Source organism: Gopherus evgoodei, chromosome 8 (assembly GCF_007399415.2).
Source record: "Gopherus evgoodei ecotype Sinaloan lineage chromosome 8, rGopEvg1_v1.p, whole genome shotgun sequence".
Taxonomy (NCBI): Eukaryota; Metazoa; Chordata; order Testudines; family Testudinidae; genus Gopherus; species Gopherus evgoodei.
In genome coordinates, this window is record NC_044329.1 from 71,926,309 (window position 1) to 72,214,666 (window position 288,358).

General features: G+C 41.6%; 1 long non-coding RNA gene across 1 annotated transcript; it reads right to left on the bottom strand.

Annotated features, from left to right (window-relative positions):
* Positions 1-47,842: 47,842 nt before the first annotated feature.
* On the bottom strand, positions 47,843-222,711 carry LOC115656855. Its single transcript, XR_004001767.1, has 3 exons — positions 222,681-222,711; positions 163,300-163,306; positions 47,843-47,942 (listed from the first exon to the last, which is right to left on the bottom strand). It is a non-coding gene; the product is annotated as an uncharacterized LOC115656855 (long non-coding RNA).
* Between the last annotated feature and the right edge of the window lie 65,647 nt (positions 222,712-288,358).

Here is a 288,358-nt window from a genome sequence, read left to right on the forward strand (position 1 = left end):
GACTCTGTCCTGAAAAGCAAAATTTAAATAACTGAAATCATTATGAACCAATATGCACTTAGTTGAAGCTGTTCTGTCATTATTTGTTTTAGGCTAATAAAATTTCCTTTTTTTCTTTGGATAGGAAACAAATGGTCACCTAAAAATATTAAGCATTTGGTACTATGTTCAGTAATACCACATTGCTTCTAATGTCCAAACTATGCATAGGGTTGCCAGGCATCCGGTTTTCAAAGGGACCCTGGTGGCTCCAGTCAGCATCGGCCAATAAAAGTCTGGTCAGCGGTGCAGCAGGGCTAAGGGAGACTCCATGCTTGCCCTGGCTCTGTGTGGCTCCCAGGAAACGGCTGGCATATCCAGACCCTAGGCACAAGGTTGATCAGAGGGGCTCTGTGCGCTTCCCCCGTCCTCAGCATAATCTCCACAGCTCCCATTGGTCGGAAACTCCGGCCAATGGGAGCTGCAGGGGTGGTGCCTGCAGATGCATGCACTGCACAGAGAGGCCTGGCTGCACCTCCGCCTAGCATGGTGGCCACTTCTGGGAGCAGCGCAGAGCCAGGGCAGGCAGGGAGCCTGCCCTAGCCCCGCTGCGCCGCCAACTGGGAACCACTTGAGATAAGCGCAGGGGCGGCTCCAGGCACCAGCACACCAAGCGCGTGCCTGGGGCGGCAAGCCACGGGGGGGGCGCTCTGCCAGTTGCCGCAAGGGCGGCAGGCAGGTTGCCTTCGGCAGCATGCCTGCGGAGGGTCCGCTGGTCCCACGGCTTTGGTGGACCTCCAGCAGGCTGCCGCCGAATCCAGGGGACCGGGGACCTCCCGCAGGCAAGCCGTGAAAGGCAGCCTGCCTGCCGTGCTTGGGGCAGCAAAATGCCTAGAGCCTCCCCTGGAAAAGCGCCACCTGGCCGGAGCCCGCACTCTGAACCCCCTGCCTCAGGTCAGAACCCCCTCCTGCACCCTAACCCCTTCCAGGCCCCAAATCTTCTGCCCCATGTCAGAACACCCTCCCACACCCTAACTCCTTCCAAGACCCTGCACCCCAACCCGCAGCCGCAGGTCAGAACCCTCTCCTGCACTCCAAACCACTCAGCCCCTGCCCAAAGCCCTTTCCTGCATTCCAAATTCCTCATCCCCTGCCCCACCACAGAGCTCATACCCCCAGCTGGAGCCATCACATCCTCCCACACCCCAACCCCTTGCCCCAGTCCAGAGCCCCATCCCGCATCCCGAACCCCTCATTTCAGGACCCACCCCAGAGCCTGCACCCCCAGCCAGAGCCCTCATCTCCTCCCACACCCCAACCCCCTGCCTCAGCCCAGTGAAAATAAATGAGGGTGGGGGAAAGTGAGCGATGAAGGGAGGGGGCAGCAGTGAGTGGGTGTGGCGCCTCGGGGAAAGAGCGAGGCAGGGTGAGGGGCAAGGTGTTTGGTTTTGCGCAATTAAGAAGGCAACCCTTGCTATGCAGATTCTTCTAACCCCATGTAAATGTATTTGTGAGGTCAGGGTTCATTTATAGCATGAAAGCTGCCCAGATTGATCTGTCTGTCTGTCTATCTTTGGTGAATCAGGCTCTCAGCGTGTGATTTCTCTGTAAATTAAGAGGATGTAGTTTTCTTTCTAATTGGGGCCCTCCTCTCTGTAGTGTCGTCCTCTGCATGTCTGCACAGTATCCTGCCTTTGGAAGAACTTTTTCTTCCTATATTCTCCTTGTATTTTTCTGCCTTGTCAACTAACCATCCCTTTGAAAAATCTTATACAGGTCTTATCCATAGTTAATACTACTTTATTTCTTTCATCCTCTATTTTTACTTAGTATCTAAGGGCCTGATCTCACTAAAGTCATTGGAAAAGTCCACTGGATTTCAACAGCAGCATTATTGGACCCTTAAATAGGGAAAGTGGAAAAGAAATATGCTTGTATGGAAAATGCTATACAAAATAAGGTTTTCTTGCATTACCATAATACAGAATTCCCCCAGTGGGCAAATAGTTACATATGTAACCTTCACTTATGCTAATGAGTAAAACACATATGTTGTAGCACATTTAAAGCAAAGAACTAAATTTCTTTGTCAAAACTGAGATTAAAAATATCACCTGGCATTCCAGGATTTGTCCTTTTTTCTCACTCTCTTCCAATAAACTGTGTGTTTTCTTTAGTATTTGTCAAAGTTATTTTTTACTTGACTTTCTGCCTATCTATTCTAAACTGAGCTATTCTTAAAGCACACAGAACAGTTGTTTTGAAACACACAGTCTTCAGGTTATAACATATATTCCAGAAATGACATTTCAGAGAGAGTTTTCTTGAAAGCTACATATTCAGAAGTTATATTATCTACATATGGACCCTCTCCTTATCAGAAGTACAACTCAGCTAAACTGCACAGGCTTTGGAAAGCTGCTCAGAATGAGATTATGGTGCCGTTATCTAATTCCTGTCATTCCCTTAGGGTTTCTACAGCTCCTTTTGCTGCAGTGTAAATATTCTGATGTTCAGAAATGGAATTTTGAATTGCTCTTCATTGTGAACTCAGCAGATGATATTCCAATAGAGTGTGAGCAACTTCAAGCAAGTTTAGAGGGTTTATTGGCTGGAGTGTAAATCACTTAGTATGAATTTCTGATGTACATCACACTTCCTTTACTGTATTTGGCCTTTCCAGAGAATTCAAACTGCTTTGGGTGACTATGGGCAGAGAGACCCCTCGCCTAACATCTAGCATGTCAACAGCTCAGCACTCAGACTGATTTTTAGCTTAATGTCCACAATTCTGAATGAAATAGTAATGGCAAAGTGAGACCGTGTCTGGACTGGAAACTACTGTAATTGGAAATCATCATATGTTTCTCAGTATAGAATGTTGTAAGAACACTTCTAGTCCTATGGAGTGCCCCTCACCAAATTAGTTGCTCCATCTCATAGCCCTTTGTAAATATCTCCTCTACTATATGTACAGTAATGAATACAATATGTACCTTAAACACCTTTAAAAGTGTTTAACAGTACCCTCCCCCCCACACACAAATAAGTTGAGTCTTACCAACACACATATTGGACAGAATATATTGTAAAGAGCAACTTTGCATTGATAAAACTTCTTGTCCTTCTCTTGTCTTTTGTGATATTGTAATGAATCCATAACCATGCAGAACTTCATGGGTGTCATTATTTTGAACAACATGACCACTGCCTTCATGGTGACAGCAGATGTAGAGCCCAGAATTTCCTGCTCCCACAACACAGACTGCTACTATCCAGGAATAGGTCCATTTGTTAACAGACTACATAGTCGGACTGCATGATTTTTTTTCTGGATAGAACATGTTAGAGATGGTGTATTAAAGCTTCTAGAATTAAATATTTCTCAGGATGAAGATTGGCTGGATACGGCCCTAATTTGGATTGTATTAAATCTTCTGGCATTAGCTATTTCCCTGAGTGAAACATGTCTGTGTTGAGGGATAGCAGTTGGGAAATCGAAAAGGCTGCCATACAGTAAAAGACAGGGGTCTTATCTCCTTCGTATTAAAAACAATGAGGGTGAAATCCTGGCTCCATTGAAGTTCAATGGAAAACTTCCATTGGCTCTATTGAAGTTCAATGGAAAACTCCCATTGACTTCAATGGAGCCAGGATTTCACCCTGGGAGTTTTGCCATTGTCTTCAGTGGTTGCAAGATAAAGACCCTAATGCTGATCTTCAAAAATGTTACTTTGTTGCCCCTTTAACTGGAGAAAGTGAAGGATCTGCATTAGGAAAGCTGCTATTCACAGGAGTAATCCTTACTCGGCTACTCCCAGTGACTTCAGTGAGATTGAGTATCAGAGGGTAGCCATGTTAGTCTGGATCTGTAAAAGCAGCAAAGAATCCTGTGGCACCTTATAGACTAACAGACGTTTTGGGCTCCAAAACGTCTGTTAGTCTATAAGGTGCCACAGGATTCTTTGCTGCTTTCAGTGAGATTAGACATGAGAGAAAGGGCTGCTCATGGGGGGTAGAGATTAGCACAGTCACCTCCTAACTTGCTGTAATGCACCCTCACCTTTGACTTAGGTTGGATAATTTATGGAGCAATTAATTTGCCCATAGCAAAATAGCACACAAAAACACCATTAAATATCAGTAAGATCAAACATTCTACATATAGCATAGCTGCACAGGCTCCTTTTACAGGTTCTTCTGTATCTCATCACTAGCGCACACACCATGTGAAGTGGCAAATGCTAGTAACTAATGGGTGTTTTTTTTTATTGAGTAGCAGAATAAATAGGCACATAAAGCTTCCTGCAAAGGTTACTGCTGCCTTTCAGCTATTGCAACTCACTGGGGTACCCTTTCAAAGAGAAATGTAGGGTCCAGAAGTAAGCACACAACCTTTAGTTGTTAGTAGGATTTCTGTATTTTTTCTAAGTGCTGCTTGTTTAATTTGCCTCATTGTGGAAATCCATTTCTTTCTTTTTTCTTCCTTTTTTCACTAAATAAATATATTTTATTTGCAGAATATTTCTTTTTTTAAACTGATTTCAAAATCATTTGGTGTTCTTCACCCTATTATATAAACATGATAGTTGACGGTGTATCACATGTGCAGAATGATAAAGGATCAATGTTTAATTCCAGCTGATTATTTTACTTTGCTACAGTGAGGGAAAACTAAATCTTATACTTTAAATATAAAAAATGTATACGATCCTCAATTTGCAAAGGAACAAATACTGCAAAACCCATATTTTTTTCTTTTGATGCCAGTCAAAGACTTAAAGGAGGGCATGTTATTAGCAAAAATATATTATTGGACAATTTAAAAAATAAATTTGCTTAGAAAATTCAGTACCCCAAAGCGTCCTTCGTGTGTCTTGAAATGAGCATGACTTTTGCTAAGAAAGCTACTCCCTGTGATCTGCAGTCATCTCTCACATATTGTGTCTAGAGAAACACCTGAAGGGAACGATACAGTAACTGTGATGAGAGATTGAGTTTTAATGGAAAAACAATTATAAAAATCACTGTTGAAAAGTTTCCCAAAGCTCTGTGAAAGCTATCTAGCTCTGGATGCACTGAGACAGGCATTTCCCACTGCCTTTATTTAAAGTGCATGACAGCTAGAACTTCACTCTGAGAGAGCTCTGATCTTTATTGTGACCAGCGTGTAATTCAATTAAACGTTTGGGCTTAAAGGATCTGACTCTGTGCCTTCTTTTATGTAAGTGTATTATTTATTCCTTGGGTTTTTTTTCTTTTTGCCATTTGCTTCCAGGATAGTTATTTGGATGGTTGTTTTATTGAAACTCCTTATAGCACAAAATCCTCTGAATTATTTTTAACAGGTTTTGTTTGCTGTAAGCTGATAATAGAGCACAATCTGGCACTTGAGTTCTTCATTTCTTAGGTTTCAAAATATATTCAAAATAACAAGTCCATTCTTAGTTAGTGTCACTTTAGCATATAGGACAACATTAAAGATGAAATGTATTTTCCAAAAATTGCCTCAACGTCAGGGTTCAGAACCCTTTATGCAAGCCATGATGCATACACTTAATGAAAAGATGGTCCCTGCCAGAACAAGCTTCCAGTCTAAGGCCTCAATTCTGCAATTGACTGTGCATGGGCAGGCTCACAATAGTGGGGTTCTGCCCAGGAACAATGAATTACAGGATCAGGGCCATGTGTGATTGCTGTGGATCAACAGAAGTTTCTTTTTTCTCCTCTTTATCACCCCATTTTATAACAAATGGTTTGTTTCTCTGTGAAGCTGAAATGGGCTTGTCTGAGGGACTGTATATCTATAAGTCTGCAGCTGTTTTTGAAACACTGAAAATGTTCTCCCATTTTAAAGCCGGTCTGATAGGGACAGTGCTCACAGAGGCCTTTTAAAGTGGGAAAATAATCTTTTGAAAACAAGTGTTTGCCCAGAGCAAATACAAATGGTAGCTCTGAATTGTGTTCTAGGGCTTTTAAGTAAGTGGCAGCACTTCAGGACCCAAATTCAGCCAGATATTTAAACACATGAGAGTGCTCCTATTGGCTTCATTGTTAGACAAATGCTTAAGTACCTTGATGAACTGGGCCCCTGAGCTGCTTGCCCTGAGGGGTAAATTCCATCAAAAACATTGAATTTTTGTTCTCATCTAGCAGGACAAGTGGAATTTGACGGATCTAGGGCTGTATATCAGCCCAGAGAGTAATTTCCATTCTTAATGCAACAGCAAAGTGGCTTAAGCTGAAAGGTGATGATCATGTTGGATATGCTGTATATATGGCATGCTTAATTGTGAGATAGTGATGCCTTGACGACAAGGGCACGAACAGGGTAAAAACTTTACATGTTGCCTTTTCCATGCATAAACAGATAGTACATGTTTGAATTTTCTCTCCTACTAGAAACTGTCAGTATTTGTTTAGTTTATGTACCAAGCCAAAGGAGGAGAGAGGTGCAATTTTGCATTCAAATTGGATATCAGTTCATCATTTGATGTAATTTTCTTTAGACTAACAAAAATATTATCAAAACCCACTGTAAAAAGCTCTTTTAATGAGGGCAGTTTCTGCTTCATTTTCAAGGTTATGGGTAGAGTTTAGAAATATCCCTAGGGATGGGAAACTGAAGGAAATGGCTGAAACCTGTGTGAAGAAGTGTGATGGGAAAATTTAGGGTCTTTTGAGACACCATACAACTGTATCCATCCAATAACTGTCAGCATTAAAGAGTCATGGAATCTGATAGAGCTAGGGGGAAAATATTGTGGATATTCTTGTGAATAAAATGCATCAATTTATTTCACTAGTATTTATAGATCTCATTTTCCCCACCATATTTGCAAGATATATGGATGATAGTTTTTATTCACAAGAATAGTTGTGGAAAGCAAGTGTGCCATAAATACTTGTACAGATAACTATTTCACAAGAATATTGGTAACCCACTTGCTTTTAGTTGCATTTTATTTTCCAAGACTGGCGAAAAGCAAGGCAGGAATAGGAAGAAGGAAGTGTTTTGGGATCATCTGTGTTACTGAACCTGAGCAGATCATGAAGCCCAACTACAAATGCCCAGTAAAATGCATTAGAACAAGGGTTGGTAGATTAGTGAGCATATTCAGAAGCTGCTTGACACCAATATGGAACTGTCCATTTAGGACAACCAATTCTTCATGAAAACAATGGGAGCTTCAGGGTGCTGAGCCCTTCTGAAAATCTGGTTACTTCATTTAGATGCCTAAAGGAGAGGTGAGCTTTCTGGAAAATCTGGTCCCAAATGTGTGTGCCATGCACTTGAAATCTGACCTTTAGAAATCATCTTAGAAAGAGATCAGAGGGGAAAGAATGAGTCTGTGTAGCTGTATAGAATTACACACAAAAGTATGTTGAAAGAACATCACGGTTGTGTAAAGTTCAGTTCTCAGATGTTATGGAATGCCAAAATTAAGGTTCCTTATGGAACCTTAACTTGGCCTGCTTCTCCATATGCATTATTATATAGTCTTTAAATGCATGGTCACACATCATATTTTCCACATTCAGTTGACCAGCCAATCACTCCCCCTTCCAACCTCCTGCATCCCCACTGGCTCCCAGTTCCAGCCTCCTTGCCTAGCCGGTTCCAGTCTTCTCCCAATCTCACTCTGGTTCCTTGTCCAATCTCAGTCCCACACCTTCCACTGGCTCCCAGTGCCCCTCCAGTTACTGCCCCACATTCAGCCACCAGCCTCTGGATCTTTTGTCTTAGTCTACCCCCTCTGCCTCCTGGAGATAGGGCTCTTGTCCTCTCTTCATTTGTGTCAGGGTGCTTTCTTCTCTTTTCTCCCTAGGCACAAGCAAAGGGATGGCTGAAAGCACAGCAAAGACAGTCACCTTTGCTCTCCATTCTGGTGACTGGCACCACATTGGCAGGGAGCAGCAATTTTAGGGAAAGGTCTACTTAGACCTTGCAGCCCTGGGATGGAGCATGCTCAGTGCAAATGAAATCTTTGGAGAGTATAGTTGCCAATCTCTATGAAGTTTCTTCTGCATGTGTATGAACTGAAATTTTTCAAAGATTTATAATTTGGCCAAATTTGCATAGTTTTTTTTTTGTTTTTGTTTTTTTACAGGCACAGCACAACTCTGTCAACAGGGTGGCCATCTTGCCAACTTTCAGGGCCAAAGCTTCTCAGCAAAATAGTTATAAGGCTTTAACATGGACAAAATAAAATATTTTTTTTCCAAAATCTTGTTCTGAGAAATGGATCTTGACAGTTTGCTGAAACGTTCCAAAATAGTTTAGCCTGAGATAAATGCCAACCATAAAAAAATTCTTTCCAGACAATTAAAGTTTCACAAATCACAAGCAACTGAAAACAGGATCTTATAGAACATGTCAGGCAACCTCAACTATAAATGGTTCTTCCAACTTTACCTATAATAAGGGACTATACAGTATATGAATATACATAACATATGTCAAGTACTTTATACGGTGATGAAAAATTTACAATCATACCTCAAAGAATGTGTTCTCCAGTCCTGAAGGGCAGTAGATCTCTCAGAGCTAACATTGATTTTTTTTTTTTAATGGAAACTTACCCTAGACGTATTTTTTCCTTTGAAGTCTTTTTGCTGGACTGTACCAATCTGTGACCTAAAACCTAGGCTTGATATAATGAATGGAAATTGCCAATTCTTACATCCCAGATTTAACCCAATATTAATTAAAGGATCACAATATACTATTTTCCTAACTTTTTTCTTCTTCAGAACTTTATGCTATTTTTAGAATGGCTGTTTCTGATTACGACTAATTCTCATTGACTTGCTTTATTTTTTCAGACATTTAGAACAAAGGTTTTTAATATTTTTTGCTGGTCGACCTCAGCTTGACTTTCAAGAAAAACTGTTGGCTATTTCTACATATTAGAAACGATAGTACAAAGAATAGGTTTATTAAGGTAAGAGTACAGCTGAGTGAATATTTACTTGCAAACTTATTCTGAATTGCTTTTCCTTTTCACCATTATTTGTAGCCCATTACATTCACTTTTCTGCAAGGGATGGTACACATGCTGGTTGAATACAATTATTCATGCTAGCACTGCTTGGCAAAGTACTTTGGGATATACAATACAGGCTTTGTATGTTTGGGAGTGAGAAGAGGCAGGGAGAAGGGTGTCAACAATAATATTAGTAAAGTGTTTTTGCTAACAAAATAAGGGTCTTAGATTTCAATGGGATTCCTCACATAAGTGGGACTGCTTCTATCAGTGAGCAGATAGAGGAAGAGGTCTGAAGTCTGTCCCTAATTGATAAGCACAAGTGAGGAAGACAAAGGCATCATAAGAGGGATATTTAAGCAGTTGAAGTAGAAGCATGTGTTAGGTGACTGATGACATCATGACATGAAATGAAATGAAATGAAATGGAGAGTAGTGGGTTCAGTCCATGCACTTGGCATATTTGCAGTATGCACAACAACTCCCCTGGCCAGCAAATATTCTTAGACCTGGTTCAAAAATAGGAAACCAGAACAAAAAAAATAGTGGGGGGAGCGGGCCAAAGTTTAGCTTTTTTTTGTGATTAGTTCATCCTGTGTTTACATCTGCTCCAATGGCTCTTTATCTGTAGTATGAAACCGCCCATTCAGAGTCAGAGCCCCATTGCGTTAAGTACTGTGGATTAGAGCTGATGTGTAGTGCCTTGTCCTCCTGGCTAGACATGCCGCCTCTCCCACTTCACAGGCATTCACACACCTAACAAGGACACAATTTGATGTGTGCATTTTTTGGTTTGATCCTAAACAATGCTGAAGAGAGATACTAGACCCAGCAACCCACAATGCAGTAATTTAGTTTTAATGATTCTAGCTGTATATTTGTTTTTGGCTGCTTTTCTTTTTCTAACCGTGATAGTATTTATGATGGTCATCATAATGAAGCATAGTAGTTAACAGCCCATTAAGACAAAGGAGGGGAATGTAACTCCTCTGCTGGTGTTGTAAGGTCAAATTCATGAAAGGTAGAAACAAAAGATGATTTTTGTTTGTAGATGTTTTGTAAGGAATAAATGGCATGTGTGTATTTTGGATATCCTTAAGGCTGCTCAAATGAGTTGGTGATTTTCAGCAGAACAACCCTGAGTTTTAATAAATAGTTCTAATGAGGATTGAATTTCTGTACAGACAGACATAGTGACATACCATCATATTGTGCTAGTATCTCTTTGAACAGAGTGTTTTACTCACAGCAATTCAGTTATTATTGCCTAGAAAGATTCATTTCATATTATTTTAAAAAGGCAAAGCAAACAAGAATGTTATTGAGTATTACAATTCTTCTCACAAAAAATGATTGACTACCTAAAGGGGCCCATTCCTGTGAAGTGCGGAGATGCCGCTGATGGAATTGAGACTGCAGGATTGGACCCCATAGGGGTAGGCTAGCTAGTTTTCATTGCAGTAAGTTTATTGATTAGTTAATGACTGACATGCATATTTAATTCAACTACTCTACAAACAAAAAGTATCTTCTTGTTAAATGATGGCCATAGAACACGAAGGTGTCCAGCACCTGCCCAGCAGTAGGCTTATGCTGTGTGCCATGGTGTAGTAGCGCCATTATGAGAGCCCAAGTCTTGCTACCACACTGGTTTTTGTTTGTTTGTTTTTTGCCATGTAGGCATACCCTGGTCTGGAAGTCAGTGGGAACATAGGGATCAGACAAACTGGCTTTTAAAATTATTATTGTTCCCCTTTCTTCACCAAATGCTTTTCTAATACTTTACTTTTGCAGTATGTAATGGACAGTACAGGCACAAAAGCTGAGTATTGTTATTACTATTAGATATCTGAGCAGGTGGGGAGTGGACTAGGCTCGCTTCTCTAAAAGGCACTAATCAGTCTGATGCCAGGCCTTACATGGGTGCCCAATGCAGGGGAAGATGTAAGGAGCCCTCCTAGATCCTAACTTGCACATCCTGTGGACAAGCCAGAGAGAACTGCATACCCCATGGTTATGAGAAGCCAAAGTCTGTTCCTTCCCTACTCTCTGAGGAGTACACAACACTACAAAGTGGGCAAGGGCCTGGTCTATGACTCTGCCCCCTTTCCAACTGAGTGCCAGGAGTTGTACAAATAACAGATTGTTCAGTTTACTGGCAGTTCTGAAAAGTTTTAAAAAATTGTTTCAAATCAACTTAAATTTTTTTTTTTTGGCAAACGAAAGAGTAAACAATAAAAATAAAAAATGGTGTGTCGGGGAGAGTGGTGATAAGGGGAGATGAAATAAAATGCTTTTAGATTTTGAGCAGTTTAAAAATTTTAATTTTAAAATATATTAAAGGAAATTTTGAAACAAAAAGTTGTTTCAAATGTTTGAAAATGTGGAAATGAAACATTTCAAATGGGAGAATTAATTTTTTAGTTTTTTCTTCCTCAACTGAAATAATTCAGCAAAATTTGCACAAATTCATTGAATGTTTGTGTCACCAAATCTCTGTTTTTCATTGAAAAAGTTGCGGTCAACAAATTTCATCCAGCTCTAATTGGTGGGACGCAAGTAACAGCCCACAGAGGAACGTAGTGTTGGGCCTGCTGCCTCTGTATGCCAGAGAGCTTTGTGAGGCACCTTCACTATAGCCTATACTTCAATGGCACAATCTAGTCCTCTGTGAAGCAATTATATAATTATTGCTCCCCCCTACTCCCACAGACACACGTCTCCCATCTTTTTTAAAGAAAACATTTTCACTGTTGGATAATTTTAGTACCTGAGTAGCTACCATCAAAGGGCACAATTCACTTTAAAGAAAAAAAAATATGTTCAGGCTCCTACGTTGCAGATGGTCATGTCGGGCTGTTGAAGGCCTCTGTGGCATTGTGTGGGTTTCTATAGTATGGAAGCCAAATGTTGTCTATTACTGATTTGGGCCCAAAATGTTCCATTTAAACTGAGACTGAAGAGATGTTTAATTTATACTGTCAGAATAAAGCATGGCTTCATTCTTTCCCTTTCTCTCTCTCTCTCTCTCTCTCTCTCTCTCTAGCTTGCTTTCTCTCATTGGAGAAGACCATCTGTTTGTCAAGGGAAGTTGGAAAATAATATTCAACATGAGATTTGCACTGAAATTCTGACACCTAGTAACTGCAGTTATGAAAGCAACTATCTATAATGTATCAAATTCATTTATATTTTAATTCCAATTCATCAGTGTCAAAAAAAATATTTTTCTTCTATTCCTGGGTGATACTTATAATAATCTAATGTGTTCTGGACAATAACAAAAATGAACTGTATTGGTGTTTTGTTATTAAACAATGGGCTGTTACTGAGAGAGGCTGCCAAGATTTTTGTTTGTTTATTTTCCTAAGATATAACTAGTATTTCAGTAATTATAATTAATACATTCTGTGTCTCTTTAAAATGACCCCATGTCCAGTAACAATCAAGAGAAGCCACATATGAAGACATTTTGAAATAGGAAGTTTCAAAGTCAAGTACACTAGCTCCTCACTTTAAGTCATCCTGGTTAACGTTGTTTTGTTGTTACGTTGCTGATCAATTAGGGAACATGCTCATTTAAAGTTGCACAATGCTCCACTCTTACATTGTTTGTCTGCCTGCTTTCTCCACAGTTGGCAGCCTCCCTATTCTCCACCCCCCACAGCACCACCTGCTGGCAAACCCCGTGGATCAGCACCTTACCCCTCCTCCCCCACCCGTGGCAATCAGCTGGCTTGCGGTGCTTCAGAGGCAGGAGGGAGGAACAAGGACTTGGTGCACAGGCTCCCACTCCCTCCTCTGCCTTCCGAATGCCCCAAGCCAGCTGATTGCCCCGGGCAGGAGGCGGGGGGAGAGAGGGGAAGCCTGCGTGCTCAGTCCTTGCTCCTTCCCCTCCCTCCTGCCCCCTAAACACCGCAAGCCAGCTGATTGCCCCAGGCAGGAGGGAGGGGGGAGGAGTGAGGACTCGGCATGCAGGCTCCCCCTGCCTCCTGCCAGCGATAATCAGCTTGCTTGCGGCATTTAGAAGGGAGGGGAGGAGGGGCATGTACACACTACTCCCTCCCTCCCCCCCTTCATAGTATTAAATTGCTTAGTTAAAAATTGTTTAAAATTATACCTGTATTAAATTGCTTGTTTAAAATTGTTTAAGATGTATATAATGCCTTTTGTCTGGCAAAAAAAATTTCCCTGGAACCTAATCCCCCCATTTACATTAAATCTTATTGGGAAATTGGATTCGCTTAACATCGTTTCACTTAAAGTCACATTTTTCAGGAACATAACCACAACGTTAAGTGAGGAATTACTGTATTTGAAATTATTGAGACCTTAAAATACAACAAATCTTTGACATTTCTGAAAGAAAATCTTCAGACGTATACATTTTTTCTTAATTTCCTATTAACTAAAAATAAGGTAAATGAGTTATTTATCCAACTTCTGCATACACTGTATAGTTCTTTACATATTACACTGAAAAATAACCTTGTGTATATCCACTCATGTGGATATACTGTAATTGACTACTTCTGGAGTACCAGCATTCCTAAAACTCCCATTTCACCTTTGATTGTATATATGCACCCCGTGTTTTCAAAACCCCTTGAACATAGTTGAAATAACCCAGCCTTTTCAGCATTAAGAAGTACATCACTTGAGCCTTCATTAATTTGCAAGGAATCTTGAGTAAATAGTTGTGAAGTGATAAAGAGGAAAACAAAAGAATCCTATCCTGTTTTATGTCTGCTTTTAATCTATTATTGGAAGAACAAAGGCAAATGTAATAACCAAATCCTCTTTTAGCCAGAACAGTGAAAATATGACTGCAACATCACATAGATTAATCCAAGAACTTTTAATCAGTGGAATGTTTTTCTTTATGCTGCTCCAATTCAGGTGTTGCCAAAAGCTTTACCCACTTTTATTTTTAGAGAATTTTCAGTGGCAAATCCTTTAATCTATAATCTTGATTTATAAAGGTCTGTTTGTTCCATTTTATTAATTGGCACTGTGAAAAACCCAGCTTTGCTGAGTGACTTTCTATTAAAAAAAAATAACAAAAACATCCTGAAGTGGCTTTATCTATAGCTATTCTAAACTTCTTTTCTCCTCTTCTCTTACAGAAAAAATGCAGCTGTTCCAAATAGGAAATATTCCCATATTTTAACAGAATTACTATGCAGTAATTATGTGCAAAGCACTTCTGCTTTGGGATAGTAAAAATGTGATCTTTGGTAACAGTCTAACCTAACCTGCATCAGGGGTAGACTTCTATCTTTGGCACTCCGTAGGGGTGAGTAGGGAAACCCAGGCCTACCCTCTCCACCAGGTTATGATTCAGAGCCCAGTGCTAAGCAGCTAAGTCCTGCTTCCCAAAGTGCAATACTGCTGCCTTCCTGCATCACTTCTTACCAATCCTGTCTCTTACCAATGGTTAAAGTAAACATATTAAATAACTGAACTCAGAGGTAAAGTGCAGAATCGCAAGTCCCTCCTTTGTGTGTTTGACCAAGTCATTGTAGTCAGACCTTGGGCAGCTGGAGCTCCTTCAGTGCTCCTTCCCAGGAGCTCGAAATGTAGGCCCCTTCACTTCTGCTGTGGGTCTTCTACTGAGCTACTCTGCATCCTTTTTATGCTCTTCCTCCAGTCCATGCATATTTTGTGAGTGTGACAGGGTTGGGCCAACTGATCACGGAATAGCTCTTTCTGGTGTGAGATTTGTACAACCCATCACAGGGCCAAACTAGAAGTCAGGAGCTCTGAGTTCTGTTCCCAAATCTGACCTGAGACAAATCACACAACTTTTCTGTACCTCAGATTCACCATCTGCAATATATGGCTAACAATACTCAGACAATTATATAAAATGTTTTGAGATCTGTGGATGAAAAGCGCTATGTAAATGCGTATGCATTAGCACTATCAGGGACAGGGACGGTCATCCAATCATACCCTTGTATGCCTCTTGTGAGGTATGTAGGGGGCCATTAGTGAGCTGCAATGCCCCATGAGTGATTTCCCGTGTCAGAGGCACAACTTAGGGCCACAGGAACATTTTATATAAAGAATCTGTGTATCAATATAATGTGTGTATATATAATATGCATATGGTGCATTTACATGTGGTCAAAAGTATGCAAACACTACCCTCTCATGGGATTTTGGTAGGTATTTCACACTATGCATTGGTTTTGTTAGTTGTTTTGGAATGGTTTAATTTTAGTGCCTTATTAATTGCTCACGTAAAACCTGACTTGGATTGCTACTTATCACTGACATCTCCTGCTGAACAGATAGGAATATTTTCTATTACAATGCACTATCCAAAAAAGAATTGGGATTGCTCTGGGTTGCCTCTATTACCCACTTCTGTGTATCTGCATTCTGGAGTCTTTAGCAATTATCAATAGGAACTAATAAGTGTAAAAACATTCTGTATAATATAATATTAATTATCTCTGTATGTTGATGTGCAAAGTCAATGGATTGTGTGGGATGGGACTTTACATATTTTACTGCTACTCTTTCATTCGTTCAGGCTGTAGACACAAGATACTCATGCATTTATTACAATGGGATGGTTATCTTTGCTGACAAACGGGCTAAGCACTTTTCAAATAGGCTTACATTCTGGAAAATACAGTAAAACGTACTTTAATAATATTTCAATTACATAACTGCATTTCCATCAACACAAAAGGCCAAATTTCCAAGATCAGCCTCTAAATTTGCCTTCCCCATTCTTTGTTCTCCCTTCCCTCAAATTTAAATGTGCATGTTGAGAAACTGGTTGCAAATGTGGAGACCAGGTCCTGGTCTACATTAGAAAATTAGCTCAGCATAGCTATGCCATTCAGGGATGTGAAAAATCCAGATCTCTGAATAACACTGTTAAACTGACCTAATCTCCCCTCCCCCCATTGTAGGCAGTAGTAGGCAGATGAGAAAATTATCCCGTTGACATAGCTACTGACTCAAGGGGAGGTAGTTTACCTACGCTGATGGGAGAACCCTCCCATTGGCATAGGTAGCATCTTCTCCAAAGCGTTGCAGTGGAGCAGCAGCAGTGGTTCAGCTGCAGCATTTTAAATGTAGACAAGTCCTGGGATGAGGGCATTCTGAAAATCAGGCTGAGAGGCCCACTGAAACTAAAGAATTGGCCAAATGAATGAACATTTTTAAAGTAATTTCCTTCGAAACGTGGATCACACTGCCAAAATGTTCCCAATTGTGCATTCGAAGAACTCCTTGATTTCCATGAAAGATACTAGCAGTTTAGGAACTGTTTGTTTCAATTGTCTCCAGTCAAGAGTTATACAGTCTTCCTTTCCACAAACTAAAATAATTATCCTCTTTTTATGGCTGCCTTTTGATCCACTGTGTTGGTAGAACAAAGGTATGTGAGATAAGCAATTCTGCTGTCAACCAAAGAAATATTTTTTAAAAATATCGTTGTATCGTGGATTAATCTGAGAGTTTTTAATTAATGTGCTTTTTTTGCTATGTTGAACTGAGCTGATGTTTTCTTTTCTGTGCCTGCTTCCCTTCTTTATCTTTAGTATATTAAAAGCCAAATCCTGGCATCTGAAAGTATGATTTAGCTAGGTCTTTTTTCCACCCTCTTGCATGCTCCATTTTATTAATCTGTGCTATGCAATCCCAACTGCATTGAATGATTCTATTAAAAAAAATCAATAAACTTAAGTGGCTTTATCTACACCCTTTCTAAGCCTCTTCTCTTTGTCTAGTTTTACAGAGAGAAATGCAGACATTGACTAGAAAAGATTTTCAGATACTATGCAAATCACCAGATACTTATGGATAGCACATTAAAACTAGAGTGGATAATACGTATCCTTTTCTATCTGCTTCTAGTACTTTCCATTCAGAGGACATGACAGTGAATAGTTGCAGTGATGAAAACTTTCTAGGGCTTTTATGAAATACTTATTATCAGGGGGAGAGTGACCCTTTCTTTGCGATTTCAGTCAGTTTTCCTTCATATATGCAAAGTGTTTTGGAAGCACAAATCAAACAAAGTCAGTTTCCTGAAAGTCATTTTTTTTACTCTAAAAATGAAACAAGCTAACTTCAGATTTTCCTAACTTTTTGCAGATGTGACTTGTATTGTTGACAATATCTTTTTTTAGTTACATATTAGAATAGTTGTGTATTTTTAAAGTTCTGTCATTTTGCTGTCAGAGTTTCTCAAAGTGTCAGGACTCAAAATGAGAGATTTTTCTGGCTCATGTTTTAAATATCTTCTGTTTTTCTCCTGTTAAAAATTTTGAATTCTGCATCTTTCATCTTCTAAGGATATGTCTACACTATGAAATTAGGTTGAATTTATAGAAGTCGATGTTTTAGGAAGCGATTTTATAGTCGATTGTGTGTGTCCCCACTAAGCGCATTAAGTCACATTAAGTCTGTGGAGTGCATCCACAGTACCGAGGCTAGCGTCAACTTTTGGAGCATTGCACTGTGGGTAGCTATCCCACAGTTTCCGCAGTCTCCGCCACCCACTGGAATTCTGGGTTGAGCTCCCACTGCCTGACGGGGCAAAAACATTGTCGCAGATGGTTTTGGATACATGTTGTCAGTCGCCCCTCCCTCCGTGAGAGCAATGGCAGACAATCGTTTCGTGCCTTTTTTCCACACAGACACCATACCACGGCAAGCATGCAGTCCGCTCAGCTCAGCCACCACTGTTGTGTCCTGGGTACTGCTGGCAGCTGACAGTACAATAGGGCTGCAAACCAACATCACGCTTCTGCTGCCACTCTGCTCCGCTGCTCTGGCAGCTGATGGTACAACAGGGCTGAAAACCATCGTCACACTTCTGCTGCCACTCTGCTTTGCTGCTCTGGCAGTTGACAATACAATGGGGCTGAAAACCATCTTCACACTTCTGCTGCCACTCTGCTCTCTTGCTCTGGTAGCTGAAGGTATGATAGGGCTGAAAATCATCGTCATCTAATGACTGAACGATCACGTCTGCTGCCACTCTGCTCTCCTGCTCTGGCAGCATATGGTGAAATAGGGCTGCAAACCATCGTCATGCTTCCGCTTCCACTCTGCTCTCCTGCTCTCCTGCAGATGTCATACCATAGCAAGCATGGAGCCTGCTCAGATCATCATGGCAGTTATGAGCACTGTAAACACCTCGCACATTATCCTGCAGTATATGCCGCATCAGAACCTGAAAAAACAGGCAAGGATGTGACAGCAGCGCAGTGACAAGAGTGATGAGGAGATGGACACAGTCTTCTCTCAAAGCACAGGCCCTGGCAATTTGGGCATCGTGTTGGTAATGGGGCAGTTTCATGCCGTGGAACGCCAATTCTGGGCCCAGGAAACAAGCACAGACTGGTGGGACCGCATAGTGTTGCAGGTCTGGGATGATTCCCAGTGGCTCTGAAACTTTTGCATGTGTAAGGGCACTTTCATGGAACTTTGTAACTTGCTTTCCCCTGCCCTGAAGCACAAGAATACCAAGATGAGAGCAGCCTTCACAGTTCACAAGTGAGTGGTGATAGCCCTCTGGAAGCTTGCAACACCAGACAGCTACGGGTAAGTTGGCAATCAGTTTGGAGTGGGCAAATCTACTGTGGGAGCTGCTGTGATCCAAGTAGCCAACACAGTCACTAAACTGCTGCTATCAAGGGTAGTGACTCTGGGAAATGTGTAGGTCATAGTGGATGGCTTTGCTGAAATGGGATTCCCTAACTGGTGGGGCAACAGACAGAACCCATATCCCTATCTTGGGACTGGAGCAGCAAGGCAGCCAGTACATAAACCAAAAGGGGTACTTTTCAATGGTGCTGTAAGCACAGGTGGATCACAAGGGATGTTTCACCAACATCAATGTGGGATGGCTGGGAAAGGTACATGACGCTCGCATCTTCAGGAACTCTGGTCTGTCTGAATGGCTGCAGCAAGGGACTTACTTTCCAGACCAGAAAATAACCGTAGGGGATGTTGAAATGCCTATAGTTATCCTTGGGGACCCAGTCTACCCCTTAATGCCATGGCTCATGAAGCCATACACAGGCAGCCTGGACAATAGTCAGGAGCTGTTCAATGATAGGATGAGCAAGTGCAGAATGGTGGTAGAATGTGCATTTGGACATTTAAAAGCACGCTGGTGCAGTTTACTGACTCATTAGAACTCAGTTAAACCAATATTCCCATCCCTTGGCCCGTGCTGCTTCGTGCAGCCCCCTTGGCCTGCAGTGGCAAACCGCGGCCAGTGGGATCCATGACTGGTCGAATCTGCTGACGCGGCAGGTAAACAAACTGACCCGGACCACCAGGGGCTTTCCCTGAACAAGCGGCAGCCCGACTTTGAGAAGCACTGATCTAAATCACTTGCAGGTAAAAAGGAACATTATAGCAGGCAGGACATGTCCTGGCCATGAATAAAGACAAAAGATTATTTCAGTATGAAAGAGTGTAGGGAAAGACACTCTTGATTCCATTCACTGAGGAAACCCCAAGAAGTGGAGGCTTTGATGGACCTGTGGATACTGGTTCCTGTGAAACCAGCCATCTCTGCAACCACAGGTGCTGGCTTCTAATTTTCACTGGCCCTGCCTCTTCCCATCCCCACTCCACCCATGCCTCACCCACACTCCACCCCTTCCTCCAAGGCCTCACCTCCGTCCTGCCTCTTCCCGGCCTCTTGCCACCACTTTCCCCTGAGTGTGCCCCAACACTACTCCTACCCCTCCACCCCTCTCCTCCCCTCCAGTGCCTCCTGCATGCTGCAAAACAGCTGTTCTGAAGCATTCAGGAGGCACTGGGAGGGAGGGAGGGAGGGAGAGGAATTGATCAGTGGGGGCCACCGTTGGGTGATAGTGTGGCGGGGAGGAAGGGGAGCTTTGCTAAGCACCTGCTAATTTTTCTCCATGGGTGCTCCAGCCCTGAAGCACCCACAAATTTGGTGCCTATGTCTGCAATAGACTGAACTTTGGGCAGGGGTGGGAGGACTTACTTTATTATATAGAAAAGGTAACTATTGGCCCAGGTTCACGTTTTATGATTTGTGTTGTAACCCCTTGTTTCCATCACTTTCTCTCATTTCTAATTAAATCTTCATTCTTTCTTCAATAAACCTACTTTTGTTTTATAATAACTGATCACAAGTGCTGAGTGGTTTACAGGAGTGGGAGCTTAAGGTAAAACTGGTAAATTGGGGTACAGTGCACCTTTGAGTACAGAGAATCTGGAAATTCTGTGCGTAGCCAGTATCAGGGACTGGATATCATAGGGAAAAGATTCAGAGGGACTAGGGAATGTTGTCAGGGACTGGATATCATAGGGAAAAGATGCAGAGGGACTAGGGAAAGTTAAGGCTGACAGAGCCCAGACGAGAGTGCTTGAGTGGCTGAAAGGCTGGTGGTGATAGGGAGTGGACACCTATCTTCCATGGGAAAGACTCCTCCTCGCTGGAGGCAGGGGGTAACAAGAAGACTCACACTCCTGGATGCCCACAGAACTGTCACAGTGTGTGTCCATGTAGTGCATAGAACAATGGGGCACTGATCTTGGTAGGGTCCTTTAGATGTTTCCATAACACAAATAAATAGTAATACAACATTTCATTATAGTCAGAACAGGAAATAACGGTTTCTCTCAGGACTATATAAAGAACATAATCACTCCTACATCACACCTTTGCATTGGCCACTGGCATGCAAAGATGGCTGGGGGAAATGGGTGTGGCTGAGGCTCCCTTGAAGTCATTAGCAACCAGCTAAAGTCTGAGCAGCATTCAAACTATATTTATGCCAAGTACTGGATCAACATCTGGATGGTTCCAGGACTCTTGTCATTCAACAGTGGCTTAAAGTCAACTTCACATCCCTCCACTTTGAGCTGTCCTGATTGTTCCTCGGGCACAGCTCAGGAACTAGCCCTGAGGGTACGTCTTCACTACCCGCCGTATCGGCGGGTAGCAATCGATTGCTTGGGGATCGATATATCGCGTCTCATCTAGACGCGATATATCAATCCCCGAATGTGCTTATATCAATTCCGTAACTCCACCAACCCGAACGGAGTTGCGGAATTGACAGGGGGAGCCGCGGACATCAATCCCTCACCGTGAGGACGGTGAGTAATTAGATCTTAGATACTTCGACTTAAGCTATGTTATTCACGTAGCTGAAGTTGCGTATCTAAGATCGATTTTCCCCCATAGTGTAGACAAGCCCTGAGTCTTCAACAACATACTGTGGAACTGAACCACAGTCCACTGAAATCAATGGTGAGACTCCCAATGATTTCAGTGAACTTTGGATCAGGCCCAGTGATCATATGTGTACATGAATATATGTTTTAATCGGTTAGTAAATATGGCCATAACAATATATATTCGTCATAATTAAATTGATATTCAATTAGCCTGTAGTACATACGGTCTCTATGCTGGCAGCTGAAATACTTAACAATTCCTTAGTCATCAGTCACTTTGATAAATGTAGCCTCTTCCTCTCCTGTGTCTTCTTGTACGCTGCCAGTCAACCTCCTTGTAGTCCTGATCTTGCACTAATAAAATCAGTGAGAACTTTGCCATTAACTTTTATGAAAGTAGGACCAATCTCTATATTCAGATCCCTCCTAAAAGTGCATGTCTGCAGACTTTTAGCAACAACTGACCAGACAGACTTTAGTATTTTCTTGAAAATTAGACTGTTAATATAGTGGATCAACATGTATATTGTATTATCTGGTGCCAATAATATGACAAGCCTTACAGAGCAGGAATCTTATGTTCTTCCCTTCACACAGGACTGTGTCCATTTATTGTTTTCAATAAAAAATAGTAACAAACACAGCTCAATATGTCTCCATGTAAAAAGGGTACTCTATAATACACGTTTTCAGTATGTGCAGCATGATTGTTCAATTAAAAAAACCCTTCTAATACTTGACATTATTAGTGTTAAATCTCAACCAAAATACAGATTCACATTGCTGCTTAACTGGGACTGTGTGTAAGAATATCCCTACTCCTGAATTTTGCTTTGACTTTCAGGTGCATTCAAAAGTGAAACTTCAAAGCAAAACTACAACAAAACCAGGAGAACATAGGCCAGCTTCCCTGGCACCCCAAATCAAAGATCACACCTTACCCCCTTACCCAGCAGTGTCTTGAGGGGGAAGCCCCTTGCCTTCCCCTCAAACTTCCATGAGAAGTAGTCCAATGATTCACTTTTTGACTGGCATGGAAAGACCAGAATGCCCACTGTGTTCCTAATAAGCGGTAAGAAATTCTCCTGGGTATGGGTGACCTGCCTACTGACCAGGAAAGGAATTGCTGTGCAGCAGCTGTTGGCCATGCTCCATATGGCTCTGACCTCATTCATTCACTTGGAGAAACAAGGGTATGGCTACATTTGGAATTTCAAAGCTCTGCCCCGGCAGCGCTGCGGGAGCGCTGCCGGGGCAGCGCTTTGAAGTGTGAGTGTAGTCAGAGTGGCAGCGCTGGGAGAGAGCTCTCCCAGCGCTGCATGTAAACCACATCCCTTACAGGTGTAGCGTGCAGCGCTGGGAGCCGCACTCCCAGCGTTGCTGCCCTGATTACACTGACGCTTTACAGCGCTGTATCTTGCAGCGCTCAGGGGGGTGTTTTTTTCACACCCCAGTTGCAGCACTGTAAAGTGTGAGTGTAGCCAAGGCCGGAGATGGCACAGAATCCCCAGGGACTCCATGTGGAGCAGTCTGAAGTATCACTCAGCCCAAGAATGAGCTAACAGTCAGAAAGAAAGGAGCTAATGTTTACATTCTTCTTGTTACAGAACTGGAGTACTGGCAGCAGTTGGTCTTTTAATTATGAAAGCTTTATAGAGCCCTAATATTTATGCAACATACCATAACTGGGTCTTATTAAAATCTTACTTTAAGAGGCTCCTAAATCATAATCCTAGCTTCAATCTATGCCATGTTTATTATCTATATTACAGTAGCTCCAGATGGCCCCACTGTGGTAGTCAACCAACATGTGAGAGACAAGCCTGGCATTCAAGAGTTTATAGGCTGAACTGACAAAGAGTGAGAATAAAAAAGAAGTATTCTCCTAGTTTTATAGGTGGGGAACTGAGGTAAAGTGACTTACCAAGGTCACACCGGAAGGCTGTGGTAGAGCTGGGGAACTGAACCTAGATTTTGTGAGCCCCAAGTTATTGAGTTAATTACAAGATCTTCCATGCCTAGTGGAATGTAAATCTTAATTTTGCAGTTTGCCTATCTCTGATCGAAGCTGAATGTATTGCACTGCTTTTTGGGGTATGAATTTAGACATTATACTCTTCAAGAATATTGCATTTCAGCTTTTCTAACATTGTCTTGTTGCCACTCTCTCATTGGTGGCCAAGGCACCTGTTGTTTGTGTTGTCCCTCTTCTGAAATGATGTACTGTCAGAAGTTTTATCTAGCATGTTATACTGCAAACTTCTATATTTCAATTTCATTTCTCATGTACCAACCAGGGTTTAATTTAAATTCAGAAATTGTTCCTCTTTTCCTTTCTCAATATTGTTTCAGTCTCAAGTAATACCAATAACTTCACTTTTGTTTTTTTGGACTTATATCTAAATTAGCTAAGGACTATGAGGTCCACAAGTAGAATCTGTTGCTAAGCAACAAATCCATATTATCTGGGGAATAATGTTACATGTTACTGAACACTGACAAAACTGGTGAATGGTCTCAGAGGATATGGATCAGTCACAATTCTGTCACACGCCTACAACTACAGATGGTAGTAAGGAATTAGCAGTCTAGGTGCTCTAGCTTAATAGTTTGCAGTCCCTTTCTTTTCAAACACATACATTTCAATCTTATCAAGTCTGAATCATCATTGTATGTTAAAAGATTAAATATTATAGAGTCTACAGACTCCATAATAAATTCTGAAGTTTGAAGAATAAAATGTTCCTTTAGCAGGTACAGTTTATGAAACTATGAACATTTAGTTCAGCTTTTATAGTTAAGAGCTTTCTTCAGGAAAAAAATTTCAAACGTGGCTGGGAAGGAGTTCTCTCACTGCAGGAGTGCCTCATTGTGGAGGGACATGGTGTGACGTGTTAGATCACAGAAACCCCCTGGGAGCTGCCACTTGATGTGCCAAGACTACTTTTACCCCTGCTTTCCCTGACAGCTCAGGACTCCAGCACCCTGTCTTGCTGAGCCAGACACTCCCGTCTGCTCCAACAAAGACCCAGAGTCTGAATTACTTGCCCCAGAGCTTCAGGTTTACCTGAAAGCAGCTAACAGAAGTGTTCTTGCCTTTAACACTCAGATGCCCAACTCTCAATGGGGTCTAAACCCAAATAAATCTGTTTTACCCTGTATAAAGCGTATACAGGGTAACTCATAAATTGTTCGCCCTCTATAACACTGATAGACTGATATGCACAGTTGTTTGCTCCCCCAGGTATTAATACATACTCTGAGTTAACTAATAAGTAAAAAGTGATTTTATCAAATACAGAAAGTAGGATCTAAGTGGTTCCAAGTAGTGACAGAACAAAGTAAGTCACCAAGCAAAATTTTTAAAAATGCACAAATCTATGTCTAATCAAACTGAATACAGATAAGATCCTCACCAGTTCCAGAATGCTCCCTTTTACAGACTAATCTACTTTTAGCCTGGGTCCAGCAATCACTCACACCCCTTGCAGTCACTGCCCTTTGTTCCAGTTTCTTCCAAGTATCCTGGGGAGTGGAGATGCTCTCTCTTGAGCCAGCTGAAGACAAAATGGAGGGGTCTCTCAGGGGTTTAAATAAACTTTCTCTTGTGGGTGTAGACTCCCTTCTCACTCCTGTGCAAAGTCCTGCTCCAAGATGGAGTTTTGGAGTCACCTGGGCAAGTCACATGTGCATGCATGACTCACAGCTTTTACAGGTAGCATCCATTGTTTACATGCTACCTTGAACGTCCTCAGGTAGACTTCTTATGTGGATTGGAGCATTCCAAAATCCCTTGTCCTTTAAGTGTTTCTTGATTAGGTACTTAATTTCAACATTCCTTTCTCCAGGAACTGGCCAAATGCTCTAATAAGGTTATTTAGAAATCAAGCCAGTACACAGCCAACATTCATAATATTCATAACTTTGAATACAAAAATGATACATGCATGCAAATAGGATTAATACATTCAGTAGATCATAACCTTTACGGAGATATGTTACATGGCATATGTAGCATAAAACACATTCTGAGCATATTTCCATAGACCCTTATGGGAGGTACCGTCCCACATAGCATAGTGGTTCTCTCTCCCCCCATCTGGCACCCCCTGCTCATTCTGGTGCCAGGGTGGTTTTTCTTCATGTGACTCAGCCCCCAGCCAGGTCATAATTTAGTCCCCTCTTTTGGGGGTAATAATGTCTCAACTCAAAGGAACAAAAATTCTCTCATTTTCCCTAGAATCTGCACATACTTCCCTCCATTCTCTGGCCCTTCAGGATTCCTCCTCACTATCATAGAAGACTGCCTCCCAGGGCCCTCTCCCTGGATCTCAAAATTCCCCTGAGCCACTGACCATCAAGGCTTCTTCTCTAGACCCTCTCTTTTCTTAGATCTGTTTTAGGAACCTCCTCCACAGCTGCCTTCTCCCTTCGGGACAGTCTCAGGGTCCAAGCTTCTTCCTGCAAGACCTATTGTTCTTTTCTCCTTTAATCTAGGCCTTCTTCCAAAATCCAGCTTTCATACCATTACCCTCTTTTATGGTTTAACTCCTCTTTCAAAGTCCTCACTCAGTTCTGTGCTTCTCTATAGGCCTGCTCCCCAGCAGTGTTCCCTTCCCATGCAGCCCAGCTTTTCTTCCTAGCCTCTCCTAATATGGCTAAGATCCTAGGGCCTCCTCCTCACTGCCTCTTTCTTCCCAGCGAGTGACTTCAGGCTCTGACCCTGTGGCCTCCTTTTTTGTCTTTTTGGTTTTTGGCTCAGCAGCCTCATCATATGAGGCTATGACAGCCACTTTCTTCATTCATTTTTAGCCAAGTTTATATATCCTTTCAGGTCCGTTCTACACTGGAAAATTAGGTCAGTTTAACTACATCGGCCAGAGGTATGAAAAATCCATATCCGTGAGCAATATAGTTAAGCTGACCTAAGTCCCCTGCATAGACATTGCGAGACTGATGGAAGAATTCTTCCATTGACCCAGCTGCCATCTCGCAGGGTGTGGGATTACTTATGCTGAAGGGAGAAACCCTCCTGTTGGTGTAGGTAGTGTCTAGACTGAAGCGCTGCTGCAGCACAGCTGTGTCACTATTATTTTAAGTATAGACTTACCCCGGTCTAGAATCTGTAAGGAAATGCAGCAATGCCATTTTTGTGACATTCTTATTAGTCCCTTTAGGGAAAATCCTTTGATTCCAAACTGATTCAATGTCTCTTAAAAGACTTTCTTTCCATTGAATGTTGCCCACAATGCCATAGAACAGGATGGACAGTTTTTTTGGTTTTGCACACATTATACAGCCCATCTTTGTCTTTTTAATAAGTTTAACTTATCATTTAAGGCACAATGATCTGTTAACACTTTGAAAATGACTACTGGTACTTCACTTTTTTTCTATCGTGACTGGAGAGTATAGTATTATCTTTGATTTTTGAACATACATCACAAAATCTTTGTCCTTTTGTTTCCCTATTCCATAGTTCTTGCTATACCTTGCTATTCGCAAGCTCCTTCATTACCACACTTTAAATTCTTTTCTACTTAAGGGTATCTTAATATTCACCTCCTCATTTTTTAGAGCTTGCTTTTGCTTCTTTGTCAGCCATCTCATTTCCAGGTAGAGATTTGTGCTGGAATCCATGCTATTGTTACTGATACTTGCTTGCATTATTTCCAGAGCTATAAACATTATTACATTTATTATGTCATTTCTGTTTTCTGAAGTCCCTGTTCTGATTATTATAATGCCTGACATGAAATGAGATAAAATTACAGCTGCAGCTGGTTGCACATCTCTTACCTAGGTTAGTTACAACACTATCTCTATTAGTTCAGCCATCAGAACAGTCACATAATTTGATAGTCCTTTAGATTTTTCGATTCCAAGAGTAGAAACAGAGAAAGATGTTCCCACTCTCCCCATTCTGTCATCTTTTAATCTGCCTGTACAGATGTTTGTTTCATAAACAAATTCAGAAATTTCATGTGTTTTTTTATGTTCCTTCCTTCAGTTATTTCATACAATTACAAATCCACAAATGGGGAATAATTGTCTAACTGTAATTTGATTTTTCCATGACTAAATTTTTTTAGTTCTCTCAATTTTTCTTTTTTGCATATCTCCTTTCTCTTGACCCTAATGATATGAAGAAGTCTGTAGTAATCCATGTAAATATATCTTTGTACTTTACAAAGACTTTTTTTCTAGAGGGAGAAGGGGAAACTTCTAGACTCCTTTACGTTCTCCTTGGCTCAGTTCCTCTTCTGCCTCAATTAACTTCCGACCTTCTGTCTTAAAATTTGCCTTAAACTTGGCTTCTCACCTCACTCCCTGATATAACATCATATCTGTTGAGCTATTCTTCATTCACTATGCTTTCCTGCTGTAAGACTCCCCCCCATACAGCTCCATCTGCTGTATGAACATATGGTTGATGATTACGTAATAATTAGAAACACACATATTGAAGGCTTATAGGCTGAGATTTGCATCAGCACATGATGAAGAGGAGAGTTTCGCCAGATGTGAAAGCTGATGGTAGACAGAGAAAGCAGCAAGACGCTCTTACTTAGAGATCCCAGTACTCATTCTGACATATTTACAGTACCAGGGAGAGAACAGATTAGGACATGGACCCAAAAGGCAACAGCAAGACCGCAAACAACTGTAAACAGCTGTCAAACCTTTGCTTTGGTTTGTTTCAGCAACAAGTCAACTTGACATCTTTTGAGAGAACTACCCATAGCTGTTACAATGAAAGAGAGAGGGAAGTCTACTGTTACAAAGCTGTTTCAAGTAATTGTCCTGAGTGCTCACTCTACAGCTTTATCATCTGGGTATAAATTAGAGAAGACAGATGTATAATGTGTGAAGAGTTGCAGATTCATCTTTAATGAGAAAGCAGTATGCCCAACAGTGTCTCTATATTTTCCTATTATAATACCAACAGTGGCCCTGAATATGTGGTGTGACGATATAATGTGATAATACTATTAAATAGTGTAGCAGCCCTGATCATCTACATCAGTTATGGACTACACATTCAACTTGTGGAATCTGCTCCAGAAACAGAGGCCTTACAGTTAAACAGAAACTTTTGATCCAGACACTTGTTCTAATCTGCCACTGTATTAGGTAGAGTCCTGTCACATATATATACACACACAAGCTTCTCTTAGACTCTTTGGAAGGATATGGGGTCAAATTCTTAGTTGGTATAAATCAGCAGAGATCCCTTGAAGCCCATGGAGCGACACTAATTTACCACAGCTGAGGATCTGACCTTTTGTTTTATTTTCCATGGCCAGTAGCTGGTTTTAGAATAAGCCCACTGGCTGATAGGTAATGGACAGTGTTATTTAATTAAGGAATTGTGTTTTCTTCATCCTGATTTTGAAAACGGACATTATTATATCCCTTTATTCTGGTGCTTATATGCATACATGCAGATAAAAGATACAATAAGATATATGTATTTCTACTGCATCCTTTGCATTTTGTGGGGATTTTTGTGCATTGTATTCTGTTTGTTTACCTTCTTTTTCAGAGACTCTGGTTTGTATTGTGATTCTGATTCTGATAGATGGTGACATTTTCTAAATTTCCAGTTAGGGTCATTGAAGGGACAGCCTCTTTAAGTAACATTTTTGTGTGCATGTGTATATGCTGCTGCAGTTGAACCTGTAGTGCAATGATGATACTCTTTGGATGGGCAGGATGGGGAGTGGCTTCCTAAGTATGCAAAATTGTCTAAAGCTATCAAAATACCTGCTCCTTTCAAATAGACTAACGTCATGCCTTTCAGCTTTCATATTTTTAATGGATGGAGACAAATACAGAACTCCATTAAGCAGTTTAAATCCGCAGTCTGTTGATTATAATCTGAGGACCATATCCAACTAAAATGTATCCTTCCTCTTTGTCCTTTAGAAATTCTTATTATACACAAACAGGTCAAGACACTACTGTCTATAATAATGTTTCCACAATTGTTTTGTGCCAATGTGTATGTGGCTATGGAAACCAGTCAAAACCAGATTTGGAGTATTTTGTAGCCTTAGACAATCGTGTATGATCTAGAAGTTGTATTGTAGAGGCATGGAACTGATTGCAGCTACATGGTGAAAATTTTGGATAATTCAAATATTCCTCACTACCATATAGCTCTATTATTAATAAAAATTGATATTTTGGTGGTACCCAAAGACCCAGGCATGAATGAGGCCCTGTAGGATAGGGTGCTGTATGGAGAAACTATCCCTTCTCTGAAAGGTTTACACTCACAGGCCCCAAACTTGCAATGAGTTTGACTTGGGCAGACCCATGAATCCCTGGGACAATACACTGATTTCAGTGGGGCTCTGTATTGATGAGGGGAATGGCATATGTGGAGCTTGTTAAAGGATCAGGGCCTAGAAGACCCAAACTGGACTGAGAAAAAGAATGTAACAAACAAGCAAATGGATATAGCGATGAAATAGTAATGTATTACCGTTCTCTTGTTTAACAACAAATGTGTTAACATTGACTTTATTATATAATTTAATGACTGAATTGCCAAACTTATTTTTTATTCAATTCCTGATTTATTTAAAATATATTTCCACACAGAGTCATTAACCTGTTCATGGATTTCCTTCTTATGTTGATATTAGTTCTGCATGTGCAGTAAGGGAGAAATAGCCTAGTGTGTGCTTTTATGTGCATGCACATGCACACACAAATCCAAACGCAAGTTAAACACAGTTATCACTATTTCTAATAAGCTACTATTTTCAAATGGGAGTAAAAGATCTAAATAAGCTTTATTTTGTTGTAATACCGTGCATATCAGAGACAGGATATAATCATAGTGCTTGTTATCTACTGCAGATCCAGACAGTTCTAAAAACCTAACATTTGCTTTCTCATTACATTAGCCAAGATACAAGATTAGCTTAGCTACAAAAGGCTGCCAGTGAGAGAGTGAACTATACCGGAAACAATAAAAACAGCCATGCAGTAAGATTAGGGTCTTTTAGAACATGCAATAGATATTTCAATATTTTTCTTCATAGCAATCCTCAATTTGGTGGAACACTACAAGAAAATATATGATTGACACAGGACATCTTCCATACTATGCAAAGATTTGCATTGCTATGTTCTGTGTTGCGGGGGGGGGGGTGTCAATTCAGCTTTGACTGAAATCAAAAGGATTTTTGCCACTATCTTAACTGAGAGCAGGATTCAGTAGACAAAGATATCAATTTAGAGTGACAAATATTTAGTACCACTAAGCGTCTATGTATCTCTGACACCACCAATAAATCCTCTTTTAAAACCATGGGAAACTATTAAACTTGTCTAGAGAATGACAATTCTATTTCAAAACATCTTTCAATGATTCAAAATTGTTTTTTGTTCCACATTGGAGTGAAAACAAATGTTTTTGAACATTTTGGCAAAACAGACCTGTGTAGAAATTACTGTTTCCAGATCAAAAACCTTAGTGTAGCCAATTAGTTGATTTTATCATCCATTTATATAGTAGAACCTCAGAGTTATGAACACCTTGGGAATGGTGGTTGTTCGTAACTCTGAAATGTTTGTAACTTGGAACAAAATGTTATGGTTGTTCTTTCAAAAGTTAAAAACTTAACATTGAATTAATACAGTTTTGAAACTTTGCTATGTAGAAGAAAAATGCTGCTTTTAACCATCTTATTTTAAATGAAACAAGGAGAGAAACAGTTTCCTTATCTTGTCAAATCTTTTTTTTAACTTTCCTTTTATTTTTAGTACTTTATGTTTAATACAGCACAATACTGTATTTGCTTTCGTTCTTTTTTTTCTTTCTTTCTTTCTTTTGTGTCTCTGCTGCTGGTTGATTGCATACTTCTGGTTCCAAATGAGGTGTGTGGTTGACCAGTCATTTCGTAACTCTGGGGTTCATAACTCTGAGGTTCCATTGTGTCATTGTGTTATTTAGTGTTATGGTTAACGCTCATGCTATTTCATATATAACCAATGCATGCTGAATAGTATTTGATTTCTCTCTGTATGTGTCTCTGTCTCTCTGTGTGTCTGTCTCTTGTCAGAAGTGACCAGAGAAACCTGGACCTCAAAATCCTTCCCCATGAAAATGCCATCAAAACTGATATGTTTCTGTAAAAATGAAGTTTTGTCAAGTGTTCTGAGCAGTTTTAATAAAAACATTTTATATTCTTGATATTTCTAAGGTAAGATAGAACAAGTAGGAAAAAAATACCCCAGAGACTATTTTTTTTTCAAACTTTTATGCTTTTAGATTTTCTTTATGCATTAGAAATCAATTTTCCTCTTTGCACATCATCTTTAACGTCAGTTGAAGATATTTATGTAGGATCCATCTCAGGATTAGGCCACAAATTAAGAACTACTGTAGTTGAATAATGATGTTGGCAAGGTATTAAGATTGTGCTGCGCGTGAGATCAAAGCTACCTATGGGAACTTCTCTGAGGCGACAGCTTGCTGTTTATTGAGGAGTTATCTCCCTTATAGGATCAGATCTTTTCCCCATTGAAGTCCTTGCCTTAATTCCTATGGTAAGAAAAAGGAACCTAACCCAACAAATAATATGGAAGTAATGTGTAGAGGAATAATATTTCATTGTTTAGATTATTTTTCTCAAATAATTGATTAAATTGAATTACATGCACTTCTTCTAAAACCTATCTCAGCAATTTGTCCCTCTAAATTGCTGGGTACAGAAATGGTAATGTTGCATGAGAAACAGTATATGACTCAACATAACTGCATGATCTGGCCAGAAATCTACGTTAGGCAAATATAGCCATTCTTTTTGTGGTGAACTGAGTCTTAAGCAGTCCTCCTGCATGTCAGGGCAAATTAATGGAAGTGTACTGTCCCTGTGCCAGTGTGTAAAGAGCAGTCAGGAAGGACTATTTGGAGTATGTTCCATCGTTTTTATGTAATATTGATTATTTAGTCTGATTTCCAGACCTATTTTTTAAAGAAATCTAGAACAAGCCTAAAAAAGTACAACAAAATGGAAATGTTTTAAGTAGTTGACCTTTTCTACATAATCCTTTCAAAAGTAGCTTCAGGAGTATGTTTGGACCATCCAGTACAATATGTTGTGAAATAGCACTTCAATCTTATCCTTATAAGTATGCAAATATTGGAATAGTTCTGTGTTAATCTCTTGTAATTTTTTATATATATCATTTAATTCTCGGGCACAACCATACAATTATTTTCATACACTAATATATTAAAGTGCATGGAAATGAGGAAGATTAGCATAATATGGTGAACCATTGTTGAGAAAAACAACAATGTAGTTGAATGTATTTTTAACTGGAAATGGGTAGCAAGAAACCCTGTGGACTGAAAGGACAGCTGGCATGACAGCACTTGACATCCTGTGTGTAATTGATTTTGAATGCTTGATAGATTTTTATAATGGTACAGAGGCACTTAGACTGGCAGGTAACTGTTGGGAATAGATTGAGTGGTGGTGAGGCCATTTTCATATAACTCTTATTCAAGACTCCTTTAGCCACATTTGACATCAAAGATGTATTCTCTTTTAAGTTCAAGAGCTTGTCAACTGGTACATGCTTTTTCATCAAATTCAAGAAGAGCAGAACACCTAAAACACCTATACATTATTTAATTAAGTGGTTTTTTTTTAAGATGATGTTTGAAGTTCAGTTGTACATGGAGAGAGTGGGAAAAGAAGATATTGGCTTGACAACCAGGGAAATAAGCTTTTACCTTTTATGTTCAAAATTCATTTTTATTGGCAAAACCTGATCTGAGAATCACTTGTTAAATTGGCATCAGAAGCAAATCAACCAGCCCAACAACTACAATCAGGGACAAGCTGTTTCTATCCGTTGGAAGTAGCAGCATTTTCATTCTTAGTATGGGTTAAATGAGTTGATACAACTAACATGACAATGCATGAAATACCATTATTGATACTATTTTCTTTAATGTAAGGCAATTCCAAATGGTCATTTACAAGAAAATAAATCAATTTCTGATTAAATACTCAGCCTAGTTAACATGCATAAGCTGACCCATGCTACATAATTAATTTCCCACAATATTTTCTGATGATTGGATAGAAGAAAAGAACTTCTGGACAAGAGATTTGAAAGTTACTAGTAACTTTGGATGCCTCGGGTTTTGGGTTCTTAGTTTGAGGTACTGATGAAGGGGATTGATTTTCAGAAAGTTCTGAATATATGCAGTCTGGATATCAGGCCACTTCAAAATATGTGAAATTGACCACTGAAGCACTCAAAATGACTATTCACTGAGGAAAATCTTGGCCCCATAACTCCAAGAAAGTGATCTGCTTTTAAGCTAATTAAGATTTATTTTGCTTTGAAAGGATATATTTAGATTTCAGCCAGCTTTAGTTACAAGGGGTTTGGAACGCTGCACAAAATCCTTTAAATTTTGGACATGATTGGATTGATTTTGGTATTTATGGGAATAGGTGGCTGACATGATACATCATGGAAATCTAGAGCAGCTGCTTTGTTGAACTAATGGGCTGTGCCAAACGGTATTCAAATTTGTTTTATTAACTACTCTGAATCTGACACAGGGGACTTTACAGAGGTTGTACTGACTATTCATCCAAAAGAAATGGATACTTAATGTCTTCAGTGTATTTAACTTCTCACACCCCTAAGGTGTCCCTGTCAGTACTCGGCTGGTGACATTCCATCGATAGTCCCCACGTACCTGCCAATGTTCAGATTTGACTAATACGGAAAATTTTATTTGCAGCAAAACTAAAATGAGGTGTCATGGAGTCCTTCTCCAGATTTAACAATATTACCATGGGTAGAATGAAAACAGCCATGATAACTGTCCAGTATTTGCTCAACACAGTGTTCCGATGAACTGTCCTGTCCAGAAACTTCTATGAGAGAATATTTGAGAACAGTGAATACTCAACTGGGCAAACACAGTTGAAATGAATTTGTATAAACATTTAAGCAAATGCTGCTGGAAAAAGTTTTGCAGCATTTTCCCTGCTCTTGCTGCTGTCGTCTCTCCAACTGCAGATTCAGAGACATTCCTAGCAATGGCTGCTCTTTGGATGCACAGGCACAGTAAGACTTCAAAAAGAAGCTGAGATTGTGAACCACTTTGACTAAAGATGAGAAGATTCCCTCAGCTGAAGGAGCAGGCATTGTCCTTATCACTTCTTCAAAGCTCTTCCTTTTGCCAGTCAGTATTACTTCTGTGTTTTACAGACTTAGCCTGTGCTCAAATCTCAACCATTAAACCAAAGTCCACACATAACCACCTGACATTTAAATTCCTATTGCAATGTCACACAGTCAAAGCTCTAGTATTTTAGCCCAGTTCCTACCCAGTTAATTTCCTTTACTTTAGCTACGTAAATCTCTTCAGGCAGAAAAGCTATTATTGGTTTCCGGATGTAAATAATTGTGTGGTACTGTGGGCAAAGTAAATGAGTGCTTTATTCTATCTCAGAGAGGTTTGCAGTTCCATGATGGGTAAAGCGACTGTGTTATATACTACACAGATGCCCACATGGATTCATTTTTTTATGTTAATGTTTATGTTAACAGGAATACAAGATAAAATTAGACAGGAAACAACAACAACAAAAAATCTTCCACCATAGTACCATTTGGATTGATCCCACAGAAGATTAATTTCATAGGGCAAAGGGAAACAATTGTGTTTGAGGAAGCAAGTTGAGTGGCTCTCATGTATTGTAAACCATACAGGTATAGAATCATATCCAGTTTGGAAATCATTAGTTAGAGCATTAAAATAGCCATATAAATAGTGTATTTAACTTAATGTGCCAGACTGCCATTGTCCTGTACATATTATTTGCATGCTGGAGGCTTCCCAGCACATCTCAGGCAAATATCACTATAACTTTACGACCTATCTTTTGATATTTGTTACAAAGCTGTTTGACAGGAAATTGATTTAAATACCTCCTACAATGCTCCAGGTTTTCTAAATTCATAATTTAGCACACTAACTAATAATTGATATTTTTTTCATGAGAGCCACAGTATGACCCAAAATATCCCAATTAAAATACTATTTTAAAATCCAAGAAACTGCAATTAAGTAGATTTATTAGCGGAACACTCTGGTTTGAACTCTCACTAGTGTCAATCTTTTGTTTGACAATTCCATTGCTCCAGAAGAATGTAGCTGTAGACGATACTCATGGATGTTGATGATGAGACAATATTCTAGATGGTCTGGAATGAGTCCATAGACAATAAAAAAATGAGCCTGGAACATGACACAGTGTTAAGCATCATAAATAGCAGCACATCAGTAAGATGAGTCCTTATTGGCCCATGTTGCTTAGTACAGTAGGTTGGTAGGTGCATGGGAATTAACTGATGGCTTTTCAAGGGTGGTAATTTCATTTTTTGATATGTTATACTCTAATAATTAAATTCAGAGGATTTGTGGATCACCCCTTTCAGACCTGAGTCCAACAGAATAAATTAGTATTTCCTAAATAGGCACTAATAAAACAGATTTGATGTTTTTAATTTTATACATCTGCCAGCTCCCAAAAGACAATATTGTATCACCAATGCGTATCAGTAGCCCACTTTTTTGTTTCAAGCTTCCATACCATGACCATTCATGAGATTAAATTAATATGTAAACTAGGTTCTAACTGCTATTGCAGCTGTCCATTTTAGATGGTCTACATTAAGGCTGTGTAACCACCTGGATGCAAAATTGTTTCAGGTAAAAAACAAGTTATCCTACGTCTGTTCTAAAACAATTTTTCCAGTCTCTATACTGAAACAAAGGCCATAATCATCCTCTATGAAAGGCTGTGAGTGATGATGGTTTTGGGGGCTTTTTTTTTGGCTGTTGGGAGCACTAGCTCTGCCACAGGCCCCAATTCTGTAATGACTTACGCATATGCTTATCTTTATGCTCTGTGGATCCTTCAATAGGACTGCTCATGGTGCATAAAATTAAGCAGCTTAAGTTTTTGTAGGATTGACGCTAAATGTGGGTTGCTTGGCTCCTTCTCTGGCCCTGGTGACCTTCCACACAACCCTACACAGAGGCATTCTACAAGACGTAAGGACACATTGGCAGCATCAACTGCAACTAAAGCACACTCATGCATCACTTCAGTGATGTGGAGCACTTTGGGAATCCCAGGCAAATTTCACTCTTGATGAATAACTGTAAATACTACCAATTTAAACACAATTTTGGCTTTTGGCCTGGCATTCTCATCCCTTTCCATAGTAGTATTCTTTGTGAATATGCACAGATCCTGGGTCATGAAGATCCTACATCTTGGGCTGAATTAAAAAAAATATAGCTAGACTCCAGGGTATGTGAAATGAGTATTTGGGAAGTGAGGCTCTGGGTAGGATGTGGATTTGAGAAATGCTGGAATGTTGTTTGTAGCTTTTTATAAAAAATATATACTTCTATGCTAATTTAACTAAATATAGTTGATTGCCATAACAATCAGAATGGCTTTGATATGATAAATACTCTCCTGTGTAATTAACTGTTTTGAAAAAAAAATTGATAAGTGCAAACGTCTCTCTATACTGCATCCTGGGGAACTGATAACATTTTGAACCCTAGGACTGAAATGCATACTGTTTCTGCTGCTGCATGCAAAATATGTTGAAATTTCTTTATAGTTGCCTGGTACGCCATTCTTGATGATGACATTCTGGGATGTGAGTGGGTGGTGGTTTTGGATGGTCTTAAGCAACTTTAGCTTAATGTACAGAAAGGACCTTTCAGATGTAACAATGTCAATGAGTACCGTTGTGTAAAATGTTTTTATTCATTATTAAACCAGAAACTTGGCTTTTTATCATGAAATGGTTGCAGTAACCCAAAGCAGCTTTCATGACTGAAACATCTTTCTGTCCCTTAGGCCTGGACAGAACATCACCCCAGGGCGATGGGAGGCCCTTCAGACCAATGTGAACTTGTACTTCTGAGGTTATGACAGATTCATAAGCTAATGCTACTCTTGCAGATATTCACATCAAATACTATATTTTCTTGAAATGCCATGTGATGGAAAGAGAGAGTCAGAATTAGGAGCTATGTCAATTTATACCAGCTGAGAATCTGGCCCATAAATCTTCATTTAGCTTTTCAGTCAGCTTGTTCTTTGAAGGATAATTCAGCATAGTTCCTCCTCAGTATTTGTAAATCTTGGAGCCTTAATATAATTGCAAGAAATTTCCTGCCACAAGAACGAGCTCTGGTGAGCAGCAGGACAGCTGGGATTTTAAGGCTCAAAGACCATACCTCTCTGGTAGTGCTTTTTGTTCTTAAACAAAGCAATTATACTGGTACCAATCCTTGCTGGAAATAATAGGCCAAGTCCTTTGTCCCTTCTCACTACTCTCAAACCAGGCCCTAGCTACCATCAACAACAGGGGAGCATGAAGGTGGTTTTAATTCATCTTTCCTCCACTCCTTGAGTCCTGCGCTGAGTGTAGCTTGCCTGGACTTCAGGATCTGACCTATTGTGTTCATTTCAAGACTTATAAAGGAAAGACAGACAGCATGAGACAATTTTGCTATGTCCATTCCCATTGTTATGCTTTTTTTTCAATGTATATAGTAAAATGCACTGAAGACACCTCACAGGATCAGGATTGTAATATTTATAGGATTCATATTTAAATAATATTTACAGCTGTATCCACTCGGATGATTATTATTAAAGTTATGTCAGTTTTCTGCATGCTAGCCTGTCATCTGAGCTACAGAACCTCTAAAATATTTAACTTTGGCGATTATCAACTGTGTAAGTACAGTAGCTATTTTTCATATAAAACCTTTGACTGTGCATGCAGTTTTTAGTGTTTTTAGATTGCCAAATATATTTACTCTTTATGATTTTAAAAGAGCCATTACTATCCAGGAAAAGTAAATTTCTCTTATACCAGTCGTGATGGAACCTAAGGCTTTCTCAGTTAAATAGATGGGAAGCCCCTTAGGTGCTGTCCTTCAGTAATACATCTCTTTCCAATTGACGTTATTGGCCCGATTCAAAACCAAGGCCAGTGTTTCAAAAGGGATTGTCTCTCATTCGTGTACCAAAATGAGTGACTAGATTTTTAAAAGAGTTCAGTACGCTGGATGCTGAGTTCACTGGAAAATCTGCCTCCCAGCTGTGGGTAATAAACACTTGAAAATCTCTTCCCCACATTTCCATTTTTCATTGTTTGTACCACAGCTTATACCAAATGTCTGCATTTGGGATTTCAGCCATCAGGTGTAGAAGCACAGTGCGAGCCCTTACTTTTGAAAGACAAAAGCACACTAAGCTGTGATTTTACATTGCTGTAATGCACTCCTGCTTTAGACTGGTGTAAGTTACCCCAGAGGAAATCGGAGTGGTTTTGTCTGCACATACTTGGATTTTGCAGTGGTACAGCTACCCTAGTGCTCACTTCCAATGGCTGAAATCAGGGCAAATCACCAGAAGAGACAAAGCCTCAGCTTTGTAGGTATTAACTCTTTGGGACTCAGATATCTTGTATTAGCATTAATAGTTTCCTTTTATTATCGAGACATTAAATTCCAATTCAGAAAGTTAAATCTCATATTTATTCAGAGAGATTCACAGCCCAGTTTTCAGCTGAGTGCTATTGTCAGTGCTCTATTTTAGATCAGACTGGAATAAAGCTGCCCAAATGATGCCTTTGGTATATAGATCAATTAGTGTAATTTACTGCTGCAAATATATTTCGCCTACCTAGCAATCAGAAGTGTTACTGAACATTTGATTTATTATCCTGAGTAGCTGCTGTTTAATATCAACATCTGCAGGGGCTAATTTACTTTTCAAAAGACAGAGCAGTGCCATTGTTATAAATAAACCTCAAGTGCAAAGCAACAGTAAAGGAGTTTCCACAATGTGGTTTTCATTCACAGAGAATGAAAGAATGTGTGTCTGTTCCAAGAATAGGCAGGATGTGAAAATGCCGGCGATTTTAGTGACAAATTAATATACCGGTATGCTAAGGAGTGTTCAGAAACTCTAGTGGCATTTGGAAGAATGGCTATAATGATAAACTAGGATTTGATGGGCCCTGCCAGTTTCTTCAAGCAATGCATGGTTCAGTGAGTTGCATCACACAGCTGATTTTCTTTAGAGCACAAGAGTAGCTAGGATTTAAATCCTGAGGCTCACCCTGAAACATCCCTACCAAAGGATGTATTATAATGGGTGGCAGAAAGGAGGATGCATACTGTGTGTTTTAGTAGCAGATCCTGATGCATAAAGAGGAGAACACTGAGATTTTAAAAAATGAGTTATATTAGAAAAGAACTGCAAAACAAAATTATTTATCATATGTTACATACACAATGAAGCATTTCTTAAGCAATCAGACAAGACACCAGCAAAAAATGTTTGCCTAGTAGCATGTGGTCTTTAACAGGAAAAAAAAATAGTACCAATAATCCTAAATATATTTTAGGATAGTCTGATAAAACAGGGGATGCAGATGGGATGTAATGCAGAAATCAGTATTATACATTCATATTTTTCATCACCACTTTGCTTTCTCAAGAATTCATAGAAATTGGGAGCCTGATTCTGTGTTATATCACGTCATGTTTACACCAGTGTAATTCAGTTGATTTCAACAGAATTTATTTCTGGTGTCTCATTCTTCACTCTTTTATGCCACTGTAATTCCCTGAAATCAACAGAGTTCTTTTTGTTATGCCAGTGTAACACAATTGATTTATGTGGAGTTACATTGTTGTAAAACTGGAGTAACAGAGTGGAAAGTGAGGCCATGGAAATCAAATCTTTATATTATAATATTTTAATCAAACTTTCTTTTTGGCATAAGAGATACAACACTGGAAATTTTAGGATGAAAAGGAACCAGGAAAAGCCATTGCATTCAAGCAAATGAGACAGCAAATAGGAGATGTGTATCAGTGCTCTCAATATAACTGATCCAGCAATACAAGGGAACAGCATTTGCTATTGAAGTATATCTTACTCTAGAAATTCAACCCTCAGAAGCTAGAATGACTATATAATACATCAGTATCTGGCTAGGACAGAGTATCATCCCCTACTGTGATGTACTATATAGTAACCACAGATCTATATCTCTTACTCACTAGAGTATACAAGAAGTCCTCCTTCTCTGGAGGAATATTTGATATTGCCAATTGGATGTATCAGTTACTTTGTTCTTAGCCCCCAAGGAAGTGCAAGTGAGACTGATGTGTAGAAGGTGATGCTTTGAGGGCACTTCCCCTTTTTTTATGAGCCTGCTCAGAAGGGATTCAGCCAGAGGCAGTGAGTCAGATTAGGAATCTTGGTATCGCTTTCAGCTTTTCCATGGAAAGCCATACATTGGGTCAAAAATTATGGTGTTATTTTTAGTTCCAGTTTTGCAGTTTGCACAGATTGTGCTTTTATCAATTTTGTGATTACCTTGCAACAGCAATACAATGATCATGAGGCCTGATTACTCCTACCAGAGCTCCCTCATATCACAGCTTGCAGCAATTGCTTGCTGTTCACAATACAGCAGCACAGTTCCCCACTAGGAGGTGGGCAGGGTGAGCCAGTGGGGAGTAGGTGGTGTTTTTTCTCTGTGCACTTCAGAGAGGCTTTCTGCACAACCCTAAATGGCTGGTTTGGAGGACAACCATGTATTCAGGCCAGTGGAGGAACCTGCATTTACTTGAAACCTAGGTAGGTGAAGCAAATTTTACTCTGGTTTCATCCACTATGATCATATTATGGAAGGTGGTCAACTGTCTAGTGCAGTCAAGAGGCATAGAGCCAAAATTTTAGATTCTCTATTAAATTCATGTGCCTTAATTTTTGGTGCCCACCTTAAAATATTGAGGGCCTGATTTTTCAGGCAGTTTCAGGGGTTAACTGCACCTTCAACTGCCCTACCCTCCTGCTCATCATTATAGGAACACACTTTAAGATTTCAGACTTCCTAGCTGTCACCTCTCTGGACAGAGACCTATATGTCTCTCTGTCCAGACCAGGGGTTTAGGCTTTCAGTCCCTCTGCACCTCACTGTGATTTCCCCAGCAGCTCTGACTGAGGTCCAGCATCTGTGGTTAACCTTTATCCAGGGCCTACAAAAATGCATATCAGTTATCAACCAGCCTTCACGAAGCAAAGTACATTTATTCTTAGAGTAAAAGCATTACAGAGAAAACTTATAAATAACCATAAACATTCCAATACACATGCTGAAGGCTTACCAGAAGTCACCTGTCAATCTTATGGGGCCCAAGTAAGCCAAAGTCCTTCCAACCTTTTCATAAGGGTTGGAGGCCCTTTTGCTCAATCAGAAGAAGGCTTTGAGTTAGTTTAGACACAGCCTGTTTATATCAAAAGCCCATTCTTTCTCTGTTGGTCCCTGAAAAATCTAGTTTGAACCAGTATAGGCAAATGTCCCCGGGGTGATACCACTCTGAAGGTGTTTACAGCCTGAGGGATTTGCCTTAATCACCCCCCACAGTTTTCAGTTTGTGAAGGAGATGTGGTACTTGTACCCCCCACCCCAGTTGCATACAATCTTTGGCCCACAGTGACTTATTAAAATATGATCTCCAAAGATACTGCATGTGATTGCACTATCTGTCACACAGAGCACTTACAGCCCCCATTATCTTTCCTGTGGAGGAGGAGGAGGAGGAGGCAAGGGTGAATAGGGCCTGCCTGCCCTCCCCTTTCTCTCTCCACTGAACACAAAGGAATACCAGATCCCAGCAGTGCCCTCCCCTCTCTTGTGCAAGCATGAGCAGCCATCTCATGTAGTGATCTGAAGGTCCAGCTACTCCTGCCATAGACTCCTGTTCAGCCTCTACTCCGCTATCCTAATCGGTTATACAGACCAATTGTACAACTGCCAACTCCAATAGAAAAATGATACCACTTTCCAGTGAGCATCTTCCCACTATCTCTGCTGCACTGCTCTGCATTTGTAGAACTGATAAATGAAATTGTTTTCAATTGTTCACTTTATTAACGTAACTTCTGTTCACCATTCACCACACTTGCCTATACTGTAACTTCTGTTCCATATTGTAATTCAAACCCCATTTTAAAACACTCACTCCATTTTGTAAAAGCTTCCTCCAACCTTCATTTTTGCAAACCCTGCTGTAATCTATTAGTTTAGTTTAGATGTGTGAATGAGGTATGTATGAATGATGGAATCAACCTCCAGCCCCAGCCTGTCCGGATGAGATAAAGTTCAAATACCAATGGCTGAAGACCTAGACAACCGCCCTAAACAAAGTAAGAAGCATCCACCCTAAAAAGAAAAGGACAACAGAACAACAGAAGGAAGATCAAAGCCAGGTCCAAGGCTGAAAGTCACGCCTGCAATTGATGGGTGATCAATCTAAACCCAGAGGCAGCGTGACACAGCAACACCTATAGACTTTGAATCCAAACTAAAAGCCTATAAAAAAGAAGGGTGAGATGAGAAACTCTGGGTAACATTCTGCTGCCAACATGGAAGAACATCGGTGCCTGCCCAACAGAGATCCAGCTCAGCCTTGTGCCCAGCTTTCCTGGCCAGTTAGCTGCCACAAGCTACGAACCCAAGCTGCAAAATCAAGCCATGAACTTAAGCTATCTTCAGGACTGGTAACTATGCAGCAGCTGCAGAACACCTGATGAATGTAGGTGTGTGTGTGTGAATGTGTGTATGTGTGTGTGTATAGGTATTAGGTATAATGTGTGTGTGTGTATAGGAAATAGGTATAATGTGTGTGTATAAGAATTAAGATATTAGTTATTAGTCATAAATTGTTATCATAATAAATGTGGCATCTTTGCCTTGTCCCCTTTAATAAGATCCTGCTGGTTTTTACTGGTCTAATATAATTGGTACAACACATTCTTTTCATGAGGAATGAATCATTCCTAAAAGTGTGCTCAATTTATCATTACTGGAAGGAAAAGAATCTCCCACAACCTGTGAGTTTTATTTTCCCTTTTAATTTTGGCTGCTCCACTCAGATAAATAACACTTCTTTTTCTCCTCAAATGAATCTGATTTTAATGGAAAAAGAAAAAATGTTCTGAGGAATTAATAATAAACATGCCCACGACTGGCATACGTGACCACTGGTGAGAGCATCAAGTCAGTTCTCTTAGTTACTTTACCTAAATCCCTTCTTGAATCAGAGCTTGGCTACACTGGAGAGTTGCAGCACTGGTGGTGGGTTTACAGCGCTGCAACTTACTCACCATCCACACTTGCAAGGCACATACAGTGCTGCACCTCCCTGGCTGCAGCGCTGGCTGTACACCTGCTCTGCCTGGGGTATAGCAATTGCAGCACTGGTGATGCAGCGCTGCTCTGCTGGTGTGGCCACCAAAAGCGCTGTAATTAGCCTCCAGAGGTATTCGGAGGTATCCCAGAATGCCTGTTCAGCCACTCCCAACAGCACTGCAAATGCTGCAAATGTGGCCACACTGCAGCGCTAGTAGCACTTCCTCTACACAGCTGTACGAAGACAGCTGTAACTCCCAACGCTGTACAGCTGCAAATGTAGCCAGACCCTCAGTTCCCGAAAATAATGTAAGGCTCGGATGCTACAGCTGACTCTGCAAGAGTGAATTTCTGCATCTGTGAGGAGCCCCACTGAAGTCAATTGTAGGATCAGGACCTTAATTTGTAAATGCAATCTGTACAGTCCCATTCTGCCTCTAAGAAAAGTCATCCCATTAAAAACTGATCTAATGGTAAGCTGTGTTTCCAGCCCACACCAATATTTCAGAAATAATGAATTTTCTCCTGTTAAAAAATTATTAGTATTTGGAGTCACCCCCCTGGTGTGTAAAGAGGTTTAAGTCTTGGAATACTGTATGCCTGTAAATTGTCCATTAGGACCATCATAAATTGCTGCTTTACATCCTCCTATTCATCTATAACAGATGGCTAGCCATTTAGCATTTTCTTTTACCATACCAAAGGATTTGTGAACAAAACTATCTTCTACTACCTCTCAGCAGGTCCTAAGTATGCTGAACTTGTATCTGTTTTTGACCCTAAAAACTGAATTAAGTGAGCAATTGGAATCAGCCAGCTGTTAGCCATCCTCCTTGGAAGCCTAAATGCCATAAACTAATTCCTTCTTGTTAATTGGCTAAGTGTCTCAGCCCACAGAACACCTAACTGAACATGACTCCCATAGCCAATGTTCCAGAAATAAGCCAATATGGATACTGGCTCTGTTCCTTTGCCATGTTTTCAGTTGCAAGAACTCTGTCAGGGAAAGCAGCCACAGAGTTGTTTGATTCCCTAGGAACATTCAGAATTTCATAAATAAAATTTGCTACAATAGTCTCCCAAAAGAAAATCTTAAATGAATATTAAGCTAACTGGAGTAAGAAAACCCACCATTTTACTATAAAAGGATCTAAACTGAAATACATTTCAGTTGATCTGAACCAAAACAAAAATTCAGATTTTTGATTTGCAAAAAGTTTTGAGATTTTGACTCTTTGTTCCAATTCAGGACAGGATAATTTTTCGAAATTCAACATATTTCACACGATGGGAAAATCATTTCGTGCCCAGTTCTGGAAAAAAGTGCTTGTCCCCATCTAAACTGGACGTGAGAGCTTGCTCATTGTACTGTAATTGTATGAAATAGAACTTTTCACAAAGACACACAAAATAATGCAGCAATGAGACTAGGAATGACAGACTCAGCAGGATTGGTCAAGCAAACTGTCACAATGATCATTATCTGGGGGAAAAATACCCAATCAGAAGTTCTATGTGTCAAAGTTAGACTCAGGACTCACAGTTTGTCAGACCACTCTGTTTTATTAGCACAGCGCTCTACCAATAACACCCAGATAATGTGAGCACCAAGCAAGACACAAATTATCTTATTTACACAGATAAAAGGGTGAGAACTTAACAAGATAACAAAGGAAGCAGAATCTGATAAGTTTACCTGGGCTAGGCATGCATATCTTATTTCCTTACTAACTATTACCGATCTTCTGTTAATATTTTGCCATTAGCACCTTTGTTTATGCCTAATGTTTCTTTTCCTGGCACCTGTATTTCAACATTCTTCTTCGAGTGCTTGCTCATATCCAGTCCAAGTAGGTGTGTGCGCGCCGCATACACGTCCATTGGAAGATTTTAACCCTAGCAACACTCAGTGGGTCTGCTGGGCACCCCCTGGCGTGGCGCTGCTATGGCACCGAATATATACTCCTGCCCACCCGTCCGCTCCTCAGTTCCCTCTTACCGCCCGTGTAAGAGCCGTCAAGTCCGATGCGTGACAGCTCCCCGGCACATGCCTCGGTAGAGCTTCTCGTTCCCACTACACCAGAGACATTTGCTACGGCGAGGGAACTTATTGCCTTAATGGAGCCCGCTCTGCCTCAACCCCTGGTACCGCCGGTGTGGGTTATTCAATCAACAGGCAAGCCGGCCATGGTAAGACCACCTTCCATCGGCACCTCAGGCAGACAGCACTCAAGATCGAGATCCCATCAGAACTCTAGATCTCGCCATCGCTCCAGATCCAGGCGCCGCTCGCAGTCCCAGTACCGATCCCCTGTCCGGTACCGATCGCACTCGTGGCACCACTCAAGGTCCCACTCTCCAGACCGATATTCCAGGCACTGGTCCAGCTCCCGGCTCCGTTTGCACCGCAGCCGCTCTCATCACAGAGCGTCCAGGTCCCGGTCGACCTCCCGGCACCGTGCCGGTTGCAGGTCCTGATCACACTCTCGGTATCGATACAGATCCTGGTACCGCTCCCTGGTGCGGCATGACATACGGTACCCTAGAGACAGGGCTTACCCTCAAACAGCCTCTGCTCCGCCATGGCCATCGAGGCACGCGTCTGAATCATCACACGCGGATAGTGCTGCCTATTCTGATTCAGAGGCACACAGCTGGGTTCTCCATGAGGCTCAAGGTCCAGACCAAGATCCTCATCAGTGGTCCTTTTGGACGCCTTGGGCATATCACCAGGCCCAAGGCGAGCCCACGGTACCATCACATTCCGCCGCGTAGGAACATCGCGCACCAGAGGCCATTGTTAGCCGCCCCCCTCCAGCGGGTACAGATCACTCCTCTCAGGTACCGGACCCTCAGGCCCTCCCGGACCCTGACGTACCTCTGGACCAAGAGTCCCTCCAGGAACCACTGGTACTGGGTCTCTCGTCCTCCTCTTCACCCGATGAGGCAGTGGCCGGTACATCCTCCTCAGGCCCGCCCCCTATTGACCTCCGAGCTCACCAGGATCTTTTGCGGCGAGTCGCCTTAAATATCCATCTCCAGGTGGAGGAGGTCCCTGAGATTGAGGACCCAGTGATAGACATACTGTCGGCGGATGCCCCAACCTGCGTAGCTTTGCCGTTTATACTCTCTATCCAAGCCAAAGCGGGCACAATCTGGCAGTCCCCGGCGTCTATCCCTCCTACGGCCAGAGGAGTGGAAAGAAAGTATATGGTACCCTCCAAAGGGTATGAATACCTATATACCCATCCTCCTCCATGCTCCCTGGTGGTTCAATCCGTCAATGAGCGAGAACGCCATGGCCAGCAAGGCCCCGCCCCAAAATCACGGGAGGCTAGGCGGATGGACCTGTTGGGACGTAAAGTCTACTCTGCAGGGGGCCTCCAACTCAGGGTGGCGAACCAACAGGCCCTGCTCAGCAGATATAACGATAACATCTGGCAGTTGGTGGGTAAGTTCACTGAGCTGGTCCCACCAGACTCCCGCCAGGAATTCCAAGCCCTTCTCGAGAAAGGAAAGAAGGTGGTGCGAATGTCCCTGCAGGCCTCCCTCGACGCTGCGGATTCGGCGGCCAGAACCGTGGCCTGGGGAATTACTATGAGGAGGATCTCGTGGCTGCAAGTGTCAGGTCTACCTCCTGAACTGCCACACATCATCCAGGACCTGCCGTTTGAAGGCCAGGGCCTTTTCTCCCAGAAGACAGACCCCAGGCTACAGAGTCTTAAAGACAATCGGGTGATCATGCGTTCCCTCCGGATGCACACCCCACAGACCCAGCGCAGGTCCTTCCGTAGCCAACCCCAGCACCCTTACCCCCCGCCCAGACCGCATCAAGACTTTGGCAGGAGGCATGGTCGCAGGAACAGCAGGCAACAATCTGGGTCCCAAGGCGGACACAATACCGGTCCCGCCAAACCAGCGCCGGGTCCAAAAGCGAACTTTTGAAGGTGCGCCCGAGAGCAGAGCACCAGTCCTTTCCCGGGATCCCCTTCAGTTTTCCAACCGCCTTTCCTCCTTCTTCCCTGCGTGGTCCCAGTTAACCTCGGATTGCTAGGTCCTACGCACGGTGGAATTTGGATACCACCTCCAATTTATTTTGCTCCCTCCCTCTCACCCCCCCTCCCCATCTCTCTTCAGGGACCCCTCTCACGAGCAATTCCTCTGGCAAGAGGTTCGCACACTCCTCTCAATTGGAGCTATAGAGGAAGTACTGGAGGAATTAAGGGACAGGGAATTTTATTCCCGATATTTCCTAATCCCCAAAGCAAAGGGAGGTCTTTGACCCATCCTGGACCTGCGAGGACTCAACATGTTTCTGAAGAAGTTGAAGTTCCACATGGTATCCCTGGGGACCATTACCCCTTCCTTGGATCCCGGAGACTGGTACACTGCTCTCGACATGAAGGACGCATATTTCCATATCACTATTTATCCCCTGCACAGACGGTACCTATGGTTTACGGTGCACTGCCAACATTTCCAGTTTGCAGTCCTTCCGTTTGGCCTCTCCACAGCCCCTCGTGTCTTTACAAAGTGCGTGGCGGTAGTGGCCACCTTCCTCCGTCTTCGGCGAATACATGTGTTTCCTTACCTAGATGACTGGCTTATTCGAGGAACCTCCGAGGCTCAGGTCACCCAGCACGTAGCCATCATCACGGACCTATTCGAGAGACTTGGCCTGATGATCAATCAAGAGAAGTCCACTCTCGTACCCACTCAAAGAATAGAATTCATTGGGGCCATTCTGGACTCCAATCTCGCAAGAGCCTGCCTGCCACCGCCCCGGTTTCAGGCACTAGTCTCCATTATAAAAAGCTTCCAAACCTTTCCGATGACCTCGGCTCGCACCTGTCTGAGCCTCCTTGGTCACATGGCCGCATGTACCTTTGTAACCAAGCACGCAAAACTACGCATGCGTCCCCTTCAAACCTGGCTCGCCTAAGTGTACCGTCCAGCCAGAGATACCATAGATATGGTGGTCACCATTCCTCAGAGCATCTTAGACTCCCTCAGATGGTGGCTAACACCCTCCCTGGTTTGTGCGGGACTGCCGTTCCATCCGAGGCAGCCCTCGGTGTCCCTAACAACGGATGCGTTGTCTCTCGGCTGGGGGGCTCATTTAGACCATTGTCGCACACAAGGCATCTCGTCACCTCAAGAGCTAGCGTTGCACATAAACGTCCAGGAGCTGAGAGCAGTCCGCCTGGCATGCCAGACATTCCTACAACACCTGCAAGGTCGTTGTGTTTCGGTGCTTACCAACAACACAACGGCCATGCACTACATCAACAAACAGGGCAGGACTCGATCATCTCCCCTTTGTCAGGAGACGATCCAATTGTGGGAATTTTGCATAGCTCACTCGATAGACCTTGTAGCATCATTTCTTCCGGGAGTTCGGAACACCCTGGCAGACCATCTCAGCAGATCCTTTCGGTCTCACGAGTGGTTGCTTCGCTCGGACGTCCTATATTCCATCTTCCAGAAGTGGGGCTTTCCCCATATAGACCTCTTCGCTCCCCGCGACAACAGGAAGTGCCGGAAGTTCTACTCCTTCCAAGGTCTAGCCCCAGGCTCGATGTTGGACGCCTTCCTAATCTCATGGAAGGACCAGCTGCTGTACGCCTTTCCACCCTTCCCATTGGTGCACAATGTTCTTTTAAAGCTCTGCAGGGACAAGGCTCTCTTGATCCTGATCGCCCCTGTGTTGCCCCGACAGCACTGGTACACCACATTACTGGACCACTCGATAGCCAACCCAATCCCTCTGCCCTCACATCAGGATCTTATAACGCAGGACCACGGCAGGCCTGGACCTGCAATCCTTCCATCTCTCAGCGTGGCTCCTGCATGGTTAACCCAGTCGGAGTTACGTTGCTCTGCCCCAGTGCAAGAAGTACTTCTGGGTAGCAGAAAACCTTCCACCCGATCTACGTACTTGGCCAATTGGAAGCGTTTTTCTTGCTGGTGTCAAGCACAAAATACATCACCCACGGAGGTTCCCATTCCCACTATATTGGACTACCTCTGGTACCTTAAACAACAAGGCCTCGCTATCTCATCATTGCGAGTGCACTTGGTCACTATCTCTACTTTCCATCCAGGAGAAGGTACTTACTCTGCCTTTTCCCACCCTATGGTCTCGAGGTTCCTCAAAGGTTTGGAGCGTCTATACCCCCTAGTGCGACGCCCCGCCCCTTCCTGGGACCTCAACTTGGTCCTGAAGAGACTTATGACTCCTCCATTAGAGCCACTGGTGACCTGCTCACTCCTGTATTTGTCGTGGAAAACGGCCTTCCTTGTAGCCATCACATCGGCTAGGAGAGTCTCTGAGCTTCGGGCTCTGATGGTGGACCCACCATACACGGTGTTCCACAAAGACAAGGTGCAGTTACGTCCGCATCCGGCATTCCTCCCTAAAGTAGTCTCGGCCTTCCATCTCAACCAGGACATATTCCTCCTGGTCTTCTTTCCTAAACCGCATACATCTCATAGAGAACAGCAGTTGCATTCCCTCGAAGTCCGTAGGGCGCTCGCCTTCTACATTGACCGGATGAGACCCTTCCGCAAAACGCCCCAACTTTTTGTGGCAGTGGCAGATTGGATGAAAGGCCTACCCGTCTCTTCTCAGAGAATTTTGTCATGGGTAACGGCGTGCATCCGTACTCTCTATGACCTAGCTCATGCCTCTCCGGGGCATATTACCGCCCATTCCATCAGGGCTCAGGCCTCTTCGGCCGCCTTCCTAGCTCGAGTTCCCATCCAGGAGATATGTCAAGCAGCTACGTGGTCTTCAGTACATACCTTCACTTCCCACTATGCCCTGGTGCAATAATCCAGAGAGGACACAGCCTTCGGCTCTGAGGTTCTACACACTGCAGTATCTCACTCCGACCCCACCGGCTAGGTAAGGCTTGGGATTCACCTACTTGGAATGGATATGAGCAAGCACTCGAAGAAGAAAAGATGATTACTCACCTTTGTAACTGTTGTTCTTCGAGATTTGTTGCTCATATCCATTCCAAAACCCGCCCTCCTTCCCCACTGTCGGAGTAGCCGGCAAGAAGGAACTGAGGAGCGGACGGGTCGGCAGGGGTATATATTCAGTGCCATAGCGGCGCCACGCCAGGGGGCGCCCAGCCGACCCACCGAGTGTTGCTAGGGTAAAAATCTTCTGACAGACATGCACGCGGCGAGCACACACCTACTTGGAATGGATATGAGCAACACATCTCGAAGAACAACAGTTACAAAGGTGAGTAACCGTCTTTTTCTTATTTCTGCTTAAAGGTACATACATTTCTTTAATCCATTCTTATTTTTACAATATAATTCATTCTACTTTCACAATCCCTCCTTTTGGTCAAGCTTTCACCATGACCAACATTTTACTGGGTTCCACATATTAACCGTTCTTTATCTCTTTGTTCATCAGCGATATTCAAAATCATCATATTAACACTCTGTTATGGGGCAGTCAGCTGCATGGCATGCCTTACACAATTTTGGATACAATAGGAGACTGGCTGAATACATACAAAAATTATTAGGATTCCAAACAGGATAGTCAGGGCTCCTTGAAACAACCAGTTTCTTATGCCAGAGAAATTGAACAGGTTACTTAGTCACTTCCATAAAGAACTCGGCTTTTTATGGGGAAGATATGCATTTTGTTCTAAGTGGCTAGCATGATCTGTTACCTCATTGGTGTTGTTTTCCAGTGAGAGCACAGTACCCTCCTTTGGCTGCCAGCACTCTGTTCAATGTCTGACAGTTTTGGAGGGCCATCTGTCAGATTGCCCCTGTTTTTTTGGCCAAGGCTTTTAAACTTTCTCCAGTTTTATTTGCCATTATTTTAACTACTGCTTGTAACCTCAGGAGCCTTTTTGCATGGTGTATTACTCCCCCAGTTGGGATGAAGGAACTGCCAATAGTCTCTTCCCAGGTGTCATTGCTGTTCCATATTGTGTTAAACGGACGAGGTCCTCCAGTGAGGTCTGAGGAATGGAGTGGAATAGCCAGGATAGGAACACCAGCTTAAGAGTGGGCTGGGATGTGGCTGCAGACCTAGCATTTAGAAATATTAGGGGTCTGAGCTATCCACACTTGCTGCTGGATAAAAGAATTGTCATTGTGGATTCCCCAGATCTTAAGACACCAGCAGCTGAGGAACAGGCACCACCAGAGGTGCATGTTGGAGGCAGGGCCCTTCTGGTTCTGACAACCTCAACTGAGGGAACCGCAGTCATGGTTTTACATCTACCAGGCAGCAGGCGCTAGGCTCGCTACTGCTGCTTCTTGGGCCTTGCTTTAGGTCATCGTCTGCTTCTGGCAACCCTTACGAGAGCGTAGATTGTAAGGTATTGCAGGCTGTTCCTCTACGTCTTCTTCTGGAGTCAAAATTGACTCTGCGTGGTCCTGAGGTGATGATTGGTTTGCTGGGGGTGGTGCATTCTTACACTGCAAAGCATGTATCCACTCTGCTGCAATGCCAGACAGTTTAACAGCCGTCTGACTAGTAAGCAGTACCTGATGATTCTTTGATGGTTTTTTTTTTTTTTTTTAAGTCTCTTTGCTTCTTTCCTTGACTCTGGCTATAACAATGGCCTTCACACCTTATCTTTTCCTGATGCATACATTTCTCATTCACAGAAACAGATTGAGAATACAAACAGTAGTACTTTATATTGAGCAAAAAGGCATTGCAAATTAAACCTTGCTAAGTTTTACAATTAATAACCAAGACAATTTACATTGAGACCCAGGCCTTCAATGTTTCTTTTATTTACTTAACATAGACACAGTAGAGAATCCTGTCTCTTATTAAGGCCTTGGCTACACTCACACTTTACAGCGCTGCAACTGGGGTGTGAAAAAACACCCCCCTGAGCGCTGCAAGATACAGCGCTGTAAAGCGTCAGTGTAATCAGGGCAGCAGCGCTGGGTGTGCGGCTCCCAGCGCTGCATGCTACACCCGTAAGGGATGTGGTTTACATGCAGCGCTGGGAGAGCTCTCTCCCAGCGCTGCCGCTCTGACTACACTCACACTTCAAAGCGCTGCCGCGGCAGCGCTCCCGCAGCGCTGCCGGGACAGCGCTTTGAAATTCCAAATGTAGCCATACCCTAACTAAATCTTAAAACAAAGAAATGTATATCTAACTAGAGTGCCTACTTGTAATGCATATAGGAAACTATAGTAGACATTATAACACATCCTAAAACAAAAGGGTGGCCATAATCACTCATAAGGATTGTTCTGGTCTGTCATTGCTTTCTGCTATTCAAAAAGGCGGGCTGACAGGATGAAATCAAATCAGACATTAATTCTCATAGTACATTATAAAATCCAGCTCCTACATATCCCCCTTTTGACACTAAGATTATTAATCTCCAGTGTCATTTCTTATTTAGTCTGCATAATAGAAAATAGTGGGAGGTGATTTGGGCCTGTGGCTTTAGCTTTGCATACATTTGTTTTATCCAACAGCACATTCCAAATATTTCAGTTAAACACATGCAATTTAAAACCAAAAACAATTATAGGTAGTAACATTAATATGATAGTAGTTGTGAGAGACCATCCAGAAAATACGTTATACCAATGGTAAGCTGTTATGTCTTTCTGCAGTGGCAATTCTTAACATGTCCCCATTTGCGTGTATAATATGAATGGTTCTGTTTCCCACATTGTTTTGTTTGTTTGTTTGTTTTTGTTTTTAGGAACTATGTTACCTTCTTACCTTTTTAAGCAGATGATTCATAACTGTTTGCCATTAAATGCCAAGATTGATAGAGAACTCAGCTAAATCAGTGCTCACAGTAAGCTGAGACTTTTTGGTTGTGGCAAATAGTAAATGTGATTATTGGTAAACACAGTACTTACATTCCATGTATATTTGTCTACTGGGGGTTGCTAATACTTTTTTTCCTTTTAAAACACTTCTTTCCTAGAATTAACACACATATTGCCCATTATACAATACTTTGTCTCATTATTGATTTTGTCCCACATACAGGATCCTAGTGAGATGTCTTTACTACAGGGCTTTGGAGCAACAGTCATGGATAAGCATGCCCACTTTTGAAGAGTCCACTTGGTACAACCTCTAGTGTCCAATAGTTTCCCTTCCTCCCCAGCCCACTGGCTTGAGGTCTGGGGTAGCCAGAAGGATCCCAGGAGCAATCTGGGGAGTGGGCTAACTTTCCACATCTTTGCTTCCGGAGCCTGTTGGTGTGCAATTTTAACAACAATTTCTTCACTTAAAATTTTGTCTCACCGTACTGGAGACATACTGCATCCATTTATATTGATAGATATTAAACAATTATCTTTTTCTTTGCTTTAACAGATGTATCAAAACTTTAATATTCTCTGATATTACCCAAAACATCTTATGTTCTAAATATCTGCATTTCAGTACATTCCATAGCTATTTCAGTATGTTTTTGGTTTTTTTTAACCTTCATTTGTTTTTGTAAGTGGTTGTTCTGTAGCTGGTATTAGCTTTTTCTGAAAGACAAAAATAAAATTTTTCTACCCGTTTTGGGGTGGTATTGATTATTGCTTAAAGATTCTGTTCTTTTACAAATACCCTTGCTGATTGCAGGCAAAACAAAGGAATTACCCCCATATTTCCCTGTGTTTTTTGTTCCATAGGCAGGCCAGGTTTTAATGGCTTCTACTTTTTAAGAGTTATGGGGAAATTATCCCACTATTTAGTCATTACATCCATTAGGTGGTGTACCTTAGTTTTTCCTCTTATATAGCAGACCAAGTTTGTAATGTTTTTCCTGCTGTGTTAAGCTTTAAGTTTATGCACAGATAATAGCTGAGAAGCATCAGGTATGTTTCTTAGGGCATGGCTACACTTGAAATTTCAAAGCGCTGCCGCGGCAGTGCTTTGAAGTGTGAGTGTGGTCGGAGTGCCAGTGGTGGGGCTGCACGTAAACCACATCCTCTACGGGTGTAGCTTGCAGCTCTGGGAGCCGCGCTCCCAGCGCTGCGGCACTGATTACACTGAGGCTTTACAGCGCTGTATCTTGCAGCTCTCAGGGGTGTGTTTTTTAACACCCCTGAGTGCGAAAGTTGCAGCGCTGTAAAGTGCCAGTGTAGCCAAGGCCTTATTTGTAGCTTTTTTTGTGCTGGCAGTTCTCACCTTTCTTTATCAGTTAGGTAATTTGCATCAACACAGGCTTGGCTTTTTGGATTCAAAGCCATCAGCAGAGCTCAGAGACTCTGTCTTAACAAACAGAGATCTGAAAAAGAAAACACAGCCTATTGTGGCTCTTTTTGGAGCCCTAATAGAATTTTAATTCAGCAACATGTTTCATTTGCATTTCTTTTACCCATTTCTACAATATACACTGCACATGTCCTAGGGAAAATGCACATTCCTTCTATACTATAACTTTAAAAAAAATAGCCATATCAATTTTTACATAAAGTATAAATGTTTCTTTTGTTCTTACAGAGTTTTTATGTAGCCTTATCAAAGTGACAGTCTGATTACACAGAGCCATTTTAAGGCTCAGGGCTTGTCTACACTACAGAGTTGCAGCGCTGGTGAGGGGGTAACAGCGCTGCAACTTAGGATGTGTACACACCTGCACGGAACTACCAGCGCTGCAACTCCCTGTTTGCAGCGCTGGCCGTACACCCGGTTGAGCCTCGGGTGTAGAGGATCCAGCGCTGGATCACCAGCGCTGGTCATCAGGTGTAGACACTCACCAGCGTTTTTGTTGACCTCCGTGGCATAAGCAGGTATCCCAGCATACTTGAAGAAGCCTCTCTGGTAATCAAGCAAACTCCATTGCCCTGTGCTCACCTGACCCCTCCTTTAAATGCCCCGGGAATTTTAAAAATCCCCTTCCTATTTGCTCAGCCAGGTGTGGAGTGCAATTAATCTATCAATCACTCAGCGACCATGCCTCCACACACCAAACGAGCCCCAGCATGGACCAATGCAGAGCTGCAGGACCTCATTAGTGTTTGGGGAGAGGAGGCTGTGCAAACACAGCTGCGCTCCAGAAGGAGAAATTATGATACGTATGGGCAGATATCGCAGTCCTTGATGAGAAGGGGCCATGAACGGGATGCCTTTGCAGTGCAGGGTAAAAATTAAAGAGCTGAGGAGTGCGTACTGCAAAGCCCGTGAGGGAAATCGCCACTCAGGAGCTGCCCCCACAACCTGCCGTTTTTACAAGGAGCTGGATGCCATACTTGGGTGTGACCACACTGCAAATCCTAGGAGCACGATGGAGAGTTCAGAGCAGGGAGAAGTGGGGGATGTTGTAGAGGACGGAGACAGTGAGGCTACTGGCGTGGAGGGAGACACCCCGGAGTCCCAGGACACATGCAGCCAGGAGCTCTTCTCAAGCCAAGAGGAGGCTAGCCAGTCGCAGCAGCTGGAAGCTGATGTTGAGGAGGAAGCTGAGGATCGTGCTCGTGGTAAGTAGATTTCAATGTTTTGGGAGAGGAGGATTTTGGTTATGGCTGCCTGCATGCATGCCTAAACGTGGAATAGCCCATTGATTTGATCTATAACGTCGCTGTAATCTGCCTCGGTAATCTCTTGAAATGTTGCTGCAAGAGCGTTTGCAATTTGCTTTCTCAAATTGATCAGGAGAGCCACCGTGATCCCTGTCCCGGTCAGGCTAACTCGTCCGATCCACTGTGCAGCGAGGGGTGGGGGGACCATGGCTGCACACAGGCAAGCTGCATAGGGGCCAGGGCGGTATCCACATTCCTGTAGAAGACCTTCCCTCTCTTCCCAGGTAACATGCAGCAATGATATGTCTGGCAGTAGGAAACCCTGTGGAGAGTTTAGGGATAATTGAGTGCAGGGTGCCAGATTCGCGGTTCCCCAGCCCATGGCGCTCTGTTTTTACCCCCCCCTTCCCAGCACGTAGGCAGCCACGCGGTGTGCTCCGGTGTTCCCCGACCCCCCCTCCAAGCAGGTATCCTTCCCCACGGTGTGCTCTGGTGTTCCCCAACCCCCCCTCCAAGCAGGCATCCAGCCCCGCGGTGTGCTCCCGTGTTCCCCCCCCCAGCACATACGCAGCCCCGCGGTGTGCTCAGGTGTTCCCCGTCCCCCACTCCAAGCAGGCATCCTGCCCCGCGGTGTGCTCCAGTGTTCCCCGACACCCCCTCCAAGCAGGCATCCAGCCCCGCGGTGTGCTCCCATGTTTCCCACCCCCCCCAGCACGTAGGCAGCCCCGCGGTGTGCTCAGGTGTTCCACATCCCCCACTCCAAGCAGGCATCCTGCCCCGCAGTGTGCTCTGGTGTTCCCCGACCCCCCCTCCAAGCAGGTATCCTTCCCCGCGGTGTGCTCTGGTGTTCCCCACCCACCCTCCAAGCAGGCATCCAGCCCCGCGGTGTGCTCCCAGGTGCCAGCTGCCATGATCGTCCTACAAAAATGGTCAGGAATCACACAGCCCCAGTGAAGATGGTTGCCATCTCAGTGGGACCTCCAAATTGTCAAAGTTAGACTTAGGACTCACAGTTTGTCAGACTACTCTGTTTTATTAGCACAGCGCTCTGCTAATAACATCCAGATAATGTGAGCACCATGCAAGACACAAACTATCATAAAAGGGCGAGAACTTAACAAGATAACAAAGGAAGCAGAATCTGATAAGTTTACCTGGGCTAGGCATGCATATCTTATTTCCTTACTAACTATTACTGATCTTCTGTTAATGTTTCGCCATTAGCACCATTGTTTATGCCTAATGTTTCTTTTCCTGGCACCTGTATTTCAACATTTCTTATTTCTGCTTAAAGGTACATACATTTCTTTAATCCATTCTTATTTTTACAATATAATTCATTCTACTTTCACATATGCTAAAATTGGCCCTTTCCTCTTTATCTATACTAGTCTGATCACTTTAGTCTATCCAAAATGATCCTGCTATTATTATCTTGTTTTGCTGCCATTCTGAACACATTCCCCTTCTCTTTCTTCCTCAGATCCTGTCACTGGATTCCTGTTTTATGATGCTTTGCATTTGGGTTTCACATCCTCATGTTCAAGGGCCAGGCTCCCCAGAGCTCTGCCTCTGCTTACATCTTTAATCTCCTTTCCTCCTACTCCTGCTCTAGCTATTCTAATCTAGCAAGGTTTTTATTTATACCTTGCTCATTCCCATGGTAGATGAGCAATTTACGAATTTTTAACTTAATAAAAAAAACACAACAAATAGACTAAGAGCTGGTCTACACTAGAAAAGTAGATCGACCCAGCTATGTCACTCAGAGGTATGAAAAATTAATCCACCTGAGCAATGTGGTTAAGTCAACTGAATCCCCCAGTGTAGATGGTTAATGGAAGAATTCTTCCATTGATCTAGCTACTGACCCTCAGGGAGGTGGATTACCTACACCAATGAGAGAACTCCTCACATTGGCATAGGTAGTGTCAATACTGAAGCACTACAGCAGCACAGCCTGTCCACCTGTGCCACTGTGGCATTTGAAGCATTTCCTTCCTCTCCCCTCATTTTCTTTGGTTTGGTTTGCATTTGTTTTGCTGTTTCCATTATTGTAAGAAAGTTAACTCAAATAAGTGAATCTCACCTTTTGTTTTGAGAACAGTGAGATTTGTAGTAATAGCCCTCTCTCTCTTCCCAGTCCTCTTTCTTAACTTCCCCCTTAGGCCCTGATCCTGTATTCAGGTCTACTCACGCAGAATCCTGCATCTGTGCCAAGTCCCGTTCTGTCATAGGGTTGGGTTCTTAGCCTTCCCTAATGGCCAGCTCCATCTCTGCATTTGTGCTTGGGAATACTTTTTTACCAGTTGTCTTCCCTCTCCTGCTTCTGTTAGGTAATAAAGCAAGTCCTCACTCACCTCTCCAACACCCGAGGTTGTGCGGAGTTGGAATATGGGCCCACAATTCTGTCAGAGACCAGACACAAATGCGTTGATCAACGGGCACACACTACCCCAAAAGCTTTAGAATAAGTGTGGCCCCTTTATTAGGGGTGGGCATCAATATTTATACACAGAAGTAAACAAAGTGATTAACAAAAGATAATGGTCATGCATAATCAATCAAGATTTTACAGGAAGAGCAAGTTTAACAAGTAAATGCATAGAGATAAAGGCTAATGGCTACTTGAGGAAGGGGGTGTCATGAGTAGTTTGCAGGTCAGTGCTTTGTTCAAAAAAGGTTCAGAAAGGATTATGCAGAGACGGCCAGTCTGGGTGTTTTTTGGCTCCAAAGTTCACCAAAAGTTTAGACCCAACATTCCTCCATTTGTAGCTTTGAGATAACTATTAATCAAAAAGCTACACCCTATTTATAGATCTCAAGGGCCGCTTGGCAATTTCAGCCTGGGCCAATTCGAAGAGAGTAAGGCTTTTAGCTGAAGTGGGAAAAGAATAAACTGACTTACATGAGTTTATGAGGGAGGGGACACACTGAATACAGCAACACAGTATTATAAGGACTACCATGGCCCCAACAACACCCACCAAGAGGTTTTTAACCCACCCAAATCCGGGCAGCCAATTCCATAAGGCTCCCCACCAATCATAAGGTGGCTGGCCAGAGGAGTAGTTTTTAGCCATTTCCCTTAGGTGTTTGGTACGTTGAAAAGTGTCAGAGTAGGTGTCATTTACAAAAACACAGCATTCTTCATTTATGAGGGCGCAAGTTCCTCCCTGGGCTGCTAACATCATATCTAAAGCCATTCTGTTTTGCAAAGCCAACTGGCGCAGCTGGGACATTTCCCCGGCCTGGTTCTCAAATAGGGTTGCAGTTTCATTGGTCAAAGATTCTAATAGTCCCTGTAGACGGATGATAGCACCCTTCAAGCTAGTGTGACCAGCCCACCGCTGCCAGGACAAACCATCACGGAGATTAATATCTCTGTCAGTTTCACGGATGTTACGAACGTGGGGAAAATGAGGGGGGGTGAGGGAGATCCAAGAAGGCGGTGCTAGCCATGCCAAATAACATGACCCTGCCCAATCAGGGGAGAGGAAATAATAAGCCTTGGGCCCGCACACCCAGTATGTTCCATATAATGCGTTTTGGGTATTCCATTTCTCAAAGTAGGAGGTAACCCACCGCCCGTTGTACCACTGTTCCCCTGGTAACGCAGAGGGGTCGTTGTGTGAACTGCAGAGGCACAATTTGGTAGTGTTGTCCTCAAAGGGCAGTGTAGTACTGCTTGAGCAGTTGTAGAAGGCAATTGTGTATCCTTTAACAATTAGTTGGACACCCTCGAGCTCTGAGCAGGGCTTTTTAAAAACTGACTCTGAAAACCTGCCCCTCCATGAAAAAGTTGAAAAGGTTGGATCGGGGTGAGGGATCCACATATGGGATAAGTGGGATGCGCAAGGCTTGAAGCCAAGATTTTTACTAAAGGCGGTGCCATTAAAATATATGTTGCATTTACTTGTTCCCACAAAAGTTGACCCTTTTTCTTTAACAAAACACAGTGATCCTGTTTGATTGGTTACCCTGAGATATTTGTTAATTGGCACTTCTGTTTTGTCCCATGTAAGATTGGGTTGGACTGGATCTTTTATTCTAGTCGGTGGCATCCAAGTCATATTAGCAGTGGTTAGGGGAATGGGTGTGAAGGGGAGTCCCTGTGCTGCATTTACTGGAAATTGAGTACATACCCAGCAATCACTTCTATTTCCTAAAATACGAGTTTTAACCTCATGGGAATATCTAATAAAAGCATTATCTTCATAAGCAGAAAATAAACTGAAAAAGCATAAAAAACATACAGTTGTCAGAATAAAGGGTCCTCTCATTTTTTTCGAGTTAATTTAAGTCTAATGTCTGAGAGAGGTAAGCTGGTCCACTGGTCGAAGGCAGTGTCCTCAGTGGTGACAAGAGCTGCTGGTCCGTCACTGTGGTCCACTACGGCTGGCTTGACGTGGGAGTGGTGGATCCAAGATTTGCGTCCTTCCAGGAACACTGCAGTCTGGGTTGTCAAAAGAACCTGGTGGGGTCCAGTAAACCTTGGCTGGAGGGTGTCGTCACGAACGAACTTTTTGGCCCAGACGAAGTCCCCTGGTTGGAACGGGTGGATTTGTTCCTCCAGCGGCACGGTCTGGGAAAACTGCGAGGCTTTCCAAAGGGTACGGAGGCGAGCCTGTAGGGAGAGAAACTGACACGCAGTCATATGATCCCCTCCCAATAGTGAAACATCAGCACGTGGTAGCGCCCCGCCTTTGAAAGGGGGGTGTCCATAGAGCAGTTCAAAGGGGGATAATCCCAATGCGCGGGTTGGGCGAGTACGAAGGTGAAACAGGACCAAGGGAAGTACCTGAGGCCACTTTAATCCTGTTTCCTGACAGTATTTAGCCAATGTAAACTTAAGTTCCCTATTCATACGCTCAACTTTCCCGCTAGACTGGGGGTGGTAGGGTGTATGAAAGGAGTGTGAAATGCCCAGTCCTTGTTCTAAATGGCCAAGGACATGACCAGTAAAGTGAGGTCCGCGATCTGAGTCGAGCACAAGAGGGATGCCAAAACGGGGTACAATATCTCTAAGGAGAATCTTCGCCACTGTGGCAGCAGTACAATTAGCAGTAGGAAAAGCTTCGACCCAGGAAGTCAGAGGGCAAACCAAAACAAGGAGGTGCTTTTTTCCAAAAGCCTTTGGCATATCTGCAAAATCAATTTGAAGATGTTGAAATGGAGCAGCAGGCGGAGGTCTTCCACCCTTAATTTTGTTAAGAGGTGGAGCAGGTCCATTACGCTGACATGTGCTGCATGCTTTCACTATTGATAGGCAATAGGGTTGAATGCCTGGAGCATACCAAAAGCGAGCGATAGTGTCCACGAGGGCGTGCGTGCCGTAGTGACCCCCTTTATCATGGTGCCAGCGAACTGCCACAGGGTATGTGGAGCGAGGGAGGCAGGCTCGGCCATCTGGCATAAGCCAGGTCCCTTTGACCAGAGTGGCCCCGAGGCTTTCCCATGATTTTAGTTCAGCAGCGGGTACTGGTACGGGGTGCGGTGGAGTAAAGGAGGAGGTTGCAATAGCCAATGTGGGCATGGCTAAAGGTAAGGTGGCAGCCTTCTTGGCGGAGGCGTCAGCCAGGGCATTCCCACGGGTAACGGGGCTGCTATCTTTAGTATGGGCCCGGCAGTGAACTACAGCCAGGACGGAGGGTTTTTGGAGGGCGTCCAAAAGCTTGTGGATGAGGGGGAGGTGCTGAATGGGTTTACCGGCAGCTGTCTGGAAACCTCGAAACTTCCAGAGGTGGATATGACAATGCACAACTCCAAAAGCATATTTGCTATCAGTAAAAATGGTAACGGTCTTACCAGCGGCCAACTGGCAAGCTCGGGCCAGGGCATAGAGTTCAGCGGCTTGGGCTCCCCAGTTGCCTGGCAGTGAGGCGGCCTCTTGAATGTCCCATTCAGAGGTGACAGCATAACCAGTGAAACGCTTGCCATCAACATAGAAGGAGCTTCCGTCCGAGAAGAGGATGCAATCGGGGTTGTCCAGTGGCACGTCAAACAGGTTGTCTCTTATCTGTAAGATGCTGGAAACTACTTCCACACAGTCGTGCTGGTCCTGGGGGACTGGCAGGTCAGGAAGCAAGGTAGCTGGATTAAGGGGTCCACACCTTTCAAAAATTAGGTTAGTGTCTTTTAAGAGTTCGGCCTCTAGCTGTTGCTGACGATGGGCCGAAAAGACTTGGGTTGTGCCCCTACGCAGAAGGGCTGACAAGGCATGAGAGGTCCAAACCGTGGTAAAATGACCCAGGGTTAGGCTCTTTGCCTTTGTGATCAGCAGGGCAGCTGCTGCCAGAGTCCGGGTGCAGGATGGGGTTCCCTGAGCGACAGGGTCGATTTGCTGAGAGTAAAAAGCAAGCGGGAAATGGTGGGGCCCGCTCAGCTGGGTAAGGACACCACTAGCAATTCCGCCCCTCTCGTGGACAAAAAGGTGAAAGGGTTTGCTGTAATTGGGGGGGCGGAGAGACATGGAGGAGGCCACACTGTCCTTGAGTAACTGAAAGGCTTGAATAGTGTCCGGGGACCACTGCAAAGGGTCAGGAGCAAGGTTAGCAGTGAGTCGGTGGAGCGGTTTGCTTAACTCCCCGCAGGACGGCAACCAGGGGCGACAGAAGCCAATTAATCCTAAGAAACCTCGAAGTTGTTTCTTGGTGTTCGGTAGAGGGCAGTTTTGAATAGTCTTTATGCGGGCTGGGTCCATCTGTCTTCCTTCTGGGGTTAACAGGAAGCCCAGATATCGGACCTTCTGTGAGACCCACTGAATCTTTTTAGGGTCTACCTTGTGGCCTCTGGTGTGTAGGTATAATAAAAGTGCCTTACCATCGATGCGGAGGGCAGCTTCTTCGCGATTACCTAATAGGATGTCATCTACGTATAGGACCAATGTGGATCCCTGTGGACTGGTGAAACCTTCCAAGTCGTGGCGGAGGCACTGGCTGAAAATCGTGGGGCTGTCTCTGTAGCCTTGAGGAAGTCGTTGCCAGACATAACTTTGTCCCTCCCAGGTGAAACCAAAGAGATACTGAGAGTCTGGGTGCACAGGAATGCTGAAAAAAGCTGATTTTAAGTCAATAACAGTGAACCACTCAGCATCCCAGGGGATTTGGCTGATGATAGTAGCTGGGTCAGGAACTACTGCATGAAGAGGGACCACATACTGATTAACAACTCGTAGATCCTGTACAAAGCGCCAACGAACAGGGTCTCCGTCCTTTTTAGGAGGCTTTTTGACAGGCAGTATAGGGGTGTTACAGGGAGTGCGCTGAGGGCGGACTAGCTTTTGTGCAATGAATCCCTCAATAATGGGGCGGATGCCCTCCCGGGCTTCCAGCGACAGGGGGTATTGAGGGACTGACGGGGGGGTTAAGGAAGGCTTTACCTGAATCCTTACGGGCTCTGCCGAAAGGAGCAGGCCAACATCAGTGTCAGAAATTCCCCAGAGGGTTGAAGGCAAGTCAGTGAGGTCAGGGGAGAGAGAGGGGGGTGTTTCCCAATTACCCTGAGTAGGGGCCGAATCTCCTAACACTGTCATCAATAATCCTACCCCTTCAGGAGTGCAGGTTAAAGTAGCCTCAAGCTTACAGAGTAAATCCCGGCCCATCAAAGGGATCGGACAAGCTGGGGAAAAAAGAAAACGGTGAGAAAAACATTTATCAGCATAAATAACATTCAAAGGCAAAGTGAGTCCCAGAGACTGTGGGTTGCCCTCCACCCCAGTCACAGTTTTAACCTCAGAGGATAGCCAGGGAGAGGGGGCATGATTTAAAAGAGAGAAAGTAGCCCCAGTATCAATGAGGAAAGAGACAGGCAGTCCCTGGACTGAAAGGGTTAAACGAGGCTCTTCGCTGGGAGGAGAGAAAGTGAGAAAGGAGCCGGCTAAAGACATTAAGGAAATAAGACCATCACATTGTTTGCCTTCGCCCCCGGGGTACCGTCATTGAGGAGGCTGAGTTTGCTGCGGCTGCTGCTGTTTTCCATAGTTGATCCAGGCCTGGGGGATGGGCTGAGCTGGTGGTGCAGGGGTGTATTCCTCACTTGTGTAAGCATCTGCGGATGCAGCCAGACCTTCTGGGCGTCCCCAGGGGCATTCACGTTTAAAGTGACCAGGCTGTCCGCACTGAAAACAATTTCCTGATGGCTGGGGTCGCCAGGACCCTCTTCCCCGGGCACCCTGGAATCCCCTGCCACGGCCACGGCCTTTGCCTCGAACACCACCGTGAAAAGCTAAAGCCATCAGCTTATATTCTTCCTTTTTCTCTTTCTTTTTACTACTTTCCCTTTCTTTCTCCCAGGCAAAATCAGCTACTTCCAACACTGAAGTGACTGACTCACCTCCCCAACCAGGGCGAAACTTTAAGAAGTAATCCCTTACAGGGGGCACCGACTGATTCACAAAAAATGAAATAAGAGTAGGGTGGTCTGCTTCTCTCTCAGGATCCATCTGAGTGAACATTCGGGCCCCCTCCAATAGCCTCGACCAGAACTTTCTGGGCGGCTCATCAGATTCCTGCCGAATCTGCATGAACTTAGCCTGATTAGGCGAGCGGCGAGCCATTTCCTTGAGTCTCTCTAACAATCGCTCTCTATCTGTTCGCAGCTGAGTCAGCCTTAGCTGAGTCCAGTCTAGGGGATTCCAGCCAGCGGCCAGATCCCGCCTATCCATCCAAGTAACATTAGCTGCATTGCTATCTCCCCATGTCCTTTCTGCCATCCACAATCTACTACGTTCTTCTCCAGTCAAAACTCTACTTAACAACTGATCCACATCCGTATAAGTAGGATTATAACTTAAAAACAATCTTTCTAGAAGTTCTATGATCTTTCGGGGATTTTCCCCAAAAGACCCTGACAACTGTCCCCACTCTTTCAAATCCCATTCTAGCCATCCTTTATATTCCACAATACTAGCATGTTGCAATCGTCCATCATTGCTCATATAAGGTTGATCGTGCACCTGTAAAGGCATCTCTATAACCATACTTTTATTATTCGCAAGAGATTTGACAGAGACATCCTCTAGGCTATCCTCGGGGGGGGGCATGCACCCTGCTGTACCTGCTTGGACCTAAGCCTAGTAACTACTCCTCCCGAGGTTGGCCCCTCCAATTCCTCCTCATCCTTCTGCACAAATTCCAATCTGGGATCCTGCAGATTCCCCTCTGCTACAAGGAGAGAGTTCCCCTGCGGAGGAATAGGGGCAGGTGCAGAGGGGACCAGCTGACGAGTCAAAACACGCCGTGGTCTACACCCTTCATCGAAATAACCTGGAGGGGGTTCACTCTCGGGAGAGTACCTGACTGCCATAATTTTTAAAGATTTCCACAGCTCTGCTGCTGTGTCCCAACAAAACCAGTAACATAACTGTCCCGGATGGTCTTTTTCGATCTGGCTCTTTACTCCTCTTAAGGCAGCCTGCTCGAAAGAGCCATACGAAGGCCACCTCATCTCCGAGTCGGCCAATACCGCGGTATACCCAGTCCAATTCCTTACACATAGTGTGTACAACTTCTTCCTAGACATTCCTGTCTGTACTGGGAGTTTCCCTTCATTCCATAACTTATTTACAATCCCCAACGGACTCTCAAGAGGCACGCTAGTCCCTTGACCCATGGTGTCTGACAGGAGCCCTCCAACTGGCGTTTACCCTGCTGTCCAATACACGACCCCTCAATATTGAATTGGCTAGGAGAAATCTCCTGTGGCGCCTTGCCAATTCATATATGAGTGGTCTGACCACTGGACAGAGGTACCGCACCAGAAGGAATCCCGGACGAGCCCCCAAATTGTTAGGTAATAAAGCAAGTCCTCACTCACCTCTCCAACACCCGAGGTTGTGCGGAGTTGGAATATGGGCCCACAATTCTGTCAGAGACCAGACACAAATGCGTTGATCAACGGGCACACACTACCCCAAAAGCTTTAGAATAAGTGTGGCCCCTTTATTAGGGGTGGGCATCAATATTTATACACAGAAGTAAACAAAGTGATTAACAAAAGATAATGGTCATGCATAATCAATCAAGATTTTACAGGAAGAGCAAGTTTAACAAGTAAATGCATAGAGATAAAGGCTAATGGCTACTTGAGGAAGGGGGTGTCATGAGTAGTTTGCAGGTCAGTGCTTTGTTCAAAAAAGGTTCAGAAAGGATTATGCAGAGACGGCCAGTCTGGGTGTTTTTTGGCTCCAAAGTTCACCAAAAGTTTAGACCCAACACTTCTTTGCAAATCTTTCTCGTACTAATCTCTATGCTGATGATTTCACCTTGGCATTTTGTGTATAATCTGGTAGCATATATAGCATACTTGTCTGTTAAAACAGTAAACACCTCCAGGCAGGGACAATTGATCAAGTCAATCCCTGATGTGACTTCACTGAAAGCAGTGGAGTTACACAAGGGATGAATAGAGCTCCGTGCCTCATAGATGTACGTAAAGTGCCACTTACCATTAGGGCCTGCTCCAAAAGATGGGCATATGACGTCAATATGCATTGAATGAAGCCCTGCGAGCACTTCACAGCCTTCACACAATCAAGGAATTTGAAAGGCCCCGGACGCTAAAGAAAGCTCTAGTTGTGCATGCTATATTGATATAATTTATACATCTCTCTGAATAAACAAGGTTACTAGTATCTTCTTCATTAAAACTGGTTTCAAACGAAATTACGAACAACAGATCGTATATCTTTAAACAGATATAATGTAATAAAAAATAGATACTGTTGAGTGAAAACTGTTGCAAAAAATATGGAGATTTCTCATGTTTGGTTCTTAATATTATTTCACAAGAAGTGCTTACAGGCCTCCAAACTTAATATCCTATACAGTGACTGAAGGCAAATTAAATGCAAATGAAACTCCTTAAATGAGCACATAATGCTTTCTGCAATGATGTTCCAAAACACTTGTATTTATGGTGCTAAGTGAAGGAAAAAATTAAACTTACATTGAAAGTACTATGTAAATGTAAGTTTTATCATCCATTCCCACTTAGTATGCTTTCCTGGCTTGTGTTTTGTGTCTGTTTTTTTTTTTCAAATATGGTAATTGTATATTAAACAAAATCGGCTACAATTAGGATTGAAATAACTTGTCAAAATTCACCCAGCCAAATATAGTTCTTCTCAGGCTCAAAAATAGAAGATATGTTTTAAGTGGTACATTTTCTGTGTAAGCTTCCTTTGCCCTTTATGTACAAAGGGCTAATTTGTACACAGCCTTGCGTAGCAGATGGTGTGGAGCTGCAGTCCTGCCCCAGGCTTCCTGTGTGTACTTCCCCCTCCCTCAGAGTGTTCCTGGACTAATCTGTGGGTTGGTGAGCTGGGAGTAGTCCATAGCCCTGCCTCCTCCGCACTATTTTTGGGGCTATGTGCGCCCTCTGGAATACAGAGAAGGAACAGCCCCTGCATGACCTAACGTTGGCTCTTGCAAAGAGACAAGAATAATGCTCCTTGTCTGCCCTCCCCATTCTCTCCCATGTCTATTCCTTGTCTACAGTGTTGCCAACTCTTGCCAATTGAGCATGAGTCTCTCAATATGTGATGTTTAAACTAAGACTTTAACTTCGCGGAGTGGGGAATGATTAGGAGAGAATCTCAGCTTTCAGGATTTTTTAAAATAAAAATAAGTTTCTAACTCTCCTGGTTGTGGAGTGAAGCTTGAAAACATGACCGTGGAGGCTCAGAAACCTGAAAATCAAGAAATCAAAATCTGTGTCTTAAAAATCATGAGACTGTTAAAAAGTCTGAGTCAGGATTTGTGAACTCTTAAGATTGGCAATACTGGAACTATTCAGCCCTAAACGCAGATCTTCACCTCTGTACTGATTTTAAAATAGACCAACTAATCTTTTAATCTCTCCTCTTCTAGCAGCAGAATCTCACCACAGGTCTTGCTGAACACACACTCTCAATAAGCAGCAGAATTCCATTCTTCTTCTTAATATAGCAAACGGATTTTAACATTAAAATATTCCCTGCTCTCCATAATTCTCCCACTGTAGGTGGGATGTGCTCCCAACTTGCAGGCTCCTCAGGACAAGTAGTGCCTAGTCAGTTTTGAAACAGAAACAGCATAATCTATACCTGCCATTATAGAGTGGCTGTGAACATATATTTGTTTCAAAAAATTGCCTACTTGTACATGCGTTGCCAGCCTCCACTGCTCTGCTCCTGGTCCCTGCTTTCAGACCAGATCTCATCTACAATCTGCCTCTTCTCACCCCTCAAAATAAAAACCTGCCCTTGCCTCCATGGCTGTTTTCCCAGTCTTCCTTACTGACTCCTACCAGTGTGAACCTAAAAAGACCAACAGGAGTAAGCATGCCAGTGTGAGTGTGGGTGTGTTTCTTCACCAGTGCCTGAAAGTGATAAACAACTTGTGGCTTCTGTGGATGATGATGATGAAGATTTTATCTTCCATTGTCAACTTCTTCCACAGTTGTGTAGTTGAGTCTTAGTAGTAAATCCTCTGTGCCTCATCCTCCATCACCCTCATTATCTAGTTGGGGAGCCCAGGAAACCTACTGGGACTTCCTTTGGATGTGTTACTTCTACCATTCCTAGTTCAGTCCCAGTCGTCACTGCATCTCAATGCATATGTCTCCCTTTCTCAGAGGCTGAGCGTGCTACCTGTGCAGCATCTGCTTTGCAGCTTTCCTGCAGAACTAGACACCAAGCCAGGGAATCAAACCTGAACGTCTTGCATGAAGCAATAAATACAGGGCCAGAGGCCAGCTCACTTCTGGATTTCATGCCAGGTTTAATATCCTACAGCTCTCCTCATTTGTCTTATTGATCACATTTGAATAATGAAAAACCTCTTAGCTTTACATAATCAGCACTGTCTATGCTGGAGAAAACATCCAGCAAAATCCTATTTTAGCACGTTGCATAGGTTCATAGGGTGGCTCAATTGAGCAAGTAACCATAGATTCAGCATGCTTATCATGCTCCGTCTATATATTCTTCTATGACATGAATGAGATTAGAAGTATTGGCCTATTCTTCTTGCATCAGTATGGGACTCTGAAAAAATGCACTTATTAACAGTAATGACACAATTTATTCCTTTAAACAGAATGACACCTGGTACCATTTTTGCAAGGTTAAGTCTCCGCTACACATAACAAGGATTTTGACACATACTTTACTATAAATTTGGCAAACTTTGTAGCTATGCTGGCACTCTTTACTTGAATCATTATGTTTCCAAGGATTATTTTCAAAAATTAAATGTATACAGTTAAACAAAAAGGAGATATACAATAAACACTTTTTGTACTGGAAATAAAATCCTCTGATGACCTGCAGTATTTTATGTTGTGATTTGCCACTATCACAGTATATTATTCTTCAGCTTACCTTTACATTTGACTGTTGTGTTATATTGGTCTTTCTTTAACTAACACGCACACACACATGCACATGCATGCGCACGCACGCACGCACACACACACACACACGCAGAGTAGATATAGGCAGTACCGTACTCTGATCTTGACATATTTGAAGGACTGCACATTGTGTCTATAGGGTTTAAGAAAAGCCTCTGATTTCATTAATAACCCTATTGAGTATCTGACACTCTGCAGCAATATTTTCTTTAAATGCCCATTTAGGTCCATAGTATTCACCAGCAGAGGCTGTCTAAATAAACCCCAAATGCTTGAGTTCATTTGCACATCCCTTTCCTCAAGGGCAGCTCTATTAATAAACAAAAGAGAGACTCAAAATAAAACAAAAACCTTCCCACTTTCTACTGCTGGAAAAGGGGAGGATTCCAGGTGTTTCTCCCCCCTCCCCCACATAGCCGTTTCCTCATTATTGAGGTGCTTTTGAAAATCCCACCCAATAAGGTCTATGGATTAGAAACTTTTCCTTAGATTTTCAGATCTACTGGTCCATGGGCAGTGGATGATATCTGGGGGTTCATTTACTATGATTACATATCAGTCTTCTATCTAGCCTTTATTACTCTTACTGAGCAGTATAATCATATCTTGAGCATAAGGCGAAACATTAAGGACAAGATCCTCATCTTGAAAGAGAGCTATGCTGATTTATTCTAGGGAAGGAGCTGGCCCAAAGTCTGTAAAAGTTTATTTGATATTTAACCTCTCTTTTTAACCTAATCTAAAAGGTTTTTAAAGCAGGAGTGGCATACTTAGTGACATAGTAGTGCTACAGGACATCACTGTTGATATGTGGGATGGTCTCAAGCTATCCATATCCAAGGATGTTACAGGCTGGAGACATCTTTCATAATGGGAGTCAGCTGCATCAACATCAGCTGATAAACAGAGTGTCAAGCAAAAAGAGGCATCAACCATGAAACAGGAAAAAGTACACTGAAATACCAGTAATTGAGAGTGGGAGGTGGCCATTCTGCTTTGGCATATACAGCTTTCAGACAGCCACAGGCTGATCATTTAAGAATGAGATGTTACTCCAGAGTGATAAATCTGGATGATTGATGAGGCAGGTAATTTTTTTTAAACGCTTTGGTTTTTAGAGTTTGAACATATTATGTAGTTTATTTTAGTTTATGTGCTTGCTATGTGCCTCTGTCTGATTTAGTGATGCTGTACGTAGATGACCTGTAGCGATACCTCCTTGTGCTGTGATCCCATAAGGTCCCATAAACTAAGCAGGGGCTCGGCTTTTACAACAGTTGCATCAGAAACCACTAAGAATATCTAGCTGCTGCAGGAAGTGATGTTGGTTATTCAGCAAGGGAAGATTTTCCTTTGAGTCACTGCTGATGAATCCATGCTCTAGCAGGAGGAATGGCAAGGCCACCTTCTGGCCTTAAAATCTAAGAGTGGTCTAATGGGGCTCTGTATTATTCAGATGAGATTATCATTCAGATGAGAATTAAACTGGAAGTCCAGGCCACCACTAACTGTTAAAGATCCCTTCTTTGTATGAAACAAGAAGTACACAAGAATTTGTTCATATAAGCTTGCCAGCCTCTTCTGCAGTTCTGATAATGTGCATCCGAGCATCAAACTTTAAGGTGTTTTGTTAACCTAGCTTGAACATATTTAAGATTCCCATCCCCTGTCTTGCCCTGAGATAGCCACTGCTGTTGGTTTTTGAATCTGCTAGGAAGACAGTACTTGTGGTATAAATACCATACATAGGCATTTGAAGCTATTACCATTTAAATAGCCTGTGTCAGCCTAAACACAAGGGTGTGGATGACATTTTTTTGTGGTAGTCCAGTTCCAGGGATCTTTATGGTATGTTAAACACATCATCCAAACTGACATATACTGTGATGATGTTCTGAGTTGGGGTCAAAGACTGATCTTGAGTGAAGGATGATGGGTAAAAGCAAACACAGTACAGAAAACCTACAACAGCAGGAGAGAGAAATAGCAAGCACACAGAAAGTACAGAAAACTTGCACAGTGAAGAGCAGGCAGCCTAAGGTCTAAGCATTAGACCCTGATCCTGTAACTTTTGTATATGTGCTTCTCTTTACACTGGAGTAGTTCTGTTGATGTCAATGAAGCTAATCGCATGCTTACACTGAGATAAGTGTTTGCAGGTAGCAGCATGGAGGAGAGAACAGTAAGTTCCCCCCCACCCCAGTGCGTGTGGGCAAGAAAGGGAGGAGAATACTCTACCCCCTGCTATCACAATGCCAGCATGGCAGAGGAGATAAGATGCATCAGGTATAGGCTAGAGTATGATACAGTCCCTACCACCTCTGAGCAGAGGAAAACCTGAAGGCAGATTGTGACTCTGATTTATATTTAAAGATTAGAGCAATCTGCTTACATCACTCAGGACTATGAAAAATTTTGTGCCATGAAAGCTATAGTTAGGTAGAGCTAATCCCCAGTATAGATGTGGCTAGGTTAATAGAATCATTCTTCCATTGACCTACTTACCACCTCTCAGACAGAGGAATTAACTGCAATGGTGAAAACCCCCTTTCTGTAGCTGTAAGAAGTGTCTACACTACTCCACCACAGCTGCAGCACTGTAGCTGTGATGCTGTTAACAGCTGTAGTGGAGATATACCCTGAGTCACACTCTGCTTCCTGGGCTGATCCTGGGATAATACAAAAAAGACACTGCCCTTTACACAAGTTTGTAAAGCTACAATTTAATCCATAGTTGTAAAAAAAATACTATTTTCACAATGAAATTGTGGCTATTGGGGATCATTTGAAAATAATCCTATGTTCTTATTGTAAACAGAGTCAGAATGGGCTCTACCCTGACATCTGGTGGTGAGCTGTGAAAAGGACTTCAGGAGCTGATATCGTTTGCATGGGCACACCCACCTGACTTGCATGATGGGACTGCTTGCCCAAATGGTCCCTTTGGCTGCTGTGGGATCCCCAGTCTCTTTGTTATTGGGACAGGAATAATAAAGTGTGGTTATCCTGGTTATGTGAATCAAGGACTGTAGAACTGTACTTGACATGTTATGATGGAGGGACTCGCCCTCAACTAAGTAGCACTTGCTAGGCAAGGGACATAGATTCCAAAACCCAGTGATGGGGGGTAAATGTATGTGTATCTAGGTGTGCGTGGGCCCTTTCTAAGGGTCCTAAACACCATGTTGACTTCTCATCTCTCTGTGGTGCAATAACAGAGTTAATTTTGATTCTACTAGGAATCTTGTTACATGCTGCAGAGCTGAAATCACTGATACCTAGATATAAGCATTAGACCTATTTTGGGCTAGTGGTGTACCAGCACTGAGGCTCCCCTGCTAACAGCTGAAATCACTAAAGAGCTGTGTTAAGTGGGGTAGGGGGCTGAAGACATGTTGGTGAGTGGCTAGCAGGATGGCTGGTGGGGAGCAGCAGCTCATGGTGAAGACTGCAGCAGAGCCCCATGGAGAGGCATGGCAATCGGCCATCAACCCAAGCAGTGGAGCATATCAGGTGACCCCATATCTCTCCCCCCTTCCACCCAGGCTGGGAGGTAAACTCTGCAGATGAACTTCTGAACTCTTGGGGGACAGAGGTCAGACCAAGGACGGAAGCTGTGGGAGGGGTGACTTTGGGTTTCTGGACTCAAGAACCACTCTGGGGCTGCACTGACCAAGGACAGAAACTGTGGGTGGGGTAACTTTTGGGTTGCTGGACTCAAGAACCAAAGGGAAAGGACCTGGCCCAATCTGCTTGGGGGTGGGTCTTCTGGTGCATGGTTTGTGTTTATGAACCCTAGTTATGGTATTTTCCCAATTTAATGCTAAGTTGTTTACCTCATGTTATTAAAGATTTCTGCTACACTGAGACTCCGTGCTTGTGAGAGGGGAAGTATTGCCCCTTTGAGGTGCCCAGGGGTGTATGTGTAATTTTCCCAGGTCACTGGGTAGGGGCTTGAGCCAGTTTTCACTGTGTTGTTGAAAGGGAAACCCTAGATACTGAACCTGGCCCCTGCTGCTGTCAATTCGGCCTGGCAGAAGGGTTACATTATTAATGTTACACATAGGTCCATACTCTGATATCATCTTCTGAGTGTTTTTTTTTTAATCTAGCTTTGAATGCTTATGAGGAAATCAGAAGAGGACATTAAGAGAAACTGTGCTGCAAAGTCCAGATATAAAAGTTTTAATATCTTATCCCTTTAACTGTTAAAATGTGGAGGGGAGGAGCAGATTTTGTTTAAAAAATCATATTACTGAAGCTCTATTTTAATATTAGTAGTGAAAGTGAACATAACCCAATTGATACCACCCTGCACGCTTTTGTGAATCGGCAGTAAATAAACCCAACACATAAGATTATCAGATATTTGATTTATGCTAACAGTTGGTAGTGCTTCGCTAGCGTATGCTTACCAATTAATTTCTTTATCTATTATATTGATTGGAATCTGTATGGTTAGTTTTAAATTAAAAATGTTTTCTGCTCTCTCTGTAGTCAGTTGACTAAAATAGACTAATCAATATTGACATTTAAGACATCATTTCTGTTCCATCTGCATGTTTAAAAGCTGAAAGAAATTTAAAGAAAGTTCCAATAAATTTTCTTTCCAAAGGTGAAATATTGCACAGCACAGGCAACGGATACTGATTATGTTGTTTTTGCCTTTGAAAAGGTCCAAGGACAAACAGTATGAATGATAATACTGATGTTGATTTTTGCTTCTGTGCTAGTCTGAAGTAACTTTTATCTCAACATTTCCCTGGTTAGGGAGTATCTTTCCTGTACTTTAACTAACCTACAGTGTTATCTATCTATGCATGCCTAATATACGCATCACCACGATGTCTAGCCATCAAGTACTGCCTACAAAGGATTCCAATGCTTTGCTATTCCTTATTTCATTTGGCTTTATCTATGTGGAGGTGTACATTTATATGCATGCTGGCTATGAGACTCATTGCTGTGCTTTTCCTCCAATTTGATCCCTTTTCCACAAAGTGATTACAATTTTAAAAGCACATTATAAGATAAAATATGCTCATGATTTTTTCCCACCTCTAGAGCGACTTTTGGAGCATACTGTTTTTTTGACAAATCCAGCTAATAGATGGTGTATGGTACATACTCAAACATAAAATAGGCTATGTAAAAAATGGCAGCCCACATTACTGAAAATGTTAAATGAAGCAACCCCATCGCTTTTGAATCAAGTTAGACTTTATCATCATTTATAATTCATTTGAATGCCTCTGAACACTGCTTCAAGCTTCTCCTAGGTGTTTATACTGAAGAAAGATAAAATGCATATATGTGTGTTGCTGCCTAATAAATCTCTTTCATGCTTTTCACTTGCAGTGACAGAGTACCCTGACCTTGGAAAAGGGCTATAATCTAGTGTCTTTATAGAGATGAGGAAGCAGCTTTGACAAGTAGAAGTTAAATCCTAGATGGTCCAGGACTATCTAGCCATTGCTTAATCTTCTTAATATGGTAAGACAAATCCCATTCTTCATTTTTATATTAACATATTTCAATTTTATTACAGTTTTTAACTCTTAAGTAGAGCTGTAGGAGCTTGGAGAGAAATGCCAGACAAGCGCACATATTTAAATAAAACCTTTCCAATCTCAGAAAGCTCACAAGTTTCAGGAAAGCTTATTTTAAATTAATGTAAAATTATAAGAAAGGGGAAAAAAACTAGGGCATGGAGAACAAACTGACAAAACTAGAGAAGAAACAGTATAATGAGGAGAAGGAGAAGAGAATTATTTATTGTTAAAAATACAGTGAATTTTCTTCCAGCTGGATTCCCTCACAAGAACCCAAAGATTCCTAGATTGACACAGGCTTAGAATCAGCCACAGTGGGATGTTTTTTCTGCAGAAGGAGCAGCTGTACATGTGTGATACGTACCATATATGAGTATATACATGACATGACTCATTGTCCCAAGTGTTTTACTGCATATTGGTGGCTACCTGAAGCAGTAGCAGATACATTATTCTTTGGGGAAGATGGGGGTGTAAGGTACAGTTACTCACAGTTGTTGCTGAGCACGAGCATAGTAGATTAGCTTTAATCTTTCTCTATAACAGCAGACCAGATCTCAATCCAGAGCAAGCTTGAATGGGGTCACATGAAATATAATCTGCCCCAAAATTTAGTCCCAAAGTTTTGACTGTGTGGAAAGAACCTCTGGCAACTACCACCTTGTGTTTTCTCCCCTTTTCCTTCTTTCCATAATGCAAGCTACTATATTTTTAATAAATTCTCTAGCAACATTAGCCTCATTTGCTGATAAATGAGTAAAAACAATCATCTCATCTTGACTAAGGTTGGTCAAACAATTTATTCAACCTCCTCCTGCCTTTCTGTGTTCAGGATATTTACATACTTTCTGGTTGACTTGAAACTGTTCTTACAGTTTTTACAAGCACATGGTGTGATGGAATATTTGCAAACTGTGCATGGTATATTTATTGATAGTCAGAATTTGCTTTTTGAACTCTGTGATTGGTCACATAAGCCACATGTTATTGCTACTGTTCCCTGACTAGATGATCTAACTTGTAGAACTTTTCCCCCTTTTTGCCTGAATGAATTTTGTTTCTTGATTGAAGAAATCTTTGCTACTTACCCAACATTCAATATTTGCAACGTTTTGTATGAGCTAAATTTTAGTCATGCCAATATTCACACAGAACAAATAATAAGAGTTCATGAACAGGCCAAGTCAAATTTGGGTTTCGTACTTGGGTGAACTATTATGGAAAAGATTTCCCATTATTTCACGAGTTCTAACATTTGCAATCCCATATGGAAAACATTTCTAATAAAAGCAAGATAAATACTTCAGCCCAACACTCTATTCTCACAAATACAAATAGGCATTTGATAACTGGACCCAGATTTTCAAAGGGAAGCGTCTGTAGTGTGGCCTCTCAGGCTCTGATTCTGCAAACACTTGCAAGCACACTTTAGGTCAGCAGGACTACGCATGTGCTTTATGTGAAGCATACAATCAGAGTCTAAATCTGCACCTGCAAAGTATCGATAAATATATGTGCCCACAAAAAGCATAATTTTTGTGCACACAGTCAGTTTGTTCAAGAAAATGATCTTTGTTGCAGGCTCTTCAGCAGACACAAATGATTGTATGGACAAAACTACAGATTCAAATTTAGAGGCCGTTTTTTTGATAATTTGATTCTTGGAATATAGTCACATCTTATAAAAGTATACAACCACCATCTTTAAGAAATAACCTCTGATTTTCAATGGGAAGATAGCTAGATGTTCAAAAACACCCTGGAAGGATGCACTTTCTTTTCAGCTGTTTAGGCTCTTGTACTCCTTTCACCACACTGTCATCTGAGTGTCTTTCAGTCCTAGATAGGCCACATATTTTCTTCACATGTTATAGTTTGTTGCAAAAGAAACAATGCTAACTTCTTAGCATACATCTCCTAATTGCTTTTGAGGTGGAATAAATGCCTGTGCTTAATTCTGGCTATTTGTTAATTTCAACTGCTATGCACTAGGGTGTCTATCATAAAACAATAGAGATTCAACCTTACATTTCCTTTGCTTCCTACCTTCCCCCCAGTGATATAAAGGTGAGGTGGTGACCAGAATTAAGATGTTTCATATTTTATAACTCAACCTCCTCCCCCCACCCCACAATTCCATATTTGTGCTTTTGTAGAGAATGCATTTTGGGGGCATTGGCAGGGAGGGGTACATATGGGAGATCCTTGGTGTAGAGCAATTTTGAAAATCTGAGGGAGGTGCTTTTGTTTTTAATCATATCTAGAAATTACATGCCCATTTAGCTCTTCTGGTCCACGGATGCCCTTCGTCCTTTATCAGCAATGCTAGTCAGCTATCAATAATTGTAAAGTTTTTTAATTCACAAACAGTGGTATGGTATTAGCTTATGCACCACCCTTTCACCTTAAATTCCACACAGACAGCCAGCTCACTGTGTTAAATCCATTGCTACAGTGGAGTAATAGAAAGCCTCTTGACCCACAAGCTTAGTTTTCTTGTCAAGATGAAAAATAGAAAATAGTCCCAGAAAATGGGGCAAAGGGGTGGAAAGATAAGGGAAAGTCAAGAAATGAAGCAGCAAGAGAAGAGAAAGATAAAAGTAAGTTCTGTGGAGCAGTGAAACTGTGTATTTTTCAAAATGTTCAACAGTTTGCATAGTCAGAGGTATCTCACACGTATTTTGATTCAGTGTGGTGATGAATGGTACCTTGCAGTTTCACAAGGAGTTAGATGTAATAGTTTTTTGGGGTTATAAAATGTTAGCCTCACTAACCTCAATAACAATTAGATAATTAGTCCTTTCCTAAAAGTTGTTATTTCCAGCTTGACACAAATTTAGCATGGCTGGCATGTCCCTTTTATCACAATGGGCCTGTAGAGCTCAGAATAGAGCAGCTGTTCCCTGGCTAGTTCTGTGCCAAAGAGAGATCTTAATTAAAACTTACTTTATTATGTGTTACTGTGTCCTTGGAAGGGATCAGATGCTACATAGAAAATGAAGTCAGGAGAGTTTGGGAATTTGGAAGGGGTGCTTTGGGCATAGAGCAGGAATTTAAACACTCTGGAAACTGGGGTGTTAACAAAGATAGGTGAGGGTGGGCAGTGCTAGAGTTTTGAAAATTTGACTTCACCTCTGGGTGTGAAATCTGTTGGGTGCTCTGGCTCCAAAAGCCAGTTGTCACTTGATCCTATAGTGTCCTGCCACTGTTTTGCTCACTAAGCCAAAAGCCACAGAGCTAACCTGCTCTGGGCTCTAAGTTCTTAGCAGGAAGCTATACAAGATCTATATGGGGTGACCACTGGGACATAGAGGAAGAGACCATATTGACCCAGAAAATATATATGACAATATGATGCATCACATGGCTCTGTCAGAGGGGATACTGCAGTGTTTCCTGGGTGATGTAATCTAGCCAGGAACCCAACCCATAGAGGAAAATGGGTACATGAAATATCTAAATTACAACTCCCATGATAATAAGCAGCTTAATGTTAAACTGACTCTAAGCAAAATGTTTCAGTTCAGTTCAACAAATTGAAATGGTTAGACTCAGGTTTAAACAACCTGAAATGAAATATCAGGAAAACTGAAAATTCAGCAAAATCAAAATGTTCCTGTGGAAAATTTTAATTATGCAGAAACTTGAAAATATTTTTGATGGAAAACCAAATCAACAGAAAATTCCCAACCAGGCTACTCACTCCAGCTCAGGCACTCACCTATATTGGCATATATAAAGAAACATTTATTTTAAATTCTTCTAAACTTATGAACCATTAATTATACTGTGCTGAGTCTCTAATCTCTTTAAATACTTCTTCTTTTATTACTGGACAGGATAAAGAGTTGGGGCTGATGAGCATTCATTTCTAATATTCATAACTTTAATATGTTATCTTAATCAAGTTTTCCTTCCTGCTTGTGCTTTTCCTTAGGCATACGAGTAGGCTCTTTTATTTCATTGTGACTACTTGCATGTATAAAATTAAGCACGTGTAAATGTGTTTGCAGGAATACTTTTAAGTTTTCTTTCATGGATAAATAATCCTGATTTTGCAATCTCTAGAAAGTCCAACTACCTTTATAAAAACACTTTGTTACCCTTCTCTAGACCTTTTCAGTCCCGTCTATATCTTAAATCGTATAGCTAACATATTTTGAATACTTATCTCATCATAATGGAAGGCATGCCCAACTAAATCAAACTGTGCATCAGTCATAGTAAGTGGATGAAAGCATTATTTTATAACACACATGCACACAAATATTTCTTTAGTATCACTGTCCAAAGGTGTGAAGATAAGGGAGCTCAGCCAAATACATAGTCAGAAGGATTCTGTTCATATAGTGTGTAATAACAATATGTGTTAGGGTACTTTATTTTTATTTTAAAAATACATAATATAGTAATACAGGGGTCAGCAACCTTTCACAAGTCGTGTGCCGAGTCTTCATTTATTCACTCTAATGGTTTCGCGTACCAGTAACACATTGTAATGTTTTTTAGAAAGTCTCTCTCTATAAGTCTATATATTATATAACTAAACTAATGTTATATTTTAAAATAAACAAGGTTTTCAAAATGTTTAAGAAGCTTCATTTAAAATTAAATTAAAATGTTGATCTTACGCCGACGGCCCGCTCAGCCCACTGCTAGTCTGGGGTTCTGTTCACCTAGGCTGGCAGTGGACTGAGCAGGACCTGTGGCCAGGACCCTGGCTGGCAAGCGTCTGGCAGCCAGAACCCCAGATCGGCAGCAGGCTGTGCGGGGCTGGCGGCTCAGTCCACTGCCACTCAGGGGTTCCATCCACCGGCTCTTGCCAGCCGGGATCCTGAATGCCAGATCCACTCAGCTCGCTCCCAGTCGAGGGTCCTGGCCCTGCCCACATACGGTGGATTCCTACCTTGTCCCTGGTTCTGGCCCATTCTCTTCCTCTCTCTGCACTGAGCTGAGGGTGAGGGTGGACCGAGCACAGGGTTGGGGGTGAAAGGTCTGGCCAGGAGCTAGAATGAGGGGGGTCGGCTCAGGGTTGGGGCAGGAGGTTTGGGTGTGGGGCACTTACCTGGGCAACTCCCATTTCGTCTGATGGGTGCAGGTGGGAATGTGAGTGGGGGTGCAGGAGCTCCTGTTTGGTGCTCAGGGTGAAAGTGGGGATGTGCGGGTTGTTGGGGATGTGGGGGGGTGCAAGAGTCAGGACTGGTGGCATGTGAGGGGGGTGCAGGTGTCAGGGCAGGGTAGGGCTGGGTATGTGTTGGGGGGCCAGAGTCAGGGCTGGGGTTGTGGGGAGGGGTGAAGAAATCAGGCAGAGGTCTGGGTGTGTATGAGGGAGGTACAGGGCCCAGGGCAGGGGCCTGGGGGAGTGCGGGGCTCAGGGCAGAGGGCTGTGGTGGGGGTCAGGGCCCAAGGCAGAAGGCTGGGTAATTGCCCCCCTCAGAACCCCAAATCCTCTCGCTCCTTGTCCCCAGACTACCCCCTCCTGGGACCCCTGCCTCCCAGGACCCCATCCCCTATCTAAACCTCCTTGCTCTTTGTCCCCTGACTGCCCCCCTAGGACCCTACTCCCTACCTGTCCCCTGACTGCCCCAACCCTTATCCACATCCCCACCCCTAGACAGACCCCTGGGACTCCTATGCCCCATCCAACTGCTCCCCGCCCCATGACAGGACCCCCAGAACTCCCGACCCATACAACCCTCCCCCTGCTCCCTGCCTGCCCCCTCCAGAGACTCCCCCCCGGGATCTCACCCCCTATCCAACCCACCCTTCTTCCTGTCCCCTGACTGCCCCCATGCCTTATCCACCCTCCCCAGGACCTGTAACCATGAGGCTCCAAGCAGAGCCAGATACACTACTCCATGGGAGCGCACAGCCCCGCCCCTCAGAGTGCTGCGCGCGTGGCGGCAGGGCTCCAGGTCAGCAGGGAGCATCTTTCCCTGCCCGTGGAGCCAAACACTGCCCTGTGGGAGCACGCAGCGCAGGCCCCCAGAGCTTTGTGCGCGCAGCGGCAGGGCTCCGGGGGAGGGGCCGTGGGCTTGCTGCGCTCGGCCAGTGTTCCAGTCCGGGACCATGGACCCCGCGGCTTACCGTGCCGGGCAGGATTTTTAATGGCACGGGGGAGTCCCAGCAGACAGCCACGTGCCATTAAAAATTGGCTCGCGTGGCATAGGTTGCCGACCCCTGTAGTAATGCATAATAATATTGCAGTCACCATTCTTGGACTCAGTGAAACAGGAGACCTGCGGTATTTTAGTCTGTGTTTTAGCCCATCTACCCAAGCTCTTTGTTAAAAGAAATCCAGTGACGTTTTAACTTTACTGGTTAACTTTAATGAAAATATAGTAGGTATCCCCTGAACTACAAAGGGAGTTGGGGATGGAAGGCAGTTTTATTATTAATGTATTTAACTAATTTGATTTACCTCTTGGATTTATTTTATGAGTTTAGCAGTGCATTGAAAAAACATATAATACATTTTTCTTCCCCATTTGAAAATATTTTCAAAGGGAGAGTTCAGAATTGCATTAACACATTCAAAAGTGTGTTTTGTACTGAGTTACTGCTACTTCTCAGGTGGCTGGAGCATTTAACCCAAGCTTAATACCGCCAAGGTCTGGTATCATCTCAGCACAACATGTAATGACTTTGGGCCACATTCTGAGCTCAGTTACAACAATGTAAATCCAGGGTTAGTTACAGTATTTCAGTGGTGCTATCTTGAATTTGTACCAGTGCAACTGAGCACAGAATTCGATCTTTACTGCTTAAAGAAAGTATAATTTTGTGTGTCAGAATGAAAGATTTGAACTTTTCACAAGTTCTAGAATATTTTAGAACTTAGAACATTTAAAGCTAAAATTCATTAAAAGAAAAATCCACACAGGACATCTCATTGATAGTTCAGGCACAAACTGCAACTGAAAAATTCTTTATATACAGATTAATACTAACAGCCTCTTGTCCAGCAGGTGACTTTCTATATTAAAAGATTTGTAGAAGTAGAGATCATAATAGGATGAACAACCTTGATAAAACACTTTGATTCTTATCTTTGAAATATCTTCTCTATTACAGTTGCCTCAGCTGGTACCTCTGCCATTAAGGAGATGTCAGTGCTCCCATTGTAAACCCTTTCCCAGTGTTTTATAATTTACCGATAAAAAATAGCTTTTGTCCAAAATGCAGTAGGAAAATAATGAAGATAATTATTTGTTCAGCAATAAAAGGACAATGTTAACTTTAAATATTGCATTTTGTCACTGAAAGAATAATCTTTTCTATACCTTCTCATCTTAGATTTTTAAAAGTGACAGAATTTAAAGAATCCAGCTCACTGTTCACTGTTTATGCTGTCTACCTTTTTCATGTTTTAGCCTGGGTAAGGAAAATCAAAAGAGCCAGTTTCACTGTTGGTTGCAATCAGTTTCATTTTCAGATCTTCAGGACTACAATGTTCAGCATGCAAATTGAGCAAGAAAAGTTTGCAGAAGAAAAACTGCATGCATTGGAATTTTTTTTAAAAGAGGTAGCATCATCCCCATTGATCTTTAGTTCTGTGAGAGATTGAATTAACAGAATTCACATCTGGACCCTTGCTCCCTCCCTGCTGTCAGAGACTATGAAAGTCCTTAACTCTACTAATCTCCAGCTGCAGCTTTGGTGCCTTGGGCTGCTCTAATTTACACTGGGGGACTGGCTTCATGCACAAGAGCATCAGGATGGGTGCAGTGCAGTGGTGAGCTTTACGCTGTCTTTTCTGCACCCCTTCTTCCCACACTCTTCTTGGACTATGGTGGATGTGCTTTAGCCAGATACCAGGACATGGCCCTTTCTTGTTGTTTATGTGGGTTGCAATGTGTTCAGCTAACATTGTGCTTGACTTGTACCTTGTTGAGTTTTATCAACTTTTTTGTTTCAATTTTCAAATATAACTTTGCTTTTATACTGTTTAGGAAACACCCTTTGTAATGGACGTGTTGGTTACCTCTGCCACAGCCTGCACAGCACTGCAACCCCTCTGTCACTCTGGTGGAGAGTGTGTTTTCGTGTGCTTATAGTTGATCATTGAGGCTTGTGGGAGCACTGTGATGGGAAATACTACACATTTAGGTTTTGAAAGGTTTTGAATAGTGGGTTTGAGACCATTGCAGAGGCATCACGTCTAAATGGCTCTTTCTCTCCTGTGCTTATCATCACGATTCAGGGATCAGTCAGGAGTGAGTTAAGAGTCTGGGAGGGGAGGTAGCCAGAGTTCATCAGGCAACCAAGCTGGGATTTTTATATACCAGTGGGGAAGGGAATTCCGTGGGTTAGAACAGGGAGGAGACTCAACTGGTCGCAAGAGATGTAAATGTACATGTAGAACCCCAATTTGAGATGGTGTCTGTTTATTTGGTGATTGTGTTTGTAGCCGGGCAGAAAATAAATTAATTTCAGGCCTGTGTTTGTTCCTGAGAGAGATTTAGGAAGCAGGGCTGGAAAAGCCTCCTTTATGCTGGGTTGTAAAGAATGGCTGCTTTTTTGGAATGAGTAAACTGTCAAAGCCCCATTGGAGACAAAGGCACATATTTTCCTTCTTTATTCATCTTGTGTAGCCCAAATCTTCTAGTTTCACCTTCTGAATTCAATCCTGCAAGCAAAGTAACTGATTTACATACTTTCTTATGTAAGGAAGCATTGCTGTGAAATACAGGAAGGAGCTCAAGGCTAAATGTTTCTCACAAATTAAGTAATTTGGAAGGTGGGTGGTCACCCAGTTCTGAGTCCTGCACTATTCAATATTTTCATTAATGACTTGGACAGTGGAGTGGAGAGTATGCTCATAATGTTTGTGGATGACACCAAGCTGAAAGGGGTTGCAAGCACTTCGGTGTGTAGTCTTTCAACTAGTTGTGAAGCCATCTTATATATGTCTGTGTTTAGACAGTAGCTGAAGATTTGCCCTACTGAAGTCAATAGCAAAATTCCCATTGACTTCAACAGGGTCAGGATTTCATCTGGTATCAAGATCTGCCTAGAGGGACTGGAAAAGAGGCAGGTAGAGGGAGAAGAAACTAATGCAGCACTCCCTCTCTCTGTTGGGTCAGTGAGGAAGGAATGCCATAGCTTACTGCCTCCTTTGCTATTATCCTCAAGGAACTGGTACCATACCCCGTCCATGAGGAAGGGGAAGATGGGTGTCTCATAACCTTTCTGGGTATATCTGTACTATAGCTGGAAGCAAGACGTCCAGCCCAGGTTGGCATAGCCTAGTGGGCCTCGAGTTAGCTAACTTAAAATAGAAGCGTGGGTGATTTGGCTAAAGCTGAAACTTGGGCTCTCAAGCCCCCCTGAACCTCTAGCTTGAGATGCCATGTCCACACTCCTATTTTTAGTGCGCTAGGTCAAAGTGCGCTATCATGAGTCTCTTGACCCAGGCTGGGAGAATCTCTTCCAGCTACAGTGTAGAACAGAGGTGGGCAAACTTTTTGGCCCGAGGGCCACATCTGGGTTGCAAAACTGTACAGAGGGCCAGGTAGGGAAGGCTGTGCCTCCCTAAAAAGCCTGGACCCTGCCCCCTCAGAACCTCCAACTCATCCAACCCCCCTTGCTCCTTGTCCCCTGACCACCCCCTCCTGGGTACCCCGCCCCCTATCCAACCCCCCTGCTCCCTGTCCCCTGACTGCTCCACCCCTATCCACACCCTGCCCCTTAACAGCCCCTTCAGGACTCCCACCCTGTATCCAACCGTCCTCTGCTCCTCGTCCCCTGACCACGCCCTCTAGAGAACTCTCCTCCCCTAATTGCCCCTGGGATCCCACCCCCTTATCCAACCCCTCCCTGCTCCTTGTCCCCTGATTACTCTCCCAACCCCTATCCATATCCCCAACACCTGACAGGGCCCCAGGGACTCCCACTCCCAAGCCTCCCTTTTCCCTATCCCCTGACCGCCCCCCCCAGAATCTCCACCCCATCCAACCACCCCCTCCTCCCTGACTGCCCCCCAGGACCCCCGCTCTCTTACCCAACCCCCCTTCCCGCTCCCCACCCCCTTACCAGCAGCAGGAGCTCACAGCCACGACATCCAGCCAGAGCCAGCTGCGCTCCACACATTGCCCAGCGGGAGCGGCGGGCCAGAGTGTGGCCCTTGCAGTGGCATGGCTTTGGGCAAGGGGGGACAGTGGGGGAGGGGCCGGGGACTAGCCTCCCCAGCAGGGAGCTCAGGGGCCAGGCAGGACGGTCCCATGGGCCGGATGTGGCCTGCAGGCTGTAGTTTGCCCACGTCAGGTGTAGACCTACCCTATGTAGCTATTTCATAGGATGTTTATTCCTTGTTAGGATGTGATTAGCCTGCAACAGCTGTGGAGTTCAGGTATGCTATAAATGAATCTCTTGTAATGTTCATATGCAGGCATTTCTGGGCCCTGAATTCAGTCCTATATTCTTTTAGGAACAACGTGCCAGCAACTATATATAATGTGCAGTAAATTTGTTTGTCAAGGGGTATTTCCCTCTTTCCTTAGTTTATTCTTAGGAAACAACATTTTGTTTAAATCTGAAAGCAAATGAACACATTCCCCAGTTTCTCATGTACCCTCTGTATGCTTCTCTCTGATGCATGAAGTTTAGCATTGAATACAATTTCAAAACTAAAATATTGGCAAGTGTGTCTGCAAGAAAAACACTGTAGATCACAAGAGAGTTTCTGTTGCAGGGCCAGCTTTAATATGCGTGTCTGAGAACAGGGATTTTAATGTAGGCTGTTTTATACCCTGAATCCCACTGAAACTGACCCAGAGTAAAACCAGTGTACACTGCATCTCTGCTATCACAACTGCCTCTTCACTGATGACTTCTCTCCCAACTCTTCTCTTGAGCATCTGTCTTGGTCCACTGGAATGCCTACCTGCACTTCACATTTCTCCTAAGTCATGTGCTTTAGCTATAGCTCCAGCAATTATAGCTGGAGTTATAGGGGTAGGTCTAGCATAATTGATTTGTATCACAAAACCTGCTAGGATATACATGCTGCATAGAAATTAGCCCACTAGATGTGCTAATTAGAGAGAGGAGTTATATAGGAGCTTCAGACTTGCTTCTTTTAGGTAATCCTTTATACTTCTAACACAGAGATTGAATATTTATTCATCTGGGGTAAAGTTCTTTTCTCTTTTTTTCAAATTCTATTGCTTTGAGTGATAATGCCTGGAGAAGATTTCTGTACTTATCAAATACCCCAAGTTTAATGGAAAAGTCTCTGTTTTAGCTCTTATTCTCCTGGAGCCCAGAAAACATCAATGTTTGAGTCTCAAGAGTATTTACTTTTTTCAGATGTATCATGGTGTCATGAACAGATAAGAAAAGTTAATAGCACAGAGGTACTTTATATCTCTTTGACTGTAAAGGGTTAACAAGAACAGTGAGCCTGGCTGTCACCTGACCCGAGGACCAATCAGAGGACAGGATACTTTCAAATCTTGAGGGAGGGAAGTTTTTGTGCTGTGCTGTTAGTTTTGGTTGTTGTTCACTCTGGGGGCTCAGAGGGATCAGACGTGCAACCAGATTTCTCTCCAATCTCTCTGATACAGGCTCTTATAAGTTCAGACTAGTGAGTACTAGGTAGATAAAATGAGTTAGGCTTATGTTTGTTTTCTTTATTTGCAAATGTGTATTTGGTTGGAAGGAATTCAAATGTGTATTTGGCTGAAAGGAGTTCAGATTGGTATTTTGCTGAAAAGATTTTAATTTGTACTTGTATACTTAGGCTGGGAGGGTATTCCCAGTGTCTATAGCTGAAAGACCCTGTACCTATTCCATTTTTTAAAAAATTTACAAAGATAATTTTTACTGTTTTTTCTTTCTTTAATTAAAAGCTTTTCTTGTTTAAGAACCTAATTGTTTTTTTATTCTGGTGAGACCCCAGGGGACTGGGTCTGGATCCACCAGGGAATTGGTGGGGAGAAAGGAGGGAAGGGGGAGAGAGAGGCTAATTTCTCTCTGTGTCAGGATTACTTTCTCTCTCAGGAAGAATCTGGGAGGGAGAGAGAGAAGGAGGGGGAAAGGTGCATTTTCCTCTCTGTTTAAGATTCAAGGAGTTTGAATCACAGTGATCTTCCAGGGTAACCCAGGGAGGGGAAGCCTGGGAGAGGCAACGGTGAGGGAAAGGGTTTACTTTCCTTGTGTTGAGATCCAGAGGATCTGGGTCTTGGGGGTCCCCGGGCAAGGTTTTTGGGGGGACCAGAGTGTACCAGGCACTGGAATTCCTGGTTGGTGGCAGCGCTATAGGTTCTAAGCTGGTTATTGAGCTTAGAAGAATTCATGCTGGTACCCCATCTTTTGGACGCTAAGGTTCAGTGTGGGGAATTGTACCATGACACATGGATTCTGAGATTCCGGCATCTGACTGACAAAAGGCAAGTGCTGAATCTAGTCAAGATCTTTATTTATAGGGGAAGTTATTGTACAAGGAGAAGGAGGCAGTTCTGTTGCCATTCAGTTTCCTGACAATGAGAAACAATCTAATTTGCATATTGCTATACACATAATTGGAAATTCGGATATGCAAATTAAACATTCCACATTCTAGTCTTGTTTCTGGGTTTTCAGGGCTTAATTGGCCTGAAACAATTATAAAAGATTGGAAGGGATGTATATTTTCCTTTACGACCAGAAAGAAAATAAATACTATAAACAGACTAGCAAAGTGCAAACATCCCTGGGTTCATAAGGTGAAAATATTACAACCATATGGACTAAGTGCAGTAGATTATGCAAGTAACATTTAAGATTCATCTTATTGCTTTATAACCTCAGCCTGATCCCATCTAATCAACTTTTCTGATTGCTCATCTCCTCCCCTTTTCATCTTCACTTCACCATAAAATACCTGCTTCAGCAATTATTGACAAAAGTTTCAGAGCTCTTGAATGGTATCATGTTGACTGTTCTGGAAAGTGACGTCCTTTATTTATTCACAGAATGGGTATGGCCACGGGTGGCTCTAGACATTTTGCCGCCCCAAGCACGGCGGCATGCCGCAAGGGGCACTCTGTCGGTTGCCGGGAGGGCAGCAGGCAGGGTGCCTTTGGCGGCATGCCTGCAGAGAGTCTGCTGGTCCCACGGCTCCGGTGGACTTCCCGCAGGCGTGCCTGCATAGTGGACCCTCCGCAGGCACGCCTGCTGGAGGTCCACCGAAGCCCTGCCTGCCGCCCTCTTGGCGACCGGCAGAGCGCCACCCATGGCATGCCGCCCCAAGCATGCGCTTGGCATGCTGGGGCTTGGAGCTGCCCCTGGGTATGGCATCGACATTGGATGCAGGTAGTTCTTACAAACGATCCCATTGGTGCAGCAACTCCAATCTTAGAGTGAAAAGGCAATTCCTTCTCTGTCCTTTTGTTTTTGCTTTGTCTCCTGAGACTACCTACAAGGATATCTATTGCCATAGTGTTTTCTTATCTCTATGCCATGTCTACTATGCCATCACATTTCACGTAGGCCTCTCTACTGTAATCTGATAGTAATGAGTTTTGGCCACTGCCCAATTTCAAGCAGTGTTACATGGGAGAAATATTAATTTCCAGAGTTCTTTAGTCCTGTCTGTTTTAGCTGTTTTAGTTTTTATTTGTTTGTTTTTTCCTCCCTCATAAAAATCACTTGAGAATTTTACATTGTCACTTTGCTCATATTTATTTCTTTTGTGTCGGGCTAATGTACCCTTCTCAACTGCCAGTTAAACAGAGGCTCTTTATGCCTTTGTTCCCACGTCTGCTTCAATCGAGATAACTCCTCTCTCATTCTGTGGAAATGCAATTGTAACACTTCCTGTTTTCCTCATCACCATCATGTGGTGCTGACCCGCTATTATATTCTCTGTAACCCACCAGCAGACTAAAAAGGTCAACAAAGAGCCAGAATGCTGCTGGCCCAGAAAGCACTGGATCCAGGCCCACTTTTCCAGAAGTGGCCCTGTAGGCTGCATGCCAAAACTTGGATACAGAGTGGGCTCAGAAACTTGGATTCTGAAAATTTTTCCTTCAGTTTTGGAGATATGGTTGTAGCCCTGTGACTATCTGGGCTTCACTACCATTTCTGTTCCTGTATTCCAGTCAATATCACCAGGTCAACTTAATAATACAATAGGCCCCCATGGATTGTGGTTCTGATTTGTATTTTAATGATTCCTTTAATATATAGCATATACTTGTTTGCATCTTAACCCATGTCCGCTACCCCAGACACAAAGGCTTTTTGCGTGGTTATGTAATTAAACATCTGCTTGAATGCTACTATGTCTGTCTCATGGATCTATGTTAAACTGCAGGCTTATAATTAAAAATGCTGACTATGTAATAAAGTATTATATAATAAACTCAGTAACGATCTCTTTGGCATTTTTAATAGATATAGATAAATGCCAGGCACATTAGGTAGGTGAGTCCATAGATAAGAAATAGTTTCAACAGTTTCTGCCACCGATGTTAAAAATAAAAAATGCTTTATGATACTTTAGATAATGCAGTTCTGAAACAGACCTTGCTGCCCCACTTCAAACATAATCCATATAATGGCTATATTGCAGTGAGGATAAGATCATCTTATAAGTACCATAAAAGTGCAATCTGCCATACTTTTCCAGTTTTTTTCCTCTATCTTTTTTAAATCAGACTTAAATAGACTCCCAGCAGTAGTTTATCTCTGCTGCATCAGAAGCGGATATTTTCGGTTGGTGAGAACAAAAAGCCCTATAGGTAGTAATTGCTGCTCTCTTGTGAGCAGTTGGCAGAGAGTACGTAGTTCCACTCTAAACTCCAAAAACAATATAATGGGGTTATTTTCAGTCTGTCTGGAAAACAAAAATCATCCTAAACTGTATTTGATTTAATTGAAAATAAATGTTTGAATGTCTAATTGGAAAGGCATTTAGTTTAGGTAATGGGAGGGCTATGTTGTAATGTTAAGATATGTCTATGTCTCACAATGACAACTTTAGAAGGTTAGTAGTGTTCTATTTGAACATCAGTTGTATTTTTTTTAAGTTTTAGAAGCCAAGGAGCATGCTGTAGTACTCAAATGACATACAATATTCTGATTTTTGTCAGTGCTTCATAAAATAGCATATTGTTTAGTTCCTTATACTGAGGCAGAGCAATTTGTTTTGGGGATCTATACAATATGTTTATACCAAAGAGTCATGGTGCATTTTTAAAAAAATCTCAATATGGCAAAAATGATTTTTAAATTTAAAAACCAAGATTATATACACCAGGGGTTGGCAACCTTTGTCACGCGGCTCGCCATGGTAAGCTCCGTGGTGAGCCTAGTCAGCTTGTTTACCTGCTGCATCCACCGGCAGCCGATCGTGGCTCCCACTGGCCACAGTTCACTGCCCCAGGCCACTGGGGGCTGCGGGAAGCAGTGCGGGCCAAGGGATGTGCTGGTTACTGCTTCCTGCAGGCCTCATTGGCTTGGGAGCCGCCAACGGCTGAACCTGAACATCGGCAGGTAAACAAACCGGCCTGGCTCACCACAGTGCTTACCCTGGCGGGCCGCATGATAAAAGTTGCCGATCCCTTATATAGACTACAAGGTCTTTCTGGCAGAGAATTTTCTTTTAATTTATGAGTGTGTAGTTCCTTGGTTTCTGATAAGGACCTTTTAGGAGCTACTGTAATAAAAATATATTTCTAATTATGTTAAATAATAAAAATACATTCCTCTCCAATAGAATTTTCTAGCTCCCTCCCCTCTACCAATGCTTTTGAAAAAGTGATGGGTCTTGAACTGGGTCCTGAAGACTCACAAACTTTGTCTGTATCAAACTAATAGGAGAAGTGTATGCCAGAATTGAGGGTTTCTAGGCTACAGTCCCATATCATTTAAATCTAGGGACTGCTGTCTTGACTGCCTAGCTATGACTTCATCTGTTGGTGCTGCACAGAGGATGCAGAACCAACTCAGATAGCTGGGATGAGACTTATAGAGAGCTTTGCAAACCGAAATGAAGACCTTGAATTGTACCCAGGCATGAATAGCAAGCCAAAGCAATTGAAAAATCTTCTTCCCCACTTTACAACCACAGAGACAGAAAAGGACCTACCTCCCCTCCCACCACTAATCAAAAACAAACAACAAGACCTTGAAGAGGGCATAAAAGCTGCTTGTGGGCTCCAGGATTTCCTTTCTCTCCTCACAGTGGCTCCAAGGGCCAAAATGACAAGTCTAAAATATAAACACAGTAGTTTCTTTCCCTTAGTGAGAAGCAGCCCCCACACCAAAATCACCATTCCTGCTTCCATTGTCAGGAACTAGCTCAGTAGCAGAACTTCCTGGATGTGAAAATACTGGAGTGCTGCCCCAGCATTGGCTTACCTCTTCTCACAGTGAAATCAGTGAGAGTTTTACCACTGAGGGTTTGGCCAATGCAGTGCTATTGAAAATCCCACCCTCGCTATCTATGTTAAAGCAGGTCAAAAATGTTTCCAATCTAGACTTTTCAATACATTTTCATGTATTTCCAATTTCAGCAAATATTCACTGCTTTTTCCTATTTTTGACCAGCTCTATCATATATATTTTAGATTAAAATAATAACATTGAGCATTCTTCATCATAAGTGCTTTTGTTCACACCAGGGGAAGCAGATGGAAAATAAAACTACCTCATAGCAGAGGGGATGAACTGCTGATGCATGAGAACTTCACTACCTTAACTGGCACCCTCGCCATACTGCTTATGCTCCATGGATAAGTCAGCCAGCTTCTCACTCTACTGCACTCTCTCTCCTATTTACTTATATCTCCTTTCCAGCATTAAGGCTCACCAGGGGGATCTCCAGTCCAGAGACCCCAGGTAAGGTGCCTGGGACTGCACTCTAGCGGCTCACAGAACATCTGCCACCCATGGAAGGTGGTCCCCCAGCAGAGCTAGTCTCTGAAGATAGTTGATGAAAATAGGAGAGGTACTTTCAGTGGCTAGTATACATCCTATTGTCAACCAGACAACAATCCCAGACTGATGAATCTTGCAAGTCAGCATTTCCTTTTGGTGATACTTAACAGGTCACTGGAAGCTGAGAGAGCCAGTGGGCTGGAGGCAAAACAGGGGAATGGTTGTGAGGGGCTAACTGGATATCTTGGTTGAGAGAGTTACTTGACTCCTTGGCTTCCCATTCCACCTGTCCAGACTAGGTCCTTGGCTCCTCAGCCAGATTCCCAGACTTTATATCCACACCTCATGCATCCCGCCACAGCCCCCTGCTCTGCTCCACTTGTAAATGTTTACATGTATCAGCCATTCAGACTTCACAAGTGCATTTCTGATCAGTGTAAACACTAAAAATCTAGCAAAGAAACATTACAAACCAACCCATCCACACATTGCCTAACTTCACAACAACATGTAACAACACACATTTGCATTCTCATCCCACATGCCACCACACCATATTCCCCTACAGTACAAACCAACACCCTCCCACAAACCATACATCTCTCTCATTTCAATCTTGAAGCATTCAAGAAATCTCTATTTTAAACTACAGATGATAGATGTGAAACCCGAAAATACTAGGAAGTCTTTTCAATAAGAAGCAAAACGTAAGCTTTGAAATCAAATTCTAATTCATTTATAGAGAATGTGTGACGAGAATAGAAGTGTATTACACAGTTGGGCCCTAAGGTATTACCAGGTATTATTTGTTTGGGATCTAAAATATCATGGTTTGAGAAAAAAACTGTTTCTGAAACATGGCTCTGGAGGACAGACTTCCACTGTCCTGATCTCCTAAATAAAAGCAACATTTTCTCTTTCCATTATACAATATTTTCCTTATTTCATTGTTAGCTTGTGTCAGGGAAATGTGACTGAATGTTTCACACCAGATTGACCAAGGCTAGCCTGAGGGTTGGTTCGTGGGCACTTGTGCACACCTTGAATTTCTCCACAAAATCAAAATGGAGCAAGTTAGGTGAGGTGCATAATTTGTTTTTAAAATCTCAATGTTCCCTGGTGTATCCATCTGTCTGTATCGGGTGAGGAGAAGGAGAAAAAACATCTTTCTGGGTCATTTCAAGAAGGGCTTTGCTATAGTAGAGCGCAAAATTTAAAGTAACATCTCAACATTCCTCTAAAGTTATAGTTATTGTCTATTTTGCAGCATTCTATTGCAGTGTCCTACCCAACCCCAAATTTTGAAGGTGAAAATGAAAGATCTATGTTTATGAAAGCTCTCAATTTTTCTACACAATGTAGACAGGGCTTTTATGACTATTATAGAATATAATTTCCTACAATCAAACAAATGGTCAGTAGCAGATTGGCAAGAGGAAAGATTCTTTAAGTAATATAATTATTTTAATTCCACCTCCATCTCCAGTGTAATTCCCAGCCAGTGCATGAAGCATGGAGAGGCTATTATTATCCTTTCCACATCTCTGTGAACCTAGTATTGAGTCTGTGTATCACATAATGAATCCCCTCAACATGACAGGTGTGGGTGTACACCATAAAGAGTATTGATTAGCTTTAAAAGTTAGACACTGGAAAGCCCCTGATATGTTCACCTAAGGCAAAAAGAGTATTCTGTCTCTGCAGCCTGATATAGTCTTCTTCAACTGCTGGGGTTCACTTTAGTCAATCTACTTTTGAAAGCAGAGCTGTATGCTGATATTTGTGAGTACCCATCCTGTATACATGCACTGTCACTAGAGGTGGGTGAATAACAGATTTTTCATTCACTGGCAGTTCTGAAAAGTCCAAAAAAAAAAAAAAAAGGTTGGTTCAGATCAGATGGAAATAAATTTTTTTCAAAATGTTCAATGAACCAAAAAGTAAAATATAACAACAATTTGGATCTAACAAAATATTTTGTCTTGATCATTTTTAAACATTTTCAATTAAAAAAATAAAATTAAAGGATTTTTTGAAAGAAAAATATGATTTCAAACCAAAAAAATCAAAAAGTTTTGTTTAACAAATGTCAACATGAAATGCTTTGATTTTTTTTGTGTGATTTTTTTAAATTAACAATTTGGCAAAATCAACACACATTTTTTGAGTTGTGTTGCCAAATTTGTGTTGCATTTTTTCCTGAAAAAAGTTTTGACTGAAAAATTTCATCCAGTTTAATTGCTACTTCTTCAAGCGAGTGGAACTGAGTTAGCAAAGTGGTTTCTCTCTCACTCCTTTCTACAATTTCATAAAATCATGAAAAAAGGTTTTGCATAAATAACATTTCATAGGGCTCAAAATGCTAAATTATATTACGAAAAGGTTTGTTTTAAATCCCCAAACTTTCTCATGAAATACTATCACTGAAGGAAATTCCATAGCTGTACTGCCATGAGATAAAATTATATCTAACATTGTGTGAAATCCTGGCCTTTTTGAAGTCAATGGCAAAACTTCCACTGACTTCAGTGGTGCCAAAATTTCACCCATGGTATTTCAATGGCATTTGAGGCAATTGCTAATTAAAAAAAAAAAAAAAAAAAAAAAAGCTAATCATGTCTTGGTTTCCTGGAAGAGTGAGTGGCAACCTAACTGCCACAAAGAAAGTTTGGAAAACAGGTCTGATCCTAGGCTTTGCACAGCCCCTCTGCATAGTAAAGTATGGGATCCCATCCAAATCCCTTCACTTCTATTACCAGGTCCTTCTATCCCTACAGATTCATGAGAGCCTCACCTCCAGCCTGTTTCCACCTGCTTTCCCCATATGGTGAAAACTCCCTTTTCACTTCTTTGGCTTCTGATGGCCTTCACCAACATGGACTTCAGAAGTCAAGAGTTCAAACCCAAAGAGACTCTTCCCAAGTAGAGAGATTCATTTGTTAAACTTAATTTCTGCCATGGCTCATTGGCACAGGCTGATCACTGGAACTTCACAACTGTAGGGCCCTGTATGTGGGTGTGACTGGAGTGAAAATTCTTGAAGTGTAGAGTTGTAAAAGGCCATCACATAGGTCAGGTAAGCATAAAACTATCACTGTCGGAAAAATCTAAATCCCTACTGTGGTCCCTTTTTTTCATGGTGGTTGCAAGCAAGTCTTTAGCATTTGAAAACCCTGAAACCTGAAAATATCTCTTGCACCCCTTGAAATGTTAACTCCACATTGTTAAGTTATAATATATGGATGAGATGTTTTGACCTAATAATGCTGTGAACTGTAATTATCCGAGTGATCTGGAACTCTTGGTCTGATGTCCAGTTTCACAATATGCCTTTACTCTCATTGTTTACATTTGATGCCTAGAGTCCCCAACTAAGATCAGAGCCCTGTTTTGCTAGGATTTGTACAAATGCTCTGTAGTAAATAGTCCTGCCGGTCAAAATTTGCAATCTAAATAAACAAGACAAAGGGTGGGACAGACAACAGAAGCAAAGAGAGGTGAAGTGACATACCGCAGGTCACACAATAGGTCAGGAATGGAACAAAGTAGACTTCTGACTTACAGTCCAGTTCACTGAATTACTCTGCCTTCCAATCAATGCTTTTGGTGGCCCTCAAATAAATTGGAGAAAATCAGGAAACCTCTCTTTGACATTTTGCTTTGAAATCCCCGATTCCCTGCCAGTTATTGTCTTCTTCAGTAGCCTGATATCTTGTATCTCATCTTTCACTTTGTTACCTACTATCTCTCTACTGCAACACATGAAGCACAGAAGCACATTCATTATTGCTGTAGCTTGCTGCCTGTGGGGAGGTTTTGTCTTAGTGGCGTTGGCTGTCTGATGAGAAAATACTTGGCTTTATTGTTTATATGATTTTTTTCAGTTTTTTCTATTAATATTCTCTTCTTTGGGGAGGCTCCTGTATGATCAAATGTTTGATATATTGTATGTTTGTGATTATAGAGGCGAACTGTTGGATCTGTAGTCAATTTGGTAGCCTACTTGTCACCCCCGCTTCTGACTTTGTTTTAGGATGTGTTATGTACTTTTACATGGATTAGTTCATCTTTAATGAAGTCTTAGTCTAATTTAAATACTTCAGTGAAAACAAAGAATCAAGTATATTCTACACTAGGGAGGTTTCTCTGCAGATGTAGGTGATTTTGTTTCTTGAGGGGCATCAAGCGCATTGCATGGCGTTGACAAATTCTGTTTTATACCAAGAATGGGATGATCCTACTGGAGCCTGAGGCAATACAAGAAAAGCACTTTCCCAAACTCCAGTGGGGAATACATCCTAACCGCTGTAATTTCACAGGATGTTTCAGTTGCCCCTTGGCTTATTTATAAAGTATTAAATACAATTAGTAAAAACATTCATTCTCTATGGGGACTCTTTGCTCTTAGTAGTACTTCGAGTCCATGTTAAATAAAGTGGATTTTATTTTGTTTTGTTCTGTTTTAAAAGAGAGTGAGAGAGAGAAAGATACAGTATGTTCTTGCTGCTTGCAGAGTTCTACACTCTGCTGGTGAAGCAATTTTAGGTTGGTTTTCTTCCTTGATAGTCTGATTAATATGCTTTGTACTGGAGACTTGGCTGTCTGACAATCCTCGGGAACATTTGATAATCATAACATTTGTAATATTGAATGATACATCTGCTAATTATTATGCTCACCATATTTTGTTCAAGGCTGGCCAGAACCAACCCCCAGATTTAGTTGTAGAACTCTTCTCTTTCATCCTCCAGAGCCTAGATTAAGTTTGGTGGAGGAGCTGAATTTGAGGGATTGAAGGTCATTATGATTAGTCTGATCGCAACAGACAAATACTACATGGAGTAATTATGAAGGTGGATCAGAGCTCTCTCTGTCTCTGAAATTGGCTGAATCCAAACACCAAACCAGAACCCCTCAAAACATGAGAGCGTTCAGGTTTGGGTCCCTGAGGTGCAGGAGCATTTGGATCTCTTTCAGAAAACACTCATACATCCATATCTGATCCTGCAAGTGGTGATATGATTCAAATAACACCTGTTGTCTGCATGAGACTGGGGTCTGTATGACAATTAGTTGAGTCTCAGCCCAGACTAAGACATTGTTGGTATACATGAGGAAGTAACTGGAGAGCTAGTGAAGGATATTTAGTTTTCCTTGACTGCGTGAATGATACTTCCATTTGTAATAATTTCACAGTTTAGGGATTTTGTTAGACATTTGGCTGCTTCCAGATGCTTGGCTGTGGGTCTTAGTACTTTTCCCCTTCTGTGCATTTATTACACAAACTTTCATGTGGAGAGATCTTAATAGTGATGCTGTTTTCTTCAGTAGTTGCCTGTTTCCAGGTGGAGTTTAAGGCTTGCCTGTGTGACGCAGCAAAGTGCGCTATGGAGGTGTGATTTTAAGGTGCACTAATATGTTGAGCACTAATTAGTCCACGTAGGCCTTGCTGGTGCAAACTGAAAGTTCCTTGGAGTGCTTTAACATAGTTCTTACCCTTCTGTTGAGAACAGTACTGTGTTAAAGTGCACTAGCAAACTTTTAGTTGGTGCCACCCCTGTCTACATGGACCAGCTACTGTACTTTAGAAATCACACCCTTGTACTGTGCTTTGCTAGTCTGTGCAGACAAGACTTAACCTGTTAAGGTTTGGAACATGGTTACATGAGTGACGGCCTATCTCCATATGTGAAATCTCTTCAGTTGTGATCCACAAAGGCACAGAAACTAGAGCTCAGTCTTCTGGCACAGACAGATGGGGAGCTACCAGCAGGGCATTTTCTGTGAGGAATCCTTGATTGCAGAACTCTTTTCTCTTTGGTCCTTCAGAGCCTAGATTAAATTGCCAGATACTGTTAATTTCTTTATTTTCTCAAACTTTGGTGGTGGAGTTGAACTTGAGGGATAAAGATGATAATGACTAGTCTGATCACAACAGACAAATACTGTGTGGAGTAAGTATGAATATAGCTTTTAGTTTTAATGTTGCATATTTAAATTAATGTTCAGCTGCCTATCACAATCATCTCACTGCTTCCTCTTGCTTTCCCTTTTGGTTGTTCTCTATACCTGTAACCTTTCATCTCATACTTAGATTTTTAAGCTCTTTGGGGTTAAAGACAATCTTTTAATTGTGTGTGTGTATTAGTGCCTAGCACAATGGGCCCTCAATTCTTAATTGAGGCTTTGAGGTGCTACTGCATTATAAGTATAATAATAATAAAGATAATAATAATATAAGCTATTTGTAGGCTCTTCATTTAAATATAAATAATAAAAATGAGTACTGCTGTATTAGATGATATTCAAGTGTTCTGCTCAAGTTATGGAGAGAAGAACGATAAACTTTGAAGATGAAAATGAAATTTTAAAAATCCCATTACTGTACTTTGCCAGTCTCAGAAACTTCAATGTGTATGATTTTTATCCACAGGATCCTCCACTGTGCAACTTCAGAATTGCCTTACCCAGGGCTAGTGCAACCCATTAGGCGACCTGGGCGGTCACGTACGGCACTAGCATTTGGGGGGCGGCATTTCGGGTCCTTCGGTGGCGACCGCGGTGGCTGGATCTTCGGCCGCCCCAGTCGTCATCAGCATTTAGGCGGAGAGACCCGGGGCAGAGTGGCGCCTGCAACAAGTAAGGGGGGGCGCAGCACGCAGGGGAACTGCTCCCCACCCCAGCTCACCTCTGCTCTGCCTCCTCCCCTGAGCCTCCCTCCCTGACTTGCGGCGCCAAACAGCTAATTGGCGCCGCAAGTCTGGGAGGTGGGAGAAGTGGAGTGGCGATGGCGTGCTCAGGGAGGAGGCGGAGCAGAGGTGAGCTGGGGCGGGGAGCTGCTGCTTGGCTTTCCAGGCTGGGGGGAGCTGCCGTGGGGGGGGACAACTTAGGGTGGATGGGGGAGGTGCCGCAGGGTGGGATGCCTCAGGGCAGAGGGGGGGAGGGAGAGCTGCCACAGGGCTCGGGGGGTGGGGGGCTCAAGGTGGAAGTTTTGCCTAGGGCGTGAGACATCCTTGCACTCGCCCTGGCCCTACCCAGGGATCTTGGGAGGAATTAACACCTTTCTGGTTAATAAGATAAAAGTGGGTAGGCCACTAGGGTACCAAGACTTCTGTCCACTATGCTGACCAATATTGTCTCATGGTTCCCTTGTACTCCCCCATCTGTCTGTAGTCATCCATTGTCTCTTGTCTTATGCTTGATTGTAAAATCTTTTGGGTAGAGACCATTTTTTTTGTTCTGTTTTTGTACAATACCTAGCACAATGGATTCCTGGTCCATAATTAGGACTTCTAGGCATTACAGTACTACTACTACTAGTAATAATAATGATGCTAAGCATAATAAAGAGCCCCTGGTGCTTTGATTATACATGGTTTATTCAGTTTACCAAAGACAGGAAAATAGAATGAATCCCAAATGGAAAACTCATTAGGCCCAGGTAAGGTAACATCATTTGTAATTTATCAATTTCGTATGTGTACTAAAAAACATCAATTGTTTCAAAATTGTTCAGTAATTTGAAAGCTTGTGAAGTGGGGATATTTGCTGTACCGTAAGTGAATCAGACATTTCAGAGTTTGCCCCTGAAAAAAAAATGTAATTGAAGAAAAATAAATGTGTGCTAGGTGAATAATTCCTATTCATTGGGACTGCAACAGTTTGTCCTAAAAGTTTGAACACACACAATATCAGCCACAAATATTTAAGTCATTTCAGTGCTAGAACAAGGTCATTACATCTCTAGTGGTTATTCATTCAGCTGCAGCGGCAGCACGGTTGGTGAAATATGGTGTTTTTAAAGTACACTATTATGGTATGTTAATTGAATGTGCTGAGAGAGAGCAAGAGAGATTGCAAAATGCCAGTATTTACAAACCAAACCAAACCAAACCTAACCTGTGAAATCTTGCCAGGTCTTCAGCAGAGGGATTCTTTCTGGCTAACACAAGCAATGCATAGTTCTCCCCTCTCCCAATTTCTCTGTATCTCTTCTTTCATTTTTCTTTTCTTTACATTTCCTCTTGCAGAAAGTCTGTGGTGGTTTATGGATTGCCAAGCATATTATTTATATCCAAATTTCTTCTTGTTAGGCTAGTGAGAAAATTTGCACTGTTCACCGGGCTGGACAAGATCATGCATTGGAAGAAGTCCAAAGGGAAGTAGAAGAGACTAGAAAAAAGAGAAAAGTATGTGTTAAACAAGAACTCTTAATGAAAGCACAAAAATACAACTCAGTGTTTGTATAAAGTCAGCACTGAAGGCTAAAGTGCTCTCCATCATTTTAACTTGTAGGATTGAGACATATATAGCAAATGAAGCTTTAAGATTTAAGCCCTCAAAGGTAGTTAGGCATTTTTCTGCTCAGCATTGCAAAAGCCAACTACTAGGTGGCCTGCTGCCTAGTGGAATCATCAGCCCCAAACTAGGCACACAGGTTCCCCATACAGTGCTTGGGGAGAGTCCGATGCCTCAGGAATGGGTCCTCAGAAGCTAGCCAAGCTGAGCAGAGAACTGCCTAAACTAGCCAATAGGAAATGCTGAAGAGAGGAGTGGAGAGAAGAGAGGAGGTTAGGTGCTGTGGCTGACCTGGTGCACCTGGCTAATGCACCAGAGATAAGCACCTCTCCTACTTGTGATACTCAGCTGCGAAACCTCTCCTGGAGTTAGGCACCTAAGGCAGGTCGGCTACAATAAGTAGCCTTTGCAGTTGAAATAGTCTTTCTCCTGCTCATACTCATCCTACATTTCTCTGTGCCTCTGTCTGTCTTTTTGGGTGGATATTGTGCTGCACTCTCTCCTCCCCCTCCCCCCTCTCCTCAACTACTGGTGGTCTATATCCAGGGCTTTCTGATGTGGGGTCTGATAGGTGTCAGATCTTAGGCATATTCATACCCCCACTGCAGAGACAGATATTCCCCTGCCTAGTTTAAGAATTCTACTTCAAGGCCTCCAGGGTTTTGGCTTGAATGAAGGCTCTGAGGTGCTTGTTAGCTCTGAGGGTGTCAGGGATTACACATCTTTGAAAATGCCAACCAGTGGAAATATAGGTGCCTATGTGGTTAGGTGGCAGCTAAGCAATGGTTTTAAAAATGTTAATGTTGTCTGAGTGGTCGAGTTAGATACCTAAAGAGGCAAATAGGCACCTGAATACCTCTGAGGAACTGGGCATAAGGCCTGATGCTAAATCCGCGGAAATAAATGAGAATCTTTCCTTTGACATAAATAGATTTGGGATCAAGCCCTTTCAGAATTTTTTAAGCATTACAGGGCCAAAAGATACACAAGTCTTGCACAGTTTCAAGAGGGAATCAAGAACAAACTAACAATGACAAAAAAAAATTCTTTCCACATATATCCAAGTCCTATAGGTTCTTCTGATTGCAAGACATACTGAACTTGTTCCAGATATTTACTGTTGACCTTAATAATAGAAATGATTTGCTTGTTGAGTGTCAAGAGTGTGCTTCAAAACACACGTTTTATTCCAAAAAACAAGGCTTGAATTCAGACTCAACCCTACCCCCATCCCCCTTTTCTGTCTACACACAAATCGCGCCAACCCAGGGCTTGGGCTCAGACTCAGGCTGCCAAGATCCCATTGGAGTGGAGCATCCAACCTTGAATCAAGCTGGACTCAGGGTTCAAGCCCTAGTAATAATAAGCTCTGGCCATGGGGCTTCAGGCTCCAGCCCTGGGCTCCAGTTGTGTGGCAGTAGGGCCCAGACTCCAGTCACCTGGCTTCGAGCTCCATTCCCAGGCCCCGTCCTCTGTCCGTGGGGCTTCAGGATCTGGACACAGGGCTTCATACTTCAGCCCACAAGTATTTTAGGAAAAATATGTGAGAGCGGCTATCCTGCCCTCATCCTGGTCAGCTGACATATATCCCTCCTTCTTGTAGCTTTGTGTTCTGCTACTGTTCTTTATCTTCCTCTAGTTTGTACACATTTATATCTGCAACAAAAATATGGATCTTAAACAATGTGTCCAGTAAATAACCCCACTGTGACAACAACCAGATTAGAAATGAGATGTGACATTGCAGAGTGTGGGTATTCTGGTTCAATACATGTAATTAATCAATCAATCAATCAATCAATCACTCTATCTCCCCAGGGAAGAAAGGTACGTTATATGAATACCGTTGTTTTATGTGTTGATCTGTTGAACTGCCCTTAGGGAAATTCAGGTACCTCTGAGCATATGGGTAACAATCCACTTGGAGCTGAAAGTGCAAGGCAGTGGCCTTTAGAACCTCCTCAGGTTCGTGCATTGTTAGAATGGATCACATCATATTGACTCAGTATGGGAGAAGAGCTGATCTATTCCTCCACTCCCCAATAACTGTAGAGACTGTTGTACTGTCTATACTGTGTGATTACATGGGGATTCAGAGAACCTAGCTTTTCCAGAGCAATATGCAAAATTATTCCTTTTAGGATTTCCATTAAAGCAGCATAATTCAAAATATATGGCCTTGTGAATACATAGAGAGAAGTGATATTTTAAATAACTGGATAATTTAACAGAAACCCCATCTCGCTGTATCTAACTTTTGTAGAAGTAACAATTCAGTCCCTAATTCAGGAATGCACTTAAGTACACACTTAACTTTAATTTAGAGTTAAGAACTGTACTTTGGTGCTTTCCTGAATCAGGGTTTTAGAGAGTGGTCACATGACACATAAGTTGTAATATATTGGCACGACCCAACAAAATAAGTGAGAGTTTGTCCTAATTTTGAATGTTCTCCTCCTGCTGATTTTTCCCCCAATTTTAGCTCTATTTAAATATACTTTTGTGTTTAAAAGAGTAGCAGTTGCCTTGTGGGAAACATTCTACTTAAACAATTCTGCTTGTGTATCAACTACAGTCCTATTTTCTACATATTTGTTATTGCTAAAGGCTTTTCACAAATAACAGGATCTTTGTTTCTTACTGTAGTTCATCCACTCCTGCAATTTATTCCTCACCTGGAGTAATAATCCTCTATTTTCAGCACCATAATCATCTCCACGGTAACCGATTGTGATGTCACAACCATAGGATTATGATTTCAGATAAAGAGCAGATGAAATTTTAAAAGCAAGCAACCTATTTTCATGGCAAATGTGCATGTTCATAAAAAAACTGTTGTAGGTGGGGAAAGTATATTTCTTCAGCTACACGTTTGTTTGTGTTTAACTGATATAAAATATTGAATTATACCTTCCACAATATGGATAGTTGATTGTGAAATAAATGGTCTCATATGTTGTTCCTTTAGGAGACCTGATGCCTCTGAGAAAATATTTATTTATTTATTATCTTGGTAAACTGTAAAGACCAGGTAATGAGGAAACAGTACAAACTAGTGGGATGGCATGAAATAAACTGAGAACAGAGGTTTGCCAGAGCCAAATTCTGAAGTGAAATATTCTACATTTGCACCATTCTGATTTCAATAAAGCTAGTATGATTTGCCAAGGCAATTTATAGTTATCTGACACCTGATTAGAAGTACAGAATCGAATTTTGCTGTAAAAATACATTCTTAGATCTTTTTATTAGAAGTTAAATTTAGTTTGAGGCATTAGCCCAGCCCCCTGAATGTGCAAGATACGAATACCACACTAATCAAAATGTCATAGAGTAGCACAGGTTTTTCTTTGCTTTACCCTCCCTCCAATAGAACATATTTCTACCAACAGGGCCTGGAAATATGCATTCCCATCAGTCTTCACTGGAAATGTTAAAATATCAACAACATGTACTCCTTCTAGAACTTGGCTGACCAATAGATGTCACACTTACCTTTCACAAAGGTGATGAAAATGGTATTAATCAGGCAGCAAATAAACAAGAAACCAAAATATTTACCAGTATTCTGCAAAGAGGTATGGCTTTGTTTGTCACCTCCCAGAAGATTATTTAAGTTCACACACCTACAGTCATGTGGCATGTGATACTGCTTATCATAGTGCATATGATATGGCCTAATATTCCATCCTGCAAGCCACTTACAGGTTTAGTGCTTAAATTAATTTTCTCTGTAGGGTCTTTTTTGTATTAAACATAAAATACAGTAGCTTATGTTTGTAAACAACTCAAATATGTCAGTCCCTTGGTGGTATCACATTATTTTTTCTAAATATTTAGGACTGGAGTTTTCAAAGAGCATGCCATTGGCCTAATTCTGCTTCCATAGAAGGCAGAGCAAAGCACTTTGGAAATCCCATCTTCAAACTTCATGGACCAGAATTTCAGCTGGTTTAAACTGCAGTAGTTCATTTACAGTAGCTGAGTATGGGCCCACATACCTATACTTGGCTAGCACTAGGATATACACCACTTTTCTTATACCAAGCTTATGGTACAACCTAGGAGATGAGAGAGGCAATGAACTAAAAGACAAATAACTTTCATTACGCAGGTGTTTTTCTCAGGAAATAAAGGTGACCATGTACCAATGTATCTGTTATGTAGAAAACACAGGTTAAAATTTTCTGAACCTCAGTTAAAAGATAAACATAGGTCTGATTCTGCACTTACATATGTGTAAAGTGAACTTGTGGAATCATAGTCTAGTATTAAAAAGACTCATTGCTTTCTCTGAGGCAGCAAACACCTGTTACCCACATTACTCTGAAATACATAGCTATAGACATGAATGTTGTTACTTAGAGCTATGTGTCTGATTTCAGCAGATAATTTATCCGATAATTTTAGCCACTTTCTCTGCTCCTGTGATATCCAAGAACACAGTTAGCAGATTTTGCTCTATTTTGTTTGCAAACTGAAAGTATCAGTGTATAGATAGTGTATGTGTATGTGTGTAAGAGAGAGAACATTTTTAACTTGTAAAAGCAGAAAAGAGTCCTGTGGCACCTTATAGACTAACAGACGTTTTGGAGCATGAGCTTTCGTGGCTGAATACCCACTTTGTCGGATGCATGTAGTGGAACTTTAGACCAGGGCCTCATCCTCCCTGATTGAACTAACTTCGTTATCTCTAGCTTGCTTGCATATATATACCTGCCCCTGGAAATTTCCACTACATGCATCCGACGTAGTGGGTATTCACCCACGAAAGCTCATGCTCCAAAACGTCTGTTAGTCTATAAGGTGCCACAGGACTCTTTGCTGCTTTTACAGATCCAGACTAACATGGCTACCCCTCTGATACTTGATTTTTAACTCGGTAGCTTGATTCCCCACAGTTTTGTGATGTTTACTATCTGTGCCATGTTGGATAACAGTGGTTGGTTAATCCTTGTATGTTCACATTTATATACACATTTCCATGAATATATCTGCATACAACTTTGAAATTCCCTTCCTGTGAACATCCATGTTATTAATATTCATGACTCCATGAATATTTGCAGAAAGTCACTACACATGGATTGCTATAAATTAATTTTAAAATATAGATGAATTTTAACAGATTCTTTTTCATTTGCAATATCTGCACAGCTCTCTCTTTACTGTCTATAAAGGACAAAACCTTGTGTCAGATTTTGCCCCCTAGATCCTTACAGAGGGAAGCTGCAGCATGCACAGATCTTTCCCCTTTCATGATTTCTGCAATCCCCTTCCTTCCTTTCGACCTCCAAGACTCTGCTGTTGGGTCTCTGCTTATGCTGGAAAGTTTGCAGGCTTGCAGTGGGAGCAGGATAGGGCATCATCCCCAAGAACTCTGTGCTGTCCCTGCCTGCAGGTATATGGGATCTTGGGGAGCAATTACCACACAGGTGGGGTGCCAATTAATTTCTTTATTAAAGGAAAAAGGAAGTGGTGGGAATTTAACAATGAAATGCGATGGGATGGGGTGTATAAGGTGTTTACAATAGACAATGATAAGGAGGGGGTTCTTATTGAACAGTGTAGGGAGTTTTAACAGTGGGGTACAGTAAGTGGGGTTCAGCACAATGGGATACAGTACAGTCAATAAACAACTCAACTTTATATATTAGAAAAATGGAGGCAACTAATGGGGTTTTATAACCACAAGTAAAATATGAGTCACAGTGCAATAATACAATATGGGTGATAAGTAAAATTATGCAATGTAGAAAATTACTGACTTAATTTTTGAGGCTGTGATAGCAAGAATGTACCTAAAAGCTGGGTCAAGAAGCAGGAGAGGAGTGAGTGATTAGTGGTAACTAACGAGAGGAGAGTGCAGCTGCAAGTAGCGAGAGACTCTGAAGCCCTGTGGGGTGAAGCCCAAAGCAGCAGTTTTCAGGAGCCTGCGGGCTGGAGGTACGGGAGACAAGAGCAGCTGGAGCGCAGTTAAGGGGAGTCTGGGAGCAGCCAGAGGGGAGGGCGCTGAACGTGTAAGCGATGGGAAGGCATGTGGAGAATGGGGGAGACGGCCGAGGGAAGAAACAGGCTGCAGCAGCGGAGAGCACTTCAGGGAAGTTGCGGAGCAGCAGGGTGAAGACAAACGGAGCAGTGTGATGGTGATCTTCAGTAGGGGAGGGGCAGCGGAGGAGCGGGGGCACGAACACAGGGGATACAGGGAGAGGCAGCAGAGAGGTGTAAAGAAGGGCTAGAGGGACACCCAAAAAAAAAAAGGAAAGAAGCGGCAAAGGGTTTGGGAAGTTACCCGTGGGGGGGAGGGGAGCAGCAAGGGGTTACAACAGGGAGACACGGAGAAGTACACAGAGTGGGAGATTGGAGCGGGGGAAAAACGGACACAGGAAAGTTCAGTGAGAGATTGGGACAGCGGGAAGACGAATTCAATCAGTAAAAACCTTATCTATCCTCTAACATAATTAAACTTATATAAATTACAAGTAACTTATACAAAGTAATAAAACAGGTACAGAATACAACCAGGCAATGGTTTTTTTAAATCTATCTTAATCAATGACTAGGCAAAACAACAAATATCAAAATTCTAAGCAAACTATAACAAGCAACTATACAGAGCAACAAAACAGCAAGCTATAACAAGGCAGGTGAAACTTACAAGCTCTACAATCTTAGCAAACTATGACTTATTAAACTAAAAAGCAAAACCTACGGTGCACCTTATGCTATGGGGAAGTCACAGAGGGCAGAGTGGTATGTGCCCAGGATACAGCTCCCAAGGCAGCCCCCAAGGAAGCCAAGGGATGGTGGCTGCAGCAGTGGATACAGCTGAAAGCAGGGAGCAGAGCTTAGCAGCGGCACAAGCTTATTTTTAGCAGCAAAGCCCCGCCGAGTTTAAGAGAGGTTTTAAGACACAGACCAAGGTTTAGCTTGAGTCTGTGTGCTAGGGAAACAGAGTCAGCAGCTAAAGTAATAAAATAAAAGTATGGAAAGTTTTACAGAGGGATTCTTACCAGTCCCCAAGGCAGCAGCAAAGGCAGAAGCAGCAGTAACAACAGAAGAAGCAAGGAGGGCTCGGTATGGTCTTGATAATCAGGAGACAGCAATTTGTTCTTCGTGGGTTGTTTTTTTTTAAAAACCGGGGTACGCTCAAAAATAAAATGAGAGCGGAGAAAGGACCCCCGAAAACCCCTGGCTGATCAGACCAGGCAGCAATGCAGGAACCTTTCTGATGTTTGTTTCAAAAATGTCTGTTTTTAAAGGCAAACTTAGGCAGTTTCCCACTGGTGATCCTGATAGGCTCCCTCTGTCACAGGGGAGGAAGCACAGGGAAAAACTGCAGGTGAGCACAGAGACATGCCTGGGCAGAGTCCTGTGCAATAGGTGACTCAAAAGCATGAGGCCTATGACTCACGCCCAGGATCTTAAAAACACAATAGGTCTTGCAGCTCTGGACATTGCCTGCCCTACACCAAGCCCAGGTTCAACAAGGTGATAACAGGACTAACCCTTTGAACAGGGCAGTGGTCCCACTTAGCGCACAGCAGAAGTGGCCATCCCTTTGAGAAGGGCAATGGCTCTTGGTAAACAACTTAAGGGGCCCTCCCTTTGAGAAGGGCAGTGGCCCTGGTAAACAACTTAACAGCCAGGGAAGGGCGGCCACAGGAGGAGAACAAAAACAAAATGGAGTATGGAGACAGCTGTAAGAAACAAAATGGAATAGGGGGATAGCTGTAACAGACGTGCAATTTCATCGCAAAATACATATCCTAGCTATCTTATCATAATAAAATATCACATCCTCAGACCCTCTGCACACTGGCAGACCCCTTTTAAGGAGAATACAGAGGGCAGCTATGGTCAGAGGACAGCTTTACTTTACAGAGAGCTGTTTGTGGAGAGGTAGGGGACAGGAACTCCATGCAGCTAGCCCTGGTCTCCTTTAGAGATCTTCTGAGGTCCATGAGGATGAGAGTACAATTCATTACTAGTCTTGTGGTGGGGACAGGAGTAGAACACCTCCTCTCCCACTTCTTACTTGGGATGATTTAGCAGAACTCCACTAGGAAATCCTCATTAATTTTCTTCCCTCAAATTGCATCCCTTTGCAGGTATTTCCATGGGAGAGGATGTTCTAGGCCTAGATGATGATTCTGCAGTATTGCCCTGACAATGCCCAATATTGAAATCTTTTCATATATGTTTGTGTGTATGCAATCATACTGACATTACATGCAAAGATCACTTTCATGGGTATTCTGTTTATGGAAAAACACATAGCTAAAAGGTAGAAAACTTCTTGTTCTTCTTCATTTTGTTCTGAAGGAGCAATACATGCAGTAAATTCAGTAAGAGGTGCAGTCATGTGAACCTTAGAGTCCACTAGGAAACAGGCTATATTTGAATGTAGCCCTTTTCCTTGTAGTTTTAATATGTTACAATGGATTATTAATATCTCTAGCTTAATTCCCTTAAATGCTAGCTAAATGCTAAAACCTAAGGGATAGTGTTAGCTTTAATTGTAAAGGTAGTTTGATTAAATGCATTAGCAGCTGCATTTTCATAAGACATTTTTCATGGCAGATGAATCATTATCGTTTCAATATTAACATTCAAAATAACACTCCTTTATTTACATAGTGAGATTCAGAGCCTTTCCATTAGTATGTCTTTGAATATAATTCTGATCACCTTGAATATTTGTACTGGCTTCAGTTTTGTACTGTAGCAATCAGATAGTGAACAACATAAGTTGTTATAAAAGTTCACTCACTTTCATATATAAAACTAACCAAGATCTGTGAGCAAGTATAGTGCACTATATGAGGAATAAAATTCTGCATTTATTTAGTATGAGAATGGATTCACCTATTGGTCGTAAAATTATTTTCATTTTTTAGCTATTTTTCATTAATCTTAACTAGAATGTATTTAATAATTATATTTATGGTTTTCTGTTGTTTCAATTGTTGTTCTTAGATCAAATCATAGAACAGTAGGAGTGGTTGATCTAAAAAATTGCCTTCCACATATGGATTGGTAGAAGATTATCCCACCAGGGAGTTGACTATCTGGGAAATTAACATATATATTTTGGTGACTAAATGATTCCAAGGGGTGTGTGTGTAAATCTATAGTAATGAAACTAAGTCTATTTTAAATGCATGGCATCTACCCAAAAGCTGGTGCTAAGCTCACTCAGAATAAACTGTGCATTATGATTATCAAACTGGGTCTCATTTAATCCACTGATATTTTGGTATGTTTAATATTGAAAGAGTCTTTTAAAACTATTACTCAGAAAAACCTGTGGATTAAAAAAAATGGTTTTAGAAATAAGAGAGTAAAAGAATGAAGCATCATTTTATCCCTCTATTGTTGCTGTTAGGGGAAAAAATCCAAAGTTGGCTGTAGTCCTTATGTCTGTTGAAAATACAATAAAGCATCACAGTGTTCTCCATAATTTTAAGAATTTGAAAAATAAAATGCATAATTAAATAAAAGGCAAGACAGTATAATAAACGAGGCTGTATACAGCAAGCATGCATCTGAAATACATGCCAAATGTGATTCTTTTTCAATATGTAGTGATGCAGCTGGTTGAAGGAAATTTGTTTTGCTGTAATCAAGATAACTAATTTTAAGAGTATTTACTATAGCTGAAGTAGCGAGACATTAGCTTTATTTTATCATAATAGAAGATACGTTGCTGTATCAGTTGGAGTAACATGCATATATATTTTCATTTGCTAGAATTAGCCTATAAATACAAAGCTGCTTATAGGAATATAAAGAACTACAAAGTAGCCTTGCGAGAAATGTAGCTATTTGGAAACTGGTAACTAAAACTGCTACATTTTCACTCTGAGGAAGTAAAGGAATGGATACTAACTTGCATTTCTTGGTTATATTTGATGGGGAGGATTGGTCTATATAAGGAGCCCTGGAGATACAATTCATGGGTACCCTCTTTTTGTATGCATTATTTTATACTGGAAATTATATATACTAAAATATATTCACAGTATACTGAAAAATAGTCATTGTGTAACTGAAAACAAGAAGTGATAATTAACATTGTTTCAATTTTGGTTTTGTACTAAATATTACAAAAGTATTTGAAATACTATACGTACAGTAGTAAAAATTAATGATTGACATATAGCAACTCTAAAACTTTTCCATCAATTATAAGACAAGGAAGGACCACTGATCATCTAAGGCCTTGGCTACACCTGCGCGTTATAGCGCAATAAAGCCACCAAGAGCGCTCTACCTCACTCCTTGTCCACACTGGCAAAGCATGTAGAATGCTCTAACTCCACGGCTGGAGCACTCCTGGTACTCCACCTCCCTGAGAGGAATAACGTTTGTTGCACTCTTGCTGGAGCATAGCGGCACCAGCATGGACACCTAAAGCGCTCTGATTGGCCTCCAGAAGTGTCCCATAATGCCTGTTCTAGCCACTCTGGTCATCACTTTGAACTCTGCTGCCCTGTCCTCAGGTGACCAAGATCAGACTCACCCTTTAAATTCCCTGGGCATTTTGAAAATCCCCTTCCTGTTTGCTCAGCCACGTGTGGAGTGCTCTCAGCGCATCTATTTAAGTGGACAGGCCTCCACGCGCCAGGCAATCCCCAGTATGGAGCAATGGCGAGGTGCTGGACCTCGTCAGTGTTTGGGAGGAGGAAGCTGTGCAGTCCCAGCTGCACTCCAGCTGTAGGAATTATGATACCTTTGGGCACATATCAAGGGCCATGATGGACAGGGGCCATGACCGGGACGCACTGCAGCGCAGGGTTAAAGTGAAGGAGCTGTGGAGTGCCTACTGCAAAGCCCGCAAGGCAAATGGCCACTCCAGTGCTGCCCCCACAACCTGCAAATTCTACAAAGAGCTGGATGTGATACTTGGGGGTGATCCCACCTCCATTGCAACAACCAGCATGGACACTTCCAAGCCCAGCAGAGTGGGGAGGGGGTGCGGGAGGAGGAGAAGGAGGAGGAAAGCATGAGCGATGGTGCTGAGGTGGGGAGAGACACCCTGGAATCCCTAGATGCAAGCATCCAGGAGCTCTTCTCGAGCCAAGAGGAAGGCAGCCAGTCATGGTGTCCGGTGCTTGGGGAAGGACAAACAACAGAGGAGGTTCCTGGTAAGCAGCTTTCTTTTTGGGAAGGAAGTTTTTAGGTATGGGCTCTTTGGGTGAGGAGCAGGGACCGTTGCTGCACACAGGCAAGCTGTGTATGGGCCAGGGCGAAAGCTGCATTGTAGGAGAAGACCCTCCCTTGCTTCCCTGGTCACTCTCAGCAGCGAGATATCTTCCAGGATGAACTCCTGTGGAGAATGTTGGGACAGTGTTCAGTATAGGGGCCCCCTGCAGCTGTTGGCTCTCCCCAGTCTAGCACAGAGCAATCAGCCCTTGCCTGCTTTCTCATTGGCAGATTGCTACAATGCACACACATTATACAAACAGGCCTAGCTTTTCAAGACATCATGAGTGAAATATTTTGGGTGGGACAATGCTTGTAACAAATACACATTCAAAAATTACTAGCATTGTGATGGTTGTAAAAAGTTTTATCAATCTGGGTTTATATCAGTGCATATTTATATTTAGTTATATTTATAAAAGTGCCTAGCCAATTATTTGGATATTATATTTTTTCACACACACACTCTTACTTTAATAGATCCCGAACCCATTTAATCCATGATATCTTATTCATTTATGACTGCAAGCAGCCATATATTGTGAATTCACTGAAGGGTAGCTCAATATGTTCTTTATACATAAAAAATAAATACAAATAAATATAATGTAGATATGAGATATTGTAAACCCCTTTTTGCATTATGGAAGAACATGTTTTCAGTTTGCTTTCAAATAGGTTCCAGCTTATTTTGGAATGACTGTCTATAGAAGCCCTGCTCAGACATCCAAAGCATGGCATTTAAAATTATACCTTCTTTTCATTTTTAAGCAATGGAATGCTTTTCATCTCTTGACATGAGTTATCATTTTGAGGCTTACCTGGTTAGTTCTATAGACCCCAATATCATATTTCCAGATGGTATTGGGATTAGACATGGCTTTTTATTACAGCTATATGTTTAAAGTAAAGCAAATTCAAAGACTATCTCTAAGAGTAACATTTATTAATGTGGTATTCAATAAATCTGTTGCTAAAAAGTTTACCAATGATGCCATTAAACCATCACAGATAAAGACACAGGCTCAGGGCTGGCCAAGCTGTGCTCAGCGCAAGACCCATCTATAATGGGTCAGTTTGTTCCACTGGTATAATTATAGAGAGCCTTGGAGCTGCTTCATTTATGAACACCTTCAAAGACACCCAAGAATGTATGAGATTTCCACAGTGCAGCAAGTTCTGGCCTCATCTTCTTTTCTCCCTGACACCCCTCCATTGTGCCCCCTATATTGGGGTCTGTGAATTCTGCTCTATGCCATAACATGTTTTCCTTATGCTAGGATGTCTCCAGCTGGCATTTCAACTATATTTAAGCTTTCTCTGTGCCAAAGGAGAGTGGCAAAGCAGACTTATTGGGACTGAATATCTGGCAGATATATAGGACATCTGTATCTAACTTTCTTGAATATTACATCAGTGATCCAAAATGATGGTTTGATCTTATGTTCATCTATTACTGTTTCCTTGGTGGTGTTCAGAACAGAGTAAAGTACTGTATTCCTATCTCTTTATTTGATTATGGGATATTGAAGCTTATTTATTTTATGGATCACTTTTCTAATCCCAAATGGCTTGTACCTTAAAGTAAGTAATGAATAGAAGCCTTCTTCTGCAATTCATACACTTCTATGTTTCCTAGTTGAGGTTTTACTTCTTTAAAATTGGTTGGTTGGGGTGAAAATTGCATCTGCAATTTTATCAATGAAAATTACTTTGGGTGGGTTACATGCATAACCCCATCCACCCTTCACTTCTTTGTGAGCAGTGATGAACAAATTAGCTTAGCTGCACATATTTTAAAATGTCATTCCTGTCACATTTTGTGTGCAAAAGTAGCATTTTGAAAATCTAGCCATTACTGATAAGTGAAAATATCACTTTGAGGGGATTAATCTTGAGTTAATATGGAGAAATTCAGCCTTAAAGAGGGAGACAGGCACCTTTTGCAAATTAGATCTAGCCCATTTTTGTTCATAGATGGATCTGCTGTAGTGTGTCCAGGAGAAACTGGTATGAGGGTGTACATTTGCAGTCTCCTCACCTGACATGATCCCAACCACCAAGCAAAGTCTCCATGTATAGGTGTGGGTTGGAGGCTTTTTAATGCTTATCCATAGAACTAAAAATAGATTTTCTTGCACAAATAAATTGTGGCAGGGATTACCAAGACACAAAACTCATAGAACTGTAAGGTTAGAAGGGACCATAAGGCTCATCTAATCTCCTGCCAAAATGCAGGATTTCTTATGTCTAAACCATCCAGGACAGATGGCCATCCAGCCTCCTTTTCAAAGCCTCCAGCGAAGAAGGTGTCTGTTCCCAAGGCATCTGTTCCATTGTCCTACTGCTCTTACAAGGAAGTTTTTCCTGGGATTTTATCTAAAGCTGCTGTGCTGCAGTTTGAACCCATTACCTCTTGTCCTGCCCTCTGTGGCAAAAGAGAACAACTTTCCTCCATATTTTTAATGACAGCTTTTCAAGTATCTGAAGATTGCTATCATATCCCCCCTTAATCTCCTCTTTGCCAAACTAAACATACACAATTCCTTCAGCCTTTGCTCATATGGCTGCATTCCATCCCTTAGATCATCATTGATACTCATCTTTGGGTCGTTTCCTTTCTATAAATTGGTGACCAAAAGTGAACACAGTACTCCAGCTGCAGTCCAACCAGCACCAAGCAGAGCAGTACTATCACCTCCCATGACTTTCATGCTATGCATCATTAATGTAACCTACAATTGCATTTGCCTTTTTTTTTTTTTGCAACAGCATCACATTACTGACTCATATTGAGGTTGTGATCCATCACAATTCCCAGATCCTTCTCAGCAGTGCTGCTACCAAGCGAGTTTTCTGCCATTCTATATTTGTGCATTTGGTTTTTCTTCCTGAAGTGTAGCATGTTACATTTATCTTTGTTAAATTTCATTTTGTTGTCTGTAGCCCAGTTCTCCAATTCATCAAGATCCCTCTGAATTTTAGCTCTATCCTCCAAAGTATTGGAAAGCCCCCTCCCGCCCCCCCACCACCTTGAGCTTTGTGTCATCTGCAAACCTGATCAATGTGCTCTATATACCTACATCCAGGTCATTAAAAAAGATGCTAAACAACACTGGACCCAGAACAGATTCCTGTGGGACCCCACTTGAGACCTCCTTCCAACCCGACATCATTCCATTAATAGTTACTCTTTGTTTGTGATTGTTTAATCAATTATGTATCCACTTAATCTTCTTAGTCCTGTTGATCCTGCATTTCTCCATCTTATCAGAATGTCACGTGGGACTGTGTCAAAAGATTTGCTGAAGTCCACTTATATTATGTCTACCACATTTCCCCTATCCCCCAAATCAGTTACTCTGTCAAAGAAGGAAATCAAGATTGTTTGGCATGATTGGTTCTTGGTAAATCCTTGTTGGCTGCTAGTGATTACCCCTTCATCCTCCAGTTATTCACAAATGGAATGTTTTATATATTGCTGTAGTAGCTTTCCCCAGTATTGAAGTCAGGCTGACTGGTCTATAGTCCCCCAGATCCTCCTTTCCTCCCCTTTCTAAAGATGGGCACTATATTAGCCTTCCAGGACCTCTCCTGTCATCCATGAGTTTGTAAATATTATTGCCAGTGGCTCTAAGATTTCTTCAGCTAATTCCTTCAGTACCCTCAAGTGAATAGTATCCGGCCCCACAGATTTGAAATCATTCAAATTGACCAGAAGACTTTGGACATGTTCTTTACTTATCCTAATCTGCATCCCTTCCCCTTTATTGTCTGTGATACCTTTGCTAGTCAGGGCCGTCCTTAGGATTTATGGGGCCCTACGCAGTATTATTAAACTGGTGCCCCTATGCCGGATGGCAGCCCAAGCTCACAGCCTGGTGGGGGAGGGGGAGGAGGGACTTGACAGCAAAGGATAATGAGATGCCCAGCCTGCCTCATGGTGGCGGAGAGTCACAATTCCCCGCAGAGACTTCCATGCCCTCTCCCTCATGCAGAATGGACATGAAGAAAGTACCTAATTAAAAGCACTAAAATTTGGGAATAAAAAATGTCAATCACAGGTTTTTTGATATGCCCTGAAGTTTGTCAGAGATTTATTTGCAAAAACTTCATAGTAAGGGTGAGTCAGCTGTCCTGCTGAATACAACATTACATATAATGGAATACATGATGCAGCTCTTCTCTGTTTTACATTTTCTTCATCAGTATTTCTAAGTTGAATTTATATTTTAAATGTACTCAAATCTTAAGCCAGCATTCCAGATTACTACATATTTAACTCACTGAAACAAAGACATTCTTTTAAATTAATCAGAGAGGTTTAGTGTGTTCATAACAATGTTCATTGCTTTTAGAAAAAGGGAACACTAATTTACTTTGTGTGATCTCCATAACAAGAGACATGGTTATGAAATTTCACCAACTTTAAAGAAAATATGTTTCCAAAGATTTTAGGTGTAACAAGGATTTTGTCTTACTAAGGTACTGATTTTGCTGGAGGGTTCTTTTAAAACTAGTTTGTCGGATAGTCAGAAGTAAAGAAAGGGAACTCTTTGTCCAGCTATCTGGAAGGGAAGGACTGTTGTCCCTTTAAGGGCTCTCTTCAGTGGGGAGTGGGGGGAGAGGTGGTGAAGGGATGGACAGAAAGGACAGGAAGACTTGGAAGCAATTTTTTTTTAACTATGGTAATTAAAATGTGTATTTTAGATAAGGGAGGTCTTTTGAAGGATTTCTTTAAAAAAACTATGTCTGAAGATCCACGCATTTAAGGCTAAAGATGATTGTGCATCTAAAACTCTATGCAAGCATTTTTTAGAAATGTGATTTTATAATCTTCACCAGCTCACTAATGAAATATTTTTAAAGCAAATTTTAAACTAAGGTCCTGTAGACTGACATGTTCTGTGTAAATATTACATTAATGCACAACTGTTTTTGTCAGTAAAGTCAGAAACTGACAGTATAAAAATTTATTTGGGCATAAGCTTTCGTGGACATCTGATGAAATTGGTTCTAGTCCACAAAAGCTTATGCCCAAATAATTTGTTAGTCTTTGAGGTGACACAAGGACTCGTCCTTGTTTTTGCTGATACAGACTAACAGGACTACCACTCTGAAACCTGTCAGTATATACCTTGGGGTTGGCAAATGCCTGTTAAATGGATTTATTACCCCTTGAATGTCTCTTTAACAGTTTCAATGTTGTGCTAATAGGTCTGGCAGGCTGGAGGTTTTTTCACTTTTAACTACTAGATTCCCTCCCAAGGAAGACTCACCAGGCTAGAGCAGCCATCTGTGGGAGCCTGCAGGAAGGGTCAGAACAGGGATAGGAGAACAAGAGGGTGGACACTAAGACCCAGTGGTGCCCCAAATTTTCAGGTGCCCTACGCAGCTGCCTATGTTGCCTATGCCTAAGGACGGCCCTGTTGCTAGTCATCCAGTTACATGTTGTTTTTTGTGAGACGACTGAAGCAATGTATGCATTGAGCAGCAGGATCTTCCTATCACCTTTTGTTACCAGCTTGTCTTCTCCATTGAGTAGCAGACCTACACCATGCCTGATCTTTCTTTTTTTGTCTGACATATCTGAAGAATTCCCTTCCATTTGTGTCTAACATTTCTTGCCAGATATAACTCATTCTTCACCTAGGCTTTCCTGATTTTGTCCCTACATACTCATGCTATTCCTATGTATACTTCCTTGGTGACATGCCCCTCCTTCCATTTCCTGTATGTATCCCTTCAGGGTTTCAGATAGCTAAACAGCCTCTTATGCAGTGACATTGGCCTCCCGTGGCTCTTATCTTTCCTCTTCATTGGAATAGCTTAATGCTGAGCTTCTAATATTATGTCTTTTAAGAACTGCCAGTCCCTTTCGACTCCTTTTCTTCCTAATTAGTCTTTCCATGGGACTTTGCCTACTATTTCTTTGAGTCAGTTGAAATCGACGTTTCTGAAGTCCAATGTCCTTGTTTTGCTGTTCCCATGTTCTCCTTTCCATAGGATCTTGAATTCTGTCAGATCATGATCACTTCCTCTTAAATTCCCACCAACTTTACATTCACAACTAATTCATCCCTGTTGGTCAAAACCGGATCCAAAATGGATATCTCCCTAGTTGTTTCCTCAACTTACACAGAGCTGTCCCCTACACATGCTGAGAATTTGCAGGATGTATTATTTTTTGCTGCAATTATCTTCCAACAGAGGTCAGGGAAGTTAAAATCCCCCATTAATACTAGCTCGTATGTTAGCTAATCTTGTTGCCAGCTTGTAGGATGACTCATCCACTTCCTCTTCCTCATTTGGTGGTCTAAAATAGACCCCCACCATAATAGCACTACTGTTCTTTTCCTCATTATCCTCACCCAGAGACTCTCAGTAGGTCTGTTGCTCACTTCTCCTGGGATCTTGGAGCAAGTTTACATTCTTGACATACAGCGCAACACCTCCTCCTTTTCCCCATACCTGTCCTTTCGGAACAAGCTATATCCTTCAGTGCTGGTACTCCAGTCATGGGAGTTGTCCCACCCAAGTCTCTGTGATGACAATTAACTCATAATTTTCTTCATATGCCACGATTTCTAGTTCACCCTGCTTGTTCCCCAAGCTCCTTGCATTTGCATGCAGGCATCAAAGATATTTTGCAGACTGCCCTGTTGCTTTTCTTTTTGCCTTGTTAATGCAGTTGTGATTTCTAGACCCTTCTCCATAAATTAGCTCATAAAGGCTTATACACAGCTGAGCTCCTTCATCTACTTGTTGGCTGAAGTCAGTGAGATGCATATTGTGATGGAAGTGGCGCACAGCTAGCCACATGAAAAAAGAATAACTGTTGGCTCCAATGATGCAGCTTGATTCAGCGTTTGTGTATTTTAGAAGGTTTTGCACAGGAGTAAACTGATCTAACTATGCCCATGCAACCCCTCCGGTGCAGATGTACTGTCACTAATCTGAAATGGTTTGCAGATCTGTCAGAAGTCTGTTGCAGGTGGATCAAACTATTCACATCACTCCCAGGTTTGGCATCTCCTCTGTAAGGAAATCTCTATAGTATGTGTCTGCACGTTTAACCCCATACCTGAATGAGTCTTTCTATTTGATGTGCTTGGATATGCCTGGCTTGTGCTTCACTCACTTTTTGTTTGAGGTTGCAGGAAGAGAAAAGTTACTACAGATTCTGTAGGAATTTGGGTTACTTCTCAGGCAGGATACCGATATTGATTAGCTGACAGTCAGAGGTAAGCCAATTCAAAATAGCTGGTGGTTCTTATATTAGTAAGAACATGCAGTGGTCACCACTCAAAATCAGTTTGATCCAACAGTAAGTGCACAATGATACCTGAGGTACCTGTTTTCTCCTTGAATAGAACTAGGAAATAATTGTCCTATCTGTGGGCTAAACATGGGTTTTGAATGGTGACCACAGTAAACTGCTCAGTTTAAGCTCTGATTCAAGAAAGCATCTTTATTTAGGAAAGCACTTAAGCATGTGCTTCAATTTCGTTGATTTCAGTAGGAGTTAAGTGCCTGCTTATAGTTAAGTATATGTATAAGTGCTTTCCTGAATGTGGTTGGAGTTAAACACATGCTTAAAAGCTTTCCTGAACTGGGACCATAGTTCCTCTCTCTCCAAATGGATAGTCAGTAGTCACAAATGTACTTGGCCCTTCTGGAAGGAGAAGTTAGTGTAATATTGTTGCAGATGCCTGGACCTGGTGATAGTTTGACCACATGTGTGGCACCTGCCTCTTCTGTGCACATAGTGGGACTTGTCATGAATTCTGAAAGAAAGTGAAGTGAATACATTATTCCATGTCAGACTTGGAATAACTTCTGCTCTCTGACTCATTTCTTATGCATTTTAGAAATCAAGTGCTCATCTCAGACCTTTGCCTTTTTTTTCTAGCCAACTCCCAGACTGTATTACCTATCCAATGTGCTATTCTGCCTCTTCTCAGAATCCCTCTTCTCTACTGTTCTCCAACATACTCTGCCCTGTACCATGCCCATCACACTCTTTGCAGCACACTGACTTTGGTCAATGTACAGGTGTGGATCTCAGCTCAGGACCAAGCCTTTGAGATTTTTATCTGTATTTAAATCCTGTCAGAATTTATTTGAATAGGAAAATTGTCAGACATTAATTAAATACTCATAAGAAAGAGTCCTGGTAGTCTATTTGTTCCTTTGTTTGGCCTGTCCTTCCTTGAGGTAGAGAGTTGAATCTGAACAACTCCTGCATTTGTTTAAGATTTGATTAAGTTGGAACTAAATTAGGGAAATTTCACTTTGTCCTTGTGATGGGGTATAAACCCTACAGTGGTACTGGGGCTCCACAGGAGCCTGAAGGGGAGTGAAGTAGTGCAGTTAATAGGTTCATCTCGAAAGGAGTTAGGTTTCCTTAGAAGGACTGTGGAAACTCAGGTTGGGGAGAGATCCAGGAAGCAGGGTTTTTGCTCTCTGAAAATAGTCTGAGAGAGTCAGAACAGAGGAGAATTGGGAAAAGCCACTGGATGGGAGTTGGTTCTAGTGTAGGTTAAGTTAGGGTTTAGATACCAGGGAGGTGGCTGTCAGGGTTAAACTGGGGGAGCTGTGTACAGAGCTAAAGTGCAAGCCCTGGAAGGGTGGAAATAGTTTAGGTTTGTACTTTTTGTTTCGGACTTGTTGGAGAATTCCAGGGGAAAAACTGAGTCACAAGCACGAAGGCAGGGCAAAGCCTGAGGCCTCTGGAAGCCGCAGAGGAATGCTGACACACAGTGAGCCCAGGAAGGGATTGTGGAAAAAGCCTGCAGAGGCTGAAGGAGGATGCAGTGGGCCTGAAGACAGACCTTGTTTGTTTATTACAGGGTTCCCGCGCAGAAACTCCTTAGAAGATGGAGGGCCTGGGTTCCCCTACTAGGCACAAAGACCCCAGAAATCAGGGATGAAAGGACTACTGAATCAGGACTCAGGCCAAGGACTTGGCTTGGCGCTGTGGGACTACTTTTTATTATAGTTTTGATTACCCTGAAAGGGATGGGACTAAAAGTGACCTGGCCAGAGGACTGAGTCACAAGAAGGGGCAGACCACTCGTAGGGGGCGCTAGATAAGGATAGCCTGCTATGCAACATCTAGCCATTAGGGGGTGCACCAGTGATGAGTGCACTTTGACCGTCAAGTGTTCAAAACTATGATTAAATTATCAACATTTTTAGTAATCATAGCCTTAATACTGCAAGATGCTAAGCACCCTCCTTTTACTTTGAAGCTGTCCCTGTATGATGATTGCATAGCTCATCATATTAATCTAATTCTTTCCATTAACTGCTGCATTTTGTCAAGGTGTGAAAGACCTGCTAGTAGTGAGGTCCTGGCCCTTCTTATAATGGAAGGTTAAGTTAGCTGAAAGTGGGACCACACATTTCTGGCAACTCAGTTCTAGCCCTGCTTCCAGCAATCAATATATATAACAAAGTATCAATCAGCATGTGTTATTATGGTCAGACATCTTAGGAATTCCCTTCACTAAAGCCTTGAATTTCAATACATTATAATCAAAAGTTTTCTCTCTGAGAGTTAGCTGTTGGAATTCTGTACCTGTCAGAACCTATAAGTTAACTGCTATTCAGAAGCAACTCAGAATAATTCAGTAGCAGATGAAATATGTTTAAATTCATTTAAAATTTCATTCAGATGCTATATGAGTAATCAAGGAGGAGAAGAGAATTATTTTTATTTTCACAGTATGTCCTTGGAGATGTTAACCATTTGAAGCAGTAAAATCTTACCAAATCATTGCAGAGGAAGACTATTACATTGACAGCAGGGGCTCCAATGTAATACTTGGTACAAATATTATTAACACGCTAAGCGAAGAGAGGTACACTGGGACGAGTTATACTATTTTGCAGGCATTTTGAAGAATTGAAGCTAATAAGTATGGTCATTGTCATCGCTGGGTAAGCCAGTATAATATTTATCAGCACCCAAGTAAAATTCATGTTAGTGGCTCATGTTCAGCACAGAAAGGTTTTGACATATGAACAAAATATGTTTGCAGTCTGTAATAAAGAAAACAGACATCCCATACATAAGGCCAAGCAGTCATAAAGTGACCTCCCTCTGGGTCTGTGAGTGGACTTGCAAAAACGTTTATACACACTGTGATGTTCCCCTCTGGTGTTGTCGGGACCAGTGATCTGCTAGGTCACTCAAAATCCTTGACTCTGGGAGCCAGCATTAACCTGCTCTGTTGTGAGAACCCCCTACTCCTGGGCTGTTCACGCACAGCCTCTGGCAAGTAAGCTGCTCTCAGCTACTTGCAGCCGAATGACCCTAGTCAATATCTCTAGTCCTAGACACAACTCTAGGAACCTCCATCTTGCAGTGTCCAGTTATGCCCGCTGGACTCTGCAAGCTTATTTGAGTTTGTCAATTTAACAAAGAAATTGATATGTACCAGGCTTGTTATCCCCAGGGGAGCCTCTAACACACTTCAAACCAAACGCACTGCTTCAGGTAAAATAAACAAGCAAATTTATTAACTATAAAGATTTTAAGTGATTATAAGTCAGAGCATAACAAGTCAGATTTGGTCAAATGAAATAAAAGCAAAATGCATTCTAAGCTGATCTTAACACTTTCAGTGCCCGTACAAACTTAGATGCTTCTCACCACAGGCTGGCTGGTTGCCCTTCAGCCAGGCTCTTCCCTTTGATCAGGGCTTCAGTCGCTTGGTAGTGGTGCTTTCTGTAGATGTAGGTGGAAGAGAGAGGAAGAACATGGCAAATGTCTCTCCCTTTTATCATGTCCTTTCTTCCCTCTTGGCTTTGCTCCCTCCCCCACCCACCCTTCAGAGTTAGGTGAGCATTACCTCATTGCAGTTCCAAACTGACCAAAGGAAGGGGAGTGACTCCCTGGAGAGGCTAACAGATTCTTTTGTTGCTGCCTAGGTCAGCGTCTTTTGTTCCTGTGAGGCTGGGCTGGGTTTGTCCCATTCACGCCATGATGAGGTGTGAAATACCTCTCTGCTTCTGGAGAGTTTTTGACTGGGCTTGCTTTAAGCCATGAGGATACATTTTCAGCCTCATAACTATATACATGAAACTATAACCTATAACATTACTATAACAACAATGCTCAGTACATCATGAGCCTTCCAAAGACACCTGACATGACAAACTTTGCATTGGATACCACACAATCATTTTACAAGGATGAACATGCGGGCGCTGGGTGTTCCCCCGAGGTACAAAGCATCACAATTTTTATCAGCACCCAAGTAAAATTCATGTTTATGGCTCGTGATCAGCACAGAAAGGTTTTGACATTTGATCAAAATATGTTTGTAGTCTATCATAAATAAAACGGACATCACATACATAAGGCCAAGAAGTCATAAAGTAACCTCCCTCTGGGTATGTGAGTGGACTTGCAAAAATGTTTATACGCACCTTCCAAATATTAACATGCAGAATCGATCAACCGTACATGCAAGTGCTGGTGCTCCACAACAACGTCCTGCAAATGAAGCTGCCACTTTAAATGCACACAAATGGAGGCAGGATTGTGGCCTTTGTTGTACAGGCAAGCAGACCTTGGTGATCCACTAAATGTTTCTTCATAGATAAGTATTATCAGTTGCACTAAATTGAGGCGGTCTTGATATCATTTAAGAAGCTGGATGTTTGGAATATTGTAATGGAATATGAAGTCTTTTACCTGTAAGCAATTTGAATGTACCCATTAATCCAGGTTGGTTAGTGATTGAAAATGGTCTGTTGGTTATTCAGAGTGTGATCCAAAAAGGTAATTAGGTGCCTAAATCCTATTTTTAGGCACTACTTCAATCCACAAAACATCCACTTGGCTGCTGCCTAACCCTGTATGTGCCTAAGTTTTTTGCCTCTGGGCATGTGCACTGCAGACTCAATCTAAGCATCTGGGTGCCTATCTCCTGCCTAAGCTTGTACACTTCTGCTCTGAACTAGGCACCTATGCAGCTCTCTCTCACCTAAGCCACAGAGCGATTAACAAACCAGGGAAGATAGGTGGTTAGCCACCTACGTCACATGCTGGGACCCACTCTTATAGGCATGCTCACAGGTTGCCCACTGGATTGAGCCCCTCAGGCAAGTTCACACAAAACTGCCTGAGAGGTTGGAGTGGAAGGAAGAGGAAAACCTCTCTTACAATCTTTAGTCCAGTGGATAGGGTACTGGATGTGAAAGACACCCAGTTACAAGTCCCCACTCCTTCTGAGGAGGAGAAAGGAGTGCCCTAACCACTGGGCTATGGAATGTTCTGATGGGTATTTCCCTCAATCTCTCTTATTTAAATTGTACCACTTTGATTAAATAATTTGGCCACTGAAAGAGTTATAATGAGTCTATAGCCTGGTGGTTAGGTCACTCACCTGCAAGGTGGCCAATCCCTGTTCAAACCCCTTCTCTGCCTCAAGAGGAGGGAGGACTTGAAATGGTGGTTTGCCACATCACAGATGAGTACCCTATCAGCTGGACTAAATGTTATAATTGAAATCATCCTCCTTCATTGCCACCCATCCAGCTGTTTGGTGGAGTCAAGTGACCTCTGAACATAACTACCGGATTGGGCCCCACAGGCAATTTAGGCGTCCAACTCCTATCTTCCCTTGGATTGTGGATTATGGCCATAAACCCAAATTTAGGTGCATATCTCTGTGTGAGAGATGGAGCTTAGTATACATGCCTCTGGTTGATGTCTCCCATTGGCTAGTTTAGGTGGCTCCCTGCCTAGTGTTCTGGCTTTGTCGATCACTGTCTAAGGTCCTAGTCATTGTATAAGAGTGTCAGCACCCAACTCAGGTTTAGTGGGTTACAGTGATGTTGCTGTGATTTTTCTAGGTGGCTAAAAGTTAGGCACCACAATGCTCAGTGTTGCAACACCTAAGTTCCTTTGTGATTCTGGGCCCCAGTCACTTGCATAACATGAGTTGCTGGTCTCAGTCTAATTTATAGTGCTCAGACACACTAATTTATAATGCTCGGATGTCTCTATTGCAGAATAAAATTCACGTTTTGGGTGCAATCCCGACCAGTGCGAGGTTGTGTCATTGCCTGTCCTGTAACCATGGTTGCCTTAAATGCTCTGCTGCTTTGGCTCACAGCCTGGATACCAAGAGTGCACTGAGTGTCTGTGTTAAGCAACTCTGACTCTGCTGCTTTGATTCCTGCAGCCTGCTTGTTACACCACATCAGCCCTATTGTAGTCTCACTCACTCAGTTACCTTATGCAGGGGTGACCCCAACACACTCTCAGTCCCAAATTTCCCCAAAACTTCTGCTCTGAAGTGTCCAGCCCTCCCCAGGAACACTCAGAGAAATAATATAGTTCATTTGCTTTTCTAAAGAGACAAAACGCACAGCTTATCACTTTGACTGGAGTTAACTAACACTTCAGTTCAAACCAAGCACTGGTTGGTTTAGGTAAAAAAAATCAACCACGTTTATTAGAAAAAGGAGATAGGATTTTAAGTGAATTCAAATATAAAAGATAGTGTTAGAAATGGTTACAGTCAAATAAAAGTGAAAAATGTTTTCTACTGGCTAAAACTTAACACTATCAGCTACAGCCTTTATTTAAGGTAGTTTCCTTATTTCCAGCAAGATGGTTGACCCCTCCACTCTGGTCAGGATCTCCTACAAAATCCAAATTGCTCAGTTCTTTTGTCTTCTTAGGTGAAAGATAACTTGAGATTCTTTGCCCTGATCTTGTATAGTTCAGTGAACTTTTGAGATGGATTCTTCTGAAGGTTACTCCCCAAAGTAAAGTTCATTCAAGCTGTGAGGAAAGCAACATGGAGTCTCCTGGTGAAGGAAATTTCATGCTGTTTTTTTCCCTACTTGTGTTTGCTGATATGCAAATAAATGACCACTTGACATGTGATTGCTAATTGACTGACACCTGGCTGGAGGCATTGGCCTGCCCTTTGCCTGGGAGAAATGTGTTTATCCACTCCCAGACTTCTCTGATGAGCACCATTTAGTTCTACATTTCATTCATATTAGTATGGCCTCTTGGGTGTTTATTATACATACACCATCAAGAACATTAATGATCAATGTGTTACTAGTTTTCCAAGGATACCTTACATGACACATATCAGATACAATTTGACATTAATGAATTGGGACACACTGAACTGGTTAGGCCAGCTGAAACTCATTACTAGATGCCAGTGAGCCCCTTGCCCCCTTGCATTGGGATTCTGTTAGGGTCACAATAACACAACCGCATATAAACTCAGTTATACCCATTTATTACTGGCAGTCTCAACAGGGAGAACAAGGGGTCAATGGAGAATGAATTAGCCTCTTATCCCTAGTGGAGGTTTGCCCTCTGGATCAGGGTTGAGCTACACTGATAGGGAAATTTGCACTTCCTGGTGCTGACTGTGGGATTATCTATTGTATGGACACTATATTGGCACAGCTATGGTACTATAACTATGCTACTGTAGCACCACAACCTAGATGCTTCCTACAGCAATGGAAGAGGATTTTCTGTTATTGTTAATCCACATCTCTGAGTGGCAGTATCTAAGTTGATGGAAGCATTTTTCCCTTGATCTAGACACACCTAGACCAAGGATTAGGTCAACATAGCTACAGTACTCAGGTGTATGACACATCCTGAGCGATGTAACTATGTCAATCTAAATTTTAAGTGTAGACTAGGCCACCATTATACTGGCTGCATGAACAAGTGTTCTAGTTTCCAGTGATGCCAATCTGGCACTTTTTCATAGGCACTAAACTAAATTAAAAAAAAAAAAGATGATATTTTTTACCTTAGTTGTCTTCTTTCTGATGTGATGGTTTCTTGCCTTTTTTAAAGTCTATGGTTATTAATTTATCTCCTTTGCTTAAATTTGACTTAGTCACCTCCATCTCTCATCAAGAAGTGTCTTAGACCACAGGACAGCCTGATTTCCCCAAATTCTTTCTTTGAACTTTCAACTCCAAATTTTAATGAGCACCCATCTGATTCAGCTCAAGCTGCAGTGGGTTATTCTACCTACTCTGTTACAGATTAAATTGTGTGGTTGCATTATTATGCATAAGTTCTTGAAATCTTTGCTACCACCTTGGGTTAACATAGGTCTTTTAAAAATTAAAAAACAATTCTCTGTTATTTTGGAGAGAAATATGTTTCTAAATCAGAGTAAAAATCCCAGGGGTGAAACTCCTTGTTGCCCTGAGGTAAATGGTAATGAGGTAAATTTTGTCATTGACTTCAGTGGAGCCGGAATTTCACCCTGGATTTTGAAACAGCATCATTTTGATCTCACTGCTGACAAGCCTTTTGTTTTTTTTTAAATATATATTAGCTATTGTAGACCATATATTTCCCATTGCTTTATTTTAATTGGTAGCATATCTTCTGACAACTAAACTCAATATAGATTTCAAGCACATTTCCAGCATTTCTTATATGAATTAAAGTATCTCTTAAATGCCCAATTCCTGTTGTTCTAGGCCCTGCACACACACACAACAAAAAGATGGATCCTGCCCCATAAGGCTTACTATAGAAACATAAGACGAGAGACAATAGATGGATGTTGCTAATGGCATCTCTTGACCCTTCTGAGAGGATTTATATGTGTGCTGTTCATTCAATTTTAGCACAATTTTCTATGAATAAACTTTGTGTACAGGATCATTCTGGCCTCACCTTGATTTATGGCACTTCTGCTGCTACTTCTATTTAAAGAGACCTTTTAAAAGGGCTTACTGCTGTGGATGATTGTAAAACATGGCTTATATAGGACTTCACTGGTGGAACTGCCTTGTACTGCACAATTTCACCTTTATAAATGAAAATTTACTATAATTATTTAATTAAAATAATCAATTTTTACAGACTATTTCTTATACTCTTTTCCTAAAGTACCATTCATTTCTTTCTAAAATCATAGAGAATGTAACTGAAACACAGTTTTATGAATATTTGCTGTTCCTTTCCAAAAAACATCAGTCTGGTTATACATTCTCCACCTGTAATGATGAAGTAGCCCTTCAGTAGACTGGTGTGAAATAAACTCCTGTTTCACTCAATAGTCATGTTGGTATGTTAGATATATCTCTGAAATTCAATGATGTTGATCAAAAAAGAAAAGAATCTTGTACTATGAGTGAAGCAGTGTCCTCATTTGTCTAACCATTCACTTTCTTGCTTCCATTCCTTTTGTATCCTATTGGACTTATTCTGTTATATTTGGGTGATTTACATCCATGTGTCTTTTACAAATGCATGGTTCCCTTTGTTTAATATTTATATGATGCCACTCAGAGGTATCATTCACAGTAATAATTTGTCTTTTTGTTCTTATGTAGATGATACACAACTGCACTTGACATTTCTCTTGATTCAGGGACAATGCTGTGTAGTTCATCTCTGCCTGGTTTTGTGATATTCATCATTTGATGGAAGGGAATTGGCTGCATCTCAGTCTGTGCAAAACAAATTGTAACTTCTTGACGACCAACAAAATCCTGTTCAATTTGCAGATTTTAATCTTTTTATGGAACTACGTTCTTGATGCCTCTCTGCTTCAGATTCTGATTTATGCAGTATTAGTTCATTTGCTGATATATGATTTTCAAAAGAAAAAATTCTCTAACATTCATAAAACATTGATAGAGTATGTTCCTACCTCTCACTCCCTTATATTTGTAAATTTATAGTACTATTTTAACTAAATTTAGGTTTTACTTCTGGTAGCACAAGGACATCTTGAGTTAATTAAAGAAGAATATCCATACACTCACAAATCATCACCCTCATCTTGAACTTCAATAGTTGTAAAATAATTAGAAGTATAAATAATCAATTACAGAGTTGCAGATTAAATTATTTGTAATCTCTCATAAGAGAGACACTTTTGTTCAGGTGTAATCAAGTCCTTTGGAGAAAACTGGTAATAGCAGACCTTGTGCAGTTTCTGTAATACTGGTCTCAGAATTTGAGGAAAAGAATCAATTATCAGGAGCCAAATCAGAGCATAAAACAGCCTTATTATTCAAATTCACAGATTGAGTTTCCCTATTTCCTTTAGAACTTTTGTGGTCTATATAAGCCTGTGTACTTAGGGGCGAAGATACAGCGGGGTCAACAGTGGGAGGCCTGCAAAACATTCTGGCTGAATCAGGCAGAATTCTTCAGTGAGCTCTGAGGAGTGCCCACTACTACAGAAACTGTAATATTTGCTTACACAATGCAGTATGATGCCTAGCTTTGTTGCTTGGTGCGAAAGGAGTTGAGCTGTGGTTCTGCCCTCCTGGGTCCTTTGTGGCTCTTAGCTCTGCTGATGGGTAGGTTTGTCCTCTGTCTTTACTTTTGTCATACACAGATAGCTAAGGGTTAATGTCTCTTTCACCTGAAGCACCTGACCAGAGGACCAATCAGGAAACCAGATTTTTTCAACTTTGGGTGGAGGGAATTTTGTGTCTGAGGTCTTTGTTTTCTGTCTGCCTGCTTTCTTTGAGCTTTGGAGAAGTAGTTTCTGCTTTCTAATCTTCTGTTTCTAAGTGTAAGGACAAAGAGATCAGATAGTAAGTTATATGGTTTCTTTTCTTTGGTATTTGCATGAATATAAGTGCTGGAGTGCTTTGATTTGTATTCTTTTTTAATAAGGCTGTTTATTCAATATTCTTTTAAGCATCGACCCTGTATTTTGTCACCTTAATACAGAGAGACCATTTGTATGTATTTTTTCTTCCTTTTTATATAAAGCTTTCTTTTTGAGACCTGTTGGAGTTTTCTTTTCTGGGAAATTTCAGGGAAATTGAGTCTGTACTCACCAGGGAATTGGTGGGAGGAAGAAATCAGGGGGAGATCTGTGTGTGTTGGATTTGCTAGCCTGATTTTGCATTCCCTCTGGGTGAAGAGGAAAGTGCTTTTGTTTCCAGGACTGGGAACGGAGAGGAGGAGTCACTCTGTTTGGATTCACAGAGCTTGTGTCTGTGTATCTCTCCAGGAGCACCTGGAGGGGGGAAGGGAAAAAGGATTATTTCCCTTTGTTGTGAGACTCAAGGGATTTGGGTCTTGGGGTCCCCAGGGAAGGTTTTTCAGGGGGACCAGAGTGCCCCAAAACACTCTAATTTTTTGGGTGGTGGCAGCAAGTACCAGGTCCAAGCTGGTAGCTAAGCTTGGAGATTTTCATGCTAATCACCATATTTTGGACGCTAAGGTCCAAATCTGGGACTAGAGTTATGATAACTTTCCACTGGGATTGTGTCTGCATCCTGTGCGAAGAGGGGAAGGCTTCTTGACCCATAAATAATCAATTGCATTCACCTTTTGTGTGCACAAACATAGGGCCAACAACAGTCAGAACCTTCTCATTCCAGAATCCTTTTTCTCAGCCCAAACCAGGCTTTCCATTTTTTGAATGTAAATGAAGAGAGTTGTCTAGGGATTTTAATTAGCTGTTTAGTTCTTGGGTTTTTTGGTCTTTTGGGAAGCAGAGTTCTTTCAGATTCATATTACACAAAGAAATTCTTTAATATAATTATACACCCTTATAAAGACACACAGAAAAATCTTTTACCCAAATAATTTAAGGCTAACAAACTATAAATTCATATAACAATTAGTACTGATTGAAAATTATGTCATTTTTTCTGACAGATAATTCAGTTTTCAACAAGAATAATATTTTTGAGGAAAATATTGCTTGAACATTTTTTGGTTTTCAGCAGAATATCTATATATAATATTAGTTTTCAATTGTCAAAAATTGGTTTGTTTGTTCTCTCTTTTTTTTTTAAAAGGGAAAAACCTATTTTTTCTGCAAATTTAGACAAAAATGGGAAAAAATAATTTCCTTGAAATTTTCTGTAGGGAGATGAACCGATTTTGTGACTAGCTCTAATAAAAAAACAAACAAGATTGATCCTGCATGGTGCAGATGTAGACCATTGCACACATATGTGTAAAGTAAAAAGGATGAATTGGGCAGAGACCCAGGGTAACAAAATTCTCCTTTAATAAGGTGGCTGCTGCTATATCGCCAGCAAGTTACTCCCGACTAGGAATGTGAGTAAGGCCAATGGGGGGTGAATTGCTGAACTCTTCATTTACAGGCTGAAAAGAACGCTTAACCCTGTGTCTCATCAGACTTGTCTAATCTCTTGTCATAATCCTGCCTTTTATTATACCTCACGCTCTGGAAGCAGACACAAGGGAATTGAAACTTCACTCAGCTCAGAGGGCTGTCCCTAGCATTCACATTGTTTGTACTTGTATAGCCTTTGCTTACCTTTGTGCTGGAGTAAAAGTTTTGTGCTTCATTGCTACACGTTGAACAAGATCAAGGCCCTGGTGTTAACAGAGGCTTACTTTTCTCTACACTAAAGAAAACTGCTGCACAGCCCCATCTAAAGATTCTGAGGAGTGTTTGTTAGAACCGAATTTCCAAAGTCTTTACATTAACTCTTACATGCATGTACTTGGAACCCTCTTGAACTGCAATTAAAACAATGACTGCTCCAGTTAGAGTTCGAGGTTGTTCCTATATTAGTAGTAGGCATCCTTCACTCTCGAGAGATCATGGGTATGCACCCTTGAGAGTTAAAGAATTTATTCAGTTGGTTTTATGGCAGCCACAAATATGGCTGAAGAGACCCACTCGAGAGAGACAATCTCTGCTGCATCTGTCACATTTAAAGGTGATGTTTTGACCGTTTGGGCTCTGCTTACTGCGAGCTCTTTTCTCCTCTGCTAAGCTGGAAGGCTTCCTCTTGTAACTCCTGAGACCTTTGTTAAGCTCTTGTTTACAAAGGCTGTTGTCTTGAATGTGATCTTCCCATTTGTTCACACCCATGTCCATTTCTTTGAGGTCTCACTTGCACACATCCTTGAAATGCAATTTTGGGCATTGTAGTGATGTGGGACTCACCCCTGCAATGCCTCCTGCTGGTTGTCTCAGGAATTAGCTCTTCCAGCAACTGGAGCACCCTCTTCAGGCTGGTATCCCACTGCTGCTTGGCACCCGTGTCCCTTCCGGACCCAGTGCCTCGTTGTCTGGGTGCTGCCCCCTGGCTGTACACCCTTCAGTCTCAGAATCTCCCCTCCCCAGAGAACCCCCACCCGCTATCCCCACCTCACCTCAGTTTTAGGCTACTGCCAGTCACCAATTAGCCCCTGCTTCCTGGGGCAGACTGCAGTATAAGCCAATCATCATAGGCAAGGTTGGGTCTGGGCCTGCTACCCCTCTCTGGAACCCAGTGCCTCTCTGGGGCCTTAGACAAGTCCCTGCAGCCTGGGAAGTTGTCAGCCTGGAGCTCCCCAACCCCGCTGGCCTTTCCCCCGCCCTGCCTCACTCTAGGCACCCTCAGCTTCCCAGCAGCCAGATCCCTCTCTCTCTGAGGGCAGACAGAGTCTGTCTGTGCTCCTGGCTCAAAGCCTTTTTATAGGGGCCAGCTGTGGTCTGTTTAGGGCATGGCTCCTGGCTGTGCCTATATCCCCAATCAGCCTGGGAGCTGCTTGCCCCAGCCACAACCCTCTGCTGGGCTGTTCTAAGCCCCTCAGGGCAGGAGTGGGTGACCACCCTGCGACAGGCATCCTTTGGGTCTTTTTCCATATGCTAATTTGCCACAGAGGATGTCCTTTGAGATGCACCCATCATTCATTTGGCACACATGCGCAATCCAGCAGACGTGTTTCTGTTTGAGGAGTGTTTGCATGCTGGGTATGGTAGCCCGTTTGAGCACCTCAATGTTGGTGACTCTGTCCCTCCAGGAGATTCCAAAAATTCGATGAACGCAATGCATATGAAAACTGTTGAACCTCTTTTCCTGATGAGAGTATAAGGTCCATGTCTTGCTCCCGTACGAAAGATCTTTGTGTGTTCTGTCAGTTTGTTGTTTTGCCATACCCTCTTGTTCAGTCTAGACATTGTTGTGGTGGCTTTTCCAATGCAGATGTTGAGTTCTGTTTCAAGTCAAATGTTGACCTTGACAGTGGACCCCGGGTATGTGAACTTGTTCACCACTTCAAGTTCATAATTGTTGATCTTGATGGACGGTGATTCCTCAACTCCTTGGCACATTGTTAGTCTTTTTTAGGCTTATAGTAAGCCCAAAGTCTTGGCAAGCTTTGGAAAAACTGTCCATTAGGCTTTGAAGATGAGCTTTCATGGGAATTGTCACTGCTGCATCATCAGCAAAGAGAAGGTGTTGGCTAAGGGCCTCCCGAGTCTTGGTTTTAGATCTGAGCCTTGCAAGATTGAACGACCAATAGTCATTGGTACAACGTTGAATAATTTGTTGTACCTTGGTTCTTGCCATTCTCAATGCTTGTAAGATTTTTTCATTTGGGTTTCTCTTATTCTTGGTTTGGGCTATGCCTTTGACCTCTATGACTGATGTCAACATACTTGAATATGCATTAAACTAGTCATTGGTCTTGTTTTCCTTTTTCCTAAAGACTGACAGAGCAGCATCATAGATTGTTCTTCAGTTGCTCCCACTTCCTATATTACTACTTATAAATTTTTTGCTGTGATTCCTATTTCATGCTTATATTGATTTTAAGACATCTCTACTTCATTTTGTGGAACATAACTGATTGTGCGTTCATATCTTCCACTTTTACTGTCTGCTCCTCTGGTTCCAGATTTCCTAGTGAAATAATGTTTAGATAAAATATGCATAATTCCAGATCCTCTGTGGTTTATACACCTTGGCTACATTACATTCCACAAATAATTAGGGAATTTATTGTTCTCCTTTGTTAAATACAAGGAGAAAATATGGCAACTTCTTGTCATTTTCAGTTATTTCTATCCAGTTAATTATCTGGGTTACCATGGAATGATAAAACTGTTATAATTGCATATTGATCTATTTTTCCAAAGTTACTTTAAAATGGAAGGTGCTATAAAATGCTGTGATGATACTCACTTAACTGGTTGATACTTACATAGATCCTGGGTTTGGTACTACAGTACTCAATTTGAATTTAACTAATTTAATAGAAACCATTAAAAACTAACAACAAATAGCCATACAGTACCTTCCATTGTGTTTAAACATTGACAAAGATAAAACATTCCTTAACTATTTAAGTAAAATGGTTGGAGTTTAGATCTTTATCTCTAGGTCTAATTAAAATTCTTTATTACTTAACTGCTGTGCAACTACTTGTGAATTAGAGTTTGCAAGACTGGACACAGAGTGGGAAATCATATGCCGATAGTAAAAATCCATTAAGACGTGGGTTTTTAAGGGCACCTAAGGGAATTGGGTGCTCAAGTCCCATTGACTTTGAAAGTCAACAGGGGCAGTATATATTTCTCTCATAATATGAATATTCCTGTAATCTTGGACATGAAAGTGGTTTTAAGAGATGACACTAGTTGTATTTTAGTGACTTCAGAAGGGGAAACATTATTAGTCATAGAATGTATCCAAATTAATTTCATCATTATTTAGTTATTTATTAATCCCCGAGGACTTGCATTTCCTATAGATCTTCTGAAAAGTTTGCAAATGTGCATACTAAAAACTGTTTTTTCAAATGCTAAGCATTCTTCTCATAAAAAAACCTGTTTGTCCCATAGCTGGTGTACTGTACCAATGCAATATGATCTCCATTATAATAACCTACTTTATGAAGATTAAATGGTTTTGCAATTCAAACACGGTAAAATTGGTTTAAAGCAAAATCAAACACTATTTTGCTAGTTCAGGATTTGAATAGTGGAATGAGAAATCTTTTTTATATTGCTATTGTGCACTGGTCAGCTAAGAAGTAATTGCTTTTTATAAGGCAAATTTGCTTTTACTTTTTGAAGGTAATGAAAAGAACCTGAAACATTTCCTTTGAAATCAAAGTCACTATCACTCAAATGTCACCAGCAGAATTCCATCATAGTTTCAGCAAATGCATAATAGGAAAGTTTGTGTTTGGAATTGATTGACAGAATTCTATTAGAGAGTCTTATCACACATTCTTCTATAATTATCTGTGTTGTAAATCAATAGTGATTTTATTTCTTCACATTTACGTGTTACTAACATGTACAGAAAAACAGATCTCAGGGCTTTTCAGAACGAAATAGCTTCCTGGCATATGCCGGAAAAATACTCACACATCAAGGGGAAGATGCTACACATTTTATTTTTTAAGCCACAGATGCAATTCAGCATTTAAATAAATAGTATATCCATTGACACAAAGAAGATCCTAACACACTGCATGCAGATTTATTCAGAAGACATATAATAGAAAGAATCAACTCTTCACCGTAAACTGACTTGTGTAAGGGTCTAACAAAGAAATTATTCCCAAATGGATGGATATTCAAATTGCTCAGAATCAAAGTTTATTAAAGGAAACTGCTGTCAAAGATGGCTTAGTTCATCTCCAGCCTAATCAAGTGCTCAGAATAAGTGATTTTTGGACAGTCCAAGGGAGTGTTTATTCGGGGCAGGAGGACAAATAATATAAATTAAATCTTAGCAGGAGAGCTGCATATCTCTAAGTAAAGTAAAAAGAGATTGAGAGAGCAGTGTTGCAGTGAAAAAGCTGTATGCAAGAGCACACAGTTCAAACCCTCCTAATGACCTGGAGATATTTCTTTTAAATAAGAATAAAATGAAGGCCAGAAAGTTGATGATATGTGAATTAAATAAACACAGTTTCATGCTAATGCAAAGCTATTACAGTAGCATCAATGGGCTCCTTATGCTGTCAATACTGAAAGGACACTCTAGATATTAGTCTGCAGTGGAAAGAAGCAAAATTCACAAGAGTGACAATTTAATTCACTCTTCCTAGTGTTCTCTTAGGTTGTTAAACGAAGCATAGGTATAGTACAACTATTATTGTACTAATGCTAATTATACATACATACAGCCATATTATGCCTAACCTTCACAGTGGTGCCCATCTAAGGTAAAGTTCAAGGAGCATTTATGCCCCCTCACCCGACTCCCCATTTTCTGTCTGCATAATAGCTAGGCCTTAGCACAGTCTCTGTGCTTGGCAAAGTAGATGCTCTGCTCTCCTAGGGATACACGGACCTCGAACAGAATGGAGAACAGGTGGGGCTCTCACTCCAAACTCCTCACCATATTCCCACATTGTAGTGAGCAAGAGTCATGCTATGTTTATTGGCACAGTCCCTCCATGGGGAAAAGTGATAGATATTATTATTATTAATTATTGTAGGGCCTAAGAGCCCTAGTCATGGACCAGGATCCCACTGTGCTCTGTGCAGTACAAACACAGAATCAGAAGGCAGTCCCCGTTTCCGTAAGCATGTTTTCATTGAGGAATTTTCAAAAGGAATTTCCACCGGTGGTTCAGGTGAACCAGCAGGAATGGTAGTGGAGTCCTAAAGTAGATCATGGTCTAGCTGCTTCAGAAGTTTTTATCACCATATTTGTTAAAAATACTGAAGAGCCAGAATCCGCCAGAAGCGGGCTACACTTGGCTTTCCACCAGTGATTGACTCAGTGGGAATCTTTTTCTGTAGACTATCCTAGTGTAGCAAAGACTGATGAAGCAGAATGTCTCCTGGTACTGCCCTGGGCAGTGTCTAACAAGCACAGTCTAACCCACAAATTGTAGAATTACATACATGTGTGAGAATTTATAAAGATGACTTACCTGACTGGATGCCCCAAACCATAATTAAATCTTATCTGTACTTACCAGACAAAATGCCATCCACATCACTGCATTTTTCAGGGAAAAAGAAGGACACAGGGCTGGATCCTTAGCTGGTATAAATCTGTATATTTTTACTAAAGTCAATGGAGCTATGCTGATTTACACCAGCTGAGGGTCTGTCTCTGCAATCTGTAAAGGATATAGTCTGGCTGAAAGTAACCTCTCTGCAAAAAAGTCTAAACCCTCCACTGGGCAACATTAAACCTCCCTTAGGCCCTGTGTACTTGACTTTTTTATTTTCCTGTTTAGCTTATGCTGCTTGGAAAGGGGTTTAAGCTCAACACCAACAACAAAAGCCACTGGTACTGAAATTGGACAGTCCACACAGGGATATAAAACTATATTTGATATAACTGGTAACACTTTCCTGTATAGACCTTAACAGTGCACAGGATGCTGTGTATGTCCTCTGCCCCACGGTAAATTTTATCCCATGTGCGTAGATATAAAAAGTCTGAATAGAGCCTGAAGGCCTGAATCACTCCAGCATTACTCCATATATGCTTCTGTATGTGCTTTTCACTGGTGTTACTTCACTGGGATCAATGGAGTGACATAGTAGTGAATCAAACCCCAATTGGCAGGATTTGTTTTTTTTGTCCTGTCAAATAATTTAAAAGTAAAAATGTTCAAAATGGTTTAACAGGTTTGCTTCATAATCTTCTAAAGTAGCAATTGTAGTTCGAAAACTACTTCAAAAAGGAGAAGAGATGAGCAAATATAGTATGTGTGACGAGTTGGATCACAGAACCCCCCCTGGGAGCTGCCAATTGATGTGCCAAGACTACCTCTGCTCCTGTTTTCCCTGCCAGCTCAGGACTCCAGCACCCTGTCTTGCTGAGCCAGACACTCCTGTCTGCTCCAGCAAAGACCCAGGATCTGAATTACTTGCCCCAAAGCTGCAGCTTTACCTGAAAACAGCTCACAGAAGTGTGCTTGTCTATAACACCCAGATGCCCAACTCCCAATAGGGTCTAAACCCAAATAAATCCGTTTTCCCCTGTATAACGCTTATGCAGGGTAAACTCATAAATTGTTCATCCTCTATAACACTGGTAGAGAGATATGCACAGTTGTTTGCTCCCCCAGGTATTAATATATACTCTGAGTTAATTAATAAATAAAAAGTGATTTTATTAAATACAGAAAGTAGGATTTAAGTGGTTCCAAGTAGTAACAGACAGAACAAAGGAAGTCACCAAGCAAAATAAAATAAAACATGCAAATCTATGTCTAATCAAACTGAATACAGATAATCTCACCCTCAGAGATGCTTCAGTAAATTTTTTCCTCAGACTGGACACCTTCCAGGCCTGGGCATAATTCTCTCCCCTGGTACAGCTCTTGTTCCAGCTCAGGTGGTAAATAGGGGATTCTTAATGATGGCTCCTCTCGACCTTTTTTTTCTTCTACCTCTTTATATGTCTTTTGCAGAGGCCGGGAATCCTTTTGTCCCTCTCTGAGTTCCCACTCCCTCCTTCTCAATGGAAAGACACCAGGTTAAAGATGGATTCCAGTTCAGATGACATGATTATATGTCACTGCAAGACTTCATTACCCACTTGCCAGTTTACAGGAAGACTTACAGGTAAAACCCAGCCATTTGCAGACAATGGTCCTAGTTAATGGGAGTCATCAAGATTCCAAGCCACCATTAATGGCCCAGATTTACACATTTACTTTACATAATTACTATAGGCCCTGAGAGTTATATTTCATATTTCTAGTTTTAGAAACAAGAGCGGTACATTTATACAAATAGGATGATTACACTCAGTAGATTATAAGCTTTGTAATGACACCTTACAAGACACCTTTTGCATGCAGCATATTCCAGTTACATTTTATTCACTTATTATTAAATTTTTATAAAATCATATAGACTGCACAACATCACAGTATGTTAATACTATTTAATAAAATGATAAAAGTAAAACATGTACATGATAAAGAACTACTAAAACTTCTGATGAAAAGATTGTCTAAAGTGATTTTTCTCATTGAAAGGATGCATGACACAAAGTATAAATTAGATGAATTCTATACTGAGGTCTAATATTCTTTTTAATTGTTGTATAATAGGAGAGTTTTATTATTGGTAAGAAAAAAAATCAAGCAAGGAAATATACTTCAACTAAAATGTAGGCCTGTAATCTAGACTATATTTAATGTTTTATATTATAGGGTTTAATTAGTTACTCATTATTGAATGCTGTAGTTTTATACTGGTTCCACAATGATTATTTTAAACTGCAATTGGCTACACATATCCCATAATTGTTCTTAGCAAAGCTTAGTGTATCATGACCCCTTGCAACAGGAGAGTTCTTATTGCAAATGGGATAGCAGAAGCCATCAGACTTTCTTCTCCGTTATCTTGCATCTTTTGTTGTAATTTCTACCTGTGCAAATTGGAAATGATTAATAGAAGGTAGATGGCACTATAAAGCAGATCTTCAGCCTCCATTACGAGGGAGCGGAAAACTTAAAAGGATAAACACAACTTTCCCTCAGTCAGTTGACTTATCCATCCGTCCTTCAAAATTGGGCAGAATCTTTGAGCTGGCATCAGTGGAACAGGCTGGCAAAGGAACAGAACACTCTTAAAACATTTAGACTGCTCTAGCAGTCTTGAGAAATCATCTTACACTTCATTAATGGGTTCATATATGACTTATTCAGTTAGATTGGATTGTTCAAACAAGTTCATGCTACTTTCACTGACATGCTCAATGCTATGTTAACTTAAAAAAAATAGTCTGTTTTGACTTCCAGCTACACAAAGTTGCATTGTAGCTAGCCTCAATATAACAACACTTATGATAATGCACAAGATAACTCAATCCTCAGGTTGCTGATACATCATGGTCAGAGTGAATCACAAAACAGGAATGATTTGATACAATATAGTCTTTGTTCAGAAGCAGTTTGATTCCATTTTGCAACTCAATTGCATTCTTTGTGCATATACAGAAATGTACAATACTGATTGATGTCAGGGCCTTTCCATTTTTTTTAACCAATTTAATCTGCACGATTTATTTTGAATTTACAAATGAAAAAAGAAACCTGCAGAGAAAAACACATAATAAACACATTTGTAATGCCTTTAGAACCAGGTAATGGAGCTATTTCTATTAGCATTTAGTTGCTTCTTTAGGGGTGTCAGTCAGTGTGTTTTCCCTTCTTGGGGGGAAAGAAGACCTGGGAATGGGTAGCAGGGAATGGATCACTTGATGGTTACCTGTTCTGTTCATTCTCTCTGGGGCACCTGACGTTGTCCACTGTTGGAAGATAGGATACTGGACTGGATGGAAATTTGGTCTGTATGGCCGTTCCTGCCCACTCCCCTCTACACTCATTTCTCAGAATATTTACATTGTATTCAAGAAACTATTAAAGACATTCTGTAGTTAATTTACTCTTTTCATTGTCCACTAGGCAGTAGTGCCTTTGGTTAACAAAGTGCTTATTTTATATTTCAATAGTGTTTTAATTAAGGGCTGCTTCAGTGATGTATTTAGGTAAATTCTTTACTTTTTCCCATACTTGGGAACAAATGGCCTATGGCATCTTTCATCCCCACACTATTCTGCATCTAATGTAAATGTATAGGGCCTGATTCACAAGTGCATTATTCTAGGATTGTGCCACTTTGTGGATAGTTCTCTGAAAACATCCATTCAATGTGCAGCGACAGTCAAAAAAGCAAAATCATGGGAATCATTAAGAAAGGGTTGGATAATAAAAGACAGAAAATATCATATAGCATCTATATAAATCCATGGTACATCCACATCTTGAATACTGCATGCAGATGTGGTTGCCCCATCTCAATGAAGATATGTTGGAATTGGAAAATGTTCAGAAAAGGGCAACAAAAATGATTAGGCATGTAGAATAACTTCCATATGAGGAGAGATTAATAAGACTGGGACTTTTCAGATTGGAAAAGAGACAACTAAGGGGGTGTAGCAAGGCACTGATTCGCATCCAGGAATTAGATCTCTCAGCTCTGGAGAGCTCTCTATGGGCTGATGTCTCGCCCTCTATTACCTGCCCCTCTGCAGTCCCTTTATCTCCATCATGTGTAGGCCCCACATCCCTTCCGGACTACAGTGCTCCTTACCTTGGGGTGCTGCCCCTAACCCAGGGAACCCCACTCCTCTGAGTCCACCTACCAGTCTTCATCTAGCTTCGTCCCTCAGGGGCAAACTGCAGTCTGAAGTGGCCACTCATTATTGGCTAGGGGGTTGGACCTGTTGCCTTTTCCCTGCAGCCCCAGTACCTCCTTAGGCCTTCCTGTCAGGATTCAGCCTATGAGGTTGCCAGGCTTGAGCTTCCCAGCTCAGCCTACCCCTTCCCCAGCACTGCTTTGTTGAAGGTACCCCATGTTCCCAGGCAGCCCAGTCCTTCCCACCCCAAGGCTGGAGTGAGACTGCCTGCCTCCTAGCTCAGAGCCCTCTTTATATCAGCCCTACCAGGTCCGGATTGGCTGATATCTGCCTTCCCCTGTTTGGTTCCTTGGACCAGCCCTTTCCCAGAGCTGGTTTTAGCCCCTTTCTCTCCAGAGCGGGTTGCTCGCCCCATTACAGGGGGTAGATGATAGAGGTCTATAAAATCATGACTGGTGTGGAGAAAGTAAATAAGGAAGTGTTATTTACTGCTTCTCATAACACAAGAACTAGGGGCCACCAAATGAAATTAATACCCAGCAGGTTTAAAACAAACAAAAGGAAGTATTTTTTCACACAACGCACAGTCAACCTGTGGAACTCCTTGCCAGTGAATGTTGTGAAGTTTCAAAAAAGAACTGGGTAAATTCATGGAGGATAGGTCCATCAATGTCTATTCGCCAGGATGGGCAGAGATGGCGTCCTTAGCTTCTGCTTTCCAGAAGCTGGGTATGGGCAACAAGAGATGCCTTTAGAACCAAGTAAGGGAGCTATTTCTATCAGCATTTAGTTGCTTCTTTAGGGTTGTCAGTCAGTGTGTTTTCCTTTCTTGGGGGGGAAAGAAAACTTGGGAATGGGTAACAGGGAATGGATCACTTGATGGTTACCTGTTCTGTTAATTCCCTCTGGGGAACCCGGCATTAGCCACTGTCGAAAGACAGGATACTGGGCTAGAAGGACCTTTGGTCTGACCCAGTATGGCTGTTCTTATGTTGTTTGTATAACTGAGTTGATTTCATGTAAACTTTAAATGTGTTGTGCAGTCTGGAAATAAGGCCAAATTCAGACCCAAAAATAGGAGAAGATGCAAATTGTCACAAAATGAGTCTGCGCTTTTGCTACAAAAATATCTTTAAGACACATGTGAGTGCCCTAAAAATACCATAAGTATGAATAGGGACATGTTTCACAGATCATGTCCTATAGCCAAACAAAGGAGCAGGTATTCCACTGATTTTCTTACCCTTGGTTCCACTATGCTTCAGCACCACGTTCTTGGAGCAAAATCCTTTTGTTAAGGCCTTACCTGAGATTTAGGATCTTTCCTATACAATCTCTAATCAATGTCTTACTTTTTAAAAAAAAAATTAATCCTTCATAAGAAGATAGGAAATTCTATAGAGTTTGATCCTGCACTATTGAAATCAGGCTCATGGTGATCAAAGTAATACCTTTATATTTTCCCACCAATGCTAATCACAGAAAATAATCGAAAAGGTGTACCACAGATGGAAACAGGTGCATCTTGTTCGAAGAGTGGGCACCAAAATCTTATTTCTATTTACTTTTTCCATCAGTGCAATTATCAATTAATTCTCACAGCTTTTTAAAAGTACAGAAAAAAACTATAAGATCCAAAATATTCGCATGTCAAACTGCCAAATTAATCCAATATGTATTGTAAACATGCAATGTTTACTCAGACAGTCAGGTTAGAAAAGGTATTAGCTCATTAAATGGCCAAATTCAAGGAAACAATAAGTGTAACATCATCTACCTTTGGGATTATCAACATGAAGGGACAGGGAAATGTATTTCTAATTACCTTGTTCAGCTTGACCTGATCCAAAGCCCATTGAAATCAATGGAAACCTTTTGACCAGACCGTAAGCAATTCAATCTTTCCTAACTTGACTGCATCTTTCTTTATTTAACTGTGTGACACATTAATGACTGAAAATGATTTTATTAATGTGATGTTTTATATATGAAATGTGTTGAATAAAGAGGCCATTGTGAGAGTTAAAAAAGGATACAGACTATCTACATACACATACTAACCACTCTTTCACATCCCCCACACAACAGTAATCCAAGATGGCAATTACATATTGGTAGTCACACACGCACACAAAGCTGATGATGTGATCAGAACCTTTCATGCAGTTTCATGTAGGGTCTTTCTGTTATTTAATTTATACATCTGAACAGCACTGCAGGAAGCTAACTGCAAAACAGAATGTTCTTGTACATTGTTATTTATTTTTACTTTTGAAGAAAAACAGGAAAATGGGTAGGAGGAGGAAGTAAGTCTATGTAGATAATTGTGTAAATTTCCAGCTTGACTTTAGAAAATTCAGGATGAGTGAAGAAAGAGTGGGTGGGATTGCAAAATCAGATACAACTCACTAAACATAGCAACATGTTGCAATCTTTTTTGTTAAAATGCTGTAAAGGTTGCTCTGTACATTCCTTTGTGCTTTAAAAAGTCATTTCACAGTTACTGTATGACCTTGCATCTGTGAAAGTCAGCCTTCTGATTAAATCATAGGAGGGAAATATGATTTCTTTTGCTAAGGGGTGGAAGGATTCTGCCTATATCTGTTTTAAAATCACATATGTAAATTTACTATACCAGGAAAACTGCAAGCAACCTAGTTTTGCCTGTGAAGTCATCACTTTGCAATGATATTTCATATCACTTTTGTATGTTGTTGATGTTTCACACAAGGTTAAATATATTCTCTTACTCGCTAATATATGGTCTCAGTTTGTGATTTCAAAAACACCAAACAAACCTTTTAATTCATTTGCAAAATAGAGAATGAGAACAAAAATAGTGAGCCGCTATAGGAATGCCAAAGAGCCTATCTCTGTGTTTCTGCGATGCCTGATACTGATATCAGATTCAGCTCATTCCCCAGCATAATCTATCTGGTTGATTTACAAGTGCTTCTAGTGTCTGCATGGTGCTAATGGGAGGCTCGCTGCACCTGTCTTTGTGCCGAGATGAAGCCAACAAGCGAAAAACTGCATGATTTCTAGGTGACATACAATCACTGGGGTAAGGGAGGGAAAGGGGAGGAGTTGTTTCTGGCCAGATACTGGATCTTACTCTTCAAGTTGGAAATGGGAAATATTTCTTTACAGAATACTTCCTCAGTGGGACTGTCTGACTCCTTAATGTTCAGATTAATCACAATTCCATTACTTGTTCTTGGCTGCAGCACAAACTTAACTATTTTTTCTTTTTGTTTTTTTTTTCTTCCTGTTCTACCCGAGTCCAGCTGCATGTTATGTGTGCATGTCTAACAGACAATGCAGTTTGATTAGCTCTGATAATGGCTTCCTCACCCATTTTACCAAGGAGATAGACCAGGCATGTCGTGTGTGGTCAACTACTTCTTTGACCCATAAGGTATGTCTTGATAGTCTGATAGAAGTGTAGCTTTTAGAACTAAGGACTAGCTCTGCCCCTCCAGATATTTCTCCACTCCCTTTTCCCTCTGCCCCCAGGGCCATGTGGGAATTTTGTGCTCTTGAATGCAAGGGGCTAATAATGCAGACTAGAATGAAATATGATGTGGACAGATGATCTGCAAACTTCCCCACTGATAGCTCTGTGAATGTACCTCATTTTGAAGTTGGAACAAATTTGCTGTTTCATTCCCTAATCTCTCTATAGAAGAATTGAGCAACTGTGGAAAATGTTCAGATAATTTTGTAATGAGTACAAACATTATCTAGGGATGCAAGGTCATAATCTTAGTTCCTTCAACTCTCATTGACATTAATGGGAATGGAAGACGCTTGTCACCTTGCAAGAGGCATGTGACTCAGACCGTAAATTGGGAACACTAATGCTAACTCCTGCCCCAGTACTGGATCTCATACAGTGTGTCCATTAGGTGTGTAAATATCAGAGTAGAATAAAGATGTGCTTGGTTCTGGTGTATGTATCCTCTGTTGCACTCTGGAGACCCATATAAGTTTATGAAGTTCCTGACTGCTTGTAAAACCCAGGACTTGAAAATGCTTGGTGCCTTCAAATAGCCACACAGATGAGTCTGTGAAGTCCTCTCAGGATTTTGTGGCACCATAATGATGATGAGAACAAGAATCCATTAGGTAGTTGCAGGCTTATTTTATATAGACAGTCATGCTTTGGATCTGGTGTTTCAGAAGGAATTAGAAATTGGAAGGTTAGACACTTGTACCCATGTCTGATCATTAACTCAGGTGGCTTGAGACTCTTATTAGGGTAATTGATCTATTTTGACTAGAGGGCCCTGATCCTAGACTGGGGCCTCAAGGTGCTACTTGCAAATAAATAATATTATTAATGGTCTTTTCTCAGAGACTGATGAAAACAGAGATCTCCCAGAGGGCTCTAAAAGAGAATATTGTGGCTCCAACAGACTCCTGTGTTGATGGATTAGTAAACTTTATCATCTTTTATCCTCTCCATCAATAAACTGACTCCTAGACTTCCTTTCCCAGGGCTTTGTCCTCACAGGTCACCTTGATTTATTGATGATCAGCAACAAATGAAGCGAGAAGGAAGACAGCTGGTACACCAGTGGCAGGAGTCCTAGGTTACAGATAACTGATTATGACATAAAGATTCTTCTTTGAGTAGATGCAGCTGCATATTCCACTTTGGTGTGTGCATGCCCAGGGCACTGGAGCATAATGTTGTCTATCATTACCCATACAGGAGAGATACTCATGCTGGTGGCCATAGCCCCTCCCCTCGCTATATGAGGTGGCACCTCCCTGATTCCCCTCAGTTCCTTCTTTCCAGTCTGTGGCAGGAGTCAGAACTTTGTGTGGTCTTAACCATCACAATCTTTCACTATTTTAGTGTCTTTTTCTAATTGTATATAGTTAGTAGTACCCTTAGTGTTAGTTAGATTAGCGTTGGTTGTATTTTGTTAAGTATTCTCCTGTGATGCCCTCACTGGGGTTTAAACATTGTCCATCTTGTGGGGGAGTGATCCCCAATATGATCTTCACACACAGTGCTTGCTGTGCTTGGATGAGTCCCATTTCAGGAAACGGTATTCTATCTGTAGATCGTTCACAAAATATACTCTGGTGGCTAGGGACCTTCACCTAAAGCAGCTCCTGCTCAGACAGGCCATGCGGCCTGCTTTGGTACTGAACTCCTTGTTGGATTGTAGATCACCCTTAGGTTATGAAAGCGGTGCTACTTCACACTGTGGAGCAAATGCCTGTCCGAAGAGACAGAAGAGTCATTCCTCACTATGTGTGCTGAGCAAAAGGTCATCAGTCGAGACCATTCAAGGGGTCTCTTCCACATCTCCCAGGAAGAGTGTGGGCCAACCACTTCTTGGTACTAAGTAGGGAGGTTGAGACCTTGTACCATCAACTGGCTCTGGGGCATTGATTGAGTCCAGAACTTATGAGGGTGATGCTGGCATTTATTGTTTTAACATTGGTGGCATACCAGATGGCTACTGACTTCCCCTGTTTTTCAGTCCCAATCTCTTCCTTAGCCCAGGACTTTGCCAGGGCTATGTTGTTTATATCCCCATTGACTGGATAGGCCACTGAACCCTTCAGTCAGTTGGCACTGCACCCTGATGTTCCCCTTTCACAGTCTGTGGATGCATGGCCATTACTGGACTCGGTACAAGGGACATCCTTAGCACCAAACACCTCAGCATTATTTCAATCAGCATCGCCGATGTTACCAAGGTATCTTTCATGGCCCCCCACTTCAGCACCATAAGCTACTTCTGAACCACTGCTGCCTTCAAGGCTGACATCACTTCTGGCACTGGTGTACTTGGTGCCAGAGGTACGAGTTCCATCATTGTCACTGGTTCCTGCCTTGTTCTGTTTGACAGATGAATCAGAGCACTCCCTCAGAGTGAATCACTCCCTCAGACCTGGCTCCACCTTTATCCCCAGAAACCAGAAGCTCTTTGGCATTGAGGTCAGGATCTTCCTCCTCTCACTCTCCATCACCCCACACATGTCAGGGACCATTTATGGAGCACTATGTGTACCGGGATTGGCCCTCATTTCATGGTCAGAATGAAGGCCCTGACCCAGCACCTACTGCAATCAATTACCTCTCCTTCTCAGCAGCATCAATGGAATCCATGGGTTTCTACTCGGTTGCAGAGGTTGCCCTCCTCCGGTCACTCTAAGGCAAGGTTGCCAGGCAGATTGGTGACAGGAACTGAAAACTCACTGCAGGTTCAGGCACCAGTGACCTTTCCCGAGCGGAGCCCATAGAGCTGTCCCTTCCAGCTCCACCAATCCAGGATTGAGAGCCAGCCTTGGTGCAGTTAACTTCCTCTTTTTCATCCACAGATGATTCAACAGTGCCCAGGTTTTTCACTTCTCCAATATCAGAGGATTTCAAGGCCTGCCATGACCTTCTGCTGCATGTGGCTGCTTCCCCGAGCATTCAGGCAGACTTCTTGCAGAACCACACTCATAAGTTAGTGGATATCCTGCAGCCATCTGCTCCAGGGAAAGTAGCCCTCCCTATCAATGATGTGCTCCTAGAACCTGCAAAGTTTCTCTGGAGCATGCCAGCTTTGGTACTGCCTACTACAAAGCACATGAAAAAACACTATTTCGTCCTGGTGCAGGTATTTGAGGTCTTTTATTCCTATCTAGGCCCAGATTCCTTAGTTGTAATTGCAGTGAATGGTAGAGTCAGGAAAGACGGGTTTAAGTCCACTGCAAAGGACAAGGACTCTAAAAGCATGGATTTAATGGTCAGGAAGATTTATACCTCCTCGTCCCTACCAGTATGAATTGTAAACTAGCAGGCATTGTTGTTCAAGTATGACTTTGTAAATTGGACAACTATGTCTAAGTTTGCAGACCAGCTGCCTGAAACCTCCAGAGAGCAATTTCTGGCATTTATCAGTGAAGGCTGTTTAGTGGCCAAACCATCATTGCAGTCCGTGCTGGATGTTGCGGACACTTTGGCTAGAGTTATTACTTCTGTGGTGACCAAGAGAAGCGTGTTCTGGCTGCAGAATTCAAGTATTTCTCCCAACATGCAGCAGCCATAGAAGATTTGTCCTTCAATGGCTGGGTGTTCTTTTCAGACAAAACGGATGAAACCCTGTACTCCTTGAAGGATTCTAGGGCCATAGTATCTTTCTTGTGGGTATATATTCTGGCAGTGCAGAGGCATCACTTTGGTGGCCAATAGCAGCAACAATAACATCTGCAGCTCACCTTTGGACTGCTTTTTCTTTTCTTAACACAGCATAATTACTCCAGAAAGGGGCATAGATTTTAGGGGAGAAGGCAGTTGGGTCCAGGATTTAGCCAGTCAACAAGGCTTCCCCTGGTGTCCTCCAAGCATCCATTGTGACTTCTTGGTCCAGAGCAGTGGTCCAGTCATCACTTCCTTTACCCCATCTCTATTCAGGGGCAGGTTGGCTAGCTTTAACAATGTTTGGGGCTCAATTACAACTGACATCTGGATCCTAAGCACTATCAGATTGGGCTATTCCATCCAATTAGGCTCCACTCTTCCTTTCTCCATTCCTCTTCAAGGGATCTCTCTGGTGAGATACTGCTTATCAAACAGGTCCACTCTTTATTGGCCTTGGAAGCAGTGGAGGAAGTTCCTCTGGAACACCGAGATTAGGGTGTGACATTCTATATCTTGGTGGAGCACCCTGTAACCCCCATATGCCTCATCTGTATTTAATTGTGATATTACATATAAATAATTCCTTGTAAGGTATCAAGGGAATGGTTACAATCTGCAGAAAGTCATTTCTCTATCCATATATGTGTATCATTAATGCATGTGAAGTTATGAGAATTGTGCTGTATGGTTGTCACTAAAACACGCTGTAAATTGGGGAATCAGCCAGTATTAGCTCCCTAGAGGCAACAGCAAGGAAAGTAACCAGTGCCCGGGCAGGGTGTGAAACGATTCATCAACAGTCATTGTCCATCAAAGGAGCGACAATGCAATGACTCACTTGCATGAGGCCACACCAGGGGAATTGCTCAACCTTGCCTGGAGACTCAGCAGTGCCCCCAGACATGCCTGGAGTCTTGTCTTCTTCTAGTGTCTTGGTTGCTTACAGCGTAAGTGGGTGCAGGAGAAGGGCCCAGTATATGTCCACTCCATCTGTTTTATACTCTCAGTCCATGTGCTTGGAAAAGACAAGTCCAGGCATGTCTGGGGGCACTGCTGAGTCTCTCCATTGCATTTGCATTGCCCATCTTGAGCAGTGCAAGATTGTATACTCCTAGGGTACAGTTCTGGGAGCTGGGGGGATTTGGCTCTGGTGCCTTTCTCTGGGTATTCATGAGTAGCTGTGTGAACATTCATGCAATATAGGTGGATGTGGAGCTCCACATGCTGTTGTGCTGAGTGATCACAGCATCTGGAGGGGCTTGCCATTGATCACTAGCAAGGCATTGGGAGAGACAGCCCACTCTGGAGAGATTTAAGGGGGCACAGCCGTCCCACAGTCCCAGGCTGCAACCGAGGGGGATCCCATCAAACAGGGCTTCTATTCCTGGTACTTCCTGGTTCTCAAAGCCCAAGAGAGGGGTAAGACCTATTTTTGACCTCTGCAACTTAAACAAATATATCAGATATATAAGGTACTATATCATCACTCTATCAACTATCCTCCCTGAGTTGACTCAGAATGATTAGTTTGCCACTCTGTACCTTCAGGATGCTTACTTCCATGTGTCAACTCTCCTAAGCCACAGAAGAGTTCTCTGGTTTGTTGTGATGAACTGTCATTTTCAGTACATAGTCCTTCTCTTCAGTCTGTCTTACCAAATGTATGGTTGTGGTAACAGCATACCTCAGGAAGAAGGGAATCAATTTCTTCCTGTATCTGGACAACTGGCTATTCCAGAGCAGGTCCAGGGAAGAAGTCCTTTCTCATGTATGCATTACACTATGATTGCTGGACTGTCTGGGTCTCATTCTAAACATGAGCAAGTCAACATTGGCCCTCACTCAGAAAATCAGATTAATTGGGGCCCGAATAGACTTCATGAGTTTGAGAGCATTTCTGCTGATTGACCATTTCCAGACAATTTGCTGCCTCTGTCTTGGTCTGCAGTCTCAACCTACCACAAGAGTTCAAATGTGCCTGAGGCTTTCAAGGCCACATGTCCGCATGTATGCAAGTGGTTCAATTCACAAGGTTGTGCCTTCACTCTCTTCTAATATGGCTCAGAACTGTTTACTGTCCAAGCCTTTAGTCTCTAGATAGGTTTGTCTGCTTCTGTCTGTCTGATCATGAACTCCTTAAGTAATGTACGGTTCAGGGGAATGTATATCAAGGCATTCCCTTCACTCAGCCCTTATCAACCAGGACTGTTGTCACTGATGCCTCCCTGTTAGGTTGGGGAGCACATCTGGGGTCACTGAAGATTTTGGGCTTTTTGCTATAGCAGGAAGCTCCACTGCATATCAGTATGCTGGAGATTCAAGTCATCTACAATGCCTGTCTCTTTTTCCCAGACTGCATCAAGGGTTTGGTAATTTCCATACTTACCGACAGTTACACCGCAATGTAATATGTGAATAAGCGTGGGGTAGCATGCTCAAAGGTGCTCTGCCAAGTAGCAATCAAGTTGTGGCAGTTCTGCATCAATGAGAGTATCACTCCAATACCTGATTACTTGCTTAGGGTCCAGAATCATCTAGTGGACAGCACTAATTTTCCCCTGAATCATGAGTGGTCTCTGAAGCTCAGTGTTCTGCGAGTCATCTGCGCAGCATAGGGCATCCTGACAATTGACCTGTTCACTGGAAGGGGCAAGAAGAAATATCATCTGTTGGGCTTTTGAGTGTGCTCCCTGATAAACCCTTCCACCTCAGTTGGCAATCAGCTCTCCTGTATGCTCTTCCTCCAGTTCCAATCATTCCACAGGTCATCGTCAAGCTGAAAGCAGGTTGTCCAAGCCTCATCTTCATTGGCCCAGCATGGCTGAAGCAGTACTGGTTTTCTGACCTTGCACTATTTGTTCAGTTTCCTATATCCCTTCCTCTCCATCCCAAACTGCTCACACAGAATCACGGTCACACTTTGCATCTGTGCTCAGCTCTGTGCATATCAATCTGTGGCTGCTCCATGGTTGAATGAGGAGGAAGAACAATGTTTGATGTCTGTTTGATAGGTCATACTCAGTAGTCAGAAACCTTCTACCAGGATGGCCAATTCAGCAAAGTGGAAGCTTTTTTTCAATGTAGTCATTGGCCCAGAGCTCAGACAATGCTGGCTAATATTCATGACATCCTGAAGTATTTGCTCCATCCTTAGCTCACTGAGGGTGCATTTCAGCCTTTCATCTACCCATTCATGGAAGATTGGTGTTTTCCAATGTCATGTTGGCGAGATTCTGGAAAGGAATCCTTCAGCTCCATCCCCTTGTCTGATCCTAATGCTGTTTTAGTGGCTCTCACAAGACGTCTGTTCAGGCATCTGACTTCCTGCTTCTTTCCTCTCTTATGTCAAAAAACTGCATTCCCCTTGGTGATAACATCTGCTAGGAGAGTGTGTGAGTTGCAAGCTTTGAGGACAGAGCCTCCTTGCATGCAGTTCTCCAAAAACAAAGTGATTTTGTGGCTGCACCCAAAATGTGTCTAAAATGGTCTCTCAGTTTTGTTTAAACCAGGCAATATATTTGTCTGTGTTTTTTCTTAAGCCGCACTCATCTTCAGAGGAGCAGCATCTTCACATGTTAGACATCAGACAATGTCTAGCCTTTTATCTGGACAGGAGTAAACCCTTTCAGGCTTCACCTCATCTGTTTGTGTCGTATGAAGACAGTATGAAGGGACAGGCAGTCTTCTCACAGACAATCCCTAAGCGAATAACCTCCTGCATCAAGACTGCATACAAAATAGCTTTGATGACAATCTCTACAGGTGTGAGCTCATTCTATGAGAGCATAAGCTACAGCAATAGCATTTTAAGTGATGTCTCAGTATTGGATATTTGCAAGGCTGCCACATGGTCGTTGATGCCTACGTTTACAAACCATTATGCCATTATTGGGGCATCCAGAGCAGATGCAAAGTTTGGGAATGCGGTCCTGCAGTCCTTGTTTAAGTGGACTCTGAGCTTCAGCGCCTGTGGCTACAGCTTGTGAGTCACCTAAGTGGAATATATGGCTGCATCTACTCAAAGAAGAAGAAATGCTTGCTTACTGTAACTGGTTCTTCGTTATGTGGTGCAGATATGTATTCCACAACCCACCCTCTGCCCCTTCCGCAGAGTCTAGTCTCTGTGGGCTCAGAGTGGGGTCAGGGCAGCGCTACCTCATCTAGCCAGGGCAGGGTCTATGGTCAAAAGGCGCGAGCGCCGCCCCTCTATGGGTACTGCTAGTCAACATTCTCTGGCTTCAGGCACTGGGCACTCACACACCTGAGTGGAATATGCATCTGCAACATATCTTGGGCACCCACAGTAACAGTAAGTAACTGTTTCTTTCCTAATATCTTATTCCATGGCTGTACCATAATCTCTGCATAATCACGAACAGTCAGTTTATTCCATGTGAAAGATGGCCTGTTTAATCCTGGTTGTCTTTTCCTGACAGTTTATTTGAGTGCCTTCCCTGATGAGAAAATGTCTTTGTAGTTTGCAAAGACTATCATACAGCTTTAGACCAGTTTGTTGTATCTGTGGTAACAGAGCAGAGTCTTCATAAGATGAGGTCTCTTGTACTTGATTTGAAGTTGATTTTGCTCACTGAAACTTTAGAAGTGTTAGGAGAACTTGGTTCCACAACCAGTGCTTTGGACCTACGTTGTTACTAGTGGGAAAATACTCAGCTCTTTGATGTTGGAGACTGTCAAAGTGTCCTTTAAAGATGGCAAAGCACAGAGAGAGGAGGCCTTTTGTTTTTCCATTACCTCCCAGCCCACTTTCTAGTCCTGGGGACATCTGGGGCTGGTTCATTGTCCAGCACAAGTTAGATGAGCCTCAGAGCAAACACAAATTTGCATGCATAGTTTTGAAAATCTAGCTTAGTATTAGTAAAAATAAAACCACTACTTGTACTCAAGCAGGATTCTAGCAGCGTTTGGGGTACTGTTGGGCAAAGTTCCAAAGGTCTGTAAGTTCTGAGCATTCCCTTGTCTGCATTAACTTAGCTGACTACACTACATCCCTGCTCCATCTCCTCAGTGAAATGGGTGAGAAAGCCAGCATTAGAGCTAATCATAGTCTGCATGGTTAGCCAGCAGCACATACGTAACATACAGCTGGAGTTAGAAAAGAAGAAATTCTTACTGATTTAACCACTAGTGGAAGGCCAAGAGCATCTACTGTCTTGTCACTTGATTATGTCTGCTATTTAGGGCTGGGTGAGAAGAGAGATGTATGGACGATTAAGCTAATGAGCACAGTCAGTCATGCAAGCAATAGGATACAAAGGTCTGACTATCATATGCATATGAATATTAGCCCATACTCTATCCCTAGAAGAGAGTAACCATTTTTAAGGTGAAAGAACTATAATGCTTTCTTTTATCATGTCTCGAGCAGTATATATTTCATGTGGACTTTGAATAATTGGTAACAGAAGTTGCAGTAAGTTTTTCTCTTTTTAAAATATGCTGTGAATACCATAAGTAAAATAACCTCTTTCCTTGTTCTTTTATTCACTAGCATTTTGTTCATGACAAATTATATCTAATTAGACAATGCCTGAAATCTGTGAAACAACCAAAATATATAAGAAAAGATTTATGAAAAAATCACTCTACTTAATTTATATCTCTTTATGATTTGATTCAAGAGGCTACAGTTACTACAATTTCTTGTGGGTCACAACATTTAACAAAATCTACAGTGTATATTTCAAATCCATCTCCTCTGATCACAGGGGTACTGCTTCTCAGAACTTCAGATGTGTTACAAATCAAACAGCTCCATCTATCTTGCATCCTTTTATTTGTATTTAAGTTAAGCTGCCAAATTAAAATTTCTGAGGGAAGAGAATAGCTAAAAAACAATGTGGCTGATATTTGATAAACTTGTAAGCTCCAATTTGCTTAAAGCCTTTTTGAAAAGATAGTGAAATCTGAAGTCTTTTGAAATGCCTAAAATTTATCATAGCTAAATAGAGGTGGAGTTTGAGAAACAGGAGAGTTACTATGATGTATAAAAACACATTCAGGAAAAAAAACACACCCTGTAAATCAAAATATTTAGGTTGGGATTTTCAAAACACCAAAGGGAATTAGGCACCTAGCTCCTATTCAGTGAGACACTGGCTGTCTTGAATAGGAGCTGGGTAACTAATTCCCTTAGGCATCTTTGACAATCCCAAGCTTCTGGCCAGATTTATTGCTGACTTACATCCAGCACAGCCCTACTGCAGTTCCCTAGGAGGAACGGCATATCATATAAATGAGTACAGACCTTGACTTTATGTTGAGGGGGTGTGGTGGGGAATTGTATGCAAATTGTAAACAAATCTCATAATAAATTATGATTATAGGACTAGTTTAAATGTAAAGGCTAGATACTGAGTGCAACCATTCCTGTTTTCTGAAGATGTGCTTGTTTAAAGAGCATGGAGTTGGAAGTCTTATTTTATTTTTTTAATTTGGTATACCAAAGGGCATCTGAAGGCAGGCGAATCCATAAATAGTGCTAAGGTCCTAGGCAGCCTGCCATTGTGACAGCATATTTTATAAACAACCATAAATAATGCTCACTGCAGCATATCAGAGACAATTATACCATGCCATCAGCCCCATTGTTTTGATTTACTGGGGTCTTCGAAGCAAAAGAAATACTTACCTGTCATGCCTAACTGCAAGGCTCTAATATGGTTGATATTTTTTTCTCAGGGTTTATGATGTTTGGCTCTTGTTTTTGTTATTTTTATGCTTGTTTGTGTTTCAAAATATGGTCAAGAGGGAACCTAGGTATTTTTCTTGAATCAAACAGTATGTGCAATATGAATACAGTGTAGGAGCATATCCTATAATACTGCTTTCTAAAACTATGGCACTTATGAAGAGAAGCCATGGATACTTTTCCTTTAAATTTATTTGACCAAAAATATCCAGGCTTGGAAGAGCAAAATGGAATAGGATCAAAGTAGCACAGAGCAGGAAAGATAATACAGAAGCAGAAGGACTAGGGAAAGAAGGAGACAGACAGACAAGACAATAGGTTTATCAAGCACATACTTACATGCTGTCCTGGATTAGGATCCAAGAGTGAACCTATAGAGTGATCATTGAGAAATGCTTCAGAGAATTGCATGAAACTTCAGTAATGCACCACTTATGGAATCTTTCCCATTGAACAGGGCAGGGGAAAATCCCTGCCTGACCCTGCAGCTGGTAATTAGATTAACTTACATGGTGACCATAGGCATGCAATGTACATCAGGTAAATCATAACCAATATGCCTACATCAGTGTACATTGCACCTGACTGCATACTATGGAAGGTTGCCACACTGAAGTAAATATTTTGACAATTATTAGGAATTTAGCTTGAGAAGTAGCAGAAAGCCTGGTGTGGCGGTGATATTATTTTAGAAGAAATATTCAGTGCCTCAGTTACCCTTTGTCTGTATCAGCTGTGAACTCTCCAGGGCACGGATTGCCTCTTACTGTGTGTATGTGCATTGCCTATCAGTGCCTGGTCTTATTTAGGATCTCTAGGTGCTACTCCAATACAGATAATTAGTAATGATGATTCCAAAAAGTTCACCTTGAAGGCTGGACCTAAACAGCATACTTTGACCTTCTCAGGGGCCAAAGGCCAAATCTAGGAATAAAGAAGATATTTTTAAAGTGCCTATGTGACTTATGAGCCAAATCCATGCTGAAAAATCAGAGACATAAGTCCCTAGGTCACTTAGTTAGGGATCTGTTCCACCTTGCAACCATACTGCTTATTCATGTGATCTCATCCAGGCTTATAGACTAAGCAGGATCAGCTTCTATTAGTGCATCGGGCGAGATGTCAGAGGAAAATCTAGGCACTGCAGGCTGAGGGGGTGATTCAACAGGTGGCACTCATTCTTTCAATAATGTTTCCATCTGATGTTAGTACTGTCTGTCTGCTGTTCTTGGAGGTCCATTTATCAGATGAAAGTCTTTATCCTGTGTGGTTATAAAACATTCAGTGTCAACATTCTCTTTAACAAGAGAAGAGTTCTGAGTCCTAGTCTCCTGACTAACCTCCAGTTTGGCAGTTAAATTCTGCCTATCTGAAATTCCCCTATAGGTTTTAAATGGCTGACTTCTGTTTTCATCCTGAACTGTGATGGTGTTTTGCTGTATGACACTTAAAAAGTGCTACATTTCCATGATTGGGAGAAGTGCATTCTGTAGTCTGCAATGTTTTGAATGAAAGGCACTTCAATGTGAAAATATATTATCCTTATTAGCACTTGACTTCAAGGTTAGTGTCATAATAAACATTAATTGTCATTTCTAATAGAATAACACATTCAAAATCCCAGCATATTAACCAGTCTCAGACACATGAAGTGAAAGAGGCAGAATTTCTTTATTAAAATATTGTCTTTTGTGGGCTAACTGTCCATGTTATTTATAGATACTTTCATCAAAACAAGATGAACTTCTGTCTTCCAGGAAGTGTCTGGCAGTAAAAGGGTATAATTCCACAAATTAATGCAAATAGATTGCTATTAGATGGTGGCCATCTGGAGGAAAAGCAATACCACAAGTAAAGTTCTATAAAATGTATTTTAAAATGATATGTACAGTGGAATACTTTAAACTGTTCACGTTCTACTCAGCTGCTCATGCTTTTCCAAGAAGATTTGAATGGCCTTGTAATTGAAGAACAATTATTTTACTTTATAAATCAACAATCCCATTCAAACTTGTTGTCTGTAAATATCCAGTTAGCTTTAACAGATGCTGAACAGATGCCTTTTAATTTTTTTGCATAGATTTCTTACCTTTCCAGGCCTAGTAATATATTTCTGATTATTGACTATATTGACTCAAGAGTTTACACAAATATTAGAGAATGATGGTGTTGGAAATTGGTGTGACTAATGAAAGGAGACAGATTTACAAACTTTGATTAAGAGGAATCTCGGATAATTACTAGTGTGCACGTTAGGTTTAATCTGTTGGATTCCATTGTGATTACAAAGCAAAGCAATCAATTCTTCTGATAAGTAAAATAATTAGCTGTTTCCTACTTTCATATTTTTCAGTTTGCATAATAGACAGATATGAATACCAATCAATTATTCTGATAAATATAAGAACTGGCTGTTTCCTACCTTTAGATGTTGTTTCAGTTTACAAAATGGACAGATATGAATACACAGTATGCATTTATATATATAAAACTGACAGAGTTTATGATTAAATAGAGTCATCCTTGCCTCTTTTTAAATTTGCATGCTGCTGTGTGCACTTGAACATAAGTTTCCAATTGTGCAAGATATTCCAATGGGATTATTTCTTAGCCTGCACACTGTTTAATCTTTTATTTCAAAGACCCTTTTCACAGATAACTCAGCATTGTGCATATTCACTGTAATATCTCTGAACACATGCATTTAATCACTTTTATATGAAATTATTCAAAAGTTCTACACCCCAGTGTGTGCTGAGGCTTCTAATTGAAGGAAGATTTTGACAGTTTCTCAGTTTGAGCTATGGCAGTTTCTATGTTGATGTCTAAGTGTGCTGACCTTACACATGAAAACAAAAGTCCTCCAGATATCTCATTAATGTACCTCAATCCAGTTAAAATCCGATATCAGCACTGCTGTGGAATAACTGTGATCTGGAAGAGCACTTTAGCTATTAACTAGAGCTAGATGAACTATTCTGGAGCAGTTTAGTACAGTTCTACCAGGCAAAAAAAACTTCATTTATGCAGAAAATTGAATAAATTGAATATTTACTTGTGGAAATCATAGAATATCAGGGATGGAAGGGACCTCAGAAGGTCATCTAGTCCAACCCCCTGCTCAAAGCAAGACCAATCCCCAAACAGATTTTGCCCTAGATCTCTACATGACCCCTTCAAGGACTGAATTCATAACCCTGGGTTTAGCACACCAATGCTCAAACCACTGAGCTATCCCTCTCCCCCCCCCCCCCAAATGAGGTAAATAGCTGGGGAATGAGATCTCTAGTCCAAAATGGTTCCGATAAGCTTTGGATATGTGTGAAAGTTAAAATTTTCAAGCCTACAGTGCCTTAAGTTAGGCTCCTAAAGTGGTCTGAGTTTCAGAAGCTTTGAGCACCAACAAATCCCTTTTAGGTCACTGGGGAATGGCAGGTGTACAGCAACCTACATATTGATTTAGGTGCCTAAGTCACTTAGGTGCTATTGAAAAACTTGCCCCCAAGTGAGCAAGTTTTGGCCTTCTGATAAATAGAAGGTGTAAATTGTCATATACAAATTGAAGTGAGGAGGGAGATACTGACTGACTACACCATTTAGTATTTTCCTAACTGCAAGACAGCTAACTTGGAAGAATTTAACCATGGCCTCTTGCAGTGATTAACAGACTACTGTTTATTAGTAACATTACTGATATTTCTCATAGAACATGGAATTCTAGGAAACCTGTTGGAGTCCATATGTGAGTCCTAGGTAAGTGGCAGCCATTTGATACACTAATATGTACAAGTACTATCCACCATGATAGCAAAGGAACATGGGAAAAATCCTGTGACTACTGACAACTCTCCATTTCCACTGGCACTTAGCACCTCACAAAGTAAGAGAGCAGTATGATTGCTCAGAGTGCCAGTATGAAACTAGAAAAAAGCCTGTTGAGAGTCTTTGGGTTAAGTTTAGAGGTAAGAGCAACAAGGGTGATGTCATGGTGGGCATCTGCTATAGACCACCAGACCAGGAGGATGAGGTAGATGAGGCTTTCTTTGGACAACTAACAGAAGTTTCCAGATCAGAAGCCCTGGTTCTAATGGAGGACTTCAATTACTCTGACATCTGCTGGGAGAGCAATACAGCAGTGCACAGACAATCCAGGAAGTTTTTGGAGAGTGTTGGGACAACTTCTTGGTGCAAGTGCTGGAGGGGCCATGCTCCTCTTGACCTGCTGCTCACAAACAGGGAAGAATCAATAGGGGAAGTAGAAGTGGGTGGCAACTTCTGGGCAGCAGTGACTGTGAGATGGTCAAGTTCAGGATCCTGACAACAGGAAAAAAGGAGAGCAGCAGAATATGGACCCTGAACTTAAGAAACACAGATTTTGACTTCCTTGGGGAACTGATGGGCAGGATTCCCAGGGAGGCTAATATGAGAGGGAAAGGAGTCCAGGAAAGCTGGCTGTATTTTAAAGAAGCCTTATTGAGGGCATAGAAACAAACCATTCCCATGTGCAGAAAGAATAGTAAATATGGCAGGCAACCAACTTGGCTTAACAGAGAAATCTTCGGTGAGCTTAAACACAAAAAGGAAGCTTACAAGAAGTGGAAACTTGGACAGATGACTCGAACATGCAGGGGTGTAATCAGGAAGGCCAAAGCACAATTGGAGTTGCAGCTAGCAAGGGATGGGAAGAGTAACAAGAAGGGGTTCTACAGGTATGTTATCAACAAGAAGATCAGGGAAAGTGTGGGATAGGGGAGGCAGCCTAGTGATAGATTATGTGGAAAAAGCTGAAGTACTTAATGTTGTTGGGTTTTTTTGCTCGGTCTTCACAGACAAGGTCAGCTCCCAGACTCCTGCACTGGGCAGCACAGTATGGGGAGGAGGTGAGCAGCCCTCAGTGGTGAAAGAACTGCAAGTTAAGGACTATTTAGAGACGCTGGACATGCACAAGTCCATGGGGCCAGATCTAATGCATTTGAGGGTGTTGAGGGAGTTGGCTGATGTGATTACAGAGCAATTGGCAATTATCTTTGAAAATGTGTGGTGATCAGGGAGGTCCCAGATGATTGGAAAAAGGCAAATATAGTGCCCATCTTTAAAAAAGGGAAGAAGGAGAATCTGAGAAACTACAGACTGCTCAGCCTCACCTCAGTCCCTGGAAAAATTATGGAGCAGGTCCTCAGGGAATCCATTTTGAAGCAGTTGGAGAGAAAAGTGATCAGGAAGAGTGAACATGGATTTACCAAAGGCAAGTCATGCCTGACCAACCTGATTGCCTTTTATGATGAGATAACTGTTTCTGTGGATATGGGGAAAGCAGTGGACGTGATATACCTTGATTTCAGCAAAGGTTTTGATATGGTCTCCCACAGTATTCTTGCCAGCAAGTTAAAAAAAAGTATGGATTGGATGAATGGATTGCAAGGTGGATAGAAATCTGGCTAGATTGTCAGGCTCAATGGGTAGTGATCAACGGCTCGATGTCTAGTTGGCAGCCAGTATCAAGTGGAGGGCCCCAGGGGTCTGTCCTGGGGCCGTTTTTTTTTAACATATTCATTAACGATGTGGATGATGGGACGGTTTGCATCCTCACCAAGTTCGCAGATGACACTAAGCTGGGAGGAGAGGTAGATATGCTGGAGAGTAGAGATAGGGTCCAGAGTGACCTAGACAAATTGGAGGATTGGGATAAAAGAAATCTGATGAGGTCCAACAAGGACAAGTGCAGAGTCCTCAACTTAGGACGGAAGACTCCCATGTACTGTTACAGACTGGGAACCAACTAGCTAAGCGACAGTTCTGCAGAAAAGGACCTGGGGATTACAGTGGACAGCGAGCTGGATATGAGTCAACAGTGTGCCCTTGTTGCCAAGAAGGCTAACGGCATATTGGGCTGTATCTGTAGGAGCATTGCCAGCAGATCGAGGGAAGTGATTTATTCTCCTCTATTCAACACTGATGAGGCCACATTCTGGAATATTGCATCCAGTTTTGGACTCCCCACTACAGAAAGGATGTGGACAAATTGGAGAGAGTCCATCAGAGGGCAATGAAAATGACTACGGGTCTGGAGCATATGACTTATGAGGAGAGACTGAGGGAACTGGGCTTATTTAATCTGCAGAAGAGAAGAGTGAGGGGGGATTTGATAGCAGCCTTCAACTACCTGAAGTGGGGATCTCAAAGTGGAATGAGCTAGGACAGTGACCAGCAACCTTTGGCATGCAGGCTGTCAGGGAAATCTGCTGGCAGGCCAGGATGATTTGTTATCCTGCAGTGTCCACAGGTTCAGCCAATTGCAGCTCGCACTGGCCACGGTTCGCTGTTCCAGGCCAATGGGGGCTTCAGGAAGTGGCATAGGCTGAGGGATGTGCTGGCTGCTGCTTCCCACAGCCCCCATTGGTCTGGAATGCTGAACAGTGGCCAGTGGGAGCTGTGATTGGCCGAACCTGCAGACGCTGCAGGTAAACAAACCATCCCGGCGCACCAGTGGATTTCTCTGATTGGCCACGTGCCAAAGGTTGCCAGTCCCTGAGCTAGGCTGTTCTCAGTGATGGCAGATGATAAAACAAGGAGCCATGGTCTCAAGTTGCAGTGGGGGAGGTCTAGGTTGGATATTAGGAAACACTATTTCACTAGGAGAGTGGTGAAGCACTGGAATGGGTTATCTAGGGAGGTGGTGGAATCTCCATCCTTAAAGGTTTTTAAAGCCCATCTTGACAAAGCCTCGTCTGGAATGATTTAGTTGGTGTTGATCCTGCTTTGAGTAGGGGTCTAGACTATGACCTCCTGAGTTCTCTTCCAACCCTAATCTTCTATGAGTCTATGAAAGTCAGGCCCAGTGATTGTCTGATCTATTGAAAAATGGGCATTTAAACAGGAACAGGGTGCATTTTGCCACCATATTCTGAAGATAGATGTAGCTGATATAGTATTTCTGCCAGACTAGTGGTGCCCAGAGAATTGTTTCACTGGGTTTTGTTGGAAATGTTAAAATAGCAGTTTTGCTCAATGCTCATGGCACGTCATTTGGGGTGTGGGTGGGGAAGCTCTAAAAAAATCTCCTTTTTCTGCAATACTTATGTGAATGATGTTTAAGTGAAAATTGTGTTAAGATATGGGGTTACCTAATGGTGTCAGAATTGCCTGTAGGAAGTGAAAATAATTGAAGACATTTATTGTAATTTTTTTTTTTGATAAATTAATTCAGAAGGAGATACTAATATTAAAAAAAAGAGTGAAAAGTCAAAACCAGAAGAACAAAGTGTCTGTTATTATATAACACAATTTATTCTTCTGGCTCATACTTTAGGCCCTCAAAATGAGTATTGATTGACTGATATTTAAACAGGGTTTTAAAAAAAAATAGATTCCAATTTCAGATCAATACCAGTCTCCAAGAATGTCTGGAAACCAATAATCTATCTGGCAGCACAACCAGAAGTGCAAGGGGGAAATTTAAGCTTAAATATTACATTGGTGATAAATGAGTGTGGGAGAGAACTGTTTCATAGATTCCAAGACCAGAAAGGACTATTGTGATAATCCGGTCTCTCCTCCTATATAACACTAGCATAGAACTTCCCCAAAATAATTCTTAGATTAGGTCTTTTAGAAAAACACCCAATTTTGATTTTAATATGGTCAAACTCCACCACAACCATTGGTCCAATGGCTTTATCCTGCTCCAGGCACTGCTCAGATTTGAGCCCAGGATCTTCTATTTAGTAAGCAGCTGCTTTAACCAACTACAGCACAGCATACTCTAAATGGATAGCATGGCTCAGAGCCAATGTGGAAAGTCTAAGTGTCATTTGATACGTGTTTTGTTTCCTAATAAGACGGATATGACTGAAACTGATATATGCCCAGAACAAATGGGCTCCAAAATATGTACCCTCATCAGCCACCAAGGGCCACATTGAGGCTCAAAACCAAAATTGATGTAGCTCCACTGATTTCAATACGGCTATGCTGATTTACAGCAGTTGAGAATCTGGCCCACAATCTTGAATGATGTAGAGAGTCCTAATTTTATTAGTTTCCAGCTCTGAAGTTTAATTTAGGACAATAAAAACAATGTTCTGAGGCTAGTCAGAATGTATCAAGACCGTGGAATTTGTTAGTACAAGTGAAACAGAAGAACTAGATTGTATAACAATATAATGTTTCTTCCTTCTCCCCCACATGCTCAAAACTTCATCCAAAATATGAATTTACTGTTTTTAATTTTTTTTATTTTGTCAATAATATACATGAACTAAAGAAATATAACCATTCAAATTATACAGAAGTTGAGCTTTATTAACTTTAACATAATACATACATTATTTCCACACCACTATAATAGATTATATTCAGAACCATTCCCACATCTCTCCTACTAATTCCACTTCATTTAATGTGTAAAGAATCAAGAGGATCTCAACCCTAACACTTTTGAAGTTTAACAAATTTGGTTTGCCATGAGTTGTTTTTCCTCTGGGTCCCTGCATCTCTAGGTCCCTGCTCAGGCATGATTGTTAAAATGTTGGGAGGAAAAAAAAATTGAGGTGCTATTCCTAGTTCAACCAGAAATATAAGAAATTTCATTAGTTTTGGCAAACTCAAGACACTCAAACTTCAGGATGAAATTGAACTTCATCAGTGCTTGATTCTCCCCCTTTTGTTCTTATCCTAGAAGGCGCACTTGTCCAGAGGAAGACAGTTTTCAAGAAAGATTTTCTTCTCTTCAGGGAATCCATCACTGCAGTATCTGAGTGCCATCTTCTCCCCTGTAGCCACTACCCCATCTCAGTAAAAGTCAATCTCTCTTTGTGTCTGAGTAGATTCTTGTTCTATATAGTGCTGGAGATGCAAAAGAGTGGAAGAGAAGCAATAGTAAAAACCAAAAAAAACCAAACATGTTAGGTTAACTGATTATTTTGCAAATGTACCAACACTAAAACAAAACAAAACAAAAACAAACAAACAAAAAACCATTGTGATTTGGAGAATGCATAATATTAAAATGAGGTCAGAAAGCGGATGACTGGTCACAGGAAAATTTTGCAGTGTGAGGTGCTTTTCCATTCAATGTAGAGAGCAAGATTATCACAGTCCTCTGTTTCACTGGAGAAAAAACAAAGTCTGTTACTTCCCTGCTCATGTGACTAAGATTATAAAGAAGGAGGAAAGAATCACCTGATACTCTGTATTGCAAGATAGCGCGTGGAGAGGGGATTGAGAGGGACAGGGAGTGAGAGGAGCCATAGTTTCACCTTCCCTACTCATTGACTGGAGTAGCTGGTGCAGTGCAAAGCAGCAAGTAAGCTGCTCCATGAAAAGGGATGAGATAGCTTATTTCCCTCCTCAGAACAAGGAGAGGGCAACGTTATGAGTCACAATTTGTCACCCACAGTAACAGAAGCAAGGAGGAAAGATAACTTATGTCTACAAATCGAGGAGAAAAATCTCTTACTCTAGGATCTTACATTCAAAAGCAAATGCTATCTACACATTCTAAATTATAATGAAGACTTCATGTTGGAGGAATTCTGTAATGATACCAAAGATTCAGCAAGCAGCTCCGTTTCAGATTTCAGTTGAAGCTTGAAGAGGAGAAAATACCTGCATAAGCAATTCTTGTCAGCATGATGAGATGAAAAGAAACCTGCATGCCACTATCAGAGCATGTGGAAAAAAGGCAGATTTTATTGGGGTCTTTTATTTTCTGTATAGATCAAGTGTCACATCAGTCAATAGTTATCTTAAGGGTCATTAGGAAGAAAGAAGATATCCATTTGAAAAACATGCAAGAGTTCAGTAAAGGAATTAGAGGACACCACTTAAGAACAGCTTTTCTAAGAAGTACTGGAGAGAAACATCTGCATGTTCAGTAAAGGAAAGGATGAGAACAGGGTAAGAGAAAAATTAGGTCCAAGAAAGCCACCACACTCAGTGGCTGGTTTTCCCAAGTCAACTTGACATCCAGTGTTACAGAAAGCAGCAGTAAGATAAGCAGATTGCCTGCCGGATACTGTGTTACCTCTTATTATGGAAGAGCAGATCAGTAAGGGCAACAAAATGCAGCCCAAAGCATTCTAGTCTATACTATAAGTCCAAAACATTTCAAAACTTTTGCAATTGACTTTCTTGAAACTCTCATATTTTGTAGAGGATTAGCTCTTTAGTAACTTGTTGGATATACAATTCTCAAAAAGACTAAATATACACCAAGGGGTTCCTAGAGCTATTCAGAATGCTCTTACCAGCATTTTTAAAGCATTCGACAGCTTTAATGGCATGCAAGTTCTTCTTCGAGTGATTGCTCATATCCATTCCAGTTAGGTGTACGCGCCGCGCGTGCACATTCGTCGGAAAACTTTTACCCTAGCAACTCAGTGGGCCGGCAGGTCGCCCCCTAGAGTGGCGCCGCCATGGCGCTCCATATATACTCCTGCCGGCCCGCCCGCTCCTCAGTTCCTTCTTACCGCCCGTGTCGGTCGTTGGAACAGTGGAGCGCGGCTTAGCTGACCTCCACTTCCCTAGCTACTCGTTTTCTCGTATATAATTATGCAGTTATAACACTTTTATATATATATTTGTATGGTTACACATTGTACACTTAATTGCTGATCTGTGCTTCTGTGGACAGAGATGTATATAGCTTCTCAAGGAGTGCCTTTTTTCTTTGTATCCATCTCAGCAAGAAGCAGCAGATTTCAGTCACCTAGTGTCCTTCACCAAATAGCAGTTCTCTGTAGTTGATTCTGACATACATTTCTCATAGCAAACATATTTAGAGAAGCTTCATGATACTTTCCATATGCATTTTGGCTCTTTTTAAGATTGGTAACAGTAAAATCAGTAAAGGCTTTGTTTTTAATTTAGCACCAAAATCCAAACTCAGCTGAGGTGATTAATGTTTTTTTCTCCTTAAGTAATTCACAAGGGTGTTATGAAGATTGTTTAAAATTTGGCGAGTGCATTGAGATTCTTAAGTGAAAAGTGCTATCAGGAGTGTTGATTCTTGTACTGTAATTAAAATTCTTCATATTCCAGTGTGGCAGAAAGGAAAACGTGCAATCACCTGCATAACTTTAAGCTATGGAAGTGGCCCATTCTGTAGCTCAGATTTCTGGGAAAATGAAGAATAACACTTTACCTTCCTATTGTATTAACTCAATCTTTTATATTCATTTTAATTAACAAGAAATGTCCCTTTTCCCTTGAAAGCAAATATGTCCCTATCACAAGTGTCATCCTTTTTTTCTTTGCTGGTGAAGCTTCAGCTGACAGACAAGTATTGCTCTGAAAGAAAGACAATTATGGACATGTTAACATTATAGAAATAAGATGGGCCCAAGCTGCACAACTGAGATCCAGATTTCAAATACCTTCTGAAATTGAACCATCAAAAACTGATTTTTGTTCTGCCTTTTTGCAGTAGCAAGAAAAGTGTTCAGACATGTCTACTCACAACAACAAAAAAAAACACCTCAATATTAGAAGCAATTTATACTTCATTCTAAGTGCACTTAGCTATAAATTTAAATTATTATTTCTTTAGGGTGAAATGTACTTGGTACAGTGGTTCTGCAAAGGTCCCTATATACCACTTATGTCCCAGTTCAGTAAGGTATGTAAACTAGGGTTACCACCTGGCCAATATTTGACCAGCCTGGCCAGTTTCTTTTATGGGTTTGCCAGTTGCAAGAAACATAATTTAATTTTCCAGGGTTTTTTTTTAATGTGGGTCAAAAGATTTGCATATTATCACAATACGCTGGGATATCTAATGTTAGAAGTGCCTGTGTCCAGCTAAAGATGGTGCAGTATTCCCACTTCTGCAGTTTATGTAAGAAAATTGTTATCAATCTTATCTATATGTGTTCTCTTTATAGGTACTATAAGTGGCTGTTGAAGGAGGTGGAGGTTGCATAGTTGCCTTGTGGTGTGGGATTGAGGTTGTGGTGGGCTTGCCTTGGGGATGAGGGTGAGGGGGCAGAGTGTCAGGTGTTCTGATTGTCTGAGGAGAAGGAACTCAGCTGTCCATGAAAACATTAGTTTCTGACAGTACATTCTGTCCATGCCAGAATCTTTCTGAATCAGGGCTTAAAGCTGTTACATAGAGAATAGGAGACTTATGCAAGCCTGCTGCAGTGAGGAAAAAAATTACCCATAGGCTAATGCCTTCAGCTTTATTCAGGCAAAGCTTCCACTGCTTAGTTTGGGAGCTTTGCCAGCATAGGAAATACAGAACATGGCCCACTGGTTTCACATTGAACAAATACCATTTGAATACTTGCAACTTGAGGGAAGTGTAACAATGATGTACAAATCTGGTAAAATTGAAAAACATTTGTATTCCTAGACAGTTAGTTAATAAACATAATATATTACAGCTAAATTAATTGCATTCTTATGGCACATAAAAGTGTGACTCTCGTCTAAGTCTGCAAAGAGAAGGAGACTACATTTGCCAGGACAATGCTTTCTTGTAGGTTTAGGTGATGCATTCGCTGTGGCAGAAAAGAAACTGTTAAGTGCAGCAAAAAATGTATTCCTCTGCTGACATTAGCTGATTGCACATCAGCAGAAAGTATATTATTAAGCTAGGTCAGTGATGGCCAACTTCGTTTTCTCCTCCCCCACAGTTCTGCACACCTTAATGAGAAGAACCTTCCTGAAGTCTTTGGCTTTCTAAAATTTGATTCAGGGCAGTATGAATTTTTAGCATCCTAAATGTAATGAAAAATTCCAGAAGATGTAAAAAAAATAAATAAATTAAAAATAAATTTCTCAAAGCAATGAATCACAATTAGTGACCGATACTGTGGCAGTTATTCAGAATCCCTCCTGAATATGTTACAAATGCAGCCAGATACACTTTCTACATCTAATAAGGCCCAATGTTGTATGACATTCTGTCCAAAAGACCTCCTTGCTTTATTAAATCTCACTATAACCATCTGAACTGCAATGCTTTCCATAATGATTAAAAAAGCTTGACTCCCAGGTCTGACGATGGAGATGGAGGTCATAATATAAATAGGACGCTGCATCATTCAACATAGACTCAGTTCACAAACCAAAATATAAATGCATGTCCTCCATGTGGTAACCTTACTGTGTCCATTAAAAAGTCAGACTATTTAAAAAAATAACATTTGTTGGGTTTTGTAAATACAAGCTAAAATCGGCACCTCATAGAAGATAAAAGAATAATTTGTACATTTTTTAAACTGCAGAAGTACAGATGTTTATACAAAATCAAGAGGTTATATGTAACATGATATACTTTAATTTACTTATACTAACGGAAGATGGAAAGATTTATTTCGTGCTTCCATACGCACACTGGTGTGCATATGCATATTTTTGCACATATGGGGTTGCTAACTCAGCTCTCCTGGCCTAATTCCAGCTTGAACAATTCTACCTCTTTTTCCCTATAGTTTCATTTAGAGGCAGTAATTTTGATTTCCTTTTCTGTAATAATAGTGTGTGTGTGTCTGTCTGTCTACAAATATGTCGTGTATATGTGTACTATAGACATTTAGAAAACTTTCACTCTTTTTTTTGCTTTAAGTAAACATAAGTATCTCAATTATATATAAGACTTTTATCTGTATTGTGCCTTTTATTCAAATGGATCCCCAAAGGTATTGTACAAAATAAGGCCCCCAGTGCTGAAAAGAACACCAGCTGCATACACTCTTACTCCTACATGGAGTCTCTTTGGGAGGCATGGTTGAGAGCACTGAGATATGGTGTGGGGGCTGACTCTATGGGGAAATAAGGGTGCATTCAGGTCTCTTTGCTGGATCAGGTCCTGTGTGTCTGTGTGTGGGTGTGTGTATACAAACATGACATTGCCATCTACAGAAGTGCATCCGTTTCTGGGTAAAGACCACAAATGTTTAAGGGCCAGAAACTGCAAGCTGAAGAACACCATCAGCTCTCCTTCACTTCATTAGGAGTTGAGGATGTTCAGCATCTTTCATGGTTGGGCTCCAGGGCCTCAATCCTGCAAACTCTTACTCATGTGCCTAACTTTATTCTCATGAGCAGTTCCAAAAGTACTACTTACATGCTTAAAGTTAAGCTCATGCATAAGAGTTGGCAAGGATAGGTCCTGAAATTAGCACACTGACATTACAATGCTATTAGAGAAATGGTGTGAAGTATGCTGCATTCAGCTGAATTGTACTAAGAATTTTTAAAAGGCTGATTGGAATTATTTAAATTGGAATTTGGCCAGGACACTAGGGTTAACAATTCCATATTCTTGCAGAAATTGCTATAGGATTTTTAATTACTGCAACTAGCTAGGACCTTGTTTTACCTCTACTTTGAAAGATTACACATCTAATAGCATGGTTCTCCTTTGCAGCATGTATGGGCATTGATTCAGGCCTGATTTAAAAGACAGGGTAGTATGGACAGTCACCAACACCACTTCACACAGCAACGTTTTCATTAGAGGTCTCCGAACCAAGTTTCTGTTCAACCCAATGCTGTTAGCTGACATTTTCACAAGCTTGATGTAATAGGATGACTTCCTGGGTAATACGGTTTTATTTTCTGATCAAATAAATTGCACATACATTTTGCATAAATCGGATAATGCATAAATTGTATTCAATAATACTAGATTCTCTCTAGAAGATATTTTTTTAAATAGATAGCCAACCATGTATTGTGATTTTAGATGGGAAGGAGCATTTTTTTAAAATTAATACACTAAAATAGATAGAAAAATAGTTAAACAAAGCCAGTGTACATGGAAATATACTTAGGGTGACCAGATGTACCAGTTTTATAGGGACAGTCCTGATTTTCAGAGCTTTTTCTTATCTAGGCTCCTATTACCCCCACCCCATCCCAATTTTTCACACTTGCTATCTGGTTACCCTGAATATACTACACAGGCAGGCCAACTCCAGGATACAACTAAATAACTATAGCTTTGTTGTACTCTAGTTCCTAAACTGAATCAGTGGCCTTGCCCAAACTCGGAGCTTGCTGCTGACTTGTAGGCATCTGTTGCACTGAAAAAGTATGTTTTTCACCCCAGAAGTGGCTCAGATGCTAGACAAATGCATCTCTAGATAGAGATTTATCCTCAGGTGATACCAACTTCGCTAAACCAGATACGTGTATGGCTGCTCTTTTGTGCCACACAGCTGGAACATGCCAGTGAATCTTGCCTCTGGTTTATAACTCGTAGAGCCCAATCCTGGATGTAAGCTGGGATGGACAAACACTGTTCTGAAAAGGGTTAATGTCACCCCTTCCCTGCAATACTTGCCAGCTACAGTAATCCTGACTGGAATGATCTTCACCAGGAGGAAATAAACGAGACGAAGCATACCTGACTGAGGAATATTGAGTCTGAAGTAGAAAGAACATAGGATGAGGGCTGAGGAGATCTACTCTATGAAGCCAGCATTGCAGCCGATTCTGAGAAAAATAATTAAGTTAAACTTTTTGCTTTATTGTCCATTTGTGTATTAATTTCTCCAAACAGAAGTTGTGTTAATTTATGGTTTATGTTGCTCAAGTGAAAATCCCACCAACCCAATCATGAAACATCAAGGAAATCAATAGTTAAGGTAATATTAACCAGCAGGCCTAATACAATTCATGTGTTTAATCACTCAAATACCATTGTACCCTAAAGTACTCACATACGGATCCTCTCCACAACACACACTCTTTCAATTCCAACATATTATTACCCAGGTTACATACATCAAATTCCTCACAATCACCGTTGAACTACACAAACTCTGACTTTGTTCTCTTTAGGACCCACTAAGACACAATACATTTGTAAAGTGGAAATATGTTTTTTTTAGCAGAGTTTCCTAAACTTGCTGAGGGCAGTAGGGGATTAATATGGAACTGTAATGGCATTGGGGATAGGATTAGAGTGGTGGTAATACCAGGGAGAGGAGCATAGCTATGCACATGTTAGTGTGGAACAATGGGAAAGGGCATGGAGGAGCATGACATAATGGACAATTCTGCACTGGCATATCCATGGTGGAAGTTTCTTCCTACTGAAATCAGTTAGTGATTGGCATCTTTCCTGAGGGATGAGGGCTGCTGTCCTTTAGATATTATATTCTAGTTAGTGAATTACCTTTATTTAGTTTTTTATGTGTACAGGAGAGCATCCTAAGGGCCAAATGCTGTGCTGCCTCTGATAGAGAGAGTGTGGGGCATGGAGATGTTACTCTTATGCATCGTACATTACAATAATCATTCTAATCAAGAAGATATATGGTGGGGGCACACCTTGACACTCCTTTGAATAGGTATGTGTGCTGATGATTACATTCACTAGGTAGGGGTCAGCATATACCCCATTTGGGGACAACCTATAGAGGCTAATTTGGTTGCAGGATTTCTTCTAGCACTCTCTTGAACATTTTAGTATTGTTTACATGGGAAGCAAAGGACAAGTGTTTTCCTACAATCCACTCAGCTACTAACGAAAAGAGGACAGCAGCAGTGTTCCCACATAGGACATGGTGCAACCATAAGAAAATAGTTGTGTAACACACTATATTAAAGGAATTGGCACATGAAATTCAAGCCCAATAGCAAGAATTTTTAATTAATCTGCAAACTCAGGGTTGGTACCCTTAGGCTGGAGAATTGCTAATATAGTTCCTATTTTTAAGAAAGGAAGAAAAAGTGATCCATGAAACTGAAGGCCCACTAGTTTGACCTCAATTGTATGCAAGATCTTAGGACAAATTTTGAAAGGGAAAGTAGTTAAGGACATAAAGGTTATCGATAATCGGGGAAAATACAACATGGTTTTACAAAAGATAAATTGTGCCAGTCCAACCTGATCTCCTTCTTTGAGAAGATAATTTATCATTTAGACAAAGGAAATGCAGTAGATCTAATTTATGTGGATTTCAGTAAGGCACTAGATACAGTTCCACATGGGAAATTATTTGTTAAATTGGAGAAGATGGAGATTAAATATGAGAATTGAAAGGTGGATAAGGAGTTGATTAAAGGAAGACTACAACGAGTCATACTGCCAGGTGAACTGTCAGGCTGGAGGGAGGTTACTAGTGGAGTACCTCAGGGACTGGTCTTGGGATCAGTCTTATTTAAAAATATTATTACTGACCTTGGCACAAAAAGTGGGAGTGTGCTATAAAATTTGTAGATAATCCAAAATTGGGAGGTGTTGCCAATACGGAGGAGACCAGAATAACATACAAGAAGATCTGGACAACCTTGTAAACTGGAGTAATAGAAATGGGATGAAATTTAATAATGCAAAGTGCAAGGTCATGCATTTAGGGACTAACAACAAGAATTTTTGCTATAAGCTGGGGATGTATCAGTTGGAGTGTCAGAAAGAGAAAGTCCTTGGTGTATTGGCTGATCACAAAATGACTATGAGCCACCAATGTGATGTAGCCATGAAAAGGGCTAATGCTAGGATGAATCAGGCAAGATATTTCCAGCAGAGTCAGGGAAGTGTTAGTACCATTACACAAGGCACTAGTGAGACCTCATCTGGATACTGTGTGCAATTCTGGTCTCCAATGTTTAAGAAAGATTATTTCAAATGGGAACAGTGAAGAGAAGTGATATTTGGATGATCTGAGAAATGGAAAACCTACTTTACGAGAGGAGACTCAAAGAGCTTGGCTTGTTTAGCCTAACCAAAAGAAGGCTGGGGGAAAATGTGACTGCTCTCTAAAAATATGTCAGAGGGCTGAATACCAAGGAGGGGAAGGAGTTATTTAAGTTAAGTGCCAACATGGACACAAGAACAAATGGATATAAACTGGCCATCAACAAGTTTAGGTTTGAAATTAGACGGAAGTTTCCAACCATCAGAGGAGTGAAGTTCTGGAACAACTTCCCAAGGGGAGCAGGGGAGGCAAAAAAACGAACTGGCTTCAAGACTGAGCTTGAAAAGTTTATGGAGAGGATGGTATGATGAGACTGCTTATAATGGCATGCAGCCAATCTGCGACTGCCAGTAGTAGCAGAAGTCCCCAGTGATGGGTACTAAATGGGGAGGGATCAGAGTTACTACAGAGAATTCTTTGCCAGCTGTCTGGTGGCTGGGTCTTTATGCTCAGGGTCTAACTGATTGCCATATTTGGTCAGGAGGTCAGACTAGATAATGGTCCCTTCTGGCTTAAAGTCATATGCTAAAGATGCTAAAGAGATTTTCTAAGGCTTATTTCTAGTATTATTGATTTATCTTACTCATGGTATTCTCATGATATTTTTGAAAGCATTCTACATACCAAAGTAAAAACCCTGGCTTTCTTTTGTTTTATGTCTTGTGACAGAAAAAGGGACTGCGAGCTTTTGGAAATTGTCTGGTTCAATAATCATATCACTGTCATACAGTTGCAAAGTTAATTGAATTTTCCACTTGGACTGGTATTGGGTGGAATTTGTTCTCATTAAAATCTTAACAGAAGATAGCCAACAGTTGTACCAGAAGGGAGTCATATCTTTCACATTGTTCTTTGAAAACACAACTGCTCTGGGACATTACAATGTGTATGCGTGATTGTGACAGGGAATGTTTCCCCTCCACTTCTGCTTTCTTGTATAAATGGCTCTAATATCTTTGGGTTGTTGTGATGGAGTGTCTAAGAAGCAGTTCTGGGCTAAAGAGGCTTCCCCGCCTCTGCCTTTGCTGAGCATGCTCTGGTGGAGGCTGGGTATAAAAGCCAGCCAGGCAACTCAGTCAAGGGCTTGCAAGCCAGGGAGGAAGACATTCCCTGGGCGCTCTAGAGAAGGACCAGAGCTGAGCCCACACTGAGCTGGGGAGCAAAGGTGCCACAGTGACAGAGTCTAGGGCTGGAAGGTGATGTTCTCCACACACGGGATGCAGCCTGAGGTAGTAAGCCAGAGGTAGTAAGCAGCCAGACGGGATACAGACTGAGGTAGTAAGTAACCCAGGGAAGCTGACAGATGAGCGCTCAAACCAACCTCCTAGGGCCCTGGGTTGGAACCTGGTGGAGTGGGAGGGCCCAGGTTCCCCTACCCAACCCTGCACTATATCCAATCAGCAGGGTTGCCGCCCTGAGGACTGTATCCATTAGACAGGGTTACTGCCCCCTGGAGCAGACCCATTAGGGGAGACTGTCACCATAGACAATAACCACTATGCAAGGAACCCCACTTTCTTTGCCCCCCCATTCCCCTGATCACAGTTGTAAATGCCAACATGTAGTTTTTGTGTTATCTCTACCACCACCCCCCCTTTACAATCCTGTGCAGCAACTTTGTTTACAGTGACATAAAAACATCATTTTGTCATAGAGAACAGAGGGAAGAGATCTGTTCACAGAGATGTCCTTTTCCCTGGCCTTGTTAGCCCCTTCCTCTCTCTCTTTGCACTTCCCTCCTTTGTGCCTTTCTAATCTTTCAGTTAATGAGCTACCTAGCTCTCCCCAGCTTAGCCTGATTTAGTAATTAACCTCATTCAGGCCCTTCTCTGGAGAAACTACATGGACTAGCAATAACCAGAGTGCTGGTTCAGCTGCTAGGTCTCACCCATCACAGTGATGTATAAGTAAGTAATTTGTTACTACAAATCTGGCTAAGCCTAGCCATTGTGGATTAGAGCATTAACTCAACAAAGCCAGGACTGTTAGGCTTTCATGTTTCTAGAAAGTGTTTCTATTTCATTTTAATGAGTCACCTGCACTATCAAAGGAAGCTCCAACCTACTTCACATTGTAATGTAGAAACTAGTAAATGATATAGCAGGCTTCCCAGTTTTGGTGGAAGAAACCTTGTACATAAGTGGTAGAAAGAGTTTCAAGTACAAAGGGCAGTGTGGAAAGATGTCAGGAAAATGAATCTGGAAAAAGTAAATGAAGAGGTGGAATGAAAGAAGCAACTGGGTGATAAGTTAGAAATGAAAGCCTAACTAGACTTCTCCAGCTCATGCTGGGACTGGGCCAGTGCAGAATCAGGGAGATATAACTTCTCCTGCCCCTCCCCTACTTAACAGAGTTCAGCTGCAGAGAAGACTCTGGTCTAAAATGTGTAGCTCAGTTTTGCTCATGTTCAGTTTGAGTTCATGTGGGACTCTGTGGGTGAGATATTTCAAAGGCATACTTATGTGATGCAAGATTGAGCAGAAGTAGTGGCACCAGGAGTGGTCAGTTAGGTTTGTAATTCATTTGTGCGGCAGGCATTGAACAGATCAATAAGAATGAGGATGGAGAAGATGTCCTTAATTTTTTCCATGAATTGGGACATTGGAAAAAAGGGTAGAAGAACTTCAAATGGTCCCTATATTTGCATTGCCAAACACACTGCAGTTGGGTGAGACATGCTGGCTTGGCCTGATTAAGCCAAATGCCAACTCAGGATGAAATTCACCCTAGTGTAGAGCATCTGCCCAAGCCTCATTTTAACCCTCCTCTAAAACAAAACTGAAGGGCTAAATGGTGTGCAAGACCTTCTATGGGCTGTCTGTATCTCTTCATGTCAAGAGTTCAGAAGCTATTGACTATTTGGCATGTGACAGAAAGGTCAATAATGTGGTCAAGCAGTAAACAATGTAAAAGTATTTTTGGTCAGATGACCCTGACCCATCCAACTGTATTGGGGTGCACATATATTAAAAAGCAGGATAAATTATACTGAATCATAAATCATTTTAAATACATGACATTCACACACTAGATAAAGCTGCAATTGAAATGTATCATCTTAATGAAGAAAATGAAGTAGAGAGATGTGAATACTAAATAATTGCATACATTAATTATACATGATGAATTGTATATTATGTTAGTTATTTCTTATGCTATTCCTATTTTAGCTCTGTGTTTTTAGTGTATAATTGTCTTTTCTTCTTTTCTTGTTTGATAGTTGTTTGCTCCTTACTATGCTTATTTTGAGTTTATAGATGCAATACTCTGCCTGTGTCTATGAAAGCCATCATGCTATTTTGCAAAGGATGAGAAAGCCTTGCAAGCATGGACAGGATATAATGTGCTTAGATAGCTTGCTCTGCCAGTAATGAAATGTAATAGGAAATGTTGATACTGTGCCAGTTATAAGACAGTGCCACATGCCAGCATGATTATTTAACTAATAGGATTAGCAAAACAGGAAGCCTTGGGCTTGTGGCATGTGTCCCACTGCCAGGAATGTATCTCTTCCAAGGGTTGAAACCATAGCATCCATACATTAATTTGTTTGAACTACAAAAACCTCACAGGAAAATCCTTTCTAAAAGTCTTGTATGCTTGGATGTATAAACTGTTCATATAATTCCTATGTCTTTGTAACCCTTCTGCCCCTCTGAGTTGGCAGCAACAAGGGCCGGGTTCAGTATCCAGGGGTTCCATTTCAGTAATACAATGCATAACCGGCTCGAGCCCCCACCCAGTGACCTGGGACACTCACATACCACCCCCCCCCTGGGCGCCTCTAGGAGGCAATACTTCCCCTCTCGCAAGCACAGAGTCTGAGTGTAGCAAAATCTTTTTAATAAAGGAAGGAATTAATGCGGCATCCTATTGGAGAAACACCACAAACAGGGTTATAACACAAACCATAAACAAAAACCCACCTCCAAGTACGTTTGGCACTGTCCTTTTTCCCCTTAGGGTTTTAAGTCCAATCACCCCAAAGTCCAACAACCCAAAAGTCTCTGGTCAATGCCACCCCAGAGTTCGAGCGTTTATCTGTAGAGGTCCCTCCCCCCCAGCCTGGATAGAAAGGGGCACCTTACGTGGTCCAGGGCCAACTGCCCTGCCTCTCCGTGGGTTCTGCTTCCGCCTTCTCCACGAACTGCTCCGCTTTACCAGCCACTCCACGCTGCTCCTCCAGCCGTCCTCAGAAACTGCTCTGCTCCACCAGCTGCTCTGCTCCATGAGCTGCTCCAGTTCTCTCTGCAAACTGCTCGGCTCCGCTCGCTCTGTGGGCCGCTCCACCCGTCCCACAGCTTCTCTGCTCTGTCAGCCGCTCTGCTGCCACCAGCTGTCCCGTGATCCGCTCCAGCCATCCCCACAACTGCTCCACTCCACCAGCCACTCTGTTCCACAGCATAGCTTCAGGCTCCCCCACTAGTTAGCACAGTACTCAGTGCTCTCAGCTCAGTTATTTCAGCTCTTTAGTGATTTCAACTCTTAGTGGGGGAGCCCCCGTGCAAGTGCACCATTAGCCCAAAGTGATTTCAGCTCAGTAACCTGTATTTAAATCCTTAAGGGAATAAAAAAATCAACTCTGACATTCCACAGTGGAGAGAGGAGGGGGTGCAACTGGTGCTTCTAGCTCCACAAGGAGACTGCACCACCAAGCACAAATACCTGTCCCCAGCCTCTCTCAATTCTCTGGGTTTTGGAACCCATGTCCCATGTCTAGCCAGTACCATCCAACTGAGGGTGAGCAATTTGTCACCAAGCAGTCCCACAGCTTGGGAGTCTGGGATAGGGTAGGCGTGCCTATGCAAATACACTCTCTGAAATTCTTTCCGCCAGATGTCAGTGTAGAGCTTATCCTGACTCTGCTTACATCTTTCATTGCCACTGTTCCACAGCCAACTGGGAAAACTCAAGGGACAAGAACTGTGTAGCTTATGCTGGGAAAAAGAATGAGTGATGTAACTGGTTTTACTCTGGTACATACAGTATCTGCCTTCAAAGGGTATGTTGCTTTCACACACTGTAGTACATAGCTCAGGTTCTTAGAAATTTCTCAATGCTTTTTCCAAATAAGATAAACATGTTTTAGGGTTTGGGTTTTTTTGGCCATATCTGAAAATAATATACATTCATGGCTATGATGAATAGGTGGCACTTCCATCTTAAGCAAAAGGCAGATCTAATCACTGAAAACTGCTCAGATTCTAAATCCTTTAAAGGACCAACTGAGCCATCACTTAGCCCCCAGATTATCTGAATCCCCTCTCAACTTTTGGTCAGGATTGTTTGGACTTTGGGTTCTGCATGAGGGCTGACACTTGCAGTGCTGGTTTTCGGTCAGATCTAGACCTTGGATGGGCCTATTTCTATTTATGAGTTTGTGGCAGGGAATATTGGAGGACACTGTCCTCACAATATTTCCTTCTGCTCAGGCTTCTCAACCTTCTTCCTCCCAGCTCCATTCAGGTCCTGTCTCCCACTTCCCAGAGACTTGGTTGCCCCAGGGTTCTCCCACAACCTCCCCCCCCAGACCCTGCCACTTTTCATAGATTTTGTGCCCCTACAATATTTTTATCCACATGCCTTCACGTGTTAACCTCCTTGTTTGTGATAGTAAAAAAATAACTGAAGCTACATGGTTACACTGGTTTATCAGTTTGTGGGATCTCTTTTAATACTTCCCAAAGACCTGTCAATTCATGCTCTTCTTCCTACTAAATTTGGCTTTTAGTTTTATTAGTTGGTCCTGTAGCTCAAATAGTAGCATTCTGTAGTGCTATAGGTTCAGTGTTCAAATCCTGTGGATGATGCATAATGGGTGGGGTATGGTCATTACAAAATAGTTGTAATAGCAACAAGGCCTATAGATAGATCACAAGACTAAGCTTCAGGGGACTTCAATTCTATTTACAATTCTGCTAGTGGCCTACGGTGTGACCTGTGGCAAAATGCTTCACTTCTCTGTGTCTCAGTCTCTCCATCTGTAAAACTGGGATAAAGATCCTGACCTCCTTTGCCCACTCGGAGATCTACCAATAAAAAGTTCCAAATAAGGTAGTATTACTATTTTGAAAATGTATGATCAGTTTAAGGTAAAGGAGGTTGGGCAATCAGTAGTCTGGCTGGCCTGCAGTAAGGGAGTACATGCTTTATCCATTTCTGCCAGTATTGTTGTTAATTTATGTATTATTTGTATTGCAGTATCATCTAAAGACTTCAAACAGAGATTACAGATTCATTGTACTAGGCACTGCGAAAACAAATAACACAGACAGAACCTGCCCCCAGGAGAGCCCAGCCTAGGAATTAGACAACATGCAACAGTGAATAAACAGATAAATGGAGGCAAGGGGAGAGGGAAGATAAGGTTATAGTAGAGACAGTTGTGTTATGTAAATTAATAGTAACACTGGTCTCCATCTCAGAAAGGATAGGTTTTCATTGCAGGGTCCCTTGTTTTCTTTCACCTGTCACTTGCCTTGCCTTTTCAGATATAAAATACTATGTAGTAATTTAAAAAGAGTAAATATCCAGTTGGCTGGCTCTGGGTATGATGACCGTGTATTCTTTAAAAATTGTTAAATTTGGGAGGATGCCCTATAGTCAGGGATGGGACCTGAGGGGCTCACTGGGCTAACATCCAAAAGTCAGGTCACAAGAGCCAAATTCTTCTTGTCCAATAACATGCCTAGCATTGACAGGATCTCATTCTTCGTGACATAGCAATAAGGTGGTGACCTGCAAGAGAAATTAAGTGCACAGTCGAGGGACCTGGTAAGGCATAGTTAGTTTCCATTGCTGCTTTCTTATGAGGAAAATAACAAAGGTGGCATTTTAGTTCTTTAGTATGTTTGAAGAAATCACACATTTGTTTACTATAAAAGATTACAAATGTGTTTAATGAAACATATGGATATTTATTGTGATCAAATACTATATTTTCTTTTGAGATTTTTTTACTCAGCATATTTCATATCTTAATATTGTTATGGAAATAAACATTCTACTTAACTGTGACATGTTTGTTTTAAAATTGTTCCACAGTGTAATCATGTATTTCTTAGGGAAAGAAGAAAATACATAATTATTTCTGCAGTATATACAATCTACGACTATTCAAGCCCTTCTCAGAACATAGAACTCTGTTTCCTCATGATATTTTCTGCTCATCACTACAGTATTTGAGTGCTTTACAAACATCACTTAAGGTATTTTCACAACATCCCAGTGAGGTGAGAGGTATTATCCCCCATTCACAGATGGGGAACGGAGGCAGAGAGATTCAGATCAAAAGTAGGGAAGTGGTAAAAGCTCACTGTGAATAAAGGGAGAGAAGCATAGGAGGAGGAACAAGAAATGCCGGCTCCAGGCTGAGAAGAGGCATCCTCTCTGTTGCTAAGGCAGTTTCTTGGTAGCTGGTGCCCTGTGCCATGTTCTCTCTCTCCCCCACTTCCTTGGCAGCTGGCACCCTGTGCATCAATACCATCCTGCCTCCCAGCCAGGTGCCGAAGCCCTGTCCCCCACCCCACCCTGGCGCACTTGCTTCTGCCTGTCCCCTGGGCCAAGTGTCTTCGCCAGGACTTGCAGTTTCTGGAAGGCAGGGAGAGGAGAGCTCCTACCCGCTCCCCAGTGGCCAGCCCAAACTGGTGCACCATGGTGGCCAATCCTGTGGGTCCTGCTCTTGCCTCTGCCACCTGCACATACTTTAATTGCAGGGGTGCTAGCCCTCTAGCCTCTCTGGTTCCACCACTCCAATCAAAAGTGGCCACTTATTTTGCATGCCCTATGTGAGATGTCTAAGGCCTGATTTCTCAAAGTACATCATGTCAGATATAGCACTTCTTGTTCAAAGCACAGCTCCCATTGACTTCAGTTGCAGTTGTGAAAGCTCAGCACTTGTGCAAATCCATCTCCTGGTGTCAAGTGTGGAACCCAGAAAATGAGGCACACACAATTAGTGACTACCTCTGAAATGCTTGAAGTGATTGAAGAGATTTGCCTAGCTTCACAGAGGAACTCTGTGTCAGAAGAAGGAATAAAATCTAATTCTCTAGAGCACTTTTCAGCTATCTTAACCATGAAACAATTCTTTGCCTGCCTGCAACCCCCTGCCTCATTCACTATACATCTTCCAAGTTCTGAAGCAAATGAAGCAGGGGTCCTAAAAGTAAGTTTCCTGATTCATTCCCAGAACAAGGCCATTATGTGTACTGAATGAGGCAGGGAAAAAAATAGTATGTGGTCATGTTATTAAAGATTGTATCATAATGTGCACACACAAAGAGCCCAAATTAAGGTGGCACAGGAAATCTGAATTCTGGCATTTCCTGACTTCTGAGTGTTTGTCTATCTTGGCAACCAGAATAATGTTCTTTTAACATGTTTTTGAGTGTCATTTCCTACTTAATTAAAAAAGAAATCTGAAAACACAGAAATTCCATGATATTGGCATCATGTTGACACTCTAATGGGTCATCAGCAGGGTTTGAATTTTTAGATCAACAATACAGAGAACGGCCACTTGAGCTAATGGAGTAACTTACTGAAGAAGTAGGCTGTCTTGTATGTCGACCAGCACTAGAGGGAGATTAAACATTTTGCCAATTAGTTACATGGATATCTGCTGACAGCAGAGTAATGGTGAGACTCAGAAATCATGGGTTCCATTCCAGGCTCTGGAGGGGAGTGCTCTAGTGGTCACAGATTTGTCTACTCCACTCCCTTCAACCTGGTCCCCTCATGCCCACTCCCAGACTTTCCCAATCTCAGTCTGCTCTTCATCTCTATTTGTCTCTCTCCTTCCCCTGCCATCCTGGTCACCTGGCTTCCAATCTTCTTCCTTGGCTCCTCATCCAAGCTCCTCTCCCTCCTGCCTGTTTTTTTGCCCAGCCAGTCCTAGTTCTCCCCCTGCACCCAGGCTCCTCACTAGATCTGTCTCTTCTCCCTTAATCTCCTTCCTCCAACTGGATTGGTTCCCAGTGTCCCCTGTCAGTTCCTCCTCTGATTTCAGTCTTTTCCCCTCTAGTTGTCTATCTGTCTGCCAGTTCCAGTCTCCTTGTCCAGATAGTTCCAGTCTTCTCTGAGGTCAGAGTAAATGATCTAGCAGTCCCTTCTGGACTTAAATTCTATACTCTGTGTATCCTCTGGCTCTCAGCTCCCAGTCTCCCTCCACCCGGCTCCCAGTTCAAATCTCCTTGTCCTAACAGTCCCAGTTGTCCTTCCAAGGTTCCAGTCTCCTTGCCCAACTAGTCCCACTATTCTGGAATTTAAAACATCAGAAGTAGCCCTGAGAAGCTGGATGCTTTTCTAAAAACGTTGCTCTATTTCAAACTTAAATAAATTCAAGGAAGTCCTATGCAGGAGATGGACTAAGTGCTCATAATGGTCCCTTCTGGCTTTAGAATCTACGAATCATGCAGCTTCCTCATGCCAGCAGCATGAGTCATTGAGAGCATAAGAGAGACAGCCTTCCTGCTTTTAGATCAGATATCTGGCCCTTGCCTGGCCCACAGCAGCCGAGAGATGCAATTGCAGAGAAAGTCCTGTTCAGCTCCCTGAGTCTTCAGGCTATACTATGCTCATTGCAGATGGAATCTTTAGCAATTTAGCTGCGAAACTGTAACAAGACTTTATTGACCACGGATATACTGAGATTGTCAAAGGCTTATAACATGGCCCAATCTGGGCAAATATTGACAGGGATGGCAAAAAGACACATCTTTAACACAAAAGCCAACCCCTGCCAAAATTCAGGTTCCTGTTCTGAAGCATAGGGGTACTAGCGCTTTTCAAAGAAGAGGTTGCCAGATTTTTTAACGTGGCAAAACAACTTTTTTTTTACTTGCCTTATTCTTGGGAACAGCTGAATAGTTCGCTGACATTCTCCAAAAAAAAATTCAACCTGAGTTAGATATTCAGCCTGGACATCGTCAGCACTAATGGTTAAAGTTTGGCAATATTATAAGCAACTGAAAAGAAGGTGTTAGAATCGTAAATATAGGATGACCTTAATAGGCAGTTCTACCAGCCTCAAGTATAATTAAATTCTACTATCTAGGATCAAAATAATAGCATATTAATCTGACCATGTGTATATTTTATTTAGTGCTTTGATTTTAGAAAAGATTTGGTATTATTACTATCCTAACTTGAAGTGAACTGAAGTAGACACAAGCCAAATCTTACCTTTAGTACACGGGTTTAAACCACTAAAGTCAACGAAAGTTTTAGAGACTTCAGTAGGCATTATCAGAGGAAGTGTCACCTGAAAGCAAAATTTAAGTTGAGTTGAGTTGTGTTCAGTTGTTAGATCTGACTGTATTTGTTAGAAGGCTTTTAAGTAGAATATTTTTTGAGAATATTGGGTTAATCTTGCATGAAATTCTTCATGGGAAAAGCAGAGAAATATTTGCATACAAAAAGAGAAATTAATAACTTAAACTGAAAAGGGTATAATTGTGAAAGTCGTTCAGCCTCTGACAATCATATCTCCTCTTTTAGTTCTTTGAGCTTTTTTAGCTTTTTTAATTTGTGCTAACATGTAATTATATTAGAGATAGGTCCAAAGTAGAATACCACGTCCAATTCCTCCTCCAACTTTTAATCTGTGGAGATCTGAATGCAGATCAGAACTTTTCAATGTGACCTATCTATGTTACTGCTTTTTGATAATACTCTGGTTCATTGTAAAACCCCTGCATAAGAGTGACAGTGGTTTTCATAGACCACTTCCACCTCCTCACACACCAGTTTTCCTGTGCTTGGTTCTCCAAATGTTTTATTTGGTGGACCAACAAGACACAGTCAACAGACTGAGAACCATTGTCATAAAACATTGGAGTGTTATCTGATCTTGCCTGTTGCACAATCATGTCACAGAAACTAATGAGCAATAATAAAAAAAATGCTATCTAGGCTCTGACCATAGCATGACAATACATAGCAAGAAGGATTAGGCCAGTCCTTCTGCCCTCCTGGGGTATTGCAAAGTGTAATAGCTTTTGTTTTGGGATTAAATCTAAGAGTAAACACCACATGGTACCTGAAAGAGTTACAATCACCGCATGCCACAAATGACATATGGCAAGTACTTCATCAGTTGCAGCTTAAATAGAAACAACAACAAGAAGTCCTTGTGGCACCTTAGAGACTAATAAATTTATTTGGGCATAAAGTTTTGTGGGCTAGAACCCACTTCATCAGATGCATGGAGTGGAAAATACAGGAGCAGGTATAAATACATGAAAATATGTGAATTGCCTTACCAAGTGTAATGTCAGTCTGACGAGACAGTTCAATTGACAGCAGGATACCAAAGGAGGAAAAATAACTTTTTAAGTGGTAATGAGAGTGGCCAATTTCAGACAGTTGACAAGAAAGTGTGAGTAACAGTAAGAGGAAATTAGTATTTAGGAAATTAGGTTTAGGTTTTGTAACAATCCAACCACTCTGTCTTTATTCAGGCCTAATCTGATGGTGTCCAGTTTGCAAATTAATTCTAGTTCTGCAGTTTTACATTGGAGTCTGTTTTTGAAGATTTTTGTTGAAGAATTGCTACTTTTAGGCCTGTTATTGAGTGACCAGGGAGACTGAAGTGTTCTCCTACTGGTTTTTGAATGTTACAATTCTTGATGTCTGATTTGTGTCAATTTATTCTTTTGTGTAGAGACTGTCCGGTTTGGCCAATGTACATGGCAGAGGGGCATTGCTGGCACATGATGGCATATATCACATTGGTAGATGTGCAGGTGAAGGAGCCCTGATGGTGTGGCTGATGTGGTTAGGTCCTAGGATGGTGTCCCTTGAATAGATATGTGGACAGAGTTGGCACCGGGGTTTATTGCAGGGTTTGGTTCCTGGGTTGGTGTTTTTGTAGTGTGGTATATAGTTGCTGGTGAGTATTTGGGGGGCTGTCTGTAAGTGAGGACTGGCCTGTTCCCCAAGGTCTGTGAGAGTGAGGGATCATCCTTCAAGATAGGTTGTAGATTCTTGATGATGTGCTGGAGAGGTTTTAATTGGGAGCTGTAGGTGATAGCTAGTAGTGCTCACTAATGTTCATTCTAACCTATCTTTCCCCCTTCTTGCATATAAGTGTCATTTAGGGCCTACTCCTTCACTAATTAGCCAGAACTACAGATGACTTCCATGGGATTAGAGACTGCAGGATCAACTCCTTCATGTAACTTGTAGTCTCTCTGGGGCAGTGAACAGCTTTGTTTTTAACTGAACGCACCTATTGTTTTCACCTCTGTATCCTTGTGATTATTCTGAAGGTGAACAATATACAGTGTGCAAGATATAGTGGCTCTGTGAAGAGGACAAGTCAGGATTTTAGTGCCTAATTTGCTTTTATGATGCATTCCCCCTCCCCCACCTGCCTTTTCCTGCAATTAGTCATTAACTGAAAAGTTCTATGGTCAGGGTCAAAGAATTCTCAAAGTCTGCAATATAAAACTTGTATTGGCAGCCAGACGCTTGGAAGAATTCAACAACATTTGGTCGTGAACTACCTCTAACCAAGATTTAATTATAATATTCATTACTTCAGAGACTAGGAAAATTCAATATTGCTACCTTGAGGGACCAATAGTAATAAAATAATAAATGGAAATTTTTAAGAAATCAGCCTAGTGAGAGAGTATATCTATATCACTGTAAAACAAACTATCATAATTAAAATAGTCATTTAGCTTCAGATCTATGTGAGTGTATCATAAAGCCTTTAGAGAAATGAGAGGATAAAAAGAGAAACAATTTAAACATTTTTTGCTCAGGCTTTTGCTGGATACTGCAGATCATTATTTTGCTGGTTACATGTGCTTTTTTCTAATTTGGGTCAATGGCACATATATCTTGCTGTAATCGCCCTAACCTTTTATTTCTTATTGGCCCTTCTCCTGTGCTATCACACTGAAGTTCAAATCCCTACCCATCTGGCAACTGACAGAACAGGGCAAGGGTCAAGGGCTGCCTTTTCAGAATATCCTACGCCTGTTGCCTGGTCATAATGTCCTTCATTCCTTTCTTTATCTTTGTTTAAAAGGCATGTACTTTTCACATGCACTTCTTGTATTCTGCATCATGGGAACAATTCAACTTTAGTAAAACTATGTTTTAGACAGCATTTTTCACCTTTTTGCTGTTCTGAAATGGCAAAACATATTTAAAAAGCTCCATATCAGCTCCAAGAACCTTAGAAAAATTGTGGAATGGAGCCAACGGCTCTAGTGTTAAATACATGGTCAGTACTTTCTGAAATTGCATTTGTTTTGGCATTAATAAAAATATACTTATTTACGCCAGGCGGCAAGTTATTAAAATAAACCATTTACTGCAAATGGAGGGCCATGCCTTTTGTAGACAATTCTTTATTATGCCTGGCTAGTTATATATACTCTTGCCTACTGTAATGTACATCAAGAAATATAATGTACTGTCAGTCAGTAAGCAAGAAGAAGCTTGGTCCAAAGTTCAACAAAGTAAATTGAAAGACTCTGTTGCCTTCAATTGATTTTGTGTAAGGCCCAAGTAATTAACAGAGGCTGCAAAAGCATGTTTATTTTCTAAAAATGATTTCCACCATTATTAGCATGGCTTGCTGCCCCCTCCCTGCTTTCCAATACTCTATTATATAGTTTTGACAGGAAGTTATTATTAATCAGACATTTTGTCAACACAGCTGTAACTAACATAAACAAATTTCCCATGACAGGGATTTATTTGTAAACATACAATTTCTACCAATATGGGAGGAGGAAAACAACCGTTCAACTAATTTTATTTTTTCAGTCAGTCTGGTTTATCCAGTGAGGATTTGTCCTGGTATTCATATAGCATGAGATACTTTCTCTTATCTAAGTCTCACAGTGATCAAGCCAGTGCTCTGTTCTTCTATGATTCTTTACTTATGAAGTGTTTCCTCCACTACTGTATGTGACTGGATGAATACCCCATACTGGCACTGAAAGTGTTAATGGGAGCTGGAGGACTCGGTTAGGATACCTAGTGGCAAGTATAGGGCATGTCAAGCTCGATTAAGAATGAGATCTAGCTGGGGAGGACCTGAGTGACTACCTTAAAGGAAGGGCTTAGGGGTAGAAGGAGACAGGAAGCCCAACAGGGAAAATAAGCTTTGGGATCCACTCCTGAGAAGGGATTTCTGCAAAGGGTCAGGTGAGACAATAGAAAGCCACAGAGATGTTGGACAAGATCCTGTGGTGAGCCTTGACAAAAGGGCAAGACTCCCGTGAAGCAGCACAGGGGGTTGTGTTGCCAGAGGAAAGACAAACTGTCATGGAGAGCCTGGTCCAAGGAGGAGTCAGTCCAGGGAGAAAGCATTGACGGAGAAAGCAATATCTCAGGAAGATGTTAAACAGCAGCTACTAAAGTCAGCCACCTTTAAATCAGCAGATCTGGATAACTTGCACCAAAGTGTTTTAAAAGAGCTGGATGAGGAGCTTACTAGACTGCTAATGTTGATTTTTAAAAGTCTTGGAACACCTTGGAAGTTCCAGAAGACTAGAAGAAAGATATTGTTGTACCAATGTTTAAAAAGGGTAAGTGAGATGACTCAGGTAATTATAGGCCTTTTAGTGTGACATCAGTCCTGGGTAAGATAATGGAGTAGCTGATACAGGATTCAATTAATAAATAATTAAATGAGAGTAGTGTAATTAATACAAATCAACATGGGTTTATGGAAAACAGATCCCATCAAACTAACTTGATACCTATTTTGTTGAGATTATAAATTTGGTTGATAGAGATTATAGTGTTGATCAAATATATTTAGACTTCTACACCTCGTGATGTTTCAATTAAAAAACTAGAACAATACAAAATTAACATGACACACATTAAATGGAATAAAAGATGGCTAACTGATAGGTCTCAAATAGTGATTGTAAACGGAATCATCAAATGGATGTGTTTCTGTGGGGACCCAGAGGGATCCGTTCTTAGCCCCATTCTATTTAACATTTTTATTAATTTACCTAGAAGAAAACATAAAATCATTGCTGATTAAGTTTGCAGATGACAAAAAAAATGGGGATAAATAATGAAGAGGACAGGTCACTGGTACAGAGTGATTTATACCGCTTGATAACCTGGCACAAACAAATGATATGTATTTTAATATTGCAAAATGTAAATGTATACATTTAGGAGAAAAGAATGTCACCTATACTTACATGATGGGGGCTCTATCCTGGGATGCAAAATATTTGAGAGTCATAGCAGATAATCAGCTGAACATGAGCTCTCAGTATGATACTATGACCACAAGGATGAATGCAGTCCCTGGATGCACAAATTGATGTGACAGCTGCTGGAATAGTGTCCAGTTCTGGTGTCCAGAATTTGAGATGGATGTTGATAAATCGGAAATGGTTCAAAGATCCATGAGGATGATTAAAGAATTAGAACATATGCTTTATATTAATAGACTCAAGGAGTTTAATCCATTTATCTTAACAAAGAGATAATTAAGGGGACTGCAGTCTATAAGTACCTACATGGGGAACAGTTATTTAAACAATGGGCCCTTCACTGTGTCAGAGAAAAGTATAACATGATCAAATGGCTGGAAGTTGAAGCTAGACAAATTCAGACTGGAAATAAGATGTAACCTTTTAACAGTGACAGTACCACTGTGGTTAAAACCACTGGAACAATTTACCAAGGGTTGTAGTGGATTCTCCATTACTGACCATTTTAAAATCAAGATTGGAATTTTTTTCCTAAGAATTTTGCTCTAAGAATTATTTTAGGGCAGTTCTGTGGCCCATATAGGAGGTCAGATGATCACAATGGTTCCTTCTGGCCTTGGAATCTATGAATCCATGGCATAAACTGGGTTACACAGTACAAGAGACAGACAGAACTTGCTACACTGAAGCTTTTCTAAGCTATAAAGCTGTGACATTATTTTGTACTTGGTTTGTTTGTTTTGAAGTACAAGTGAATTTTATTCATTCTCTTCAAATTTGCTCTTGCACTTGCAAGTGTCCAGGAAAGCGTGAAGAATCTGTGGAGGAGCTGGGGGAAAAGTCCTAGAAACAGGCCAAGGTAGGAAGTGGTCCAGAGAGACAGCTAGGAGTCTCAAAAAGCAAATCTTAACTGCTTGTTACGGGATCCTTGGACTGGGTCCCAGAGTAGAGGGACTGCCTGAGTTGCCCTACTGGCCACTGAGGAAGGTGGTGTGAAAGCCCCCTGACACAAGCAATGTAAGGATTATTGAACCTAGAGTCAATCTGAAGACCTGGCATAAGGTTATCGGACTATTATTTGTGGGACTCTCTGCTACCCCAGAATGGGTAGGACTGAGTGTGAGCTGGCCACAGGGAAGAAGAGCTCCACAGAACAGACTGCTATGCCATGTCCAGCCACAAAGGGGCATGCTGGTAGTGTTACCCTTCTATATTTTCTAAGGGGTAGGGCCACTTATTCTAGCAGTGATTGCATGCTAAAGGCTAGCTGATGTAAGTAGAAGTGCCTAGAAACGGCTCTGGAGCCTATTGGAGACAGTGGGGCTCCACAAGGGTGCACTTGGGCAGATCTATTTTCAGAATCTAGCCCTAAATGTGCACACAGTAATACTTTTGACAAGTGAAGAAACACGGAAAGCTGTGCTACTTAAATGTGAAAAATAAAGAATTCTTTTAGGTACATTTTTTTACCAAGTGTGCCATAAAATATGTTCTTAAAATCTAGTACATTTTTTATCTGCACATCTTTAATTATCTCTTAGTCAGGTGAGAGAAGGTGAGATCTAGACAAAATATTTCATCAATGGTAAAGCCTAGTCACTTTTATTGAACAATCATGAGACTGTCTGTTGTGTTCTCTTAAATAAAATCTTCTGAATTCATAAGCTTTCCATTTTACAACAGGCAACAGTGCTTGACTCTGGCTTTTATGGTAAGTAATAAACTTCATATACAGTATTTTCACCCTCCATTAACTATCAACCTAGAGCATTTAGTGTCATATCAACATAACTTGGGCCTTGATCCTACAAACCCACTACTTGCAGAACTCCCATTGACTAGAATGGGAGTTGAGCAAACCAAGGATTTCTTGTATGAGGCTCACAGGTCTCATGACTGTTGACCTGCACTTCAGTACCTATACTAAGGACAGAGGGCTATGAAGAGTATTTTCATTATATTGCACTAAGCCAGTACATGATTTGTGGAGTTAAAAAATGGAATATGATATTTTTTATGTCTTAATTTGATTTACCTTGCATTATTATTGCTTCATAAATTCAAACCCATTAGAAATAAAACACTACATCATTTCTGCGGAAAATTATAGGCATAAAAGATAGCATTTCTATCAGTAGATTCCAGCAAAATGATTTACAGAATAAATCAGGCCATAAACTGACCAGAAATTAGATCTGGTATATTAATGTTACTCAAATTCACACATGCGGAGAAGGAAGCAGCAATTGACCATGTATGGGATGGCTGTTTGATTCTGATTTCATCACCACGTAGTAGAATAATTCCAATTTGTCCCAGCCTCTGCTTCTTTGAATAGACAAAAGGTTCAGGCCCAGATCCTTTAGGCATCTATCTCTCATTATTTTCAATGGGAATTAGATGCCTAAATACCTTTTGAGGATTCAGGCCTCAGTTTCTTTTAAGGGACTTTAACAGAGTTACTGTGCTGGCTGGGTCTGTCACATCCACAGACAGCCCCAGAGGGAAAGGACCCCTGGGAGGATGGTCACGTGACAGGATGTTTCCTACCTGAGGAAGGCAAAGTCAGCAGCAGCTGGAGGGAAGTTGCCTCAGTACCCTCGTACAATAATAAATAACACATGTTCTGTTACTGAGATCATGCTAGTGTCACCGTTCCAGGGAGTCTGTCTGCTATGCTAACCTACAAGAAGGAGACGGCAAGGTCACACAACAGTACTGTCAGCAAACAATTTGAGCAAGGCATTTCAACCAAAATTTCTTCGGAATAATAGCTGAAAACCAAGTGAAAACCAAGGAGAGAAAAGATCATAGACCCAAATGGATATAAACTCCATTCAGAGCAGTCCATCTGGAATTAACTATGAAGCCATTACATAAATGATATCATTAAATACTAGAGACTCCTGAATATACTGTAGGTAATATGGCCTAGCAGCTTGAGCACTGGCCTGGGAATTGGGACACTTTGGTTCTACTTCTGTCTCTGCCACTGGCTTATAGTATGACTTTGGCCAAAGTCACTTCCCTTCCTTATGCCTCAGGTTCCACATCTGTAAAATGAGGATAATGACACTTACCTCAAGTAGTGCTGGAACTAGAGGTGCTACTGCGTCCCCTGGTTTGGTGTAGTAATAGTAAAAACATGGTTTGCGTGGTTTCCATCATCAGCACCCCCATTATAAACATTGTTCCAGCACCCCTGCTTACCTCCTTTTGTAAAGTTTTGAGATCTACAGATGAAACGTACCACATTGAGTAATCAAGACTGTTGACCAGGAAATAACCCACTTTCTTCCCTGGTGAACCAAGGGACACACCCCACCGATGTACTTATTCGCTACACTGATACTGACTTGGACCCTTAATACATTCCTTGGGTGGCATACCCAAGCCCACTTATCTACTACTGCTTTAAAACCTCTCACACCCCAATCTGAGTCTATGCTGGTTATGTGATATGTATCTCATGATCCTTATAACCAATACCTGTAATAACTCAAGCCTGACCTCAGATGTACAGTGCCTTCCCTCTTAACTTGTGTATTTTTAATTTTAAACATTAACATTAATAAAAATGTTAATTGCAGCAACTCAGATCTCTATAGTAGAAGTATCTTCTGAGTGAGCATGTGGCAGATGAGATCTGGTTTCCCTGCACTCTGTTAATTTCAGTCCTAAAGCTTTTTTGATGTGTCTTTGTGTGTTGGTTTGGAGGGTTTTTTTGTTGTTCTGGTTAAGCCAAGCAGACAGAAAGCAACATGGAGAACAATGGTTGCTCAGTCTCTGCAGAGCAAGTATTAGAAGTGCTCAGGCACCCAAGGGCAGACCAGACCACAGGATTAGCAAAAATACAGCTTTTAGGTCCTGCAGATTGCTGAACAAGTTCAATGTAACACTGCAGCTCTCAAAGGTATTAATCAGAAAATGCTGCTGCTTGAAACCTGCCTGAGAGATCAAGGCAGATGACAAGGCTCAGACTATCAGACAAGTAGTGGCCAGGCAATTCTGGAGTCTTGATAAGCTATTCTCTGGGTCCTTCACACTTGTAGTCTCAACCTGCAAGTTATTGGGATGTCAAGGCATGACATCTCTTCTTTTCTGTGCTTTATTTTGAGAGTTCCTTGGATCTTCTTTACAGGATTATACAGGATATTTAAAGAGCATATTTGACCTCATTATCAAGGCTCCCTGATAGTGACTGTCTGCTGGCCATAACTGTAAAATTATTGCTTTAACAAGAGAAAATGTTCTGAGTGAGGTTCATAAAGTAGTGACTCCTATAAAGGGGATGACAAATCTTTTTTTATTGAGATCTCTGCCTGGAAGTGCAGAAGAAGAAGGCAATATTTTCTCCCATTAGAAATAATTATGAAGCAAAAATATATGACGCAGTTGTCAGATATGTTTCTGATACAAAGTACAGTAGCTGGTTTAGCTGATGAAGCTAGGAATTTCTCCTTCCATCAGCTTAGATTCTGTCCCTCTGTATACCTTTTTTATAATAGCATTCATGTAAAGATAGAGTAGCGCATTTAAGTACCTAAGAGACAGAACTGAAAGGAAGGGATGGGAAAATAATTTTTTCCCTCTCCCCTCCCACCACTTCTGCATTTCTGTGTCTACTCTTCCTTAGGTTTTCTTCCCATTGCGTTGTCTTTATGCTCCTGAAAAAAATCTTTCCTCAAGATAGCATCATTTATTGTAAATTGCATCAACAATTCTAGGAAGAGAGAGAAAATTATTTCTTATTTGAAGAGGAAGAAGACTTACTCTGGCATGTTTACAAAGGAAGCATGTTTCTGCAAAACCACAGAAAATTGAAGCATAATTGGATCAGGAAAAGTTCTTTTTGTCTCTGAAAGAAAACAAAAGGAGTAGTAACCCTTGCATACACATCCATTAACTTCCTATTGAAAAGGAAGTACATTATAAGGAGGGAACATATAAAAACACTTAATAAAATAAATTAAAAGACTAGGTGCATCCATCTACAGTGGAGGACTGAAGATAATTCTGAGACAGTAAAAGATTTCTAACAGAAATCTTGAATATTTTTTTCTGGGGGGTCTTCAGGCATGGCTGAAAATTTCTGTTTCTCCCTCTCTTTTTCTTTGTGTCACACAAATACACACCTCTCTCATTCTTCCTCTCATTTAGCACCTGATTTACCACTGTGTTGCTTTAGTTACCTGTGTAACTTCTCTGAAGTCAAAAGGGCTACCCATTTTCTTAATGTTAAACATGCTTATGTGCTTTGCAGAATAGGGGCTGTAGGTTCAGAGAAAGGAGTCTGCCTAGCTAAAAATATAACCCATATGGTATGAACATAATGGAAGGCTTATTAAATCTTGCAGTCTGTCTGAAGATTTTCTTGAAATGTAGGGTTATCAGATCCATCTAAGAATTTTTGGTCTTGTGCTCAAATTCTCCAATTTGTTATGTGGACTTGCTTGAGCCTAAGTTAATTGGACAGCCAGGGAGAGTCGTCTTACTTCTTTAATGGGTAGAAAGGACAGGCCACAGAGGAAATAAGACTCCATAGTGATTACTATCTGTGCTGAGCCTTCATGGACCTTCTCGTCAAATATTTTGGCTAGAAACTCATGAATCTCTATATATTTCTCTATCAATACTACAATAAAATAGACACTGAACCAATCACTTTTTCTATACATTGCTTCCAGTGCTATGTGAGGTAATTTTATAATGTTATTTATAACAAAAATAAAACACGGAAACAAACAATTATGGCTAAAAAAAACGTGCAATTTTTATCTTTCAACTTCTATTTTTTTCTGGTTTAGCTGCAATTTTAATCCATCCCTAAAAACTCATCTTTTAATATTTTCCATTCATTTATTATTAAAGTTGTAATAAACTGCTTGCTGGCGATTTAGATTCTAGCAAACAAGACCTTCCAAGCCTACAAGTTTTAGGTTTTAAGTTCACTTCCATTAACTCATTAGTCCACGTGACCATTTGCTGTTAAGGGGCTGTGGCACATTTCTGCCAGACCAGGGACTATAGTTAGTTGTTAAGCCTTAACGGTTGCTTTTTCAGTGGTTCTCAACCAGGCTACACAGAAGACTTCCAGGGGGTACATCAACTCTTCCTAATATTTGCCTAATTTTACAACAGGCTATATCAGGAGTTGGCAACCTTTCAGAAGTGTGCCAAGTCTTCATTCATTCACACTAATTTAAGGTTCTGCGTGCCAGTCATACATTTTAAAGTTCTTAGAAGGACTCTTTCTATAAGTCTATAATATATAACTAAACTATTGTTGTATGTAAAGTAAATAAGGTTTTTAAAATGTTTAACAAGCTTCATTTAAAATTAAATAAAATGCAGAGCCCCACAGACCAGTGGCCAGGACTCAGGCACTATGAGTGCCACTGAAAATCAGCTTGCGTGCCACCTTCAGCACTCGTGCCATAGGTTGCCTAACCCTGGGCTACATAAAAAGCACTAGCAAATACAATACAGTATAAAGTCATACAGACAATGACTTGTTTATACTGCTCTATATACTATACACTAAAATGTAAGTACAATATTTATATTCCAATTGGTTTATTTTATAATTATATGTTTACAGTGAGAAAGTAAGCATTTTTTTAGCAACAGTGTGCTGTGACACTTTTGTATTTTTATGTTTGGTTTTGTAAGCAAGTAGTTTTTAAATTAGGTGAAACTTAGGGGTGTGCAAGACAAATCAGACTCCTGGAAGGGTTACCGTAGTGTGGAAATGTTGAGAGCCACTGGTCTATTCAAGTGGAAACACCTGGTGACAATAGGGTGGCTGAAAGAGTGAGAAGCTCATTCTTCTTCGAGTGCTTGCTCATATCCATTCCAGTTAGGTGTGCGCACCGTGCGTGCACGTCTGCCGGAAACTTTTTACCCTAGCAACTCCAGTGGGCCGGCAGGTCGCCCCCTAGAGTGGCGCCAATATGGCACCAGATATATACCCCTGCCGGCCCGCCCCCTCCCCAGTTCCTTCTTACCGCCGTGTCGGTTGCTGGAACTGTGGAGTGCGGTTCGCTGACCTCCACGTCCCTAGCTCTCCTCGTTGTTTAGCTTCTAAAACCTTTTTTCTCAGTTAGTTATAGTTACCTTTTCAGTATAGTTGTAGTTAGTTAAGTTTTTGTAAATAGTTATTGAACGTTGCCTGTGGGTGGGCTGTTGCCCTCCCCGGCACCCGGCACCGGGCCCATGCCTGGCTCACCAGGGTTTAAACAGTGCTCGACTTGCAAGAAGCCGATGCCTACAAGCGACCCCCACGACGCGTGCCTGAAGTGCCTGGGGGAATCGCACATTAGTGACAAGTGCCGCATTTGTAAGGCTTTTAAGCCGCGCACTAAAAAGGAGAGAGACCAACGTCTCCGAGCCCTCCTCATGGAAGCGGCTCTCTCTCCGGCACCAGCAGCGCAGTCCACCGCTTCGGCTCCGGCACCGGACCGCGCCGGCACCGGCAAGACTCCCCGGCACCGACCATCTCCGGCACTGGGGACAGACCTACGTCCCTCGACGTCTGTCTCCACACCCAGGCAGACCCGAGTGGACCGCCCGGCTCCTACCTTAGCCGTGGCACCGCCTGCAGGACTGTCGACTCCGGGCCCGGAGGGTCCGTCGAGTCCAGCTCCTCCTAGCTCCCCAATACGATCAGGGGTCGAGCTAAGGGTCCCGTCAACGCTGGAGACTTTCGCCTCGGCTCGGGACTTGATTGCTCTCACGGAGCCAACTCAACCACAGCTGCCACCTACGGGATGCATCGTATTCAAGGGCAAGCCGATGCTTCGTCCGTCCTCTCCCGCGTCCCGACGCCGATCACCCCGAAGGCGCGACCGCTCACGTTCGGGGCACCGCTCGGAGTCCCAGCACCGGTCGCCCAGACGGTGCCGGTCGTACTCGCGGCACCGATCACCATCTGGCCAGTCCCGATCAGCCTCTTCACACCATCGGCACCGAGCCTCCAGGATTCGTTCGCCTCGGCGTTCGGCACCGCGGTCGACCTCCCGGCACCGAACCGGTGGCAGGTCCCGAACCCGGTCGACCTCTCGGCACCGCGCTGGTAGTAGGTCCCGGTCTGCATTGCCGTCTTGGCACCGGGCTTCCAGAAGGTCGCGATCCCGCTCTAGACTTCGACATCGCTCCCGCTCTAGATCGAGATCTCGGCGCAGGTCATCACGCCGCTCTCGGTCCCGGTCCCGGTATGAGTCACGGCATCGAGCCTCGGCACTGAGGGGAACATCACTCGCGGCACCGACGGCGCTGTACCATTCCAGCTCAGCGCCTCCCTGGCCTGCTACGGAGCCCTCCGTCTCCTCCCTCGATGATAGTGCCTATGACAAGACACTCGACAGGCACGAAAACCGCTTCCCGGAGCAAGATCGAGGACATCCACAGTGGGGATTCTGGACCCCGTGGGCATACGCCCAGGCACAAGGTCCTCATCACATCACCCCCCGTCCATTGGCGGAGCGTAGACCACCGGAGGCTACGGTGTCCAGGCCACCCCTCTCTCCGCAAACGGAGGACACTTCCCGGGACCCGGAGCTCCCTCAGGATACCGAGGTGCAGCCCCTTTCACAACCCCCCGTGGATACTCTGTTGCCCGGAATCTCCTCATCTTCATCCCCGGATGAGGCAGTGGCCGGTACCTCTTCCTCCAGCCCCCCGCCATTGGATTTAAGGGCACACCAGGATCTCCTCCGCCGAGTGGCTCAAAATCTAAACCTACAGGCGGAGGAGGTGGAGGAAGCGGAGGACCCAGTGGTGAGCATCCTGGCAGCTGATGCGCCGACCAGGGTTGCCTTGCCTTTCATAAAGACTATACAAAATAATGCCAATACCATCTGGCAGTCACCGGCCTCCATTCCCCCGACCGCTCGGGGGGTGGAGCAGAAATACATGGCCCCATCTAAAGGGTATGAATATCTGTACGTTCACCCGACTCCCTGCTCATTGGTGGTCCAGTCGGTGAACGACAGGGAGCGCCACGGACAGGAGGCCCCGGCGCCTAAGTCAAAGGAGGCCAGGCGCATGGACCTTTTGGGCCGCAAGGTCTATTCGGCAGGGTCTCTACAGCTCCGCGTATCCAACCAGCAGGCCCTCCTCAGCCGCTACTCCTTTAACACCTGGGTAGCGACGGAGAAGTTTGCGGAACTCTTGCCACAGGACGCACGCCAGGAGTTTTCTACCATCCTGGACGAGGGCAAGAAGGTGGCGAGAACATCACTCCAGGCCTCCCTTGATGCCGCTGACTCGGCTGCGTGAACCCTGGCTTCCGGGCTCACCATGCGGCGCCTCTCGTGGCTGCAGGTCTCTGGCCTTCCGCCGGAGCTCCAGCACACGATCCAGGACCTCCCCTTCGAAGGCCAGGGTCTGTTCTCGGACAAGACTGACCCTAGGCTGAAGGACCTAAAAGATAATGGGGTCATCATAAAGTCGCTCGGAATGCATACTCCGGCGACCCAACGCAGGTCCTTCAGGCAACAAAACCAGCAGCAGCAGCGGCGCCCATACCCCCCGTTCCGCCCGAGACAGGACCCCTCGCGACGCCGGGGCAGGAACAACCGCCGCAGGCAGTCGGGAGGTCAGGCAGGACAAAGCCAGGGCTCTGCTAAGGCCCCCCCAGGGCCTAAGCCTTCATTTTGAAGGTGCGCCCGAGGGTGCAGCACCAGTTTCCCCTACGGATCCTTTCCCGCAGTTTTCCAACCGCCTTTCCTTTTTCCTCCCGGCGTGGTCCCAAATAACATCGGACCGCTGGGTCCTACGCACGATACAGGACAATTATCGCCTGCAGTTTTCCTCACCCCCGCCCTCCCACCCTCCTTCCCCATCCCTCTTCAGGGACCCCTCTCACGAGCAATTCCTCCGTCAGGAAGTGCACACGCTCCTGGCCAAAGGAGCCATAGAGGTGGTTCCAGAGAATGAGAAGGGCAAGGGGTTTTACTCCCGCTATTTCCTGATCCCCAAATCCAAGGGCGGTCTCAGGCCCATCCTCGACCTGCGGGAACTCAACAAGTACATCATGAAGTTGAAGTTCCGCATGGTGTTCCTTGGAACTATCATCCCGTCCCTGGATCCCGGAGACTGGTACGCCGCCCTCTATATGCAGGACGCCTATTTTCACATTGCTATCACCCCCCATCACAGGCGTTTCCTCCACTTTGTGGCCGACCGCCAGCACTATCAATTTGCGGTCCTCCCATTTGGCCTCTCTACGGCCCCACGGGTATTTACAAAATGTATGGCAGTAGTCGTCGCTCACCTCAGACGATGCCATATCCACGTCTTCCCCTACCTGGACGACTGGCTGATCTGGGGTACGTCGGAGCAACAGGTCAGAGATCACGTCACCAGGATCAGCACCCTCTTTGCTGCTTTGGGCCTCGTAATCAATGCCGATAAGTCTACTCTACTCCCCACGCAGCGGATAGAGTTTATCGGAGCTGTGCTAGACTCTACCCTCGCCAGGGCCTTGTTACCCCTGCCCAGGTTCCGGTCATTGTCAGACATTATCCTCCGGTTGCGAGCGGCCCCGCTGACCTCAATCCGAACATGTCTGGCCCTATTAGGCCACATGGCGGCCTGCACATTTGTAACAGCCCACGCCCGTCTCCGCATGAGACCTCTTCAAACATGGCTGATTACTCAATATCGACCGACCAGACGGTCATTGGATACAGTCATCACCATCCCTCAGGCAGTGCTGGACTCTCTACACTGGTGGCTGGACCGATCCGTAGTATGTGCGGGGCTCCCGTTCCATCCGCCCCAGCCTTCCGCATCCCTAACCACGGACGCTTCCGACCTGGGCTGGGGAGCTCACTGCGGCACTCAGAGAACTCAGGGCTTGTGGACCCCGCAAGAGATCAACCTCCACATCAACGTACGGGAGTTGAGAGCGGTCCGCCTTGCTTGTCAAGCATTTATCCATCTCCTCCACGGTCGTTGTGTTGCAGTATTCACCGACAACACGACGACCATGTTCTACATCAACAAGCAGGGCGGCACCAGGTCCTCTCCCCTCTGTCTGGAGGCGATACGTCTCTGGGAGTTCTGCATAGCCCATTCTATTCACCTGTCCGCCTCCTACCTTCCCGGAGTGTGGAATACCCTCGCGGATCGGCTGAGCAGATCCTTCCTCTCACACGAGTGGTCCCTCCGTCCGGACGTCGCCCTCTCGCTCTTCCAGAGGTGGGGTCGTCCCCGGATAGACCTCTTCGCATCCCGGGTGAACAGGAAGTGTCGAACATTCTGCTCCTTCCAGGGTCGGGAGCCCTGGTCTCTCGCGGATGCATTCCTGATCCCTTGGACAACACACCTCCATTATGCTTTCCCGCCCATTCCCCTGATTCACAGAGTTCTAATCAAGGTGCGCAGGGACAAAGCCCAATTGATTCTCATTGCTCCGGCATGGGCCAGACAGCACTGGTACCCCGTGTTGTTGGACCTCTTAGTGACCAACCCTGTTACCCTACCTCTTCATCGGGATCTCATCACGCAGGACCACAGCAGGCTCCGTCACCCGGACCTTCCGTCGCTCCACCTCACGGCGTGGCTCCTCCATGGTTGACTGACTCTGAGTTGCGGTGCTCCACCCCGGTCCGCGAGGTTCTCTTGGGCAGCAGAAAGCCTTCCACCAGAGCGACTTATACAGCCAAGTGGAAGCACTTCTCCTGCTGGTGTGCAGAGAAAGCTCTTCGTCCTATGGAGGTTCCCGTCACCACTCTTCTGGACTACGTCTGGTCCCTTAAGACCCAGGGGCTGTCATTGTCATCCCTACGAGTTCACCTCGCTGCCATCTCCGCTTTTCATCCTGGCGTGGACGGCTGTTCTGTTTTCTCTCATCCCATGGTGGCGAGATTCCTGAAGGGGCTGGAGAGGCTCTATCCCCAAATTCGCCCTCCGGCCCCCTCATGGGACCTCAACCTGGTCCTGTCCCGGCTCATGGCCCCTCCTTTCGAGCCATTAGCTACCTGCTCCCTGCTTTACCTCTCATGGAAAACCGCCTTCCTTGTGGCCATTACCTCAGCTAGAAGGGTGTCAGAGCTGAGGGCCCTCACGGTGGACCCACCGTATACGGTCTTCCACAAGGATAAGGTACAGCTGAGGCCGCACCCTGCTTTCCTTCCTAAGGTGGTCTCAGCTTTCCATGTCAACCAAGAGATTTTCCTCCCAGTTTTCTTCCCTAAGCCCCATTCGTCCCGCAGGGAGCAGCAGCTTCACTCGCTAGATGTCCGACGGGCGCTAGCCTTTTACATGGACAGGACAAAACCCTTCCACAGGTCCCCTCAGTTATTCGTGGCAGTAGCGGACAGGGTCAAGGGGCTGCCGATCTCCTCTCAGAGGTTATCGTCATGGGTAACGTCCTGCATCAGGACCTGCTACGACTTGGCCCAACTTCCGTCGGGCCGTGTAACTGCTCATTCTACCAGAGCACAGGCATCCTCGCTGGCCTTCCTCGCCCGAGTGCCCATTCAAGAAATCTGTAGGGCAGCGACCTGGTCATCTGTTCATACATTTGCTTCACATTATGCCCTGGTCCAGCAGTCCAGAGATGATGCTGCTTTTAGATCTGCAGTGCTCCAGGCCGCGACCTCTCACTCCGACCCCACCGCCTAGGTAAGGCTTGGGAATCACCTAACTGGAATGGATATGAGCAAGCACTCGAAGAAGAAAAGACGGTTACTCACCTTTGTAACTGTTGTTCTTCGAGATGTGTTGCTCATATCCATTCCACACCCGCCCTCCTTCCCCACTGTCGGAGTAGCCGGCAAGAAGGAACTGAGGAGCGGGCGGGCCGGCAGGGGTATATATCTGGTGCCATACTGGCGCCACTCTAGGGGGCGACCTGCCGGCCCACTGGAGTTGCTAGGGTAAAAAGTTTCCGGCAGACGTGCACGCGCGGCGCGCACACCTAACTGGAATGGATATGAGCAACACATCTCGAAGAATAACAGTTACAAAGGTGAGTAACCGTCTTTTCCCTCCAACATCTCTTCAGGGAGGGTAAATGGAAAATCCCCAGCAGCAGAACAAGAAACCAGATGTTAGTAGGGACTTTTAAATTTGAGGACACACAGAGTAATAAAAGAAGCTTTGGGCAGGAGAGAAGGGCATGATTTTTTTGCAGGCGTGTCCTATGCCAAGCCAAAGTCAGGGAAAGCTAGCTAACTTAGAGAGGGAGAGAAGCCCCATGTTTCTGAAAAGAAGCTATGAGCTGCATGAGAAGGTTTCTGGCGACCCCAGAGGTCTCTGCTCATGTGCTAAAGAAGTCTCAAGAGTGGTAAGGAAACTGAGGCAGAGAAGGAAGTGTTGGTGTATTTATTATTTTGGCTATTTCTTTTGCTAAGTAAAGAGTAACTGTGTTTAAAATCCAGTGCACACTCTGTGTGCCTGTTAGCTTTTACTTTGGCATGCCCCTGAAGAAGAGAACTGTAAACTCAGAGTGCCCACATGACTGGAATTCTGAGAGACAATGTGTTTATGCTAAGACAGAGTCTAAGGTCTCACAGTTTAAGCACTAGGATCATAGGGTCTCAGCTTTCAGAAGGGTATGCTAGAGAGAGAATCAGCACCCTGAGAGGTCTAGACACCCTGGCCGGGGCAGTGCCTGAACTCTGTTCTGACTTGGGATACTTAAAGAATACATGACCCTGTTAGGTGTGCCCCAAATATAGCAGCCTGCTGTGTGGCCAGTCAGGGAGATGGAGCTTTATCACAGCTGTGTAACAGTCCATTTGGCTCCAATTTGACACAAGAGTGTCTTTTTCTGCTATCCATCATGAAGCACTCAGATTTATATTCATACTGATGACTAAATTAAATAGGAGCAGCACTAGGGCCTTATTCAGTAAAATTCTTAAATACATGCCTAACTTTAAGCATGAATAGTTCCAATGAAGTCAATAGGAGTATTCAAGTGCTTAAAATTGCTGTGTTGGTGGGGGTTTAATGCTTAGGATGAGTAATCCCAGTGAATTCAATACCTTTTTGTCCTGTGTTTATACTATGCCCAAAGGGGCCCGGTCTCTGACTGGGCCTCCCAGCTACTACTGTAATACAATGATATGTAATAATAAGTGCTTATGTGTGGGAGCTGAATACGTGCATGATGATTTGCACATTCAGGGTGTAGATTTTTTTTCTTTATCTCCCATGATACTTGAAGGTTTTAGCTTCACATGAATTATGACAAGTGAAAATTATTTAGAAGTATTCTGCATATTTTTTTTAATTTTAATTATTTGTGATTGAATATGTTTCTGGATAAATATTAAAATAAATATTTTAAGAGTTTTGAAGCTGGTTCACTTGAAAATATGTCTGGTTTATATCCACAACGTCAACAAGGGTGCAGAAGAGCATCTTTAATTAACTTAAATTTATAGAGCTTTGTTCTTGATTAAATTTTCCTCACAGAGAAGAGCTTGCTCCCCTAGCAATTTCATTCCAGAATTTTACATATTTTGATGTATTAATTTGAGGCCCCAATCCTGTAATCAGATCTTAGGTCTCTGCTCCACTGCAATCAAAGATGTTCTATGTAGGTGAAGGCTTCTGGTGAATCTGAATGCAGGATCAAGGCCTAAAGCTGTTACAGATACGATTGCTCAGAAATTCTGACTGTTCTAAATGTCTTATACTGTTTGACCCAGTGAATATCACTGAATAAATCTGTGCATAGCTGCTATGTTATAGCAGCCTCTGGAGAAAAGCTCTTCAGTTCTGAAAAGTTTATGCACACAGTTCTTCAGTCAGTCTAACAGATCTCTCTGTGTATTACACTGCAGCACAAACCTGACATTTTAAAACATACAAACAAATCCCTCATTTTAAAATATACAGCATATGTAATTTAAACAATTTGGAATGCTATGTGGATATTTTTAATAATTAAAAAGCACCTCCATGTTTCTGTGCTTGGAATCACTGAACATATTTCTCAATATCATAACACAGTAAACCAGTATCAGCTAACTCATGTTTATAAAAAAGTTGTCAAAATTTAAGAAAAAGGAGAGGGATGGTAGTCATTGCCCTACTTCTGAAAATCTAGAATCAGTTGTGTGCATTTTTCTACTATATCCTGTCCGGCAATTAAAAAGAGAAGTCAGAATTCCAAAGCAGGTAATCTCAGTGTCATCTATGAAGAAGCAGTTTATCAGGATAAAGCACAGCTGCCATTATATGTTCGTCCTGAAGTCTTGCCTCCTCTGTCTTTTTTAGGGTAGCTAGACTGAGATACAGAAGGATTTATATTCTGGGTTTTAATTCTGACCTCACTGAAGTCAAACTCCCAATGACTTCACAGGGGCCAAGATTTCACTCTGTGTTCCTTTCAGTGTTACCATTATGTTTTCTTCTGGCAGTGCTTAAAATACCTTCCTGATCTTGTGTGTGAGATTGCTGCAGTCAGTGTTCCCAGATGATTTTTTTCCCTTCCTTGATCTAATTGGACTGTAGTGGCAACCTTGTACAGAGCTGTTTACTTCTCATGACTGCCATCTCAATCAGTGAGGCCATATGGGACTATAATGTTTCTGTCAGTCTCAGATACAGTTAAGTGTAAAAAAGGCATTTCCAGGAATTGTACTCTCTCTCTCTCTCTTGCTGTGTGTGTGTGTGTGTGTGTGTGTGTGTGTGTGTGTATATAAATAAATATGACAGCAAAGGTGAGAAGTGATATATACATGTCATAAGAGTAAAAAAAAAAGTGCTTTCACATGACAAAGTTAATGAAGAATGCTCATTTTCTCCATTTTATATTCTGTTTAGAGTCTTCAAGATGTTTACCCAGAGCTTCATTTATTTCCTTAAATTTTTAATAAATTTAACGAATACTAAGGGGTAGAGTCTTCAGATTTCTTGGCTTGGTCTCCTAGGCCTAGAATAGTGGGGGAAAGAACTTCAAAGGTAAATGTATGATTAAAAAGAATAAAAAATGTATTAAAGATTTATTTAAGATTAAATACAAAAAATGATGCAGAGAGCATGTAGGACACGTTTCTCCAAGAACTGATATTAACTATTCTCATTTAGAGTTTAGTAATGACCTTTTATCAAAAATAAATTAACAAGTTTTATTATTTATGATGTAAACATACATAAAGATATTTAGATGTGTCCCTCTTTGAAAGGCCTGCTTAATCAATCTCCTATGTGATTCTTGTTCCTGTTCCCTTCAGGCAGGCCACACATCATCGTATCTGTTCCTTGATCAGGAAAGCTTGACCACTTGTGCTTCAGAGATCATCAGTATTGCTAATAAGCTATCTATCAGAGCAACACAAGGTTTGGCCTTCCTCAGAAATCTAAGACTGCTGCCTCCACAGCACTCCCTTACATCCCTTGCTAGCCTTGTCAAGGTCAAGGTCAGAATTCAGATTTGCCTGTCTAACTTAGCAATCAGCCCAGGCCAGGCTCATTAACTTTGAACTGATTACCAGAAGTGTTTAAAATATTTTAAAGCAGTGTAAAATCAACCACCATGTTTATCTTTCTGTCTCACCTTGTGAATAACCTAAAAGAAGCTTGAGTGTGTGTGAGTATCCAGCTGTTATACTGCTATTTAGTAAATATTGTGATCTTCTCCTGCAAAGGCAAATCTGAAAAATCTAGTAAATTTTTGTCAAGATCCTTAGTATTTGGGTTTTTTAAATTATAAATCATTCATAAATGAACCATTGGCTAGAGGGACACCCAATTCCTTTGCAAATTATCTAGACACATTTTAGTTTTATTTAGTTTTAAAACATAAAAACAAGAGAATTCACAAAACTCTAATATTCTACTCCAATAATAATTCCTTGCACCTGTATCCTTATGCGCTTTTTATCAGAGGCTCTCAATGATCTTTATGAACATAAAATATTTGATCCATTCAACATCCCTATGAGGTGAGTCATACCAGAGAGGTACAGAGATATTAAGGGAGAAAACTTGGTCCTGTTGAAATCAGTAGCAAAGCTCCTATTGACTTCAATAGCAGAATCTAGTCCCATAGAAGACTGCAGCAGAGAGGATTGGCTGGCTCAGAAGATTAAACTGAAGCATTAAAGTTATGGTTTCATATTGATTATTATAGCAAATTCTTCATTGCCTTGCACTTTGTGTGGTCATTTACCCCCATGCAAAGGAGCTGTAAAATGCTGCCATTATGGTTTGGTGGGGCTTTGAACTTTCTTTGCATAGGTGTAGATGACCGTAAAAGGTACAAGGCAGTGGAGGATCAAAGCCCAAAGTATTTAATAACATATATTTAAATGTGACTTCAATGTGTTTCTCATATCAAGATTTTAAGACATTGGTTTTATGCATCTCATAGCCAGATTCCTAGAGAAATATTTTATTTGACAATTCAAATTCAATTAACATTTTATTCTTAGTTAAGAGTGTGGAAAATTAGAAAGAAAAAAATGGAAATACATGTCATAATTGGAATGGTCTTTATGAGCAGTGGCAGTGCATAAATTTGCACAGACAGTTCTGGAATGTCACCTCTTTCTTCACTATGAAGTCAGCAAGGGTAGAGCTCTGATTGGAAATGCATGGCATGCCTTATTCTCAAGCAAGAGAATAAGGCAATTCTCAAGCAAGCAGAAGCTTTTTGGCAAGATGGGTCATATAAATATGTCATCACAGTGGAAACCTCAACAAACTTTCTTGTGACCTAACACAAAAGATTCACAAAATTAAAGTAATGAGGCATTTTATCAGTTTAATAGTGACAGTCTTAATTTTACGTGGAATGTCCCTTTGAGAGTTCTGACAGTTTTGTCTCAGAGGATCTCTCAACTTGCTAAAGGATTTCTTGAATACAGTAAAGCAGAGAGGTTTTTTTATTCAGGGGTGGCCTTTTTTACTTTCTGATTTGATATTCAACCCCAGACATGGTTGTAACAATGAGAATTTTCAGTCAGAGCATGCATAATTTCCCCATATGGCGGCATGCATTTTTTCCATGTCATGTTTCCTCTTGAACTGGAAGCCATTATGCCCTCATTAATAATGGAACTCAAACCTATTTGAATGAGGTCATAGAGGTTTGCCACTAATTGGGGCCACAGTGGTGTTTAGATTTTGGACTGAAGGGTTTACTATGGGACCAGAGAAAGGGAAAGCATGCCGGACACCTTACTTTCCTGATATGTGTCACCACCCCATATTAGCTTCCTACACCAATGGAAATGGAAGATGTGGAAATACTCCACTATTTATGGACAGAGCCCAATCCTGCTGTTATTTAGTTAGTCAATAATCTCATTGATTTGTAATCAGTTTCTCCTCAGTGTGAGACTAGAAATCAATGGGGAGTATTGGATGTCAGCATCAGGGCTAGAACAAATGATCTGAGGTGAAAAAATAAAATCATCAATTAGTTTTGCTAGAAAAAGTCATACTCCTAATATCTGTCACAGTGAATTAAAATATCTTCCTCCTCCTCAAAGCAGCAAAATACCTTTTGCACTCTTATGTTTTTCAGATAAATTCATTAGTTTCAAAGGGTAGAATGAATGAGAGCCTGATGTGGTTGCTTTAAGTAATTTCAAATGAGTAAAAGTAAAAATACGTATTCGAACAATCTCTATGGTAGAGCAGGAGCATCTAGATTATACTTTACAAATTCTCTCAGAAACATATAATATACCTATTATCCACTGCATACTATTATATACACGTATTATAAACAATGTTTTTTCAAAAGTGGCATTTCATGTTTTACTGTATTTATTTTTTCAATTTTGAATATGCCACACAAGGTAGATATTTCCATTCAATTCACCAGCTTGTCTTCTGCATCCCTTTTGGATAATGGTTCTCACTAATAACAGCAAGAATAATGCCCCTGTGATCTGATACTAGCTGCATTGAATATCTGAGATATATAATTGAAGTAAATAAAAAAAGGGAAAAGCAAAATTGTTTGAGTGCAGATTTATAATATAATTTATATCATCTTGTAAATGTTTTACTTATTGATCACCATGGATTTGCTAATTCTTTTTGGCTAGGTTTTTTTTTAATGAATGTAATGGGCATTGGTGGGTCTGCTTCAGGATGGTTATTTACATATGTTCAGATTAGACTGGTAGTTTTTTGCACCACTTTACACAGGTACAGACGGTTAAGAAAGGTGAAAAGCAGTAGATAGCTGGTGCAACGTTTTGGTATCAAACACTACAATTGTCTAATTAGCTGGTTCCCTGCTAGTATTTTGTCTGGATATACTGCAAGAAGGACAGGAGACTTGTTATGGGTTTTAATCAGGCTACAACTTTATTATATGATGTTTGGGACTACCCGGCAGATAAAGTGTGCAGTGCAGGCAAATCCATGCTTATTCACATCAATTCTCCGGAGCTTCCACCAGCTCCCCTTTGTTTCCATCCAGGTCTCCCAGCCAACCCATGGCTTGGACCTTACCATCCACCAGCCTCACAAGAGGCTTAAGGAGGGCTATGAGAATGGGTGGATATGTGTGTGGGGGGGAGGGTTGGCTCCCTGTCGTACCGACCATGGGAGTCCCCGAACCCTCTCCCTCATTCTGTTTCTTTATCCAGTACCTCCTTTTAAGGCCATATATCTGGTCACTGGCTACCCTCCCTATGGAGTACCTGTACTGAACATCTGCCACAAGGAGGTGCCAGCCATTTGCTTGGCTGCCTCCCCCCAACCCCGCCAGGTTCCCAAACCTCTCCAAATGATCTATTGGCTAGCAGCCCTACTGGGGAGAAAGAACCCATTGTCTCATGTGTGATCATCAAGGGACACCAACAACTGCATTGTCCTTGACCTGGTACTGCAGCAACTGCCCTGGATCCTTGTATTGATAAGACTCCTTAAAAGAAAACAAAATAAACAACTTGTAAGATGGAGCCAAAAAAATCTGCATTTCACCAACACATGACATTCCAAGGTTCCAGAGAGCCTGCGGAAAACTGGAAATGAGACAAGGCGTCTGCTATGCCATTATTCATGTCTTGGAAGAAAAAACAGATGTTGAAGGTTAAGCATTGGAGAACAAATGCCCTTACCAACTTTCCAATTCTTTGCGATCTGGAAGTTTGGCGATTGATAACCTGTACCACTGCCATGTTGTCACACCAACGACACACCCATATATTAGACCCACATTAATAACCATTTGTACCTTCACAGTGATACCCCCTTAAATTTACCCAGAAAACTTTTCCACACCCACAAGTCTTACCACATCTGTGTAGTGACTCATATGCAATTGTGTGGTCTGGCTATGCCAGCCAGTGCCGCTGCCAGCAGGGCACAAAAAGCCCACCCTGGGGCAATAACCCTGCAAGCAAAGTTCAGCTCAAACTCCAGGTAGGTTAATGTAGTAAAAGGGGCCTTCTGTTTTGTCTTTCACTAGGGATTTCCCCAACTATTTAGCCAGGGCCTGAAATGTGTCCAGCAAGTGAAAACACTCATTTCACCCAGCTCACTCTGCGGACAAAAATTGTGCAAATAATGCACTATTTGGTTTCATCCCACTGACTGCAGCACTGCCCCAGTGCAACATTCTGCTAAATTTCTGAAAAGCTGCACAGGATACTGAACAGCCTGTGAGCATAGCCTGGTCAAAATAAAATTGCCAGTGGTAGGCATCTTAAACAATCACCATTATTAAATGTGCAGCAAACACTATTATGTGCCTAGGGCCCTTTTCGGGCTTGTTGCAGTATGAACAAACCCCTGGTGCCCTTGGTGTTATCCCCTTGAACCACAGTGTGTGATGCCACCTTATTCCAGTTTGTGTGGAAACTGCTTATGACATGCACCCAATTCCTGCTAGTATTTTGTTGGTCAAGCAGTGACCGGTATTCATTCAATATTTACTTCATAATCTCACACTTGATTGTTGAACCGTAAACCACGATTTCCACTGCAAACCATTGCTGTGGGGAAGGCAAAATATAATGGCCAGATTTTTATTTACACTAACTCTGACAGTGTAAAGGGGCCTTAATGGGTGAGAAAATTACGTCACACCCACATCAGACCTTCTTTGTTACCCACTTGAAGCCTGTTTACACTGCCAGAGAGGTCAATGAGAATCTGGTTCCAGTTGGTTGCTGATATTCTGGAAAATTAGATTTTAACATTTACTTAGAGGTCAGGGAGCAGGGCCTGCAGCAGAGCCAGTCTCTGGGCAACCTAACGAGCACAGCTGGCCTGTAGTAGTCTGCATCATTGTCTACACTGCTTGACTGATTGGCAGGAGCTGCACTTCAGTGGCTGATCAAAGAATTTGCCGATGGCTGTTATAGCTCCTGTGCGTGCTCATTTCCAGCATTTCCTCGCCTCACTCTGACCTTTGCTCTGATTGCAGACTACCTGTGCTCTAACCACTGGGCAACAACCACCCACATCCTGGTCGCTAACAGTGAGTCAGACCAGTACTCTCTGCCCAAAAAGCATTAACCTTTGTGTTAGCATCTGTGATGAGAGACCAGGTCTATCACTGGTTTGTGAAAGAAAAATGGATTCTTGATACTGAGGGGAATAATGTTTTTTTGTCTGGAGTACATGGCAAATGGATTCTCCACTTGATCAGTGTTTGTGATTAAAGTATTTATTGATATATCTCTTATCTATAATATACCTTTTTTAAAAAAGGTCATTGTTTAGGGATTAAGGCTTATTTGAGGGTTCAAAAAGTTACAACCAAGAGAAAAAGCTATGTTTTTCATCTGTATTCCCAGGTGCCTTTGCAATGTACATGATCAAAATTTGTAAAATGCAGTTTCAAATCTGAATGTAACAGAGAATGGTAGAGCTAAAGCTAAATTTTATCAGCCAGTGTAGATCATTAAAAATCACATGTTGGAACTATGCAGCTCAATCTACAAAAGACCAAAGTATAATACAAACAAGCTGTTAAAGTGCACAGAATGAAAAATACTTTTGCTATAAAGCAGGAAATCTCCAATGATAAGGAAATATGATCCTATTTTTAATGGTAGAAAAGTTTCCTCTTTAGTTTCATAAACATAGTTCTAAATTTGAAGAGTTGTTGGAATACTCCTATTTTTTTTTCTTTAATCTGGGGTAGAGCAAAGCTTTGAACCAAAATTTGAGATTGCTTTGTAGTTTGTGAGGTTAATGGAAATATCATAATGGAAGCACTACCATTATCTACATTGCTACAAAATGTAAACATAAGGAAAGCTCTAGTTTCTGCTGGGTAACAAATCCAAACTGGTTTAAATAACTCATCCTAGGGTGCAGCTGAAATAATGTCCATTGCTTTTGATCCATTTGCCAGGTCTCATTTTGAGTGAAATTTGCCCCTGTGCAGAGCCAACAGAAAATCTATGTACCACTTAAGCCTTATTTTGAGGGCTTAATGGGCTTTAGATGGTATATTGGCCTAGTACTGGCCCTCTGACCAGGGATAATTTTTTACCCTTATCGCAACATATTAAGGGACATATTCTTTTCTAAGTTAAAAACATGCAATCTCACTGATTTCAGTTGGAGATACACAAATGCCTTTAAGAATAAATAATTTTTAAATGCGTAATCTTTTAGCTGACAAGTTTTCATGTATAATAAATTCTCAGAACTCTATAGAGATATGCCTAAGTCAAGAAGTAGAAGGCAGAGTACATGCTGAGAAACCCGAGAAGCTTTTCTTTCCAGCTAAGATGCAAGCACCTTTTTATAAATTAAGAAAGAAAAGTAGTTTTGCATAAGAAAATGTAATTTTATCAAAAATCTAAATGTTTTACAAGAATATGTCAATTTTAACAAACTTCTGACAAGAAAGATGAATAATTTTGGCTCTCTAATTTTGTTTTACTAAGGTAATGTTTTATTTAAACTTTCTGGTTACATTTAATTTTGTTTTTAGTTTTATATTGTATTAATAGTATAATATATTTTTTATGTTATATCATAGTTAATTTTGTGGTGTTTCAACATGATCTGAATGAAACAGTTCTACATTATTGTGAAGCAATATATTTTGATATTATTTAATCAAAATGATTCAAGATTGAAGTAGAACATTCTGATGTGTCTGAATCTATTTAATTTTAGTTTTCATTTTTTGGGAAATTTGTAAATTTCTGCTTTTCTTCCCAATTTGGAATGAAAATCAATTTCAAAATGTCAGCATTTCCCACCAAATGTAAATTCTGTTTTTGTTCAGCTCAAATATATACCCCCTAACACACATACATACAATTTGTGTTGCCATAGCACCTCTGAGCTTTAATGATGGACCCTGTTGTGCTAGGTGCTGTACAAACACAGACCAAAAGTAGGGTCCCTACCCCAAAATCTTGTACACTCAGTAGCCAGGTAGATATATATAATACATGCCATCCCAAAAGACAAACTGAATTGCCTTATGGGCCTCCTAAAGATTTCTTAAAAGACTCAGATGGGAAGCTAGACGGGCTTTTAAATCTCAGAAGACTTGGGGCTGCAAACAGTATTTAGTTTTCTTCAAGAAAGGAAGCAAGGGTGCTTTTAAATCCCAGGAGAATGCGGGCTGAAAAATTTTATCCTGTGGATTTGTGCAAATATTAAATGTCTGGCACACTTTGATGTTATTACTTTGTTTTACAGCTGTAGGACTGCTGAGATAACACAAAGTAAAGCACTGTGGTTTCTTGTAAAGCGAGGGAGTAGAACTGCATAAATGTCTTGGTGTATTTTAACTTGTTAAATTAAATTGCTTTACTGCTGTATATAGACCTTGGGTATTTCGTTCCATTTGTTGTACACTATGCAGTTCACGGTGTTGCTAACAAACGCCATGTATCTTTTTACGAGGCACTTTGTGTCTGCCATCATTTCTGTTTAAGTATTTTCCTACACTCCGAAGCTAGCCACTTCTTTGGAGCAATCATTTTCTATACATCAATAGCACGAGAATTTCAGCTGTGTACAAATAGCATTGCTCTTTTGTAAACATTTCCAGTTACCAAAGAAAGGCAATGTTTCCTCAGACTTCAATGTGATAACAATTGCAAATGTTAACATATGCCTTGAATAGAACAATACATACGAAGAGAATACATGATATGAGGTATAAAATTTTGGTCGCCTGAGTTTGGGATGACTATTACTCGGATTAAGCCATAATTTAGTTGTTCATGTTCTTTCAAATGAGTCCCAGTAAAACTGTTATAATGCACCATGTATTCTATATTTGCCTTATATAGATTTTACAGAAAATCTATTTCAGGAAGGTTTTAGAGCGTTTAAAAAAATTATTGAGATTGTTTTGAATCCCTTTACCTGTAAAACCAGGGTCCTCACTAGTTGCCCAACTGTGCAGGGCTCTCAGGGAACTATGCTAATCTCTCAGAAAACACAAAATAGCTCTTTGATGCATACTAATATAATACTCTAAAAACTATTATCTAGGCACCTTCCAGGGCTTGAAGTGCTGTGTCCCACTAGGGAACTCATCCCAATGCTGTGACAGCTGAGAAATTTGAGAAGCTATAGTTGTAGGGAAAGATAATTTATAGTTTTTAGTTTGAGAGAAATCTCTGCTTTAATTGTTATTTTATTTTTACAATGGATAAGTACAAGATAATAAGATCAGTGAGGGTCCAGTTCTGATAATAGCTGACTGTCCTTAACTCAATGGAAACATAAGATGTTAGCCTTTTGAGCCTGATCTACAGCCCGTAGAAGTAAATGGGACTTTTCAGTAGTCTTTCGATGAGGCCCAAGTTGTAGAATTATAAAATATGTGTGGGCTAGGTCCAAAATACTCTCCACATACTTTGTTGTTTATGACTGTCTCATAATACAGTCCTAATAATAATAAAACATCATTGGCTGAGTTTGCAATGCCCTATACTCCATTTGATATTATTTCTCTGTTTGTCTATAAATAAAGCTGAAATGTTTGAACATTTCACCCGATCAATTCCATAATTTCAGGGAATGTTCCAGGCCCATTCTGAAATGTTCTAGAACTTATTGATTTTGGTGAAAATCAGAAAACCAGAAGGAGGACAAGTGGAGCCCTTTGCATTTGGTTAGTAGGCACATAGTCTTTAAACAGCCTTGAATTGTTTATAGCTCAAAGAACCAGTTAATGGCAGCCATTTAAACCTTACAGCAATATAATACCCTCATCTCAACTCTGACTGTCCTTTCGGTAGAGTTTAAAAGGTTGTCACCCTGAATGAAAAAAAATGGAGGGGGAGGAGGAATGACGGGGCACACAGAGCCCTGGCATAGCAGTATTGGGGTTTCTGGCATAGGGAATGGGGAAAACTGGGGACACACAGATCCCCTAGCATAGTATGAAAGGGGGAAATAGTGGGAAAAGGAATATGGGGGGCATCCATGTGGCAAAGATGGAAATGTGGGGGGACACAGAGTGCCTGGCCAAAGAGATGGTGTGGGAGGCTACAGAAAGTCCCTGAAATAGAGGGGGTGGGAAGGTGCCACATAGGGAGCTTGCTGGGGGCAGGCTGGGGGTGAAGGGACGCAAGAAGCCTCTGATGTATGCAATGAGCTTGGCCGATAGAAGCTACAAAGTGTGTGACTCTCTTGTAAAATATATAAAATATATATAAAATATATATAAAAACAAACAAAATATTAACAGCCAGGCATAACCAAAAGCCATAATTAAAACGAGGTCTCGAGGTGGGGGTCAATACATGGGCCAACAACAATGAAAGTAGAAAATATTTCGGATAATATGTTTCACTTTGTAGATTTCTCTTAAACTTGATTGAAGCCTTCCCTTCTGTCTGAGTAGCTCTCAGATATAGCTACCACATGCAACCAAACAGGGCATGTCTATGCTACAGCTAGGAATAAGCCTCCGTTCCAGGTAGACAGACTTGTAGCAGGACTCAAACTAGCACATATAAATAGCTGTGTGGATGTTGCAGCACCAGTGGAGACTGGGATTAGTGAACTGAGTTCAAGCCTAGGGAGTCAGGGGAGTCTGAGCTTGGGTGGCTAGCCCAAGTCTTCACTGGAGCCACAATGTCCATATAGCGATTTTCAGTCTCTACCTCAAGCCTCACTGGCAAAAGTCTGTCTATCCAGGCAGGGAGGCTTACTGCTAAATGCAATGCAGACGTAACCTAGGAGGGCTGCCAAGCCAGATCACAGGCCAGATTTGTTGTAAATGATTTTAAAAGCTAAATAGTGTTTCCATCACTCATGAGAATGATATTTTTGTGCAAAGGTGACTGGGTCCTTAAATGCATGGTTTAGGAGGGTCCATGAACCTATATTTATTATAGGGTAAATCTCAGGTCAGCAATTAGTTTAGCTATGTTATCATTTATGAAAGTTCCTTACAGTAATTATGTTAAATGTTGTTTACTGTTTTAGTTGGAAATCATGTCTTCTGTGAAATGATTTAACAATCAGACCCATAATTTTACACAGATGCACTGCAGTTACTAATTGTCTTCACAAATGGTCTGATATCAGTGGGCAACCTTGTAAAAAATTAACTTCAGTGCTTTAGGGAATGATTTTGCAAGATACTTTCTCTAGATGCTCTTAAGGCATTAAACCACAGTTTCCTGATGTTCCAGGAGTTCCTCAGCCCCTTGGAGGATGAAGCCCTTAATTACTATTACACTTTTATTTATAGGCTGTAGTGGAATGAACACTCCCAATGCATATAGTTTCAGATTAAATATCCAAGGCCAAAACATCTACTTTGCATGAGATTATGCTATATGGGCAGGACTCTCCTCTGTTCATGTAGAAGAGAGGGGAAAATCAGCTCTTCATCCCACAGACTCGTCCTTCAACTGGAGTGCCATATACAACAGACCCTTCAGGGTTTTAGGAAGCGGAGAAGGGAACAAACCCAAGGAGGGAGATTTCTGTATAGAAATCTTGGAGCTATATTACTGCCCTCTGGGGTCCCTCACTGGCTGCTTAGCCATTCTCTCTTGTATGCCCCAATGGCCTTACATCCAATAGGTGCATAAGCTGACAGAGTTGTAATACCCTCCACTGCTTCCCTAATTGTATTCCCTCTGTAGCAGGCTACTTTGGGCTGAACATAAAATGGTTGCAGATAAAAAAAAAACATGTTAGATGATTGAAGATGAAGCTCCTAGATCAGAAGCAGAGTCATAACAGTTGTGTAATGCAGTATACATAATAGTGTACAACCAGAGCAATTTATGGGGAAACCAAGAACATGAAAAAAGTTTTCCAGGGAAACCAGACCTAGTGTTTAGCAGAAAGGCCAGAGATCTTCAGGATCCACTGTTGGATCAAACAGGATAGTGTGGCTGGGGCATGAAGTAGGTCATGGGGACAAGATGGAGAGAGATAGCTGAGTGGTATTAAGGATTCTGTTCTCTTGCATGTGGCTGGACAATATGTAGAAGTTAAGAAAATGTCAGTTGTTTAACTGCAGCCATAATCCTCAGAGAGAAATTATTCTGCCTGTCACTAAAGGTTGTGAGATAATTTGTTAGAAAAGTTCCTATTTTCTTGACTGGGTTTTGTCTGTTTTAAGAGTTGATTTTAACATGGCTTTGAACTTCAAGCAAGCTGTCTCAAATTATGGGGCCTGACCTCATTGATGGAGCTTGGATGCTGTTTGATTGAGGCCTGGAACTTTTGTCTTACTTTTTTGTATTTATGGTCTTGAAAATTAAAGCATGAAAATTGTTATAGTATTTCATTAATATATGGCATATATAAATACTGTTTCCAGCACATGTGACATGGCATCCTGGAGGTATACTGCCTGCTAGGGGCCTGTATCCAAGACATTATGGAAACATGATCAAGGATCAACTGGCCCGCTGATTCTACCCCATGCTACTCATCCATGTGAGCACTAATGATACTGCGAGGTATGATTCTCAGCAGATCAGAAGTGACTACAGGGCTCTGAGAGTAAGGGTGAAGGAGTTGGGAGCACAGGTGATGTTCTCTTGAGTCCTTCCAGTAAAGGAAAGAGGCCTTGGCAGGGACAGATGCATCCTGGAGGTGAATGCCTGGCTGCGAAGATGGTGTCACCAGGAGGGCTTCAGCTTCCTGGACCACGGGATGCTGTTCCAGGAAGAAGGACTGCTAAGCAGAGATGGGGTCTACCTATCAAGGAAAGGGAAGAGCATATTTGGATACAGACTGGCTAACCTAGTGAGGAGGGCTTTAAACTAGGTTCAAAGGGGGCAGATGAACAAAGCCCACAGGTTAGTCAAGAACATGAAGACCTGGGAGAAGGTTTGGAATTTGGGGGAGGCATGGGCTGTTATAGCAGGATAAAGGAGAGACAAGACAAAACTATGAGGAGGGAACCAAATCAGTATCTTAGATGTCTGTATACTAATGCAGGAAGTATGGAGAATAAGCAGGAAGAACTTGAAATGCTAATAAATAAACATATCTATGACATAGTTTGCATCATAGAGACCTGGTGGGATAATATGCTTCACTGGAATATTGGTAGAGAAGGGTACAGCTGCCTCAGGAAAGACATGCCGAGAAAAAAGGGAAAAGATGTTGCCTTATATATTAAAAATGTATATACTTAGGCTGAGGTTGAGATGGAAATAGGAGACAGACTTGTTGAAAGTCTCTGGGTAAGGATAAAAGGAGTAAAAAACAAGGGTGATGTCATGGTAGGAGTCTACTACAGACCACCTAATCAGGAAGAAGAGGTGGATGAGCCTTTTTAAAACAATTAACAAAATCATCCAAAGCACAGGACTTGGTGGTGATGGAGGACTTCAACTACTCAGACATCTGTTGGAAAAACAACACAGCAGGGCACAGCTTATCCCACAAGTTCTTGGAATGTATTGAAGACAATTTTTTTATTTCAGAAGGTGGAGAAAGCTATGAGGGGAGAAGCTGTTCTAGATTTGATTTTGACAAATAGGGAAGAACTGGTTGAGAATTAAAAGTGGAAGGCAGCTTGGGTGAAAGTGATCATGAAATAAGAGTTAATGATTCTAAGGAATGATAGAAGGGAGGACAGAAAAATAAAGATAATGGATTTCAAGAAGGCAGACTTTTAGCAAACTCAGGGAGTTGGTAGTAGGATCCCATGGGAAGCAAGTCTAAGGGGAAAAACAACTGAAGACAGTTGACAGTTTTTCAAAGAGACATTATTAAGGGCAAAAGAGCTAACTGTCCCACTACATAGGAAAGATAGGATGTATGGCAAGAGATTACCCTAGCTTATCTAAGAGATCTTCAGTGATCTAAAAATCAAAAAAGGGTACTACAAAAAGAGGAAACTGGGTCAAATTACAAAGGATAAATATAAACAAATAACACAAGTATGTAGGGACAAAATTAGAAAGGCAAAGGCACAACATGAGATCAGATTGCTAGAGACATAAAGGGTAACAAGAAGGTTGGCAGTGATTGGACATCTAACATAGTGAATACCAATGACTACCAGTGAAAATGAGGTAGGATCAGCAGAAGCTAAAATAGGGAAAGAACAAGTTAAAAATTACTTAGACAAACTAGATGTCTTCAGGTCACCAGGGCCTGATGAAATGCATCCTAGAATGCTCAGGGAGCTGACTGAGGAGATATCTGAGCCATTAGCAATTATCTTTAAAAAGTCATGGAAGATGGGAGAGATTCCAGAAGCCTGGAAAAGGGCAAATATAGTGCCCATCTATAAAAAGTGAAATAAGGACAACCCAGGGAATTACAGACCAGTCAACTTAACTTCTGTACCCGGAAAGATAATGGAGCAAATAATTAACCAATCAATTTGAAAACATCTAGAAGATAATAAGGTGATAAGTAACAGTCAGCATGGATTTGTCAAGAACAAATCATATCAAACCAACAAGAGAGCTTTCTCTGGCAGGGTAACAAGCCTTGTGGATGTGGGGGAAGTGGTAGACATGGCATATTTTGACTTTAGTAAAGCTTTTGATAGTTATCTTGCATGACCTTCTCATACACAAATTAGGGAAATGGAACCTAGATGGAGCTACTATAAGGTGGGTGCAAAACTGGTTGTAAAACAGTTCCCATCGAGTACTTATCGGTGGTTCACAGTCATGCTGGTAGGACATAATGAGTGGGGTCCCGCAGGGATCAGTTCTTGGTCTAGTTATGTTCAATATTTTCATCAATTATTTAGATAATGGCATAGAGAGTACACTTATAAAGTTTGCGGATGATACCAAGGTGGGAGGGGTTGCAAGTGCTTTGGAGAATAGGATTAAAATTCAAAAACAAACTGGAGAAATGGTCTGAAATAAATAGGATGAAATTCAATAAGAACAAATGCAAAGTACTCCATTTAGGAAGGAACAATCAGTTGCCTAGGAAGGAGTACTATGGAAAGGGATCGTGGAGTCATAGTGCACCACAAGCTAAATATGAGTCAACAGTGTAACACTATTCCAAAAAGAGTGAACATCATTCTGGGATGTGTTAGCAGGAGCGTTGTAAGCAAGATACAAGAAGTAATTCTTCTGCTCTGCTCTGCACTGATTAGGCCTCAACTGGAGTATTGTGTCCAGTTCTGGGCGCCACATTTCAGGAAAGATGTGGAAAAATTGGAGAGAGTCCAGAGAAGAGCAACAAAAATGATTAAAGGTCTAGAAAACATGTCCTGTGAGGGAAGATTGAAAAAATTGCTTTCATGTTTCTTGTGGTTGCACTTAATGGAACTCTCTAACTCCTACAATTGAGCAAGCTCTTCTTAGTTCCCAAAATCTAAAGGTAACTGTTGATCTGTGCCAAGGTTATGACTTACTTTACTACACTTATGCTAACTTTTGCTTCATCTAATATCTTACAGGATACAGGCCAGTAGGTTCCTTCTGTTATAGATGAATAATGAAAAGCAGCTAAATATACTGAAGGTAAGCCAGTGAATATAATGGGCAAGCTTGCCCTATGGGCTACGAACCACTTATTGAAACTTCTTTCAGTGAGAGGTTTGTTTACCATTATGATCCAAGATGTGAAATAGTGTGTGAAGAAGAGTTCATATCCGAGAGTTTGTGTTAAATTTTGAAAGTAGTGAAAGTGTGATCTGGTGGTTTAAGCATAGGAGTAAGAGTCAGGAACGTCTAAATTCTGGTCCCAGGTTTGCCACAGGTGCATTGTGGATAATACTCACTAAGGTCCCAATCTTACAAATTCCACATGTATGGATCCTTGTGCCTGCATAGAGCCCCACTGAAGCTGATTGGGAAAGGCACTAATCTTCTTTGTATATGTTTATCATGATTGGGTAGCATTCCGTTTCAATATCTATTGATACGTTGAAAAACACCTTCCACCATAAATAGATTGATACCTAACAAGGAATTTTGTTATTGCACCATCACTATCAGAACTTTGTCCTCTAGTTTTTATTAGTGAATATAATTTGCTTTTGTATTTCTTTTTAAGATCTGCTGTGTACAATGTATGCTTTTGCCAAATGGTTACTTTTATTGCATATTTTTGATTGCACAGCTTGTGTTGGGCACCTTTGCCTTGTGACATGATTGCACTCACATTTATTGAAAATAACGCTTTTATGAGGTGTGTATGCCTTGACATACACTTTTTAATCTGATGTACATTGGTTCTTTCTCTGCTTCTTAATATTTTCATTTAAGAAGCATAGTTTCAGTAGTCCTGCAGATATCTTTTCAAAATCGAGTCCATTTCTCATAACTTTGCTTTGACCAGGCTATCAATTATGTTACAAAGAATTTGTTGTCTAATTAACATATCTGCTAACTGTTGAGATTCACTTGTTTTACCTTTATTACATAGATCTGTACCATATTGGCCACACTATTGGTTATAGTTTTCTATAAAACATCCTTGTAATCACACTCTAGACACTACTGCAATGAATTTTGTGCAAAAGAGGCCTGGTGAGGTATCATTTGAAAACTAATAACTGGTCAATAATATAATTCTAAAATTTGCATGACCACGCTGTATGTGAAATTATGGATACTCATAATGTTATGCTTTAAAGTCTATCACTAAAAGGTGTGAAAACCAGGGGTATCAAGGGGTGTTGATAAACAGATTTTCTCCAGATAAAGGAAAGAGGCTAACACATCACACCAGGTGTGGCTCAAATTCAATGGGCCATTCATTTATATCAGAAGTTGCATCAGAAAGAGATAATTTGTATAGTAGCAACCACCGATGGGGAAGAACCAGCATGGAACCTTATCTTCTGGACCTCATGGCTCCTGTACTTAGCCTGAACTTTGCCTATGGGTGCTCTTCAGAAGAATACATTTCAAAGGCTCATGGAACTATAAAAGAGAAGGTCAAAGAACCTCAGGTTATCCTTCTCTTTAAGAAAACAAAGAAATGAAGTGATTTGGTCTCTGTGAGTCCTGGCTAGATCAGTGTTTTCACTTTTATTTGCTGATAACCATCTCTACCTTTATTTCTTTTACTTGGTATCACTTAATCCATGCTCTTACGTTAATAAACTTGTTTTGCTTTCATTATAAATCAGCAGTGCTGTGTAAGTTCAGTAAATGTGTGCTTCTAGTAAGCCAACAAGTTGGAATGTTATGCTGCCTTAGTAGAGGCAGCAGACCTAATACTTTTCCTGTGAGGGTCTAGTGAGAGGGACTGGCTCATTCAGGAGGACAATTTTGGGGCAAATTCAGGGCTGGAAGGATAGTAGGTCAGCCTGCAAGGAGTAACCAAGTTGGGCAAAGCCAGGGTGAGGCTTGTGGGCTGCTAGCAAGCTGTTCGGGCCAGAGCTCTGAACCAAAGCTGCACAGCCACAAGACACCCAGGATTATGAGGGAGACATTGACTGAACACTTTGCTGGACTGGAAACCTGAAAATTTCACAGCTTCTCCCAGTTGACGTTACTGCATGGATCACATTGAAATGATTTTGTGTAGTAGTTTGCAGTTCAGTCTCTGTCATGCTCTCACTAGTATATATTATATATCTTTAAGGCTTCTGGGTCTGCCACATGAAACAGGCCTCTGGGATTTTCTTTCACTGCTACTTTATTCCAGGAGAATTAGGAAGTACTGGATCTCCTCCATAATTTCTTTCCAAGGATCTTTTCCAGACTGAGCAATTCAGACAGCTTCATTTGCTCCATTTTTGCCAAAGGTTTATTTTTCTTCTGACACAATTTAATAAGTGACCTGCACACAAGAAAGCTAGTAAGAGACCAATATTTATTTCTTGTCACCAGTCATATAACATGCATGGATGAGGGTGACAAAAAAGTAACTTCTCTCACATAGCAGAGGTCAGTATTCATTGTTTCCAGTGGCTATTACATATTCAGGCTCTATGAAGAAACCTAAATTACTGTGGTGTCTGCTGGTGGCTTTGTTTCACTCCTCACTTACCACAGAGATCCATCTGAGGGGAGGAGTCAGCACTCCTTAATGCTATCTATCTGCTCCTAAGGAGAAGGAAAATGTCATTCTAAGAGGCCAGTGGTTTGAAGAAAACGTGAAAAGCAGCCAGGAAGCTGGCTTTAAAGCAACCACTGGCAACGCTCTGTACTGGGAGAAGGAGTCTGGCTCCTCATCTCCAATTTATACTGGCTCAGTGGTATCAGCAGTCACATTAAGGAAGGGCAGACAGTATTGTACAGGAAGTGCACACAGAAAAACGGTGTTATATATCCTGCGATAAATCCTGTGGGGTAGGTGTGTGTGTGTGCGCACGCATAGAGAGGAATTGCAAGGGGCTGGGAAATCCATTGACTTGTTTTCCTGTTTAATTTTTTTTTTCATAATCAAGGAAAGAGACAGCATCAGTGGGTGAACAAACTTTAGTTAAGCTCTGTTTTGCTGGAAATATGTAGGCGTTTTCCTGACAAATATACCTTGTAGCATTTGATGTGCATTATGCATGCAGGAAAGGGAGCTATATATTGTTTATTCCCGTAGCAGAAGGAGATTACTGACCAACACCGCTAGTGAAGTTTCTATCCCACACCCAAATCTGAAGTTTTCAAGTAGTTGCTCTGCTAACATCATCTCAAGAATCTTTCTCCCAAGGGGAGATTCAGTACTGGTCTAGTGTTGATTTCTTGAGTGAGGTCTCACATGTTCCTCTTTAAGTATATCTCCCCTCTAGCCCTCAGGCAGGACATTCAAATTCTCATACACATATGTCCTAAACAGATAAGTAAGAGTTAATAGAACAAAAGTGCTTCATATCTCTTTTGCCTGGAAAGGGTTAACAAGAACAGTGAGCCTGGCTGTCACCTGACCAGAGGACCAATCAGAGGACAGGATACTTTCAAATCTTGAAGGAGGGAAGTTTTGTGTGTGCTGTTAGTTTTTTGGTTGTTGTTCACTCTGGGGTCTCAGAGGGATTAGACGTGCAACCAGGTTTCTCTCCAATCTCTCCGATACATGCTCTTATAAGTTCAGAATAGTGAGTACTAGGTAGATAAAGCGAGGCTTATGGTTGTTTTCTTTATTTGCAAATGTGCATTTGATTGGAAGGAGTTCAAATTGGTATTTTGCTGAAAAGATTTTAATTTGTACTTGTATACTTAGGCTGGGAGGGTATTCCCAGTGTCTATAGCTAAAAGACCCTGTAACATATTCCATCTTAAATTTACAAAGATAATTTTTACTGTTTTTTTTTCTTTAATTAAAAGTTTCTTGTTTAAGAATCTGATTTTTTTTTTATTTTGGTGTGAGACCCCAGGGGACTGGGTCTGGATCCACCAGGGAATTGGTGGGGAAAAAGGAGGGAAGGGGGAGAGAGAGGTTATATTTTCTCTGTGTTAGGATTACTTTCTCTCTCAGGAAGAGTCTGAGAGGGGGAGACAGAAGGAGGGGGAAAGGTGAATTTTCCTCTCTGTTTTAAGATTCAAGGAGTTTGAATCACAGTGATCTTCCAGGGTAACCCAGGGAGGGGAAGCCTGGAGAGGCAATGGTGAGGGAAAGGGTTTATTTTCCTTGTGTTAAGATCCAGAGGGTCTGGGTCTTGTGGGTCCCCGGGCAAGGTTTTGGGGGGACCAGAGTGTACCAGGCACTGGAATTCCTGGTTGGTGGCAGCGCTACAGGTTCTAAGCTGGTAATTGAGCTTAGAGGAATTCATGCTGGTACCCCATCTTTTGGACGCTAAGGTTCAGAGTGGAGAATCATACCATGACAACATACCTCTCCCCCTCTCAGTCAACAGCATGATCAACTCAGGTCTCCTGGCTAGGCAGGAACAGTCAGTTCTTCTTTGAGTGCTTGCTCATATCCATTCCATATTAGCTGTATGTGCTTGCCACATGCACCGGCACCAGAAGTTTTTCCCTCAGCAGTGTCCGTAGTGGACTGGCTCTGGTGCCCTCTGCAGTGGTGCCCACATGGCACGGTATAAGGGGCACTGCCTGTCACCACACCCTCAGTTCCTTCTTGCTGCTAGTGATGGTGCTGGAACATCCTGGACACAGTGGCACAGGGCTATACCCTGCAGTTTCTTTCTACACCTCCTCCCCTTACCCGTACCTCTTCAGGGACCCTTCTCACAAGAGTCTCCTTGTGCAGGAGGTTCAAGGGTTGCTGAAGCTGGGGGTGGTGGAGGAAGTTCCTCATGAGCACAGGAACAGGGTTATAAAATACTTTTTAATTCCAGAGGCCAAGGGTGGTCTATGTCCCATTCTGTACCTGCGAGACCTCAACAAGTACCTAAAGAGGCTGAAGTTCTGCATGGTTTCCCTGGCCTCTATCACACCCCCCCCCCCCGGACCAGGGAGATTGGTATGCTGCCTTCGACCTAAAAGATGCATACTTTCACACAGCAATCTTCCAAGGGCACAGATGTTTTCTTGATTCATGGTGGGACCTGACCACTACCAATTTACGGTCCTCTCGTTTGGCCTGGCAACAGCACCAGGAGTGTTTACCAAGTGCATGTCAGTGGTGGCTTACTTCAGGTGCCAGGGTATCCATATCTACCCGTACCCTGATGACTGGCTGGTCAAGGGTAGCTCTAGGTCTCAGGTCCAAAAGGATGTCACTGTACATGCCACTCCGTGGGCCTACAGGTGAATGACAAAAAGGCTGTTAGATTCAGTACAAGGGATAGAATTCATCGGAGCAGTGCTCGACTCTACCTGTATGAGAGCGTTCCTGATGCTAGAAAGGTTTTTGGCATTGACAGACATCACTGTGGAGACGTCCACATTCCACCCTATGGCCAGAGTCTGCCTGCATCTGCTGAGCCACATGGCAGCTTTCACATACGTTGTCTGCCATGCCAGGCTCTGGATGCGGCCCCTGCAGCAATGGCTAACTACAGTCTATTCCCAGTCCAGAGATCACTTGGAAAAGATACTTACCATCCCCTTGGCACTACTGACTTCACTGCATTGGTGGACTGATCGTGAGAAGGATCTAAAGGGAGTTCCATTTGACAACCCCCCTTACTCCATCCAATTGATGTTGGATGCCATGGACCACAGCTGGGGTGCTCACCACTGAGATCTTCAGACCCAAGGTATGTGGTCCCTGAAAGAGCTGGTGCTCCACATAAACATCAAAGAACTCAAAGCGGTCCAATTGGCATGAGGCGTCTTTCTACCTCACAACACAGCCTCAATGTTCTACATCAACAGGCAAGGGGGAGCACGCTCATCGACTCTCTGCCAGGATGCACTCCATCTCTGGATCTTCTGCATTGACCATGAGATCCACTGGAGTTCAGTAATAAATGTTAAACACTTAAAAAATTTTTCATTTACATATTTTATTTATTTTCTCAGATTTATTTGTTCTCCAGTGAAGTATAGCAGCATTTTTTATACTGGGCCATTTTTTCAATTGTTGGTTACCAAAAAGCTATATTCAAATTGACTGGACCTCAGGAGACCTAAGTTCTAGTCCCAGCTCAGCCAGTGGCCCACCGGGTGACCCTGGGCAAGTCACTTTGCCTGTGTGTGCCTCAGGTTCCACAATTTAAAATGGGGATAATATTACTGACCTCTTTTATGAAGTATACTGCGAACTATTGATGAAAGTGCTATACACCCAAGCTAGGTATTGTTTTGATGGTGACTATATGTATATATACATATAATTTTCTTTAAATTACAATTTGAAAATCACAGAACAGATTTTCCTTGCAATTTTGTGGCAGAGAAGGGGCTTGACATCTTTGGGCTGAACAAGCCCAAAAGGAGAATTTCTCACAAAGTAATGATGAGAAGGAGAACACAAGATCTTAAAAGCAAGTTTAGCTGTAAATTTAGTGTTCTTCATTTGTAACAGTAAACTGTAATACATCCATATGTACACACACACACATATATATAGTATACAGCATGAGTATATAGACATATTAAATATCACTGCCATTTTCAGGGGATTTAGATGTTTCTGAAACTGGCCAAGGCTCAATGCTAGCTTTTTAAAGTCAAAAAATATTAGGAGAGTTGCATTAAAGATAATTCCCTTCACCCCACCAAATCTTCATGGAACATGCTTATTACAGATCAAAATAAATTCTTTCTAGATTTATTCCATTTTAAATTAATCTGCAAGATTAACTCCGGATTATTCTAAATAACAAGATGAATATTAAGATTTCTCACAATTAAATACCTGCCCTTTTAGGGAATCATATAAGTATTTTCATTTTAAAATGGAGATCACACAGCAAGCATACAACAGAACCTATGAGGAATGATTCCTGACTGAGATACTTCAGTCATATTGGTAGATTTCTCATTTTATGATACTTATAATTGACCAATGACTCATTTCATAATCTCAAATCCAGCTGAGTAGCTAAGTTTGAGCCTCCCTGAATTGAGTTTCATGTAAGTTTGAACCTGTATTATACTTTGAGTCAGATTTCTTTAGTTTCCTGTATGCCTAAAGGGATATAGCCAGTTATGTGTCTTATTAAATTAATACTGTATGTCATATTTATCTTAAATAACAAGTTACAAAAATGTTCTTAGAAATGCCTTCAACTTATTCAGAGCTTGAACTGGATCTTAGCAATTGTACAGATAGCAGGTGAATATGGTTTGGAATTGATATACATCACATAGAATGAAATATAGCTGAATAATAATGTTTAAAACCGCAAAGTTATCTCTTCATGTGATATAATCTCTCTTGTATGTGAATAATAAATCCTCATTTTTACAAATGGCTATTTAGACTTCATGTGGCCTTGTTAGACATTGTCTTCAAACTAAAATAACTGAAAAACTGTTTACCTCCCATTACTGTTGTTCTCCGTTTCCCCTCGAACAAGTGACTGTGATGAGACAACATAAACGCCAATGGCAGAGATAGAGCTGGTGAAATTTTTCACTTGAAACTTTTTTTTTGGCATAAAATGCCAATTCAGCAACCCAAACATTTTGTGTATGTGTGTAAATGTTGCTAATTTGTTTTGGTAGGGGAAAAATCTTTTAAAAATTAAAAAAAAATTAATTTTGATCTATAATGAAACTTTTTTGACTTCTTGATTCTCCAGAAATTTAGAAAAAAATAATTTTCTATTTAACCAAAAAATATTATTTTTTAAATGCCAGAAAACCAAAAAGTCAGTTAATCACCCAAATGTAGATAGAGGACAAATGACAAATTGCTATTTTCCCATTTTGTTGGAGTAAGAGAGAACCAATTGTTTGTAACATATGGAAGCTCCGATTTTCCTCTAATTGCCAGAGTAGCAAAAAATGCAGGACCCAATCCAGTTCTCATTAAAGTAAGTGGGAGTGTTTCCATTGACTTCAGTGGGAGTTGGATCATGTTGTAAGGCCCTGATCCTGCAATGAGGTCAGAGACAGATCTGGGGTGAAACCATGACCACATTTAAGTCAATGGCAAAACCTCTCCTGACCTTACTGAGATCAGGATTTCACCTCTGGTCCTGATTAAGGAAAGCATCCCTATTAAGGAAAGCACATAAGCATACATTTAAGCCACACCAATTTCATAAGCATGTGCTTAAGTGCTCTTCTCTGTGATTATCTTGCCTTTGCAATGAGCTGTAATAATGATCCTACCACCATTAACTTTAGCAACTGAGATTGTTTTCATTTCAGAAGACCTTCCATTTACTACTACTACTATTATTTATTTATTTATTAGTGCTTAGTTTACTGTGTTGAGATTCCAAATGCCATTTTGTCTTTCCCGGTGTATTACTTTTCATTGAACACTACCACTCACATAGGCGGCAGGTTATATGGGCTCTAGGTGCCCCAGCTCCAGGAATATTCAGGGCTGGGGGCTGTGCTCCACCAATATCTGGAGCTGGATTTCTCCCCTGGCCCTGCCTGGAGTGGGCACCGGCCCCTGCCACCACCACTACTCCCCGCCCCGGAACATCCCTCCTCCCACCCAGTAGCGTCGTAGGGGGGAACAGGGGAAGCGGCCGCTCCCCTCTGAGCACATTTCCAAAATCGAGGGCTTTCCAGGCAGCCAGCACTGGGCTCCAGACTTGGAGTCCGGAGCCGGGTTTTGCGTGTGGCCGCCAACTGGCTCTGCTCGCACCACCCTCCCGCAGCCCCAGCCTTGCTCGCTGGCTCCGGGGCTGCAGGCAGCGTCGGCTGGTTGCCGGGCTCCCTGGGGGGGGGAGGAGGCGCCTGCCCGCAGCTGCCCGGCTCCCTGAGCCAGGGTGGGCTCTGCCAGGAGGGGCAGGGGTGGCAGTGCAGCCCGCCCCAGTGTGGCGGGGGACTGAGGAGCAGCAGCCCCGTTGGTCCCAGGCAGCCCCGTGCAGAGCAAGGCGGCCGCGCGGCAGGGAGGGGGGCTCTGAAGCCCAGCTGGTGCCGGTGGAGAAGGAGGGAAAAAGGGGGGGCGGGGGGGGATTTTTTTTTCTCGTGGTCTCTCTTCAGCGGAGGGGGCTGAGGGAGCAGCAGGACCAGGAGGCAAAGGAGCGGCTTTGGGTTATTGCCCCCCGCACTGTACTTACCCCCCTTCAGTGTTGTGCCCGGGGCTGTGAAACTGTGATTAGTGCACCTTGTGAAGGAAGGGGGGTAAAGGTGCCTTAAGGTGCCAGCTATGTCTCCTCAGTGTCACTGCTGACTAGCGACAAACCCAGTGCTCAGAATTCAGCAATGGTCTCAGGGACTGTACAATGCTCTATATGAGTTTTCAATTGCCTGCTGAATGCTTCAGCAATGCCACCTTTTCACTTAGCTGTCTCCTGAATAGTGGTGACAGGGAGTGGGGGGAGTGTAGCAGATGCCAATTTTACACCCTTTTAAGTATATAACTAGTTGTATACAGGTGTTACGAAGTGGGAATGTTCTTAATGTTTTCTCTGAATACTGTGTGGGTGCCTGTTTCCCCTATGCATTTCTTAATCTAGATGGTGGGATAAGGGAGTGTGGTTGTTGTAGAGCCCTAGAGGGCCAGTGTGATGCTAACTGCACAGAGAATGGCCAAAACCCTGTCTCCGGGCAACTGGTGACCTGGGCCACTCTCCTGCAAGGGTCCAACTGAAGGTGTTGGAGAACAGAGTTCATGTGGCCTCCTAATGCCTGGAAAAGAGACAAAGGCCAGTGGAGGGAAGTGTTAGTGCCTGTGCGGACTTCCGGGAAGTGCATAGTGTGGAAGGGGATGCTGGGATGCTCTGGAACCACTCCTTCAAAGCCAGTCGGGACTCTGGGGGAGTCTCCTCTCTCTGAGCATACTGTCTCCAGGGCAAGACGCTTACACCTTCCTGAGTCTGACCTCAGAGCATTCAGCATGCCCTTCCACACCATGCGCTTTCCGCAGTGAGTCCGCTCAGGTGGGGTCCTAGGGCAGCCAGAGGTCCCTGCACCCCAACTATGCAGTCAGACATGACTCTCAGCAAGCCGGTAAAACAGAAGGTTTATTAAATGACAGGATCACAGTCTAGAACAGAGCTTGTAGGTACAGAAAACAGGACCCCTCAGTCAGGTCCATCTTGGGGGGTGGGGACCCCAGACCTAAGTTCTGGGTCTCTCCTCATTTCTCCAGCCAGCTCCAAACTGACACTCCCTCCTCTGGCCTTTGTGTCTCTTTCGGACAAGGAGGCCACCTGATCTCTTTGTCCCCAACACCTTCAGTTGGCACCTTGCAGAGGAAACTGAGGCACCCACACAATATTCAGAGAAAACATTAAGAACATTCCCACAAAATATAATGCCGTATATTGAAGCAGGCAAGTGCTGCTTCTGACTTTCCACTTTTAATTGACGCTTGTAATCTTGTGGCACTGACTCTTTGTAGATTCATTTTATCCCAGCAACAAATTCTTGATTTGTAGGACCACTAATAATCAACAATGGATTTTTCTGATAGTGATATTGTGCAATAAAGAGAAACTTAAATGCTTACAGTTTCCAGTCCATGTTTACACTATTTAATAAAATATATATATCGGCTTACAGAGCGGGAGTAGGGGGGAGGCATCACCATTTTGGGCACCACGAAAAATTATACAAACCTGCCGCCTATGACCACTCATGATGCTATTGATGAAATAGATTTCTCTTAACTGCTTCCCGGTCTCTTGCAAAACAATGTGCTACATGTGGGGGGACATTCTTCATCAGACACAAAGTCTATTTGCAAGTTGAAAAGAATAAAAATGTAGCACTTTAAAAGTGCTGTTTGTCTTCTCAAAGGGCTGCAGGAAGCCTCTTTGTAAAAAACTGTATAGCTTTTCAAACAGCTTTTTAAAAGACTTTTATTTAAGTATTGGGACTTTGTCCTCCTGGTTCCTTTTTGTAGAAAGCAAGCTGTTTAAAATAGAAAAAAAAAAGTCTTTAAAAGTTTTTTTATGTGGCAAGTTTCTTTCTGTAGTATTTTATTGATAAGCAGACTGATTTCAAGACAAACTCTTTATTAACAGTAACTATATACAGAAATTAGGGAAAAAAACATTCTACTATTCTGTGTAGCTGCAGCCTGCAATTGCCCTGTACTGGGTTTTTTTGCTTCTGCCCCAGCAAAAAGTGTCCCAGGAAGCAATAGACTGAATCTCGAGTGTACAGGAAGTTTGGCGTTGCTAAATATCCTGGATGACTTAATACCACAGCTTCACTTTTTTAAATCCTTTGTTTATACATTTTCTGACTGAAATAAATACAATAAGTGACTTAACTCTTCAAGTTGCTTAAACAAAACCCTAACACATCTTGATCAGTCTCTTAGGACGTTTTAGAAATCTTCCTGACTTGCTGTATTGCAAGCCCTCTTTGATCAAATCCTTGTCTGTAACAGACTGTTCAGTCTCATGATCAATAGCAGGGTCAATTTTTGAACTGTTTTCTACTTGTACATCTGTAGTCAGTCCATTGGTCTCAGTCAAGTGTCAGGTATCTTGAGCAGATGCTCACACTTCCTTTGTAAGATTTTTGCCTGTCTGTGATCACTGAGTATGAGAGAGGTGACTTTTCTTTGATCATTGTAGCTGTAACTGACCAGTGCCCATCTTGCCAAATTCCCATTGTCTTTGTGTTTTAACTGTGGAAGAGGCCTTACTCCTTTATTATAATATTTTGTCTGATTGTACTTTCCCAGTATTTTTCTCACTATCAGCAGACTCCTTAGACACCTTGGTTTCTGTCCCATATCTGGTAATCAAATATTTATACATCTGCTATAGAGGAGTCCAGTAGGTGACTTTGCACATTGCAGGTGTGAGTACAGTTGAATAGTGGTGACTATAGTTGAGTAGTAATCAATATTCATCTGCTCTTGCTTCCATTGCTTTTCTGAGCAAGTTCTTTACTATACATACTCCACATTCAACTGTTCCATAAGTTTGAGAATATCTGGGACTAGATGTCTCATGGTGACAGCTGCACATTTTATCAAGCTCCAGGAATTCCCTATTCTTGAACTAAGGTCCTTTGTCAGTTATTACTGTTCTTGGAATTCCATGTCACTGTTAATCTGTGTCCAGAATACAAATTCTGTAGCTCTTTTTTTCTTTTTCTCTTTTTTTTTCTCTTATTTTTTTTGTATTGGTCATTCCCAGGTGCCCTTCACATATTTGTTCCAATAGCTTCCTTTTCATCATTGTGTAAATCATGATTTGTGTCCCTTTCAGGAGCCTCCTGAGATCATTGAAAGCTTATTTTTATAGTGGAAATAGGCAATTAGGAAGTATTGCCCCCCCCTTCACTTAGCGCTTGTATCATTGTTTGCAGCATTTCATCTTTAGTTGTTTCTGACTCCCAGTCCTCCCATGTGCCTGGAGATACAGCACATGACATTTTTATCATGTTCACAGGCATGTTTATTGGTTGTTTCAGAACATCAGGCTGTATGTTGTCAGAAGGTGCATGTGCTGCAGAAAATGTGACCTCCATAACTAAGTGCCAGCCAGATTGGAACTCCACTGTCACATCATAGTCTATATTTTCAAAAGTAGTCACTATGTCCTGGGTGATTGTTCTCCAAGTCCCTTTTTGTGTATTGCAGTCAGTGGATTGTGATCAGTTCCTGTTTTGAAGCTAGGACCACACAGGAAATTATGAAATCTTGTACGTCCATACACCAGATCCCATGTCTTCTTCATCATCTCTGTGGCTATCATTGCCCTAAGTGCAAATGAAACTGGCAATTAATCAGTTCCTTGGCTGCTATAATACCTTTCCCAACCATCTTTTTGAACCATCTATTGAGATTTTGATGTCTTTCAATAGGTCAAAAAATTGCAATCCTGGAGCTGATGTCAGAATGTGCTTTAACTCACTGAACTTTTTCATGCTCTGGCGTCCATGTCCATTTGGTGTCCTTGTGGAGGAGAGGTCTTAGGTGATCTGTGTGAGCTGTAATGTTAGGAATGAAGATGCTGACATAATTCAGCATTCTTAGCAGCCTTTTAATACCCTCTTTATCTTCATGTCTCAGCATGAACAGTGTTGCCTGAATATTTGATTCATCGGGCAATATTCCCTTTGAGTTCAGTCCCTCTCCCAAATATTTATTTCCATTGTTTGAAATTGACAGTTGGCATTGTTCAATTTAAGGTTATTAGCTCTTGTATTTTCCAGTAAACTCTACAGTCTTTCCTGATGTTCCATGGCAGTTCTGCCCCAAATTATTATGTCATCAGTGTACGCTTCCATGCCCGCCAGACCCTCTGGCATCTGGCTCATTGTATGCTGAATTACTTGTAGAGGTGAACATTTTCCAAAAGGCAGTCTTAGAAGGTAATATCTGCCAAATTGTATATTGAAAGTGAAGATCTTGGAGCTCTCAGTGTCCAAGGGTATCTGTCAAAATCCTGCATATGCATTTAATTTTGCTGAAGAATTCAACTTCTGCCATCTGACAATAGTTTATTTCTTGTGGGCAAGTGACAGTGTTCTCGTTTTATGTTTTAGTTCAGTTCTATAGGGTCCTAAGTAGTGAATCCAATCTGTTGGTGGTTCTCTTCTCTAAATGATAGCATTTGCTGTCATGTTCTGCAGCTCTTCTTCTAGACTCCTCTTTAAGGCTTGTGAAACTTTTCATGTAGCATGTAATAGGTCTTCTCTTGACCCTATCTTGTATGTTACTGAGAGGCAACCATTTCCTATCATTGTCACATGATATTATTACTTTCATATCTGGGTCTTTGTCATCTCTCTGTCTCTCTGACATATATCCTCTTAACAAGAGCATGCAATTCAGGTGTACAGACCCAAGACTGGTAGCTTGTCTCTGTATAAACTCCTTTGTTTTATCATTTTGTCTTTGTATTTGAGTTTCATTGTGCACTCTCCCAGCACTGGGATTGTTCCTCCACTATTGTCTTTCACAGATACTTTTGACTTGTCCATATTTATGTGCTCCTTACATCTCTCTGTTTCAGTTTCTGTTATTATATTTACCTGTGCCCACTGTTCACCTTGCATGTCATAAGTGCCATTTGTGCACATTTAATTAGCCAGTCTTTTGAATTTTCAGTTTGCTCCATTACTGCACTTAAGAACAGCTCTTCCTCTTCACTTGAAGAATCCATTTTTACACTTAAAACATGCACTTACCTAATTTATCTGCACATTTTAGCATAATGGTTGGTATTATTACAATTTCTATATCTCTGCTTAGTGCTGGGAATTTCCTATACTCCATGTTGGTTGCCACTTCACTGGCATAGTTTCCTGCTTTCCATTTGTCTAACCCTGGCAAATTTAATTTATGAACTTTTCCCTTACTGGTTTAGCTATTGTTGCCGGCAGATAACTGCCTGAGGCCAAGCAACAGTGGGGGGGTCCATCGCCTGGTGTGCCGCGCCAATAAACACACCAGGGTGGAGAAGCAAACCAAGTTTATTTGAGATCTCAAAGCGGTGCAGGGAGATTGACTCAGATCAAGCACACCTAAAACAAGCAGTCTGTTCCTTTATATCCATGAGAAATTTTCTCACTGACTAGCAATCCCCCGTTTCCCCTCCCTCTTCTGTCCAGCTGCAGCATTCTCTTCTCACACATTTCTTTCTTTTCCCCCTCCATCTCCCCCTTTCTACTGCAGAGACATGTATGCTGTATCTAAAAGTGGCCTTGAAACTTGCTTTAGCCTAGCTTCAATGTATTACAGCAGAGAACATTAGGTTACACTAAGTTACACAAAGTGTTGAACATGGAGGAACATTGGTTCATTGAGGCCTACAACAGGAGGGCTTCATTGACACTTGTGGTCTACCCCCTTTCCGAGTTACTTAGGATTATGCCAGAGTGACACCAACAACTCCCTCCTTTGAGAATACTCAACAAACTTTTGGCTGAGTGTTCTCACATTTAAAGGATAATATGTAATTAAGCTCTAGGGAGCTGGAGTGCTTTACAGCAAGCAAGCAAGAGAAGAGTAACGATACACAACACCACACCAGTGAGCAGGAGGTGAACAATACCTTCCCCTAGTTCTCCCAGGTTGAGTAACCAGCCCCAGAGGGAATCAGAAAGAGTAGGTTTCCTTTCCTGGGCCTTCCACTGTTCAAAAGCCTGTTTGGCTGACAGGATGCGCTTGTTAATATCCTGTGCGCTTTCTGGGACATAAGTACAGCATTCGTCCCCTATAAGGGCGCACACCCAGCCCTGGGAAGCCACACTTCCACCCAGAAAGTGTCCACATATGTCTCCATGATCACAGATCAGATGGTATTCCTGATGCGTCTGTAAGGGCAGTGGGCCAAGTCTGGTACTCAAGATCACTCCAAATGGCCATCAGCTGGTCATTTAGGAAATCCAGAATTCCTAAACATACTAGATCCCACTGCAATGCCTTCCCAGCCTCAGTTATATTTAATATCATCTTTTCTTGGTGTAGTACTGTAAGCAGTGTCAGGATAAGCTCTACACTGACATCTGGTGGAAAGAATTTCAGAGAGTGTATTTGCATAGGCACGCCTACCCTATCCCAGACTGCCGAGCTGTGAGACTGCTTGGTGACAAATGACTCACCCTCAGTTGGGTGGTACTTGCTAGACAAGGGACATGGGTTCCAAAACCCAGAGAATTGAGAGAGGCTAGGGACAGATATCTGTGCCTGGTGGTGCAGTCTCCTTGTGGAGCCAGAAGCACCAGTTCTAGCCCCTCCTCTCTCCACTGTGTAATGTTAGAGTTGATTTTTTTATTCCCTTAAGAATCTAAATACAGGTTACTGAGCTGAACTCACTTTGGGCTAATGGTGCACTAGCACTGGGGCTCCCCTACTATGAGCTGAAATCACTAAGAGCTGAAAATCACTAAAGAGCTGAAATTACTGAGCTGAGAGCACTGAGTACTGTGCTAACTAGTGGGGAGCCCAAAGCTATACTGCGGAACAGAGCCACTGGCGGAGTGGAGCAGTTTGTGGGGACGGCTGGAGCGGATCACGGGACAGCTGGTGGAGCAGAGCGGCTGGCAGAGCGGAGTAGCTGTGAGACGGGTGGAGCGGCCCACAGGGCGAGCAGTTTGCAGGGACAACTGGAGCAGCTCACGGGACAGCTGGTGGAGCAGAGCAGCTGGTGGAGCGGAGCAGTTTGTAAGGACGGCTGGAGGAGCAGAGTGGAGCGGCTGGTAAAGCGGAGCAGTTCGTGGAGAAGGCGGGAGCAGAACCCATGGAGAGGCAGGGCAGTTTGCCCCGGACACGTAAGGTGCCCCTTTCTGCCCAGGCTGGGGGGGGACCTCTGCAGATAGACTCTCAAACTTTGGGGCTGCACTGACCCAGGACAGAGACTTTTGGGATTGTGGGACTTTTGGGACTGTGGGTGATTTGGGGGGTTGCTGGACTCAAGAGCCCAGGAAAGAGGACACAGCCCAATTTCCTGGGGTAGGTCTTTGCTCACGGTTTGGTCTATGAACTCTAGTTGAGGTGTTTTTCCCAATTTAGTGTTTGTTGTTTATCTCATGTATTAAACCTTTCCTGCTACACCGAGACTCTGTGCTTGCGAGAGGGGAAGCATTGCCTCTTTGAGGTGCCTAGGGGTGTGTGTAAGATTTTCCCAGGTCACTGGGTGGGGGCTCGAGCTGGTTTGGCATTGGGTTATTGAACGGAACCCCTGGATACTGAACCCGGCCCTTGTTGCTGCCAACTCAGAGGGGCAGAAGGGTTACAGTACTATAATACACCTGTTATTTAACTATTCTCAGGTACTGTCAAAAGGCAATCCCATTAATAGCATACATTATTAGTCACTGGAATGGTTTCAATATGGGTAAAATTTCTAGTAGCAGAACAAACTCTTTGGGTACTTGTTATTTAAAATCCAATTAGAGAGAGAAATACATGCTGAAGGATTTCTCCAAAACACAGGGCGCAGCCTGTAGAATGAACCCCAAAATCCATTCAATACGACATTCCCAAACATGGGTCCCACAAATGTCCTCCCACCAGTGTATAATTCTTTGTTTCTTCACCAGGGTCAGTTCTTAATGTCCTTTCTAGTCAGGAATTCCTGGACTTTGGCAATTTCAGTGGAGCGAGTGTTCCTTCTTCTTTCCCAAAACAGTTGTGCTGCAGCATCCTTGTACTTTTTCCCTACTGTCCAGAAGGCACAGTGGAGCTAAAAGGTGAAATAGGCTAATCATCAGTAGGAGAATTCTCCCGATGTGGAGGGGTCTTTTTGCAGTGAGAATCTTGGGTCCATGCAGTCAGTCTTTGCCATTTTACAGCGATGTTGGTAGTCACCGGGACTTAAGGGCCTTAAGGGTTCCAGGGTGGAGCCAGAGCAGACTTTCGTTGGTGGACCTTTACATCAATCCTGTCTCCTGGTTCCAAAGAGTGGCAGGGCTGTTAGGGTCTTTGGGTAGCGCTTCTTTACCTGTGAGAAAAGAAACTTAACACATTTCATTAGTGCCTGGCAGTGTTTTTCAGATCTCATAGCTGCGTGGGCAAATTCAAGCCCTTCTTTTCCTAGTTGTTAGCCAAGTCTGAACTGTGAGCAGTGTCCTTGAGTGGAGTCAGTGTCTTATCTGTAGCCTGAGCTTGCTAGCTAATTCATTTTTTCCAGTTAACTCATTCTGTTCTTTGTCCTTCTTCCTTTCTTGGGTTCTTTTAACCTGCAAAGGAAACTTCCACTTTTTACTTATACACCTTTTTCCCAACAATGAAGACATAAACATTGTCATTATACAGTACATTAGTCTTATTATTTAATATATGCTACACACACCCTTTTACTAAAATAACCTTATTACAGAACTTTGGAGCAACAAGCCAGGACAAGCACACCCACTTTGAGGAGTTTATTCAATTCAACCTCTAGTCCAACAGCTTCCCACTATCCCCAGCCCTCTGGCTAGAAATCTGAAGTAGCCAGAAGGATCCCATATACAATATGGGAAGTGGGTTAACTTTTATGCCCTTGCTTTTAAAGACTGTTGGTATGCAAATTTTAACAACAATTTTTGCAATTAACAGTTTGGCCAATGAAATTTCTTTTTCTTGAGGAAATGCATTAGACTTTAGTATATCACATTCTCCTGATTTATCCAAACACTTTGTATTCCAAGTTGAACAAAACAAATATCTGCATTTTAATTTAACCTTTGTGTTTAATTTTAAACTGGACTATTTTATAAAAATATTAAACACAAAAATTCCAGCCACAAGACAAACACCACAAGACAGAACATAGAACACAAAACATAATTCCTATTGTGCCAGTAAATCCATGGTACGTTGAATGCTGTTCAGCTGGCATCAGTTTTCTCTGATTATCTGAAAGACAAAAAAACCAAAGTCTACCCTTTCTGGGCAGACAATCATCGCCTAAAATATACAAATACCCATGTTGACTTCAGGCAAAACAGAGGAATTACCCCATAGCTTTTTGTATTTGTTTCATAGGCAGCCCAGGTTTTCAATTACATAACGCTGTATACATTCTTCAGCTAATTTAACTAAATTGTTCATAGCCAAACCAAATGATTGCAATCCAATAATTTCTTTGCCTGAATTTATTTACAAACATTTTACAGACACCAAGAACTTTTTCTTTAGCATTTTTACAAAGTTCAATTGCTGTTACCTCCAGCAACTACAGAGTTAACTTCTCACTCTCCCTTAAATCACTTGCTTGTCTCCCAACAGCCACTTTTATCAACTTAAATCACTATTCCAAGTAAGTCCTGGGTATTTTAAATCCCCATGCTTATACTTACTGACTCCTTTCTTCCACTATACCCTTAAAGTTTTCCAACCTGTTTTCCAATCTCTCTGTCTGTTGCCTGCCCGCCTGGGCCCGATCCTGCTTTTCTTGCTGAACTGTCCCTTCCATGGGCACCAACTTGTTCCACTACCAGTTTAGCTAGGAGGGTGGGCTTCTCAACTAGCCCACACCCCTCCTGGTCTTTTCCCTTAAACATTCTTACTCACAAGACTACCCGAGTCCTCCTTCATGAGGCTTGCCACCTGGATAAAAACGTATGGCCCATTGGGCAAAGGCCATTTACTTAACATATAATCCAAACCCCTTTAGAGAGTTTACCCAGAGACCCATGCATCTGTCTTCTGATACTTAAACAGAAGAGAGAATTACACAGAGAGCAGAGGAAATTACAGTTTAAGCCAGGTTTTCCCACTTCTATACACTGACCGCTACAGGGGACAGGACAGAAGGATCTCAATTCGACCTCAGAGCTTCCTCACACGCATGGCTTCCACTCTGAGGAATTAAGAACGAGAGGTTCAGTTCCGCCCACACTCCTAACGCCCAAATGAACAGAGCAGAAAAACAACAGTAACCGGTTAAACAGAACAGAACCAGAATCAGATAGCATTTCCTTATCCTATTAGGGCTCACTTTTACTCATGCAATTCTCAACATATAACACCAACAGTACCAAGCAAAGCTAACATAAAATAACAAGGGTAAAACAAATAGATGGTGTAAATTCTGCAGGGCTCCCCCCTTCTTAATTGCTTACCAAACTGTGACAAATTTCTGTTACCAATCTATCCCTCGTGTCACGTGATCAGGCTGACACTACAGGATCGTTGGGGGAAGATAAAGAAAACACACCATATAACTGTATTTTAAAGCTTCATTAATAAAATAATAAACAACAACAGAGAGTGTTGGGAACGCTCCCTCATCACTCAGGAAAACATTAATGCCCAAGCCCCTTTTATACCCACACACGTACGTCCAGACTGGCCACTTCTGTGTATAATGTTCAGAGAAGGGGGGAGAGGTGGACTGGAGATTATCCTGTATACAGCTTGTCCAGAATTTCTAACATACTTCCGCTCTTTGGAGGGCTGTTCTCTTGCACCCTGGAATCTTCTGCAGCGTCTCTTTCAGAGATTCCAGTCCAGGTCAGCTGCCTGCGGCTTCTTCGGTGTCACCAAGCCACACCGGCTCCGGGGTCACAAAGGCACACTGTTGGATCTTACTGGACAGTTAAGCTTTGCAAATGTAATCTTAGTTCTGTAACTTGTATTGCCTTTGGTTCGCCTCTGTCTATATTTTTTCACAGCCAGCTGGGGCGGAAAGCAGCCTCTCCCTGCACCAAGCACAGTCCGCGCTGATTCCTGACCCTGAACGCAGAGCAACCCCCCCACCCTTCCATCCCTGGGCCAAGATGATTTTTAAATTAACCCATTCCTTTCCTCAATAGACAAATTTGCTCACCCTGTGTCAGGGCTTTTTGGTGATTAAACGCTCCTCTTAGATGTATGATCTTATCTAGATTGAAATACCTTCTAGTGGGCATTGTTTAGATGGATTCTCACGCATGTAAATATTCCATTTCTCTAAATACCTGCAGGTTGATGAACCATAATGTACGTACATGTAATATGCTGGGGTACCCTAGGGGGTGAGGTGGAATGTTTAGACTGCCCCCCCCACCCATTTTCCACTTACACACACAGGGAGGGTGCCCTGTCCACGCTAGCGGCTCATAAACTAAGGATTTTTCCCTACAGGGTACTCACACAGGAGAGGCTAACGAGGATGGCCACGACCCTGCTACACCTCCCTTCAGCAAAGAGCGTCGGCTAGTCTCTGGGAGACGGCGCCGCTTACTCTGATTGCATCCAGTGAGATGATCAGACTGTCAGTAGCCCACACGGAAAGGAAAGGGGAAGGGAAGATGGGTACACACACTCCTAGACCCAGGCAGCTTCCTCACCGGATGATGCCAGGCCAAGTCAGCCCACCATGGGTCGGACCTCCTAAAGATCCACTAGTTACCGGGCTTGCATTAGAGTAGTCCTGGTCACGAGCTTTTGCTTCACAGGGTACTCTGGGCGTCTTCCGGTAACAGTCACTCACACTGGCCCCCAGTACCATTCTGCATCTGATCTTGCTTTTTAGCTACAACAGGGAGAGAGTGCACTAGGACATAGGGTCTCCCCTTTCTAGACAGGTCCCTCCTTTGCCACTGCACTATCCCTAACCTGCTTTTGAATCCTTACACTCTGCCAGACAGGGGAAGAACAGGAGCTAGGGTGGGGGATTTTTACAAGAGCTCTCCATACAAACAGCTTCAGAAGCTACCCGTTCACTGACAAAACAGGAGTAATTGGAGGATCGTGTTATAATTAAGTGATCCTTCCGGTGGCTACCTTTTCTGGTCCTCTAGTTGATACTGAGGCCAGTCTACTGTACAGAACTTTTTCAGTTTATTCTTAGTCATCGGATCCAAGCCAAACACCTTCCAATTCACTAGAATGCATTCTAAGGGTGTACACCTTACCTGGCACCCCATGATAAATATTTTTCAGGGATAGCATGAGTCCACATCATCACCAATATTGAATAGGCTGGGAGTGGTAACTTGCTAAAAGCTGAAAAAATTAAGATGCCTTTGAGCCATTTGCAGGAAAAGATGAATTCTCTTGGGGGTAAAGAGGAATAGTAGGGACAGAAGTATTTAATCAACTTTCATCATTAGCAAAATTACAGATTACATACACCCTATTTGAAAATATAACAATGATTTAGGCTGGTGAGCAGTTTCATCAGCAAGAAAAACTCCCTCATCTTACATTTGGGGACAGGCAGAAGTTTGTGTGGGGAAAAATAGGGTTAACATTTTTCAAAACATACTTACAGTGGAAGCTGGAGGGTCCAGCGGGGGGAAGCTGGATCCAGGTGCCTGGCTTGTTGTTACACAGAATTTTAACATAAATATTTGAAAGAGAGACCCTGGGTCTTTCCGGGATCAAAAAAGAAACTGATCCCCATTCAAAACCTATCGTGCAAAGAAAAGTTGCTACAGTATTCCACTGTGGGAGTTGGGAGGGCTTGCTGGCTTTCTGTAGGCACATAATGCTTAGATGATGCCTTTCAAGCCCAATGAAGGGATGGGGCAGAGGTAGAACTCCTTCTACCTCTGGGTTGTTTTAGATTTACCCTCCTGTTCTAAGTTCATGGTCGGGGTGGTTAGAGTTTACCAGGAAGAAGGGGGAACAATGAAATTTTTTTCCACTACCGTAATAGACTAAGTGAAAGTAGAGCTTGAAGTGGATGTGTAATTGCTTATTTGAAGTTCCTACAAAAACTCTGAATCTGGTCCTTTGTGGGCCTTGTTAGTAGACCTCTGGTGGATTGAAGGAGAATTGAACTCTAAAAAACACTTGTTTTTCATGGATCATATGAAAGAATGTTGACATCTTTGCATGAAGTAAAGCACCTCTGAAATGAACATTTCATACTCATGCTAGATTGTTGTGGGGCTCATTGATAAATCATACCAACACGTGCCCGATTCCACACATTAAAAAATAGGTACATGCACTCTTCCACTATGCTCCTTTATGGGTGTACAGTGATAGGACCAGATACTGATTCCAAATACTATGGGCCATATTTTCAGGAGTTGTGCCCTTTGTTCATGAAAATTTGTGTGTGCAACTTGTGTACAGCTGTGTCCACAATTCTTAATGCAAGCAATTCTGCATGCAAGAATGCACAAGTGTAAAGGCCTTTTGTGCTCAGTCTGCAGCCAGTTTATGTGCACCTGAGGATTTTGTTTGTATAAATTTTGTTAGTTTAGTCTGCAAATAAGAGTATACTTAACCTACACATGCTAGACACCTATGTATAAGTACAGAGGGCACACAAACTTCTGTTTGTCCCCAAATATAAGGTGAGGGAGTTTCTCCAACAGATCTTGCTAATCTTCTCTGATATGCCTTTGGCAGTTTTACTTGTGGGAATTTCCTGTAGCGTTCAAAACTTGGCTACACCCCATGGAATAAAAGATGGCATGTTATCTTTCAATCAATAATTAAAAGTCAAGGAGGATATACTCCTTTGACTCTCTAGCATACGTTAACAGAGGAGCCACTGTTGTCAGAGCTGGTATTATGTTACCACAGACTCATTGCAAAAAATATTAGTGGTGCTTCAAATTACTTTTACATGAAGTATGTGGTTTGTTTTTTTTAATCTGACAATCAGATACAAAGGATTTTTGGTTTTCTGGGTAAAATATGTGACTAAAGCTGAACTGATCCTGTCTACAAGGGCCTTTTTGCAGAGGTTAGAGAAAAAAAACATATGTCATTACATTGAGCTATGAGCAGGATATCAGGATGTAAGGATATTTAAGATCCTAGGTTCAATCATTGCTATCCATCCATATGTGGCTCTCTGTTCTGTGAGCATGAGGGGAGGGGTTCTACCGAACCATCCCTCCTGTCCTTGGATGCTGCAATGGAGAGGGAGCAAGAGGGAATTAACCTGAACCAGGTATCGGTATAATACATGCATAGCCCTAGGGTCCCTTCATCCAGTGGAATTTCCCTTCAAAATGTGCTCAGGAGACTGCAGCCATCAGAGCATGTCATTGCTGCCTGGGAGTTGGAAAGGCCAATGTAAAGACAAAGGATTTCATAGGTCTAATAGCTGAGTCTATTACTCATTCTTTGGGCTACATGGGGAAAACCCTAGTCCCCCAATAGAAACAATCTGAGAACATTTCATACAAATTTCCTGTAATTCTGATCCCTCTCAATGGGTTTTTCTAAAACTGATAAATTAATAGTTTTCTGGTATTGACTCAATCTCTTTCTTTTTAATCGCCCTTCCTCTCTGTGTCAGTGAGCTGCTCTGATGTGCTAGAGGACTCTGGTTTACTGGGCACAGGGCTTTTATGATGAGCAGACATTCTTGATTTACTGAGATCCACACAACAGTATTGGAGAGAGGAAGAAAATAACACTCTAATCTCACCCTCTCTTCTCACCTCTTCTTCTGCTGAACTGACAGACGTTTACTTATCTGTACTTTCTGAGCCAAATTCTGCTCTCAATTACACCAGTGTTATCGAAAGCAGAGAGTGAGATGTCCTTCTACCCATCTCCCCAAAACTAACATCTGGTTATTTTTCAAGCAGCTTCTTTTATGAGTTATTCCTCTGACACCTGTACGCCAAGAGCAGATTGCATTACTGTTATCCACTTGATCTATGGGGAGCAAATTCTACATTATTCATTAGTGATTTGGGGTATATTTTCAGGCTAGCTGGCAAGAAAGTACTTTGCTTGGAGGTTGTTTTTTAAAGCACATTGCTGTGTGCTGATCTCTATCCTCCACTCATCATAAGCAATGCTTGTTTCAGACTGCAAGTCTTATAAGGATAGTGTGTTTTTGCACAGCAGCAATTTCATATTTACATGTGATAGGAGCCTTGTATCATTTTCAGAATACCATTCATGCAGTATTCTATTACTGCACGAGTCTTTAGCATCCTGGTTCTTTTTTCTCTATTTTTTCTTTTTATATTAGGTCTTTCTGCAGTTCCTTTACTCTGTCTATTGCTCTTATCCCCAGTGGGATTCTTCAGTGGTTAGTCTCTTCTTTGACAATACTTAGAAAGCTTTTCTTGAAGTTTTTGGGAATCTTTTCATTTAATTCAGTGAGTATTGGATCAGGCCTTAAACCATAATAATATGAAGTGAGTAGAAAATAGGACTGGCCAGAAAACAAGAATTCTGTTTTGGGAGAAATTTTGAGGTTTGGAAAATTATCATTCTGCATCAGAATGAAAACAAGACCTTTGGTGCGAAAAAATATGAGACCCACCTTAGAAGAGCCTAGTAGTTAGGATACTCAGCTGGGATGTAGGGACTCTCTTCCTGATTCAGAACAGGAACATGAACATCAGGCACCAACATCCCATGCGAGTTCCCTAACCATTGGACTATAGAATCACTCTGTCAATCTCTCTTGTTGGAACTCTTCCACTTTGTATAAATAATGAAATATTAATTGGACCAGAGAGAGACAACTGTATACCCCAGTGGGCAGGGCACTTACCTGGGATGTGGCTGATTCAGAGCAGGGACTTGAACTTGGTTCTCCCACATCCCAGATGAGTTTCCTAACCCCAGGCTATTTTGGGGTGGTTCTTTGTCTTGCTCTCCTTTCTCCCCAAAAATTCTATCCTGGACCTGAGAAACCTTCCTAATGAAAATGTATCGAAACCCATACATTCCTCTGAAAAGTTTCAGATTTGACAAATCAGCATTTTCTAATTGAAAATATATTAAGTCAAAAAATTCCTAGCCAGCTGTAGTGGGCAATTGATTTGGGCCTTTTCAGTAGCTATTGCATGGCATCCCCTACATTTAATTTCTCTATCCTGCTGCACTATTTAGTGGACAGTAGCACATATCATATGTGATGGTAGACTGGCTAGTAGGGCCAGTAGCACTCAACCATGCAAAGAGGACATACCTGAGACACCTGCATCCTTTTGTACTCACTAGTATTTGGAAGCCAGTGCTGGCAGACTGCATCCTGCCTCTTTTTAAAGGTGAAGTTGTTGCTCCAACTGGGCTGCTTCAAAGTCTTCTGAGGCATTCTGTCTGCCCCTGCAGACTAATGCTATCATGCGTCAATAGCCCACCTAAGCCATCTCTGGCTCTTGGACTCACAGTTTAACTCTTAATCGATAAAGTTGGATTTCTTTCTTAATTTCTGCTAGTTATTTGCATTACTTAAAAAAAATTGAATATAGATGTTTTCAAAGGAAAAAGACCTATGCATTGTTTATGGAGAAAACTTTAAACAAAAGTTTAAAGTTTAAGCACACAGTTATTTTTCTCATAGCTTTTCAGGTGGTGACAAATTAAGTTCTACAGAATTATGCAAATCTCATTACGTTTGGACCCACTGGGTTAGGTCCTCAGCTGGTATGAAGCTATATAGTTTCATTCGAGTGGAGCTATGGCAAATTACATCAGTTGAGGAAATATGCTTATATCAGCATTTGTGTATCAACCACTAAATCCTCTAAATTTGCACTATATGAAACTGTCAGTTTTATATCACATCCCTGGAAGGGGAATCTTAATTCTAGGAAATGGACAAATGGCATGAAACAACATGGGTGTAGGAATTTTTCTTTTTTGGTGCAGAACATCTGATATTCAGCAGTATTGGCAGTATTACTTAGTGTTAACTGTTATGGGGTGATTTTCTGGTACATCTAAATTGAAGATCATAGGACACAGTTTGGTTGAAGCACTCTGCAACATTTCAGTGGACTGGTTATCTTTCTGTTTTAGGAAGCCATAACCTATGACCTACTGAGAAATAAATAGAACGAGTCCCTTAAAGCCTTTGGATATTCACATTTCAGCCACTTTTACATGCCTTGAAGTGATTTCATAAACTCCTTTGTCCTTTGTCCATTTATAGAAGTCAGGAAAGAGAATTAGTTAGGAAAAAAATCCACAGAAAAGGGTTTGTGGGTTTTATTTTTGTTTTTCACATTTTAGTGCTGGTGTTACTATGTGAGTGTAAGCTGTAAATGCCCAGGGAGAATAATTAAATACATGATAGGGCTAGAGCCAAAGCAGCATTTCAACTCCAAAGCTGAACCCGGACTGTAGATAAATGCAACAATGATCGTTGGGAAGATATTAAAAAATGCTGAAAGATGGAAATACAATATAGAATAATACTGAAAAAAAGCAGTTGCTGTTTTAGAAAAAGTGGTCATGAAATGGACTGCTTACTACTCTAAAATCTATTCCATTATTAGGCTTGTAGAGATATCAAGATATTTTCTGTAGTTCATACCAGATCCAAGGGAGGTTGGTTACTTTAGCTGGATGTTGCTGCTTGATTTAAAGTAACTTTCCTGATATTTTTATGTGGTATGAATATAAAGGAACCTCAACATTTTCCAGGCCACTGTTAAAAGTCCATTCGCAGCCTATAAAGACAACATTCAGACTCTGAGAAAAGTACATCTTTTTCTACCTCGAAGAAGAAAAGAATTAAGGCAGAATAAAATGTAAATATGAGGGAAAACACTGTTATCAAATGAAAGGAGAACTTGGTTAATAGGAATATATAAAAAGAGAGATGGAATTTGGGAAACAGTAGTTACAATTTTTCTTCCTATTTTATTTTTAAAGGGTCTTTTCCCCCTGTTCCCTTCAACATATTAGTCCTGAAACCAAGTGTGTACTTGAAATTCTTTCCCTCACTGCCTGAAATGATCAGTCTTTATTTCAGGAGTTGGCTTATTATTATTTGATCTTATAACCCCTTAAGGCCAGCATTAGCAGTGGGTGTCAGGAAATCCCAGTTTCCAGTGCCAGAGGATTAATTGCTTTTTACCGTTTGATCTTTTTATACCCACTTTATATGCTACCTGACTCTTTTACCATCTAAAGGAGGTACACGTGCCTTGTCAGCGGCCTACTTCTTGAATCCCCCCATACCTCTCCCCAAGGCTGCTGTACCAATTTTAAATTACATCTCCCTCAACCAGTTGACCTGATTTTCTTTCTACTTTTTACACTTTCCCATTTACCTGGCAGAAAATAGCAAGTGTACTTTAGTTTGTATTTCAAGGAAATGGTCTTATCTATTTACAATAAAGACAGATATGACATATTATGATAAAGTATATGTTGCATACCTATAGTGTTGCAAAATTGGACTCATATGTTGAGTTTGAATTATGTTGTTGTGTATAGTGCGCTAAACAATTTTATGACTTTTTAAACTATAGCAGTTAAAAAGGAGTGTCCAAAAACATTAAAACCAAATCAGATCAGCCCATCCTTTAGAGTTCACTTAATTAAACATATCACCATGCAAAACAGACACATTATATTTCTCCAAATTATTTGAGTTGGCAAGGAGTTTAAATGCACAAAGATTACTGTGCATGCCCCCAGAGCTCATGAATTATCATCCTTTTATTTACAGATTGTTTGTTTATTGTAAATGGTCCCATCCCCCACCAGGAAAATATTGGCATTAGGGTTGAACTGAATAATGGCAAATGTGAAACAAGTGGTTTAAATTTTAGAAGGGGGAAGGTTCTGTACATTATCCATGTGTATCACTGTTTCTTCATAAGCAGAATGGAGATTGAAGATGCACTTGGCTCACATTCACTGCAAATTTTATTCAGTCATCAGGTTACAAGTATACCATGCAATTTTTAGGCAGCACATGTAACTGTTGTCATTAGATGATCTCTGAGTTCATGTTTTTCTCCTGCCTTTTGAAATGCTATCTGGTCTTGAATAATTCATATAGCCTAGTTATGATTTTCCTGTGTTAGTTTTATTGCTATTTGCTTTAAAATAACAATTGTATTTATTTTGATTTCATATTTTGTGTAGAAAAAAATCAAACTGATGTTCTGTTAGTGCTTATAATTTTGCACATTGGTTGTCTTGAAATTTTCATAATTTTTATTTGGAGGTAATTAATTAACATTACTAGTCTATTCTTTGAATTTAGCAGAAAAACCAGGAATAAAAATAATTGACAATACATACTTTTAAAGATTTTAATGGTGACCACTTTACTTCTGTGTCTGTTCAGGTTCTGTCCCTTTGCCCACGCAGATTTTTTAACTGTCAGTTTTGATGCTCTCCTAAAAACATTTACAGATCTTATAACCAAGTGTTTGCCCTGTGTATAGATTTTTGATCAATAAAATGAAGTCAGAAACTGGGATTAGAAGATATTTTTATAAGAAAGAAAAGAATACTAGAATTTGTGGATCATTCCAGTTCCCCAAAATATAGCCAGTGAGATTAAGCAAGCCTTCCAAAATGAAATCTGAAATAGGCAAAAATCACCTAGCATTGGATTATGTTATATGGCTATAAATCTTCAGCATTCATAAAAATGTTTTCCATGTGTTCTTTGTACCTCAAAACCTTCCATGCTAACCCTGAAATCCCAAAGCAGGTGCATTTTGCCTGTATTTGGTTTCGTTTGCTTTTTTTGCCCAGCCACAGCTTCCCTTCCCTACAGGAATTGGCTCCCTTTCTTTACCTGATCCATTTTCTGAGAGGAGGCCTTTGTCTTTATTCTTGCCATCTGCATTTGAGTGCCAGCAGGGAAGAGCCTCTACCCAGTCCCAGAATTGATTGATGTCTTCTGTTTGTGGCTGGCCTTCCTGTTCCAACATTTGTTCAGCAGTCAGGACTTACAGATGCTTGTTCTTTCTGCTGTCATTGCTTTACTAAACCCCTTTAACTCTGAGTATGTTGACACTGCTTATGGGTGCTGTGATTCCAGCTTGGGCAGACAGAGTCATGCTAACTCAGTTGGAGCAAGAGTGCTAAGAATAGCAATATGGACATTGTGGCACTGGCAGCCACCTGGGAGAGCAGCCTGAGTCCAAGCCCGCTTAACCTGCTGGGTCCAAGATCGGGCGGTTAGCTCAAGCTGCCACATGTGTGACCACATCCATAATTCTATGTTTAGCTGAACTAGTGCAAGTCTATCTACCCATGCTGGGAATCTCACCTGCCAGCCGCAGTGTAGACACACCCTTTGGGGCTGAAAGATGCCCCAAAGAGTATATGATTTTGTGGAGAATCAGTGATGCCCTTAAGCTTAGTGCAGTAGGCAGCATGTATCTCTCAGTTTCGAAGATGAAAGACTCATTGCAGTAGGGTACTTTCCACTCCTCCTGCCACACAACATGCCATTTAAGCAGAAAGAGGATATTGATGTTATGGGGATGGTCCTCTCTTGCTGACCACTGTGTCTCTCCCACCTGTTAACATGTGGGATGAGTGAAGGAGGAGCTAGCTGAACTTCTTTACTATGATGAAAATGAGGAGAGGTAAGAGGTGAAGGCCATTGAGACTCTGGCCAGTTTCCCACCTGTAGCTGCCAAGAAAAGATGGCATCAGATAAAGGTGGAAAGCTTGTGTATTCTGTAGGCAGAGGAGCCAGTGGAGTTGGGAAATCAAGTTAAGTTTCTAAGCTTCAGCAAAACTCCCTTTGTTCTAACAGTTTTTTGGGTGTAAATAAATTGACAATCAAGCAAAACTCAGGGGCCCATACTGTCAGGCATGACAAAACTCCTGCAAAACCAAACCAATGTGTTTTGCATAGCCCTAAAAAGGAAGGGGGGGATAAACAAATATAAATAAATATTACTTTATCTCTGAGAGCCAACAGACTGTGACACCCTTCATGACTCCTCTCCTCCTACTCACAGATCTAACACCCATCCAATCCCTTCAAGAGTAAAACATAATTCCATTAAAAAAAAATAAAAAGGCATTTGTATCAACATAATGAAATCCATTCTTCAGTTTACAAAATGATCACCTCCTGGCTATCAGAGGAGTCCATACCCCTTCTAGCATCCCTTTTCTCCCACTTCCCAGGTCTCCAACCTATAGCCACCTTGCTCAATTGCTTCAGGCACCTTAAGGTTGATCACTGAAGAGGCATAGCTGCTGCAGCCTACGTAGTCTTATTGGCTCTCAGTTCACTTGCTCCCCACAAACCAAAACCAACAAGCTGGATTCTTGGATTCTCCCATCACTTTGACAGATGAATGCTCAGCTAGTATTGACTTGAGTTCTGGGTATATTAATTTTTATGGCTTCTTGCATGGGAAGCAAGTCCAATTCTGAATTTGCAAATGTGGTTGCATGTCTTACAAGTGTAGTTGTTGTTGAGGAGAGGGGTTGAGGTGTTGGCCTTATGATGTGCTCTCTACTCCTATCCATATGGGTCTGTCCAGTGCAACAAATTCCCCAGTTCCAATGTCTATCTTGCATGCTTTGAGGTTGGCCTTCAAGGTGTCTTTATATCAGAGGATGGGTCGACACTTAGAGCAGGAAACTGTGCTTAGTTGGCTGTATACTCCATGCAGACCATAGGTCTGATCCAATGAAGTTGAGCCCTGATGAGCATGGTTTCAATATCAGGGATTTGGCAATTCTCAAGGATTTCAGTGTTGGGGATCCTGTCCTGCCACTTGATGTTGCAGATATACTTAGGCCGTGAAGGTGGAAACTCTCCAGTTATTTGTTGTGTTATCGGTAAAGTGTCCATATCTCACAGCCATAGAGGAATGAGACAAGTACAACAGTCTGAGGCAGACTCCACATTTCCTTCAGAGCCTGTGTGTGAGCCTGCCAAATGCCGAGGTGGTCTTTGCCAGGTGCTGAATGATGTCATCATCACCTAACATGGCATTCTTGGAAAGTACGCTACCTAGGTAGCGGAATTTCCTAACCAAGTTGAGGGGTGTGTTGTCAATTACAATGATGAGATAATGATAGTCATGATGCTAGTGGTCTGGTGCTGGCTGGTATATGACTTCTATCTTCTGCAGGCTGACTGTGAAACCAAAACATTTTGAGGCAGAGTGGTCAATGATAAAAATAAGAAATTACTCCCTTCTTATAAACATAAACCAACAAGTAGAGCTGGGGAAAATATTTTAACTGAATAATTTTCTATCAGAAAAAATTTGTTTGATGAATTCAAAATGTTTTCTTGGGTGTGTGTCAACTTCAGCAATTTTAGATGGGAAAAAATTTAAATGTTCATGCTGGCTTTTATATTATTTTAGTATATTATAATATATGCAATATTATAATGTTTCCGTATTAACAAAATGAAACATTTTTATCATATTGAAAGAAAACTTCTTGATGGTTCTGAAAAGAAATTTTTCAGAATTTCTATTTCATAGTAAATTTCTGCTTTGTTTTTCCAAAGTGGAAAAATTCTTTTGTTTTTTGAAATCTTTGCATTTCCCATGGAATGGAAATTCTGTTTTCTGACCAGCTACCCCAACAAGAATAAAGGAAAAAAAAAAAGACTAGGACCATTTCTGTCTCTTGCCCTTCCCCTGCCCCCAGCACACACACATTTTAACACTTTGCCAGGGTCACAGTGATCTCATTGCTTAGAGGCACAAAACCATATTGCATCAGTCCGATCAAAGTGTGTCTGGTGATCACCTAATACAGGAATTTCTGTTCCAGACTTGCCAATGACATGGCATTCCAGTGCTTCCAAAACTTTGGTTAAAACTCATTTTGGGCCTTGTTGAAACAAAGTTGTATACGCTACAACATTGGACAGCAAGTTCCAAAGCCAGGGTGGAGAGAAGCATTGAGGAAACTCCTCAGAATGTCTGTGCATTGAAAGCTAAGGGACAGATTCAACCCTAGAGTGAACCCATTGACCCTAAGGCTTTTTTTCTTGTGTGTCCAACATACTCCTGTGGATTCTTGAAGCTATAATACTCAAACCAGAGTATGTGTCTTTGCCCCTCTTGTCTAATTTGAATGATATCATGTATGTCTGGCACCAAATGCTTCTAGGACTTAGGAACTTTGTAAATGTTACAAAGCCAGAGACACTAATTAAAACTATGTAGTGTAGACATCTGTTTAATATATGCACTATTTCCAGAATTTGATAGCAGACCACCTTAAAGTAGCTAAGGTCTAAGCCTGTTTAAATAAAGTAATTATGAAGAACAGTGATATGGATGTAAACTTGGAACCTTTCCAAATGGAGTAATAAAATGTGCTAATTGGTACTGAGAATTAGAATGCAGTAAAAGTCAAATTTACAACACTGACTGTTTTATAGTGAAATTAACTTGGCTACTCTAGAGATTTTAAATGCACCTAGCCATTAGGAGAAAAAGTCACTAGATTATAGGGATTTTGCATGAACAGCCAGAGAGACAGACGCATCCACTTTCATTGGTACAGATTAAGATAACGTGAACAACCTAATTAATGAGAAGAATGTACAGTGCAATTTGTTTGAACAAATTAGTAGTACCTGTGGTCTTGATTAGGTAACATGTTGGAACAATACCAATTTTTAAGCAACAATTTAATTAAGTCCCTTTAATTGTGACACCTTTATTCAACCTAAGGTACAGAGCTATTTAATAAAATTAAACTCCTGCATAACCTCATATGAATTTTAGATTAATACTAGGAAGTGTAGAGATTACTGTATTTGTATTGTTGAAACATTTTGTAATTTTCTAAACTAGAAAATACACCCAAATTCATTTCAGTACCAAAGCAACAACCTGATAATGCAAAATAGTCAGAAATGCAGCATCTATTTAATATATTTCAGTATATTAAAACTTAGAAAGCCCTGAGAGAAAGATAAAGGGGTCCTTCCTGTAATGAGTATACTCAGTAGAACTATTTCTTTCTCTTTACAGGCAACTTTACAATTCCATCCATTTTTTTTTTTAACTAGTTAATTATTTAAGATATTACTGGGGAATGATTTGCTATTTATAATCTATACTTGCTAAAAATGTTGACTTTCAAATATGTAGCATTCATGCTGAAGCTATAAAATACTGATCATTGGGATTTGAAAATGAACTGAAGAACCAATAAGTCACAGTAATGCAACTTTAATTAGGAGTACCCAGTGAGAATATGCTTACTAGCTCAGACGATTGTCCATCTAGTCTTGTATCCTGTCTGACAGTGGCCAGTAACAAATACTTCCAAGGAAGTTTGAAGATATCCCACAGGTGAATGTTTTTCTAATCCCAAACAGCTATACCCTAGAACATGTGTTTATATTCTTTATATGTTTTTATCCTATCCTATGTTTCTGTCCAGTTTCTGTCCATATAAACATCTAATCCTTGAATGTCAGCAAGATGTTGGCCTTATATCTCCTGGATATTGAGTTCCACAAGCTAGTTACATGTAATGTAAAAAGTATTTCGTGTATAAATTAACCCTGTTGTCTTTCAGTTTCTGTCACCTGTGTTTTTATAATGAGTCGTAAATACAAGCATATTATTTACCTTCTCTTTTGTATTCATTCTGCGTGTCTGCTTTAATCTCAGTTAATCCTCTGACATTAGATTTTCAGTGATTATAGTTTAATTAGAGACAAGTATGATCTTTCCAACACTATGTACTACACATTTTACTATAGGTTAGCTTACGAAATATAGGTTTTGTGTTTAGTAGGATAGCATGTATTGGACCAGAACTCCAATGGGCTATAACAGGATCAGTAGCAGAAAGCCATCTGCCACTAATAAAACGTTTGCAAATGCAGGTAGGATATTGACACTAATTTATATTGTGGGAGAAAAAGAGGAACAAAGGGAAGGCTTTTTAATTCAAACTCAGTCCAATGCTTCATCTTTGTAGCACAACTAATAAGAAAAGTAAACTTTAATTTCAATCCCCAGAAGGCATAAAGACGTAGGTGTTGGGATGCTTTTCTGTCATCTCTTACATTGTGCTAAGAAAAAAACAATATAAAGGTAACAGTAATAGACAATAACATTAATAATTCAGAAGAGAAACAGGTGCAGCGCTTGCAGTATTTAAACTGTACAAGGATGATGTTAGTTTAATATCAATCAACAGCTGTGAAGTAATTGCCCTTTTAAAATTTAGTTATAAAATTGCTGGCAAGGATAATATTGAGCCAAATCTATGACAATGTTGCTGAATCACTGATTTTATTGCTGAATCACTAGCAGATGCTCAGCAAAGCACATCTTTCATTGATAATTTAGTTGTCAATTTTAGCAAGTAAATCATCAGATGGAATTGACCAGAGAGTAATATGTATTAATATTGTCATTCAGTTTGCACAGACGTTTATCTTAATGTACTAAAACATTAGGAAAATGTGACTTTAAAATAAATAAGATGTGAAAAGCAGAATTTATGTGTGATCCATTTGTTTACTAGGAGAAATATTTGCATCTGAATATTGCAAAGTTGAATGGAGACAGTGTCATAGGAATCTCTGATTCACATCAGAGATGGTATGTGGGGATTTATACATGTCTATAAGCAGGGAGGAACACAAAGACTAAAGGATGAGAAATCCTTATCATCAGTGTCATGAAAAGAACTAAGGAAATATAAGATAAATGGTACACCATAGTTTTTCTCCATGTTTGGGTAAAGGAGGGAAATGTGAGGTGAGCAACAGCCCTTGGAAAACCTTGGAAAAATTAAGATTTTTTTAATTTAAAAAAGTATGCTTAGATGTGTTCAAAGTTCTTTCAGAGTGCATAGTTTAAAAGGCTGCCGTAAAAGATCTGCAGAGCAGAACTGTAAGAGGAAAGAGCAATGGCAAGACCACAGATGTTTTTTCAGCAATTTAATCAGAAGCATTTGGTAGAACTAAATGTTGTGTAATAGCAAACTGCTAGAGCTGCAGTGAGCTGTTCATCGGAGAATTAGACTTTACCAAACAAACTCCCATAATATACCTGGACCCATTCCTCTATTTGTCTGGCTCTAACCTGGAAGAGGAAAACTTCAATTAATTCCAAATAAACAGAATATTAAGTAGGCATGTGAAGAGAAATTTGAGGCACCAGCACATCATGCTCACTCAGGCCCCATGCTCTCCAATTTCACTTTATTTATAAAGACACTACAGATGTTTTGGATTCCCATGAGCTCAGGGCCCCAGTACAATTGTGTCCCTAGTCAGCCCTGCTAAAAAGTAGTTTGGTAGTAGGCAGAGCTATGCAGAATTTTTTGAGCAGAACTCAGAAATTGGGTTCTCTGAATGATTGTCTCGAATCTGTGAACCTTTGATAAAAGGATGCTGAATTTCAACTGGATTGTGGTGGATGTATTGCTTGATAGCATGCAAAATTAAGTGGTAGGTGTTTGGTTGATTGGTTTTTTTATCATGTGGACTTCAGATCAGGCAAAAGGTGGCAAGCAATATTTGCTGTTTTTCTTTGTGCTCAGTGTTCACTTGAACCTGAAACTCAAAGCAAAACTTGGAGGGTGTGAACTGATGAGAACTACAAAAGAGAGGCAGAGAGCTGTATTCAAGATTCTGTCAAGTGAAACTAATAAGTCTTGCACAGCTCTGTTTTTGTGATCATGAGTTATTTGCCTTTGGAAATAGGTTATCTAGTACAAAAAAGATATGATTTCAAGGGAGAAAATTATGGGAAATCAAATAACCTAGTCAGGGTGATCTACTGGGAGTGAATTTAAAATCTGCATGTCAGATTTCAACCCCAGTTACACCTGTTTAACAAGAAGGGTTGATTTTATCTTACTACCATTCCTGGTAAAACCAGAAAATGTGAGAAATCTCATATGAAATTGGATAATGCAATTTTCAGCATAAAAAGGTTTTGATACTCTTCACATAATCCTACAAATGTTTGGATACTGCTTCAAACGTAACCTTTTATTCTTTGGAGAGTCACTAGTTGCCCATCAGCACATTTTGAGTAGGCCGCTCATCTGAAACAGCACTTACAGAAGATAGAAACATTTTCACTAAATTGGGAAGCACTGTCTGGCTTAAATTGCAAACTCCGTTTGTCTTTGACTGTGAGCTTTTGCTAGAAATGCTCCAGGTATACAACCATATTTAGCAGGGAAAAACCTTCTACCCTATTAAAATAAAAAAAAAATCTGACGTTTTCTCTATGGAAAGCAGCTGAACAAAGATGTCCTTTGCAGCAATTGCCTCTGGCTGATTGAGATAAAGTCGTTGATTGAAGGTGTAAGAGGTAAAAAATGAGTTTAAAAAATTAAGGAAAGGTGTGAATCAGGGCTGTCAGTTAATTGCGCTTAACACAAGCAATTAACGCAAACAAATTAACTAGATTAAAAAATAGTCTCAATTAATCCTAGTTTGAATCGCATTGTTAAACAATAACAAAATACCAATTTAAATTTATTATAAATATTTTTGGATGTTTTTCTATATTTTCAAATATATTGATTTCAATTACAGAACAGAGTACAAAGTGTAGAATCCTCACTTTCTACTACTTTTTATTACAAATGTTTGCACTGTAAAAAAGATAAATAGTATTTTTCAATACGCCTTCTACAAATACTGTAGTGCAATCTCTTTATCGTGAAAGTGCAACTTACAAATGTAGAATTATTTTTTTCACATAACTGCACTCAAAACAAAACAATGTAAAACTATTTTTAAGCTTGTGATTAATTGCAATTATTTTTAATCATTTGACAGCCCTAGTGTTAAGAATCATTATAGATAGGCTTGAATGTGAATTTAGTATCTGAATATTTACTACACTGGACGTGATCTACAATGATACCTGAACCTAGATCCAAATTTTATTACTTGAGACCATCATCTCTAGCAGTAATGACTGCAAAATGTTATTGGTGTTCATTTTTCAGCAGAGATACAAAATAGTTGTGTGTGTGGAAGATGGTATTTGTTTCTGATTGTGGGAGTGTCTTATTTACATATGGATAGACTTTAAAAACGCCGCCCCTTGATTGAATGAAAATTATGCAAGGTATAGATCTGGTTGGTAAGCTTTGAAGGACTCGCAAGCCTGAAGCCAAAACAAAAGCTTCTATAGAGACCCAATTCTCATTTTAAAGGACACTCGTTGAAGCAACTTTTAGCCTTAACTAGGCCTAAAGTTCCTTTCTGGCCTTTTGAAGCCTCTACAGTCCAGGCTTAAACATAAATTAATGGAAGCATCTCCTGGGGTGGGGGGTTTCATTCTTCCAGCTTCACAAATGTAACTAAGAATGGGTTAGATTAGGAACATACAAATTCCCAGGCTGGATCAGAGGTAGCCTGGTGTCCTGTCTCTGACAGTGGCCATTGCCAGTTGCTTCAAAGAGAGGCGCTGAAAAATCCATGGTGGGCAATCATGGAATTACCTGCCCTTACGGAAAATTTCTTCCAAATCCAGGCAACTAGTGGCCAGTTTCTGACCTGAAGCATGTGTTTAGATCTCTTTTACATTTTATCCCCTACTTTATGTAACTGTGGATGCTTTTATCCATAAATGTCTAATTCTCATTTGAATCCTGCTAATGTCTGTGGCTTGTTAAGACTCTACAAACTGGTTAGAATCTGTTAGCTGCCTGGAGTCAGTGTTGGCAAATTGAGAGAAGTGGCTCTAGTTCATTTGGTATGGAGAAAAAAACACGGTTTAACATGAGGAATGTTTTTTCTGTGCGATAATTATAGGTGAATCCTCATTTTCTCTATAAAAGTGTCAGCTAATTAAGGACAAACTCAGCTACTTGTTTTGACTGGTTATAGATAGAACTACTATACCTCTGCTTCAGCAAATCCATCTGCTAAACACACTTCATGGATCTGGAGGGAGGGCATCTGTTGGGAAAAGAAAGAGTCTGTATCACAGAGAAACAATAATGTCTCTGTCTACTCTCTACTATCCCTTTATCTCCGGTTCTCCTTTTTTCTTATGTTTTCTTTCCCTGTCAGGCTGCAGATATGACGCCAAATGGTGATGAGGCAACACCCAGTGCAAACTAAGTCAGTCATTCACAGGCAATAACATTGGCATCCCAACAGCCAAACTTTACTAATTTTGAAGGGATAAAATTGATCACATTTCATTATCTGAATATTTTTTCAGGTTGACCATTAGAATCTGGGTGTCAGTCTCTATCCATTTCAAAAAAAGGTATAGACCTGCATTCTTACATTTCTTCTTGTCCTGAAGGGGGTTACCTTTCACTTAAGGGAATTTATTTAGAAACAGTAGATTTTTAAGGGTCCAAGACAGAACATACACACAAAGATAGGTTCAGATTGGAATCCCTGCATCCATCCTGCAATCCAGATTCTCCCACACCAAAGTTTGGGAAGGTTCAGATTTTGATAGAGATCTGAGTTTCACAGCTCACACCTATGTAGATAATGCTTTGAACCAGAACTCTTTATCCAAACAACCTTGGGAAAGTTTGGTTTCAGATCTGAACTTCTTGGGTCAGGTTCATTTCTGATAGTTCTCACTGGAGACCTTACATGCTAGATTTTAATGAAACATCAAAAAGATAATTAAAAATTATTACCATTACAAATTGTGTTTTTAACATAGTATGGAAAGCAGTCCCACCAAATATGGAATGGTGAATTACAAACAGTGCTTGTTATCACACTCCTCAAATCTAAATTGGCTTTGCAAGGGGTCATTTCTGGGTGAACTATTGATGATGGTATCACACAAATAACAAGCAATCACTGTAGTAATTTACAAAGCTAGTCTGCTAGTAAAAGTCTAAATAGCATTCGGCTAAATCAGAAAACACTTTTGAGTGTAGAATTATTGGTATTCCTACTTAATGATGCACATAGAATCTGCAGAGACTCCTGCCTCAGGTTAAACTTGGAGAAAACTGTGGAGCCTTGAATGTAAAAAAGCCAGCCATAAATAAAGAGTGGTTGTATGAAAAGTACTTCAGGGGTCAGTCAAATATTACTCAAATTGATTAGTAGGCAAATGCACTGAAATAGGTAAAGAAAAGCTTTATAGAAATCTGTACTGGATGGACCTACTGGATCTACAAATAAAATATATATTTTTAAGAGTTATAAAAGTTAATGCCCTTCAAGGCCATAAAAAAATTAAAATGTAATCCCTCCAGTACACATTGGCATATTTGCAGAAGGATAAAATTGTGCCTCACATTGCTGAAGATACTCTCTACCAATAATTAATACATGGTCAATATTGTTAATATGAAAAGTAGGGCTGTCAAGCAATAAAAAAAATCGCTTTTAATTGTGTGATTAATTGCACTGTTAAACAATAATAGAATACCATTTATTTAAATATATCTGGATGTTTTCTGCATTTTCAAATATATATTTATTTCAATTACAACACAGAATACGAAGTGTACAGTGCTCACTTTAGATTTATTTTTATTACAAAACTTTAGAGCCTACAAATCCACTTAGTTCTATTTCTTGTTCAGCCAATCACTAAGACAAACAAGATTGGTTACAATTTGCAGGAGATAATGCTGTTTGCTTCTTGTTTACAATGTCACCTGAAAGCATGAGAACAAGCTTTCACATGGCACTGTTGTAGCTGGTGTCACAAGATATTTACATGCCAAATGCACTAAAGGTTCATCTCTCCCTTTGTGCTTCAACCACCATTCCAGAGGACACGTGTCCATGCTGATGAAAGGGTCTGCTCTAATGATCCAAAGCAGCGCGGCCCAATGCATGTTCATTTTCATCATGAGTCAGATGCTTCCAGCAGAAGATTGATTTTCTTTTTTGGTGGTTTAAGTTCTGTAGTTTCCTCATCAAAGTGTTAATCTTTTAACACTTCTGAAACTATGTTCCATGCCTCGTCCCTCAGATTTTGGAAGTCACGTCAGAGTCTTAAACCTTGGATCGAGTGCTGTAGCTATCTTTAGAAATCTCACATTGGTATCTTTGCATTTTGTCAAATCAGCAGTGAAAGTGTTCTTAAAACAAACAACATGTGCTGGGTCATTATCCAAGACTACTGTAACATGAAACATATAGCACAATGTGGGTAAAACAGAGCAGGAGACATACAATTCTCCACCAAGGAGCTCAGTCACAAATTTAATTAACTCATTTTTTTAACGAGCATCATCAGCAAGGAATCATGTCCTTTGGAATGGTGGCTGAAGCATGAATATGAATTTTTAGCATAGCTGACACGTAAATACCTTGCAATGCTGGCTACAAAAGTGCCAAGTGATCGTTTGTTCTCACATTTTCAGGTGACATTGTAAATAGGAAGTGGGCAGCATATCTCCCGTAAATGTAAACAAACTTGTTTGTCTTAGCGACTGGCTGAACAAAAAGTAGAACTGAGTGGACTTGTAGGCTCTAAAGTTTTGCATTTTTTTGGTTTTGAGTGCGGTTATGTAACAACAATAAAAATCTACATTTTTTTAAGTTGCACTTTCACAATAAAGAGATTGCAGTACAGTACTCGTATGAGAAGAATTGAAAAATACTATTTCTTTTGTCATTTTTACAGTGCAGATATTTGTAATAAAAATAAAGTGAGCACTTTGATTTCAGTTACAACATATGATACAAGATATACCTTATATACTCGTTCATAAGCCCAATATTTTTAGTAAAAAAGGGAAACACCAGAGAATGGGGTTGGCTTATGAACGGGTATAGAGAGGGAGAGGTGGGACACAGCCCCTCTCCCCCAACAGAGGGAGCAAGGAGAAGCAGCGCAGCCAGAAGGGAAGAGGCAGGGCCAGAGTCTCTCCGCTTCTGGCCATGCTGCTCTCCCCCCAGCCTCCAAAGCCGGTGCAGCTCCAGGGCCGCAACATGCTGCTGCCGTGTCGCCCGGCCCAGCCAGCTGCAACATGCTGTGGCCACACCACTCGGTCTGGCCCACCAGAACAGGCTGCAGCCGCGCTGCCCAGCCTGCTGGAGCAGCTCCAGTCAGACCAGAGACATCCTCCCCAGGCCCTCCCCAGATAAGGTGGGAGGGATGGGATGAGGAGAGTGTGGGGGTCCTGGGCTAGTGGTTGGATCATGTGGGGGGGTGGTCACAGAGGTTACTCCTCTGATCACCAGCTTCTCCCCCTCAAAAAATTTCCCCAGCAGTTGCTGTCCCGGCCCATCAAGGTAAGCAGCTGGTGCCCCAGGAGACTTTGTTTACTTAGGTTTACCTCCGTACCTGCAGACGCTCAAGGTATACAAACCATCTTGACCCACCAGCTTATCCTCATGGCCGGGAGCCAAAGTTTGCTGACTCCTGAATTATAGGGTCAGCTTATGAACGGGTCATAAACATTTTCCATTTTTACTTATCTATTTTGGGAGGGTCGGCTTATAAATGAACCAGATTATGATTGAGTATATACGGTATGTGAAACTGTAGAAAAAACATCCAAAATATTTAATGCATTTCAATTGGTATTCTATTGTTTAACAGTGTGATTAAAACTGTGATTAATGGTTACTGATTTTTTTGAGTTAATTGTCTGAGTTTACAGCGGTTAATTGATAGCCCTACTGAAAAGAGACCCTGAAAGTCTTCAACTTTAACCGTGAAGTGTTGAACCTGAACCTCCAGCTATTAAATAGGAAGGTTGACCTTGTGGACAAGGAAGGGGACAAAGGAACCCTAGTTTCACTTACTGTGTTTACTATAGACTACCTGTGGAACCGTAGGCAAATCACTTAGGGTATGTCTACAGTAGAGCTGGAAGGTATAATTTCCAGCTCAGGGACACATACCTGTGCTAATCTGATAGAAGTAGCATGCTAAAAATAGAGTCTAGCTGCCTCGTAAAAAAGGTCTGTACCACACATAAGTACTCAGAGTGTCTAGCCTGTCCCACAACTCACGCCACAGTGGCTACACTTTTATTTTTAACACACTAGTTCGATCAGAGCTAGCATGGGTATGTCTCATAAGGTTGGAAATTGCACCTCCAGCTCAAAGTATGGACATACCTTTAGAGTAAAATTTCAAGGAGCGTTCAAGTCTCACTTTAAAAAAGGAGTCCTAGTGCCTGAATCACACTTGAAAATATGAGTTAAGCTCCTAAATCACATGGGCACTTTTGAAAATGTTGTCTTTAATTTCCTCTGTGCCTCAGGCCCACATTTTTTTTCTTTTCTCCCATACTCTGTCTTGTCTGTCTAGATTGTAAACCTTGGTTCAGTGACTCTCTCCTCTATGTGTTTGTACAGCCTAGTACAAGGGACCTCCAGTCTCGGGGGGGACATTATTAGGTTAGGGGTTTGTTACAGGAGTGGGTGGGTGAGATTCTGTGGCTTGCGTTGTGCAGGAGGTCAGACTAGGTGATCATAATAGTCCTTTCTGACCTTAAGTCTATGAGTCTATGAACTATTTAACAACAGAAGGAAGCCCATTAACTTCAGTGGGGTTTAGATTAGTGCCTACATAACTTACTGTTAAAAATGATCTGTTGTCTTCTGGTAGAACTACAAATATATATTTAAAAAATACTTTTCCACATTTGCATAATGCAGCCACAACAGTAAGAAGTATGTTCCTCTGCAAGTGGAGTGAGAGGGTTTGAACAAGTGAGCGTCAGCCCAACCACTTAATAAAATTCAAGAGAAAAGAAAAATAGCCCACCAAGCAAACCCCTCTTTCTTGTGATAATTCAATTTGTAACCAAAAGATACATAAAATAATCTAATGACCCCAATCTTTCCATGGACAAATAACAGGAGAGGTGCCATATAGTGACATGTTCCACCTCACCATTGACAAACATTTATTGATTAGAGTAATTTGAATATTTCTGTGGTTTACACTGATTTTAAATGTATTACATCAGAAACAAATCAATAGAAATAACAATTGTTAGCAGTCAAGACTTGCAGAAGAAAGTTGTGGATGCTATGCAGGTAATTACTATACTTACCTGTCAATGACACTGCAGTGTGACAAACTGCCTAATTTGTGAAAAGAGACCATCGTAAATTCCAAAAGCTTTCAGGAATGAAGCAGCGGGAGAAAAATCTATTTCTCTGTATTAGCAGATTTTGGTCCTTATTTTCTCTGTCCTCTTTGAATAATTATCAGGCCACTAATTTCAAAATTGCTGCTTTTATGCAGCTGCTAGAATTTATCCCTGAGAAACAGACATCTTTTGAATAGAAAAAAAATGAGTCCAGAAACTGTCAGAAATTAAAATATCCTTTCCAGTGACATAAGATTTTATTGTTAAAAGAACTTGTCTGAATAAGAATCTTTAGTTTTACAGATGTCTTAAGACTTGATCAAGGGGAAATCTTAGCTATGGTTCAGTTTACTTTATGTATAAGGACTTCTATTTTGAGCAAATCCACTGGTGGAACCATTTTTAAAAGGAACCTATGCCATAAATTTAACCTGTTCTGTTCTGAACAAAAGATAGGATTTCAAGTAATTCATATTTGCCAAGCTACATTTATATTATTAACCAGAAATATTAACCAGCTGGTGTGCTGAGACCACTGCCTGTCGTGATGACCAGTATTCTCTCATTGTTTCCTTGTAGTCCCCCATCAGGCTGTATCCATCTGAAGTCTCTATTTTTATACTTTGAGTTGAAAGCTTCTTGGGGCAGGGACCATCTTCGCTCTATGTTTATACAGCACCGAGCACAGTGAGGTCCTGGTCCGTAACTGGGGCTCCTAGGCTTTACGGTAGTGCACATGATTACAAATAATAAATAAATAACATCCTAGGATTTGCTATCCTAGAGTGAACGTCTGAATCTTATTCAGTGTTTGTGAATTTGCCGGAGAAGAAGATGATTTCAAGATGGGTCACTTCATTCACTCTCTATTTTGATTATTGTAACCACCTTTTTTCTGGCCTACCTGACACCTACATTGTTCCTTCCAGTCCACACAAAACATCGCTGTCAATATCATCACCCCTCATTCCATCCATTTTTTTTTTTAAATTCCACTGGCTCCCCATCTCCACCAAATCAAGCATCTCTTCGCTTTAGGTCCTGTGTAACTCTCTCTCTACTTATCTGCCCATGTCTTATTTACACTGTCCCCATTCCCTTCCACTCCACTAATGATTTCAGCCTCTACACCCCATTCGTCTGCCTTACATTGCACGCAACACTGAATGTTCTTCCAGGCTGCTCCTACAGGAGCATTAGATTGTGAGGGGAGGGGTGCTTGTAATTTTGTGTTTGTTTGGTAAAACATCATGGAGGGAGACTTTTAAAGGCAAAACTTTTAAATGACAATTAGGTTCCTAAGTCCCAGTGACTTTGCCTAAGTGCCATTTGTGCCTTTGATCATCTGCCCCCATGGTTATGATGATGCAGAATCCAGATGAGAAAATCTCCCTTATTTACTATAATGCCATCCTTGTCCCTGATGATGTGTGTTTGGTATATTGTATCACTATCAGTTTTTGTCATTTACCAACAGATACCACACAGTTGTGCAGTCTCCTTCTCCTCCTCCTCCCCCCACCTCCCACCCAAGAATGAGCAATCTGATTGCAGAAGATTAGTGATTGATCTGGAATTGGATGGACAGAAGCAGTCACACCAGTGGCTAATTTTTAATTCTAGTCAGCTTTTGGTCTTATTTTATCAGTGCATTTAGTGGAGGTACAGGATGAAGTGACAACTCTTCCTTGATGTCACTCAACTCTCTGTCATGACTTTTTAAAAAATATTGGCAAGTTGTGACATGTATATTCTAACTGTATTTGTTTTTGTTGTAAGTGAGTAAAGATGTGCTCGTGGCACAAGAGTTCCAGAATTTCCCCATCACTTCTTACTGCAAATATCCTATACGAGAACGCCTCTGAGGCATTAGACATCATGCTCTGGAAAATGTTATGTGTGCATGTGTTTGAAAGAGAGAGAGAGAGAGAGAGAGATCCTAATGCTTAGTTCTGCAAATTCATAGATACCATAAGAGATAGCAAGAACAGCTTTTGAAGCAAACAAAAGTCTAAATTTCTCCATATATAATTGAAATAGAATATAACTTTCTCCAGAGGGGATTCACATGGATGGACTCAACTATTTTACCTGACAAAACGTAAAAGGTTTTTTAAAAAACAAACAAACAAACAAACCACCATCTGTATGTGGAGATACAGGTGCCCAGATATTTCAACCAAGGTACAGACCCTGCAAAAACTCAACTTAACTTTTTACTTATGTGAACAATTCAATCCTTGAAAGCACATTACAAAATACAAACCATCTGTAGCAAGTTTGCCACAAAAAAAGTTAATATCTGGAGGGGGGCTTTTTGGAGATGAAACAGCAAAAGTAGTTATTCAGTTTTTAAAAGCATGCAATACTTTAGATTTCTTGTTTCTACCAACAGTTCCCCTTCATTCAGGGCAATTAACAAAGTTGTATTGGGAAATGCAAGCCAGAAGTTCATGCAATTTTTTTTTTTAATTGCTCAACTAAAGGTCGCTGCAGCAATAATTCAGAGTTTGCTCTTGTGGAACAAATGAAACAGCTAACTCCTTAGCTTCCTGTTTTTTGTTTCTCCACATTCTGTTTCTTTACATAGTGCTTTAACACAGCCAGAAGTCAAACAAATAGGTCACTACCTGAATTTCGTACCTCCTGGTCCACCATCCACTAGGTCTGCCAACTGCATTACATTGTCAAACTTAGCCTTTCTATTGACGAGCATATTGATTTCCTGATTAATGTACCTCTCTTTCATTGGCATTTACTACAGGAGACATAATTTTAATGTTTGTATGATCAATAGCTCCATCAACACCAAGAATTCCTACTGTTAGCCTGCATGGTTCTAACTATAGGGAGTTGTATATTTCTTGATAAATACTACAGGGAAGTTGTAAACATTACAAAAGCAAAGAAAATTGATGTTCTGCATGGATTCCTATTGTATTTCACCCCTGGGGGAGAATGCAAAAACTCTCAAGTAATTCTCTGTTGAGAAAGCAAACCAGCAGGTACAAACTGTTTGGCCTTGAATATAAATGTATGGGAAATAATTACTTTCAAAATTCCCATTGAATACTCACTTCATCTCAAAATGTGTAAATACTCATAATAGAAATTATGGGGTTTTATTCAGTTTGAGATTATGAAGTGACATTTTAAATCCCGTTAGTTAACTTCATTACAGTAATGGAATTTTGTGGCTGTCATCGACATTTCTAGAGCTACAGCCATTTTTAAATTATACATGTTACCCGAAGGTGGCAATTTAAAATGTAGATAAAGCTGTTTTTGTTCTCTAAATTGTAATGAGCTTAAAATTACTTGCTTGTTGACAAATAGTTTACTTTCCCCTTTCTCTTTTTTCTTTGGATACTACGGAAGTGAAATGAGAGTTTGTTTGCTTGGGTATAGTAAGTAGTAAAAAAAATAATATTAACCTTTTTTCTTTGGTCTTGAAACAGTACAATAGATAAAAGGAAAAATAACAATGAATTGTGCCATTTTTCAGAAAGATTGTCTAAAATATTTTTCAGATCATGTTTTTAGAGTCTTTGATTGGCTGAGTGAAGCAAGGCCCTATTCTCACCCTTGATGGCATCTATCAGTGTTGAAATACTGCATGAAGAATATTTGTGAACATTGTTGTGTTTGAATATTCTTGTGAACACACATTTTGTTCTCATGAATAGTTGTATAGTGACGATTGCACCTATAGTTACGAGTTCATGGGTATCCAGTCACAAATAAAAGGATTTGCTGTTTCTCTCCTATTCACTAGTTGTTTTGTTTTAAAAGCTGATCAACCAGTCAGGGAGGAAAAACAAAGCTATGAAACTTGAGTGACCAATTATGCCATACAAATAAAGCCCAATGGTAGGTGAAGTGAAAAGTTTGTAAAGAATCCATTAGCTCAGGTTTTTTTCCACATATACTTTTACATGAACTAGTGTGTGAATAACACATCTGCATTAAAAAAAACCCAACAACAACTGCGGATAACATTTGCAAACATGGCCACTGATTTCGTGTCTTAGGCCTGGTCTACACTACAAAGTTCAGATTGACATAAGCTGCCTGGCATCGACCTAGTTGTGCATGTGTCTATCCTTAAATTTGTCTCCTTCCAGTGTAAGCACTTTGTTATGATGATGTAATTACACCACTTCCCTGAAAAGTGCTGAGTCATGGTCAAAATACCGAGGTCAATGCAGTGTGGGTGTAGACACTACATGACCTATGTCAACCCTAACAGTCCTCCAGCAGCTGTTCCACAATGCCTGACACTGACTGCTGTGGTCACAATTGTGAACTCTACTGCCCAGGGGTCACTGAGACAAGAAGCCAATTTCTGCCCTTAAAAACTCTGCAAATGTTTGCAATGCCTTTTCTTGATTGCCCTTCTTGGTGAGCACACTTAGCAGCTCTCCCTTGTGTGCAGCTGCCAACCGGCCATGTGAGCTACATACTTCAAATGTGCTCCTGCTTGAAGTTGACAGGAGATACTGCATCTCCTGGGCCTGTGGGGAGAAAAGGCTGTACAAGCACAGCTTCAAAGCAGTTGTAGATACATCAGCATCTAGAAGTAGATTGTATGGGGTATCCAAGTGAAGGCTGCAAAGGGGATCAGCTGCAGTGTCAAGTGAAAGTAAAAGAACTGCAGCTAGCATACCAGAAGAACAAAGAGGCTAATAGTCAATCCAGTGCTGAGCTGCAGACCTGCCGCTTTTACAATGTTCTGCATGCCATAATTTGTGCGACCCCACCAGCACCCTGCAGAGTACTGTGGATACCTTTGAGGAACCTACACTCAGATCCCTGCCATGAACAGTGAGAAGGAGGAGGTGGAGGAGTAGGATGGGGGACATATGACTAGGGATCCAGCTATACTGTGAGTCAGGACTTGTTTAAGACTTCACCTCAGTCCAGTCAGTCTTGGCATGTGAGCATGAGCCAGCCCAATGCAGGAGAAGGAACTTCAGGTAAGTGTGTGAATGCATTTGCCATTACAACGTTTAAATGTACTGATGGCACCTGACCCCCAACCTAACAAGTAGACATTAGAGAATCCCAGGAACTGTTTGACCCACAGGTGTCCTTTGGTGCAGCCCATTCAGAGATGGCTGCTACCTTGCTTGGCTCCATGGTTAGTCCCTTAGAGGGAGATAATGTAGCTAGAGAAGTCTATTGTATCCTAACAAAATTTTTCTAGGACACTGCAGACATGCTGATCACGAGAAGCCTAATTCTCAGAAGAGATGAGGATGTTGTCCAGATAAATGACTACTTAGCAGTCTAACATATCCCTGAAGAGATAGTTTGTAAGGTGCTGGAATGTTGCTGGGGCATTGCACAGGCTGAACAGCATGAACAGGTACTCAGTGTTCATACCATGTAATCAAGACAATCTTCCACTCATTTCCCTCTCTAATATGGACCACGTTATAAGTCCTTTGAAAAGTCCATCTTAGGAAAAACCATTGCAGAGCAAAATCTTTTGAAAAGCCCATTAATGAGAGGGAGAGTGTATCTGTGTTGAATCACTACTCTGTTTAATGCCTGATAATCGATATGGGACCTTACTGATCCACCTTTTTCTTTACAAAGAAAATTGGCAACCCAGCTGGGGAAATGAAAGGACAGATAACCCCTTTTGTAGATTTCTCTGGAGGTAGTCACAGAGAACCTCAAGTTCTGGCTCCAAAAGGGAGTAAATGAGGCCAAAAGGGACTTCTTCTCAGGGCTAGAGGTTGATGTGATAGTTGTAGCTGTGATGGAGTGGCAGAGTGTCTTGTGTTCTTTTTCTCAAACACATTGGCAAAATCCTTCTATTTAAGCAATAACGTGGAGGCAGTGGACCAGACCACAGAATGTAACAAGACTCCCTGGCGATTAAGCTGTTCACATTTAGAATCATGAGGAAGGCAAGTTGAATCATTAAGGGCTCTCAGTCTGTGATCTTCACAGTCAGGTTTCAGGAAACAGAATTGTCAGCATTGTAGGAAGCTGAACTGTATCGCACTTGCCCGCCCCTGAATGCATGGATTGTGGGTAGTGAGCCAGGGCATGCTGAGAACTACTGGAAAGTGTGGTGCTCATTTAAGTCTAAATTGCAGGATCTCTTGGTGACCTTGAAGAGTCACAACCAACGGGGTGAGGTCTGGTGGGTAACCAGGCCTGATAGAAAGAAGCAAGCCACTGATAGGCTCCATCAAATCTGGATTGTCCTTGCTTTGGATGGGGATCTGATGTACTTATGCAAAGTCTTGATCCATGCAGTTGCCCAAGGCTCAAAACCACCAATGTCTGCAGGTGGACCTCAGCGATGGAGGGATATCAGACTTGCAGAGGGAGCTGGAGAAGTGTTTGGATCTTTCGGTTTTCACAAAAGTACCAGCAGACAGGTACTGATGCTCGATACCAATGAGAGGCAGAGAGTGAAACCCCACTCCAGACCCTCTAGAGAGGCTGGGATTTGGCATTCCCTGACCTGGGTGCAGATTGGACTTTAGCAGGGAAGTGTTCTGGTCTTCCACAGTATAGGCATAGCTTCAATGCACAACACCACTTTTTCTCTGGGTTGGAGAGGTGAGCCCAGACTTGGTCAAATTGCATGGCTTTGGGCTGTGGGGAAGACATCAAAGGTTGCTGGGCTGGAGACAGCAGTCTGGTGGGAGTTGGAGAGCTGACTTTCTTTCTTGGTGGCATTCCATCAGGTGGTTATTAAGGTTTATGCTGAGGTCAGTCAAGGCATCTAGAAGCATACTCTGATTACCCAGCTTTGCAATCATTATTGGAGGAAACCATTGGGACTAGGAAGGCATAGCAATGGGGTGCTATTAATTTCTATAACTTATTCCCTTGTGCCATGGTTCCTGGGCAATCCAGGCTGTGGTTAAGTGGTGGGCAGGAATTGCTTAGATTTGTCTGATGCTTTTTAAAAAATGTATAAAGTAGTTTGTCTATCAGCAGCATGGCCTAGTGGATAGAGCACTGGAATGGTACTTAAGGGACTAGGATTTTATTCCTTGCTCTGGAACTAGGTTGTGGGGTCACCTTGGACAAGTCACTTCACCTCTTTGTGCCTCAGTTTTCCCATCTGTAAAATGATAATGATACTGACCTTGTTTGTAAAGTGCCTTGATATCTACAGATGAAAGCTATGTGAGAGCTCAATATTATTGTTATCCTTTCTAAATATCTCCATTAAGCTTCCCACTCCAGAACATTAGAGACCTGAAGATACACGCAGCTCTGGAATTAATTATGTTCATACTGCAGTTACAAACACTTGGGTAAAGCCATAATGACCTTATGAGGAGATACTGCTACTGACAACTATTTCTTTCAGCTGACTTTAATAACCTATAATTATTCATTTTACTTGTGGCAAGGAAGTTAGTTTGAGTCATAAGGTTCCATGGGATTACTTTTGCTGTTGGAAATACTTAAAAGCCGTAAGGTTCTCCAAGGGGATGCTGGTGCTGTCTTTTGTGTCACTAGCTCTTAATTTAGTCCCACCTTCATCTTCCTTTTCCTCTTCTGATATAGCAGAAACTTTGTTTAGAGACTTGGATAATTTATTTTAAAACTGTAGGATTCTGAAATCATCCCAGGAGGCTAACTGGGAACTGCAGTCAACTACTTCTTGGGTAATAGTGAGGCAGATAGACACTGAGGCATTGAGTTCAGTCAGGTGGCAATAGTATGTGGGTTGGGGGAGCACTGCCCAAGATGTGCAAATGCTCCATTGGGGTTTGTTTGTTTATTTTGGGAGTGGGAGACATTTGAGAGACTATTTAGCCTGCAAGGCTCAAGCCTACCCAAGTCATATATATATATAGGGATTAAGTCAGGAAAAGACAGAATTTTATCTGTGTGTATTTCATATTTGATTTGTATTACATGTTCACATATTCATTACCTAAAGTATTGTGGAGAAATGTGATTTTTTGTAAGGTGTAGAAAATATATTTTTTCTCTATTGGAAGCAGAATTTGTATAGTGCTAGATCACAAATAGCAGGTGTAGGGAGATGTTGGTTCTCTTCCCAGCTTTAACAATGACTGTGTGTGACTTTGTTTGAATCACTTAACCTCTCTGCCTGCCCATTTTCCCTTTTGTAATGTGGGATAATTATCTCCACTGTAGTAAAGATCTTGAAGATCTTGGATGGAAAGACACTCAGATATTATAGGGGATGGTCTTCATTGTTGTATTTCCCTCTCTCCACCCACACCCACCCCAAAGAGGTGCAAAACAGAAAGAGTTAATAGGAGAAAAGAAGAGCTCTTTTCATAAAGTACAGTGTATTCAATCCTTTTCCCCAAACGGTTCCAACAGAATTCAAGAAAGATTGGACATAAGCTAGCGCTAATACTGTTGGGCAGTTTTCTATTAAGGATTGGTCATTTATCAGCATTTTAGCCTGAGGGATTCCCCACAATTCATTTTTTTAAAAGCAATTGCTATAGCAACCTTGTATTATCTGACAAGCAGCACACACAGACAATGCAGCATGAGATTAAGAAAAACAAACTTGAGAGCCAGGTGGAGTGGTGGTATTACAGTATTAACCTGTCACTTCTGCAGACCTGAGTCCAAGCTGTAGCTTAGGTCTCCAGTGGAAATGAACTTGGATGGCTTATCCTAGATCTTAGGGCTTATCTTCACATATAGCGCTGTAGTATTTTAGTGAAGATGTTTCTACACCACCAGGAGAGCTTTCCCATCAGCATAGTGTTGTCTACATGTGAGGAGGGGGTAGTTTGGTATAACTACATCTTTCTGGGGTGTGGATTTTTCACACCCCTGATCAACATCGGTATGGCAATATAGGTCTGTAGTGCAGACCTGGCCTTAAGAGTCATTTCAGCTTAATGGTGGTTTCTCCTCAGAAGAAACCTCTGGCTGAAATAAAATGTAGTTGGTTAGGATTAACATGACTCAGCATCAAAACTATTTGGAAAATTTGACCTAGCTTTAGTCACCGTTCTTATTCATAAGCATTGTAGTAGCACAAACAATTAAGGGGCAAATGCCTTAACTGAGTTTTGGAAGCTGTTTTAAGCTAACTAAAGATGAGGAGGTTATGGGTGGGAAGTAGACTTTCTTTAACTTCAGACCAAAGGCCCTTATCCAAAGCCAACTGAAAGACTCCCACAAACTTTGACAGGCGTTGTCAGGCTCTAAAAGTGATCATGAAAAACCTGTTATCAGTAACACGTCACATCATAACACGCAGTCCACTTTTTGCAATCTTTATTCTTGTAGATTAGTCCTGAATTACTGCAAACTGAAATTAAAGACTGTATCAAAATGCATATGCACATGAGGGTTGAATTAAAGTTGCACAATTCAGATCTCTATCATTAAGCTAACCAAGTAACTGGTAGCAATAACAGGTTGTTATTCACTATGTGGATGAGACATTAGAGGAGGAGGAGAGCCCCCTACACCTCTTCATATCAGTGTTATTTGCTAGTCAGCAGAGGGATGTTGAGGCTCAGGAATCCTGACTTCTATTCTGGCTAGTGCTGTACTGATTACCTGCCCATCTGCCCACAACTCTCTTCTCTTTCCCTTCCTCCCAACCCTTTAGAATCATCTTCTTCAGTCTTTGTCCATCCTGCTTCTATTCCTCCTCCCCAACGTACTGTTGCGATCCTCAGATGTCTGTATTCGAACCAGGCAGCTTCCTCCTTCACAATGCTGCCTGGGCACGAGTAGGAGAATCACTGAGAACACAAGTGAGACAAAAGCAACGAGGAGTCCTTGTGTAAAGACTAACAAAATTATTGGGGCATAAGCTTTCATGGGCTATAACCCACTTCATCAGACACATGGAGTGAAAAATACAGCAGGCGAGTATAAATGTAGAACATGTGAACAGATGAATTTGTGTCCATTTATAGATCCTTTATGGTGCACTGGAGAGGTTTTAGTTGGGGGCTGTAGGTGATAGCTAGTTGCATTCTGTCACCTACAGCCCTCAGCTAAAACCTCTCCAGCGCATCATCAAGGATATACAATCTATCCTGGAGGACGATCCTTCACTCTCACAGACCTTGGAAGACAGGCCAGTGCTCACCTACAGACAGCCCCCCAACCTGAAGCAAATACTCACCAGCAACTACACCCACACAACAAAAACACTAATGCAGGAACCAATCCCTGTAACAAACCCCATTGCCAGCTCTGTCCGCATATCTCTTCAAGAGACACCATCATAGGACCTACATCAGCCGCACCATTAGGGGCTCCTTCACTTGCATATCTACCAATGTGATATATGCCATCATGTGCCAGCGATGACCCTCTGCCATGTACATTGGCCAATCTCTACGCAAAAGTCTCTACGCAAAAGAATAAATGGACACAAATCAGACATCAAGAATTGTAACATTCAAAAACCAGTAGGAGAGCACTTCAATCTCCCTGGACACTCAATAACAGCCTTAAAAGTGGGCATTCTTCAACAAAAAATCTTCAAAAACAGAGTTCAACGAGAAACTGCAGAACTGGAATTAATTTTCAAACTTGACACCGTTAAATTAGGCCTGAATAAAGACTGGGAGTAGCTGGGTCACTACAAAAAGTAATTTTCCCTCTGTTGATACTCACACCTTCTTGTCAACTGTTAGGAATGGGCCACATCCACCCTGATTGAATTGGCCTCATTAGCACTGACCCCACACTTGGTAAGGCAACTCCCATCTTTTCATGTGCTGTATATTTATACCTGCCTACGGTATTTTTCACTCCATGCATCTGATGAAGTGGGTTATAGCCCACAAAAGCTTATGCCCAAATAAATGTTAGTCTCTAAGGTGCCACAAGGACTCCTCATTGTTTTTCTGATACAGACTAATATGGCTACCCCTCTGAAACAAGTGAGACATTCTCTCTGTTCTCACTTCCAGTGACCCACCCAGCAGCCAAGAGGAACAATTGCAGGGAAATTCCTGCTCAGGCCCTGCAGACCAGGGCTAGTGAATGCTCAGTGCTCCCAGATCTGTCTATAATTAGGCCTATAGTTTCCATTGCACTAAAACAACAAGGAGTCCGGTGGCACCTTAAAGACTAACAGTTTAATTTGGGCATAAGCTTTCGTGTGTAAAAAGCCTCACATATTCTCTTATGCCCAAATTAATCTGTTAGTCTTTAAGGTGCCATCGGGCTCCTTGTTGTTTTTGTGGATACAGACTAACACGGCAACCCCCCAATATTGCACTAAAAGCATTCCAAGTTTATTTTGACTGTTTTTTTAATCCATGCCATGACGTTGGCTGTGTAAGAAATATACCGAAACCTCTGTTATGATATACAAACAAGAGGTATTTTCTGAGTAACATTACTACTGCATGCTGAAGAAGAGAGCTGTGTCTCTCTCACCAACAGAAGTTGGCCCAATAAAAGATATCTTACCCATCATGTCTCTCTAATATTCTGGGACTGACACCAAGTCTTAAATTCTCAACAATTATTTCCCAGGGCCCCTCCCATTTGAGGTTTCAGGGTTTATCCATGTCAAGGGGAGGGGGCTCATGGTGGGGGTAACTCTGAGAGTCCTCTCATCACAACCCTGTGTACACTTTGCCACAATAGGACCAAATTTCACAACAACCACCCCTACCTACATTTTAAGACAAGGTTAATTGCATCTCATCTCTCCTCCTTCCCAAACACATACAGCTATGGCTTATAGCTGAAAATGCTTGTTGATGAACAATTTGTCCACGCTTATTTTCAGCAATCATTATTTTTACAATGGGCTTTTTCTCTGTGTTCTCTAGCTGGCTCTGCAGTCCCAAGGTTGCTGTGCAGTTCAACTCAGAATCTTTTCCCCCACTCCCATTTCTCTGTCCAAGTGTGTCATGGGCAGCGGGGAGGAGCTTGTATCTGCTTCAGTGGTTCATCTTTTCAGTTCCCTGAGCCTCAACTGTTGTTTTAGTCGATAAAACAGTCTATAGAACAGAGCATGCAGTGTAATCCAATTTAACTCTTCCTGTGGGGAAAGGTGCAAAACAAGAGGCAGCTGCATGAGGGTCCCACCTGAGCAGGGAGACAGAAAAGAAAATGCCAGGTGCCTGGGTGCAGCAAACTAATTGATTCTGCACCAGAACTGCTGAGTTCTGTTGTATCTTGGGAAAGATGCCAAATCCCATGGCTGTGGAATGGCAGAATTCATGTAGCCGTGAGCAAGATGACTGGGACACTTCATACTTCTCAGAACAATTGTTTAATCTCCTTCCAGATTGAGAGGGGCATCGATTCACATTCAATCCATGTTTACGAGGTTTTCTGTAGAACCATAAGGGCTGGGAATGGAATTATATTTTCAAATGAGAGCTGAGGAGCCTAACTCTATGGCTAGGGGTGAATGGTGTTGCAAATTCCACAGCTCCAGAATAAAAGGGACTCTGTTCAGTGCCCGTCACTATAGCATTTAAATGCTACTTAGGGGATCAAAGTGTACAAAAAGACCAAGCTCAGGCCTTACGAGAGGAGGGGGAAGCCAGTACAAATTACCAGGGCCCAGCAGTCCGGAAGGGGGCCCAGGGCCCGGCTTCCCCGGCTTCGTTGGCCCTGTTTAGCTGGTCTGCCTTTGCTGGAGGGCCTGAAAAAAAAATTTCACCAGGGCCCAAACCTGCTCTTGGCGGCCCTGACCAATCTCCAGAATTTAGAAATAGACAGTGGGCAAAGCCATGTACTACAAAACCAAGCTCTCTACTTAAAATAGAATTTCTCTTCCAAGTGTAAGTAACTGACTATTACAAAAGATTCTTTTGGCACTGCCTGATGCAAGGTTGATAGAAGCAGAGCAATTGGGAGTTGACTATTATGATTGCCAGTAGTGCAGTGCCTCTATACTTATAAATAATGTCAAAACAGTCATTCTCTTCTTTCTAGACAGTTATATTATTGTATCCTTTTAATTGAACATATGAAATCAATATCAACTTAACAGTGATCTAAGAATCCATGATTTTAACAGCAGGCATTTGATGTGAACAGCAGGAATTTAATGAATACCCTTTTTAAGGTAGATGTTCACAGTTCAAATGTTTTTAAAACAGCATGCAACAAGAGACAAATGCACTTGCGGAAGGTAGAGACAAAAAGGGTCCTGATTGTTGAACCTCAGGTCCACAATTTTGTACCCATGTGATTGAAATTGCTGTGGAAACTTGTAAGGATAAACAATATTGAAACTTTCAAGCATGATTTAATGTTACCTAGGTAACTGTTTGTAATTAATTTTAAGCACCAGTTGGTTTGTGATGAGCATGAAACCTGACAGGTTCTCAGAAGGATTGTTTCCCATTTCCTTAGCTGCACTAATAAGAGTATTTGAATTTTCTTTCAATGCCACAACAACAAAACAAGCAGTAACCTGTACATTGGTTAACTAGTGAGATCAAACAATATTTTCTGCTCTAACAAGGTGAAATGAGCAGGGAAAAATTGGCCTTCATGAACCAGAACTAAAAAAAAAATGTACTAGAGTAAGGGACCCTAATATTTAGTCTATTAAATTGTAGTTTGTATTGTGCAAATGTTGTACATCACTTTTAATTGATGATTTATATTTAACTGCATATAGAAATGTTCACCAGGTTGTAGAGAATTCGTATTAAATCTTATATGAAAATAGGTATAATTTTTCTTAAAGAAAATGACTCAAAACTCCAAGGCCCAGATCCTCAAAGGTGTTTAGACACTCAACTCTCGCTGATTTCCAAACTACTTTTGGGAATCTGAGCCCAAGTCCTTAGTGCTCACTAAGACCTAGAGCCTACAGTCTGATCCCCACACAAGGATGCTTATGTCCACAAAGAGCCCCACTGAATTTAATAGGGTTCATGCAACCACAAGGGTTCAGCTACATGTGTCTTATTAAAATATTAGGGTTTGTGTCCAAACGTGGGGCTAGAGTCATTGAAGATGGTGTAGAGAGGTGTCATTTATGCCAGAAGAACCAGCTGACATTTCTCAGGGTTTTTGCTGGGGAGGGCAGCTTTTCATTAGTGGTGAGGTATTTGCTGAATCAGTGTAATCTCTGCTTATGCCCCTTTCCTAGCCTCCAATTTGGCCTGCATTAGTTACCTACGGCTCCCCAAAAGACAGGAATTTGGAGTATTTTCTACAACTCCATGTCCTTACCCTGGCAAAAAGTATCCTAGATGTAATCTGAATCCTTTTTTCCACTGTCTATTTTCTTTTTATATGAGAAGTCTGACTTGTAAAAATCTTAGGAATCACAATTTTTCAATTTGCACAGCCAACAACATTTTCTGAAACAAATTTAAGGAGAAGTTGTTCTACTCATAATTCCCTTTTGATATCTCTAAATTCTAAATGACCTCCCTGGCCAGAAAGAAAATTAAACATGTATATGCAAGCTGTAAAGAGTCACTAAAACACAGTTTTGTAAAGACTTTTGCACATGGTATATTATCCTTAGCATAAAGCACTACCTCCTCCCCTCCTGAGAAGGGTCATTGGGGAGAAACAAATCTCAGACCTTGGGAAGTAGTCACAAAACAATCATACATCAATGTCTTTGCACTGTGTGCTGTTATGTATGTCAGATTTAGTTATGAAGTACATTTTAAAATTAGTACAATCAATTATTAAATAAGTGGGTGAAATTTCATTAGGGTGGCTTTTTTTTATAAGCTAGTTTTCACACATTTTGCTTTCTAACTAATTAATTAGACTCTGGGGATTATCATCTAACCTAGAGGTAATAACTAGCTATTATATACCTGTAAATGAAGTTTATGAAAAATTGCAGATTGTTGTGAACCACCTACTCCAGCAAGGCACAGCTGTCATGCAGAACAGTGGAGAACAAGAAGAAAATACAAAACAGTGTAGGGTTTTTAGCAAAAATGATGTGTGGTTAGGGAAATACTCGCCAATCTAAACATCCCTGGCTTCCCCAAAAATCCTTTAAATAAATTTGCTGTATGAATAGTGTCATTTTTGTTATTGTTACCCACAACTTCTAGCTGCTGCCAATGTGGGAATTTTGATGGAAAAAAATCGTTTTCATTATGATGTACTCTGTACAAAATCTGTAAAACACATATAGATTGTTCTAGCTGATCAGAGCAATGTAAACATAAGGTTTTAAAGCAGTATTGCCATCGACAAGTGTTCAAAAATGAGTCAGGCCCCCCAAAATCATGAAACTGACATAAAAGTTACAGGGTTGTTGTTGTTGTTTTTGGCGGGGGAGAACTGGGTATTTTTCATCTCCTGGATTTTAAGTCTTAGGATGCACTGAGGTCACATTTTCAAGCTTTTCTCCATGGGAGCCAGAAACTCAATTTTTAAAATGAAAGCTGAAATTAGTGCATAATCAGAGGATCCAGCAGATGGAACTTGAAAAAAACCACCAAATATTGCAAGAATTAACAATATTTTTAAATCAACTATTTTTAAACTGTGAGGGCAGAGGAAGGATAAATGCCACATGAGTAGCTTTAGTTAAAATTACATCTAGGATGGCTGGTAAAGAGCCAAAGCATTAGAAATGGAACACAACATCTTACTGATCTGTACCTTGGCCATTCTGTTTTCTGAGAGCAAGACTCCATCTGAAAAACTCTGGTCATTCACATGGCAGGATAACATAGAGTCAAAGCACCAGCAAGCTAGCTTTTCCTTGGTGTTTTTAAAAAGGCAAGGTGTTTTAATCCAAAAAATTTCCAATATTTTATGGGAAAATAAATATCCTTTCTTACATTAAGAAGTTATTAAACTCTAATAAGTAAAGTCACTAAATTTTTCATTTGGTTCTGGTGCTGAACTACTTAATCACACCTGAAGGGTTGAGATTAGTAAAAGCTAAAACATTATTGCTGTTCCAAATGAATGTCTATGGAAAAGAAATTTATTTTCCAAGTCTACAAATGCAAGCACTGCTGCATGGTTATATATCCAAGTCACAATTTAAAGCGTCAACTTGCTCTGGGGAAATAGGGTATGCACCTTTTTTTTTTTAAAGCCCTATGCAGTAAATATCCCAAACTGCTTGAGATGGGCCAGATTCTGATCTCTACTACACCAGTATAAATGTGAAAAAACTCAACTGAAGTCAATTTACTCCAGAATAACAGATCAGAATCTGTCCCATTCATTCAAGGTCTGCATTGCTTTTGCTTATGCAGACCTTGGAGCAGGGCCCCAGTGGTGGAAAGTCCATTAGGGACAAGGGGTGTTGGTATAAAATATATAGGCACTCACAACCACCTGCTACCACCAAACAGTTCTGCCCTAAATGTAGCAGTACTGCCCAGGAAAGGGACATTAGAGTGGTGGTAAATGAGCTGATTTGCCACCTTCCCGCAGGCAGTGCTGGCTGGCAGAGCTCCTACAGACTCACTCACAGAGATAGAATCAGATGTGCCAGAATGATGCTAGGCAATTCTGAACCAGCTTGTCTTCCCTGGGGTCAACTCTCCACAGTATCCCAGGACCCTGGACTTAGGCTACATCATTCACCTCAGCCTCTGGCTAGTAACTCTCTTATAAATATGAAACATCACATCCCTCTAACTGCTGGAAGGGAGAAGTTTTGCCTTTTTTCCCCTCTTCCACAGCTGCCTAACTGTGAGGTGGAGATGACGTCTGCTAATATACTCCTCCCCAGTCCTTCCTTTTTAATGTTTTATCCTCTTCCCCATCAGTAATGGCAGTGCCGACATTTGTTACAAATGTTGCTAGTAACTTTCCCAAGCAGCAGCAACAGCAGCCTGAAACTAATATGATGATTAAAAGTGTAATGCTTCCCAAAAGGATCTGAATAACAGTAGCGAAACTGATCAGTTTTCCTAAATTCACTCTGCTGCTAATGATAAAACTAGGAGCAACAACAGGGGCACAGCACCTATTGATACAAGTCAAAAATCAACCTGTGCATTTCTGCAGAATTATGCAAGACACCCTTCCAGAAACCCTTTTCAATGCACTCGGGGACTTGGGGCTTGATCCTGCACTCATTGAAGTCAATGGTAATTATTTTTAATGCTGCACGATCAACCCCTTAGAGAATAAATGCAAAATCCACTCCAATGGGGAGAGGCCTGAATGGCTCAGAAACTGAATTCATGTGGTACCCATGGTGAAAGAGAACCCTGCAGGTGCTCCTTTGCAATTCAAGCCTGCTTTTCAAACCCATTCCTATGTTTCTAAACAAAATTATGTAATGCCTCTTAGCTAATTACAATTATAACCTTGAAGTGTCTGAAAATTTTTCAAATTAGATTTTAAGGGTGATTTTTATATCTTTTGTTTTCAGTTTTAGAAGAACATGGTTCTCATCAGCAAATTAATTTATTCCCAGAATTAATTCCAGCTATAGCTCTTAAAGTGATATATTATCATAAATTAAGACAAACCAGAAATCTATTATCCGAAGTAAAATGGAGCATCTGAAGGTGGAAATTTCTAACTACTTGATTTGCTTAAGTAGGTGTAATATGCAACATACCTCATATTTGGAGATATCCATTCATAATGGAGCTGAACCATTTATTGCTGGATTTGCTAACCCTAATAGACTTAAGTAGGACATATTCTTAGCTGGGGTAAATCCGTATATTTCCACTGAAGTCAACAAAGCTATGCTGCTATATACCAGCTGAAGAGAAGGCCCTCGATGTTCAGCAGTTGAAGATGTATCTAGTTAACAATGAGATGTGATCAGCACAGTTCATGTTATATTTTCTTCAATGTATTATTTAAAAAGTTGGATTGATTGTTAATTATTGGGAATACTCAGCTGCTTGAACCTCAGTGAGAGAATCCATGAGATTACTAACCAAGGCATTGAGATACTTCTAAAAATTTTGAAGGATAATGTTTGAGGACTCAGAGCATTTGCAGCCTCAGGCTATGCCATGAAACAACCATGGTATTACTGTCTACAAATCCACAAAACAGTTTTAAAGAATCATTGAGGAAAGTGTGGGGGGAGGAGAGGGGAAAGCATGCTTAGAAGTGTTTGACTTTTAGTGCTTCTGAATATGTATAAGATGAAAATATTAAACTAGACTATTACCATACTAAACCAGTTTAGTTTCAGCATTACAAAATCTCTTTGGGTTTCTGTAAAAGAAACAGCAATGAAAAGATCTAGGGAAAAGAACACTATTTTCATATTAAAACATTCTTAGAATAGAAAACTATTTATGGATGATTTTAAATTCAGTAGCATGTCCAAGTACAGTAATAAAGAATGTCTAACAGGTTACTTTCAAGTTTAATGATACATACTTAATAAAATCACATACAGGTAAAACAGAACATTAAGTTTTGTTAGCCAGAATTTTATTTCTGTGTCTCATTAATCCATGTGGCTGAGTTGCATTTTCTTCATAGTTGTGTCTGTTCAGTTTTAAACTGATTCCTGGCAGCATAGTCTCTGTGTCACCCAGGAGGCTTAGAATGATTGCCTCTTAATAGCCCTCACATTGGAGTTGTTTACCGCCAGCAGCTGAAATTAACCATAGTGCCTGACAGCCCAAGAGAGACAACATTTCCAAATTAGAGGCTCAGCACTTTTCATTTCTCAGGGAGCCTTTACATCAAATGTACTCAGAGAGCCAAGTCATTTTAGTAATTTAAATCTGAGTAAAGGATTAACAGAACATCGTCAGTGATATACCACAACAAATAAGCCACATAACAAAATCAGTATTAATATTAAGTCCAATATAACATAACCTACTTTCGTATATGTTTGGTGTTTGTATATAAGAAACTAATAAAACCAGTTATAATGTGAGAGGATGCTGTATACAGTTATTTGTGCAGATTTGCTGATGCCTCTCAACCTGACGTGCACTATTGCTGTTATTACTGTCCTCTGTCTGTCATGAGGAGAGAACAACAGCTGTGCTTGACTGCATACTGATTGGTGTTGTGAGCAAACCTCTGCTATGGACTGTGCTGGAACAATGGGCTTAATTTCTCCTCTAATTTAAACTGATTTTACAACAGTGTAATTCCATTGACTTTGGAGTCACTCCTGATTTACACCAGCACAGCTAAAATGACAATCAGGCCCTTGAAGCAGTCTTGCTTGCAACCTCTTGTCAGTGGAACTGAAACTCTGTCCATATGTGAAAAGCTAGTGCTTTAATCCACTGTTTTGCTTCCTCTCTATTCCAATATCTTATTTTAAAGCATATGGGGAAAAAAGTGCTCTAGGTATATGTATATAAAAAAAAAGTTAAAAATCAAGTTGAGCAAATATTTACCACCAACTGTTTCATCTAAACAAAGTTGAAATTTTCCTCTTCACCTAGCATCCAGCCCCACTCAGAGAAATCCATGGCACAGTTCCCCTTGACATTAGTGATGTAGGATCACACTCCAGCAAAAAGATACGTAATATACATCAGGGGTGGGCAAACTATGGCCCGGGGGCCACATCCGGCCCTCCAGCCTGTTTAATCCACCCCTCAAGCTCCTGCTTGGGAGTGGGGCTGGAGGCTGCTCTGAGTGTGTGCCGAGGCTCCCAGAAGAAGCAGTATGTCCCCCACCCCCTCTGGCTCCTACGTTTTGGGGTAGCCAGGGGGCTCCGCATGCTGCCCGGTCCCCAAGCATCACCCCCGCAGCTCCCATTGGCTGGGAACTACAGCTAATGGGAGCTGCAGGGGCGGCGCCTGCGGACTGGGCGGTGCATGCATAGCTGCCTGGCCACACCTCCGCATAGGAGCCAGAGGGTTGATGTGTTGTTGCTTCCAAGAGCTGCTTGAGGTAAGCGCCACCCAGAGCCTGCCCCTTGACCCCTTCCCATGCCCCTGCCCCAGCCCTGATCCCTCTCTGGCACCCCTGCCCCAGCCTGGAGCCCCCTCCTGCACCCTGAACTTCTCCTTTCTGGCCCAACTCCAGAGCCTGCACCCCCAGTCAGAGCCCTCACCCGCTCCTGCACCTCAACCCCAATTTTGTGAGCATTCATAGCCCACCATACAATTTCCATACTCACATGTGGCCCTCAGGCCAAAAAGTTTGCCCATCCCTGATATAGATAGACATTGCACCATTCCCTGGAGTTCAGAGAATTTGGGTTCTTGAAAAGCATGAGAAATGGGCAGTGAATTCTGCAGTCAAGAACATTTGTGAAAGCATCTTATTATCTGGCCTCTCCTATATACATACATAGTGTGAAAAAGTAAAGGTTATTTACAAATAAAACCAGTCCTCTTAAAGATAGGACTTTGTTAAGGCTTCTGTTTATCTCAACTAGTCTGTTTTATCTTAACCTACTTAATCTATTATATTTATAAACACAAGTTGTCTTAGGGCTCGTCTACACTACAGGGGGAAATCGATCTTAGATACGCAACTTCAGCTACGTGAATAACGTAGCTGAAGTCGAATATCTAAGATTGGATTACTCACCCATCCTCACCGCGTGGGATCGATGTCCACGGCTCCCCCTGTCAATTCCGCAACTCCATTGTGGTTGGTGGAGTTCTGGAATCGATATAAGCGCGCTCGGGGATTGATATATCGTGTCTAGATGAGATGCGATATATCAATCCCCGAACAATCGATTTTAATCCGCTGATACGGCGGGTAGTCTAGACATAGCCTTAGCCTCTATACAGAGTATATCAACTAAACAAGAAGCCATTTAGATAGGAACAGAATATTTGGTCATCAAGAAAAGGAGGCATTTTATTCTGTTCTCTGCCGTAATAATTAGTGATACCTTGTTTTTCAATACATAATATATAGGCTTACTGGGATATAGTCTGATGGCGTATGTAGCTATGTTAATATGTGAGAGTGATGCTATGGGCTAGAATCTGTATGGGAGACAGAACATTGTCGGCAGCAGGTCTGAGGCTAAAGAATGGACTTCCCCAGGAACTAAGAACCATCACAAACCTCAACACCTCCTATTCCAAGTACATGGGGCATTTCTTTCACCTTGCCGTCTGTAAAATAAATACTATAACACAAAACATCATGTATATTTATATACCCCCCCCAAAAAAAAACCAAAATTCCCTACCAAATCAAGGCACATCACTGCACACGCTTCTCCACCCAGAAAGAGGAGGAGAGAACAAACACACATGACAGATGTTAGTCATATTGTTTAATGTACTATTAGAAAGCGCTCACATATGACTATGATAAATGTGGTGTAAGAATCCATATAGAATAGAATTATCCTTCAGTTAGGGCAGCTTTTGAATGGTAGGGCGACCAGACAGCAAATGTGAAAAATTGGGACGGGGGTGGGAGTAATAGGAGCCAATATAAGAAAAAGACCCAAAAATCGGGACTGTCCCTATAAAATTGAGACATCTGGTCACCCTATTGCATGGATTCATCAGCCCAAGGATGCTGTAAAGCCAACTTTACATGGCCAAAGGATGATTTCCTCTGTATAAGGGAAGGGGAGACTTAGACAGTTCAGTGCTGCCACAGGGACTTTTGTGCCAGACCTCTTGGCTGCAGTCAGAACAGAGGGTGTGGCTGGGGAAAATGGGGCATGGCCTCAGTATGCCTAAACTCCAGCAATCCCCAGCTACCACAATGATTCCCTAATAGCACTGGTACCAGTGCAATTTAGAACAGCCCTCTGACTGCTCTAATCAGTATAGGGGGACTAGCCCAGTGCAGGGAAATACAAAAGTCCTCTCATTTTGTTTTCTGTGCATTGCACCCTTAAATCTAAGGAATTTGCCTGCCTGTCTGCCTGCGGTGGGCAAATGGTGTGAGTGAATTGAAAATGAACAGTGAAATTGAATTGAAATTGTAACACTGTGAGCAACACACTCTGCTCCCTAGGGGGACTGATATTTGTTTGTTTTGTGTTTGTCATTATTTTTACTCTGAAATAAATCAGCCATTCTATAGGAACCTTTTCCAGCAGGCTTTTGTGGTGCCTGGCCCTTTAACTTTGGGAATGATGAGCAGCTGCTGCCCTAAGGTGCTCATTTTGCATTTGAACTGCTGCAGGCTACACCTCCCTCCCTTCCAGCTGGTGAGTTTTCTTTGCTCCTGTTATAGCTTTCTTTTTTCCTTTTTTATTTATTCTTGAGGAGCTGGCACATCCTAACAATTTCTGTGTTACCCTAGCAAGCTAAAACATTTGCACTGCATGGGGGACTTGCCACTTTGCTATATGCCAACAACAATGCAGGCAGCAACTGGAGGTGGAAAATTTTTCATTGTGTGGTATTCATCCATTTATGCAGCTGACTGATTGCTTTGAAATGATTTGCATAATCTGGCAGAAGTGGGAGGTATCTTGCAGACATGTAGAAGTGAATCAAAGTTAGTTTGCTGTAAAGGCCTGCTCAAAATTATGTGATATTCTTAAAGCACAGCGAGAGATATCCAGCTCAAAAGTATTCCATGAATAGTTTCTTTCTTTCAATACATTCCTTGCGTATTTATATGAAATTTAACATGTCCAATCTTTCTGGTCTGAAGTTTGCGTGTCCATCAAACAAAATCCATCTAGCTAATTCAAAACAAAACAGAGAGGTCAAACAAGCTCAAAGACCTTTAGACATTATATTCTTAAACTCAAAAACAGGACTTGAGAAATTAAAGCATGGATTGTGTTCAAAGATTTTGTAAAGTAGTGTGTTTGTGTTATGTTTTCAGGTGTTCTCAAAAATGACATGATGATAGGGATCATGCATTGTATGAATATTCTCAGGTATTTGTTGTTATCATGATTATTTGTACAAGCTAGCACCTCAAGGCCCCATTGAGCTAGAAAAACTTAGTCATAGACAGCCTCTGTCCCATTTGCTTACAATCTAAGTAGTGAGTAGGGGAAGGAAGTGGTTTTATCCCTCATTTTACAGATGGGAACTGCAGCATAGAGAAACTAAAGGTCAGAATTTTCAAATGGGCTTAGCATCCACATTCAAGATAGATTTTCCAAAAAAAACCCCTCTGCTCCCATTAGGCAGCAAAATAAATGGCCAAATTTTAGGTATTGAGCTGTTCTGAAAATCTGATCCTAAGTGGCTTATATAAGATCACACCAGCAATATTAGCAGAGCCTAGAACTGAAGCTAGATCCGATGAGTCCCAGTCCCAGTATATCGGTCACAAGAGCATACTTCCTCTCATACTATTTTGGATGGGAAGGGGAAAGTGATCCTGAATCTTTACTTTGCGACAGAGAACTGTTTTCAGAAACTAAAAAATAAGTGTGCCTGGTTAAGATGTATATGAAACAATACTAATGTTTTCAGTGGTATCTAGGGTTGTCTGGGACCAAAATACTTAACCCACTTGGCTGCATGATCATCATATGACTTGTCTGTTACCTGGGAGGAAAAGAGCAGGCAGGGAGACCTTGCTAGCTTTTAAAAATGGCTTTGATCCATTTTTACACCTGCTATTACGCTCACTAGTTTTAGTTGCTGTTAAGGTGATTCAGGAAACCTTTTGGTCTTTTATTAACTTTCCCTTTTATAGTTCTTAGATGATCATCTGCTCAAAAAAGTCTCTAAAGCTGCTAGTAAAAATAATACCTGAATATCTAACGTGCAAAGATTCAATGTGGGATGATAATAATAATACTTTGCCACTTACAAGCATACAACACTTTTCATCTGATGATCTCAGTATACAATGCAGTATTAAAGAGCTATCATCTTACCCTTTAAAATTGCTCTTTTCCTTGCAAGTGATATTCCATAGGCTCGCAGTATGTTGACAATGCATCTGAAACTGAGAGTAGTGAGTCAAGAAGATGGGAATAGTAGAATATAGTTTTATTGCTTATAGATGTGTGTGTGTGTGTACAATTTTTATACATAATGTTCTTTGCTACTTTTGTTTATTTTTTTAAATATTAAAAAAGAAGATAATTTAATATCTAAGCTTCCCTGCATGAGGGCGGGGAGAGGGGAAGCTTAGAGTCTTTCAACCATGCGAGTATATTTGGGGATGGGGTAGAAGTGGTAAGATTCTCAATTATGTTTTCAATGAGGCTCCCCAAAACAGACTGTTCATGGTAATCCTCTCTCAAATATGTTTTCTACTAGATGCTAAGGTGTTGGCCTTCAAAAAGAGATCTGACCTGCATTAGTTCATGCCATGCATGGAAGACTATGGAATGTATCATCTACCCACAAAAAAACAAACTCTTCAAAAATAAAACTAAATTCCTTAAGTTTCCTGTGATGGTGCTTTAAAAACAGGGTGATTCTGGCAATGTGAGGCTGCTCTAGAAATGACAGAGAATAACCGGACTTTAGAAAGAGATAATATTCTTTTCATGCTTAACAAAGTAATACACCTGGAGATTTATTTCTCATCTCTAATGCAGTTTTGACAGAATAACAGTACATTCTGTATCTGCTCTTTTGCTTTTATCAATTTCCTAGAGCAAAGCATGAACATAGATACAGAAACAAGTGGCATAGCACCCTTAGAACTTAAATTTCACTGTTCCCTCTCTATAAAGCAGGCCTTGCCCAGCCACACACTTTGGGAGAAGTCTTTGCTGTAAAGAGGCATTCTACAAAGAACTTCAGTGGAGTTAGAAGTCAGAGAGCACTAGCAGCCTTATTGAAGGGAAAAGTTTCAGATAAAATGAAGGAGCATTGCAATTCAATCCAGAAGAGACTATGAGAGAGGCACAGTCTGTTTCAGTCTTTTACTCTCTTGGCATGGTACAGGACTGTGAATAAGGATAAGGAAATGGAAATAAGCACTCTATCCTGATTTCCACTCAAGGGAGAGGCTGGAGCACTGATCATTAAGAGATCTCTGCAACTGCTTTCACCTGGGTATATTTATAAAGAAAAATTGTTACATGCAGGAGAAAGAGCATTGTAATGTTATGAATTCCTAGCAGCTCGCGGTGAGCTGAAAGGCAAAATGTCTGGTAGAAAAGAAAAGCCTAGAGTCCCTTTGCAGCAACAATATGGCAGCATTGGAGAGAGACAAAGAATAAGCTTATTGTAGATTTTATAGAGATATAAATGAGAGACTTTCTCATTCCTCCTACCCACCAAAAATAATAGTGTGGACAAATGTATCCATATTTAGTTGCTTAATAGGTCTAGAAATATATTCCTACTTTCAAAGATAAATGAACACAAAGTGTGTGTGAATCTTACTGTATCATATAAACTTTTTTTTTGAAGAAACATCTGCCAGTTTTTCCAGCTATTAGCAAAAATGCATGTGGAGCTATAGCATTTCAAAGTGCATGGGAAAATCCTAGAACCTGCATATAGTTTGTGTATATTGGCTGTACAGAAGAGTGATCTATTGAGGATTTGGGATGTGGGGAAGGAACTAAATTTTCCCCTTTATCCCCACCAGTTCCAATTTCCCCTCTATATCATGCCCTAAACATAGCCAGGTGTGCTGGAGCAGAGCATACACAGGATCTATAACCTCTTTCTAGGTTTCTTAGAACCTGTCCCCTCTTCTGTGCAATAAGAGAGACACTGGTTTTGGAAACATGGTTTCAGATGAGAATCTAGGGCATGCAGAGACTTAATATTTTTGGCCTGTCTAAAAGAGGTTGCTCTTAGTAATTCTATAGGTGCAGATTCTTTAAAGTGCTCGTTGAGCAAAATTCCCATTTAGGCATCTTAAAAATAATTTTTAAAAAATGGCCAGGTTTCTAAAGTGCTCATCAGCACCCATTGTGGTGTTTTGGAAAATCTGGTCCATAGAATTCATTTTGTCTCAGCTTTACTGAAGAATCATTAAATAGTTCTGTTGTATAATATACTCTTGTAAGATCTAGTTCACTTTCTCTAAGTTTCCATTTGAGCAGACCTTCCCCATGGTGAAACAGAACCTAAATTAGACCTAAAATCTCCCTAGGATTCTTACCAACTTCCCTGCAGTATGAGGATGAATGTCTGTAAATTGCTTTGATGATAAAAAGTGACCTAGTCTATAAGTACTAAGTATTTTTATTAATATTATAGTTATGTCTGTGTATCTATAGAGACAGCTCCTTCTTGCCTCACACAGATAATCCTCTTGAATTCAGTGAGTCTTCTTGTGAGAGTAAGGTGTGGAGGATTTGGCACATAGCAGGTTTTTTTAAGCATTTATGGATATGTGAAGTAATTATGATTGAGACAGCTTATTAAATAAGGATAGAGCTCAGCTTATAGTCCTGACATGTGAAATGTTGATGAGAAGATGACACTGTTCTCTAGAATTAATTAATATTTTGTTTATTATTGCTACAGTTCCATATAGATGTACATGGTGCTTTCCAGACAGAGAAAAAAGGTGACACTCTAAAACCCTGTGTTTGGGACTGAAATCCCCGTGGCACAAGATTGAGCCCATGCAGGACTGGAACCTAAGCCAAAGCATGGCTAAGGGTGGAACATAAATTAGAAGAGGGTATGGGAAAAAGGACACCTTTTAACCATACAAATCACAGGATATGCTTTGATTGGTTTCTCTTTTTTCATTGTTTTGATACATTATAGGTGAGATCTTCAAGACGGCACAGCACTGGCCTACTTCTGCTCCCACTGTTTTCTTTGGGAATGGAACTGAGCCATGTCATGGGGTGTACAGACTGTGTGCTGTCTCAGCTGCTAAACAGTTAATAGGAAAACTGACTGCCAGCTCCATTGTAGCTGAGGCCTGGTCCACACTACAGCGTTAAATCGATTTAACCCTGTAACCGTTCACACTACAAGGCACTTTAAATCGATTTTAAGGGCTCTTAAAATCGATTTGTGTACTCCCCAACGAGAGGAGTAACCCTAAAATCAATATTACTATATTGATTTAGGGTTAGTGTGGACGGAAATCGAAGTTATTGGTCTCATTCTTTTAGTGAGCTACCCAGAGTGCACCGCTCCGGAAATCGATGGTAGCCTAGGATCATGGACGCACACCACCGAATTAATGTGCCCTAGTGTGGACGCATAATATCGATTTTATAAAACCAGTTTTATAAAACCGGTTTTAATAATTTCGATTTTATGCTGTAGTGTAGACGTGGCCTGATTGACAGACTCACAACAGCTGCAGAGATGAAAGGACTGCAGAGCAGAAGGGCAGGGTGGCTGCCAGAGAGGCTAAGGAGCCACAAAGAGTGGTAGTCTTCACTACGAGGGGGCATCTAAGATTGAGGGTGACTGCCAACAGGTCAGCAGTGAGCACTTTGGGAAATCTTACACTATGTTTCTAGTCTAAGGGGAAATGAAGCAGGAATGATGAGACAGAGGTCAGTGTTGCAAAACTAGCCAAAAAAATCTTGAGTGATTTGAAGGAATAAAAATAAGTGTCATTATGTGGTTCGAGAAAAAGTACCAGTTGCTTATTGAAAAAGAGACCGGGGAGCAGCCTGGCATGTTGATCTGATGGAGCCTGTGGTGTGAGTGGAAGAGTAATTGGAGATAATATTTTTATGTATGACAGAAGAGAGGTAGTAAATAGAGGATAAAGTACCTGTGAAGGAGATTGGAAACCAGTATAAAAGGTTCAGGGATACAGTCAGAGTGGGAGGCAAAGGAGACTATTTTTAACAGCAGAACATCAGATGGAATGGAGGAATGCAGAAGAGAGAATCAGAGAGGCCTGAAAGAAGGTGAGAGATGATTAAGCCCAGGACCAAAGGTTTATTTGTAGAATTAGAGGAGGATCCAATTTTG